A 220,552-nucleotide genomic window follows, 5' to 3' on the forward strand; every position below is an offset into this window, starting at 1 on the left:
GAAATTGTGAAGAAAAAAGAGTTCATACTAGTTTTGCCGTCTCACATCAAACTGCAAAAGTTACAGCCTCAGTGCATTAAGTGCTTAGTTAAGATGGAAAAGGCATTAAATTTGTACAGTTAGATATTCTGACAGAGACACCACATTCACATAACTTTTATTACAGTATATTATAGTTGTTCAATTTTATTATTAGTTATTGCTGTTAACCTCTTACTGTGCCTAACTTATAAATTAAACTTGATCATAGGTATGTATGTATAGAAAAACATATTATATATGGGGTATGGTATTATCCTTGGTTTCAGGTATTCATTGGGGGTCTTGGAATTTATCCCCTGCAAATAAGGGCAGAGTACTGTAGAAAGCAACAATCTGATACAAGACCATGGTTATAATTGAGTTGAAATTCATAATAGTTTGAGCATAAGGAAAAAGGCATCAAGTTTTACCGTAGCATCTTTAAAAGTTGTCTCTGTGACACATAGTTAACATATTATTGAATAATGTTGTTTAATTTCAGTTGTATATTTGTGTACATGATGACATAAATCCATTGTTCTGATTTGGATATCAGATGAGAACTGTATCATTTGAATTGAATTATGGAACACCTAATGGTGCCCACCACATAATGAGGTCTCCTAGGGCAATTCGGAATGACTGCACAGAAATATCTGGGAGGTTATTAAAAATACAAATTCTCAGCTTGCGTTCAGACCTGCTGTACCAGAATCTCTGGGGTAGTTCCTAATGAACCTGTGTTTTCATAAACTCTCCATTTGATTCTCATGCATGCTAAAGACTGAAACCATTGAGACATGAAGGCAGGTGTCACCATTTCTATGCTTGTTAATAGCATATTTAATTATCATGATAGTGGTGATATTAAGAAAAACAACAAATATCCAAAAACTAATTTTTCATTTCTGCTCAATCTTTACACATAATATACATCCTCTCTATTTTGCAATCAGAAAATGTGCTTCTGCTATAGGCTGGGAGGTGTAATACTAAGAGAAGCATAAACAAAATTACTAACTTGACCTAAATATCAAGGAATCTTTTGTTTCCTACCTTGTTTTTTCTAGATAATAGAACAGATAAAACAGCACACAGAATACCGTTAAGGAAAACTAGCTAAATTACAACATCTGTGCTAGGCTACTTTCCTTAAAAAGAATGAAAATGTTGGTCAACATTTATACTCATTCTCATCAGATCTTCTCACTTCTTCTTCAAGGCTTGTCTTTTTCCCGAAGTGGTTCAATGGATGATAGGAGCTGCTGAAATGTGGGACGCTTTTCTGGAAGCTAGATAAAAGAAAAATCCAATGGTTTAATTTATGAGGGTTCTGATTTAAAATAAACTATGTAAAATATTTATACTTCAGTCCTAAAACTAGCAATTCTTAAAATGTGGAAATGCTATAGACATTTCTTGTAAAGAGAAAACAAATAGAACCCTAAGAATTGGGAAAGAAAAATAAGAGTATCTTTATTTGCATAAGATACGACTGCATACCTTGAAAAACCAAGAGAATTAATGATAGAACAAACCCAAATAACAAAGGAATTAATCAGGAGAGCAGCATATAAAATTAACTGACAAAATCTATAGTCTTCCTGCTGCTGCTGGTAAGTCGCTTCAGTCGTGTCCGACTCTGTGCGACCCCATAGACGGCAGCCCACCAGGCTCCGGCGTCCCTGGGATTCTCCAGGCAAGAACACTGGATAGTCTCCCTATATATATATACAATAACCAATTAGAAGATATACTGGAAGAGAAAACTCCATTTACAATAGCAACAAACCCCAATAAAATACTAAAAAAAAAGTACTCCCCCAAATGAGGAAAACTTTAAAATGCTGCTGAAAAACACAAGTGTAGAATTGAGCACATAGAAAATAACATTGGTTGTCTTTGAATAGGACACATCAATAACATAGAGATGATGAATCTCCCAAGTTAGAATACAAACTCTTCCAAATATGAAGAAGCTTGTTTTAAGCTGAACAAATTGATTATCTAGTTTGTGGATTTTAAATATGCAAAATAGCTAAGAAAACTATTCAGAAAGAGCCAGACACAACTTAGCAACTAAACCGCCACCAAGAGGAAAGGAAGTAGGTCTGACTTACAGGTGTCTGTTTCTGAGTGGGAAGATAAAATTATGACTACAAAAAGTGGCAAAGAGTTTTGTGGAAAGTGGATGCTGGGAAAAGAGTTTGGTGCATGGTCAAGATTGACTAAGTTTAAAATAAAATTTAACTGTAAGTGAATTTAAAAGTAAGCTGAGCTTCTTAGGTGGGGCAGTGGTAAAGAATCCTGCCGCCAATACAGGAGACGCAGAAGACACGGTTCGATCCCTGAGTGGAGAGGATTCCCTGGAGAAGGAAATGGTCACCCACTCCAGTATTCTTGCCTGGAAAATTCCATGGACAGAAAGGAGCCTGGCGGGCTACAGTCCATGGGTTCACAAAGAGTCGGACATGACAGAGCAAGTAAGAAGAGCATAACCACAACTAAGACTCGACAGAGCCATAAAGAAATATGAACAAAATTGTTGGCACCTATAGTGCTGGTTTCAGCAGAGGCCCAGGGCCACCGTCACCTGCTCTGTAGCAAGTGTGCGCATGCTCAGTCGCTTCAGTCCTGTCCGACTCTTTTGTGACCCCATGGACTGTAGCCCGCCAGGCTCCTCTGTCCATGGGATTCTCCAGGCAAGAATACTGGAGTGGGTTGCCATTTCCTTCTCCAGAGGGTCTTCCAGATTCAAGGACTGAACCACATCCCCTGTGTCTCCTGTATTGCGGCCAACTCTTCACCACTGAGCCACTCGGAAAGCCCCTCGAGCAAGTGCCTGCGCTCAGAAGCGCTCCTTCCGGCGGTGACCCAACAAGCAGCCGCATGCGCCCGCGCCGCTGCCCGCCCCGCCCCGTCGTGGGGCACTCGCCTCGTGCCAGCAGCTGTACATGATGTGGTAGACGGTGTCCGACGCCAGCTGGGGCCGGTAGAGCCGGTGGCCCTGGGAGACCTTCACGACCACCTGCGAGTTGTCGTACAAGTCGTAGGGCTGCTTCCCCAGGCTGAACACTTCCCACATCAGGATCCCTGCCCCGCGACGAGGGCGGCCAGCCGACAGAGGAAAGAGAGCCCACGTCAGAATGTACAGTTTGCCACGTGAGCTTCACGCGTCAGCAAGGCTCTGGGTCAGAGCCTGGGTCCCTGGGGGATGAGTCCCAGCAAGAAGGGCGGATTAGGGAGGACAGACTGGGCTAGCCCTTCTGGAGCCCCAGCTCTCTTATTCCTGCTCCCTGAGGCCCCGACGCCCATTCTTGCTGGGAAACGGGGAGGCGGCCTGGGTCGCTGCAGGGGGAGGTCCCTGGGGCCAGGGCCCCTGGGCTGCTTCAGAGAGGCGGCGGCCCCGTCGAAGCCACAGGGACAGCCCCAGCTTCAACCCTTAGAGCGAGGCGTGGAAGTCCCCGCCCTTTCTCTCTGCCTTGGCAATAATTTCCTGGCACTCACACATTACCTTTGGGTGGAAATTTAAGATAAGGTCATGGACAACTTTCCGGCTTTTCTATTGCCTCAGTCCTCTGGAAGGTGGTTCTCCACCTTCTTGGCACCAGGGACCCATTTCGTGGAAGATAATTTTTCCCCGGGACCGGAGGGGGCAGGATGGTTTTGGGATGTTTCAAACGCGTTACATTTATCATGCACTTTATTTCTAAGCTAATGTTGCCACTGATCTGACAGGAGGCACCGGGTCTCTGCCCTAGAGGTTGGGGACCTTTGTTCTAAAATACTTTGTGGGTCAGGTGTCCTTTTGAGAATCTGCTTAAAACCATTGGCTTCCCCTCAAGACAGTGAATGCACAGAATTTTCTGACTCATTTTCTGGAAGTTCACAGAGTGTTTTCTGGAAGTATCCAGAGTATGGCAGACTCCAGATTAAGAAACTGAGCTCTGGTCATGGTGGGCAAGAGGGTGGCGTCTGGGGCCAGTCAGACATGGCTTTTGAGGCACAGGTTTGCCACTTACAAGGTGGGCAAGCTTCTTTGGCCTTCTCAGTTCTGCTTCCCCGTCTGTAATATGTGGATATTTGCATGTCACAAAGTTGTCATGAGGATTGAACAGGATGAAACACTTGGAGCACTTAAAGGACACTGGGGACATTTTAAGCTCTCTAAATAGTGGCCATTGTGCTGTCATACTAGCCATGCCAGAGAATTCCAGCAGTCAACCAACCTCAAAAGCTTTAGAAAAACAGACATATGTAAGAAGGGAGAAAATTGTTCTAGAACCATAACTGAAGTACTAACTTCAAAACTTTGACTTTTAGGGCTACAGATTTTATGTAAAATATTTATAGTCAGGCAGTATTACAATTTGTGGGGACTGTGTGTGTGTGTTTTAAACATTCTAAAAGAACCATCCAAAAATTTGTTGACTCCTTCACAACTCTCTCCTTTGAAGCGGGTCCACTTATCTCATGAATAATATCATTGCTTAAAATGTCTGGGGCTCCTCTTTGATAATTGCTTTCAGAGGTTTTGGTTTATTTTGAGTATTCTTACTAGGGTTAGATTATTTAAGAATGAATTTAGTTTTTGGAAACAGCCAGAAAATATTTGCAGCCAAATTCTGGCACATAAAAGATAAGCAATTGACCTGGGTAATACAATTTTTGGTCAAAAAGCAGTTGTGACTATTACGAATTCTGATATTTTTTTCTGAGTAAGAAATTTTTATTAACTTGAAAACAAAGTATTTGCAGAGTGTTATGGGTATGCAAACTAACCTGATTAATTGCCCTTTACACTCCGGAAATATCTTTGTACTGTATTCAGTCAGGGCTCTGGGGCCACCTTTAAGGGGCAGAGTAGTGGCTTGGCTGCCTGGGGTCTAAACTCCTTCTTGGTCTACTGGAGACATTCTGATTTCATCTATTTGTACACTGGGACTTTGACTAAGATATATTTTAAATAAAACAATTTTCTGATAGTTGGAGTGGGGCGGGCCTGGATTCTTATTTTTTTTAATATCTTTTATAAGGCATATGAATTGGTATAAAGAGATTGAAACTAATTTTGACAAGTTCATCAGCACAAAATTACATCAAGTATTCACTAAAATGCTCTTCGTAGTTTTTCCTTTTTCTGTATAATTCTTGGAATATTTTTTACAATGAACAATACCACTTTTATAAAAGGAAGAATTTTTTTTAAAATTATCACATAGAAAAATAAATGGCTAACTAAATTTTCCTTTGTTCAGACAGTCTCAGTTGTCATGTAGAAAGTCAAATTATACTTATGGACTAAGACAGGCATGAAATAGTTCTCAGTTGTATTTAATATATTCCATAACCTTATGATAATTTGTAATACTTATCCTGGGCCCATCTGACAGTGATTTTAAACAAGCCTGACATTCCTACTGATGTGGAAAAATACCAGAATATCTACAGAAGCACAATTTAAGAATTATCTCTGTTTTCTAATTGCTGCTGCTGTTTATTCGCTAAGTCGTGTCCAACTCTTCGCGACCCCATGGACCGTAGCCCGCTAGGCTCCTCTGTCCAAGGGATTTCCCAGGAAAGAATATTGGATTGGGTTGCCATTTCCTCCTCCAGGGGCTCTTCCTGACCCAGGGATCAAACCTGTGTCTCCTGTTTGGCAGGCAGATTCTTTACCACTGAGCCACCAGGGAAGCAATTTTGTAATTATGTTTACTTAATTTCAATGCAGATCTTTTAATAAAATAGGGAAGGCCACATAGTAAGTTTGCTAGGTTTGAGGGTCATGCAGTCTCTGTGGCAGTTACTGCTGCAAGCACAAAATCAGCCACAGACGATACATAAACCATATGTACAGAGGACACGGCAGCACTCCAATAAAACTTCCCCTGTAGAAACAGGCCACTGGAATTGGTTCTGTGTCATGGTTTGCTGACCCCTGATCTAAATGATGAATTTTAACAAAGACACTAGCTGAAATTGGGATGGGCCAAAGAAAGTGCTAACTCATGTTTGGTGTTTACACCAGGCATGCCCCCCCAAATTGGTCAACTCAGAATAATGGTTATTATGCCACTTTCATGCACAAAGCTGATGACTTCGTTTTAAGCCCTTCAACGTTTTATACCTCATGCAAACTGGGTTTTAGTTTTCAGTGACTCCTTTTTGAAAACAAAATCTTCAATGCAAAAAGCATTTAGCCCTTTTGATTTTTATGAGGAGGTGTTAGCAACACACCAATTATACAGTAAGTGGCAGACATCCTAACACCAACCCAAGAAAGGGTCACCATCATCGTCTTCAATCCCTTGCTTATCTCTGGGTATACAGGTAATTTTGTAAGTGCTCAGAGGGTTTGCTGAAAATGGATGTTGCTGCTATGTGGTTTCCTGTTGTGGAAGCCAGCTTGTGAAATGGGTCTCATGTGGCCACATTCTTACCGAATGCCCATACGTCTGACTTGCTGCTGTATTTGAAGTAGTGAAACACCTCTGGGGCTGACCACTTGACTGGAAACTTTGTTCCTACGGAACTGACATACTGGTCGTCAAGAACATACCTGCAGGGGAAAACATCAACACAGCCTTTACACCACTTGGCTGTATCAAGTGGGAAGCCCTCTGCTGGCCGATGCAGGGCTTGCAGCCATCCAGTCTCGGCTGCGGGCCTCGATTTTCTGAATCTTTCAATTTTGGGGCTTAGCTAGAGGCTGCTTATGACTTGTAAGCATTTTTAAAAAATGATATCTAGTTTTGAAAATACCAAAATATGAATGCAAAGTATTTTTTAAATATAAAATATTTTTTAAAAAACATAAAAGTGAAATCACTCTGAATCCCACCCCAAGGATAGTCATGCTACAACTTAAGATACATTTTTGCTTGTACTTTCCAATCTTTTTTTATATATAATTTGAACGAAATTGGGTTTCTGTTGTACTGAGGTTTGCTTTTATTTTTCCTTTAACGACATATCAAGAACATTTTCCCCATGGTTACGTTTTCTTGTGCAGCATCATGTTTAATGGCTGAATAGTCTTCCCTCTTATGGATTAATGTAATTTGTTTAATTGTGTAAGTTGCTTCTAATCTGCTGTTGTAAGCAATGATGGACAACAATATCTTATGAAGATATCAAGATGATAAAAATATATGTTCAAGGATATGCAGTACACTTTTGTTTATAATATTTAGGGGTTCCAGAAGAGGAGCAGCTTTTCATAATGAATTTTGAAGAAAACTTAAAAAAAAACCCACAGGTTTCCCTATAGTGTTTTCAGGGACATGTTTGCTAAATATAGGGCTGGCTTTGGTCAACTCTTCAGATCTTTTTGAAACTATATTATCCCTCCTCAGAATTATGTTTATGTTGAATTGGCACAACTTTATAGTTGTATTTTGTCTCAATGGCAGGGACATCTGCTTGCCCTCTAGACTCAACTGTGGGCATTTTGAGGGCAGGGATTAACCCATTTATATCAGTATCTCCCACAGGGCCTAGGCATTAGGCACTCAATAAATGTTTGTTGAATGGAAAAACCAGATATGTCTTCATTTCCTGTATAAAACCATGAAAATTGGCTCTGAGGCTTAAATAGTAAGCGATTCAGAATTCAGGAAATGGAAGATTCTTCTTAAACTGCTATCACAATCAAACTAATTTTTCAAATCCTAAAGTGTTGCTAGAATGCCAAGAGAATCTGAGTCTACTGCCTTACCTGATGCTACAGAAAATTTAATAAATGACAAGAAAAATTTTCCTAGTGTTAATGCTGTGCCCATTTGAGCATATAGTATGAAGAAAAAACCAGAACGGGCTAAAGGAGAAACACACACACACGCACATGTTCTCTCCACCCCACCTCCGCCCCAATCAAGGCTTTTTAAACTTTTCTTGTTTTTTTTCCTGGCTGTAACAGGTTATATATGAATATTTAGGATCTTTTGTGGATTTATTTACATTTAGAAAATATTTATCAAGGTTTTGAAAGAATTAAGAGAGCCTTGGGATAATTTCTGAAGAACAATCCTATTTTTATCAGTGAAGAAATGAGTGTTCAGGGGTAGTGTGAGTGAGGAGATCCAGGTTTCTAAGCCCCCAATCCAGAGCATGTTTTGTATCCCCGTTTAGATGTGAATGGAAATCCTTCTTTCATTGGTTGCCCTTTTGGAACTGGCTTACCTCGTCATCCCGAAGTCAGAAACCTTCACAGAGAGATCACTGTCTACCAAGCAGTTCCGAGCAGCCTTTAGAGGGAAAACAAAATTACCAATAGTGAAAATGACCAAGGATCCCCTGACACCAAAATCACACATTTTCCTTCCCTTTGGGACATTTGTCAGCAAAATCTAAGATATCACAACCCCAAATGCTGTATTTAAAAGGAAATATCTAGAGTATAGATGTCGTCTTTTTTCCTTTGCAATTTTCAATCTTCCACAATGACAATGTGCTCACAGAAGTATCTTCCCTCAAGCATCCATCCTCGTCAAACAGTATGAGAGGTATTAGACATGAAACACAGAACCTGAGCTCATCAACAAGAAGGGAAAAATCACGTCTAGGGGTTCCCTCTCCATTGCTAGGACCCTGTGTGTTAACAGGCACTTTGCAGGTGTAAATGCGGCACTGAGAATCCGGAATGCACTGGCCTAGCATGCGTGGCACGTTTGCTGTTTAGCACCAGAAAATCTCTAAAGATCAATCAATACCAGTGCAAATCAAGCAGAATACTCTCCACATCCACCCTGACTCAAAGATGCACGCATTTCATTTCTTGTATTTTCAGTTATCGTATTAAATGATTGCTTTAGCACTAAATCCTTCCTGGAGTAAAGGTTAGCTTGGGTTAACTGGTTCTGGGAAACACTAAATTGACCAAAGTCTTTCCTTTGCATCTGTTTTCCATTATACCACGACCTAACTACATAGACCTTGATGGCTTCTTTAGAAATTCTTTTTATACTTGAATGTTTTATTTTGAATTGTGGTTTTTATCACAAAAGTGTCATGTGCTTAAGCAAATGAGCAAAATATTGGTTGGTCAAAAAGTTCATTTGGGGTTTTTTTGTAACATCTTATGGAAAAACCTAAACGAACTTTTTTGCCAATGCAGTGTAAGTGAAGATGCTCTCTTTGCCGTCCCTCCCAATGGCCCCGTTGCTGGAGACGGGAGCCGGAGATGGCTTTCTTTCCTTACCAAGTCCCGATGTATGAATTGGTGGCTCTCCAAGAAGGCCATGCCTTCACAAACATCATAGCACATTTCTAAGAGCTGGGAGGGTTCAAGTCTTTTTCCATGACTCTTCAGGTAACTCAGTAAGCAGCCATTGGTTATATATTCAGTCACTATGTATATAGGGTATCTCTTTGAACACACTCCGTAGAATTTCACCAGCTTGGGATGGTTGAGTTTCCTGGAAGCAACAGATATTCAAAGTTCAATACTGAATTTCCATACTCCATTTTCCAGATGTCCTGAAAAAGAATCACTGTCAGATTTTTGTTTGTTTTAATTTCTGCCCTTATACTGGAACAGAAAAGATGGGTAAGTTTAGAATCTGATTCCGGGAGCATTAGCCTTTGGAAGCAGAAAAATGCTGCCTCCTTTTGGGCGCTGACAACCTCAGCATCCATTAAGCTGCTTTGGGTTCTTGTTCAGCTTTCCTGCAGAGAATCAGGGAAGCAGTGGTCTGTCTATTACCTCAGAAATCCTGCTTAGTCTTGTAGCATCTTGAGAACTTCTATGACTGATTTGGAGGAAGCTATATCCTAAGAGCAGTCACTTCCATTTTAAAGCATCTAACAGATGTCTAAACATTTCATTAAGAAAATAGAATATGAAGGTAAAATGAAAACAGTTGTCATATTAGAGAAGTGAGATTAGTTGTGATTTTCCTTTCTTTTAAAAAAGCTTCATTTTGAGTTATTATTATGTCATTTTTTGTTAATAGATTTAGAAAACAGTAACTACATGACATGGGCTTCCCAGGTGACTCAGTGGTAAAGAGATCCGCCTGCCAAGCAGGAAACATGGGTTCCATCCCTGGGTCAGGAAGATCCCCTGGGGGAGGGCATGGCAACCCACTCCAGTATTCTTGCCTGGAGAATCCTGTGGGCAGAGGAGCCTGGCGGGCTATAGTCCATGGGGTCACAAAAGAGTCGAACATGACTTAGCAGCTAAACAACAACCAGAACCACATGACATAGCACTTCTAGTAGGTCCCCACAGCTATTATGGTGTTCATCAATTACTCCTTATGTAACTGGCCTACTTTTGTCAATTAACAGGATGATTCTTTTTTTCTTTTCCATTATGGTTTATTACAGGATATAGAATATAGTTCCCTGTGCTATATAGTAGGACCTTGTTGTTTATCCATTCTGTATATAATAATTTGCATCTGCATTTGCATTTTGCACCCTAAACTCCCACTCCACCCCTCCCACTTCCCCTCCCCCCGGCAGCCACAAGTCTGTTCTGTATGTCGGTGAGTCTGTTTCTTTTTCACAGAGAAGTTCATTTGAGTCACTTTAGATTCCGCACATAAGTGATATATGATATTTGTCTTTTTGTGTCTTCACTTAATATGCTAACATCTAGGTCTATCCATATTGCTGCAAATGACATTTTTCATTTTTGTGGCTAATACTCCGTTATATAGTCTATGATATGTGGACCCTTGATTCAGGCCTTACAGATGTTAGGGACAGTCCTGTTAGCATGAACGTCCTCTCTTGATGAGGGCTAAACAACAATTCCTCAGAAGAAACTTACGTCATGGTCTGGGCCTCCTGGAAGAATTCATCTTCTGACATGGAGCCCTCCTTGATCATCTTAACAGCAACATCATACTGCCCCTTCCACTTGCCCAGATGGACTACTCCAAACTGGCCACTTCCCAGCTCCTTCAACAGGGTAATCTCTTCACGTTTCAGTTCCCAGATTCCTAATAAAGCAAGACAGGCACTCTTTAGGATAAGAATAGAAGGGTTGGAGGCTAACAGCTTCTCAAGTGACTTCCTCTCCAGTGAGACTTTAATATTGACGACATGAAGAACAGCAAGCCTTTTTTAAAAAGTTGCTCACTTAAAAAAGAAAACTGTTAGTTCTGTGATCTTATGACCTGTTAAACCACATGACAGTGCCACCAGAACAGCTTCAATTAGTGACAAGAAAGATTAGAGTTAAAAAACCTTTACCAACCAGAGGTATGTTGGAAAGACTTGATGTGTTTAGTGCTCTTAGCTTGGTGAAATAACATTATGTTTTCTTATAAAACAAGTTAAACTCTGATTTGGGAGGGTGTCATTATTGTAAATTTACTGGGAAAAAAAAAGGAAGACAGGAAGCAGATCCCTGTTCAGATAGTGCTAGGGAGGGCCTCAACTCTAATATATTCATTAATTTTCTTGAACAAACTAAAATCTTTTCTATCCTCCCAACCTAATTTTGTAATCTCCCTAGCATACCAAAAAGATGGATCCACTCCTGTCCTTTCTTATTCTGGGAGTCTGTGCCTGATCATGGGGCTAGTTTGCAACCTTGTGTACTTATGATAATGACACTCTCCCAGATCAGAGTTTAATTTGCTTTATAAGAAAATGTTATTTTACCAAGCTAAGGGTACTAAGCACACTAAGGATTCTTTACCGCTGAGCCACCAGATATATAATATATAAAAATGTATGTCAGTGTATGTATACATACATATAAATATATATATTTTTAAACCAAAAAAGATAGGAGTTTAGGACCACAAGGGCATGTCCTTACCGCTTCCCAAGGACACAGAGATGGGAACCTTATTGGCCTTGGTCGACACAGGGTGGCGGAGTCGTGTGATCATGCCTGCAATGAAATCAGCAACAGTATCATCGCTTGATCACATTGTATCACATCACATTACATTACATTGGTTCACATCTCTGCTTCTGCTGTCTCTAGAGGAGCTAAAAAAGCACAGAGTTCAGGATGTTCTCATGCAGAATCTATTCTGACCATATTCGTCCTGTAAAATTAATTTGCTGGACTTGACTAATTAGTTCTATATAAAGCAAAAATTAAAAGTGTAAAACTACTTTATGTGATTTTTAAAAATCTCATCAAAATTAGTTTCTTGATGGAATCTATTTTAAAATTTTTCCCATTTTTGCTAACTTTTTTTCCTTTTTGATTATTGTGTTATTAGCTAGCCATCTGGAGAAGGCAATGGCACCCTACTCCAGTACTCTTGCCTGGAAAATCCCATGGACGGAGGAGCGGCTGTGGTCCATGGGGTCGCTAAGAGTCGGACACGACTGAGCGACTTCACTTTCCCTTTTCACTTTCATGCATTGGAGAAGGAAATGGCAACCCAATCCAGTGTTCTTGCCTGGAGAATCCCAGGGACGGGGGAGCCTGGTGGGCTGCCGTCTATGGGGTCGCACAGAGTCGGACACGACTGAAGCGACTTAGCAGCAGCAGCAGCGGCACAGTGGATTTACAATATTATGTTAGTTTTGGGTGTACAACCTAGTGATTCAATATTTTTATAGATTATACTCATTTAAAGGTATTAGAAAATAATGGCTATATTTCCCTGTGCTGTATAATATATCCTTATGACTTATTTTATACATAGTAGTTTGTATTGTTTAATCCCCTACTCCTGTCTTGCCCCTTCCCTGTCTCTCCCCCAGTAACCACTAGTTTGTTCTCTATATCTGTGAGTATGGTTAGTTATATTCATACATTTGTTTATTTTTTAGATTCCACATATGTGATAACAAAGTATTTGTCTTTCTTTGTATGACATTTCACTGAACATAAACCTTCTAGTCCACCGACTTGTTGCAAATGATAGAATTTCATCCTCTTTTATGACTGAGTAATATTCCATTGTATATATGTACCACATCTTCTTTTGGAGAAGGAAATGGCAATCCACTCCAGTACTGTTGCCTGGAAAATCCCATGGACAGAGGAGCCTGGAAGGCTACAGTCCATGGGGTCACAAAGAGTCGGACATGACTGACCGACTTCACTTTCACCACATCTTCTTTATCTGTTCATCTGTGGATGGATACTTAGGTTGCTTCCATATCTCAGCTATTGTAAATAATGCGTCTATGAACATGGGGGTACATATATCTTTTCAAGTGAATGCTTTTATTTTCTTTAGATGTATACCCAGGAATGGAATTCCTGGATCATATGGCAATTTCTATATATATATATCAGCAGTCAATCAGACAAAATTAAAAAGAGTGATAGTACCCAGGGTCAGTGAGAATGAAGTGTTGCTCTTGGTAGGAGTGTACATTTCTGAAAAGCATTCGACAGCGCCTCAATTTTAAATGTTCTTAACCATTATCTCAAATTCTTTTAGGGAATTTGGCTACAGAAACACCCATACAGGTTCACGAAGCTATATTTACTGAAACAGCCAGTATTATGGGAAAATATTGTATATACTCCAACTGCTTATCAGTGCAGGATTAGGTGAAAAATTATGGAGTAATTCTACACTAGAATTCTCTTTTAACAGAACAGGCTCAACTGTATACATGTGCATGGAAAGACCTCTAAGATGCTGAGTAAAGAAAGTAAGCTAAAAAGTAGTATGTGTAGAATTGGAGAAGGAAGTGGCAACCCACTCCAGTGTTCTTGCCTGGAGAATCCCAGAGACGGGATAGCCTTGGTGGGCTGCCGTCTATGGGGGTCTCACAGAGTCGGACATGACTGAAGCGACTTAGCAGCAGCAGCAGCAGCAGTATGTGTAGAATGATCTCATCTCTGTAAACATATAATGTGTATTCATACACACATATATAATATATATACATATATAATGAATGTTAGTATCAGTGTAGAAAAAAAATTCTTTCAGAATAGACACTGACTTGTTCATGGAGGTTATGTCTCCAGTGATACACATTTCTATATTATTTGAAGTTTACAGTCGTCTTCTATAGGCAGAAAAGAAACCTGCAAATATTTTTAAAGGGAATCTCTACTTCTAAGTCACTGAACTCACTGAGCTTCGTTTTTTTCTGGCATTGTAGAGTGTATAATGTTATATTCCAGGAATGTGGGTTAAAAACCACACAGCAGGGCTTCCCTGGTGGCTCAGTGGTAAAGAATCCGCCTGTCAATGCTGGAGACACAAGTTCGATCCCTGATCCAGGAGGATCCCACATGTCGCAGAGCAACGAAGCCTGTGCCCCACAATTACTGAGCCTGTGCTCTAGAGTCCAGGAGCCACAACTGCTGAGCCCAAGTGCCCCAACTATTGAAGCCTGTACACCCTAGAGCCCGTGCTCCACAAGAGAAGTCACTGCAGTGAGAAGCCCACGCACTGCACCTAGAGAAAGCCAGCGCAGCAACAAAGACCCAGCAGAGCCCCAAATAAATGAAGGAATAAAATTGTGTGTGTGTGTATATATACACACACATACACACAAAACCCCACACAGCATGCATAGGGCGTGTGAGCATTTTTTCCCTACTTTTATGGTTCCTTATATGATTGAGAGTATTGGGGGAGGGGGAGGGATAAATTAGGAGTTTGAATTTAGCAGATACACACTGCTGCTGCTGCTGCTGCTGCTGCTGCTGCTAAGTCGCTTCAGTTGTGTCCAACTCTGTGCGACCCCATAGACAGCAGCCCATTAGGCTCTGCCATCCCTGGGATTCTCCAGGCAAGAACACTGGAGTGGGTTGCCATTTCCTTCTCCAATGCATGAAAGAGATAAGTGAAAGTGAAGTCACTCAGTCATGTCTGCCTCTTAGCGACCCCATCGACTGCAGCCCACCAGGCTCCTCCATGCATGGGATTTTCCAGGCAAGAGTATTGGAGTTGGGTGCCATTGCCTTCTCCGAGATACACACTACTGCATGTAAAACAAACAAGGTCCTACTGGATAGCACAGAGAACTATATTCAGTATCTTATAATAACCTAAACTGGGAAGAATCTGAAAAAGAATATATATATATATATATATATATATATATAACTGAATCACTTTGCTGTACACCTGAAACACTATAAATCAACTATTCTTCAATTTTAAAAAAGAGAATTTGGAGGGTCAGTAATATCCAAGAAAACTTATATTCATTAACATAAGAGAAAAACTGAACCAAGTTACCTGCCGAATTGTGTTGATGATAGTGAATAAGCTTTGGAATGGAGTCAAAACAGTAGTTTTCTGCCAGGTACAATTTGTTCTCAGCATTTGTATGCACATGGTAATGTTTGACAGTTCCTTTTTTATCACTGGTAAGGAAGAAAGAATGTTAGAATGTTTTAAATCAACAACTGAAGCTTGATTAAATAATGATTAAATCATTGTCTTTAAATCTTTGTCTTTGCAAATTTTGGAGAGGGAAGTCAGAGACGGTTTCTGTCTCGACATCTGATGTTTTTTCTGGAGGTGTACATGACAAGCCATAATTATGTAAGAGAGCTCCTCTCTAAACTCAGCGGATCCTTTGTGCTCATACAAAATTCACCTGTCATAAAATTCCCCCTTTCTGTAAGATTCTTCCCTTAGTAAGTATGAAGCAGCCATCTTCCTTTGATGATTGAGAATCCTGCAGTTTTTAGGATCATTATTCTGAAATATCAATTCTCTTTTAGGATAATAATGGAGATTAAAATGTGGGAAGAAATGGTCATTAGGCTGTGGGTGGAGGCTCTTTTGGGAGTGGAGTGTACAGGATGGAGTGGGTGGGAACAGCCTTTAATTCCTCTTGTGAACTTGTACCTTTTCCACATAAAACATTCTTTTTCTTTCGCTCTACTTGTAGAAAATAGTGGTGAATTGATGCATGTTGATTTAGGCTAACCAGCAATGATGTCCCTGTCTTAGATTTTAGAGTATGGCATGGCAGTCCAGGCTTCCCTGGTGGCTCAGACAGTAAAGAATCCACCTGCAGTGCAGGAGATGCAGGACACAAGGGTTCAATCCCTGGGCTGGGAATATCCCCTGGAGAAAGGGAGGGCTACCACTCCAGTATTCGGGAGAATCCCATGAACAAAGGAGTCTGGCAGGCTACAGTCCATGGCATTGCAAACAGTCGGACATGACTGAGTGACTAAGCGTGTGCGTGCGCACACACACACACACACACACACACAGCAGTCTAGGACTGGGTTTTGAGTAGAGTTCTGTTGCTGGCTAGTTACCTCATCCAGTTATTACAAAGTTCAGATGAGATTATGACCATATCAGTTTGCACTATACTTGGCACATAAGAAACTATTAATATATTCTTATTGCTATAATACCACCCTTACTAAAATTGTAATTATAAAAAGAGAAAGGATGCTTTCTTGTTGCAAATGGCTCATTGGCTCTTGGTCTTAGAATCAAATTCAGCCCACTGATGGTGTTTCATAAAAGAAACCTTCTGTAGTCATTCACTGGGATTCTTTTCATTTGATTCCTCATCTGTTTGCTGATTTTTTTCTCCCTGGCCACCTTCAAAAATGAATCTGGTGTCAAGAAACTTAACTAAGAGGACTTTTGACATCAGATTTGGCTGAAACTGGAGGGCCTCAGGGCCACAGAGATTTTGATATTCAGTGATCCAAGCCTTCTCGCCTTCTTACTGGGCTGGCTTTAGTCACCACCCACATTTGCAACCTTGTGCATGAGGTACACCGGGAATGTGGCTTCTAGCATTGAAAGATGCCATGCGGATGTTTATGGTGCATGCTGTTATCTCAAATCGGAAGTAGGCACTCTGTGAAAACATTCCTGAAGTAAAATAACTTTTGCATTAATTATTTCTAAAATACATATATGCAACATGAGACAAGGCATATCGAGAAACCACCAAGGCCCTTCATTCATTCAAGGTCATTCAGTCCAACTGTTAAGAAAGGGTCGCGTACATAGCCATTTTTTTCTCAAATGGTCCTAATCAAGATCTGACCAGATTTCAGCAAAGACACAGGGATATGGTTGAGAGAACATGAACATGCACTCAGCTGTTGAAGGTCTGGCTTCAAGTAGGTCATTTATTAGTGTTGAGGGTGGGTCTTTGTAAGCTCTGTTTAAACCACAATCCTCTCATGTAAAATGGTGCAAGTAAAAACAGCTTTCCTGTTTGCTTCACAGGATGTTTAGAAGGAACAAAAAGGCTAACAACCAATGGGAAAGTGGCTTATAAAACTCTGGAGGGGGATCCTGATGTTGTTGATGACAGCTTACTTGAGATGACTGTGGGGGCCTTATATACACCTAAGTGTTGGGATGGAAGTAGTGAGGCAGCTCATATTACTTTTTCCAAACAACAGCCCACCAAGCTCCTCCATCCATGGGATTCTCCAGGCAAGAATACTGGAATGGGTTGCCATTTCCTTCTCCAACAACAATAATAGTAAACACTTATTACTATGTGCCAGGCACTGTTCTGCCCCAATATGTCAATTAACCCATTTCATCCATAGAACATAATAATTGTTATTATGTCAAATGAGGAAATTGAGGCACAGAAATTAAGTAACTTGCTTAATGTCATAATGTTTTGGAATGGCAGAGTCAGGATTTGGACTCAGAGGTGCAGCTTCACACCGGAACTCTTGACCCAACCAATAGGAGAGCATCCTAGAAAGAAGCCATCGGCGAAAACACTGCTACACTGAATCAACCTCCTGCTCCCACTAGAAAGACTTACTAAAAACCAGACGTTGGGGTAGGTTTCTCAGTTCAGCTGGTGGCTAGAACCAAGAGTGGAGAGGCACCATTGCTATTTTTCTCTCTTTCTAGGCTCAGGATGAATCAAGGGGGAATAATGCAGGATTCCTTTAACAAGCGTTTCCTGAGGCAGTCCATATACTGGGCAATACTCTGCTGCCTGCAATGGGTAGGAGTGAATCACCTAGAAAACAGCCTCTTGAAAGTAGTGGGGGTAGGGGAAGGCAACTACAAATGGTCACATTCAACAGAAATACTTTGATTCCAAATTCCAGAGTTGAAAGATGGGGTCTTATCGCAAAATGTGACTGAATGACCAGGATATTCAAAGAACATACACAAGAAGATAGAAAAAGAAATCCACATCGTACTTACTTCATAGCCTTACTAAACAAGGACACTGTGTACATTCCCGCCTGGCTGGAGTTTCTAACCATAAATGCTCCTTCTTTCCCCTAAATAGAAAGGCAGATATGGAAGGGACAGAAAACATTTTCATTATTCTTGAAAATGACTTGTGCTGGTAGGTGGTAGGAAAATAGATCTTTTAAATGTCATTGACAGCACAGATTGCCCACTAGTTGGCACGGAAAGAACTCCCAGTTTAGCGTCCCTCTTTCCCTCATTCATTGTCTTTATAGGTTTACCCTATGTGCCTCAACTCTTCCTCTCCAGTTAATTTTTAACCTGTGATAGTTTTCCCTGTTTGGTGTTTGTGCAAGCCTAACATTTTAATCTTTCAGAAATAAAATTTAAAGCCAGCTATCCAGATGGTAAAGAATCTGCTTGCAATGCAGGAGACCTGAGTTCGATCCCTGGGTTGGAAAGATCCCCTGGAGAAGGAAATGGCAACCCATTCCAGTATTCTTGTCTTGAATTCCATGGATAGACCATGGGGTCGCGAAGAGTCAGACATGACTGAGTGACTAACACTTCTATCACCGTATCTTGCCCCTGGAACATTTTAGAAAACCAAAGATGCAGAACAAATCATTTGTTAAATTTATGCTCAACCTGCCTTGCTTAATGTGCTGATTCTAAGCAAGTTTAGATTGAGACAAAGTGGATTGAAAAACTGTGAATGTGAAAAACTACTGAGTTAGATAATGGTCACCACCTTCTCGTTATTACCCCTCAAAGAAATAATTGGTGTGCTGTATTAGGCTGAACTATAGCAAAGTGTCATTTTTGTAGATCAAAAGAGTTTGCCATTGGTAAGTCCATTACCAACTAGTAACAAAATCCGATAGATTTACTCCCCGTTATATCTGCTGTACTCTGGTTTAGGTGCTAATGGTTTTTGTGACAGAATTGAAGTGTGAGGTACAGATGGCCCCCAGTAAGTCTTCTCTTTGTATATTCCTGCTCTGGGCAGTCCCCTCCCACATTGACTCTGGGCTGGGCCATGTGATTTGCTTTGGCCAGTGGGACGTTAGCAAACATGACAAAAGCTGAAACTCCATAATCACTTGCCCTGAACTGTGAGGCTTGGCCTCGTCAACCACTGCCTTGAGATCACCATGCTGTGAGGAAGCCCAAGTTAGCCACATGGAGATGGAACATGGCACCCACCCTGGTTGACTACCCCAGCTATCCCCACTGTCAGTCAGTCCACCAGCTAAAGGCAGCCACATGAGTGAACCTAAGCAAAACCTGCAGAAAAACTGCTGGCCCAGCTGCCTCACAGAATGGTGAGGAATCATACATCTTGTTTCCAGCCACTAAATGTTTGAATGGTTTATTATAGAGCAAAGGGAATAGAGGGAGGCTAGATGTGAAGGGCCTGGTAACCCATAAGCCGAACAATTAGCACTTTGGTTTCTGGACTGTATAATTACCAATAGGGTTTCTGTGAGCAGTGCGTTACCCTCTGAGCCCAACAACAGAAAGACGTTCTTAGAGGCTATTTTAAAGATGAAACTACTCACCTTTTGTCTCAGTAACTGCTCAGATTGTGACCTGGAGATGTTACCTGCAAACCAGCTGCAATAGAAAAGAATTCCGTTTTGAGAATGAGTAGTTTTTAATTGCATAACTTGTCACTTAATGTTCTCATCTGTAAAATGAGGCATTGGCTTAGATCAGGGGTTTCCAAACTTGGCTGCGGAAGAGAATCACTTGAAGAGCTATTTTAAAAACTCAGATTCCTGAGTCTCCACCACCCAGTTGTGATTCTGGGGGTGGGGCCTACGTATCTTTCCTGATTGTTTCCCCAAGGCACACCTCTCACCCTGCTTTGGAATCTAGAAATGATGGAGACAGAGACTGTCTGTATGGTCACAGCTGGGCTTTCTGAATCAAAGGAAGCCTTCCATTTCATCTAAATACTAAAATCCATGATGAGAGGTTCACTCCCATTGGTTTAAATCTTTGTCAGTTGTTAAAGTACAATTATCTTTGGATAATTTTTGTGCTAGTCTTTCCCAGTCATTTTTATCTTAGTTTGAATTATTCCAACAGGTGCCTTCTGGAGGGTAAATGTAGGGGAAGTAGAGGCGGTGAGATGTACTTTGAGAAAGCTCTCACTACACTTGTAGCCAATGAAACAATAACAGAACTCATACAAAAACAAAGCTAGTAATGCGTGTTCTCCTAGTGTCCAGCTGACTTAGTCACTGTCAGGTAGCAAGTGTCTGAGAGATGCAGTGTGCCTTATTATTCCCACTTTTCCTTAATGCCAACCTCTTAAGTCCCTGGTGGCTCAGATGCTAAAGAATCTGCCTGAAATGCGGGAGACTTGGGTTCAGTCCCCAGGTCAAGACGATGCCCTGGAGAAGGGAATGGCAACCCACTCCAGTATTCTTGCCTGGGAAATTCCATGGACAGAGGAGCCTGGCGGGCTATAGTCTGTGGGCTCACAAAGAGTCGGACAGGACTGAGCAACTACACTACAACTAAGTCCAAGAGATGATTATTTGTGCCTAATTGTTGTCCAATGATAGAATCTTAGATTTTGGAAAGGACCTTAACAGCCACTTAAGACCACTCTGTCTCTGTGAATTGAGGTGAGCACACATTCTTACTTGCCCAGAGGAGTCCACTTTATGTCTGTATGGTCCTGCGTCTTTGTCCTATGTCCAGGTGTAACATTGAACAGTACATTCTCCCTCTTCTTAAAGTATCCTAGTTTGGACGTTCAATGATAAGGTCACCCTTGAAATAGGTATCTCCCAACAATTGTGCTCAGTTGTGCTACTATGTGAAATTACTGCATCATAACTAACTTCAAAATTGGACTCAAAGCTAATAAGAGCCTTCAAAAGTCATCCTGATGAGGGCTTCCAGGAAAGAAATAATCAGCAGAAATGTCATAGGCTGTATCTATGAAGACAAAGCAAAATGAAGGATTGGGGGTCAGCTATGTAATAAATCCCAAGAATTTGTGCAGCCAATTTAGATCATCTAGATTGGGGGGAAGTATATTTTATGAGAATGAAAGAGGAGAGTGAAAAAGCTGGCTTAAAACTCAACATTCAAAACACTAAGAATATGGCATCTGGTTCCATCACTTCATGACAAATAGAAGGGGAAGAAGTGGAAGCAGTGACCGATTTTATTTTCTTGGGCTCCAAAATCACTGGTGACAGTAAATGCAGCCATTAAATTAAAAGATGCTTCCTGCTTGGGAGAAAAGCTACGACAAACCTAGACAGTGTATTAAAAGGCAGAGGTATCACTTTTCCTACAAAGGTCTGTCTAGTCAAAGTTGTGGTTTTTCCAGTGGTCATGTACAGATGTGAGAATCAAACCCTAAAGAAGGCTGAGCTCCAAAGAATTGATGCTTTAGAATTGTGGTGCTGGAGAGGACTCTTGAGAGTCCCTTGGACGGCTTGGAGATCAAAACCAGTTGATCCTAAAGGAAATTAACCCTGAATATTCATTGGAAGGACTGATGCTGAAGCTCCAGTACTTTGGCCACCTGATGTGAAGAGCCAACTCACTGGAAAAGACCCTGATGCTGGGAAAAATTTGAAGGCAAAAGCAAAAGGGGATGGCAGAGGATAAGATGGTTGGAAGGCATCACTGACTCAGTGGAGATGAGTTTGAGCAAACTCCAGGAGATAGTGAAGGACAGGGAAGCCTGGCATGCTGCAGTCCATGGGGTCGCAAAGAGTAGGACACGACTTAGCAACTGAACAACATTTTCATTAGTAACAGCCCAGCTTATTGTCACCCATCCTCCAGTTTCATGGCCCAGAACCTCACAGGAGTTTCTCCATGTAAATACAGCCTTTTCAGAAGAATAGATAGAAATATCTATGTCTAGCTTTAAAGGAACACAGAGGACTTTCAAAACTCACTCATAATCATCAAGGTTTTCCTCTTCTTCAGATGAAGTTGACTCAGGGGAGCCCCTTAAGAAGAGAGGAAACGTGGTTAATACATACACACACACACGCACACACACACACGCGCACACACACACACATACACAACCAAGCAATACTCCAAGTGCCTCACAGTGCCATGTCAAATCCCACCCTGCTTTTATCCACATAAATAAAATCTGCACTGTTAGATTTCCCTTTTTTGCACTTGGGAAGGGGTCAGCAAAGTGAAGAGAAGGTTGCTCACAAGTTGAGCTCATGCCCAGTTTCATGAGACACTGGCTCCTTGATACAGGAGGATCCCAGGAATGTAGATTTCTTTGACTCGGTCAGAAGAGCAGACTTGTGAAATAGATGAAATGCTTCAGGGACAGCTGTGATATGAAGTTAGAGGAAGTCTTGTGAGTGTATAGAGGTATTCTCAAAGAAGAGTTCCTTAACACCACCTTGTTTTCCCTCCGGCTCACATGCCTGAGCCAAGTAGGTTTGTGTTCATGCTGACACCTGTGTATATCATGTATGATGGGTAGGAAATATCAGTGTGACCTCAGAAGTTATCCATTCAGACCACTGTCAGGGTTCAAAGAAGCAAACTCCGTGTATTTGTTTGTTTTATAGTCACCTTAAAATTAAAGGCTAGTTGCAAAATTTTTACACCTGTGATTAGTTTTCCTGCAGATGAAAGAAATCCTGGCTGCAACAGAATATCTGAAGTTGATTTACCATGACATCTTTGAGGTGTTGTGATTTACAACATTTCTTTCCCTTTGATTACTGCATGCCAAATCTTCACTGCTACAAAAAAGAGAGATAAAGTTTATAAATTTATATTTATTTACAAATGTTAAATGGCAAAAGTAATTGTTTGGATATGCTTTAGCTTTATTTAATATTGTGACCCATATATGTCACTTGGTTTGGAAATTGAAGCTAATGAGTCATTTTCACATTTTCATCCTTGCAGTGACCCCACTAAAAAGTAGTCATTTGATAGGATGCCTAAACAAAAGAGAGTTTTTAATAATGGCTCATAATAACCCCAAACAGTAGAAAACTTGGATTAATAAATCATCCTGACTGGGTTTGCTCTGATTTTCTTGTATGTGTGCAGGCATTCTGTCATTAATATATTTTAATATAAGTTATTTTCCTCTTTGGCATTATGCTTGCAATGGAAAGTCCTGAAAATACTGAACCTTTAACTCCATGTGTACACACACAGATCTGCAGGGTTCTCTTCATCCTCTCCACCCATCATTTTATCTCTTTTACTTGGTGTGTGAAACAGCCCATGAGGAAGTGCCAACTTCTCCAAGTCCAAAGGCTGTTTTAGTTGGAAGGTAGGACCTATTTCCTGTTTGCCTTCACAACCCAGGCTCTTTTTCAAAACCACACTTCAGAGTGACAAGCTTCCTTAGCAAGGCAGTGCTCCTCTGGCTGCAGTTCAAGGAAAGCCTGGAAAGCCCCAGCTTCCCAAAGAGCCTTGCTCACTAGCAAAGCGTTTTCCCTTCAGCTCTTCATAAGAAAGCTCTTCTTTAAAAATACCAAGCAATTTAGCCTTTTTGTGGTTTTTAAGAACATGTGGAGAGTGTCCATCAGTTGTGCATCACTTAGGTTTGTCCACATGATGGAATGCAATACAGACATTCACGATAATCAGGTGGCTTACGCAACAGTGGGAAGGTAATGAACACTGCTGAACTCTACACTGCAACATGACGAAGGTGGTAAATTTTGTGCTGTTTTACCACAGCTGAAACATTAAAAAATTAAAAATGTAGTATATCCTCATGTCTTAAAATAGGAAAAATGTCCCAGATGTGAAGTGAAAAGTGCAAGTGGCAAAGAAGACTATAGGTGAAGGTGTACACCCTGAGAAGGCAGCCACAGCCTCGTTTGAACACTTGTCATTGGCCAGTGATGCCAAAGCACGTTGCAAAAACCTACCCACTCTAAGCTGTCTCAGATAAAGGATATATTTTAAAGATTTGGTGTTCTGGAATGTGCGGTTGTTTGGAGGAAGAAGGAAAGAAAGGAAAGGGAATAAAGTGCTCAAGTATTGCACGCATCATTAGATTCAGTCATCTAAATGGCAAGTCTGTGGTGCTGAGTCCCAGTGGGGCCACCACTACTCTAGGCTTCTGGCTCAGGCACTGAGGATTTTCCGAGAGGGCAGCCCTGTCTCAGCCATGGCCTGTGCAGGCCGTGCTGAGGCTCAGCTCCGAGGCAATGGGGTAATGTCTGCTTGACGTGCTGTGCAGCTGGACTGAAAGCTGGGACTTACCTTTTCAGTTTTCTTACTTGCCACCAGTCAGGGAAGTCTTCTTTTGGAATATACTTCATGTTGATGTTTGACTGGGAGCCATAGTTTTTCTTGGAATCACTGTCATACTGGGCTAGAGTGGTACGTGAAGATGGTTCATCTACTTTGAGAATAGGAACTGCTCTAGGAATCTTCAGCTTTGGAGAACAAGAGATTCAAGTACATCACAGTGAGGCCCAGATTCATGAGCTGGGAACTGACAATCAAAGTATATCAGCTCTTAAAAAAAATAGGAAAGAAAGGGGTAGTAACTAGTAGTCACAAGACATGGAGCAGCTGGAACTCTCAAACTTTCTTGGTTGGAGTATGAAGTGCATGACCACACTGGAAAGTTGTTTGCACATATCCTAGGACCCATATACGCCCAATAGTGAAACCAAAAGACATATAAAAGAATGTTCCATAGCAGAATTATTTCAATTAGGTAAAAACTGGAAATGACCTTATTGTGGCTGTAGTTGGCTAAATCATGCCCTTTCCCCAAAGATGTTTATGTCCCAGTCCCTGCAACCTGTGAGTATGTCACCTTACATAGTAAAAGATACTTTGCAGATATGACTAAGTTAAGGATCTTGAAATGAGGTGATTATCCTGTATTACTGGGATGAGCCAGATATAATCACAAGGGCACAAGTGAGATGCACGAAGGTCAGAGATTAGGGGGCAGGTATAAAGATGGAAACAAAGATCAGAGAGGAAAGCAGATGCTACCAATCTGGCCCTAAAGATGGAAAAGGGGGCCAGGAGCCAGGGAATGTAGGCAGCCCCCAGAAACTAGGAAAAATAAGTAAATAGATTTTCCATCAAGCCTCCTATAGGAGTACAGCTTTGTAGACCTGATTCTAGACTTCTGACTTTAAAACTATGAGAGAAGAACTTTGTGTTGCTTTAAGCAACTGAATTTGTGGTAATTTGTTACAGCAGCAATAAGAAACTCACACAGCATTATATTCACACAATGGAATTCTGTACAGCAATTGAGGATAAACTGCAACCACATACTAAACTATGAGTGAATCTCATGAGAAAATAGGCAGTAAACAACTATATACTTTATAATTCCATCTATATAAAGATCAGAGCTAGGCAAATAATCTATGATATTATATGTCAGCCTAGTGATTGCTTTTGGTGGGATGTAGTGACCCAAAGGGAAGATAAGGGTGGTCCTGGGGTTCTGAGATGTTCTGTTTCTTAATCTAAGTGTGGGTTATATGATATGTTTGGTTTGTGAAAATTCATGAAGTTGTCCACTTAGGACTTGTATGTTTGTCTAAGTCCATGTTATACTTCATTAAAAATTCATATAGATATATAATCTGAATTTAATTTTTTCACATATTTAACTTTTTTCCCGGGATTGACATCCTAGTCATTTTAGCTATGCTATTTATGAGCTGTGAGGTGCTTCTTTCCAAAGATAAATGCAGTAGAAATTTCCCTAAACAGAAATCTAAACAGAATGACTAGAGAGCAGATTTTAATTTTCCTCATCTCAGTCCTCTACTGAATGATCACGTGAAAACAAGCAGAGGAAAACATGCTTTTCACAGTATCTTCTATGATCCCTGATCACTTAGGGCAGCTTATAATCAAAACAGACTTGGTCACTGATTTGCCCAACTGATCATTTTTAACACATTTCACAAAGAATTCCTCACCAGAGACTAGATGCCTCGTTTGGGCTCTTAAATTTTCCTCTGCTCTTAGATTTGTTTAAAATAAACTTTACTGGAGCACAGTTTATATACCACATGCCACCCTTTGTGGTATTCACCCTTTGTAAGTATAGGATTCAGTGACTTTTAGTAAATTTATCAAGTTGAGCAATCATCACCACCATCCAGTTTTACCATTTTCCATTACCCCTATAAGATCTCTTGGGCCAATTTCTTAGTCAATCCCCATTCCCATACTGACCCTAGGTAACCACCAATTGACCTTTGCTTATTTTGGACATTGCTTTTAGGTGTTTTACAGAGCCATTATTTTCAAGCTTCAGAACTGAAGCATGTATCCAAACCAAAAAACAATGTCACTGATAACAACATAAAATTCCCAAACCTTAATAATTCTATCAGTTTCCTGGGACTGCCATAACAAATTTTACACATTTAGTGGTTTAAAACAACAGAAATTTATCCTCTTATAGTCCTGGAGACCAAAAGTCCAAAGGCAAGTTTTCATTGAAAGGCTGCGAGGGAGGATCTTTGCTTGCCTCTTCCAGCTTCTGTTGAGTCTAACCATTCTTGGCTTGTGGCATCATAAGTCCAATCTCTGCTTAGGTCTTTAAGTGGCTACCTTCTCTGTGTATCTCTCTGTGTTCCCTCCTCTTCTTACAAGGACATCAATAATTGAATTTATGATCTATCCTAATCCAGGATCTCATCTTGGTCCTTAACTAATTATATCTCAAAGACCCTCCTTCCAAATAAGGTCACATTCTGAGCTTTTGGGTGGACATGAATTTAGGGAGACAAAATTCAACCTGTGACAATAATGGATTTAGTTTTGTCTTTCATGTTGGTTTACAAAAATTATATGTTGTTTTGTTTTGGCTGTGCTACACAGTATGGAGTTCCCTGACCAGGGATGTAACCCATTCCCCCTGGAATAGAAATGTAGAGTTCTAACAACTGGACCACTAGGAATGTCTCTAAAAATTATATGGTTTTTACTTATAGAGAAGTAAGTATGCATGAATATGTGTAGGTGAAAATAAGTACCAAAGCCACCACAGAGCTGATGGGTGGATGGAGATGCTCTTTTCATTTCAGGTGAGCTTCCAGAAAACTACTGGGAGCCCATGTTATATGTCTCGTGGCATTTGAGGAGGCTGACACCTACCTGGGAAGCCTAAAAGCAGGAAGTTATGGCTTTGAACCCAAGAAAGCAGGGCAGAAGGATAGCCTGTACTGTGAACTTGAGCCACATACAATTTTACTAAGCAGAGAGATCAAGGCTCTGTTTGTTTTCCTGTAGGCCAACTCCACCTTTGAGAGAGGGTTAGCAGGAAGCCATCTTGAAAGGAACTCTGCTCAAAATGAGTGAATGGACCCAGCAAAAAGTTGGAGGGGTAGAAACCAAAGAGCTAAGGTCAAGATATTTGCTCTGTCATAAAACTACAGCCCAGGGGGAGACCCATGAAAGTCTCCCATATGATGAAGAGTCAGTGTTAGAAAACTATCTCACCCAGAAGCCACCACTACCAAATCATGATGGGGCCAGCCACATATGACTCTCTTTTTCACCAGACCTTCTCTTCCTGATCCTTGATCCTGAAAGGGTTAGAAATCTTAGCCTCTCCATGACCTCTTCCCCAAAGCAGGCTGCCCTCTGATGCAGACTTGAGCTAAGGGAAGGGGGTAAGTTTTAACTTGAAATGGTGTTTGGAGTCATATGATTATAGTATTGGATGGATCACTTTAGAGGCTATTCTCATGACTACTAGTAATTGGGAAAATTTATTTCATCTGAGGCAACTGGAAAACTATGAAATCTCCAGATTCCATCCAGGAACAGAGAAGAAAGCACACTGAGTGGCTTTGAAAAGATAATGGAGGAAAAGAATTATATTCTGCTGTGGTGTCCCATTCCTTTCCCAGGGCACTTACATGAGGCAGATTTAGCCACGCTGATGGTAGAGGAGGAATGCCAGCCAATAATAGCTGCCTGTTATATGTCATACCATCTTAAGGACTTCTCCATCATACACCATTTTTTTTTGCATTTACAGGTTAGAAATAGGCTTGGTTCTCAAATGCAGAAATATAACATGATAAAATGGTTCTATGTTTGAATTTTTTATTTGCTACTGCCATGACTGTTGGTGATAGCTCACGTCTTCTCTCTCTTGCTGGGCATTCTGAATGAAGCCCATGTTTTCTAGTCTTGAATTTGGCAACTCTCGGTTTATTTAATATATCCTGACTGTGAAAAAAAATTGAAATGTTGACTTACCACTCTGTCTGGGAAGATGGGAACCCTTTGTTTTTCTTCTTTGGGTACAGTGTGCAGATCAGCATCTGAAGAGTAAAACCAAGTAATATCAGAAGAAAATTTAAATAAAACAAAATAAAACACCCAATGTTATGAATCAAAAGAGTGAACTAGTTAGTGTGAGCAATATTCCAGATTACATGGACTTAGACACAACATCTGGAGTGATAATGTTGCTCTCCTGTATGATATCCAACTCGAATACCACTTCACCATTGATTATCAGTATCTTCCCGAGCAGATAAGAAATTCAAGTTGTTCTAAATTCTATAAGCTGTTAATTTATACCACATTGCCACCTGGTATTTGAATAATAGATATCTAATGTCATTGGGTAGTGTCAGTGACCCTAGGATTCAGAATCTGGGTCTGATTCTTCTTTGATTGGCTCACACACAATGCATATAAATAGCTGATTTACAAGTGAACAGATCTATGCTAAACTTTTTCCTCTCCCTGTGCTTAGTATAATTGTTGGTTTTTCTTTCTACTCACATGTGTAGATAAATATCCAGGCTGTGAGTGTGAAGCCAGTCTATGCCTTTTAAGTGGGGTTGCCGTATGGTTTATTGACCCAGCTGGGACATTTCTGACAGTGATATGTAGGCTTTTATAATTATGCCAGGTCCCCAGCTGAAGAATGAGACTGTCTCAGACAAACTGGGGTGTATGGTCAACTTACTTTAGGCCATGTACTTTGGAAAGATGCCCAACTGTTTCCTTCCTCGTAGATGTGCCTGTGGGCTGCCCTGTAGCTCACAGGAGGAGGTTGAGGGAGTAAATTACACTTAGGCAGATAGACAATATCACAACTGCCTGTGAGCCTAACGCCTCTACTAAATTCTGTAGTTTTCTTCAGAAGCTGGCAGAGAGCCTGTGGCACCCAGGACACATGGCAAGTGCCATGCAGACAGAGGCCAGGAAGATGATCCCAGGACAGTGCTCTCTCTGGCCTGTTTTCTTGCTCTTTCTCAGGAAGTTAGGGTGAGGTCAGAGCTGGAATCTGGCCTGCTGAGTAATAATGCCAACCACAGACAGAAACACTGGGGTTAATGATTACTGTTACAAGGAAACATTACTCTCTGGCCTTCACACTGGAGGGAAGATCCATGCACAGTACATTCTGTAAAGTTCAGTGAATCATTATCATTCATGAGTATAAAGGGCAATGTGATCTAATTAAGATCAGTAAATCTTCACTGTGTAGTTTCATTGAGATGGGAAACACAATGAATATTTAGTCACTGTATAAAATTACAAGTAGTAACATTAACATGATTCTCAGTGAATTTGAATAATATTTCATGTCCCTGTTTGTTCTACAGTTCTTGAAGTTGTTAGCATGTAGCTGATCTCATATAATTCTTTAAAGTAGTTATAATCCAAGCATATTTTGTCCAGGTTGGTAAAACTGTTACCAAAACAAGTTCTCCTTTTTATTTATCAACAACTTAATGTTGTTAAACAATGATAAGCTTCTAAAGTATATGATTGTTTCATGTAAGTATCCTGGTGATAGAACAGGACTCCACAGGGCACAAGCAGAAAACAGTATAATTCTTTCCCTCCATTAGGCCTTCAAAGCCACTCAGTGGGCTTCCTGTCCCTGGATAAAGTCTCAGACAGACAGATCTCCCTAGAAATAGAACTCTGGATAGAATCTGCACGTAAAGCAAACCCTACACTACCTTCTCTGTTGTTATGAGGAAATCAACAAACATATACAGAATGGCATTTTAAATTTATCTTTGAAAACTTGGCCATCCATCATTTTGGTATCTATGGCAATACTTATATTTTATCCTTTGACATATTTTTTATAAGAATGTTGGTGTTTTTAGTTTATGATGTTAGTTTATGAACCATGGTGGTGTATGTTCACCACATTCTCCTCTTTTGGCATTTATCTTAAACCAGGAAGAATTTTGGAAGGAAATAAACAGCTCCTTTCTTGATTTATGATTTCCCTTTAAAAACACTTCTCATGACATGAATGAATGGCAGATGTTCGTGTTGTTATTATTTTATGGAACATGACTCAGTTGACTCTGGATTATGTTTCATTTGTCAGATAGCATGTTCAAGGCTGGGTATACACGATGCCGACCAATCTGGCACATTTTGTTTTCCCGAACTGGCGAGCTGTTCTGGCATTTGCCAGTTTTGCCTAAAGGGCATTGTACCCAGGGTCCAGCCCAACAGAGGAGTCACGTTACATGCTTCCCAGAGAGTACATCCTGGGGCCGCTTTGCAACTCTGCTGGCAGCACAGGAACTTCCCGTCCACGAAGAACCCACTGTGGTACTTGATCAGCAGGTGGGGGTTGCCCCTTATCTCTGGGGAGCAGGCAGGAAGAAAACACAGCATGAGCAAATGTTGACCCAAGAGAAGAAGCACATCAGTTAGTGCTGTCATCATAAAACAATGAAACCTCATTTTGCCAGTAACCAGCCTAAGAGCAAATGGTTCCTAAAGAATGTAAGTCTTTCACTCAGAAGTTGAAAAGCCAAAGAGAAAAGTCTAACCGTGTTTATAGTGAGAACACACAATAACTTACATCAGTCTTAAAAAAAATACCTACTAGAAAATATATATACATATCAGCTTGGTGTTAGGATTTTAGAGTAGGACTAGATCTTAACAAGAAGAAAAGAAATTTCCAATAAACATATACTCCCCCTTCCACTTTTTATTTTGAAACATTTCAAGTGTACAGAAAAGTTGCTAGGACAGTGAAGGAAATGTCTCTATACGCTTCACACAGACTCACCTAATTTTAACTGTTTGTCACATTTGTTTCTTCTTAGTCTCTTTTTTTACATACATATTATTAAAGTTTTATCATTATTTTGCTTAACCATTTGAGAGTAAGTTGCAGATATCATGACCTAAATAATGTCACCCATTAATACTTTAGCATGTAACTTCTGTTAACAAGGACATTCCCTTATATAACCACAATACAATGATCAATTCAAGAAATTTAACATTGATACTATACTAGCACTTAATATACATTTTGTATTTAAAATTTTTCCCGTTTTTCCAATAATACCCTTTGTAATCATTCACTTTTTTTCTGATCAAGGATCCAATCTAGAATCATATATGGCATTTAGTTATCTAGGTTTTCTTGGTCTAGAACAGTTCCTTGTCCCTTCTTTGTCTTTTGTGACTTTTGACCTGTTTCCACAAAGGATTGGATGGGAATATAATACTAAGGAATATGGGATTACTTTTCTAGGAGTATGTGTGTATTTTAAAAAAATGTGGGAATAGGTCAATGTTAAATGCAAAGAAATGAAGTTCCAATATTGGAGTATAATACTGTGTCTGCAACAAATTCACCTCTCTCAAAATGCAGCAGAGAAACGTAAAAGGTCTTAGTAGAGAACAGTTCAAGAAGAGTCTCCAGGTAGGGAGGGCTGGTCTAGGTGTGACTTAACCTTCTTCCTTCTTGATTTTATATTCATCTTGAGGATTCCGTGTTTTGATACCAGGAGAACAATGCTCCTTCTTTACAACCCTGACTCCAGGAAGTGTCTGGGAATAATAATATCTACTTTGCTGGGTCATTGGGAGGAGATGAGCCAATGTATGTAAAGCATCCGGCATAATGTGTGGCTCAGAGGAGGTGCTCAGTGAACAGTGGGCTTTAATGATATCATTTCCTTAGTTTAATTCAACTCAACTTAGCTAAAAAATTTGGCATTAAAAAGCTTCACCAAATATTAATGGGAATTAAAGGGAAATTATTACAGAAGTCACAAAAAGCAAAAGAAGTTAGGATTACAAGACACTAGTACTTGACCTTAGTCCCTAATGGTCATTGCAATTCCTTGGGTACATTACATGCCTTTCTGCTCCGTAAGCTCCTGGTCTCTGTGTACCAGAGTTCCTATTACTTCCTATTACATGAATTTAGCTTCCTGGGTAACTAATTGTTTTCCAATCAAGTCCAGAAGTCCACGTTGCAATACTCCTATCATCTAATAATGACAGTAAGAGAAACTCATATATTAAAATGTGTATAGGACTTCACATTTACATATTTCCCCTCACTTGCACCACTTCATTTAACTACTCAGCAAACTTGAGGGGAGCTGCTATTGCTACCATGGCTCTCACAGAGTCAGGTAAGCTGAGGCACAGATGTCGCCTGATCAAGTTCACGGTCTAGCACATCTGAGACTCAGACCCAGGCTCGTTCCACTAGATTCCAATGCTCACGTGCCCACTTCCCTGCCAAACTCCCTTCGGTTTTAATTTTGGGGAAGAAAGGAACACTTTATTCACATCTGGTCAGCTGAAGTCAGAGCCATGGTAGCTGACACTCCTGAATCAGCCCAAACCCAATGTAGGTTACCATCTGGGAAATTTCCTGTCTCCAATGTCCACCTCGGTTTATAATGCCTGAGCCAAGTAATAAACACAAAAACGTTGGGACACAGATGGGGGGCTGTGGTGTCATTCTAGATCAGGGAAACTTCATAGGAGAAAGGATTTGAGTGAGGGAACCGTTTTGTTTTCCTGTGGCAGATTGGTTGGCCACCCCGACAGCTGATCTCACCTACCTTCTGTCTTGCTATCATCCATCACAGAGGCTGGAAAAGCCAGATGCTGTCTTCCAGCCTCCTTCTCACACAGAGATGGCCATGAGACACAGTTTTGGCCAATGAAACACAAGCAAGAGTTTGCAGAGAAAGGTTTCTGGGAAAGCTCAGAGCCTTTCTGGGAGCCCCTAAGGGTAGCAGAGCAGAACTCTAGAAGGAGCCAGTGTTCCTGCTCACTTCATTGAGCTGCTGCACTAGCCCTGGGCTTGTTTACTTCTGGATTTGGAAGAGGAACAAACATGTATTTGTTTGAGCAGCTGTGTGGTGTCTTTTTACCTGCGTCCCAAAGCATCACTAAGTGGTGCAAAGGGCTTACTGTGCACAGGGCAGCCCTAGTGATAGGGGCTCTCTCTCAGTTTAGAGGCTACCAGAGTCACTTCTGCTTCTCTCTCTGCTCTCCTTTTATGTTCCATTAGCCTTTACATGAGCTGCCCAGGCAGAGAAGGCGATGGCAACCCACTCTAGTACTCTTGCCTGGAAAATCCCATGGACAGAGGAGCCTGGTAGGCAGTCCATGGGGTCACGCAGAGTCAGATACGACTGAGCGACTTCACTTTCACTTTTTACTTTCATGCATTGGAGAAGAGTCGCACAGAATCGGACACGACTGAAGCGACTTAGCAGCAGCAGCAGAGCTGCCCAGGGCCCATCCAAACCTGCCTAGCATATATAGTTCCAGAAAGACCCACACAGGACCCTAGTGCATGACAGATAGCTCCACAGTGAGTGTCTACATAGCAAGTGCCCCTGGCAAATCACCGCAAAGAAGACTGGATAGGAAGCAGCATCTTAGAGTTCCTCCCGAAGGCCCCGAGGTGACACAGTGGCTTGTGTTTGAGTCTCAGACACTTTACTGTATCTATGAGTCATACGTTGTAGCTTGTGACTGCGCCAGGAAAAAAAAAAAAAAGAAAACTGACCTCCTATTTTACAGGTCAGGAAACTGAGACCCAGAGGTGTTAGATGGTTTTGTAGATGACACAGTAAAGCAGAACAGTCTGACTCTAAGAAGGATGCCCTTCTCACTTCAGCAAGCTGGTGGCAGGTAGAAGGTGACTTTTCTCCTCCCTGGTCCTCCTCTCCTACATAATAGGATGCTAAACCCTTTCACATGAAGGGAAAAGTAAGCCCTAGCAGTGAAAAAGCATGTATTTGCATCAAAATAGAGTAGGTGTAACCCACTCCAGTACTCTTGCCTGGAAAATCCCATGGACGGAGGAGCCTGGTAGGCTGCAGTCCATGGGGTCGCTAAGAGTCGGACACGACTGAGCGACTTCACTTTCACTTTTCGCTTTCATGCATTGGAGAAGGAAATGGCAACCCACTCCAGTGTTCTTGCCTGGAGAATCCCAGGGACGGCGGAGCCTGGTGGGCTGCCGTCTCTGGGGTCGCACAGAGTCGGACACGACGGAAGCGACTGAGCAGCAGCAGCAGCAGAGCAGGTGGATGTCTAAGTGTTGTAATTTGAGGTGTGGTGAAAAAGAACCTGAATCTAAAACTTAAACAAAATCATCCCCCTCTGGGAGCTTAATATCTTAAATTCTACCAGTAGAGTGCCTCGTTTGAGTTAAGTATTGTCCTTACACCTTTACCCCTCTTTAAAATAAAAATATCCTAGGGAGAAACATCACAGTGCCAAGTTACTATTAATTTTCTCTCTTCTGCCAAAGGATGTTACCAGGGCAGCCTAAGAATCACTAAATAAATGTTTCATCAAATTCCCAGTTTTGCCTGGCATTTATACTGTATTGTTTAAAAGTTGGATTTGGGTAATTGAGTTATATGTTCTTTGCAATTAGGTATTTGACGTTGGCCATGTCTTTTTAACTTCACTTATCCAGAAAACAGAGAATAATATTACTGCTTGCCATAGAGTTGTCAAGAGGATTACCTAAGAGAGTGTTTTACAGCTATTCGACATAGTAGCTGGCAAACAATAAATACTTTGTAAGTGTTAAGACATAAATTTCTATAAACATCCAAAGTACAGTAGCTACAGGAGCTGCCAGAGCCCCATGAGGACCTAGACTTTGCTCTGATAAAGGCAAGCACAGTGGGTGGAGAGCAGGTGGCCTGACTTCCTTCCAGCTGCTGGATGGCACAACGCACAACGGCCAGCTCTGTGCTACCAGGCAGGAAAGGGAATCGGATCCCCAGGCTTCCTCTAGGTAACAAAGAGAATGCAAAACGAGGATGAGTACATCACATTCTCTGAGGCTGGTAGGAAAATCAACAGATTCTATCTTGGCAGTAGGCCCTTTTATTGCCACGTCTTTTCTCCACCAAGTCTCAAAGAACTCAGTCAGCAACTCCCTTTTATGACTTTTAAAAAAGTACCTTTTTGTAATGCTTTCAGCCACTGACTTCGGCTCTCTTCATTTGATGCATACACATAGAGAAGCCCATCTTTATAGACAATCTGGAAAGGAAAATATTTGGTGTGTTTCAATGTAACTGTGTTATAGTTCACTCTGGTGCAACTACAAAATTTTTGTTATTCAAAAGAAACATTGAGTTTTATTACATGATATACATTAGCTCTGAATTAGAGTTTTTAAATTTAGTTATTTTTATCCTCTACCCCTCAATATATTTTATCCCAGATATGTTTACACTTCAGAAAACCACAGCAATGATGCATCTAGCAGCAAATATGGAGGTCTCAGCAGGAATCCCCGAGCCATGGAGAATTATAAGAGTATAAAGGCCTTAGGCATTACAGATGTCTTAGGAGTGTTCTGGTCCATCCACCAACCCAGTGCATGATTCTCTTTGTAGCCTACTACAAAGTGTTTATCTGCTCTATTCTGGAAAATATCTTCAGGGATGGGATGTCCTTTACTTTTGTTATGTCATCCTGGTCAGTTTCCTTTCATTCTGATCATTATATAGCTCATGCTTATGTTGGGTTAAAATGTGACTCCCTATGGTCATGTCCCACCTTGGGAGTCCCCAGGATAAGCATTTTTCTGTTTTTTAAGACATTCGGTGAGATGTGTGAACATTCTAATGTCTTGCCCCGATCCTTCTCTAGTTTATTCAGCTTTTGTGGGTAAACAGTACATTGCATTTATGCTCTTTTCTAGACAGTTTAACATTTTTATTCCCTTTCAACTCTACAAAAATATGAGATTATGCCCACTGCAAATGAGGAAACAAACTCAGAGGTTGAGAATATTTGTGGGGCATCAAAGCCAGTGTACTTTTGAGTATTCCATGCCATGGTGATATTCATTTCAGAGCTTCTGCCATGAGCACATACTCCCCCTGGTTTCTCCCAACTGAGTAATGTTCTTTTTTTTTTTAAGTTGGAAATATGGGTTGTTCACTGACTGGATTATTTTATTTTATTTCATTTTTGGCCATTGTTCCCTCATACTAGCACAGGGTAATCTGACCATTGGAAGGACAGTCTGTCTGTCTTTAGAGCAGATTGATAAATATTCCTAATATAATAAAAGGAGGGAAGCTGTTAGATCAAGCCATTTCCACCTGTACTGTAGGCACAGTCTTCACAGCAGGTCAGTGTTTGAAATACTTGAGGGTAAAACTCTAACTCCTTAGCAGCCATTCGTGATATGGCCCGGCCCACCTTTCCAGACCCACCTGTCACTCTTTCACTGGGCTGCTTAATTCTAAGCACCATCTGGATCTCTCTAAACATGCCATACTGTTCCGCCTACCAGTGCCTTGACATCTGCTATTTCTTTGGCTTTGCTGCCCTCCTGTTTTTGCTGGGCTAAACCCCATTGTTTTTCCCAACCCAAGTATCACCTCCAGCAGGAAGTCTCCCTGACCTCTTGGAGTGAGGAGTGCAGCTTCTGCTTTCTGGGACACCATGGGTACGCTGCCTAAGGCTCTGTAAATGCTTTGGGGACAGGGATGGCATTTTATTCCTGACAGTGTGCCTAGTACCTTGCAGTGTAATGGAAATGCTCTGCAATTTTGGATAAAAGAGATCATCAGACCCCAAGGCAAGTCAGACCACTGAGGCTTACACACTCATCTATCTTTCTCTCCCTCTAGGGAAGGGAGTTTGGTGGATTGAATTTTAGTAAACTGCCCAACTCCCATCTGGAGATGTTACAAATTCAGAGAGAGAGGTTGAGAATGCTGTCTATGGTTACATAAATATAAGCACACGCCATCATCTTAATGAACCATTTTGCAGTGTCTTTATTTATCCCCTCAATACTGAGTTCATAGTAGAAAATACTAAAAGAACAGCCATCCATCCAATGGAATGTTACCTTTCCCCTTACCTGAAATGGGTACTGTCTCTCCACAGGGGTCTGCTCCTCAAGATTGACTTTCTCCACACATCTGATTTTCTTAATCTCAATCGATCCTTTTCTGCTGCCTCTTTTCTGAATTAAAAGGAAAATATAAGATGCCTCATGTGGTATACAGTGGTGCACAAAGAAATGCATGAAGTTAAGGTTATGCTTAGGAGGGAGAGATTGTGAGGTGACATGAGCATGTGAAAATCATTCCAATTATTCTGTAATAGTAAAAATTCAATGACAACATAATATATTTTTCGAGTGTGGACATAAACTTAATTAAATTCCCCCAAAGCAAATCTTCAAGCAGCACTTGATTATTTGATAATCTTGAAACACATTTCAAATCACCTACCGTATGGTTAATCTACTCAGTAACAACAAGGTTTAACTCCACAATGCATTTTCATTCATTATTTCTACCATGATAGATTTCTCAGCTGCGTATAAATACTCTTATTTCCACCCAGGAGACGCCAATAGCAAACTGTCTTCCACCTTCAGTGACGGCAACCAACCAAAAATGGTCCTAGCCATTGCTGAGTGTCCTTTAGGGATCACCCTCAGTTGAGAATCAGTCTTCTAAAGTTTTCCTTAGTAAAGTTAACCAATGTTTGAAAAATCCTTTATTTTGAATTATGGGTTTCACTGGTGGCTCAGATGGTAAAGAATCTGCCTGCAATGCAGGAGACCTGGGTTCGATCCCTGGGTGGGAAAGATCCCCTGGTTGCTCAGTCACTAAGTCATGTCCGACTCTGCAACCCCATGGACTCCAGCACACCAGGCTACACACTCCAGTATTCTTGCCTGGAAAATTCCATGGACAGAGGAGCCTGGCGGGCTACAGTCCATGGGGTCACAAAGAGTCAGACACGACTGAGTGACTAACACTGGTATCTTCAGTTAATTATAACTTGGTTAAGAAAAGACAATGGGATAAGAGAGTACAAGTTGGTTTTTACTGTGTAAGCTGAGAAATCTGTTTCCTTATATTAAGCACATTGTGGAGACTTAAAAATAAGTAGTATAAAAACAAAGGAATAAATAAGAGTCTTACCATTTTGTCATATTCATAGTAGGAGAGGTTTGTTTTGGTTAAAACAAAAAGCCGCTCTTTGTAATTATTGGGTGACATTTTCTTCTTTTGCTGTGACCTTTTGAGAAGAAGTTCTTCTAGAATGGATTTTGTGTCCATATTGTCGTCCTAAATAAAAGAAAGTGATTAAAATGAGTGTTAGCAACATCTGGCTAGGTTCTCTTTTAGCTTTCATGATTTTTATTCAACTATTTCTCGTTAAGGGATAGTATTGTTGTTCAGTCACTAAGTCATGTCCGACTCTTTGCGACCCCAAGGACTCCAGCACACCAGGCTTCCCTGTCCTTTCATTATCTTCCAGAGTTTGCTTAGATTCATGTCCTCTGAGTCGGTGATGCTATCCAACCATGTCAACCTCTGCTGCCCTCTTAGTTTTAAAAAATTAGATTTATAACTACAGAGGAAAATGGAATGAAGCACACTCTTAAATGCACACATACCTGCACTTTTTTCCTACTGCCTTGGCTGTGACTTGTATAAATATGTTGATTTTTTAATATCATTTTTATGTGTGCTCATCCCCCACTTTGGATCATACATTCACCATCTTCACACTACCCTCCAGACCACCACATCAAAATTCTCCTTTTTCCTAAAGTATTCTATGGACATTTGTTGAATTGAATTGAATACCATCCAACTTTTAAAAATTTCAGCTCTTGACAGTTCACCATGTTTGAAGTAACTGATCAACTGAAATTTCCCTCCACCAATGGGGTCAATTGTTGGACCAAATTATCCAAACTACTGTGAGACTCTGATATTGTTGGTGAATGACACCACAACCCCTGAACATGATCAATCTTTAGCATAAAGGACATGGGTATAATTTTCACTATTTCTGAGCATTAAACTTTTTCAAAAGTTATCAAGAGAGATGTAAAAGAACTGAAAGAATTGGTGCTTCATAAGCTAAAAATACTCTTGCTTTTTCTTCCAGAACTGCATAGAACATTAAAAGTTAAGCTATTTCTGGAAAATGAATGCATTTTCTGATTTCTATTGTTGCTTCAACCCTCTGTCTGATACCAGGTCTGGTAATGAAAAGGAACGCTAAGTAGTCATTCACAAGAGAACAACTTCCTTATGTTCTTCTTTGTTTTGTGAAATCACATGGTTCTTAGCAGTCAGATGCCCAATCATTACTATCTTTTTTGTTTGCTGATAATCTGAAGGTAATTAACTTTACTCACCTTAATTTCGATAGAGCCGAAGAAGTGTGCTTCTACGTCTTTAACTCTCAAGCTCTAGGCAAAAAGTCACTGCTCTGAAAAGTCACTGCTCTGAGGCACCCCACTCATATTCCTTCTGGCTATGCCAGGGTCATGCATTAAAAAGAAGGTATTTGCATCCAATTCATCACTTGATCAGGAAGCAGCCACACAGACATTGCTCTGTCTGGATGGAGGCAGATGCCAAGTGAACCCATCCAATCACTAACGGGCATGGCCCTGGAGTATGATGGGCCCGCTGTGGTAGGGGAGTGGAAGAAAGGGAGACTGAGAAACTCAGCTTGACATAGCATAAACTATCTCAGGCCCAGACAGCTTCCCTCCTGACATAGGCCACGCCACTCTAAAAATGGGAATCAAGCAACTCAGCTTTTGTCATTTATCATACATGGATCAGGCGATTATTTATGAATCCCTCTAACGTTCTCCATGGAGAAGGCAATGGCACCCCACTCCAGTACTCTTGCCTGGAAAATCCCATGGACGGAGGAGCCTGGTAGGCTACAGTTCATGGGGTCGCTAAGAGTCAGACACGACTGACCGACTTCACTTTCTCTTTTCACCTTCATGCATTGGAGAAGGAAATGGCAACCCATTCCAGTGTTCTTGCCTGGAGAATCCCAGGGATGGGGGAGCCTGGTGGGCTGTCATCTATGGGGTCGCACAGAGTCGGACACGACTGAAGCGACTTAGCAGCAGCAGCAGCAACATTCTCCAAGGGTATTGCTTTTCTCTTAGGCAGAAGCAGTAATCTTATCCATTAAATATAGTAAAGTCTTTGTAACTTTTTACTTTGAATATTGTTTTATCTGGAAGAAAAGTATAATTCCTTTGAGTGCTATTCTCCATGGTCACTGGTTTGTTTGCCTTGGACTCAAAAATGAGGTAGAATTAGGGTGCAGTAAACCCAGCCGGATCTGGGAAGGCAGGGATCACATCTTCCTTTCACCTTTGCCTCCATGATAAAGTCTACACTTACGCCTGTTCAGATAAGATTATTTTCTACACCTATAGCCTATGGCTGGAAGAGAATTCACTTGAAGATTTACTGAAACTATGAAGGGTCTACTTTTTGTTAAAGTCCGCTTTGGAGGAGCCATATCATACTGGTCAGAGGTGCAGGGAACTTTTGCCTTTTAAATTTCTCCATGAAAAAAATTAACAAAGCAGAAAGAGAATACTGTGAAAACTGTCAAAGATCTTTTATATCCACACCTGAAACATTCTTCCTCAAAGCAGAGTCATAGTGAAATAGATGTGGTAGTTAAATAGATGTGGTGGTTAGTTGAATACAAAGTTAATGTTGCAACATTTATTTCAGATGCTGAATCAATGTATAAAATTAAGAGCACTGTTTTAGGGGATTCCCTGGTGGTCTAGTGGTTAAGATTCCATGTTCTCACTGCTGGGGACCAGAGTTTGATTCCTGATCAGGGAAATAACATCCCACAAACTCAAAAAAAAAAAAACAGCACTGTTTTAAAAATGCAAATTCCAGTGTCCAAGGTTGTGAACAGCCCTTCCTGGTACTACATGTGATACACATGCTTTTCTGTTTTTGGAATTTGCACATTTATCACATGAAAGATGCTTTCTTGGGGAATTTTATCTAAAAAGTTAGTATAATGAACCACAGAAACCATTGACAAATGAAATTCACAAAATCTCTTCTGTATATTGAAGGGAAGAAGGACATTGACTAGAAAGGAAGGTACCAAGTCCTCCAGAACATTTTCTAATGCAACTCCAAGAATTTATACACATTGTTGCATCTGATGAAATATAATTTGTCAAATTTTAACAAAAATGTTTATTCCAAATCCTAACCTTTGTGAATTTTTTGGCTTTCATTTTTAAAATCATATGAATATGTGTTTATTCAGCAAAACCAAGAAGTACAGACAAGCAAAAGGAAACTTAACATTTTGGTGAATATACCTCTAGATTTTTTTTCAAATTACATAGGCAGTTGTTTCTTTTCACAAAAATGAGTTCACATGCTGTACATATGTGTCTGTAATCCATGGTTCTCATGTCATAAACACCTGGAGCCACCTGCTTTTGATGTCCTTCAAAGTTCCACTCCCTAAGCTGGACTCTGAGCATCTTAACAAACTTAAAGAACCCTGTTTGGATGACTCACACTTTTTTCACCTCCTGATCACTTTCTTCTGAGACAAAACCTGATTCCTGATCAAGTTTGAACCAGCCTTTCTCCTGTTTTCTTCTGTCCCTTCCTTGTACTTCCCTCTTTTCTGAGATTAGCATAGATTCTAAGTTGGAGGCATTTCTATGGTGAGGACTAATTTTTAGAAATAGCATGTCTCCTATCTTGTATTAGCACAGTAAGTCAACAGGGCTCTGGGACCACTGTTGACTCAGCTACCTCTCCAGCCACTAGCAAAGTCAGGTCTGCCTACCCACATTTAAGGAAAATTCATTTGGGAAGGTTTAAAAAGAAACTAAACAGAAGAAAATTCGATCCTAAAGCTAGAAACCAGAGATCTATTTCCATAGAGAAGCTGGTAGGATTTGGCTGGATACTCGTATATCAGTACCTACATAGAATAGATGCATCAATTTGCTTACCAAATAGTTCAGGCTGCCTATTTCCATAAACACATGAAACTAGGAAGATTAAAGTGCAGGGGAGGCAGAAAAACCTGGAAGAAATCAGTATTGTAAGGAAGTCAGCAACCATGTGTAACCTTTAATGCATAAAAGGTGCATGCTGAATTAACCAGACATGTGTGTGTGTGTGTGTGTGTGTGTGTGTGTATATATATATATATATATATATATATATATATAATACACACATGCATATTGTTTTCAGATTCTTTTCCCTTAGAGGTTATTGCACAATATTGAGTAGAGTTCCCTGTGCTACACAGTAGGTCCTTGGTGGTTCTCTGTTTCATATATATTAGTGTGATCTGTTAATCCCAAACCCCTAATGTATCCCTCCTCTCCCCTTTCCCCCTTTGGTAACCAGAAGTTTGTTTTCTGTGTATATGCACAGCCCATATTCTTGACCATAACACTGATGATAGAGAAGAACATGCCAGCTGTGTAATCCTCCTAATCAGAGAACACTCTAACCTAAATGTAGGGAGCTAGCTGCTAAGTCACTTCAGTCGTGTCCGACTCTGTGCGACCCCATAGATGGCAGCCCACCAGGCTCTGCCGTCCCTGGGATTCTCCAGGCAAGAACACTGGAGTGTGTTGCCATTTCCTTCTCCAATGCATGAAAGTGAAAAGTGAAAGTGAAGTCGCTCCGTTGTGTCCGACCCTCAGCGACCTCATGGACTTCAGCCTACCAGGCTCCTCCGTCCATGGGATTTTCCAGGCAAAAGTACTGGAGTGGGGTGCCATTGCCTTCTCCGAGGGAGGTAGCTACAGGGTATCAAAGGTGGTAAAGTGAAAGTGAAGTCACTCAGTCGTATCTGACTCCTAGCGACCCAATGGACTGCAGCCCACCAGGCTTCTGCGTCCATGGGATTTTCCAGGCAAGAGTACTGGAGTGGGGTGCCACTGCCTTCTCCAAGGGAGGTGGCTACAGGGTATCAAAGGTGGTAGAAACCCTCTAAGTCATTTTTCAGAAGCAACACTGAGCCCCAACAGCTTAGGTGACTTAGCCAGAATCGCAGCAGTGTGACTTGAGAGACACAGCCCAGGGAGACAGATCACTGGTGTCATGCCTGGGACACTGCCCACCCCTTCATGGCAATAAATATGCTAAAACATCTATGTGTTCAGCTAAACATATGATACCCTTGCTTCAGCTTCAGTATGGTAGGACTCGGCATCAATTTTAGTCTTGCCAGACCCACACAAGGGACCTTTTATTGGAAATACCAGAAAGATGTGACCCGTTAAGTAATCTTTCAGCAGGAACCTCCAAAGCACTGTTAAACAACAAAACTCTAGCCCACATTTTGAAAACAGGTAAGAACATACAACCACAGAAGTTGGAATAAATTCTAAGTGGTGCAGAAGTGGAGCAGGAAGCAGGAAAGGAAGGGAGAAAGGTATGTACAATTAAACGGGGCCGTCGGATAGTTCCTGAAGCCAATGTGTATATTTCCTGACTGGCTCGGGATGGTGCCTTTAAAGCTTTAGTTTTTAGAATTGAGAGGTGAAGGTAGCAGTTTCTTACCCCTTTATTTGATTTAGTTATCCTCTTTTACTTTGCATGTCATTTACCTAAAGATTTTGATAGGTGTCAGGATATTAAAATAATACCTAGCGTGTGAAAGCAGTGGAGGAGGGAGGGCGGGAAGGAAAGGGAAGACGCTCCAAGTGCAGACTGGGACCCAAAATGGCTAGACCTGTGACAAACTTGATCTTCCACTATTTGCCCAAGGCCAGGCCTGCTTATCTTTCCGCTAAATTACTGGAAAAAAAAAATGATGGTAAGTTAAACGGGAACAGAAAGCCTAACTCAGAATCAGGTAAAGTGATTGAAAAATACAACTCTTAAGACCCTGGCCTGAGATGAATACTGGCTCCACGGAAACTACGTATCTTAACCACTGTGCCACCTGGGAAGCACCCCGCAGAAGCTGCCAGGTCCCCATTTCATGTGATGTTTTGCAGGCAAGAGAAAGTTACAACTGATCTTGGCATGACATGGACAGAAATCCTTTAATAGTGACACTTGAATCCAGCATTTTGAAACACCATACTTTGGTTGCTCCAAAATGAATTTTTGAAAACTACACACTTTGTGAAGCCATTTTTAGACAAAGAAGATGAGAATGCCAGTATCTTTCCTGTTGGAGCTAATATTTGCTTTAGGTGTGAAATTTCATCTTCAGTGCCTCATAGAGCTTTGCTAAACCCTTGCTTCTCCTCAGCAACCTCTTTCCTTCTGCTCCCTCCCCTCTGCCCAGGACACCCTTCTGGGCACCTTCCTTAGGAAAAAAGCAAAAAGTGCTAAATCCACATCCTAATACCTCATGCTGAATTTGTTTAACACGTTACACTGCTAAGGATACAGGTTGATGTGGACAAAAGCACCAGGCTTTGGTGGGTTCAAATCCTTGCCCTCTCTCTGTGCAATGTGGCAGGTTACTTAACCCTGCTAAACCTCAGCTTCCCTATCTGTAAAGGGAGTAAAACAATAACTACCTCGAAGGATTACGAGGAGTCGAGAGAAAACGGCAGTATGATGCCTAGCACCCTAGTAGGTGTTCCAGAAACCTGTACCCCTTCCTCTCATCACTCTGTAGCTGAAATTTTTCAAAAGATCATAGTGAAGTTTAAAAACTGGAGACAGTGAGATGACCTTCAACATAAATTTCAAGCCTCACCCCTCTTCCCCCAGTGCCCCTGGCCCCGCCCCCCCAGGGATAAGAGGTATTGGGAAGAAGATTCCCCATGCCTTCTCTAGTCAACAAGCACCTGCTCTGTGGGTCTGTTACAATTCAGTCCAGGGACTGGTTACCTTAAAATCAGATGGACTGTGTATTTGTGCCACCAGATTTCTAACAAATCAATATTTGGATGTTATTCAAAGAGTGGTCCATGGACAGGTAGCATCAACATACCCTGGGAGCTGGTTTTAAATTCATACTCTTAGATCGCACCCCAGCCCCAGCACATCAGAATCTGCATTTTAGCAAGATCCCCAGGTGACTTATGTGCACAAGAGAGTTTGAAAAACACTGACCTAGACTACATTATAGTTGTACAACTTTTTAAACCCAATGAAACCATCTGGGTCCATGAGAACTTTCAAAATTCTATGAATTTGGCTGCAACTGTGTGGTTCACCTCCCTCCCACCTTCTACCTCCATCTAAAATACCCCAGACCCCTGAATTAGGGAGACTTCAGGAAGCTAAGAACAGATACTCATAGCTAAAATAACATCAAAAAACACAGGTAAATAAAAGAAGGCTTGACTAACATTTCTTTATCTTTTCAGGACTAGTTATGAAGCCAGTATGAAAAGTCATGGAAGGGCCTATAAAGGAAAAGAATCTGAAAAACTACATATATATATATATATATGAATCATTTTATTGTACACCTGAAACTAATACAACATTGTAAATTAACTATAGTTCAATTAAAAAAACAACTAAAGGAAGAAAAAAAGTCCTGGAAAGGCAATGGCTAAAGAATAGTATGGAGAAAATCAGCAGAGGAAGCGACACAAAGCCAGATCAAGCCAATGGTGATGTACACACAACCTGACAGTTTCCATGGTGTTGAGCTAGGAGGGAATTTCCAGTGAATTTCCCATAGCAGGCCCCTGAATGACATGATCCCACCAAAGAGCCCCATCAATGTCATATTCATAATTTTGCAGTATTTTTCTTAAAGCGCTCCCCTCTCCACCCCGTCTGTGAACTTCAGGGTCTACAACACCCAGATGCAAACCTATTTTGTAGCCACTTGCAGCTTACACGCACCATTTTGGCTGGTCCTGCTGCCCAGGGCCACGGCTGTGAGGTTGCTCTGCTCTTGCAGGAACACAGCCCCAGCTGTCCTCCTTCCAGCGGCAGCAAACTGCCTCACATTTTCCCAGCTGCAAAGTCAGAAATGGCCACATTACTCAGGGCCCCCCAAATGTCTATTGTCCTGCAAGGCCTTACACAATCCCACAGGAAACCACGCTCAACGCTTAGCCAACACTTGTTGACCTGATTGAGCGCAACAAAAACGGAGACAAAAGCATATTTCATACAGGTTCCAACTTTGATAACTACAGCTCCTGCTTTTCCCAGGCAGCTCTCGGGTACATGTGATAACCTGTCTTTGTTTGGAGAGCTCTGTGCTGGAAAGCAGGAGAAAATATCTCGGCCAAGCCTGCTTGTGACGCTGACTTCTCTCACACGAGTCAGGAAACCATGAGGTAATGCCAAAGTGTGCAGAGAATAAGCAATGAAAACTAAGCTCAAGAATGGACCCAGGGAGGCTAGAGAGGGTATGAGAGAGCCAGATGGTCAAATGACCAAAAAGAAGCCCATTTCCACAGCTTAAGAAATCCAGAAATGGAATAGAGATGGGTTTGGCTAATGTACCATGCACCAAGAGTGCAATGAAAGAATGTGATTATCACTTGACTGATTTATGATTATCACTCTAATGATTTATGACATCGCAACATTTAAACTTTATTTTTTATTAAAAATTTTTATTGCAGTATCATTGATTTACAATGTTGTGTTAGTTTCAGGTGTACAGGAGAGAGGAAGGAGGAGACAGGAGACGAGAGGAGACAGGAGTCAGGAGACAGGAGAATATTGCCTGAATATGGCAATAAAGAGAATTTAAAAGGAAAATGGTTTATAATAATAACATTTGCAGTGTGCAAATGCCTAGGCATGGCAGCACTAGAAGACATAATGAAGTCAGATGTTTTCGCCTATCAAAAGTAGGTTGTCTCCTCTCCTCAGTTATACATACATATATATATATATATATTCTTTTTCCAATTCTTTTCCATTATGGTTTATTACAGGATATTGAGTAAAATTCTCTGTGCTATACAGTGGGTCCTTGTTGTTTATCTATTTTATATATAAGTGTATCTGTTAATCCCAAACTCCTAATTTCTCCCTCCCCTGCCTCCCTTTTGGGAACCATAAGATTGTTTTCTACGTCTGTGAGTCACAACATCATGGCTTTACTCATCTTACTCTCTTCTCCTGTGTACACTGACTGTATGTAATCAGTAATAAATCTAATGATTTATTTTAGGCTCAGCTATGGACAGCTGGTTCCAAATTGGGAAAGGAGTATGTCAAGGCTGTATATTGTCACCATGCTTATTTAACTTATATGCAGAGTACATCATGCAAAATGCCAGGCTGGATGAAGCACAAGCTGGAATCAAGATTGCTGGGAGAAATATCAACAACCTCAGAGATGCAGATGACACCACCCTTATGGCAGAAAGTGACGAAGAACTAAAGAGCCTCTTGATAAAAGTGAAAGAGGAGAGTGAAAAAGCTGGCTTAAAACTCAACATTCAAAAAATGAAGATCATGGTATCCAGTCCCATCACTTCATGGCAAATAGATGGGGAAACAATGGAAACAGTGACAGATTTTATTTTCTTGGGCTCCAAATCACTGCAGATGGTGACTGCAGCCATGAAATTAAAAGACGCTTGCTCCTTGGAAGAAAAGCTATGACCAACCTAGACAGCATATTAAAAAGCAGAGACATTACTAGACAAAGGTCCATCTAGTCAAGGCAATGGTTTTTCCAGTAGTCATGTATGGATGTGAGAGTTGGATTATAAAGAAAGCTGAGCGCCAAAGAACTGATGCTTTTGAACTGTGGTGTTGTAGAAGACTCTTGAGAGTCCCTTGGACTGCAAGGAGATCCAACCAGTCCATCCTAAAGGAAATCAGTCCTGAATATTCACTGGAAGGACGGATGCTGAAGCTGAAGCTCCAATACTTTGGCCACCTGATATGAAGAACTGACTCATTGGAAAAGACCCTGATGCTGGGAAAGATTGACAGAGGGAGAAGAAGCGGACGACAGAGGACGAGACGGTTGGATGGCATCACCAACTGGATGGACATGAGTTTGAGCAAGCTCTGGGAGTTGGTGATGGACAGGGAAGCCTGGCGTGCTGTAGTCTTTTGAGAACCTGTCTACTAAGCATTCTGTTAGGAGCTAGATGCAGCAGTAAACAGAACAGAGGCAGGCCAGACCTTCGGGGGACTTATGTCTCGTGGAGGAAGGACCACAGTAAAGTTTTAATTACCATAGAATGTCTGAAAAATATTTCTGTTTGAAACTGGAATTTAGGGAATGACAAAGAGTCCTTTAGAACACTTTAAAACAAGAGAACTTAACACCCTGATATCAGCAAAGAAGTCACTGATGGACTCCACACAGCTCTCCATCCTCTAGCAATCAAGTAGGCAGTCATTTGAGAAACCGAGGGTGAAGCAGTGTGACTGTGGCAAAGCAATTTAGCCAAATAAATTAATTCTGCCCTCTGCTAATTCACTTCCATTCCCATATGGTAATTTGTACTTACTCTGCTGTTTAAACATGGTAGCATGGCTGAAGATCAATTCTAGAATAAAAAGTCAATTTAGGGGAGGGAAGGAGGAAGTAGCAGAACTCTTGAAACACCTAGGTACAATCTCTTGGGATTCTCATCCCTTTTTAAGGGCTTGAAACACTCGAGGGCAGCTGGGAGGAGTGTTTTCCTCTGAGTCAAAATGTCCCAGATTTATTTCTTTATTCTATTCATTCACTTCCTCTGCCACTTTTCCTGAACCTTTCTTGGGCTCTGTATTTTCCATGTCTTTAGTCCAATTCTAACTTGTTGTGGCAACCTGCTATTTCCATTACGTGATTTGATTTGCTTAAATTGTGGTCTGTGTTGTCACCTGTAGCCAGGGAGACCCATAGGAATTTCCTCTTAGCTTCTCTTCCTGAGCTTTTAGCAGGCAACACGCTTGTGGGGTGATTTGACTTCATGATGTAAACAAGCTTGTTCACTTGGAAACAGTAATGCTCACATTTTTTACAAGAAAGAACCCGATAGGATCCATTATGTGTGTATGTGTGTGAGAGAGAGAGACAGAGAGGGAGGGAGGGAGGAAGGGGAGGGAAGGGAGGAAGGGGAGAGAGGGAGACTGTCTTTCTTCTGCTTCTGACTGACCTCTAGTTTTCTCTTTAAAAAATTCCTTTGACTCGTGGCTTTAAACACCGTCTATATGTTTATGGTTCCAAATTTCAGCCAGGCCCTCTCCCCTGAATTCCAGGCTTGTATTCGACTGTTAGCTTGCCCATCTATACTTGGAATATCTAATAACTATTTCAAACTTAACATGTCCAAAGCTGACCTCCTGACTAACCCCTCAAACCAGCTCCTCCTACAAGGCTTGCCTTCTCAGCTAATAGCAACTTTAACCTTCCAGTTGCTCAAGCCAAAGAAGGTGGAATCACCCTTGACTTTTACCCTTCCTTCACAGCCAGCATCTCATCCATCATGAAATATGGCTAGCCATATTTTCAAAATATATCCCAAATTTGGCCACTTTCCACCAGCTCTGCGGCTACCTACTGGTCTGAGTTGCCACGTATCTGTCACCTGGAGTATTGCGCTCGCCTCCTGCCTGCTCTCGCCGCTTCTGCACTTGCTGCCTGCTGTCCTCCACTGACTAGCCAAAACGATGCTTTCACGTGTACGTCAAAGCCCACCACCCCTCCTGTCTGAACTTTTCAATGGTCCCCCATCTTCTGGTCCCCTAATGCCATCTCTAACATCATTGTGTGATTTTTCTACCTTATATTGCCACTCGAGTCTACAATATTCTGAGCACTACCCACCACAGGGTCTTTTCACAGGCTGTTTCTTTTGCTTGCCAAACCATCACAGACATCTGCGTGGTTCATTTCCTCATCTCCAGGTTCTGTGTCAAAAGGCATCTTGCTAATGAGCCCTACTTAGACCATCTTGTTAATACTACACCTTGCTCCACCCAGCACTCCCAGCCTCCCTTACTCTGCTCACTTTATCTTTTTTTTCATAGCACCTAACACGTTAAAACCAACTACACAATTTACTTATCTGTCTCTCTTCCCTGAAGAGTAAGCCCACAAGAGCTCTGATAGCTTCTCTCTGTAGCCTGAGCTTTTTCCACAAGAATCTCTTCACGGAGGCCATCACTCCATTACCTCTGGCTCTTATGCCTCCTGGTGTTAAGACAATCTACTTGGAGGTTGGGTTCTGATGTGAATAGATTACACTTACTGGAAGCAAAGATGAATGTGTTATCTCTTCTAAGAATGCTTGCATATTAAACCTCAGGTTCAGTGGTGGAACAATAACCTTTTTTTCCTCATGAAAGGAGATGGTGAGTGGAGGGGGAGGGTTAGGGTGGACATAGAAAAGTTGGTTCTGTGGGGATTTGTTTTGCAGGATCTTAGTTCCCCGATCAGGGATCAAATCTGAGCCCTCAGCAATGATAGTACTGAGTCCAGACCACTGGACCACCAGGGAACTCCTTGGTGTGTGGTTTTGTTGTGCCCTTTCCTGCTATATGTGAACTATTTACATAGACTGTTGGCATTTTATCAATTTCACTCCCTATTTTTTAGTGGAAGGTAAGGACTTGGGGTCTAGATGGAGTTGGCAGGCTGTGACTATCACCTGTTTTTGGAAGCAAGATTTATTGGAGCACAGCCACAGTCATTTGTTCACGTATTGGGTGAGGCTGCTCTCCTCCAATGGCAGAGTTGAGTTGTGACAGAGGCCATGTGCCTGCAGTCTCTCCATATTTACTATCTGGCCTACATAGAAAAAATTTGCCAACTCATGCTCTCGAAAAATCCTGCCAGCTGTGGAAGTGACCTAGAAGCTTGGAATTTAGCTCAACAGCTCAATTCAATACATCTTCACTAAATTGTATAGTGTACAAGGTACCAGAGTTGAAAGCAAAAGAAGTAGGCAAAGGGGAGATCTTTATGGAACTTCCAGCTACGATTCTCACTTTGATTCAAATTATTTTTTCCCAAAATTTTATCATGAATAATTTCAAAATACAGAAAAGTTTTTAAAAAACCAATACACTGCTAGATTCTATATTTACATTTTACTGTATTTGTTTTGACATCTATTTATCAACCCTCTATCCGTCAATCCACCTTATTGGTATTACTACTACTACTATTGTGTGTGTGTGAAGTCGCTCAGTCGTGTCCGACTCTTTGCGACCCCGTGGACTGTAGCCCGCCAGGCTCCTCTGTCCATGGGATTCTCCAGGCAAGAATACTGGAGTGGGTTGCCATTTCCTTCTCCAGGGGATCTTCCTGACCCAGGGATTGAACCCAGGTCTCCTGCATTGCAGGCAGACGCTTTATCCTCTGAGCCACCAGGGAAGCCTACTACTATTACCTGGGTTCAATCTCTGGGTTGGGAAGATCCCCTAGAGAAGGGAATGGCTACCCACTCCAGTATTCTGGCCTGGAGAATTCCATGGACTGTAGAGCCCATGGGGTTGCAAAGAGTCAGACACAACTGAGCAACTTTCATTTTCACTTTTTCCCCACCACTACTGTTACTGTTATTTGCTGCATTTAAAGTAAGTTGCAAACATTAGCAAACTTTATCTGTAAACACTTCAGAGTATGTAACTGAAGATTAATTCAAATTAGCCTTTTATTTTAACTCCAACACTGTTATCTTGAAAGCAGCCTTCATTTGGCCAGAAGACACGGCATTATACGAGCTGAAAACTGAGAAAGGTTTTCAGGATAACTGAGTAAAGTATCAGGGGAATCATTCACCTAAATTTCTCCATTTCCTTCATTCAGAGATGAATCAGCCTTTCAGGGCTGAGAATGTTTTGCCTGTGGTGAATTCTAGGAAAGTTCTGTGGCTGAGAAGAGAGGGTCATAAGCTGTTCCTTTCTGGCACACTGCCAGAAACCCATGGGAAAGGCAGTTATGAGTTTCAGTGGTTGATCACATGTAGCATCTAGGTCAGAACCCTGGCTAATGGACCAGACTGTGTCCGTGCAGATTGCTCTCACGAGGGTGGAAATGGGAGTCCTAGATATTTTTTAATGTCCTCGACTACGAGCATATCTATGTCCTTCGTAAACAAATGCTTATAAAATAATCAGTCACTGACTTGGAGCCATTTCCTGGAGTCAGAGAGTCTGAATCCCTAATATGGAGTATTCTAGAGATATTTGTCATTTAATAAACAGCAGCGACTGTGCTTTAAGGCAAATTACCGAAACCTGACCAATCTTGAAAAAAAAATTTTTTTAAGAAAGATTTGTTGAGTTGACTGCTTGAAGGAGAAAAAATGGCAAATGATGAAATGTCTAAGATGTCCATGTATTTCTATAAGGTGTATTTTTGAGAAGCATTTTGAATGAAAAAGGAAAAATGATCGCATAAAATACGTTGATAATGTAGGTGTCCTCAAAGATAGATAATGGTGCTATCTGGAATCATTTAGCAACTGATGGCATATCTACACACTCATATATCCAGCTGCCTGCTCAGCATCGCTGACTGGATGGCAAATGACAGTGTGAAAAGTGCTCATAGCTCCATGTACGAAGTCACATTTCTCATTTCAAAACCCGGCCCTGTTACAGTGAAATGTTACATGCTGCATATTCCATTTGTAAAAATTTGTGCTCCCCCCCACTGCCACCATGCTTGTTTTTCCTCATTTTAAGTCTCCTAGCTTTTCAGGTCTACTTTTTTTTTTTTTTCTGTAGACTTCTCTGCCTTGCCCTGACAATGCACGCCTTTGAATTAGCTTCTCCCTGCGACTGCCTTCTCAAAGTTAAGAAAGAAAGGAAGCTCTTCTGCCTGTTTCAGAGGTGGAGGGGATTCTGAGTCCCAGGAAGCTTGGAAAATGTGGTAAAAAGCATCCTCAGGAGTATGCAAGTCCAATATGGAAGCATGTAAAAATGTAGAGCACATCCATCTTCTCCTGTTTTCTTGTATCAGGAAGCCGTCCTTCTCAATGTCACGTGTAACTGAAGAAACTTTAAGGACCCCTGCGCTTCAGAGGTTACTGCTCTGCCCAGTAGGACATAACATTTCATCTCTCAAGTCTAGTTTAATACATTTTTATCTTACTGGATGGCTGCTTGCCTTGATAGTAACATTTAGATGAACAGATTCACTTTCTGAAAGGGTAAATATTTGCAGAAGTCTTTCTTTACTCCAGAGAGCTTTGAAAATCCACCACATCTCTTTTCTTGCATCAAAGCATATTTTCCAGTTATCTATCATCACTAAACAAATAATCTGGAAACTGAGTGGCTTGAAACAACCATGTTTATCTGCTCACAAGTCTATGGGTCTCTGGGTGGGAAGAACACAGTTAAGTGTTCATGTCTTAGACATACGGAGTCAGCGATGGCAGCTGGGCCTGGAAGAGCCACTTCACAGATGGCATGTCTATATATCTGGCACCACAGTGTCCCTGGCCTCTGTCTCCTTCCTCACATGGCGTTTCTTCTTCGAAGACCACTCCTCCACATGGCGTGGGCTTCTTCCAGAATACTGGTCTCAGAGTCATCACTCCTTTTACAAGGGAACTGACTTCCAGAAGACAGGAAGCAGAAGCTGCCAGGCTACTTCAGAGCCACACCTAGAACTGGCACTGTCCTTTCCAGGGTATTCCATCAGTCAAAGCAGCTGCAGGCCCTGCCTAGACTTAGGAGGAACAGAAGTAAACTCCACTTGTGATGGTGGGGTGTGTCAAGGTCATACTGAAGAAGATGATGTGTATGTGGGAGATACTGTTGGAACCATCTTAGGAAAATAGACTCTCCAAAGGAGGAGAACCAATGACTGATCAACAATGTGTAATCATGATAACAATGTGTAGTCGTCATGCTTACCAGGTCAAACATCTCACCCAGATTTGAGAGGACAGACAGGCAAGGTTTCCTAGAGGGAGTAAAGTGGAAACTGAGAGCTGAAAGATGAATGGCGATGCGCCAGATCAAGGAGAAAGAAAGTTCCAGGCAGAGGCACAGCAAGTCGACAAAAGAGTGAATGCACATTCGAGAGCCTTAAAAAGTTCAGCATAAAAAGGAAAGAGGGGCCACCTCTGTGTGCGTATGTTTATCCTTGAGCAAGTATCAGCATGCTGAGGGTGAGGCTGGGTTAAAGATATCACAGGATTTTCTCTTGAGGGCAAGGAAGGTTTTAGGCGGTTGGTTCATTTCCCTGCGACTTGGAGAATGGTTTGACTACCAGAGAAGATGGATGGTGGGAAGCACTGGACATATTTAAGAGATAATAGGAACAGAATATACAGGATTTCAAGGTGAAATAATGATGGCTTGGGTTTCAGGCTCAGGCAGTTGGCTATGCGTTGAACTATTTGGTAGGGAATGCAGAAGTATTTACCAAGGAGTGACTGCCAAGTGCCAGACAGAGAGTCCCTGCTTCTGTTTTCTTTGGAGACAGTTGCAAAGGTTAAGTATAATGAAGATGAGCAGCAAGATTATTTCATGGCACTTTTAATGTTCTTGTATGTTATCTCATTTAGCTTTGACTCATCGAAGTAAGGTGGTGATTTGAGCCCTGTTGACGCTGACATATAAGTAATCTGGGGAAAAGCCCTTCCTCTACATGACTGTTAGAGCAGGTCCCTAAACTAGGCCCACAGCCAAGTGTAGCCCACTACCTTGTTTTCAGAGCTTGTGAGCTTAACAATGGTTTTTACACTTTTAAGTGCTTGAAATAAAAAATCAAGAGAGGAGTAACACATGATAAGTGAAAATTCCATGACATTCAAATGTCAGCAGCCATAATTAAAGTTTTATTGAAACGCAGCCACACCCATTTATTTTACATGCTGTCTCTGGCTGGCTTGTTGCTACAAAGGCCAACTGCCTCAGCTGTCTCAGAGAACACATGCAAAGTCGAAAATATTTACTATCCGGCACCTTCCTTCTTCAAAAGCAGGCAATGAGCTTTCTGCTGTTTACAGAATAGAAATCCGTAGAGGCTTCTGCAACTCCACATCGCCCTGTAAAGGTGGCAACTTATTGATGTAAGCAATAATTGAGCAGTGCTTAGGGCCTGCCCCGGGCTTCCCTGGTGGCTCAGAGGTTAAAGCATCTGCCTCCAATGCGGGAGACCCGGGTTCAATCCCTGGGTCGGGAAGATCCCCTGGAGAAGGAAATGGTAACCCACTTCAGTATTCTTGCCTGGAGAATCCCATGGGCAGAGAAGCCTGGTAGGCTACAGTCCACGGGGTCGCAAAGAGTCGGACACGACTGAGAGACTTCATTTCACTTCACTTAGGGCCTGCCCCGGGGAAGGCAATGGCACCCCACTCCAGTGTTCTTGCCTGGAAAATCCCATGGACGAAGGAGCCTGGTGGGCTGCTGTCTATGGGGTCACACAGAGTCGGACACGACTGAAGCGACTTAGCAGCAGCAGCAGTAGGGCCTGCCCAGCTCCTTTAATTGTCATCACAACCCCATAAGCTTGTATTGTATTATCGTCACCACACCCGTTTCACAGTGGAGGCACTAGAGGCACAGGGAGGCTGAGCTACCTGCCCAAGGTCACACAAGGCCCGGGAAGTGATGGAGGTAGCTGACTCCAGGCAAGGACAAGTTTTCCGAGGAGGTCCAGTTGGGACCTTTGGTCTGAACACAGCACCTGCTAGGCCCATCCACCCTTCCTAGGGCCCAGAGCGCCTCTCTCCCAGTGACATTTCCCCGCCCGCCCATCACAAGGGCAGCCGAACAGGCTGGGGCGGAGCTGTGGCGAGGGGCGGGGCGAGGGGATGCGCGGCGGCGGACTGGCAATCAAGGAGTATCGCTCTTGCCCGGGGCCTCCGAGACCCGTGGACTGCCGCCTCCAGCCTCCCTGCGGCCACTGGCAGCGAAGCGCTGAGTCACGGTGAGGCAGCCGCGGGGCGCCCTCCGAGCCCCCGCCGCCGCCGCACTGGCTTCTGTAGCCGCCCTTCACTGGGCTCGAGTACCTGGCGCCCGCGGGGCCGGGCGGGGCAGACCCTGCCCTCTCTGGCCCGCTTTATACTCCCAGGGGAGTCTCCTAAGGGAAATGGCCAGAGAGGCTTAAGTAGTCCTCTGCAGTTTGGTGCAAGTCGCAGACGACTTTTCTTTCTGCAGAGCACTAAGATCTGGTAAGTACCTCGTCGGTGGTGCACGTGCATAGAACTTAATTGGAGGAGTCTGGAAAGATCCAGAAATAGTTCAAATTGGGGGCGGGGGCTGGACGTAAAATACTTTCTAGATGCTCATAGGTGGAGGATTGAGTTAACTAAAGGTGGCAGCCCAGTTCAGTTCAGTTCAGTTCAGTTCAGCAGGGGAGGGCACATTTAGAGTGAGCCTTGACTGGCTGGGCTTCCCCGGTGGCTCAGAAGGTAAAGCGTGTGCCTGCAATGCAGGAGACCTGGGTTCGATCCCTGGGTCAGGAAGATCCCCTGGAGAAGGAAATGGCAACCCACTCCAGTACTCTTGCCTGGAAAATCCCATGGATGGAGGAGCCTGGTAGACTATAATTCATGGGATCACAAAGAGTTGAACACGACTGAGTGACTTCACTTTCACTTTCACTTGACTGGCTGGAGGGTTTTGCAGCGCAGAGTGCTCTGAGTAGCAGCATCTTACATTCTTAGAACACTACACTCCTTTGCAGAATCTACACTGTTTTATGACTCCTATTCACAGGTGGAAAGCCTGAGGAACAGGGAGGTTTAACAGTTGGCCTCAGATCACACAGCTGATTACGTGGTGAACCTGGGATGCAGACCCAGACTGTGTGGCTCTAGAGTCTGTGCTTCTTGCTAAAATATCTATCTTGGTTTGCAGTGGGAAACTTTGAAGGAATGGATTATGTCTTTTGCAGAAGAGCTTTAGGGATTGTGTGTATTGTCTGCAAGTATTTGAAGTGGAAAATGGATTAATTATACTTGGTTTGTGATATGCTCTCGAGTAGACTTTAGACTCAAAGAGGAAGCACTTTTGAATTGAGGGTCCTGAGTAGAATACAGATTGCATGGTCAAGGGCACCTCCTCCGTGAGTTTCCTGTGCTCTTCTGTGCTCTGGAAGACTTCAGAGAAAGCTTCAAATGTTTCTTGCCACGTAAGTTGACCCTGAACTTCAGGGATAGATGGGTCTTTGAATTTGATGACCCTCAAAGATCCTTTTCAGTGCCAAGATCCTTGCGCATTCAGATAAGAGAGTCCCGGATCTCTCTTAGCTCATGTTGGCAGCTCCCTCCTGGGGCAACGTTGGGTAGAGGTAGGGGCAGAGATTTCAATCAGGTGAAGCCGGTAAAGTGCTCATTAGAGGTTCTAAGTAAATGCCCAGCAGCTGTTACTAACTGTGGTCAACGGTGGTCCTAGGACTACACCAGATAACCATTGTAAATCGTTAGTAGGGTGCTGGGAACCTCCTTAGCACTCACAGGCGTCCACCATCATTAGTGTTGTTTGAAAGCATCTAGCCCAGGTCTTGTGCAGAGTAAGCAATTAAAAAATTATAGCTGTTAATATTGGGCTGGCCAAAAAGTCCGAAAAGTTCATTTGGGGTTTTCCCCAAATGAACTTTTTGTCCACACAATATTTGGGGCGGGGTGTGGGGTGAATTTCCTATCCTATATTTTATAGTCCGTGGGTGGTTGGTCCCTCCTTGATGACGTCTCTGTTTTGTTGTCCCTTCTCTTACCCTGCATCCTCTACAGCTCAGCCTCAGAACACTTCTTTTTTTTTTTTTCCAGATTTTATTTTATTTTACTTGCTTTTTAACCTTGGACACGATGTCGTCCAAGAAGGTTACCCTCTCAGTGCTCAGCCGGGAGCAGTCAGAAGGAGTTGGAGCGCGAGTCCGCAGAAGCATCGGAAGACCCGAGGTATGCTGGTTGGGTGGCTGTTTTATGCTTTTTTTTTTTTGCAGAAGGGACTGGTGGGACCCTGAGGGTAAGCTTGGGAAGAGAGGGCATGAGACAGTCATGAGCTGCCCGGTGGGGTACCTTAGGAACCAACTCTAAACTTAGCAATTGGGGTCTCCTCGAGGCCAGCCCCACCCCAAGGGGATTTCTGTACTGTGGATCCAGTGATCCTGACTGAAATGTCTGTGCCCCTCTCCGAAGACCCACATCCTATCCTGAGTTGATCTATCAGCCTCCAGGTGCACATGCCCAGACATACCTGCTAGATCCCCTAGGTTTACATGCCCACCAGTCAAAGCACCAGGGACAGATGCTGGGGCCCAATCCCAAATTCCTAGCAGAGAGAATCCCATTGCCTCCTCTTGGGTCAGGTCTCTACCCTGAGGCAGTCAGCCATTTGCCAGGCATTTTGAGTTTTTAGAGAGATGGCTGAGACTGGACTCTCTGGACCTCTTGGTGGGGGGCTAAGTGGAGGCTTCCCTCAGAGAAGGTGATTGTAGGTCAGGCAGACATTTTTCAACATTAGAGAGCAGTTTTATTTGAAAATTTGGGGAGACATGGGACTTGGAGAAAAGAAAACTTAAGTGCAAAAAATGGAAATGATTATTCTAATCCATGGAATACAGTGCCCAGCTCCAGATTCCAAAAGCAGAAATTGAGGTATAATTGACATATAATATTAGTTTCAGGTGAACAACACAATGCTTCAGTATTTGTATATATTGCAAAATGATCACAAATCTAGTTAACATCTGTCAACGTAGTATTTTTCTTGTCATGAGAACTTTTAAAATCTACTCTCAGCAACTTTCAAATATGTAATACAGTATTAACTACAGTCACTATGCTGTTCATTACCTTCCCATGACTCATTTATTTTATAACTGAAAGTTTGTACCTTTTGACCCCCTTTATCCATTTGTCCCCCCCCTCAACACACATATCTGGCAATCTCCAATCTGTTCTCTGCATCCATGAGCTTGTTTTTTTTTTGTTTGATTTTGAATTCTACATATAAATGAGATCATACAGTATTTGTCTTTGTCTAACTTATTTCACTCAGCACAATGACCTCAAGGTCCACCCATGTTGTTGCACACAGCAAGATTTCATTCTTTTTTATAGTAGAATAATATCCCATTGTATCCCATATACACCACATTTTCTTTATCCATTTATCTGTCATTGAACACTTAGGTTCTTTCCATGATTATTGTAAATGATGCAGCAATGAACATGGGGATGCATACAGCTTTTCAAGTTAGCATTTTCATGTTCTTTGGATAAATACCCAGAAGTAGAATTGCTGGATGACATGGTAGTTATACTTTTAATTTTTTTGTGGAACTTGGATACTGTTCTTCATAGTGGCTATACCAATTTGCATTCTAACCAGTAGTGTAGTAGAGTTCCCCTTTCTCCACATCCTCACCAACACTTGTCATTTCTTGTTTTTTTTTTCTTTTTTAAATAATAGCCATCCTGACAGGTGTGAGGTGGTATCTACATGTGGTTTTGATTTGCATTTTACTACTTAGTGATGTTGAGTGTCTCCCAAAAATATTTTTTGAATAAAGGACAAGTATATTAGGGAAATGGATTATTTTTGAAAAGTGAGGCTCGTTTGTTCCTCTTCTTAAATTCTGCTCTAATATTCTCATACTCTTCCCACCATTAGCTTCCTGTTCATCTGAGAATGTCTTTTGAGGTCAGTCAGATTTTGTTTTTCAAAGGGATACAGGCAAACAAGATTATTCTAAGGACTAAATGCACAGTGGATGTTGGGAAGATGCAGATGGATGTGGTGTCATATTCTTCTAGGCCACATTGCCAGCAGAAGAGTGCAAACACCTGTCAGTAAACCCATTATCGTATGTTCAGGGTAGCTAATACTTTAATTACTCCATCTGTCAGAAACACATCTGCTGAGGGGTTCTTAATTTTTCTGGTCTTACGAACCCCTTTGGGAGTCTGCTGAAATCCATCAGTTCACTCTCACAATGTTGTTTTATAAATTCCTTCTCAGAATAATGTTTTTAAAATGTATAAAATACATGGGATTACACACAAAGGAAAATCTTTGTATAGAAATATAGTTAGCAAAATATTGCAAAAACAAATTTGTAATTAGTAACTTAAATAACTCTAGTAACATTCAGTAAGAAGATGTAGTGGCAGTTCTCATAACTACTTACTTTCAAAGCTTTGAGGAGCATGAACATAGTTCAGTACCTGCAGCAACTGGGATGTGATATGAAAAGAGCTTTGATTTCTATTGGTGATAAAGTCACAGGTCCTGGTAATTTACTGTAATTCTTTAACTGCATTCATATTTAAAAGAAATGTTACATTTCAGGCTGGAGATGGATGGTGGTGACTTGTTGGACAGCAGTGTGAGCGTACTTAATGCCACTGAACTGTATGCTTTAAAATGGTTGAAATGCTAAATTTCCTGTTATGTTTGTTTTACTACAAAAAAAAATTCAGAAGAAAAAAAATTTAGTTGGAAGTTAGTAAAAATAATGATGTGTTTTTTGTTCCCAGCCAAGTTTACAGTCACCCTGAATTCTGTCTATGGATAGAGATATATAAAATATAGAATTTACACAGTTAAAAGTCCCTGGCTGAAAAACCTGTGCTTTAGAAACCCCCACATTCTACTAATTCAAAGGGTCTACTATGCTCCATGTATGTCTCTACTCTAAGGAAAAACAAGTGAATAGGAATCATTCCTAGTGCCATCACCCTGGTTTAATCACTATTAAGGCAGAGAATGTTTTCTTTTACCTCAGTTTAGTTATATGTTTTAGTTGTACAGTATAAACAATTTTGTGTCCTTAGTTTTTCATTTAACAGGGTAGCCAAGCAACTCCCACATTCTTATAAATTCTTCATAAACACCATTTAAGTAGTTATGAAGTACTCCAGTGAAAGAGCATGCCATTATTCCCATTATTCTCTTATTCCTAGCCCAACTTTTTTATTTTTTGTTTAAATATTTGAAAAATTTTTATTGACATATAGTTGACTTACAATGTGTTAATTACTCTTATACAGCAAAGTGATTCAGTTATAATATATATACATACATATATATACATTCTTTTTTTAATATTCTTTTCCATTATAGTTTATCATAGGGTATTGAATATAGTCCCCTGTGCTCTACAGAAGGACCTTGTTGTTTATCCATGCTATATATAAAAGCTTATATCTGCTAACCCCAACCTCCTCCCCCATTTCGCCCCCAACCCATTCTCTGTCAGCAGCCACCAGTCTGTTCTCAATGTACATGATTCTGTTTTTGTTTTGTAGATAAATTCATTTGTTTCATATTTTAGATTCCACATTTAAGTGATATCATACAGTGTTTCTCTTTCTGACTTATTTCACTTAGTATGATTATCTCTAGGTTCATCCATGTTGTTGCAAATGGCATTATTTCGTTCCTTTTTATGGCTGAGTAATACTCCATTGTATGTATGTGTGTGTGTGTCTATACCTCATCTTCTTTATTCATTTCTCTGTTGATGGACATTTAGATTGTTTCCACGTCTTTGCTATTGTGAATAGTGCTACAGTGAACATAGGGATGCATGTATCTTTTTGGACTGTAGTTTTGTCCAGATATATTCCTAGGAGATTGCTGGATCATATGTTAGCTCTATCTTTAGTTTTCTAAGGAACCTCCACACTGTCCTCCATAGGGACTATATCAATTTACATTCCCTCAAACAGTGTAGGAGGGTTCCCTTTTCTCTACACCCTCTCCATTGTTTATTATTTTGTAGACGTTTTGCTGATGCTGGCCCTTCTTCTAAACATTTAGATTGTTACCATACTTGTTAGCACTCCACACACTGCCAACTTGCCAAAAGATGGACCCCTGCCCTCCCATCAGCAGAGAAGGAAAACATCGCTCTCATTTCAAGGTGGTTACTTTTCAAACTTTTTGCACCAAGACTGTATCAGTGGAAAATAAAATCTCATAAAAATACTAGAGCACAGAGCTATTGTAGGGTAGAATTTACAACAGTGTTTAATATTAGTGGCTCTAGGTGACACGTTCCTTGTTGCTGTAAATATGGAGGTAGAGCAGTTTATAATGTTGCTTTGGTGATGAATGGTGAATGAGAGATGGAACTGGGCCGACTGGTACCATCCATTATACTGTATATGGACAGGGTAGCCAGGCTATAATTGAAATGATTGTATATCATGATGTTGGCGGGTGTGCTCCCAACAGGAAGGAAACCCATCACTCATCCGCATTTGCTTCTATGTCCCACTCTTCTTTCTGCCAGGCAGTCCTTTCTGATGTGATTTTCCTTGGGCCACTCTCATGCAGGCATACCTCAGGGATGTTGGGGGTTCAATTCCACACCATTGCAATAAAGCAAATATTGCAATAAAGTAGTTCACACAATTATCTTGGTTTCTCGGTGCCTATAGAAATTACTTATGTTTATACACACTTAGTCTACAAGTGTGCAGTAGTATTGTGTCTTAAAAAATGTACATACTTCTTTGGACTGCAAGGAGATCAAAACAGTCAATCCTAAAGGAAATCAGTCCTGAATATTCATTGGAGGGACTGATGCCAATATTTTGGCCACCTGATGCGAAGAATTGACTCATTGGAAAAGACCCTGATGCTGGGAAAGATTGAAGGCAGAAGAAGAAGGGGAAAACAGAGGATGAGATGGTTGGATGGCATTACCAACTCAATAGACATGAGTCTGATAAAGTTCTGGGAGTTGGTGATGGGCAGGGAAGCCTGGTGGGATGCCATCTATGGGGCCACACAGAGTTGGACGTGACTGAAGCAACTTAGCAGCAGCAGCAGCAAGGGACTTAGCAGCAACAGCAACCGACTGAACTGAACTGAAAAAATGCTAATGGTCACCTGAGCCTTCAGTGAGTTGTAGTGGTAAGATCTTCTGAGAACTTCCAGATGTTCAAGCTGGATTTAGAAAAGGCAGAGGAACCAGAGATCAAATTGCCAGCATCCATTGGATCATCAAAAAAGCAAGAGAGTTCCAGAAAAATACCTACTTTTGCTTTATTGACTATGTCAATGCTTTTGACTGTGTGGATCACCACAAATTCTGGAAAATTCTTAAAAAGATGGGAATAACAGACCACCTTACCTGCCTCTTGAGAAATCTGTATTCAGATCAAGAAGCAACAGTTAGAACCAGACACTGAACAACAGACTGGTTTCAGATTGGGAAAGGAGTACGTCAAGGCTGTATATTGTTACCTTGCTTATTTACCTTATATGCAGAGTATGTTATGCAAAATGCCAGGCTGGATGAAGCACAAGCTGGAATCAAGATTGCCAGGAGAAATATCAACAACCTCATGTATGCAGATGACACCACCCTTATGGCAGAAAGCAAAGAAGAACTAAAGAGTCTCTTGATGAAAGTGAAAGAGGAGAGTGAAAAAGTTGGCTTAAAACTCAACATTCAAAAAACTAAGATCATGGCATCTGGTCCCATCACTTCATGGCAAATAGATGGGCAAACAATGGAAACAGTGAGAGACTTGTATTTTCTTGGGCTCCAAAATCACTGCAGATGGTGACTGCAGCTGTGAAATTAAAAGATGCTTGGTCCCTGGAAGAAAAGCTATGACCAACCTAGATAGCATTATTAAAAAGCAGAGTCATTACTTTGCCAACAAAGGTCCATCTAGTCAAAGCTATGGTTTTTCCCGTGGTCATTTATGGATGTGAGAGTTGGACCATAAAGAAAGCTGAGTGCTGAAGAATCAGTGCTTTTGAACTGTGGTGTTGAAGAATCTTGAGAGTCCTTTGGACTGCAGGGAGATCAAACCAATCAATCCTGAAGGAAATCAGTACTGAATACTCATTGGAAGGACTAATGCTGAAACTGCAATATTTTGGCCACCTGATGTGAAGAATTGACTCATTGGAAAGGAGGAGAAGGGGACAACAGAGGATGAGATGGTTGGATGGATCACCAACTGGATGGACATGAGTTTGAGCAAGCTCCGGGAGTTGGTGATGGACAGGGAAGTCTGGCGTGTTACAGTCCATGGGGTCGCAAAGAGTCGGACACGACCAAGCCACTGAACTGAGTGGTAAGATGGTGTGGAAAACACCAAAAGAACTTTTTGGCCAACCCAATACTTTGTAAACTGTTGGTCAAAAGCTTATTGATAAAATACACTGGTGAAATGTTCATCACAGCACTGTTTACGATAGCCAGGATGTGGAAGCAACCTAGATGTCCATCAGCAGACGAATGGATAAGAAAGCTGTGGTACATATACACAATGGAATATTACTCAACCATTAAAAAGAATACATTTGAATCAGTTCTAATGAGGTGGATGAAACTGGAGCCGATTATACAGAGTGAAGTAAGTCAGAAAGAAAAACACCAATAGAGTATATTAACACATATATATGGAATTTAGAAAGATGGTAACGATGACCCTATATGCAAGACAGCAAAAGAGACACAGATGTAAAGACTTTTGGACTCTGTGGGAAAAGGCGAGGGTGGGATGATTTGAGAGAATAGCACTGAAACATGTATATTATCATATGTGAAATAGATCACCAGTCCAGGTTCAATGCATGAGACCAGGTGCTCAGGGCTGGTGCACTGGCATGACCCTGAGGTATGGGATGGGGAGGGAGGTGGGAGCAGGGTTCAGGATGGGGAACACATGGCTGATTCATGTGAATGTATGGCAAAACCCACTACAATATTGTAAAGTAATTAGCCTCCAATTAAAATAAATAAAAATAACTAAATAAAACCAAAAAAATATACTGGTGATATGAATGTCTGCAAAGAAAATCCAACAGAAGCTACAGATGAATTATTAAAATCAATAAGAGCTTAGCAGTGTTCAAAATCACCTTTCTAGTCACACTTCTTTTTAAAAATTTTTTTATTTTATTTTTTGCCATGCCATATGGCATGTAGGATCTTAGTTCATGACAAGGAATTGAACCTGTGTCTCCTGTGGTAGAAGCGTGAACTCTTAAACATTAGACCACCGGGAAAGTCCTTCTATTCACATTTTTGATCCCTAGCAGCAGACTGTTAAAAAATATTCATTTTTTCATACTTTTTTATAGGGACAGATGGTAGTGTGTGATCATTTCACAGTATTTACAAATATCAAATCATTACCTTGTACATATAAAACTAATATGTGTCAATTATATCTCAAATATATTATTTATAATACCATAAAATGTATGTTACCCAGAAAAAAGTTTCATATATGCAAAATCTGTATGGAGAAAATTATAAATCCTATTGAAAGACATTTCAAAGACCTAAATAGATGGAAGTAACCATGTTTATGAATAGGAAAACTCAATACTACATAAATATCATTTCTCCCCAAATTGATCCATACATTTAAAGTAATTCCAACCAAAAGTCCAACATTTTTGTTTGTAGATGTTTTCTAAAATTTGTGTAGAATAGCAAATGGCCAAGTATAACCAAGGTGACCATAAAGATATGCTGATGACAGCCAGCTCTGCTTTTGCCTCTCACTTGGGCTCAAGATTTATCTTCATTTGCTGTCTAGTTTTTGCACAGTATACTAGACACTGAATATTCATAGTACTGTTTATATATATCATTTATATACATATCTCAAACTCAATGTGACCTAGAATGAAGTCACCATGCCTGCTTCAGGGCTCCTTCTGTTATGTTTCTTGTATTTCTGGATAGCCTTACCACCCTCCCAGGCCCCATAGCTAGAAATTTGGAAGTGATCTAATGCTCTTCCTTTTTCCCATTCTCCATCACTACTGCCATTGCCTTAGACCTGGCCTTTGTTGTTGCCCAGACTGTTGAAAACTGAAAGTGAATGTCGCTCAGTTGTGTCCAACTCTTTGCGACCCCATGAACTATACAGTCCGTGGAATTCTCCAGGCCAGAATACTGGAGTGTGTAGCCTTTCCCTTCTCCAGGGGATCTTCCCAACCGAGGGATCAAACCCAGGTCTCCCACATTGCAGGCGTATTCTTTACCAGCTGAGCCACCAGGGAAGCCCAAGAATACTGGAGTGGGTAGCCTATCCCTTCTCTAGCGGATCTTCCTGACCCAGGAATTGAACTGGGGGTCTTCTGCATTGCAGGCGAATTCTTTACCAACTGAGCTAGACTGTTGAAAGCACCTTCTAAATACTCTTTGCCTCTCATCTCTTTCTTTTCCAGACCATCTTCCACATATATGCTAGAATGGTCTTTCTAGAACTTATCATCTCAACCTGATTAAACCCATCACCTTCAGGGTAAAACCCAAACTCCTTTATGATTTGACCTCGGTCCTCAGCCCATCTCTCATCATAGTTCCATGTGCATTTTTCATTCACAAGAGTAGTTTCCTCACAGGTTTTCAATCTTACCAAGCTGTTTCTCTGCTCTTTTATTTAGAATATTCCTCCTCCTCCTGCTTCTTTTTGATTAACTTCTACATATATGTACTTCAAGACTCAGCTCAAGTGACACCTCCCTGGTTGAACCTGCCCTAATGTCTCCCCATTCTCCTATATGTTAACTTCGTCCAGAGCATTTATCATCATAGCACAGTAATTGATGTTCTAGTGTGTTCTCCCATGAGATTATGAATCTTTTTGGACTGTATCTTGTTTGTGCTTGACTACTTAGATCTTAGATGATCATGAATCATTTGTCCACTTCTCATAAAATGTCAACTGATTAACTTAGTGACTCTGTGTGTGTGTGTGTGTGTGTGTGTGTGTGTGTATAAGGAGTTGTTTCCTGAAAGCATTTTGTATTGCAAAAAATTGCTTATTAGCCAAGTTGTTTTTAATGAGATTCATTAGATCTGTTTATGAATGTAGCCCCAAGTAGTGTGACTTAAAAGGTACATCTAATCTGCTGGGTTTTATTTTTATTTCAGTTAAAAAATCTGGATCCATTTTTACTATTTGATGAATTTAAAGGCGGTAGACCAGGTGGATTTCCTGATCACCCACACCGAGGTTTTGAAACAGTAAGTAAAACAATTTGACTGCAAAAGTGTGTATTTTAAAATTTACCTCTGTTCTTTAATACTCTCTTCTAATAGAAGATTCAAATTTAGAAGCAACAAATAATAGGCCAAAGTTAATCTATAAGTTCCTGGCTATATACTGGCTGTTAGCAGAGTTTTATTAATAGTATCTGTTTTATGTTGTCCATGCAATTCTTCAGGCAGGAATACTGGAGTGAGTTGCCATTCCCTTCTCCAGGGAATCTTCCCGACACATGTATTGCAGGGAAAATGTAGGGACAGTTCCTAACAAAGTTTAGTCACCTCCTCCCTGAGGAAGACAGACCAGGGCTTAGTGTGTTTGTCAAGCCCATTACTGAATGAATAACTATTTATTGATGTGTGGTGACATGAAGCCATGGTTCAGGTCATCTTTTGTATGTTAGGGGGTGGGGGGTGGGGGTGGTGTGTGCGTGTGCGCGTGTGCGCACGTGCGTGCGTGTGTGCGTGTGTGTGTGTGTGTTAGGGAGAGGACAGAGGCAGAGGGAGGGAAGCTAAGGAAGAATGAGGCATGACCGCTGCTTGAAAGTGAAAGTCACTCAGTTATGTCCGACTGAGTGACTTTCACTTTCAAGCTACAGTCCATGGAATTCTTCAGGCCAGAATACTGGAGTGGGTAGCCATTCCCTTCTTCAAGGGATCTTCCCAACCCAGGGATTGAACCAGGTCTCCCGCATCGCAGGCAGAATGTTTACCAGCTGAGCCACCAGGGAAGCTTACATCTAGGATGTTGTCCAGTTAAGGAGGTGAAAGATGAACAGGTAAAGAGTTAACCACTGCAGTGTGAAAATAGAATAAACCTAGAAGCTTCTGAAAACAGTGAAGGATTAAGATCATCGGATGGATTTCCCTTTCTCACTTAGCCATTTGCCTTCCACTTCTCTTCTCTGTGATCACTTCAGGACCACTGTGCCTTGCTTTACAGCAAAAGTGGAAACCATGCCTTCCTCCTCCCCTACGTGCATGCTGAGTTCTCACCCAGATCCCAGAGCAGGTCTCCCTGCTGTGCTCTTCTGCTTCTGGTATCAAGACATTCTCAACACCCCATCCCACAGCTCCAGCTGCCATTTTACTAATCCTTCAAGATCTTTTCAGATCTTACCATCTCCTTCATATCTTCCAGACAGTCCCAAGAGGATACCCTTTCTCCTTCATTTGGCCTCCATAGCATTAGATTTTTTCCAGTCTCATACATGTTAGATCTTTATGGTGGCCTTGATCATATTCCACTTGTACTAAAATGAATTTTCTGAACCTCCCCTCCCGTACCCAAGAGGATTGTAAGTTTCTTTATCTCATATCATCCTGCCCATCTCCATGTTCTCCTGGTGGAGATTCTCTCTTGCTTGGCTGAATTTAATTGAATAATAAAAAGAGATGGATTTTGCTAAAGATGATAAATACATTAAATAAAATGAATGATGAAAGCTATCACTTTCTTATCCATTATGGAAAGGAGATTTAATTTCCTTTCTAAATGACAGTTTATAAGTTGTAAGGCACTCAGTGTTAAACTACTCTGGGAAAGGGTTCAGTGGTAGAATATTGGTATTTGACTCTTGTGAGTAAGAATTTTCCATAAAAGTGTATTTGTTATTACAGGCAGTCCTCATCATCTAGATTCTGGATCAGCGAATTCACCTACTCCTAAATTTATTCATAACTGTGGTGCTTGCAATGGTGACCCACTCTAGTACTCCTGCCTGGAAAATCCTATGGACAGAGGAGCCTGGTAGGCTGCAGTCCATGGGGTCGCTAAGAGTCAGACATGACTGAGCAACTTCACTTTTGACTTTTCACTTTCCTGCATTGGAGAAGGAAATGGCAACCCACTCCAGTGTTCTTGCCTGGAGAATCCCAGGGACGGAGGAGCCTGGTGGGCTGCCGTCTATGGGGTTGCACAGAGTCAGATACGACTGAAGCGACTGAGCAGCAGCAGCAGCAGTGGTGCTTGCACCATTTGTGGGTATGCACGCACTCCCAGCTGAGGGTGAACAAGACAACGCTCTGCCTTCTTGCTTCAACTCTCCTGCTGCAAACAAGTGTCCTTCCTGAGGCCAATTTAGTGCCACATTTTGTGCTTTTTGTTGGTGACCTTGCTGTTTTAAATGCCCCCAGGCATAGTGAAGTGCTGTTCAGTATTCCTAAGCACAAGATGCCTGTAAGGTGCCTTTTGGAGAAAGTATGTGTTGGAGAAGCTTCTTCAGGCCTGAGATGTAGTGCTGTTGGCCCTGAGTTCAGTGTTAATCAGTCAACAATGTATAGTCAATAAGTGAAGTCGCTCAGTCGTGTCCGACTCTTTGTGACCTCATGGACTATAGCCTACCAGGCTCCTCCGCCCATGGGATTCTCCAGGCAAGAGTACTGCAGTGGGTTGCCGTTTCCTTCTCCAGAAGATCTTCCCAACCCAGGGATCAAACCCGGGTCTCCCGCATTGCAGGCAGACGCTTTACCATCTGAGCCACCAGGAAACAGAAGGTTATGTATTGATTCTTGGTTGTGACTGGAGGCTTGCAGGAACCTAACCTTGTATTTCCCCCAGAGCAATGGTTCAGTGTTGGGTCACTCTGTGATCCTGGCAACTTATTAGAACATCAGTTCAGTTCAGTTTAGTTGCTCAGTCATGTCTGACTCTGCTACCCCATGGGCTGCAGCATTCCAGGCCTCCCTGTCCATCACCAACTCCCGGAGTTTACTCAAACTAATGTCCATTGAGTCAGTGATGCCATCCAACCATCTCATCCTCTGTCATCCCCTTCTCCTCCTGCCCTCAATCTTTCCCAGCATCAGGGTCTTTTCCAATGAGTCAGTTCTTCACATCAGGTGGCCAAAGTATTGGAGTTTCAGCTTCAGCATCTGTCCTTCCAGTGAATATTCAGGACTGATTTCCTTTAGGATTGACTGGTTGGATCTCCTTACAGTCCAAGGGACCCTCAGGAGTCTTCTCCAACACCATAGTTCAAAAGCGTCAATTCTTTGGCACTTAGCTTTCTTTATAGTCCAACTCTCACGTCCATACATGACTACTGGAAAAACCATAGCTTTGACTAGACGGACCTTTGTTGGCAAAGTAATGTCTCTGCTTTTTAATATGCTGTCTAGATTGGTCATAGCTTTTCTTCCAAGGAGCAAGCATCTTTTAATTTCATGGCTGCAGTCACCATCTGCAGTGATTTTGGAGCCCAAGAAAACAAAGTCTCTCACTGGTTTCCACTGTTTCCCCATCTATTTGCCATGAAGTGATGGGACCAGGTGCTATGATCTTAGTTTTCTGAATGTTGAGTTTTAAGCCAACTTTTTCACTGTCTTCTTTCATCAAGAGGCTCTTTAGTTCTTCTTCACTTCCTGGTGTCATCTGCATATCTGAGGTTATTGATATTTCTTCCAGCAATCTTGATTCCAGTTTGTGCTTCATCCATCCCAGTGTTTCTCATGATGTACTCTGCATGTATTTTTTTTTTTTGATGAAAAAGATTCATTTATGTAACATATCTACAGTTTACAGAGGGCTTTTGTTTACACGATCTTCTTTTGCTCTCAGAACAATTTGCAAAGTAGAACACTTGTCACATTTCACAAGTAAGGAACTGCTGCCTAGAAACAACGCTATCACCTGTGGCCATACTTCGTTTGTGGGTTCTGGGGACACCACCTTCTTCAGCCATTTTTTCCCCTCCTCTTTTTTCTCTCTTGGGAAAGGCTTTTTCTTTGGTGAAAGTGAAAGTGTTCAGTTGCTCAGTCGCATCCGACTCAGTGACCCCCATGGAAATCTCCAGGCAAGAAACTGGAGTGGGTACCTCCCCTTAAAATAAATGCTAATGGGCCTTTCCTCTTCTCCTGCTGATACCCTCTCATTAGGTGGCCTCATCCACTTTCATGTTTAGCCATCACACGTAACTGACAGCTGCCAAATCTATGATGCAGAGTCTGGAATCCTCCGCGGAACACTTGACCTATACACACAACTTCTGCCTCATGGCCAAGGCCTGCAGAGGCAGCCAGTATGGACTGTGAGAAGGGAGGAGGCTGGTGTTCAGGTGAGGGACAGGACTGCAAAAGCCACTGGAGCTCGGAGGTGTTGATTTTTTATTCCTAAGCTAACTCTTTTCTACATGGTCCTAATCTCACATTGCTTCAATTCTTTCTTTGAAAGTGGGAGAAGTTTAAAATATGAATCTGAACAATATAAGAATCTTGTATGTATGGTATGAGCCAAGTATTATCAGTCTAATTCTACCATTCACTCACTCACTCACCTGATTTATTCAAACATTTATCGAGCACTTTTCAATTGCCAGGAGTGGCCAAAGTGCTAGGCTTAACAATGATTAAGACAAAGTCCCTCAAGGAGCTCACAGTCTAATGGTAAACTACTGAGTAAACTGAGGCACAGAGCGATAATGACTTACCTAATGAGGTAGAAAGAGCGAGGTGCTTGGGAATGTGGGACTAGAGCTAGAGAGAGGGCAGGGGACCACTGACTCATCGTAAATAAACCCCTCTGGTTGAGGAGCAAGGCTGCATACAGAAACATATTACAAAATCTTGCAAAATAAGGTTAACAGTTTTCAACTGTCACCATGACTGAATTCATGTCTTGCAAGGAATTCAGTCGTGAGCTGATGGCATTTCTACACTTGTCCCCAAAGCTTGGGGCATGTCACCAGTCTGCTTGGACACAATGGCTCTGTAGGGAGCCTGAAGTCCCATTTTAGCACTGGGAAACCACACTGAAACACTCACATTAAGTCCACAAACTTCAACTGCACACACTTTTATGATACTTCTACATGTAGAAGTTAGGGGAAAAACTCTCCTCAGAGTTGGACTGTGAAGAAAGCTGAGAGCCAAAGAATTGATGCTTTTGAACTGTGGTGTTGGAGAAGACTCTTGAGAGTCCCTTGGACTGCAAGGAGGTCCAGCCAGTCCATTCTGAAGGAGATCAGTCCTGGGTGTTCATTGGGAGGACTGATGCTAAAGCTGAAACTCCAGTACTTTGGCCACCTCATGCGAAGAGTTGACTCACTGGAAAAGACTCTGATGCTGGGAGGGATTGGGGGCAGGAGGAGAAGGGGACGACAGAGGATGAGATGGCTGGATGGCATCACTGACTTCGATGGATGTGAGTCTGAGTGAACTCTGGGAGTTGGTGATGGACAGGGAGGCCTGGCATGCTGCGATTCATGGGGTCGCAAAGAGTCGGACACGACTGAGCGACTGAACTGACTGAACCCTCATTCGGAGGATTCTAATAAGTCAGATACCATGGAAAGTAGAGAATATGTTTACATTATTTTGGCTGTACAAGGGTGAACAGTCTCACTCAGACGTATTTCAGAAGTGATCTAGACATACAAATATGTACAAAGATGTCAGGTTCGTGTGCACACCCATCCACACAGACATGAAACTGTGTAAAGCAACTTTTTTTGTGATGACATGTGTTACACATGGCAAAGGGCAGAGTCCACGAGGAGCTGTCCACCCAGCCTGCCCATCTGTTTCAGTGATAGTCATGTGATTCAGTAATTTCTGTAGGCAAGATGACTGCTTCACTGGCAAAAAAGCAGTGAATAATTATAAAAAGAGCTGTTTTCAAATGCAGAAGCCGTCATTATACAGGAATCAAAGGAGCGAAGTGCTGAGAAAATGGCAGGGATGATTTATTGCTCTGAGGATCTTCGTCCACACAGGAGTCCGAGAGACTCAGTGCACAGTACCTCAGACACCATCAGTTGGCCGCTTCAAGCACTTCTTCACTTTGCTGTGGAGGATTTTTTTCTTTATCAGGTTGAGGGTGCTCCAGAGGCTTGCTTTTGGATGAAGAGGTTCCTACACTGTCTGACGTTTTATTACTTGAGTGGGAACCCTGCTCCACTTCGCATAAATAAACGTCAATGAGTCCTTTGGTGCACCTGATACGTACTGTGATCGAATCCTATCTGGGAGCTGGAACATCCAGTCTGATTTCTGCCAGCGCTTTAACTGCAGTTACAATCTGTTAATGGAGGGCTTGGATGCTGTGAATGTCTTGATACGTCACATATGCTAGTCTTTCATTTTCTTTGTCATCTGTTGAACAGTTGCTGAGCACAATGCTTAATTAACTAATCTAGGGCATCTTCCATTACTGATAAGTCACACAGCTCCTCCTGCAGCTTCTAAGGTCAGATCCTATCCTATCCATCGAATATGGTTCTTAGACTTCTTTTCAACCAGGTCAATTTCAAGACGGTGATGTCATACACTGTTTTTGTACTCCCAGTTTTGTTGCAAACTTGTTTAAGAATGCTCCCAGGAGCAGATCTGACAAGATCCATAAATTTTCGAGTTAAATAAACCAGTGATACATCAAAATGAGGTCTCTTCACTTTTAGTGCTTTTCTCATGGAGACACATTGTACATTATCTTCTAAGTTAATTCTTATTTTTTATGGCAGCAGCGCTCCACGTTGACAGGGTCATGGCAGCGGCGGTGCAGTCCCCGCCAGGTCCACAAGCAGGCTGGGCGGCTTCCACGCCAGCCGCTGCTGACTCATGCTGCCCAGCCAGCTGCTTCTCGCCTTGCACCCCCGAGAGCTCTCCCGCGTCCTCCCACTCCGCTTGGGCGCTGCTCCCCCCAACACAACACGTGGGGCCCCAGGGGGTAGGGGAGTTGGTGGGGGTTGGACTGGTGCGACCCCGGGAGGTGGGATGCAGGTGGGCTAAAGAGCACCGTGACCCGTGCACCTCAGGACGCCAGGCCCGCAATCTTCCCACATCTGTACTCTGCATATAAGTTAAATAAGCAGAAATAGAATATCACTACTGTGAATAACTAGAATCAGCTGTTTCCCTCAAGAGTTTCCCCCAAGAGTATAGGTAACCCAAGTTTCAGCTGTCTTTTAATATGAGCTTCAAAAATCTACAGGGAATTCCATGGCAGTCTAGTGGTTAGGACTCCATGCTTCCACTGCAGGAGTGGATAAGTTCATTTGTGTCATATTTTAGATTCCACGTGAAAGTGATATCATATGGTATTTGTCTTTCTCTTCTTGACTTATTTAGTATGATAATCTCTAGTTGCATCTGTGTTGCTGCAAAAATGGCATTATTTCATTCCTTTTTATTGCTGAGTAGTATTCCATTGTGTATTTTTATATATGTGTGTGTGTGTATACCACATCTTCTTTATTCAAGAAATATAACTGTGAGCCAAGAGCAAGAACCTGATTTTATTGAGTTAATGGCTAATTATTTTCTAAAATTTAACTCTTCACTTTGGATAGTGAGGTATTTTCTGTTAAAAACTTGCAGGAAACTTTAGGAAGAAGGAAGACCCTGGAGGAAAAGGCACAGCTGGTGGTCCCAAGACAAAGGGGAAAACGTATGCAGTATTTCCTGCCTGGAGTTTGTACTCCGGGAAGCATTGTTGTGAAAAGGCTTGTGGTAAAGGGCAGAATGATTTTCCAGTCACCTATTTCTGGTCTGGCCTGATATCTTCATTTGTTTAGGGCAACTCTCAATGGTCAGAAACAAAGAACCATCTGACAAAATGCACAGCACTCTTCCTTTTTAATCCACACCCTGCCCAGGTTTAGTTTCGCCTGAAAGAGAAGTACTTCAAGTTCACACACCGTTGATGAACCCTTCACCTGCCCTGAGAAGAAACACATTTTGTGCCTTTTAAATTCATCCTTTAAATTATAGCCTTGGGACCTTCCAGGTTTTAGCACTGAAAGACCTGTGTTCCTGGGAACCCCTTGGTCCTGGAGAAACCAATGCTGTTGGTCACTCCTGCTTCAACTGAAGGATGGTTAGGAGTAACCGTCCTGCCTGCTTCGCAGGGCTGTTTTAGGATGATCTGGTCCATTCTTTCCTTAGCTGGGCTTAGAAATGTTTTATCACGTTTTTTACAAGCCTCAGCAGGTTCTTTAATCTTGTTCAGGAGAACAGACCTGCTGTATTTCCAGGGGTGTGCCCATCAGAAAAGCCACACTTAACGTTTACTGGTTGGCAGCCAGTGGCATTTGCATGCAACCCCTGAACAATATCCTGAGAGGAAGGGTAGGGTTCTGGTGATTCATACCTAAAACTTACAGCTGGATCCAAACCTCCTGTCTCCCACGCAACCTGTTTTTACTAACTCATTGTACTTTCAAACCCAAAGCATACCATTGTTGAATCAAAGCTGGAAAAAAATAAGAGTTTAGTTGAATTCAAAATCTATTCTGGAAAGGAAAAAATAGGAAAACTAGGAAAGAAGGATATTTTCTGAACATCAGAAAGACTATTGTTCAAGGAACATCCTCTGTCATCTCTTAACATGGAGGTATTGACAAGTTCCTGACACTGTGAGGAAAAAGATGAGAATGTCCACCAGCACTGTCGTGATTGAATATGGTTCTGGCAGCTTTGAGGCCATTAATAAGAGTTATGCCTCTTGGAAAGGAGGAGGAAACAAATTCTTGTGGGAACCCTAACCCTAACCCATGGTGGCTACATCCAGCTTTGGGTGGTGATGTGATTGGAGGAGGAAATTACGGTCACAGCTCAGCGTATGGATGGATGTTAGTGCGTGTGTTTACTTGGCATGAATTGAGGGTAACACTAATAGATTATAGAAAGGACACTAAAGTCTCCCTCATTCGAGGACACCCCTTGGCACCGCCATGCTAAGAACATCAACCAAAAGTGTCTTACTTAAATGGCCAGATAGGTACTTCCCTGGTGGTCCAGTGGGTAAGACTCCACCTTCCAATGCAGGGTGCACAGGTTCAAACCCTGTTTGGGGAACTGAGGTCCCACATGCCATGTGGTACAGACAAAGAGAAAAAAAAGTAAATGGCTGGATAGAAAATAACTGTGAAAGCCACCTACTTTCCTGCACAAAGGCAATAACTAGATATAATGTAGGGGAATCCCATTCATAATAACAGTAAGAGCCCCATATAATTCCAGGGCAAAAACATATTCTCCTTTAACCCAGTTACCTTACTTATAGCAATCTAATAATTTCCTGAAAAAAAAAAAAGCCCAATGTGAGAACAGTGGCTTGTTATACAAGTGTTTCTTCCAGTGCAATATTAAAAAGTTAAAAAAAGGAACAAAGTATCTAAAATAAAGGGGAGTGATTATATATGTGGAGATTATATATCAGGAAATTATTATATACCTGAAAGTTGGAATATTATGCAACATTGTAAAAGCAGATGTTATAAACAGTTTACATTTTCATGAATCATGGTCTGTTTAAATGGAGGTTTATCACCCTTAGTACTACTGCTATTTTGAGTGGAGCATTCTTTGATGTGGGAGGGAGGGGGAGCTGTGCATTTTTGGATGTTTAGCAGCATCCCCTTCCTCTTCTCACCAGATGCTAATAGTACCTATTTACCTCCAGTGGTGGCAACAAAACATGTTTCTAGATACTGCCAACTGTCTTCTTTGGGCAGGGGGGCCGCCACATTGTCCCCAGTTGAGAATTAGTGGTCTCCTTGGATGTGTCCATACAGTAACATACAACCCAGCTGTTAGAAGAATGCCGCAGCGTGATAGGTCCTGATGAAGAAGAATCTCTGTGATAGCTGGAAAGCAGCAGAGGCAAAGTACAAGCTTGTTCTGGCATGATGTAGGGCTTGTATAAAGAGCAAAGACTATACCTTTATTCTCTTTTACAAAATGGTCTATTATTTATTGTGTGCAAGATGGATTATTTGAATGGATGGTGACTTCCACAGACTACACTGATGCGAAGAAAACAAAGTCTCAAAAGTCACAGCGATAATAGAAGATGGTTGTTAGAGAATGAATACACAATGACAGGCACAAATGTACATCCACAAAGCTTTTTTGAAAATCTAGTGACTTTTATGTATTCCTAAGCTTCCCAGATGGCTCAGAAGTAAAGAATTCTGCCAATGCAAGAGACCCAGTTTTGATCCTTGGGTCGGGAAGATCTCCTGGAGAAGGAAATGGCAACCCACTCCAGTATTCTTGCCTGGGAAATCCCATGGACAGAGGAGCCTGGCGGGCTGTAGTCCATGGGGTTGCAAAGAGTTGGACACGACTGAGCTACTGAGCAGCAGTAGCAGCAGTATATTCCTAAGATTGTACGGCTGTTGCCACTGACTCCAGCTGTTTCCATCACCCCCCAAAAGACAGCCCTTGCCCATTTGCAGTCACTCCGCACTGCCACTTCCCCAAACCTCTGGCAACCACACTGTGTTTCTATGAATTTGCCTATTCTAGACACTTCATATAAAAGGAATTATACAGTCCGTGGTCTTTTGTGACTGGCTTCTTTCACTCAGCATGATGTTTTCAAAGTTCATCTATAGTAGTCCATATCAGAACCTTATTCTTTTTAATGGCTGACTAATAGTCCATTATATGGCTATGTCACGCTTTGTTTATCCACTCATCTCTTGATGGACAGCATATAAGTGGTTTCCACTGATACTTTGACTCTTGGGTAGATTCTAGGTCTAGATTATCTCTGAAAGAATAACCAAGAAGCTGGTAATGTGCCTTCAGAAGAAGGTTACTGGTGGTGAGGGAGAGTGGGAAAGAATTAATTTTCATTCTTTTTCTCTTTGTGCCATTAGAATTTTGAACCATGTGTATTGGTTATTTCAAATGTTGATATTTTTGAAATTCCCTGTTCACTTGCTATATTTGAAGATTAAACAGTGCTCTTGTGGTTAGTGAAGGACCTGATGCTCACTTGCTCTCCAGGAACTCTTGTGGGTCTGCCCCTGCCACATAAAATTAACCTGGTTTGTGTTCTATTCTGGTCAATCAAATAAGTTAATAATATATGCGAGAGTGGAAGGGAGGGTGTGATCTTAGGGCAGCTTTTTCTAGGAAATATTTGTGTACCATTAGAGGTGCCCATGAAATTTAAAATAGGGGTTCAAATTAAAAAACATAACTTTCTCCTCTACAGTATGTTCCCTGTCCAAAAGGAAATTAAAATTGTGTTTATGTGCACATGGAAGCACACCAGTGAGTTTAGAAGTGGGGGCAGAGGACTTTCAGTTTGCAAGAAAGAGAGAAAATAATTAAGGAGGAACAAGAGTGGTCCAGTGCCTGAAGTTTCGTGTTCGGGGGGAGAAGCTAGCATTTCTAACAGGTCTGGCAGGGCTTCAGGAAAAGTTTGGCCATTTAGTAAAACTGTAAGGGATAAGTTAGATGACTGTCTGGACAGCAGAGGAAAAAGTACGGGGCATAGTATGGGGATGAACTAAAACCAGGGATTAGTTTAGGTAGAATTAAAAATTGGATGTGTAGGGCAGGGCATGATCTAAAGCTGTAGATCGGGCCATCACTGGAGAAGGTCTTCAAAGCCAAGCTGGATCTCTAGTTATGAATGAAAGGCCAATATTTATATCCTGAAGCTCCCGGGTTAATGCAGTCATTTTGAAATTAGAACCATCTTTAGTCTAAAAGTCTGGTTTTTAAAGTGTGCCAGTGGTTCTCAAACTAGGCGTGATTTTGCTTCCCAGCGTCTTGTGGCAATTTCTGGAGACCATGCTGGTCATACCAACTGGATGGTGCTACTGCCATCTGGTGTGCAGAAGCTGGGAATGCCGCTGAATATCCTGCAGCGCCCATGACCGTTTCCCAGCATAGGTCACATGAGGGAAAGTGGCAGTTTAATGGAAATGTTCTTCAAAAGTAGTCCAAGTAAATTCCAACAAATTTCCCCATCTGCCCCACTCCTACCCAATTACAGTTATAGACAGAAACCATTCATGTCTGAAAGACTACATTCCTACAGTTCGTAAGTAGACAAATTCAAGGGGGTGTAATAAAGACTATAAACTAGTCTTTAAACATTCTTTTATGTTACCAAATATAAAATAACGCTTCTTCATTGAGACTAAAAATAAGTCTAGAATGAATTAGCATAGACCATTATAGGACAAAAAGCTTTTTCCAAATGTTCAACACCAGAGCAAAGAAAGATTCTTCAAAGTTATCCATCAGTAGACTCCAAATGAAATGCCTGACCACACAAGATTAAATGCATAGGAAATTTGTCATGCAATAATATTAGCTACATGTTTTATGAGAAACTTCACATGCTTTCTCTACATTACCTCTAAACCTCCCAGCAACCCTGAAAGCAGGAATTGTTAGCTCCCCATTTTACAGATGAGGAAACAGAGGCCAAAGAAACAGTGACTAGTCAAGCTCACACACAGTCCATACAAGGCAGGTGGGTTCATCTAATCCGGGCCCACACCTGTCCCCTCTTCCATGCTGCTGCTTCTGGAACAAAGTTTCCATTCTATACCTCATTCTACCTCTGTTACTTAGTGTGGGACCCAGTGCTTTCATGGTTCAGGGACTTGATTTTCCTGCCTGTAAGTGCAAAGTAGTACTCTCACTTCTCTGAACTTCGAGTATAATGAGGAAGTAGATTGGGTTGGTTGACTGTCTGGATACTTGGCCAGTCATTTAACTTCTTGTAGCAACAAGGAGCAGAGAAGGCGATGGCACCCCACTCCAGTACTCTTGCCTGCAAAATCCCATGAATGGAGGAGCCTGGTAGGCTGCAGTCCATGGGGTCGCGAAGAGTCGTACATGACTGAGCAACTTCACTTTCACTTTTCACTTTCATGCATTGGAGAAGAAAATGGCAACCGACTCCAGTGTTCTTGCCTGCAGAATCCCAGGGACGGGGATTCTGGTGGGCTGCCATCTATGGGGTCGCATGGAGTCGGACACGACTGAAGTGACCTAGCAGCAGCAGCAGCAAGGAGATGTTCGTGATCTAGGAGTAACGTGATAGTTAACAAAATGGTGCTTTATTTGTTTGTGACCTTTTACTACAACCTAAAGATTCTTTTCCTCATCCTGTACACTGGTTTGTCCCAGCCACACCAGCTTTTTACCAATATTTCAGGCTTTAAAAAAATTTGTTTAGTTGGAGGATAATCACTTTACAGTATTGTGTTGGTTTCTACCAAACATCAACATGACCGATATTTCAGTCTTTTAAGGACTAGCTGGTGGGGGTGGGAGTGCTGCCTCCTCCATGAATTACTCCCCTATTCCTCTAGATTCTTCATCATCAAAATTGATCTTAATTCTCTCTTTCCAGTGTGGCTAATCGTACTTCTGTTTAGCATTTGTTCCTCTAAGCTGCCTATTTCGGTAGTGTTTCCCCTGCTGGAATTGCCAGTTGTTCCCTGAAAGTAGGGAAGGGATAATCATTGCGTTCCTTCTGGGTGCTTTCTAACTACCCATTAATGAGTTTGTGATGACATTGTCTCTTCTGCAGGCTGCAATGAAATAAAAAGAGAAAGAGATTTTAAAATATTTCAAAATTAAAAATTTAAAAAGACAAAGACAAAATCCCTCCATTAGACCCCCTTATTATAAAGTGTTTTATTGCTTCTTGAAGGCCAAAATCGTGAGAACTGTGTCCCAGTAGCACAAGTGCAATGAACACATTCACAGGGAGTTTCAGAAATTAAATCCTTACAATGAATTGAATCTGGAATAAGAAATCACCCATCAAAAAGTGTCAGCATTAATTAAATATTATAATGAAATTTTAACAAAATATTAAAACGAGGGAAATTGACAGGATTCCCTTAAATCTGTCTCTGTAAGAGCCTTGTGCACCCAGGCCTGCCTAGGACCATGTGTGTGGAGGAATGTTTCCAGGCCTTCTTTCTTCAGTGTTGGCCTTAACAACTTTTAACTAGAGGCTGCTGTTCTACTCCACAACACAGCGCCTCCCTTAATGACTAGGGGGCAGCCTGCTATGTGGACATGTGATCTTTGAGCAGAGACAATGTGCTCAGGCTAGAAGATAGTCTTAGTTACCAGTAAATCTTTTCACAACACATCTCTGGTTTGGTGAGAACTGATTTTAGAAATGGAGAAGGAAATGGCAACCCACTCCAGTATTTAAACAGCACACATCACAACGACCAGCAGAGGGCACTGTTAAGCAACAGTGCTTTGACCGACCCACTTTACCGGCTGGGTGCATATGTGGGAAACTGGAGTCATCCTAGAGGCTGGCACATCGTTCCCGTGAGCCCCTTTCAGTGTAACATGGGAGATGAGGCAGTGGATGTGAATGCCTTGACTACAGTTTTACAGAATGGAGGTGACATCAATTAAGAGGTTGGCAAGACGATGGCATGGGGAGCCTAGGGTACTTTGTCTGAAGAGATTCCCCCAGAAGGTTGAGTGGGGTTTGAAGAGGAAAGGTGTTTCTGAATCTGGGCTCCTCGAAGCAGCTGGAAGATTCTCTGAGAGTTTGCAGTCCAACCTGAGTAGATTTGGGAATGTGATCATCATAGAACCTTGATGTGCATGTCTGAAATTTTATTCAGAGTGAAAGGAAAATTAGTGGATTTGGGAGACTTACAAATGGGAACAACAGAAGAATAGAAAAGGAAAATTGCTCTCAAGTCAGTTGTGGGAGCACTGGCTACTCTGGCAGCTCCCGTCAGCTCTCCTCCAAGGCGGGCACGGTGCTTTCAACACCTCCATTAGTGCCGAGATGATGCCAGCATTTGTGGCACACCGTGGGAGAGTGAGATGGTTTTATTTTCAGAGACAGAAAATGTTAAATCCTTGCTCTGCCACTATTAATTGTGTAACCGTAATCACATTAAGACATAGTTTTTTCATCAGTAACATGTAGGTAATATATTTGCAGGATCATATGCTTTGTGAATGCCAAAATACAAATACAAGATGCTGCCCCTCCTTCCTTCCACAAATCTTCAGTGTCAGCTATATGTTCTAACTTTCAGGAAGTATCATTTTCTTAGGGAAGACAGACAATGAATAACCAAATGATTATATAATATATAATTATATGTTAATTATATAGTGCCCTTCATGGAAAAGCTAGGAAGAAGAAATGATCAGAATAGGATTGAGACTAGATTGACCAGTTAGATTGGCTGGTTGTGGGGTGGCCTCTCTTAGGGAGTGACATTTAAATGGAGGCCTGAATGAAGTGAGGACGCAAACCATGAGAATATTGAGGGAAATACATTCCTGGGAGGTCAAGAGAGGACTCAATGAACGGGATCTTGCCTCGAGGAAATGTGGCAAACGTGTTGATTCTAGAACTTACTGAACACTTGTGTGTTTTGCACACATCACCTGGGTTAGTCCTCACCACACTTGGTGAGCTCATGGCCTAGGTCTCTGTTTTAAACGAAGAAACCGAGCCTCGGAGAAGTTAAGGATTTCACCCCACATCTCACACCTAGTAAATAACCAACAAAGCCCAGATTCCACCCAGGGTCTCAGTACCTGAGTGGTTCTTGAGGCAGGGCTGTGCCAGCAGGGGGCAGTGTTGGCAGGATCGCAGAAGCACTGGCGCCTCCGGGGTTGTAACAGGAAATTTCAAGGCACGACCCAGCAGAGCTTTTAAAGGTTTGGGCTTGCCCCTTGGCTGAATACCTAAACAGTGTCGCTCATCTGTTCCTCTTTTGTGCAACGACCTTTTGGCACTTGTGAAGGTATTTTTGTGAGGTTGGGACTGGATGAGCCAACAAAGGGATAGCGTGCAATTTCCAGGTTTCTCAGTGATTGCTCAAGAAGTTAAAACATTTTTGTAAAATAACTTAGGTCCTGAATTGTATGGATTCAAGCATTCTGTTTCTGTCCTTGAAAATCAGTTAGCCGCCTCAGTTACGCAAGATGTTCCTTGCTGGCCTCTCTCATCAGCCATGACCTTAACCCATGTTTTTGTTTTGTTTTTCTGTTTTTCCTCCTCAGCTACCAGTAGGGAATATAAAAGCACCATTTTAAGGCAAATGGAAATTAAAACAGAGTTTAATCTAGAATATAAACTTTTTCTTTTAAAGAATACATTTTGCATCTGTAGCAGTGAATGAAGTCATGATACTCTCCTTCCTAAATACCATCCGGAAAGAAACAGCAAACTATTTGGTGCTGTAATTCTTCAGAATTAATTTATAACTCCTAGAGGTGCATCTTCTCTAAGCTTCATACTGCAGGTGACGTTTTTCTTTCATTACTGTTGTGGGTTTTTTGTCTTTCCATTTCCAAATACAAACACAAACAAATAAGAACTGACAAGGAAGCATAAATATTTAGTAAAAACCCGTAGAAAGTTTAGGATCAGAAGGAGGAAAGGACACAGCAGGACCAGGATGCACTGCAAGTCCTTTAAGAAAACACCTGTTTCAAATTACAGATTTCTTTCTTAATTAGACATACACAATTCTTGAGTTTAAACATAACACTCCCAATTCCGTCAACCACCCACAGCAATTCTCCAGGTGTTCACAATTATGTAATGTCCTAAAAAATCATCTGGATTGTGTCAATTCTCAAAGTACTGCCTGAGCTTTTTTTTTTTTAAATCCGCCACAGACGTTATTTTATCATCTAGTGTAGCAATTACAGCACTTAGCAAAAGTAAATAAATAAAAGGTAGTAAAGTTTCCTCGGTTTCTGATTTTTCTTTCCCCAAAGGCTAAAAGTGTGTTTTTTCCTTTAAGTAGTAAAAGGTAGGCATTATGGACTCAGTAAAGCATCATTGCCTAGACTTCTCTAGTTTTATCGTATTTAGGATAGGCGAAATGCTATTTACTTTGGTATTACCAGAGAAAAGAGGACACACTTCCCTAGTGGCTCAACTGATAAAGAATCTGCCTGCAATGTGGGAGACCTCGGTTTGATCCCTGGTTTGGGAAGATCCCCTGGAGAAGTGAAAGGCTACCCACTCCAGTATTTTGACCTGGAGAATTCCACGGACTGTATAGTCTATGGGGTCACAAAGAGTCAGACATGACTGAGTGACTTTCACACTCACACCACAAAAGTAAAGAAAATGAGGAGATAACGGTCTTTTCATTCTCTTAGAAACAGTGTTGGAATTTCTCTCTAAAATAAAATTTGGAAAACAAAAAAACTCTTTAGATATCCATGTAAATTTTCATCTTTAAATGAGTCATGCCTCCCACAATTTACTTTTGAAAGTTGCCTGACACATTTTTAGATGCTTAACAACTTCAAACCCCTAGATTTGGATAATTAAAAAATCTTGCAGGACGGAAAGAACATGATTTGAAAGAGACTCCTTTGAGAACCCAAAGGGGAACTTCAGTGCAAGCAGAATGAAAATTGCCTTTATTATGCAGTTATTTTAATTAAAAATGCATGCATAGCAGGAAAAGGAAAGCAATTCTAGACACCACACCATGTAGTTGGGCTGGTAGTTTGAAATTTGGAAGCTTTTTATTTGCCCTCTGAAATTTTTAAGCTTGTATGGAGTCCTAAGTGTCTAAGTCTTTTTTTTTATATGAGTACCCTCTATAATAACTCCAAGTCTTTTCCACCTAGTAACATACTAAAGTCAGAGCTACCGGTGTTGTCCTCACAGCTAATTGATTCTTAGTGTTTTGCTTTGTGTCTCACTGCCTTCCTGTCCAGCCCCACAACGGCATCTATGTAGAATAAAGCATATCATTACTTCCATTCACTGATTAGTGGCAGCACCTTTTTATTTCCTCCAAACAAAAATAGTTTCCATTGTAAAAAAAAGTACTCATTGCAGAAAACTCAGACTATCAGGAAAAAAAGTAGATAATAAAATATACCTGCAATTCCACCCTTTGGAGATGACCTTTAATCACATTTTGGTGCATGTGTGTCTGGGCACTTACAGGCATACACAGCATGACTGAGTATAGTTTTATTTAAATAAACCCATTTCAGCGCATCTTTGCATTTGATCCCTTTAACTATAATTGCTGTTCTGTAGCCTGTTTTTCTGATTAAATAATATTTCATTTGTCTGTGACGGTGAATAAAGATCTGTATTACTTTTTAACAGTTGCATAATAATATTCTCTTGTATGGCTGTACCGTCATTTATCCGAGAGGAATATTAACCACCTCAGATATGCCGATGATACCACTCTAATGACAGAAAGTGAAGAGGAACTAAAGAACCTCTTGATGAGAGTGAAAGAGGAGAGTGAAAAGACTGGCTTAAAACTCAGCATTAAAAAAACTAAGATCATGGTATCTGGTCCTATCACTTCATGACAAATAGATGGGGAAACAGTGGAAACAGTGACAGATTTTCTTTTCTTGGGCTCCAAAATCACTGCTGACAGTGACTGCAGCCATGAAATTAAAAGACACTTGCTTCTTGGAAGAAAAACTGACAAACCTAGACAGCATGCTAAAAAAGCAGAGACATTACTTTGCTGACAAAGGTTCATATAGTCAAAGCTGTGGTTTTTCCAATAGTCATGTATGAATGTGAGAGTTGCCCATAAAGAAGGCTGAGCACCAAAGAATTGATACTTTCAAGTTGTGGTGCTGAGAAGCCTCTTGAGAGTCCCTTGGACAACAGAGAGATCAAACCAGTCAATCCTAAAGGAAACCAACCCTGAATATTCACTGGAAGGGCTGATGCTGAAGCTGAAGCTTCAGTGCTTTGGCCTCCTTATGCAAAGAGCCAACTCATTGGAAAAGACCCTGATGCTGGGAAAGATTGAAGGCAGGAGGAGAAGGGGGTGACAGAGGATGAGATGGTTGGATGGCATCATCAACTCAATTGGGCATGAGTTTGAGCAAACTCTGGGAGATGGTGAAGGACAGGGAAGTCTGGCATGCTGCAGTCTATGGGGTGGCAAAGAATCAGACATGACTTAGCGACTGAACAACAACAAGAACCCTGTTAACCCATCATCCAGATTGTGGCTGGTTTTTTTTTTGCTACCATAATAAACATTGCAAGATACATATGTGCAGACATTTTGTATTCTTGTTGTCTCCTTAGATTAAAATCTTTGAAGTATAGTTTTAAAATTCTTAATCCATTTGGAACACATTTCTGTACTGGAGTGGGTAGCCGTTCCCTTCTCCAAGGGATCTTCCCAACCTAGGGATCAAACCCAGGTCTCCTGCATTGCAGGTGGATTCTTTACCTGCTGAGCCACAAGGGAAGTCCAAGAATACTGGAGTGAGTAGCCTATCCCTTCTCCAGCAGATCTTCCCAACCCAGGAATTGAACTGGGGTCTCCTGCATTGCAGGTGGATTCTTTACCAACTGAGCTATCAGGGAATCCCTTTCTGTATATAGTGGGGGCTTACTGTCTTTTTGCTGAGAAATAGAATACTGCCTGTTGTATCCGTAAACAAAGGATGTCACAGTCATCAGGATTGTGGCTATCTCTGCTGGTGAGCTGGTGAACCCTGAGGAAACTCAAGAAGTAAAGAATATATGCCATCTAGCAGCCATCAGGGGGCTTCCCAGGTGGCTCAGTGGTAAAGAACCCACCTGCCAATGCAGGAGATGCATGTTGGATCCCTGGATTGGGAAGATCGCCTGGAGAAGGAAATGACAACTCACTCCAGTATTCTTGCTTGTGAAATCCCATGGACAGAGGAGTCTGATGGGCTACAGTCCATGCGATCGCAAGAGTCGGACACAACTTAGTGACTAAACCACTACCACCACCAGCAGCCATCAGACTGCAGCCACTCCCTATGGTGAACCCTGAGGAAACTCAGGATATGGAAACATAGGATACTGGCCCCAAATAGCTGAGGTGCATATCAAAGGAATGATTTCAGTGAACTTAGACTCTTACATCTTCCCATACACAGAAAAGCACTAAATTCCTTAACTTGAGCTATCTAGTTTTCTTTGATTGACGGTTATCTTTTGTTCCTATTGCCTGCCCTTTGTTGCACAGCTCCTATAACTAGCTCCCCCTTTGCTGCCTCAGAGCAGTTCTCTCAGGGTTCCTTGAGATGCTGCTTCCCAGGCTGGAAGTCCTAAAAATGTCTGCCAAATAAAACATAACTCTCAACTTTTAGCTTGTGAATATTTTTTTAGTTGACATTTCATATAGTCAGTCTCTTGTTCCCACAATACGATTTATTGGAAAATGCATCCCTTGGCCCCCTGATTTGAAACTGCTGTGATTATATGTTCATTTCTCCTACAGATGAGTCTCCTTTATTCCTGTGTCAGTGTTGCATTGTTGCCATTATGATTGCAAGTTCCCAAGCAGGGGTTTTAAACTTAAAATCTAATCAGAGTTCTCCCGAGAAATAGAACCAATTGGATACACAAAGACCGTGTAAGAGGAGATTTATTATAGGAATTGTCTCACGTGGTTAAGGAAGGTGGGCAAAGCTCACAGTCTGCCATCTACAAGCTGGCCCTGGTCCAAGGGACTGACTGCTGATGTACGTCCCAGAATTCGAAGACTGAGAACCTGGAGTTTTGATGTCTGAGGGCAGGAGAAGCTAGGCATCTCAGCTGAGTAAGAGAGCATGAATTCATCTCCCTCCACCTTTTTGTTCTGTTCGAGCCCTCAAAGCATTGGATGTACCCACCCACACTGGTGATGGTGGAACATGTATCTTCAGTCTGCTGAGTCAAATGCTAATCTCATCCAGAAGCACCTTCACAGATGCTCCCGGACATAATGTTTTACCTACTATCTGAGCATCCCTTAGCCAGTCAAGTTGACAACATAAAATTAACCACCACAGTCTAGATCCTCTAGTTTCTGTAGCCATCTGCCTGTCACCTGCTGAGATAAAGGTCACTGCCAAGGCAGTCCTGTACACAGTATATACCCCAATGACATTGTTCTGCAGGATGACACATGAAGAGTCCTCATGTCACCCAGCTTGATTTTCACTGTAGTAAGTGCTCCATAAATACTTGTTTTCAAGATCCAGCACTCAATAAAATTTACTCCAGAAGAGCTGGGTTTATTATAAGGCTGCAGCGTAAGATTTCAACAGCATGACAGTAGCAGGTCTTAAATTGCCCTTAATTGGGGGTATGAAGAGACAGAATAAATAATGGCCTGTTTTCCCAGCCTGGATTCTGAACGATTTCAGTTGGAAGAGTAAGAAAGATAGATAGCAGACAAAAATAGACCTTTATTTCCAATAAAGATGATCCTGTCAAATGAGGCTTATGCCTGCAGGCAGCTGGGCTTCCGAATACCACACCTGAAACTGAGGCAAACTGTTCTGATCTCACTGGATTGCTGGAGCTGGCCCTTCTCATAGAGGCGAAGAGTGAAAGAGGACCCTGGCCTTCTGTGGGCAGGCTGATTCCCAAAGAGGAAGGGGAGAGGCAAGGTTCAGTATAGGAGAACAGTTTCTTTTAAGTCAACCAATCAGATCAAGCTGTTCCCTTCCAACCTTGGAGGGGTGGGTGAGCTGCAGCAAGAATTGAGTGTTAAGTCCATGGGGTCACAAAGAGTCAGACACCACTGAGCGACTGAGTGACTGAACTGAATTGAATATTAATGGAGTACCCTCTGTGGGGAGGGAGATACATCACAAAGGGCAGTGGAGGTTTTCCCTAACACTTTGTGGAAGGTCCTGCCCTGCTGATGGAGCAGGGACTGCATGATAAAGGAGGCCAAGATGTGGCTGAACTAAACATGCATTAAATGCTATACTTGGTTTTATTTTGTGGCCCCTTCTTGTCTCTGTAGGCTTATCTCTTGCCATTCCTGTTCCTTGAACGAGAGATGATCTCCCTTACTTCTTGATCTTCACGTATGCCTGGAACACACTCCTGGCCCACCTTCACTGTCATCTTTTTTGTCTGGCTTACTCCCATCCCTCCTTAGGCTTCACTTCCTCTGAGAAGCTTTATCTGGCACCCAAATGTGAGCTAAATCCTTCCTGTGCTCCTCACAGTAAATCCTTCCAATGAATATTCAGGACTGATTTCCTTTAGGATTGACTGGTTTGATCTCCTTGCAGTCCAAGGGACTGTCAAGAGTCTTCTCCAGCATCACAGTTCAAAAACATCAATTCTTCGGCACTCAGCCTTCTTTATGGCCCAACTCTCACATCCATACATGGCCACTGGAAAAACCACAGTTTTGACTCTACGGATGTTTGTGGGAAAGTGATATCTCTGCTTTTTAATACACTGTCTAAGTTTGTCATAGCTTTTCTTTCAAGGAGCAAGCGTCTTTTAATTTCTTGGCTGCAGTCACCATCTGCAGTAATTTTGGAGCTCAAGAAAATAAAGTCTCTCACTGTTTCCATTGTTTCTCCATCTATTTGCCATGAAGTGATGGGACCAGATGCCATGATCTTCGTTTTCTGAATGTTGAGTTTTAAGCCAACTTTTTCACTCTCCTCTTTCACTTTCGTCATGAGGCTCTTTAGTTCCTCTTTACTTTCTGCCATAAGGGTAGCATCATCTGCACATCTGAGGTTATTGATATTTCTCTCAGCAATCTTGATTCCAGCTTGTGCTTCATCTAGCCCGACATTTCACATGATGTACTCTGTGTATAAGTTAAATAAGCAAGGGGACAACATACAGCCTTGACATACTCCTTTCCCAATTTGAAACCAGTCCGTTGTTCCATGTCTGGTTCTGACTATTGCTTCTTGATGTGCATACAGATTTCTCAGGAGGCAGGTCAGGTGGTCTGGTATTCCCATCTCTTGGAGAATTTCCCACAGTTTGTTGTGATCCACACAGTCAAAGGTTTTAGCACTCTTGCTTTTTTTTATGATCCAATGGATGTTGGCAATTTGATCTCTTGATTCCTCTGCCTTTTCTAAATCCAGCTTGAACATCTGTAAGTTCTTGGTTTATGTACCATTGAAGATTGGGTCTACTTTTTATGCCTTAGGATAAAGCAAAAACATAGACTACAAAAAAACCTGGCCTAGATATGTATAATGGGTTCTTGTATGAAGGAGGGAATATTTTTTGTGTAAAATAGTGGTGTCTGATGTATATGCTAAGACCTTTATAAATATTTTTCTTCTCTTACCTCGGGTATATTTTTTTGTTTTTCTTCTTAAAAGGTAGTATTTTTACTCTGTTTCTTTTTGTCGTTTTAGAGAGTCGTGACTTGTTGGTAAAAAGTATTATCTGTTTTTAAGCTTCCAAGTTTTTCAGTACTGGTTCAAATTGCTGTATTTTGTGGACTGGGTCTTTGAACAAAAATTAAATCTGGCTTACATAATTACAAGAGATGTAGGGATTTTAATTGCAGACTACATTTTCGGTTTCGTTTGTTTAAATAATGGTTAAAGAGAATTTTGAAATAAAATTTCCAAGACTAAAAGGATAAACACATTAGACTTTAAAAGAAGCATTAGCATAGCTATAATATGAAAACTTTGTCCAGTAGTGCAAATGATCAGAGTTGTCATCCATAAGCCAGAAGCAGGGAGCCATGTGTGGTTTGCAGATAAACATGATTTGGTGGATAGCTTTCAGAACTGTTGAGGCTCATTGGTATTTCTTGTTGGCATTACAGGTGAATTTCATAAGTGTGTACAAAATAAGCAAAATGGAAAGTTGAATCTAAATAGAGTTGTACAGAGAGGGCCCCAACCTCAACATACACATGACATTTTAAGCTTTTAGTATTAAATTGTATATTTCAAATGTTACCATGTCCTTGGAGTAGTGTAAAATCCTTGCTAAGTATTTGGTGTCTTTTTCATCTTTATTAGTTAGGGTAATCACAGTATTTTTTAAATACGAATTTTAGAGATGCTTGATTTTTTCCTTTTAGTGAAATCATGAACTAAGAAGGGCTTGATTTTCTTGTGCAGTTTAAAATTGATGCCATCTTGTTTTGCCCAGAGATACCATGATTGCAGAGGCTCCCAGGAAGGTTTTGCTCTCCACACAAAATGCCTACCATAGATGGCTGCCGATATCCAGGTTTATTTATCAAGATCAGTGTTATCAAGTGAAACTTTCTCTAAAGATGGAAATGCCTTATCATCTGCACTGCCCTACTGTGGTGGCCACTAGTAGGGCTGTTGTACAACCCGAACTGTGACTAGTACAGTTGAGGACCTGAATCTTACGTTTTGTTTAATTTTAATTACTTTAAACTTAGCCACTTGTGGCTAGTGGCTCCCCTGACGGACAATTCAGAATTTCAGCATGGACAGCGCTTTTAGATTTAATATGGACATGCCTCTGGAAAAGTCAACTTGAATTTCTGTGAAACCATTTGACATATCTTGCCAGCATTTATTGAACAGTTTTGTGGGTGTGCGTGCCTGGTCCTCTGGATTTCTCCTGTCAGCTTGTAGAGGAAGGTGTAGAGGTCTGAAATCTGTCCTCCGACCCACCTGTCAGCGTGGTCTTGGTAACAGGGTTCCTGCTGTCTGAATGGGAGCTTCCTCTCTTCACCCTGAGCTCTGGAGCCCCTCTCACCCAGTCAGGGGCTCTGCTTGCGCAGGGCTGCTTCTGCCTGGAGGAAGGGGCTTCCAATTGAAATTCTCTCAAAGATGTTACCTGGCCTAGCAGGGCCCTGTCAACTGAGGTCCATCCCCTCAGCTCACCCGGCAAGTTTTCCTAAACACATTTTCAATGGAAAAAGTGAACAACTCTTCACAGCTCTCCAACATCTACTTTTTCTTCTGTTCCACCCCCCCCCCCAAAGGTATCTTACCTCCTGGAAGGGGGAAGCATGGCCCATGAAGACTTCTGTGGACACGCTGGTCAGTTGAACCCAGGAGACCTGCAGGTATGGCCAAGACGAGGAATGGCTGATGGTTCCATAGTCTGGCTGTTGCTGATGACCCCACCCACGCCTGGTGCCTTCTCGCGTCCCTGCTCTGTCTGTCATGTCCTGGACTTCTCCCTTCCTGTGGCTCCTGGCACTCCACCTGGAAACTTGTGCAGGGCTCTTGTGTTCTTCTCTCATGCTTCCCTAAACCCCCCACAGTCATTTTTTAGCTCTTACCTAAGTCTTTTTCTTATGTTTCTCAAAAGAGTAATCACGAGTCACCGTCTCAGCTGCCTTCTCTTCTACTCTATCCTCCACTCATTGAAGTCAGGGTTGGCCTCTCAGCACTGCCCCCAAACCTTTCCTGAAGCTGTCCATGTCCTGGTCACGCACAATGTCCCAGTTGCCACACTCACTGCTCCAGTTTCTGTCCTCATCTTTCTAGATCTCTCTGCTATCTTTGAGACGGTTTTCTATCTTCCAGTTCATTTTCAGGGTAGGTGTTGTCACTTAAGAATATGACCCAAACCCTGCCACCATGCTAGTCCTGTCGGACACATGTTACAGTTAAAATTCCCAGGGAGCACTTGGGTCATTTTTGCCAGTTTTTTATAAGCCTGGCCTCTATATCAGGTGCTTTCTGGGATCATTTATGTATTTTGTGGAATGACAGCTGCAAATATTTGAATTGTGGCATTTCAGTGAACATAGATTGAAAGTGAAAGTCATTCAGTCCTGTCCGACTCTTTGTGACCCCATTGACTATACAGTCCTTGGACTTCTCTGGGCCAGAATACTGGAGTGGATAGCTCTTTCCCTTCTCCAGCGGATCTTCCCAACCCAGGAATCGAACTGGGGTCTCCTGCATTGCAGGAGGATTCTTTACCAACTGAGCTATCAGGGAATTAGATGTGAGAGTTGGAGTATAAAGAAAGCTGAGCACCAAAGAATTGAGGCTTTTGAACTGTGTTGTTGGAGAAGACTCTTGACAGTCCCTTGGACTGCAAGGAGATCCAACCAGTCCATCCTAAAGGAAATCAGTCCTGAATATTCACTAGAAGGACTGGTGCTGAGGCTGAAACTCCAATACTTTGGCCACCTGATACGAAGAACTGACTCATTGGAAAAGACCCTGATGCTGGGAAAGATTGAAGACAGGAGGAGAAAGGGACGACAGAGGATGAGACAGTTGGATGGCATCACTGATGCGATGGACATGAGTTTGAGTAGGCTCTGGGACTTGGTGATGGACAGGGAAGCCTGGCGTGCTGCAGTCCATGGGGTTACAAAGTAGGACACGACTGAGCAACTGAACTGAGATTGAAAGGCAGAAAAGCAAAAGGGCAAAAGTCATGGCCCTAAAGTCAACAGTAACATGTCACCAGAGCAGAATGTAAAGTGTAGGGTTGTGACCCCAGAAGTGGGTTCTTCCACCCTCCATGCAGGAGCTCTAATGTGCCTTGGCATGGATCCCAGCAGGATTGAGCCTCAGGTGCCCACAGATGCAACCTGCTCATTAACCCCCTTTTTGGCTTTCTCCCTTGTCTGGCTTGCTCTTCCTTTCTGCAACACTTTCTAGATGAACTCCCTGCACTGGAGACCTGTCTCAGGATCTTCTGCAGGAGGAGCCAAGCTGAGACAGACAGGAGATCTACCTGTTGTTTTCTAGCTCTTCATCTCCAGATCCTAAGCTTGGCATCTGGGGCTGGCCCCTCATATGCTCCTACTAACTAAGAAGGAAATGAATGCATGTAAGATCTGCACAGCAGTGGAGGCAGTAACTTTCTCCAGGTAGTGAGGACTCCCTTAACAGAGTCGAGCCAACTGACTCAAGTCAGCTGTCTGGGGTGTGGTGGAGTCTGTGGGCCTCTACATGTACCATGCGCCCATCCTCCATCCTGCTCCGGGCATGGCCCTCTGCCCAGGGAAGGGCCTCTCCCAAGGTGGTGCTCCCTGCTGCAGCGTGGCCCACACTTGAGGGTTTGTTGATGTGAGGATAGAGAGCCTCCATCTGGGACAATTCTAAAGTTTCATCCAATTCCAGGGCTCCCTGCTGGAGCAGCTGAGGCCTCCACTGTAGCTGCATTGGTGATTGGCTTCTTTTTGTGCCCCTTCCTGCTTTTCTCACTGATTAAGATGCATCTCCTGAGAGCTTTCCCCAGTTTACCCTCTGCCTGCAACTTCCCATCTCAGAGGGCAACCTGAGACTCAGAGATGCCAAAGAGGGGGTTCTTCCACCTCTGTGAATGCCCGAGCTGATGCTTTGATTTCACACTTGGAGGCATGGGATGTGTTTGGAAAACCAGAAAGGGCCCCAGCAGTTGTCGCTGTCATTTCGTTATCCCTCATGGTGCCTGGGGACTTGGAAAGCAGCACTTGTAAGGTGCCTGGCTTAGTTACTGGGGTGTAATCGTCCACCGGCCAGCTCATTAGAGGCCAGGTCACCCTTCCTTCTTGTCGCTCTGGTATTTGCAGTGGATGACCGCGGGCCAGGGCATCGTGCATGCTGAGATGCCTTGCTCAGAGGAGCCAGTCCATGGCCTACAACTGTGGGTTAATTTGAGGAGCTCACAGAAGATGGTCAAGCCTCGGTACCAGGAACTGAAAAGTGACGAAATCCCTAAACCCAGTCAAGATGGCGTGACTGTTGCTGTTATTTCTGGAGAAGCCCTGGGAATCAAGGTGAGCCATGTCATGAGGTGTCCGTGGAAGCTGAGGCGCGTGGCGATGCGAGACTGGGCCACTCTGGGTCTGCAGCTCTCATGGAGTTTCCACAGTTCCCGTCTCATGGATGGACCTGCTTTGGAGGTGTCAGAGTAAGTGCACTCTAAGGGAACCTGGAAGGTTTTCGCCATGTGCTAACCCCTTAGAGTTAGGAAAATTATAGGAAAACAAGCTCATGTAAAAAATTCAGTAAAAAAGCAGTTTCCAAGATTCATCTTAATATGTGTGCAGACTGGGTCTGTTTCCTTTCATTTATGATATAGTCTTAGATTAGAACAGTGCGTTTCAGAATCAAAATCCAAAACTGACTCTACTCCCTGAAGATATATTTAAATTATTTGTGCTCAACTTAGTAAGGACCATATATTGCTACATCATAGAAAGGGTTTTAATTGACTTGAACATTTATTTAATCCATTTGTGTCTTCTTGTTGTTGTTCAGTCCCTCAGTTGTGTCCGGCTGTTTGTGACCCCACAGACCGCAGCACACCAGGCTTCCCTGTCCCTCACCATCTCCCGGAGTTTGCTCAAACTCATGTCCATTGAGCTGGTGATGCCATCCAACTCATCTCATCCTCTGTCATCCCCTTCTCCTCCTGTGAAGCCCTTTATGTCTTATACATTCTTCTTAACTGAGACTTTATATTTCACTTCTGGGTCCCACCTTTTAATCGAATGAGATCAATTTCAGCTAAATTTCATGGACAGATGTTGGTACGGAAAGGGTATGTTCAGGACTGTGTTAGTTGCATACCTGCTTCGCGGGAGCCTGGGTTCCTAGATACTGAGCTGGGTCGTGTGGTCTCTTAGGTGAGGTTCCACAGAGGCAGACCCAGAGGTGAGCACTCCTCTGGCAGTGGTTTTAAAGGGAGTGTCCCTTGGGGAACAGAAACAGGAACCTGGACAGGAAAGGGAAGGTAGCCGAGCAAGGGTGTCATCTCAGGCAGAGTCCCAAAGAGGACTCAGACTCGGGAGGATCAGTCTGCCCCACCCCGGGCAAGGGAGCTGGGCTTTTGTGGTCCCTTTCCCCAAGTTATTACTTACAGCCATTGGTTTGGGGGGGGGTGGCACAGAAATGGTTAAAAAGGATGGAAAGGGGGATCTGGGAGGGGCTGAGACCTCCAGTTCCCTGCTTGCTACCTGTTGTTTATTTTTGGTTGTCTGTTAACCTGTTCAGTGGCATCAACATATGGGGACCCACTTTGCAATTCTTTGTGCAACCAGCCCTTAAAGCTATTTTAAATGCTAATTTAAATAAATTTAAATTTTGTTTGTATGCACCCACAGGGATGGTGGCTGGGCAGTGGATGCACCTCGTGGTTAGCAAGTTGGTCGTGATTATTGGTGAGGACTTACTGGTTTTTATATTTCCTGCGCTACAACTGCAGCTCTTTCCTGTCCTGCGTCCTTGCCTTGTTCCAGTGCAAGTAGAAGCGATTGAGGAAAAGCATATCAAACTTCATTCCCTATTAAGCATTGATAACTGACTGCTGCCTGTGCCCTGGCAGGCCTCTGTCTTCACTTTGCAGTTGAAAAAGTTGCCCTTCATTGTGTTTCTGTGACCCATTCATACGTTGCCAACCACTGGGGAGCACCCTTCTCAACTGCGCATCCAGGGTTTCCTTCTCTTCGGCTCTACAGAGAGATCTTTACAGGTACAAGGCAGAGGACATGGAGGGTCTAAGAGAGCTGAACTGGTACAGAGGAGAGGCCCTTCACTCCATTTCCCATGGCAGTTTTCATTCTGTATTTTCAGGACTCCAGGGATGGGCCTTCTGGGGATCCTGAGGCCGATGTTAAAGGTCAAAGGATTTCCCTCTCTGTGTTTCAACCAAAGCACAAGACTTTGCCCAGTCACGTGTATTGGGATTGTCTTTAAGATTTCTCTTACCAAAAAAGTGGAGCTATCTGCAGCTGAAAAGAGAAGTTAGTAACATCATGAATCCTTAGTGTTTACAACTGCCTCTCATTTACAGAAAATACAATGCAGTTTTAATGTCAGAGCTGGTTCCAGTTACAGGCAGAAGGACATTTTAAAGCACTTCCAAGCAGCAGACCGCCTGGTCTTGCAATCCCAACCAAGAATTAGAGACCAGAAGTAATGTTTTAACTGAGTGAAATAATGTCTTGGTAGCTGCTGGCCTCTCTTTTTCCCTTTGTCAAGTAAAATCTCTGAAGTGAATTACATTCTCCTAAATAAGTGATCAATCTTTATTATGAGAACATTTGAATAAAGGAGTCTTGAAAGCCTGGGCAGCATTCATCTGGACTCTGAGAGGCAGTGTGGTGCTGTGGTTAGTGGCATGAACTCTGGAGACATAGACGAGCTGGGTTAGAATCCCCACCATGAACCAGCTGTGTGGCTTATGGCAAACCGCTGAATTTCTCTGTGCTCCATTGTTCTCATCTGTAACACATGGTTGCTGTGAGGAGTAAATGATTTTTTAATACTCAAAAATTTAATACTGAAAAGTTTAAAAGTGAGTTTTAATACTCAGAGTGTCAAAACAGCATCAGACGTGTTGTAAGCACCACGTAAATGGTAGCTGTTTTATTATTATTTTGATTACTTTGTGTTAACTTGGGCAGAAGCTTGGCTGAGATTTCTTTGTGTGGTCTATGCTAAAAGGGCTTGCTGGGATTTGGGAAAAGTCTTTAACCTGCTCTGAGGAAAAGACACTAGCATGAATCCTTATACACACGGAAGGCTCTTGACCATTTCATTCTGTGTCTCATAAGAAATGTCATTTTGCACACTTGAAGCCCTAGTATCTGCTTACAAAGGAATGATTGGATCTTTAAAAGTCTAGATCTACCATAAAAATAAACTGAAGGTGGTTTTGCATCAGGAAGATAATTGTAAGTTAAATCATGAGATGAGGCTGAGAACATACCTTTCAAGAGACTGATATGCTTATAACCAACCAAGAGTCACCAACAGTTCCCTTCCCAACAACTTAAATATCTAGAAATGGAATTAGTGACCATTCCAGTGCTTCTCCAGTTTTAATATTCACCTGGGTTTCTCGGGGCTCTTGTTAAAATGCAGATTCTGATTCAGCAGAGCTGGGTGATGCCTGAGAATCTCCATTTCTAACTGGCTCCCAGGTGATGCTGATGCTGTGGTCTGGGGACCATGGTTTGTAACATGTGTGACACCCCTGAGAGCCAAGACACGGGAGTTTACTTATCACAAGGGACAGTTTGATTAGATGCCTGTAGAAGATGTTATGGTCCAGCTCTGTGGCTTTTGGCAAATCTTTTAACCTTTCTGGACTTCAGTTCCCACAGCCACAGAAGCCACAAGGGAGTCTGTTGCAGAATGCTGGAAGCTTTTGCAAGCAGTACGACTGACCTTGTCATAATCTCAAAGGTAGATGTGTCCCTGTTTTCCCAGTTATATGTGTCTGAGCATTTCCTCAGCTCTTAAGAAGCCATGGCCAATTCTGAGGAAGATTCTGCCAGGAGAGCATCATCTAAAGTGAAGGCTGAAAGGGGGAAAAGATAAAAACGGGATACTTTGAATAGTTTCTGTCACTTCTGGAAGGTCAAAAATCACATGTTTATTTCATGAGAGCATGAAATTCTCCAAACTCCGTTCCATCTGTATCAGGCAGCCAATCAGGAATATTTATTGCCAGTTCTCTCTGGGACATGATTCTTTCCCCAACAAATGCCTCTTCTTGCCTCCTGCTGTTTAAAATTCCGTTGTGTCAGAAGCAAATGTTAAGGAGGCCTCAGCCCCACCAGGGTCAGAAAAAGGCAATCTGGAGCCAGGCTATTGAGTTCAAGGCCAGTTCCACTACTGACTGCCTTTAGTGAAGTCATGTAAGCTTGCTGGGCCTCAGTTTTCTCATCTGTAAAATGGAGATCATTATGATGACTCAGAGGGTCCTTGGGAGGATTAACTTGGTTAATACGGGTGAAAAACTTAAACCTATCCCTGGTGTAGAGTAAGGCCTCTAGAAGTGGTTGCTGCTTTTACTTTGCAGAAGCTTTGTGCAGCATTCACATGGCCTACAGACATAACAAGAAGAAGCTTCCTTCCGATGAGCAGACTGTATATTCATGTATTGGATAACCAAACCTTTTAAAAATTCACTTTCCAAAAGAATTTGCCAAACATCTCATGTAATTTGCTCAAATCTTGTTTACCACTGTGCCCCCAGCACCTGAAACAGTGCCTGATACATACAAGGCAGTCAGTAAATATTTGCCGGGTGCAGAAGTGAAATTAAAATGTAAATGAACGCTGGATTGTGAGAAACAAGGGTAAAGTAGTAAGATCGACAATGTAGGGATTAAGAATGACTGCAGTAAGCTTAGTTTAAGCTAACCAGAAAGCTGAGAGAGCAATAAAATTAGCTAAATTCTAGTTTCCAATGAAATAAACTATTTAAGGAGTTCGGAAGCAGGGAAGTAAAGACCAGATTGATTTTTTTTCCCTTTAAATATGAATTTTGGGCTGTTCTGCGAGACAAAGATTGTTTCCTGCAGGTTTCTTAAATTCAAGCAGTGACAACGATCACTTGAGCAGAGGTTTGGAGGTTCATGGTTCCCTTTGGGGGTCCACAGACAGGTGTTTCATTGCCTGCAGTAACATCTCTCCTGTGTGTTTCAGGGCATGGCTTGACATGGAGTTGTGATGTACTTACTGGCTTTCAGTGCGTCCCTGTGGGCGCTCTGCCTTCTGGGCCCCAGTTTAGCCCTGGCCGGCACTGGGAGACCTCATGTCCCTTGGGCCAAAAAACAGCCTGCTCACTAATTAGCCCATGTGATCTGTAACCAAGCCTGTGATTGTCACCTCTGATTCGAAGAGCTGAGAGTGTCCCCAGGCTGTGGCAGTCCACTGGTGACCACACATGCCTTTTCCTAGACCAGAACTAGAGAGAAACTGCTGCCCACCATACTACTTGCCAGCTTTTGTTTTCATCTGGGAAACTCCAAGGGCACAAAGTTACTTGCAACACTTTATCATCAATCTAGAATTTCATCAGTCTCCCCTTTACCTTAATTTGATTAAAAAATATGTAGTTTATGTAGCTTTCAAGGAAATAATTTTATAGCTTGTCCAAATATCAGTGGGTTTTGGGCACTAACACTGGGCAGTAGACTTAGAACGTTTTTACATTGTTTCCATTTAGCTCTTTCAGGGGAAATGTGAATTTTTAAAAATTGGACTGGCAGTGTGAAATAGATCTTGCCGACTTCAGAGTTGGCACCAGATTCTCGGCTCACCTCCCTCCTAGCCTTTGTGAGCTACCTTCTGTCCCCTTGGTGATGAGGGGAAAGCTGACCCCCTCCCACGGGAGGCCTCTCTTTCTTTCCCAAGCCCAGAACAACAACTTCTCAAGGCAGCGTTTAAAAGTCAATAAATCTTGTAAGCAGGTAGCACAGGAACTCTTCTTTTTTTCTTTGAAGTATTCCAGCAAGTTCATGAATCTAGTTTGAGAAAGAAGACTGGCTAATCTCCCAGTAGGGGAGGTTGCAAGTGGGGCGGTGGGTTTTTGACAGAGGGATCTGGGTAACAGGGTCCAGCTGGCTCAAGAGCAAACAGAAAACAACACTTGCTCAGAAAGGACTCCTCTCTTCCAAAGGCTTCTCTGTTAATTGTTTTTATTTCTAAATCAGCAGAGCACTCTGTGATAAATGTAAAAACTGAACATTAAAAAAAAATTCCCTTTGGGTTGGAGGGAGATTAAGGATGAACCTGAGACTTTTCTCAGTATGTCTTTTTTTTTTTATTTTGAAAGATGTAAATATTTACATATTTAAAACAAGTTAAACCAGAAGGGGAAAAAAAAAAAAAAAACAATCCTTAAAACCAAGCAGAAACAAATGAAGAACCTAAAAATTTGTGTAATGATCTCAGACCACACAGAGAAAATACTTATTTTAAGGGCTTTTAAACACAGTTTTCTGGGTGTACAGTTTGAGTGGGGTATATTCTAAAGGCAAAAACATAAAAAGTTTTAAGCTTCATTTTGTATTTGTATTGTTAATGTTGGCATTACAATTTTAAAATGGTTCTGTACATATTAAGAAATAAAACAAATGAGTAAGTTTGTTAACATTTTTAGGAATTAGGATTTTTCAGTATAAGAAAAATAGGTACAAATATAAAAGAGCTTATAAAAATACTGTGATACTCAATGTTATATTAAATACTAAATATTTTCTAATAGATGGCCATTATCTCTAAGAGGCAATTTATGGAAACCTAATATAATTTGATCATTGTAGGCATTTAAGATTTTTAATGATGCGGTTTTGTCTTACTGTCTGACAACAGTTTCCTTTTCCTCTGGGTTTTATTTCCATTGCCTTTTCTTTTATGGTTCATGTTTAATTAGATGCTATGAGGAATGGTTTTTTAAAAAAGTTCTTCCTAGCAAATTCATAAGCACCTAAATAAATTCAGGCTGAATTTTCATTTTCAGATTTTAAATAAATATTTTAATGAGTGAGTGTGGGGAGAGAGGAAAGGAAATACCACACCGGGCAGAGAGTCTCCTGGTCTCCCTTTGACATAGGACAAGGGGGAAACAGAGCAGTTCAGGGAAAAGTTACTGTCAAGTGTGAAGCCCACAGAAATGTGGTGAGAATTTCACCATTTCCATCTGCTCACTAGTCATCATCAAGGTCCAACCCAGGTCCCCTCTACTTTAGTGAAGCCTTCTTAGCTGCCATAGGTCTATGCAGCCATCGTGTCTTCATCATTCAGGGGATTTGGGGACTGACTGTTATCATTTAATTCACAGCTCCCATTTCTTTATGAGTTCCGTGCATTCAGTCAACAGACGCCTGCTGTTTGTACAGTACACAGTGCCCTGGAGCTACGATGTGAATAAGATACAGCGGGTCCTCAAATAAGGTCACAGTCTACCTGGGGGGAGAAATGGGCCAACATCAGAAGTAGCATGTGACACAAGAAATGCTAAAACAGCAATGTGTAAAACTTCCATGGTAGTCTGGAGGACAGAGAAGTAATTTTGCTTGTGTGGATGGAGAGAGTAAGGGAAAGAAAGAAAAACGAGAGGGCAGGGGTCCTGTCTTGTAATGGCTTATAGAAAAGACTTGGATGCAAGGGATGCACTGGTTTTGGGGGGAATCTTGATGGGAGGCTGCAGAGGCGACCAGAAGCAGCCAGATCCTGGTGGAGCTGCAACAGGGCAAGAGGAGACTATGTGAAATATTGGAAGAAAGGAAACCCAAACCCAAGACCCGGATTTTACCTGAGGTTGACCTTGGTTGTATATATATTCCTGCATCCCTCTCTCTCAGGGTTTTCAGTAGCATAGTTTGAGGGTAAGGTCGAGTGGGGTGCTGTGTGCAGCCCTGTCTCAACTCACATTTCACAAAGCCCTTTATTCTGTAGGACCCGCCCCATCACTGGCCCAGTAGCCCAAGCACATGACCAGCCTTGTTGCACAGACAAGTGCAAATCTTGGTTCTGATTCAGTGTTGAGACCAGGCTCAGTCAGGTCTGTTAGTCTTGTTCAGTAAATAAGAAGACACCAGAGAACTTGTCGTGAGTTGGCAGCCATAGTTGGCATTTCACTTGCAGTTAGGAATGTTCAAATAAACAGTGGTCAGGATCTGTTCACATCAGCTCTACAGAAGGCTGCTCTTGCCCAGGGCAGCCCATTCACCCCAGAAATACCATTCTTGGTGTGCACGAAGGGTGCCAGATGTTCTTATTCCTTTAAGATGTCCCTGCCAACCTAGTCACTTAGCTAGAACATTCCAGTGGTGTCAACAAGCTCTCTTCTGCCAATAAATGAATTATGAATAAGTGTGCTTCTAAACCAAAAGTTATTTCCTGAACCATCCATACATTGTTGGCCATTACTAATGAGGGTTACAAATTAGTAAGGGATTTAGACTAAGGGCATAATGAAAGCTCTAAAAAGCAAGGTATCACCTTCAGTAAAGGTGAGCAGATGCTTTCCCTGTCATTAGAATCATTTCTCTGGCTGCCAAGGCTTGTTCTTTTGGGATATAAGAAGTCTTTTCCCAGAACACAGTACAGAGTTTTTCTAACCACAGTGAAGGAAAACAGGACAGTGTCAGAGGTTCTTGCCTATTGCATTAAAAACTGAGTTCTTGTGGGTTTAAATGAAGTGGATATTGGTATTTTAAAAACTGGTACTGGCATATATAAAGCTACACCATTGAGAGCTACAAACACCATACTTTATTTTGACCAAAGCACAAATCCTTGGGATTATGTGGCTTTTGAACAGTTTGAGCAAAGTCACACTAAAAAGTGATGAGTAAATTCGGTGTCAGGTAGAATTCTGATTACTTGAAGCTTTATTAAGAATTCTCCTGTGGTCAGGTATAGGTACTCCAAGAGAAATAAGAATTAAACGTGTTCGGCTTTAATGGGCTCTAAATCATGGATGGGGATGACTCTGTAAAAGAGGAGCATGTGTGGTCTTCAAGCCAGAGGGAATCCTCTTCATCATTCATTGCAGACCATGGGCTATTGCACATACTCTTAATAAAACAAGGAAACTGTCAGATCCCACCATTCCTGGAAGGACTCCTGTACTGGTCATTGGGAAATTAGGAGGGTTTTTCAGGAAGGTATTTATGCCACCATAGTTCAGTGTGGTACTGAGGGCCATCTTTGTGTAAAACTCTGTGAAGATGTGAGAGAAAAGAGGAAAAATATCAGGGAGCTGGAAGGGCATGGTGGAAGGACAGACATATTCACTGCTAACATGAGTATACTCTGCTGGGTCACCAGGCTAGTACACATGGTGGGTTTAGGGGAAGGCAGAACAGACGGGAGACTCGGCCCAGTCTGGAAGGGACAGAAACAGCAGGCCTGAATCTCGGAGCCAACTGGCCTGGCACAAAGGAGATAGCATGAGTGAAAGTAATGCTGTTCACAGGTGTCAGTGGCCAGTGGAATAACAATGCTTTGAGGAGGCCTCCAAAACTTATGCCCATTGTTTTAAGCATGAAAATGGTTAATCATTTTTATCATGTGAAGCTTTTCTTGTAACGTGGTAATTTCTCTCTCTTTTTAACTTGTCAGTGTCATTCTCGAATGTCTTTAATTATGAATGTATCAAAGATGTTTCACCTGGCATAATTGCTCTTCTGCCCCCTCTGCCTTTTCTCTCCCTCTCTGCATGATCAAAACCAAAACTGCAAAATTTCAAAGATACAGTACATTCACATCACTGTCTGTAGGAGCCATCCACGTGGAAACTGGAGGGGTTCCATTTGGAACACAGCATGGATTGAATAAGCTCCGGGTTCAATAAAGAATAAAATAATGTTAATTTCCTTCTTTTTCATGAAACCTTAAGCCCCTAATGAAGCCCCCTTGCTCTCTTTGCTCCCATGTAGATGATTATTTTTTAACATTATGGAAGGAAACCATGATGGCCCCAAATTTTCTTTCCTGGTCCAACTATGAATAGCAATTGGAAAGATTTAAATGCTTCAGTTGGAAGGAAACCATTTTGAAACCCAGAACAAGGCCCTTCTTTCCCACCACCTTCAGACCCCTGCCTCTAGCCAGTTTTCCTCACATGCCTGGCTGTGGCTGCTCAGCTTGTCAGGAGTCAGTACCCAGCTACATCTTTGTCTGCCTCGGAGAGTTTGAGTGTCTCTGAGTAACTGTGGGCACTTGGCTGGTGGCTTTTCCCAGCATCAGGTACTGATTTAAGGCCATCTGTTACTGATTAGTCCAAAAGAAGTTTTGAGTGAGAGTTCCTGGTGACTGTGATTAAATGTTTTCATAGGTTTTAACTGACAAGAGTCCGTCAACCAGACAAAAGCAGCAGAGAGGACTTAGAATTGGGCAGAAGTCAGATGTAGGGAGTTGAGGTGCAGGAGAAGACCAGAAGATCAGCCTCCTTCACATCCCAACCTCGGAATGAATTGCAAGGTAGACTCGGAGAAGTCAGCTGGGTAGAGGTCCAAATAGCATCTTTGTGCACGTGTGTGTGCTCAGTCGCTTCAGTCGTGTTCAACTTTTTGCGACCCCATGGACTGTAGCCTGCCAGAGTCCACTGTCCATGGGATTCTCCAGGCAAGAATACTGAAGTGGAATGCCATGCCCTCCTCCATGGAAGCTTTGAACCTGAATCTCCTGCATTGCAGGCAGATTCTTTACCACTGAGCCACCAGGGAAACCCAATACCATCTTTGTTACTAGTCAGATCTGGAGAAGAACAAGTGACTTGTGTCTGAGACCTTGGGGGCTTCCTTCCCTACTTTGTTACACATGTCTAGGCAGAGCTGGATAGTCATAGACATCCTTTTCAGAGGCAGACTTATTATCTCATGGCAGAAGGAGAAAGAGAGGAAAGAAAAAAGGAAAAGCCCAGAAGGGTGTGAGCTGAGCATGTGTACTTCCTCAAGTTACCCTCATCAAGAGAGTACCATCCTTCCCCCTCCCCTCCACCCCCAGGGATGAGTAAGGAGGGCAAAGAGCAGCTGGCAGTTGCCTCCTGGGGACATCAGGGAAGGGTCTGGAGGTTCCCACCGTATTCCCCAGTGCTTCATTCTGTTAGCCTATTGGATTTGACACTTAGCAATGAGTGCTCCCCTCAGGGAAGGAAAGGAGAAATTTATCAGCCTGGACCTCCTCCCACCAAAATGAACTTCTGCTGTCTGGGATAAGCTGGGCTAACCATAAAGTTTTGAAACGGGCACAGAGAGTCTTTTCTTAACATCAAGGTATATCACATATTCTAGGCTGCACATTGACTCCCTATCTTATTTCCCTGTCAAAAATATATGCAGCCAGGTTGAGTGGTGTATGAAAAGCCCGAGTGATAGCATGAGAAATATCTAGATGTTAAAATATCCCAAATTTGAACAGATCCCATCATCAAATCTCTAAGAAGAAAGTCAGATTCTGATCTAAAACTCCTTGCCTTTATAAACCAAATCAAAAGAAATTATAATTTAATATTCCATTCTAAATAAAATCCCAAAGGCTTTTCACCCAATTTAAATTCTGCTCTGCTTCAGTAGAACATGGATTTTCTTTTTCTTTATAAGCACAGTAGCCCGAGTTGCCCTCCTGGACTTGATGTGGCTCCATCAGGACTGCTAAACTTAAATTCATTCTATCCAGTTCTCATTTGTCTTCCAAAATATCCCTAAAACAATAGGACATACATTTACCATAATACCAGGCCTGGTTCCATGAGACCTTGTTGAACAAGCAAATCTCCAAGCTCTAGAGCAGTTCCATCTGCAGAAGACTGATGTATGTGGCCAGGCCAGAGCACCAGCATAGTTGGGAGGATGAAGCCATGTATACCCATAGTCTCCCATTCTTTGAGGTGAGACATTTGTGCCTTCTTGAGAAGTCAGATGCTTGTGTTGATGGCAACTCTGGACAGCAGCTCTTAAGAACATCCTCCAGCCAACTGTTGAAGTCAGAGAAGAATATGAAAAGGTAATCCTCTAACCAATACATAGAAAAATGTCTTTTCTAATAATCTACCACTTTACACTCTGTAAGTTGACAAAAATCAGGAAGTTGGGTATTACCAAGTGCTGGCAAGGATAGGAGGAAATAGAAGCTCATGTATGGTAGGCGAGTGTAACTGTTCCTTGTGGAAGAATGTTAATTATTTGACTGAGAGCCACTGGGATGATGGGGCTGGACCAGGGAATGATGGAGCAAAAATACAAAATAAGAGGGGTTTTCATGGGTTTGTATGATCATGTGCCATGACCACTTGCGTTACATGTGCCCACAGTGCGGGTGTGGGGGCGGTGTGGCGGGGAGAGAGAGGAGAGATGGATTGATTTGTGTCCAGCAACAGCTTTCAACTTGTTTAGTGTAGATGATCTCCTGTGTGGGTGACTTAGGGATTCTAGGATGTCCTCACTCATGCCAAAACATCTCAGCTACATTATCTAAACTGTACCATTAGAGAGTCAATCCTTTGACAGTATGATAGATTGCAAAGAGCATGGACTATGGAGTCAAGCCAACCTGGGTCTGCCTTTCAGTTCCATTGTTTGATACCCCTGTGATCTCAGGAAAATTTGCTTTCGCACCTTCATTTCCTCATCTGCTAAATAGGGACATTAAGATGTAGTCGTTGAATTATTTGCATGGTATATAATGTGCCTAACCACAGAAAGAGTGATTCATAAAGATTTGTTCCCCTTTCCCTTATCTGTCTCACTTTCTGTTCTCACATTCCCTTTTTATCATTAGGCTTTACGGACAGAAAATCTCTAGACCTTCTTGGGATGAGAAATGAAAATGGCTGACATCTTTTTCAGACTTAAAAGGCACTATATTCAAAGTCAGAGCTGTCCAATAAAAATGTAATGGAAGCCACATGTCATTTAAGATTTTCAGTAGGCTCACTCAAAAAGGAAAAATAAGCAGCTGAAGTTAATTTTGGTAATATACTTTAGTCCGTTATCTAAATATTGTCCTTTCAATATATAACTAATATAAAATTATAATGCGATTTTTGTTGTGCTAAGTCTTTGAAATCCCAGTTTGTCTTTTTTTTTTTTTTAACACAGCACATCTTGATTCATACTCACCACATTTCCTGTGCTCAGTAGCGACATGGAGGTGGTGGTGATAGTATTGTGCAGTGAGGCTCTGAGTGTTTTACATGTATTAGTTATTTTTCCTCCTGATTTTACCTGGGTTCTCTGGAAAACAGAGCCTAAGGCAAGTCTCCTGTGCAGACCCAGGGAGGTGGGAGTGAGGGAGACAGGAAGCAAAACAGATGCTTGGTGACACAGGAGGCCTGTTCAGAAAACTGTAGCTCAGAACTTTCTAATGAAGGAAGAAAGAGGAAGAATTTTTCTGTCATCTTACATCTTTCATCCCTCTTTGGCCAAAGTCTGTTCCAGGGATGCTAATTCCCTGCCTTTCCAGACTGTCCCCAGGCCCTGCCAGTAGCCTCCGAGGAGGCCACGCACCCCATCCAGCAGCTTGGGTCTTCATTCCAGTCTAGGTGTGGAGGTCTGTCAGGCCAGACTCTGTAGCTGCTGTAGCTCCCACCCCTGTGGGAGAACTTGACAGTCAACCAGGAGGGGCTGAGGTAGCTGGAGGTGTCAACACTGGCAGCAGCCATGGCATGCAGGGACATCTCCATAGGTGGCCAAGGCCTCAGAAGCCAGTGAAGCTGAGGGACTCTGAGGAGACACATAAAATGTGTCCAATCAAATTTTCATAACAGCCTGATGAGAGAAGGACCCAGGGCATCATGAGATGGTCAACTCACCCAAGGTTATGCATCTAGGGAGTGACAGAACTGGCCTTCTAACTGGATGTCTGGCTCCCAACCTTGTGCCCTTAACCACAGACCTACATAGATCCTTAGCAATTCGGCACAACCCAACAGAAATCAGATTTTCTGCTGAGAGTGGGTTTCTTTTCCATGGGAACTTTAAAGACAGAGAGTACGTAAGAGGAGAGATGGATGTTAAAGAGGGAATTCTTAACCCATCCCTCATCTTGCTAAGGAGCTAACCACTTCCTCCTCACCCAGGAATTATGAACAATCCCCTGCCCTGGACGGGGGATAAGTACTGACCGCTTCCCTAGGTCTCTGGCTCTTCAGCAGCCTTGTCAACTCTTCAGGTTCTCAGAACTATTGCTGAATAGTAGGGAACTTCCTCTCTCCTTGTTTCTGGGTAGACAGGAGGCCCTATTTGATACTTTGGAGCCTTTGGAGACTTTCTTCATTCAGATGGGTTGACATAGTAAGTTTGGGGGTTGATCAAGGAAGAGACAGGTTCCTGAGAGGTTATTGTGAGGTATTAAGATGTGAATGAAGTTCTTAGGGCAGCATGAGTCTAGAATTCCTGACAATATGAGATGATTTTCAGAACCAGGCAAGACCTACTCTTCCTGTGGTTTCTGGCACTTGGGTTTGAGTCATAATGTCTGGCAGCGATAGATACGATAGAGCGGCTGTCTGCCTCCGTCACGTTGTAGATGAGGATGCAATAACTCAACTGGGCAAAAGTCATACGGCTCGATGTGGAAGGAACCTAGACCCAAACTCAGGTCTGCCCCATTTTATTTGCACAGTAGGTCTGTCACACCCTTCAGCCCTTGTACATAAACTTGCTGAGTGCGTCCCTCTCCAGTTTGGGAATGCCTTAGCTCATTTTCATGGAGGAAAGCTTCAGAATGAGCCTCCATCTTCTATCTCCACCAGAAGGGTATCTTCAGGCACTTGTCTTCAGACACTGCGATCATGTCAGAACATCTTGCAAGCGATTATGTAGGAGAAGCCCTGTGCCATAATTAATCCCCCCTTAGACCTACAGTCAAAGCTTCATGTCCACACTGTGATCTGTCTGCAGAGCTCTATGAAATCGTATGTTTGCCACATAGTTTCCCATGTCGATGTACTTTCTCAGAAGAACTCTTAAAGCCCCTTAGTAAATACCAAGTGTAACTAATAGAGATTAAAAGCATTATAAAGCTCTGTCAAGGATATTCTAGCATCGATTAATAGATTTGCTGACTTAGCCTTGAAAAACATTACCCATGGATGGGAGATAAGCAATAGGGAGTTTCCCTGTTGGCATATTTAGGGGCCATTTGTGATTTTATTTTACTGTAGCCTTTGTAGGATTACGGATGGATTATTCATCTAAGAGATGGGCATTTGTTCTTTCTCTGTTTTTTATTTTCCAAAAAATTTTATCATGTCTGTAACCCAATTTGTGCAAAGATGCTGACTCAAAGAGTGAAGCAATCAAAGTCTGCTTCCACAATGAACATGTCTCTGATTAAATTTGGGACCATGAGTCCTGTCAGCATCTTTATTCCCTTCCTCTTTAGCTCTTCTCTCCTCATGACCCCTCCCCCAAACACAAGGTAAGAAGGGGAGGGACTCGACTGTTCCTACTGATGAAAATGCTTCTTGAAAAAGGGTGCTCTTGAGACTAGACTGTAGAATAAGTTGGCTATCCACAAGGGCTGCTCAGCTGGACAGCTTGATGGTCAAGATTTTCTGTAATCCTGTATTATTGATAAAAGTTAAAAATGTGGTCTGACCCTCTCTAACTATCACCCTATACAGAGTCATTGGCATTTTGCCCACGAGTTCCTTGTCTTCTCTTTGGGTAACACTTCATGTATATGTCAAAATGTAATTAAGGGCTTTAATGCTCCCCACAATACCTTTGGCACTAAGGATAGGAACTAATCTCTCCCACTCCTTATCAGAATTCTTTAAAATAATGAAGAATTCTGAAATCAGAGCGCTTTGGATTGGAGACAGAAGACTTACCCTTTGGTTGAAGAGCATCAGCCAGTTCTCAACGAGAGTTGGAATTTGGCTTTAAAGAATGGGTAAATCTACTTTTCATTTCCTCAAAGCATGCTATCTCCTGATGAAAGAGGAAGGCATGGTTCTCCCACAGGGGCTGTGGATCTGGCAGTGAGTTTCTTGAGTTGTATGGAGGTGTAAGTGGTGGAGAGAACAGATCTGTGTTGGTGGGTTTTCTCTCTAGTGCAAAGCCCTGTGAGAGCCGGAGTGTCATGGCAGGAAGATGAGATGGGGAAGCCCCATGGGTGATGGGCTAGATGATGCCCAGAACTCCCATGGAGTAGATCGTCCTCTCTTAGTTGAAGCCTCTGAGCTAGTCCACCAATAAAGTTTTTTTCCACTGAGGCTCTTTTTTTTTTTTTGGTGACTGGCAGGAAGAGAACCTGCCTGAAATAGACCAAGTGTATGTGCAAACGTCATGATAAAGAAGATGGTCATCTGTTGGGGAAAAGAGAGTAAGTCAACGGGGAAAACTGATTAAGCATTCATAGAAAGAAACCAGTTTGGCTTCCGATCTCACACCTCACAAGAAAATAAATGTGACATAGATCAAATAATTTAATGTTAAAACAATTTTGAACTGGAAAGATACAGGCAAACATTTCACGTGACCTTTGCATGGGGAAAGACTTTCTAAGTTTAAAAGCATTGCAAGGAAAAGATTGGTAGAGCTGACCCATGTCAGAAATGCCACAAAAAAGCCAAAAACAAACTGGGTGACTTTTACAACTAACAGTATTAAGAGTAAATAGCCTTCATTTATTTTTTAAAAAACTGTCTCAGATAAATTGATAAGAGAAGCACCAAACTCCCTTGACCCCATGCCCTGCAACTCTTATTTTCTCAGAGATGTCCAGTTTTTTTTCCCTTTTCTTTTTATTTTGCAGCAATTAATCCTTCCCTTCTATTTTTGAAGAAGGATGTATTGGGGAAAAATTAAAATGTGTAGCAATAGGGAATTTGTTGGAATGAGTTAACTTTCTAACAATAGGAGATTAGATGAATAGGGGGGAAAAACCGATATTTAGAGCACATAATGAGTTAGAAAATTGCCCTGTGGTGTAGTGTAATTACAGAGACCAGAAAAACCAACAACTAGCAGTAGACAAGGGTGAAGTTGCTCAGTTGTGTCTGACTCTGCGATCCCATGGACTGTAGCCTACAATGGATGTAGGCTCCTCCGTCCATGGAATTTTCTAGACAAGAGTACTGAAATGGGTTGCTATTTCCTTCTCCAGAGGATCTTCCCGACCCAGAGATTGAACCCAGTTCTCCCACATTGCATGCAGACGCTTTATCGTCTGAGTCACCAGGGAAGCAGTAGATAAGTTTGGGGAAATTGCTATTCAGTCACATTACCGTGTTGACCAGCTCATTTTTGGCCACATTGCGTTTGGCCATAAACTTGTAGATATATCAAGAGCTGTATTGAAATGTCTAGACCTTTAGACCCACAATTTCACTGAGAAAGGAAAAAAATAGAAATGTCAAAAATTTACGTGCAAAGGTATCCATCAAAAGTTACCAATGATGCCAAAAAAAACAAAACAAAACAAATGCTGAACATTAGGGTGATGATCCAACATGAGAGTGAGGGTCCAGGAATAGATATATATACACTGCTTCTTTCTTTTATAAAATCCTGAAAATTTGCACGTGTTACTCTAGAGTAATTTGCATAAGCAGCATCTAGTAAGATTGAGAATTCAAGTGCTTTTCCTAAAAAAAAAAAAAAAATCACTCCATCATCAAAGGTTTGAAAATAGTTCTCAAAAAGATGTAAAAACACTTATTACAGCTCTGACATGTGACAAATTGCTGCCCCTTGGTTTTAGGGAAGGCCAGCATGGCAGTAGAATGAGTAGCAGGCAGGGATAGATGGGAGGTAGTTATTTGTGGAAGGAGCAGTGGCAACATGAACGATATTTCATCTTCTTTACCTCACTTACACATAGCAAGCAACATAGCAGGCACCTTTCTTTTTCTTGGGAGGACATACTAAGTCACATGGCTTCCATGTGGAAGTAATTTCATCTCCTAATTAAGATCACATTTATGAATAAAAGCAGAGGAAGGAAACCAGCTTAACACGGGTATCATACCGAAAGCCAGGGGAAGCAGGAGGTCTTTGAAGGCTGGAAAATGAAGGTAGTTGAGGTTCCAAAGGAAGTGGTTTTGTAGACCGTGCTTTGTCTTGGTTGTTTTGTGGTCATTATTGGAGTGGTGTCTTGGGCTCATTTAAGGTTTAATTCTGACGTATTTATAGAGAAAGAGAGACAAGGCTTGTCTGGATTTGGTAGCACCCCTGTTGTTAGTGGTTAGCCAGAATTTACCCTTAACATCTCATAAAGAGTTCTGTTACTTCACTTCTAGAAGCTTTGCCTTCATGATATTTGAACTGTAAGATTTTAAGCTATTGGGCTTTTAAAATACAGGCAGAAACCTTTAAAGATAAGTTTCCCAAATGCTTTAAACAGACAATTAAATAATGAAAAGAAAGGCGAAAGAGGAACCATGTGGGATTTTAGTACCTGTGCAGGCAGTGTTAATCAGGACCAAAAGAGCAAAAGGGTGATGACAATAATTTCTCTGGTAGAGTTTAGGTGCGTTAGTTTGGTTCATGCTGAAACAGATTTATGGAGAAATGTTTTATTTTAGGTTGCCTTGAACCAGTTATTTTAATCCTATGGAAATAGATAGATTGAGAGCAAAAAAGAATGATTTGTGTAAATAAATTTTCATTCTATTTTGAGGGTCTATTAATAGTTTAATACTGCATATGAAAATAAACAAAAGAGAACACAAGAGTATGCCGAATGGCAATGTTCTTTATGGTTGCAAATCAGCAGTGTGATGGAAAAATTAAGTCCAGATTTGCTCAAAGTGTATTGGAGGCTGGTGTTACCATCCTTGAGTTAAATGAAGAGAAATTACATTTGGTATTTCAACAGAGCTACCATAGAAGATCAAAATTTTAAAAAGCAAAACCTACCTGCTTTTCAAAAATTCTGTGTGTATGTGTGTATATATTTATCCATATATATGTGTGTATATATATATATGCATACACAGATTCATAGGAACAGCTTTCAAATTGAGTTTCATCTCAGTATGGATTAATTTAAATAGAATAAGGTACATACAGGTTTTGGGTAGTTGATTATTCAAGAAGTGTTATATTGAAACTGTCAATGATCTGATTTTCAGTACAAAGAGACTAGAATCAGAATCCGGTTTTAATCTGTAGATGTTGTTAAAAAAAAAACAAAAAACTTCAAAATGAATTTAAAACTTCCCTGTAGCCCTTTTCATACTGTGAGGTTGTAGGATATATTTGTGGCTTTTCTAATGGCCCTCATTCTTTGTTTTTTTGTAAGTTTGTAAATTAATACATAAGTACAGAATTCTGTGTCTATGTGTGCACACGCATATCTGTGTCCTTGCAGTATTAGAGAGAGAGGAGCTACTATTTGGAGAGGCAGTATGGATTAGGTTGAAAAGCTAGAGGCAGGAAGAAGAGAAGAGCTAACCAGGAGGGCAAAATAGATGGCTGAGGTTGGGGGCAAGAATAGCACGAGTTAACCAGTGGCACTCCACACAGTCCCCACAGCCCTCGTGGCTCTCCCGTGCCCCAGCCACCTTCTCACTTCTCTACAGCTCTAGTCTGAGAAATCAGAACAGAATTTAAAAAAATTAAAAAGTGGGGGAAAAAACATTAACTTTCTGATTCAGAATTTCAGAGCCAGAAATACATTTCAACCTCAGTGAAGTCTCAACATCAGATTTTCAGATGGAGTGAACTAAGCCCAGAAGAAGATAAAGGCGTTGCTAGTCACCAGGAAAAGCAATACCAGCATCAAAGCCTCCTGGATGACTTCTATGTATACATTTTGGGAGACTTCTAGTAAAAGTTAAACCAAGAGCCTCTTTGTGATTCGTGTCTTTGCTATTGGCAGGGATACTGCCTTGGCCAGGAGGCAGAGATCAGAAAAGATGCTTGAACCAAGCAGAGATTCTTTTTTCTGAAAGAGAGTAAAATATTGCCTCAGAAGGGAAGTCATCTGATACTAAGTGAAGTTTTCCCTTGATCTTTTTAGGAGTAATTTTAGAAGTCTTCATTAGGCAAAACCAGATCCTTTCCAGATGGTGCCTTACACACCTCATGAGGCTAGAGGATCAGATCTGTGTCCCGCGGGTGCTGCCCTTGTTTCATGTGTGTTCCAAGCTCCTCAGATTGATTGGGAATCTTTGGCCTCAGGTCACCCTTGATGTCACAGGTCTTTCTTCTTTCATTTATGTTCCCACAGGGGAATTTGCCTTTCCAGTCTTTGAAGCTGTATGGATGCAGCTTGAGCTCCTAAGCCACGTAAAAGCACCTACCAGACCACTTGAAGCCCAAAGCTTCAATTCATGGGACTTTTTCAGGGAATAATCTTTTGGTAGCATTATTTACAATTCTCTTCCAAAACTTAATTACCAGACATACACTTGGGCCATACCTAATCACCTGTCTTGAAGAAACGCATTTTGCTACATGTTGGTAAAGATAGTGATGAATATACTATGTATACTATAAATAAATTTATTATTATACATGAGATTTTTCATAATGAAACATCATTTGGTAAATTTTATTGAACACCTACTATGTGACAGGCCTTGTGCATTGGCTCCAGGTGAAAAGGGCAGATAGATGGCCATGTCCCCGTGGAGTTGACATAGTGCAAAATGATGCCCTTATTAAGGATGGTAAAGGGCTCTGGATTCTATCTGGTCTATTTACACATCTGTGTTTCTATTGAGTGTAAATATTTGTTAAAAAATACAACACATACACAGAAAAGTACACAAATCATGTGTACAACTCAGATGATTTTCACCGAGTGAACTCATCCATGAAACCAAGAGACCAAATACTGCCAGGCTCCAGAAGCCCCCTTTTAAACTTCATTCAGTTACTGACCATCCCAGGGTAACCACTTTTCTGATTTCTGATACCATAGACTAGTTTTCCCTTGTTTTGAACTTTATAGAAATGGAAGCCTATGTTTTATGTATTTATTTATTTGGCTGTGCCAAGTCTTAGTTGCTACATGTGGGATCTTTAGTTGCAGGATGTGGGCTCTTGTTCCCTGACCTGGGACCGAACCCGGGCTCCCTGCATGGGAAACTGGAGTCTTAGCCACTGGACTGCAAGGGAAGTCCCCAGAAGCATATGTTATATGATCTGTGTCTGTTTTTGCCTGTTCAGTACTATGTTTGCAAGATTCATCTGAGTTGTTGCATATAGTTGGGTTCATTCATTCTCCTTGCTGTGTCATAGTCCCTTGTATATTGCAGTTTACTTATCTTTTCTCTTATTAAAGACATTGGGAATATTTCCAGCTTGGGCTATCACCGATATTGTTACTGTCAAGATTTGAGTACATGTCTTTCAGCAAACATTTCTGTTGGGGATATACCTGTTGAATTGGAATGCTGAAATTATTTATACATCCATCTGTAGTACATACTGCCAAGCAGTCTTCTCAAGTGTTGATATCAAGTAATAGTCCTACCAGCAATGTATAAAAGTTTCAATTACTCCACATCCTTGCTAAATTTGGCATTATGTACTTTTTCATCTTTGTGTGTTTTTTAACGTAAAAAAATAAGAGCAGAACCACTGGGACTTTGTGACAATGAAACATCATAAAGTTTATGGCAACGGTGATAATCCCTTGGATTTGGGGCTGTGTCAGTGATTCAGAATGGCAGTATATTGAATTACAAACTGCTAAACTGTTGATGGAATCAAAGCCACTGTTTATACTGAAAAATCCTGCAAAGGTTGGCCTTTCTTACATTTTGAGTTGTGGCTTTTTTAGACCAGCAATGTTGGACCACCTTTTAATGCAAGAGAGCCAGATTAGAACAGATATTTACAGGCTGTGCTCTTTGAATTTCAAAATGGACATAGCTTTACTGAGACCTGGAAAAGAAACATACATTTGATATGCGTTAACCTACCATATTCAGGAGACAAGAAGTGAGAAGGTGGAGAAGCTGTCGGCCATTGAACTATTGACATCAGATCATATTTGAGAAATGGCTGTAGGGAGACAGCTGCTATGCTAAAATAGCTTGTCAACAATATTGTCAAGCTAGGAGGGTGAACTTTTAGACTGAGACCCTCAGGAGGTGGGTATATTGGTAGCCCATCATACCCATTTTAATAGCATCTTCCAAGAAGGAGTTTTAAATATAATGGATCCAGGCCCTAGGCCCATGACAGTAGGGACCAGCTCAAATAAAGATGAACCTTATTCTTGGAAAGATGCTGATGATTTCCTTTTTCTTTTCAGTCCAAGATTTACACTTACACACCAACCTTATATTTGGACTTTAAATTGGACCAAGGAGCGAAGCATGTGCAATCTATTCCTAAAGGTATGATGGATTCTGGGGTTTAGTAATCATTTCAGGGTGAAAAAACCATAAGAGCCACTTTCTCTGGAATGGGTTTGTTTCTGAACCTCAACACAAAGTTCTATGAACCTGTGTATGTTTCAGTTCAGTTCAGTTCAGTTCAGTCGCTCAGTCGTGTCCGACTCTTTGCAACCCCATGAATCGCAGCACGCCAGGCCTCCCTCTCCATCACCAACTCCCGGAGTTCACTCAGATTCGCATCCATCGAGTCAGTGATGCCATCCAGCCATCTCATCCTCTGTCGGCACCTTCTTCTCCTGGCCCCAATCCCTCCCAGCATCAAAGTCTTTTCCAATGAGTCAACTCTTCACATGAGGTGGCCAAAGTACTGGAGTTTCAGCTTTAGCATCATTTGTTTAATTATGTTTAAATGAGCAAAGAATACTTGAGCTTTTCAAGTTAAGAAAATCAGGAGGAATTCATAGAATGTTAGGGCCAATCCACTGGGGCCACCCCTCATTTCATTGGTGTGAACACTGAGGCCCAACAGATTCATTACTTGCTCAAGGCCATGTAAGGACTTGCTGGACACGGCAGGACGTTTACCCAGGTCTCTTGACTTCCCAGCCACTTTTGACTCACAATTCCGGGAGGCAATCCAACCTGTTTTACTTATGAACAAGTGCATTCTTGATTGAGATACAGCTTTTGTTATGGAGGATTTACTTATAAGTCACCATTTAAATCCAAAGAACAATTAGAAAACTCCCAAGTATTTAAAGCCAGTTTTATTTTTTAAAAGGGCCACCCCTGAAGTCATTAGGTACAGTATTAACCTTGGACCCATTCTTCTCTTTTTTGTTTTTTTCCGTTCTGGCTACTTTTAAGTTCAGAAAGGTTTTTTACATGAATGCAATTAAACATGTGCCTTACTTTTTATAACAGTAAGTGTGACAGCACATGTGCTTTAAGTTTTAATGCTGTGGGTTTTTTCTTTTATTTTTTGAGTTTGCTTCCCTCACAACCCATTCCCCTCCTCTCATCTACCCATAGCAGTATCCTCTCTGTATCCTAGATCAGGAGTAGTTCAGAGATAATCCTCGAATAAGATCTTGCAGTATTTTTCTCAACACTTACTTCTGTACACATATATGTACATGTAAATGTACACAAATATAGGGTTTTGTCCTTGCTTTACTAAAATGAAATCATAAGTTTTTGCATCTTGCTTTTGTGACCGAAGCTCATGGAAATTCCTCAGGATCTGCTCCTTTGGCTTTGAACCCATTCTGTGCCATGGGTTGACTACAATGCATTTCGCTCTCCCCTCTCAGCAGGTGCTCTCCTTGTTTCTAGTGCTTGGCTACTGCACACTGGGCTGCAGTGAACATTCTTGTACCCATGTACTTCCTTAGAGGGGTTGTTTTGTTACAGTAGGTTTCCAGGGGTGATCACAAGGCCTATGCATGTTTAATTTTAAAAGTCTGGTAGATTGCAACCCAGAAAGGCACTCCTGTGCTCCAACAGCAGTATATGAGACAGCAGTTTCTCCATGAACCTACCAATACTTAATGTGTGTGAAAGTGAAGTGAAAGTGTTAGTCGCTCAGTCATGTCTGACTCGTTGTGACCTCATAGACAGTAGCCCACCAGGCTCCTCTGTCCAGGATTGTCCAGGTAAGAATACTAGAGTGGGTTGCCATTTCCTCCTCCAGGGGATCTTCCCGACCCAGGGATCGAACCTGGGTCTTCTGCGTTGTAAGTGTATTGTTTATCATCTGAGCCACCAAGGAAGACCCCGTGGTTCATGTTAATTTTGACTCTGTACTTCACCACTACTCTATATATTGCCTCATAAGAGAATATGTATCTGTCAGTTTACAAAGCCATACCTCTAGATTATTTTGGCATTATGGATTTTAAACAGAGTTGTTTCAAAGACGTTTTGGGACACATACAAGAACAAGTAGCTTAGAAATGCATGTTTATCATCAGGTCACTGTAAACTCACTTTAAACAAGTCTGTTACAAACCTAGTTAGGATGCAGACAAATGTGTCTTTTGCAGTATGTCACTTTCAGTTATAGTGTATTCTCCACTTGCCCCCCATATACACTCATCCATGCTTTCATGTATTAGCTGACAAATCTAAAGTTTGAAGCTTCCATGTCCAATTCCAGGCAAACAATTTAGGTATTATAAAGCAGCACTTCTTATTTAATAGTTCTGGCTGCCTGTAACCCAACATAAAAGTGGAAGTGAAAGTCACTCAGTTGTGTCTGACTCTTTGCGACCCCATGGACTATACAGTCCATGGAATTCTCCAGGCCAGAATGCTGGAGTGGGTAGCCTTTCCCTTCTCTAGGGGATCTTCCCAACCTAGGGATCGAACCCAGATCTCCTGCATTGCAGGCAAACCCTTTAATCCAACATATTGGTTAGTAAAATTATACTGTATAAATTTCAATATCAAATCATTCAAGTCAGGGTCACCTTTTGTCTTTTTAAACCACCTCCCTGGATCAAATTCCATTATAAAATCCAAGGACTGTCTAAATTTATTTTATTTAAGAGCTGTGTTTCATCAAATATTCCTTGAAATTGTAGCCCATTGGCTACAATGGGTCTCATTGTGTTTTGGCACCTCATCGTGTTTTGTTTATAATATTTTGATTGTTTTGTTACTCATGGTAAAGGGATTTGACGTGGATGTCTGGGTTATGTTTGGCCTTTGTCATAAGCTTTGCAATCTCATTAATTTAGACTTTGTTGTACCATAACCAAACTAAAGGATAGAAATAAAGGCATGCACTGCTGCCATCCCATTTCTGACACCAGGAACATGCTTATGTCCTGAGGGACATCCAGTTAAGGCAGACTGGTAACATTTCTCATGAGTCAGATGAGGTTTTATCTGAATTCCTTCCCACGAATAGTACTGGAATCAGTTTTTACCATCTCTTTACTTCCTTTGGGCAAGGCACGTTTCTGTAGAGTTGTGCTAATCTTGCAGAAAACAGATATTTCATGCAGTGATGATTTAGAAGGCAGTTGATATCAGGAATTGAGCTAGATGGTGCATCTCTTACAAAGAATCCAATTTGTTGAATCTCTGACAGTACCAGATTCTTCTCACATTAGCCACACATTTTTCATGTTAGTTCTTGGCTAAAATAATAATAAGTAGTCATGTTTTTTGTTTTTTTTTGTGTGTGTGTGTGTGTTTTTGCAGTGACTTTTACCATCTCTTGCAAAGCAGTGTGATTTCCCTTGCTATAAACTGATGTCCAGATAAAACTGTTTGTTATCATTAATTGAGAAGGTCATAAGTCTATATTTCTAGGAAAATACCAGTCTTTTCCAAAAATCTTGTGCCTTCTGGTCCTGCTGTCCCCTTTGTCTTCTCACTAACTGCATCACAGTTGGGCCCTCAGTACCCACTCTGTTTATTTTTCCATCTTCCTTCACAGTATCCCTGCTACTACATATTTAAAAGCATGATCTGCAATGTTAAAACTGGAGGATTCTTATGGTACAGAAAAACTTCATTTCGTAAGCCCGCTTTGCTTCCCTCAACTTTTAGCCTTTCTTTAGTGTATGTGTGACTCTTCAGACTGGAACTGCAATGGGCTCCTTCCTTGGTAGCTCTAGCTCTCAGTGGACCAGAGGGGGCTCTCTGGTGTCTTTTGTTTGTCTTTTAGATGCTCTTTTGTGGAATCTGTGGAAATGAACTGGAAGGATTGGTCCTAATAGCTTGAGGACAAAAATCACTTTTTCTTCGCTGGCCAACCCTCCACCACCTCTTTTGCTGTACTGGTGTGGTGACACTCAGAAGGGACATCTCGGTGGTGGTTCATCTCTTTATGACTCACCATTTCTACTGTGGTCGGGACTATACGCAGGAATGTGCACAGACACACATAAGACGGATGCTTCCCCTAGTAGTCCTAGCTTGGGAAGCATCCTGGGAAACTACTCTGGCAAATCAAGCAAAGGTCTTGGTGGTAAGGAACTAGAAATCAATCTGGGAAGCCATCAGGTCTACCCCTGGTGCATCTCCACCCCGCCTCAGTGGTAGAACCGGGAGGGATGAATAAGGCACCTATGTTGGTAAGGGATAGACTAAATCTGACCAAGGAAGGAAAGCTTCGGTGGAGAGTCTGTCTACGTCCCCATCTAGAGCAGGGAAGGATGCTTCCGGTGGAAAAGAGCCACAGCTGTGGATGCTGCTTTTTTCTCTTTTACAGATTGGAGCTAGCAGTTCCAAAACCACTTCTTTAAAATACATTTAAAAAACTGGAACGTTTGATCCCCAGAATTTAAAAAGACACGCCTGATCTTCTGTGATACTGAATGGCCGCAGTATCCTTTGGAAGATGGAGAATGCTGACCTGTTGAAGGATCTCAATTATTACTGTTTTACAACTAGACTGGGCTTCCCTCATAGCTCAGCTGGTGAAGAGTCTGCCTGCAATGCAGGAGACCCGGGTTCAATTCCTGACTTGGGAAGATCCCCTGGAGAAGGAAATGGCAACCCACTCCAGTATTCTTGCCTGGAGAATCCCATGGACAGAGGAACCTGTCAGGCTACAGTCTGTGGGGTTGCAAGAGTCGGACACAACTGAGCAACTAAACACATATATACATAAGTCAACAAAATTTCTTAAGAGATCATATAGCTTATCCTATAATTCTGTAATAGCAGAATAATGGCTGCACAAAGATGTCCACATCCTAGTCCTGGAACCTTTGAATGTGTTACCTTACATGGTACAGGGGATGTTACAGCTGTGATTAAATTAAGGATCCTGAGATGGGGAGATTAGCCTAGGTAATCCAGGTGGGCTGATGTAATCATAAGGGTCTGTATAAATAAAAGAGGAAGATGGGAGTCAGAGTGAGAGAAAGATGTGACTATCGAAGCAGAAACAACAAAAACTGGTTAGAACCTACTAGACCTAAGATGGTGGAAGATTTGACTTCCACTAGAAGGCTGAGCGCCGAAGAATTGATGCGTTTGAACTGTGGTGTTGGAGAAGACTCTTGAGAGTCCCTTGGACTGCAAGGAGATCCAACCAGTCCATTCTAAAGGAGATCAGCCCTGGGATTTCTTTGGAAGGAATGATGCTAAAGCTGTAACTCCAGTACTTTGGCCACCTCATGTGAAGAGTTGATTCACTGGAAAAGACTCTGATGCTGGGAGGGATTGGGGGCAGGAGGAGAAGGGGCCGACAGAGGATGAGATGGCTGGATGGCATCACCGACTCGATGGACGTGAGTCTGAGTGAACTCTGGGAGTTGATGATGGACAGGGAGGCCTGGCGTGCTGCGGTTCATGGGGTCGCAAAGAGTTGGACACGACTGAGCGACTGAACTGAACTGAGACCTTGAGCTTCATTACATGCTCATTATAATACATCAGCATATGCTAACTGACACACTCACAGGTGCCATGACAGTTCAGAGGCTAACCATAAAAGGCCAAAAAGTGAGTGGTGGCCCAATCTTGGAAATCCCTACCCCTTCCCCAAAATAGCTTGAATAATCCTCCCACTCATTAGTGTATGAAGTTACCCAGCCCATAAAAACTAACCAAGCCTTACCCCAGGGCCTCTCTCACCTTCTGGAAGGACCCAGAGTCTGTCAAGGAGTGTGTATCTCCCTGAATAAATCTGCTTTCACTCTGCTTCAGCTCCCTCTTGAATTCCTTCCTGCCGGAAGATCTGGGATGTGACCATTCTCTCACACCCTCTTCTCCTGGAAGAAAATCATATTCTCTGGGTATAGAAAATTGACTGGAAGCAACCAGTTAGGGGCTATTTCTCTCACCTATATGATTTTATCTGCAAAAGAGAAGAAAGAAACGAAATAAATATGTCAACGTATATGTTCCTTGTTTCATCTTTCGTGCTCTTCTGAACTAAAACATTTAAAGCATTGAAAATAAAAACGCATCTCTAAAGTTGAGAGGGAAAGGGATTAACAAACAATGCTGTCATGACAGGACACATCAAACAAATCCAAACTGAGGGGCATTCTACAAAATAACAAGTCTGAGAGTAGCATTGAAACATATACATTACCATATGTAAAACAGATAGCCAGTGGGAATTTGCTGTATGACACAAGGAGCTCAAATCCAGTGCTTTGCGACAACCTAGAGGGTGGGATGGGGTGGGAGGTGGGAGGGAGGTTCAAGAGGGAGGGGACATATGTATACCTATGGCTGGTTCATGGTGATGTTTGGCAGAAACCATCACAATATTGTAAAGCAATTATCCTCCAATTAAAAATAAATTAAAAAACAAAATAATAAGTCTGTACTTTTAATGAAAAAGACTGAAGAACCATTTCAGATGAAAGGAGATTAGAAGTGACAACTAAATGCCACATGTGAACCTGAATTCCATCCTGGTCTAGACATGTATTTTTCTTTTTGCCCTAAAACGCATTACTGACACAATTGGCTCAATTTAAATGTCTGTACATAGCTTATAGTATTACATTAATGGTCATAATTTTTTCACTGATATTGTATCAATGTCATCATTTTTATAAGTGCAGTCAGGTTATATTGGAAAATACTCTTGTTTTTAGGAAATACTTGCTGAAAATTACTTTAAAGTAAAGGGGTATCATGTCTCCAAGTTTACTCTCAAGTATTTCAGGAAAAAAAAAGAACGATGTGTATTTCTAGAGAGATTGATAAAACATATGTGATAGGTTAGCTTTTAGAGAATCTGGGTGGGTGGCATATGGTAAATCTCTACTATTTTGGTAGCTTTTCTGTGTCTGAAATTATTTCAAATTTGGGAGAATGGCATTGAAACATGTACACTATCATGTAAGAAATGAATCGCCAGTCTATGTTCGATACAGGATACAGGATGCTTGGGGCTGGTGCACGGGGATGATCCAGAGAGATGATATGGGGTGGGAGATGGGAGGGGGGTTCAGGATTGGGAACTCATGTACACCCATGGCGGATTCATGTCACTGTATGGCAAAACCAATACAGTATTGTAAAATAAAGTGAAAATAAAAATTAAAAAAATTAATAGTGAAGTGAAGTGAAAGTCACTCAGTCATGTCCAACTCTGCGATCCCATGGCCTATACAGTCCATGGAATTCTCCAGGCCAGCGTACTGGAGTGGGTAGCCGTTTCCTTCTCCAGGGCACCTCCCCAACCCAGGGATTGAACCCCAGTCTCCCACACTGCAGGCGGATTCTTGACCAACTGAGCCACGAGGGAAGCCCTCAAAGTAATAATTAGCAAATACTGTGGTGGAATGAGGAGGGAGAGAGAAATATCCAGTGGGTCTGCCTGCTGTCCAGGAGGCCAGGCATGGGGTCCATGGTGAATGAGCTGCCTGCCCAAGCTGAGTGTCACAGTATCTAGGGGGAGGCTCTTAGGAACCAACGCTGCTTTGGGGTGTGGCATCCGGTGTGGCCCACAGTTTGGGGAGAGGTTCCTTCTCTCCTTAGCCTGGTTGCCTTCTCCCCTTCCCAACCCAGAGCTAACCTTTGTCATGGATTTGGCATGTCTCCAGGCCATATTTTTCTACTTTCTCTACATGTACATGTATAAGCAGCTGTTGGAAAGCTCATGGAAATGAACTTAAGACCGAGGAGGAGGAAAATGAGCTGGGTTAAGGCGAGGAACATAGGCCAAGAAAAGCTCTCACTAGGGATGTTAGCAGGAATTGGGAACCTCCCTGGAAATGAGAGCAAATGCCACAGAGAATGATTTACATGTTTAAAAGAAAAGTTCTACACGTCATCTGTTGGGCTGTATGTAAGAGGTCTGTCCTAAATGTGTTTCCAATTAAACCAAGCAACGGGTCCAGGGATAAAATGTGACCTTCCTCCCAACTCCTGTTCTGTGTCATAGCCTCAGGGTGGGAGGGAGAGCCCTTCCCAGCTGTGAAGAGCCAGTGGCTTGGAGACAATCTTTTCAAGGCCTGTGATGTATCCATTTGTGGTGCAGTACAGAAAAGTGAGAGGAGAGATAGAGGAAGAAAGAGTGATGGGAAGGACCTGGAAATCTCACAAGAGAATTCTTTGCTGATATAATCCTGCTCTTAGCAGAGAAGGAATTCCAAGAAAATGTGGTAGTTTGTAAACATACATAAGCATTCACATAGTTGGACTGTTGCTTTGCTATAGCTTTAAGAAACAAATGCTTAGTGGATCTTAAACAAGGTTTGATAGAAGCGCAGGTAGACAACATGTTAAAAGCAAGGAGATTACCCTCTGTTTCTATTTTATTCCCTCTGTACCTTCTAACCAGTAACATGAGTTGTGTTAGTAGTGGTGAAGGTGAGCTCTCTATCATAATAGAAGACTTGTGCAAGGAACAAAAATAGGTGAATGCACATAGTACATTGACTGGGCCATTTGGTCCTTCTGGATAAAAGATTTAAAAAAGATAAAAAGGGAAAGAAAACAGACCAAGACACTTATGTGTGGACTAATTTTCTGCTTGGAGGATGAGGAGGAATGAAGCAAAGGAGGCGGAGGAAAAATGATATTGGAACAATCACAATGATTCCAAATAAAAACCCACTTGGGCAATTGAGACCTTTGAGGTTCTGTGAAACTCAGAAACCATTAATTTTTTAATACCTTTCAGCCATGAGCAGGGGATCTATTATGTCAGTTACAACACGTTCTTGCAATGGAATGCTTTGTAGGCTTTCCCCAAAATGGGTTATTTCTCTATGTTTTGACATGGAAAGGTATCCAAAATAGAATAATGAGTTCTAGTTTTTACGCAAATAATATATAGTGCATAAAAGAAAAAAAGGAACTTCCCTGGTGGTCCAGTAGTCAAGACTCCTGGCTTCCGGTACAGGGGGCATAGGTTCAATCCCTGGTCAGAGAAGATCCCACATGCTGCATGGTGCATCCCCACGCCGCTCCCCCACCCCACCAAAAAAAAGGAGAAAAAAACCTGAAAGCATAAATATGAAATTGTTAATGATATTTCTGGGCTGGGAACGGCTAATATGTGTTTTCAGCATCTAGCATGAACCTCCCTCTTCCGTATTGCACACAACATGAAGATCCATGGCCTTGTCTTTCTCTTCTGTCTCCACTCCCAACCAGTTCACGGGAGTGGTAGCTGCTCTCCAGACGATGGGAGGTCAAGTTCAGAAGACTGAGCCAGTGGTTCAGTAAAGAAGCAAAAGTGCGAGTGTGCTCTGAGCAGATAGATTTTCTTCCAGAGCCCTTAAACACATTCTAGTCAAATCTTGGGGAGGAAAAACTGAAAGAAGAGGATGAAAAATTACCAGCATCCAGCATCCACCTGAGTGTTTGTCTTTGTTTTGCCATCCTTTAGGTTTTCTGAACCAGACTCAGTTTAAGTTTGACCAGTCATGGCTTATTGTGTGGGCCCCTCTTGCACATTTTAACCCGCCTGGCAGCACAGCCACATCCCTAGTGTCTACTTTGTCCTCTGTGATTCTTCCACGCCTGGCTTGGTTTTGTTTACTCTATCAGCACGTTGACTCTCCCACAGACCTCAGTCTGGATCCTGCCCTTGTACCTTGGACACAACCCTGCATTCCCCGCGCTAATCTTCTTTTTCACCAAAGACACACTGAGTGATGTCCTGATTCTGTTTTGAGCTGGCCCCTGCTACGTTCATGTCCCTCAGTGGCACTGAAGGATCTCCTCTGGGCCACAGGGACAGTACATAAATATCTGTGGAAATCCAATGCCGGTGCCAAGAGGGCAGATAGTGGGTCATCTGTGTTTCTGAGTTCTTGGCCCATGGGTCACAGTGGGAATCTGGCCAATGCTATGTATCCTCTTTGCAGAAAAGCTTATCCACTTGAAAAATTCTGTCAACAATTCCAAGGAGGGCACAAGCCATCTGAAGCCCATTCATACCCCAAAGATTGTGCCTCTCTGCATCCCTGGAACTGATGCTCTGTTTTAGGACAGAAAAGAAAGTGTTCACTGGAAACTAAAATGCAACTAAGTAAAAAAAAGCCCATTTCTAGCATTCTTTTTACACTTAAAACTGCTTGGAGGTCCAAAGAACTGAAGATAAGCCAAACTGGTGAGTTGTAGTTATGAGCATGATGTTCTACCTGGAAGGAAGAGCTTGGTTATTAGTACAGCTGTTGGCATATAGATATACAGTCAGGAAGCAGCATACTGTCTGCTTGGGCAGTTCTTAAACATTTGGTCTCAGGTCATTTAGGTTTAGTTCTGTGTGGTATGTGTGTGTGCCCGTGTGTGCACATGTGCATGAATTTGTGTGTGCAAGCATGCATGTGGGAATGTGTGTGTTCTAAGCTGTTTATAGAACTTAAATGTAAAAAAATATATGTATCTAAAAGATTTGATCTCCAAACTTTATATCTGTTATATAGGCTTTTATATTTATATTTCATATAGAGATAATTGTGAAATATTTGATACTGTTATCCTTCTGTTCCTTTTGGCATTATGGACACTAACCTTTTAATGTCGCTGGTCCCTTTTCAGGGTGGACAAGCTTCATTTATACCATATCTGGAAATGTGTATATTGGTAAGTGATGAGTCTGCTGCTTTGGGTTCAACTGCAATATAATTTAAACTACTGCCAGGAAGGAAGGATAAGATGAAACCTTTCGTGTAATTGAATCCTTCGCCTCCTCCTGTCTGGCACTAGCCGTCTCTACACTGTAGTACATACTGGTATCCCCAGGGCAGGGCACCTCTCAGCTTCCAGCATGTTCAGCGAGGGAGAAGAATAACAGTACCAGTCACGACAGGAGCCATTTTGCTGTAGCCTGTGTGCTAATGTCAGGTCTAGCCATGATTATGTGGGCTGACACCTTGCTAAGTTGTTGGCTACCCCCATACTGATAAAGGGGCTTCCCGGTGGCACTAGTGGTAAAGAACCCACCTGCCAACCGGAGATATGAGAGATGTGGGTTCAATCCCTGGGTCGGGAAGATCCTGGGAGGTAGAAGAAGGTGAATTTGCTGTCCCAGGTGTTTCTGAGAAGTCTCAAAGTGAGGCCTTTTCCTTGAGTTTCCTGGAGGGATTATATTCAAGCTATCCATCTGAATGTGTCCTTGGTAACACATCCTTCCTCGTCTGCCTTCCCTTTCCTGTCTCACTTTCCCACTGCCTAGACTGGTCTTTCCTGGGACTGCCTCCCAGATAAACTCCTTGGACTCAAATATGCACTTCAGACTGTGATTCTGGGAAAAGCTACAGAAAGAGAACTAGCCTTCTTTCTCCCACTCTGTGCTCTTCATAGAGGATAGGTGCTGTGGATGGGGGTGGTGGGAATAGAGCGGACCATCTGACCACTCCAAGATGCAAGCCAGGAATCCCATTTCTGAGACCCTCTTTGGTTGCGGGCTCTCCACCCCAACCTGCAGTGCAGCGTCCTCGACAATGAACTTGCTGTCCTGACATGACTACCTCCTTGGACAACATACTCCCAGCCCCAGACAGCTGGCTTCCTGGTACACTCTGCTCAGGGCTTGAAGGCCACACCCAGAGCTATTTAAACTATTCTTTATATTCTCCAAAATGGGAGTTATCATTGCCTGAATTTAATCTTCTGAAAAATAATGGTAACCCAGAGCTTGTGTGTTTTGATTTTATATCATAGAAATGGGCTTAGTTCCTCCATTACCAATTAGCATTTCAATTATGATTCAGAAGCAAAATTCATTTCTTTTGGCATTTGAGAAAGTGTGAAAATGATTTAGTAGTAGTATCACAAGTCCATTGGCATACACATTAAACTGTATTAACCATCTGGAAGGGATGAAGCATCATTTGTTTTTTATGATCTTTCGAAAATCTTGGTTTTCACATAGTATATACTTTCTACAAATGGAGAGTAATAGCCATTTTTTTAATGGAGGTAACACCCCTGACTTAGCATTTCAAGAGAAATAAAATAATATGCACAAATGGAAAGTAATAAAGAAATCTCATGGATTCAGAGCTGGTTTGGATACCAGAAATGTGTAGACTGTGAAAGGACAGGGGCAGCAGATTTTCTCCAAAGGACCAGGTAGCAAGTATTTTCGTCATTGCAGGCTGTACAGTTTCTGTTGTGACTCATTCCTGCCTTTGTAGCACAAAAGTAGTCACAGGTGATACATAAATGATTGGGGTTGTTGTTCCAATGAAACTTGATCCATGGCCAGTGAAATCAGAATTTTATTCATTTTTCATGTGTCATGAACTACTCCTCTTGGGATTTTTTCCCAACCATTAAAAAATGTAAAAACCTTTCTTAGCTTGTGGGCTCTCCAAAAGCTCACATTTGGTTCTGGTTTTATGGGCAAGGAAAAGTTTTTCCTCTACCGTTCTAGGTTCTCTTTTTGGCTGGGCTATGAGTTAAATCTATATAAGACAGATTAACAGTAGAAAAACAAGGTTAATTATATACGTACAGGAGTCCCATAAGATAAGTTGGGCAGATGCCATCCTGAGCTAAAGAATGAAACAGGGACCTGGGAAAGAGGCAAAGAGGGTGATTCACAGGATGATAACAAGAACAGATGTGGGGTCATGAGATGTTTGCCATACCATGCGCACAGATCATTCAGATAAAAAGTTATCTCTGGTGATAGTTCTTTGTCCCAGGCTCCTTATGTGAATTCCTTTGGGTAGGAATCTTTTGGGCCTCGATTGTCTTCAGCTGAAAACAATCCGCATATCAAAGTGGCACATCTTGGAGAGGCTCTGGATCTGTTCAGTTTAAATGGCACTGTAGAGGTTGAAGGGGAGAAGGATGAGCAGATAATCTTCAAAACCTGTTTCAGCCAGTAGGTACAACCTTATTTCCTGACCGACCTTTAGTCCAAGAGTTTAACAGGTGAAAAGAGTTCAGTGGCTTGAGGGATAAGAAAGACTTACACACCCACTTGTTTTTCTCTATGTGAGGCAGGATTTTCCTGAGTCATCTCTACCCATTGGCCCTGTCACCTCCCAGGACCATGAGCCACAAGTGTAAAACATCTGGCAGGAAATGGGGTCACAGTCTGTAGTGCTGGAGCGAACTTGCATCTGTCCAGGGTAATGGGGACCATGGAGAGAATGAATGTAGCTCGTGAAACTGCCCTCCTGGGAATCTGCTTCAGCCAATGAGAAACTGGCCAGATGACCTCATTTAAATTTTATCTCCTTCCCTTCATCCTCTCCTCCCCCGAATGGAGATGATAATGAGAAAAACAAAAGGGCAAGAACAAATCACTAGAGAAAAAGAAACAACAAAGCAGAAATAATGTGTACTGACCTATAAAATCTAGAGAGAATCCCGAAACTGTTCTCTGACTTTATTGCCTCAATTTTATCTTGATTATAAAACCAGGATGGCACTAGCCAACCACAGATGGCAGGAACTGATAAGCAAGTAATTATCTTTTTCAAGATGTCAGGTACCTCCATTCTATTGAAATAGATGTTATAAATATGTACTTAACGTATGGGGCTGGAATATATAGACTGCAGTTTGGCTGGAGAAAGTAGTCTGGGGAATTCCATAGATGGAGATTTAAGAGGACTATTAAAAGTATTAATTGATACAGGAAGGACTTAAAAGATGGACATCAGTAGATTTAGTTTGAGTAAGAACAGATGGAGTTGGAACGTTAGAAAATCCTGGACATTAACTAGCTGTTTAAGTTAGATTCTGGTTCTATCCCTGATCTGAGAAGATTCCGCATGCTGTGGGGCAACTAAGACCACATGCCACAACTACTGAGGTGATACTCTAGAGCCCAAGAGCCACAGCTCCTGAGCCTGTGTGCTACAATCCTGAAGCCCTTGAGCCTAGAGCCTCTGCTCTGCAACAAGAAGCCACCACAGGGAGAAGCCCACACACTGCAACTGCAGAGTAGCCCCTGCTGGCTGCAACTCAAGAAAGCCCGTGTGCAGCAATGAAGATTCAGAGCAGCCAAAAATAAATCAATAATTTTTCAAACAAATTTAAAAAGGGAAGTTCATGGTGAGTTTGGTGAAGCCATATGCTGCTGCTGCTGCTGCTGAGTCACTTCAGTCGTGTCCAACTCTGTGTGACCCCATAGATGGCAGCCCACCAGGCCCCCCGTCCCTGGGATTCTCCAGGCAAGAACACTGGAGTGGGTTGCCATTTCCTTCTCCAATGCATGCATGCATGCTAAGTCACTTCAGTCATGTCTGACTCTGTGCGACCCCATCGACGGCAGCCCACCAGGCTCTTCTGTCCACAGGATTCTCTAGGCAAGAATACTGGAGTGGGTTGCCATTTCCTCCTCTGGGTGAAGCCATATAATTGCCCGCTAATAACACCCTGAGGCTTCCCTGATAGCTCAGTTGGTAAAGAATCCGCCTGCAATGCAGGAGACCCCAGTTCTATTCCTGGGTCGGGAAGATCCACTGGAGAAGGGATAGGCTACCCACTCCAGTATTCTTGGACTTCCCTTGTGGCTCAGCTAGTAAAGAATGTGCCTGCAATGCGGGAGACTTGGGTTCGATCCCTGGGTTGGGAAGATCCCCTGGAGAAGGGAAAGGCTACCCACTCCAGTATTCTGGCCTGGAGAACTCCATGGACTATATAGTCCATGGGGTCACAGAGAGTCAGATATGACTGAGCGACTTTCACACAACACCCTGAAGAAGTGATGGAATTAGCAGACCTAAAATAAGACAAATAGAATTAGCACTTCCTTATTTAAGAGTATATTTGAAATGTTTTATGATTTTCCAGAATCTTCTTAGTTTTTGATACATTGTGTTTTTTTTCCAAGTCTTCCAGGCTGACTGTTGAATAGTAGCTTTAAAAATGGTGCAGGAGAGAGACCTTTGATAGCAGTCTGTTATTGAGGCAACAAGTATTTTGATCATCCCTCAGCTGAAATCTTCTGCGGTATATGATTAAAAAAAAATTAAAACAGCATGATCAGAAAACCAGCAGATCCCTAGGATACCAGTACTGAACCTCTTCCCTGCAGCTGAAATGAAAATGACATTACACATTAACGCAGAGATCAACACGGTAGAGGAGTTTATATCCTGTATGCCTGAAGCTTGGGACAGTTCGTCAGCTTGGATGCCAGTCCTGTAGAAGGAGTATCAGGTATACTGTTGAGGCTTAGAAAATATATTTAGAAATCTAAAAATATTTGTTTGTGGTTATTGAGATGACAACTAACTGGTTTATGTGGGTAGTAAAATGTTTCACAGTTATTTAAATAAGTAGTAATTCATGCTCACTATGTGCTCTGCCCTTTACTTTTGGTTCTGGGGGTATGAAAAAGTTCGACACAGGCCATGAATCTCAATAAAGGTGGGGAAAACACACTAGAAGGCAGGTGTGATTCTGAAACACCTGAAGGAGGTGTTTTCAAATCGCTTTATGCCAGTTGCTCCAGTGATTGCAGTTATGTGATTTAATTGAATAATATTTAAATTAACAAAATAAGTGTAAAAAGAGTTCGTATTTCTAGAGCAACTAAAGTCAAATGCTTTGTAAAAGTGAATTGTTAAAGAAAACCCCTTGAGTTAATATGGCAAAGATGACAGTAAAAGATTGGGGGAAGCTGATAATCTAGCAGGATTTCAGTGGTGCATTATGGATATGCTTCAATCCAATCCAGTTTCTAAAAATTGGCAGATGGATTCACATTTACAGTTTGAAGTATTGGCATATAAAATTGATGATACCAAAATCTGTGATAGAAGTACCAGAATGTATGGATCAGAGAGTAGATGGGAATAGCAGTTTTTGTAAAGAGAAGAAGAAAAAGGAAATCTGGTGTATGGGGAGAAGTTTCACAGCAGTTAACCACAAACTGACTTTAAAGTATGTTTGAAAGTATTTTGCCCTTTCATGACTGTTTAGGCAAACAAAAATATTTGCAATTCAATTGTTTTCCGTTAAATTTTCCTTAACTGCACTATTAGATTTAACATTCTTGGCGAAGCTTCGCAATGGAAACTATTTATTATCTGATTTGGCCTGATTTATAATTGAAAGTAGTCAGAACCAATAGAATGTATTTTCTTTGAGACTTATTTTAGGTTCAGGAGATAACCAGGTGGATAAAACAGCATAGAAATGACATGAAGATACAATCAGTCTTTGCTTTCTGTGATCCTGTTTTAAACATTTCATAAAATAATACAGAAGCTAAGGTACATTTAGAATGATTAATCTGAAAGACCCAACCTTCTAGTGTCTATAAAAAAGTCTGCCTTACGGTGGAGCATTTCAAATAACCTCTTCAAAATCAACACTGTGATTCCTCTCCTAGATCATCAAGTAGAATGGCAGAATTGCATTTGGTATAAAATTAGAATGAATGCTCTTAGGGAAATATGAACTCTCTGTTTCTAAATTAAGATTTTGTTACAGACCAATGAACTGCAGCCAAGCAAGCTACCCTGATAGGAGGTGCAGAGAATTCCCAGTTCAGCATTTTTTGGAACGCTGTCTCTTGCCAGCTCATTCCATCAAAACATAGTAAAAGGGGCTTTATAAACTGTTTTGGTCTCTTTATCATAAAACATCCTACATGATAAAATTAGGGGCTAGGGGTAGACCATATGGGTAATGGGTGTTACATACGAATTTGTTGGAGATAACAACATGGTTCATTACTCACAGAGAATCTCAGTATAGCACACTTAATAAAAGGCTGCTCCATTATCACAGTGAAAAATATTACTCCACTCTAAATGAGATTATTCTTAGACTCCAAGATGTCTCTTTTATTGCTACATCCTTGCATGAGTGGAAAATCAATGGAGTTTATCATTCACTGCTATGACAACTGTTGACCTAAATCTTTGGTGGAGAAAAAGCCTTCAGTGATGTGCTGGGGCTGGCTCTTGGCAGCTCACAGGATTTGGTTGTGTACATCTTCCCTGACCTCAGATTGGTAGCTTGAAACTGGTCACAGTAGGAGCATTTACACCATGGAAACTTGCACACACTACACATCAGGCTGGTTCTTCCCCTTGTCCTTGAAGGCCAGTTGGTAGACACTAACTCGCATACCACTGCCTCTGAGACAGAAGTTCTTTTCTTTTCAATTTCTGGCTGCGCTGGGTCTTCATTGCTGCGAGTTGGCTTTCTCTAGTTGTGGCGAGCTGGAGCTACTCTTCATTGAGATGCTCGGGCTTCTCATTGCAGTGACTTCGCCTGTTGGGAGCGTGGGCTCTAGGTGCAGGGGCTTCAGTAGTTGCAGCTCAGGGACTCTGGAGTGCGGGCTTCAGTGGTTGTGGTGCTTGGAGTTAGTGCCTCACAACATGTAGGTTCTTTCTGGACCAGGGATCGAACCTGTGTCCCCTGCATTGGCAGGCGGATTGAGACAGAGATTCTTAAACTTTTTTGTTCCATGAATCCTTTTGAGATTTGCCAAGATTGCCGGGAGAAATATCAATAACCTCAGATATGCAGATGACACCACCCTTATGGCAGAAAGTGAAGAGGAACTAAAAAGCCTCTTGATGAAAGTGAAAGAGGAGAGTGAAAAAGTTGGCTTAAAGCTCAACATTCAGAAAATGAAGATCATGGCATCTGGTCCCATCACTCCATGGGAAATAGATGGAGAAACAGTGGAAATAGTGTCAGACTTTATTTTGGGGGGCTCCAAAATCACTGCAGATGGTGATTGCAGCCATGAAATTAAAAGATGCTTACTCCTTGGGAGGAAGTTATGACCAACCTAGATAGCATATTCAAAAGCAGAGACATTACTTTGCTGACTAAGGTCCATCTAGTCAAGGCTATGGTTTTCCCAGTGGTCATGTATGGATGTGAGAGTTGGACTGTGAAGAAAGCTGAGCGCTAAAGAATTGATGCTTTTGAACTGTGGTGTTGGAGAAGACTCTTGAGAGTCCCTTGGACTGCAAGGAGATCCAACCAGTCCATTCTGAAGGAGATCAGCCCTGGGATTTCTTTGGAAGGAATGATGCTAAAGCTGAAACTCCAGTACTTTGGCCACCTCATGCAAAGAGTTGCCTCATTGGAAAAGACTGTGATGCTGGGAGGGATTGGGGGCAGGAGGAGAAGGGGACGACAGAGGATGAGATGGCTGGATGGCATCACTGACTTTGATGGACGTGCGTCTGAGTGATCTCCGGGAGTTGGTGATGGACAGGGAGGCCTGGCGTGCTGCGATTCATGGGGTCGCAAAGAGTCGGATACGACTGAGCAACTGGACTGAACTGAACTGAAAGCCCCACCTCTGAACAATGTTTTTGTTTTTGTTTTTTTAAATTCAATGAAGTCATTAAATGGTTCAAAGAACAAGTTATGATATAGTTCCATGTATGCTTCTCTGATGACATTTGTAATAACATCCAGAAGCAGATTTAAATTAGGTTAAGTAGTGATTAACATAAATTGATTTTGAGATCTCTGCAATGCTAGTGAGGTAAGAAAATATCTATAATTTCTACTAGAGACAAAGTCATTGGTCCAGCTAATACGGCTATGATATTTTTTTGTGGGGTGGGGGCTACATTCATGACTGAAAGAAAGGCCACATTTCTGGTAGGTGTTTGTGAAAGTAAAGATGTCATTTGTTTCCCATGCAAGCCTGTGACTGCTTTGAATTCTATGCAGGGACCCCTTGGGAATAAACACATTGACTCTGGGTTAAGAAGGCCTCTCTTAGAATCCTCTTTCACATTTGCAAGCATCACAGTGAACCTTTCTGCTTCATAGAGGTTATCTCCAAAGTGGAGGTAAAAGGGAGGACTTCTCTAGAAAATATGGCTATCGTTGAACTCCAGCCAGTATTCACAAAATTCACAAATAATGTTTCTGTTTATATGGTAATTCCTCAAGCTCTTGTTTTCATTTAAATTAGCACTTCCACCGTGATTATTCAGCTATAGCTCTATCATGTCAGGTGAATGCCTTTATTTCTAGCCCGGAGTGTCATGTAGGTGGGTCCTCCAGACGTCATGCTTGAAATCTTCGCTCTGTTGTCCATGCACGTGTCTTTCTCAAACCCACCCCTTCCTCTGTTCACTCTCCAGGCTCAGACTGGAATTCATTTCCAGTTAGAGTGTTAGAATAAACTCCTAACAGCTCATTCTAACTAGTCTTGCCTCCTCCACTTTATTCTGTGCTCTGCTTTCAGATATTTCTCCAAAACACAGATCTAACCATTTCACACACACATCCTTTCCTCAGAGTGTATTTCCTTGAGCTGAAGCCAGTCTTCATTGCCATCATTCCTCCCAAAAGAATGTTCCAGAAATGATAGAGGGTTCCCCATTCCCCCAGGCATGCCCTGCATATTCCTAGCCCCTCACAGTCTGTCCTCTTCTCTAGAAGGCCCTTAATCCTTGTTTTGCCTTCTGTTGGTCTGTTTGATCCTGAAGAATTCTACAGTCCCTGTTCTCTCATTAAACTTTGTTTTTTTCCTTTCTTGTTGCCTTTAACACACAATTGCATTTTGTATTATTTCATCTGTGAGCCTCAATATAGAAGGGATGGAAATATACCCAACCTGAACTTGCTGGGCTTCCCAGGTGCCTCAGTGGTAAAGAATCCGCCTGCCAGTGAGGGAGACCCAGAAGATGCAGGTTCAATCCCTGGGTTGGGAAGATCCCCTGGAGGAGGAAATGGTAGCTAACTCCAGCATTCTTGCCTGGAAAATTCCATGGACAGAGAAGCCTGGCAGACCACAGTTTATGAGATTGCAAAGTGACTAAGTGACTAACACACACACGTGTAACTTTGTTCTGTATTTGTAAATGTGTTATTATATTTTCATAATTTAAAAAAGAAAAAAATCTTAGGTTTATAATTGACCCAAGGAAACACTCTCATTAGCATATGATGCCAAAGACTTTGCTTATTAATTAAGCTATCAGACGTAACATTAAAAGTGTAAGTAGAAACACAATATAGGATTCATCTCCTTTTCTACATTGGGAAACAAGCCAGTTTTGGACTTTAATAATTGCAAATACCATCAACCAAAAGATTTAAGGAGATTCCTAAGTCTGTTATTTCTGAACTTGAAATTAATATTGTGATGCCATGTAGTTAACCAAATTTGTAATCATATGAGAAATGTACCATCGTGAGGACTAAATTAAGTGGGTCGTCTTTTTTGTAGGACCCGATGATGCACAGCAAAAAATAGAACCTCATCACACAGCCGTGCTGGGAGAAGGTGACAGTGTCCACGTGGAGAACAAGGTAAAATTAAAAATAATTCTTTTTTCAAAAATTTTTTTGTTTTAAAAAATTTTAGTATAATTTTAAAGGTTACATTCCATTAACAGTTATTACAAAATTTTGGCTATATTCCCCATGTTGTATAATACATTCTTGAGCCTATCTCAAGAATACACCCAATGGTTTGTATCTCCTAATGCCTCATCCCTATATTATCCCTCCCCTATCCCTGGTGACCACTAGTTGTTTTCTGTATCTGTGAGTCTGCTTTTTTTGTTATATTCACTGGTTTATTGTATTTTTTAGATTCTATATTAAGTATTATCATATAGTATCTCTCTTTCTCTGTCTGATTTACTTCAATTAACATAATGTTGTCTAAGTCCATCCATGTTGATACAAATAGCAAACTTCCATTTTTTTATGGCTGAGTAATATTACATTGTATATATGTACCACATTGTCTTTATCCATTAATCTGTTGATGGACACTTAAATTGCTTTAATCTTTTTTAACTTGTACTTTCTACTAGTTTCTAGTTTCTAAAAAAATGCCCAAATCTCCTGTGTACCTGAATAATTTTTTCTCTTCCTCAGGGAAAGAAACTGTGCCACAAGTTTATCAACCAGTTTCATTAACTCAGTTATTTCTAGTGGTTTATTTTAAGGTATTATCTATACTGATTCCTCATCTTTGGGAATCACCAAAAGTCCGAATTGTTTACCCCTAGAAATTTGAATCTGAGGCAACAGCTCTCCTTGTCTCTTACTCTTTCTTTCTTTATACACTTGATTGATTTTATCTTTAGCATAAGTGAAAATGGATCAGCACTCTAGGGGTATAAATGTAGATCCCCATACACGGTCCCATGGAGCCCTTTGAAATTCAGCCCCATGTCGAACTGAGAATATATGCTCCATCTCGTAGTCCTTTTGTGTTGAATCCTTGCTTTGTAAGTAAAGTTTATGATATTTTCAAGGAGCTTTTTAACCTTCGTTGATAGATTTCTTCCTTGTGTTCCTTCTTTTATTCCTTTGGACAAGTCACTCACAAGTCATCCTGTGAGCCTATGAGGCCCATATAGCTGCTTTGTGCCATTCTAATAAGGAAAATTGAGGAGACAGTTGTGCCAAAGCTCCTGCAAAGTTGAATTTTGAAACGTAGGGATTAAAACTGTGTCAGCATGCAGGTGACTGGCAGAGAGGCCATCTGACTGACCGCCAGCCCTCCGACTCTGGCATGGTAGAATTCAGTGGGTGTGAGGAGGCCTGCCTTTGCTGACTGCTCCCCTATTGCTCCTTTAATTCTCTGTGGCACTTCCAGGAGCAGTGAAGTAAAGGGAAGCAGAGGCCTAGGAGCTCTAGAGGAAATGCATATCTTGGGGTCTGTGCTCACTGTTATTAGGTTAAACTGTATGAAACTGCCACGTCTTGACCTACAAAAATGGTGATTTCATCTGTTTCCACCCAATGCACAAAAGAGGCATGGAAGCTATATATAAGCCAGAGACCCTCCTGACACCAGGTTAGTCTGTAACATTACCTGGTTTAACTTGACAACTGCAGGCCTCCCTGTGATGTAGCACAGGGCACACTGCAGGTGATCAGGATTTGGAAGCTGAAGCAGAACACCAGAATGAAGATGTGAGGGGAGCCAGAAATAGGGAGGCAGTGGCATGGAAGAGAGTCGGCTGAGCACTGCTTACAATCGCCAGGACATGGAAGCAACCTAGGTGTCCATCAGCAGACGAATGGATAAGGAAGCAGTGGTGCATATACACAATGGAGCATTACTCAGCCATTAAACAGAATACATTTGAATCAGTTCTAATGAGGTGGATGAAACTGGAGCCTATTATACACAGTGAAGTAAACCAGAAAGAAAAACACCAGTACAGTATACTAACACATATATATGGAATTTAGAAAGATGGTAACCATAACCCTGTATGCGAAACAGCAAAAGAGACACAGATGTATAGAACAGTCTTTTGGACTCTGTGGGAGAGGGAGAGGGTGGAATGATTTGGGAGAATGGCATTGAAACATGTATAATATCATATAAGAAACGAATCGCCAGTCTAGGTGTGATGCAGGATACAGGATGCTTGGGGCTGGTGCACTGGGATGACCCAGAGGGATGGTACGGGGAGGGAGGAGGGAGGGGGGTTCAGGATGGGGAACACGTGTACACCTGTGGCAGATTCATGTTGATATATGGCAAAACCAATACAGTATTGTAAAATAAAAATTAAAAAAAGAAAAACTAAAAAAAAAAAAAAAAGGTTGGCTGAAGCCATCAGTTCCGTGACCCAGGGGCATGGTTCTGTTACATGCCCGTCTGTAATTTTGACTGTATGTAAGTGTAGCTTGAGCCATCAAGACATTAGGAAGAGGTCTTAGTTCCAAAAATTAGCCTTTACATGAGCGTGTATCACTTATATCCAAGAAGAGTAGACAGTCCCCCTTAGACACCACAGGAAGAGCCTGTGACGGTGTGAATCTTGGCTTTGCCACTCATTAGCCATGTGAGTTTGGACATAGTTCTCAACCCCCCTGGGTTTTGTTCAGTTTTTTTGTCTGCAGATTTGAAATAATGATGCCAGCCACATGGGGCTGTCAGACTATGTGTGATTATGCAGGTCAAGAGTCTAGGCCACATATAGCATGGGGATCAGTAATTTATTCCCAATAGACCAGATGTAAACTTTTCCTAAAGTCTCATTGAATCCCAGTCACACCCATTCATTTCCATTTGTCTGTGGATGTTTTCATACCACAGGTAAGTGGTTGTGACAGAGACTGGGTGGCCCACAAAGCCTAAAATCTTTACTCTCTGGCTCTTTACAAGGACAGCTTTGCTTATCCCTAATCTAGCACACAGTGGGTGTCCAGTGATGATAGCTGGAAAGTTCATTGATCTAAACACTTGACGTGACAGGTGGTCATGCCACATACATGTTACTTAATGAGGATTCATACCTTAGGCCCTCAGGTTTAGGACACGTAGTTTTCTGCAGCTAGAAAAAGGCCTCAAAGGACTCATTCAATTGGGCTCCAGCCCAGAGGTGTCTTCACTCAGGACTAGGCATAGCCTGAGGATGAAAGAATGACCTGTGCCTTCACGGTTCTCCCCTGTTCCCCGGGGCACGGAGTTGTGGGCAGGAATGAGGAGCTGATAGGTAGTCCCTGGATTTCCTCTGTTTTGCTCTTCCTGCTCTCCCTCTGCCTCTCAATCTGTGTCTTCGCCCTCATGCCCGTCTCCCTGGTGGCCCGGGAGTCTGGGTGGGTTTCTCCGGAATGGCCAGTCCCTAGGTGAGGAGGGCAGGGAAGAGTTGATGTAGACCACATCTTGGACCAGCACATTTAAGGCCACAGGGAGCTCTTTTCACTCAGAGTGTGGATTATCTTTTGTGACTGTACTCTGAAGTCTTCCAGGAGGGGAAGCAACTGCAGGGGGCTTGCTGTATACTGAGGAGTTGTTAAGCCAGACTCTGACTTCTGAGAAGAAGCCCAGACCCCAGCACTGACTTCAAAACGGCCTTAACTTTTATGTTGTTCTTAGAGATGGAGCTCAACCCCGGGCTACTCTGGACATCGAAGCCTGGACTAGAATGGCCACCTTGAACAGCCTATGTTCTGAGCATTCAGGCTCCCTGTGCTGCCTTGGCAGCAAGGTACACAGTTAGTATCCAGGTTGCCAAGATGGCTCCCTGACCAGGAGCACATGGATTTGATGTGAAGGCTTGGTTTCACCTTTACACTCCTGTTTGTACTAGTGTCCTATTGAGAAAGTCTTAAGCCTCATGGGTTAACAGACTTAACTTGTAGTTTGTCAAGGTAGACAATCAATTCCTCTTTGACTGCTGCTAAAACCATACTTGAGAGTAATGGTACTCTTTAACAAATTTGTCTTTCAATTTTTATTTTAATTAAATGTTAATCTGTATTAATTTAATGTATTCCCTGTGAATGGTGCCAATTAAAGAGTACCATTTAAAGTTAGAGACAACATTTTGCTGATGTATAAAAATTCATAGTAAAATAAACTATTCAGTTCAGTTCAGTCACTCAGTCATGTCCGACTCTTTGCGACCCCATGAATTGCAGCACGCCAGGCCTCTCTGTCTATCACCAACTCCCAGAGTTCACTCAGACTCATCTCCATCGAGTCAGTGATGGCGTCCAGCCATCTCATCCTCTGTTGTCCCCTTCTCCTCCTGCCCCCAATCCCTCCCAGCATCAGAGTCTTTTCCAATGAGGCAACTCTTCGCATGAGGTGGCCAAAGTACTGGAGTTTCAGCTTTAGCATCATTCCTTCCAAAGAACACCCAGGACTGATCTCCTTTAGGATGGACTGGTTGGATCTCCTTGCAGTCCAAGGGACTCTCAAGAGTCTTCTCCAACACCACAGTTCAAAAGCATCAATTCTTCAGTGCTCAGCTTTCTTCACAGTCCAACTATCACATCCATACATGACTACTGGAAAAACCATAGCCTTGACTAGACGGAACTTTGTTGGCAAAATAATGTCTCTGCTTTTCAACATGCTATCTAGGTTGGTCATAACTTTTCTTCCAATGAGCAAGCATCTTTTAATTTCATGGCTGCAGTCACCATCTGAAGTGATTTTGGAGCCCCCCAAAAATAAAGTCAGCCACTGTTTCCACTGTTTCTCCATCTATTTCCCATGGAGTGATGGGACCAGATGCCATAATCTTCGTTTTCTGAATGTTGAACTTTAAGCCAACTTTTTCACTCTCCCCTTTCACTTTCATCAAGAGGCTTTTTAGTTCCTTTTCACTTTCTGCCATAAGCGTGGTGTCATCTGTATATCTGAGGTTATTGATATTTCTCCTGACAATCTTGATTCCAGCTTGTGGTTCTTCCGGTCCAGCGTTTCTCATGATGTACTCTGCATAGAAGTTAACTAAGCAGGGTGACAATATACAGCCTTGTACTCCTTTTCCTATTTGGAACTGAAATCAGATTGATTATATTCTTTGCAGCCAAATGTGGAGAAGCTCTATACAGTCAACAAAAACAAGACCAGGAGCTGACTGTGGCTCAGATCATGAACTCTTTATTTCCAAATTCAGACTTAAATTGAAGGAAGTAGGGAAAACCACTAGACCATTCAGGTATGACCTAAATCAAATCCCTTATGATTATACAGTGGAAGTGAGATATAGATTTAAGAGACTAGATCTGATAGATAGAGTGCCTGATGAATTATGGATGGAGGTTCGTGATATTATACAGGAGACAGGGATCAAGACCATCCCCATGGAAAAGAAATGCAAAAGAGCAAAATGGCTGTCTGGGGAGGGCTTACAAATAGCTGTGAAAAGATGAGAGGCAAAAAGCAAAGGAGGAAAAGAAAGATATAAGCATCTGAATGCAGAGTTCCAAGGAATAGCAAGAAGAGATAAGAAAGCCTTCCTCAGCAATCAATGCAAAGAAATAGAAGAAAACAACAGAATGGGAAAGACTAGAGATCTCTTCCAGAAAATTAGAGATACCAAGAGAACATTTCATGCAAAGATGGGCTTGATAAAGGACAGAAATGGTGTGGACCTAACAGAAGAAGAATATATTAAGAAGAGGTGGCAAGAATACACAGAAGAACAAAAAAGTACAAAAAAGATCTCTAAGACCAAGATAATCATGATGGTATGATCACTCACCTAGAGCCAGACATCCTGGAATGTGAAATCAAGTGGGCCTTAGAAAGCATCACTATGAACAAAGCTAGTGGAGGTGATGGCATTCCAGTGGAGCTATTTCAAATCGTGAAAGATGATGCTGTGAAAGTGCTGCACTCAATATGCCAGCAAATTTGGAAAACTCAGCAGTGGCCACAGGACTGGGAAAGGTCAGTTTTCATTCCAATCCCAAAGAAAGGCAATGCCAAAGAATGCTCAAACTACCGCACAATTGCACTCATCTCACACACTAGTAAAGTAATGCTCAAAATTCTCCAAGCCAGGCTTCAGCAGTACCTGAACCGTGAACTTCCAGATGTTCAAGCTGGTTTTAGAAAAGGCAGAGGAACCAGAGATCAAATTGCCAGCATCTGCTGGATCATGGAAAAAGCAAGAGAGTTCCAGAAAAACATCTATTTCTGCTTTATTGACTATGCCAAAACCTTTGACTGTGTGGATCACAATAAACTGTGGAAAATTGTGAAAGAAATGGGAATCCCAGACTACCTGACCTGCCTCTTGAGAAACCTATATGCAGGTCAGAAAGCAACAGTTAGAACTGGACATGGAACAACAGACTGGTTCCAGATAGGAAAAGGAGTACGTCAAATAAACCATTGAAACTGGTAACAGTTCATTGTTTTCACTTTCACTTGACCTAAGACGTATAAACTATTAAATCAAGTAAGCATAATTGCATGTGATTAAGTTCTGTTAAATCTCACTTTCTGGTAATGTTTTTCAGGTAATATTTCACTATAAGAAATGTTCCTGAAGCAAAAGCATGCCTTTAGATTCATTCTCAGAGTCCAAGAGCCATCTCAAGCTTTGTATTGAATATTTCTGATCAAGCAAACAAACTCTGAATGCATATTCACAGTGTAGAAGTTATCACCATCTTAGATGAATCTTAGGGCTTCATCTGGGCTTCAATCATTTTTGTCGGTATCAGTGGACCTCAAGACATATCTTGGCAATTTTTATGGAATAACAGAGCATTTTGTAAAAGTGAATTGTTACATACACCCGCAAGGTCCTGACTCAAAACTAAACTCTGAGAAGATGTGCTAAAGTGAAAGACCTGTTTTGGACCCCCCCAAAATCATGAGTGTAGGTTGGGGCAGCAATCCATGAAGCAGTAGGTGGATTTCTGTTACCTTTGTATGAGAGTCTTTTCATCAGACCCCAATAGGGCACTGACTGAGATCCACACAGGGACTCATGACCTTCAATAGGTCTTTCCTTCTCCTTGCTTTGCCCAGTCTTCTCATTTGATATTACGCCCAAGGTCACCTTGCCATAGACGAGAACTTTTCAAGATAGCAGCAGTTGGGACTTGCAGCCACAAGAGCACTCTAGTGACAATTCAGAAAAGTCATCAGCTTTTTACCAAAGAAGGCTAGGTAAGGGAAGAAAAAGGATGCACTTAAGGAAAAAGAAAAAGACCCAAAACATCTGGCTTAGGTTAGAGGACAGGGTCCATGCATAGGTTAATTTTGTGAAAAAGTCATTCAGAGGAGCTTGGACCAGCCTGCCGGTTTCTGAAATGGAAAGCCCAATACCCAAACAACTCAACACCCAGAAGTTGGATCATTTTTCATTTCAGACCAAACACTAGTTAGTGTCCTTTTATCCTGACTTATAAATGAAAGTCATCATTTGATTTGACTAATGTCAAAGGGACAAAACTTGAATTTTGAGTACTTTATTATTATTCCAAACTGTGTAAACTGTAGGACACATTTGTCACTCACAAAAGACGTATCCTCTGAATTAAGAAACTTATATTCTGAGGAGTCATAAACCCATGACACAAGGAGGTTGGCCTTTTCTTTCCTTTTCTCTTATGACCCCTGATCCTTTTTCCCCTGTTTCCTGAACCTAGAAGTCAAGTGCTTAGCTCCTCTAAAAACAAACACCTCAAAACAGTTTTTAGTGATATCCTCCTTCAGATTAAAGCATAAACGATGTAATACCAGTGATCAGAACTATTTATAAGATACTTTTCTTGAATGTGTCATTTGATTCACCCTGAAATTTCACCCCTCCAAAGCCCTTAGTGAATAAATCTTTTTGGATAACTGCATGCTTTTTTTCTTTAAGTTGAATTTTTTAGTCACTTAAACATGACATTGAATAAGAAAACATTTCAGTTGAATTAGAAACCTTCCCCCTTCTTGTGGACTCGGGCTACTGCATAATACTATGCATAGTTTCACTTATTCTTAACCTTGGGTCATCAGCATGTAAAAAATATTGATTACTATCCTGAACTATAAGGTATGATGATATCTTTAGGGCCTGCTGGCTCCTACAGTAAGTGGTCCTAGACTAGTTTTTAAGCTTTTACATCTGTTTTTCATAGTTTTTTTTTTATTTGTTTTCGTTTTAATTTCCAGGGTCTCCCGCATTGTAGACAGACGCTTAACCGTCTGAGCCACCAGGGAAGTCCATAATTGATGTTAAGCTATCCATTTCCTTGTACTGCTGTAGAGTGGTGCTTTCCTGTCTCCTAGCTTTAAATCTCATGGATCTGATGACCACAAAGCCTAATTATTAACATTGTATACAGTGTCAGAGTAAGTGGGAATTGAATGAGGGTCTATGCTGAGGTTAAAACACTAATCTCTAGAAGATGGGGTTTATGACATCTATTTTTTAAATTTGAATTAGCAGAAGCCTTTTTAGTTTACTCTTTTGTTTTTAAACTCTTGACTCAGGACTTCTTTATTGCATGCTTGAAATATGCCCCAGTATGCAGTGGTTTTTTGTTTTTGTTTTTGTTTTTTTTTACCTCCCAAAATATAACAGTTTCAATTACTTGCCACATATCTGTTTTTAAAAGGCAAAGGACATTTACTTCACTCCCCCAAAATGTCATTTACTTTTCTGTCAAATGTCATTGAATTTTCAATTTTGTTTAGAGGATATTGCTCTACAGTGTTACAGTGCCTTACACCATCGCAAATCAGTCATCAGTTCAGTTCAGTTGCGTCTGACTTTTTGCAACCACATGGACTGCAACACGCCAGGCTTTCCTGTCCATCACCAATTCCTGGAGCTTACTCAAACTCATGTCCATCGAGTTGGTGATGCCATCCAACCATCTCATCCTCTGTCGTCCCCTTCTCCTCCTTCAGTCTTTCCCAGTGTCAGGGTCTTTTCCAGTGAGTCAGTTCTTCGCATCAGGTGGCCAGAGTATTGGAGCCTCAGCTTCAGCATCAATCCTTCCAATGAATATTCAGGTCTGATCTCCTTTAGGCTTGACTGGTTTGATCTCCTTGCTGTCCAAGGGACTCTCAAGAGTCTTCTCCAATACCACAGTTCAAAAGCATCAATTCTTCGGCACTCAACTTTCTTTATGGTCCAATTCTCACATCCGTACATGACTACTAGAAAAACCATAGCTTTAAGAATATTGGAGTGGGTTGCCATTTCCTTCTCCAGGGGATCTTCCCAACCCAAGGGATCAAACCTAGGTCTCCTGTGTTGCAGGCAGATTCTTTAACAACTGAGCCACCAGGGAAGCCTGAGTAACACTTGACTAGTCAGACTTTCGTCAGTGAAGTAATGTCTCTGTTTTTTAATATGCTGTCTAGGTTTGTCATAGCTTTTCTTCCAGGGAGCAAGCATCTTTTAATTTCATGGCTGCACTCACCATCTGGAGTGACTTTGGAGCCCAAGAAAATAAAGTCTCTCACTGTTTCCATTGTTTCCCCATCTATTTCTGTGCAGTGATGGATGGGATAGGATGCCAGGATCTTAGTGTTTTGAATGTTGAGCTTTAAGCCAGCTTTTTCACTCTCCTCTTTCACTTTCATCTAGAGGATCTTTAGTTTCTTTTCGCTTTCTGCCATAAGGGTGGTGTCATCTGCATATCTGAGGTTATTGATATTTCTCCCTGCAATCTTGATTCCAGCTTGTGTTTCATCCAGCTCGGCATTTTGCATGATGTACTTTGCATATAAGTTAAATAAGCAGGGTGACAGTATATAGCCTTGACGTACTCCTTTCCCAATCTGGAACCAGTCTGTTGTTCCATGTCCAGTTCTAACTGTTGCTTCTTGACCTGCATACAGATTTCTCAGGAGGCAGGTCAGGTGGTCTGGTATTCCCATCTCTTTCAGAATTTTGCACAGTGTTGTGATCCACACAAAGGCTTTAGCATAGTCAATAAAGCAGAAGTAGATGTTTTTTCTGGAATTCTCTTGGCTTTTCTATGATCCAACAGATGTTGGCAATTTGAATTCTGGTTCCTTTGCCTTTTCTAAATCCAGCTTGAACATCTGGAAATTCTCGGTTCATGTAATGTTGAAGCCTAGCTTGGAGAATTTTCAGCATTACTTTGCTATCATGTGAGATGAGTAATTGTGCAGTAGTTTGAGCATTCTTTGGCATTGCCCTTCTCTGGGATTGGAATGAAAAGTGACCTTTTCCAGTCCTATGGCCACTGCTGACTTTTCCAAATTTGCTGGCATATTGAGTGTAGCACTTTAACAGCATCATCTTTTAGGATTTCAAATAGCTCAGCTGGAATTCCATCACTTCCACTAGCTTTGTTTGTAGTGATTTTTCCTAAGGCCCATTTGACTTCACACTCCAGGATGTCTGACTCTAGGTGAGTGATCACGCCATTGTGATTATCTAGGTCATAAGATCATTTTTGTACAGTTTTTCTGTGTATTCTTGCCACCTTTTCTTAATATCTTCTGCTTCTGTTAGGTCCATACCATTTCTGTCCTTTATTGAGCCCATCTTTGCATGAAATGTTCCCTTGGTATCTCTAATTTTCTTGAAGAGATCTCTAGTCTTTCCCCTTCTATTGTGTTCCTCTATTTCTTTGCATTGATCACTTAAGAAGGCTTTCTTATCACTTTTTGCTATTCTTTGGAACTCTGCATTCAGATGGATATATCTTTCCTTTTCTCCTTTGCCTTTCAGTTCTCTTCTTTTCTCAGCTATTTGTAAGGCCTCTTCAGACAACCATTTTGCATTTTTGCATTTCTTCTTCTTGGTCTCCACCTTACATCATCACAAATCAGTCATAATTATGTGTATATATATTTTCTCTCCCTCTTGAGTCTTCCCCCCACCCCCATCCCACTCCTCCAGGTTGTCACAGAGTGCCAGGCAGGGCTCCCTGTGTTATGTAGCAGCTTCCCACTAGTTATCTGTTATGTACACGATAGTGTATATATGTGGATGCTATTTTCTAAATTTATCCTAGCCTCTCCTTCCCCTGCTTTGTCCACAAGTCTGTTCTCTACATCTGGGTCTCTATTTCTTCTCTCTAAACAGCTTACTCTGTTGATTTTTAGCTGAGGTCACGTTAGTACATTTTGACAGCAGATGGGGAGTAAATTAAGACTTTCAAAGAAATCATTTGGCCATATTTATCTTATCACAAGTGTGGTGGGAGGTTCTTCTGCTGGTTTCTCTGGTATGATTGTGTCAGAAGACATCAGCAATAGGAAGGCTCTCTGGAAGCATTACAGCACCCTAATGATGTATGGGGTTGCAAAGAGTCGGACACGACTGAACGACTGAACTGAACTGAATGATGTATAGAAAACCTCCCTAACGATGTATAGAAAAGTGTATCTTTCCCTGCATCCACACTAACATTGGATTTAATAATTAATATTTTTTCAGTTTCAGGAATGAAAAACCTCATCTTAATTCTAAACAAAAACAATAGGATCCTTTTGGAAAGAAATTTGCCTGAGTAGATGTCCCTGGGATGTTTTTATAAGGTTCCATTTAGTGCAGCATTTCTGGGGCATATTTTATACTAATAGTAATAAATGTTGAAAGCAATAAAATGTTCCTTTTGGATTTGCATGAATAATTTTCCATTCTCAAAATTAAAATTTTAGTAGGAAGTTATAAGCCCTATAATAAGTCAAGTTATTTATATACTTTGTCATAAAGATGTTTCTAATTAAAGAAAAATCTTAATTTAAATTTTCCTTTATTTGAGTAGGTTATCATTTTGGTGGTTGGGACGTATTCTTGAGTTTTGATTGCCACCAAGCATCTTAAAGAATGAGCATTTCCCTATTGCACATTGCACAGAAAATATTTCTGGAATTTATCTTTAGAATTAAGGACATTATCCATTTGGCCAGAATGTCAGCTCCAAACCATTCCTAATCAGATAGTCAAAAATAAATCTATTTATTGTTTGTTGCTTTCTTTCTTGCCTTTAGCATCCTCAGAGAAGCCACTTTGTCCTAATTGCTGGGGAGCCATTAAAAGAACCAGTTGTCCAGCATGGTAAGCCACAAATGATCGCGATTTTCTTGGTTGGTTTTCATTTCTTTGAAAGCAGACTACATCTATAGTATCACTGGGAAGAACAGCTGGATTTTTGTCCTCTCTCTATCTACAAAGTTGAGGATTTTGTTTCATTTCTCTATTGTCAAAGGAAAACATACACATGGTATTTATTTCTATATTCACGCTCTCTTTGTTTTCAAGAAACATTTCTTGGGTATCCATCATGTGTAGGACATGGAGGTTTGAACCTTGGGGGGACCAAAAACAGTATTTTTTTTATGTTGTGTCAAGAGAATTTCAACTTAAAAGATTTTATGGTCTACTGGGGAGTTGAATATCATTTTTATCTTTACCAAAAATAGATTTCTCTGTTTTTCTTTTTGGCTATACCACACAGCTTGTGGGATCTTAGTTCCCAGTGACTGAACCTGGGTCCATGGCAGTGAACGTGCTGAGAGTCCTAACCACTGGACCACCAGGGAATTCCCATAACAGTGATTTCAATATTGTCCTTATAGTTTATTGTCTTATTAGTGAAAAATAGGAATGTCTTAGGAATATTTCTTTGGAAGTTTCTAAAATATTTGAATCAATCTTAGTTAATTGGAAAAAAAAAAGCAAATATAGGGAATTTCCTGGTGCCAGTGGTTAGCACTCTGCACTTTCACTGCTGAGGACCCGCGTTCAACCCCTGATCGGGGAACTAAAATACCACCATGGCCAAGCCATGCAGCGTGGCCAAAAAAAAAAACCAAATAAATAAATAAAGACATAAGAAGATAAACAACAAGGGCTTACTGTATAGCACAGGAAATTATATTTAATATTCTATATAGACCATGATGGAAAAGAAAGTAAAAAAGAATATATGTGTGTGTATGTATATGTATCACTGAATCACTTTGCTATATATCAGAAATTAACACAAAATTATAAATAAACTATACTTTAATACAACAAAACAAATAGAGATAACTGTGGTATAGTAGAAATAGGACTGTACTTGGAGGCAGAAAATCTTGAAATAGGTACTCATAATAGTCACTTCAGTTCTTTGTCTTGACTTCTTCAAAATGTTGTTGTTTGATTAAATGAGGAATATCTAAAAGTACCTAGAACCCAATCTATTATTTAGATAAATGCCACAAAGCATAGTGTACATCCACTTACCTAATTATTAAATTTAACATGCATTAAAATCCCATGACATCACCTTGCCTTGGTAACACACAGTGATTTCAGGGGAAAAAAAAAAAAAACCAACTGGTCATAACTTTAAAGAAAACTGATTATTTTTAAAACATTCATTTTTGTTCTATTAGTAATTTAAGAGGCAAGCATTTAATTTTACCCCACCTAGCCCATAGCATTTGACCTGGATTTTGCAGGCTTCTGATTTCCACTCCAAAGGTTCATGGTTCTCATTTTCTTTTATCTTGATTGAACAGCCCTAAAATAGTTTGTTTTTCTGGAAGAAGCCTGTAGACAAATTGAGTAGGATCACCATCTTTAGTAATAGCAGCTAGAATTTAGGTGGGAATGGTATTGTAAAGTAAAATAAAGTAAAAAAAAAAAAAAAGAAGAAGAATGTGTGGGATAGAAATCTTTTAAGTTAAGCAATGTCCCCTGTATCAGTGATGAAAACCAAGAATTCAGCTACACTAGGTGACAGGCCAAAGGAGTGGGACCACCTGTAGCCACCCTCCATTCACCTCCCATGAATCCTCTCCAACACTTGGAACTTGGGGATACTGGGTGTGCTGGCATGCACAAACTTAGATTAACCAAACAACATAGAGATGGCCGCTGAAATCCAGTTAATGAGAGGCAAAGCATTCTACCTGTTTATTTTCTTTCATTACTTTTTTCAAACCCAGAATATTTCCTTTTACCTGGGCATGTTTGAAGACCACCACAACCATCTCTTGACTATTTGGGAACCAGTACTAGTTGATGAGGAAAACAGAATCCAGAGGTTCCACTTCCTTACATAAGAAATACTTGGGTAGCAGTAGCTGCTAAGAGGTTTGTTGGCCGCATAGCTTGATTCACACTCAAGCTGTTCAGTTCCAGCCCCCAGACTTCTGCCTCCCCTGTCCTGGTTGCCTCTTCTCTGTCCTGTGGCTTCTGTGACAGAAAGCAATTGTTAGTGCTGGAGCTGGGATTTGAACCCTAGCCCCCTAAACCCTTGTCTTGTGCATCTCCACTAGGAAGTTCCTCCATAATGAGAAATTAAGCTCACACCATTTTAATTACAGTAGAGGGAGGGAGTTCAAAGACTTAATCAGAGAAGAGATGAAATGTGTAGGTTAAAAGAGGTTTGATAGGATTATACATAACTAGCAAATAATTTTCTTGTTCATAACCCTTACATGTATTAAAAAACATGCTTTCTGGGGGATATAGTATACAACATGGTGACTATAGTCAATAACACTGTACTGCATATTTGGAAGTTGCTAAGAGAATAGATCGTAAAAGTTCTCATCACAAGAAAAAAATTCTGTTCTTATGTGTGCTAATAGATAATAACTAGACTTACTGTGATCATTTCCCAATGTATGCAAATACCAAATAATTATGTTGTACTGGAAACTTATATAATGCTGTATGTGAGTTATACCTGAATTTCAGAAAAATAAATTAATTTAGTTATATAGTATCCCCCCCCACCAAAAGGGCTTCCCAATTGGCACTAGTGGTAAAGGACCCGCCTGCTAATACAGGAGATGTAAGGGATGTGGGTTTGATCCCTGAGTTGGGAAGATCCCCTGGAGGAGGGCATGGCAACCCACTCCAGTATCCTCACCTGGAGAATCCCATGGACAGAGGAGCCTGGTGAGCTACAGTCCATAGGGTTGTAAGGAGTCGGACATGACTGAGTGACTTAGCATGCACACATTCCCTGTCACCACCCCCCCCCCAAAAAAATAAAAACAAAAACATGCACTTTCTGGTTTCAGTTTTCTTCTTAAGGATTTGAGATGAGCTTCCTTACCTTGGCTTTGGAGGGCTCAGGCTTCCAGTGATTACCTTGTTTCTCAAAGTGTGGTCCTTGAACCAGCAGCATTGGCATCACTGGAGAGATAGAAATGCAGAGTTTCAGACCTCACTCCAGAACTTCTGGTTCAGAATCTGCATTTTAATAAGATTCCCAGGTGATTCACATGCACATTATGATTTGAGAAGCACAGCAGAATACCCCAGAGAAGTGTCAAAATGGAAGCCCAGAAGTGTACTGTTTGTACAGAAAAGGAATTGGGGGAGGAGAGAGGTGCTTCACAAGTCCCATCTCTAGCAAAATTGTGATGTGCAGAAAGTCACTCCTTGGCCCAGTACCTGCTCTCACTTTCCGAGTTCCATTTCCCTTTCTTTCCTGTATCCTTTAAAAAGTTGACTTTTCCAGGATGCCCTCTAGAATTTATTATTTATTTTGCATATGCGGGCTCTCTCATTTTTCCTACCTGGTATAGTCCACACCTCCAGATGAAATTTCTCTCGTGAGCCCCAGAACCCTGTGTCCAACAATGTACTGAGCACCTCTGCCAGGAAGCTGTCTGATTGTCTTCAGTGCCTTCATGCCAGAATATCCGGAACTGAGCTCCTTGCTCTACCCGCAGCTTCCTGTGTCTTGTGTCTCAGATATCCTTAAACAATTCCACCATCAACTCAGCCTCCCAAGCCAGACATCTTCTCTACCCTGATGCCAAAGGTGTCTTCTCCAAACTGCACATCAGATCACAGTGCTGTCTACTTAACTCTTCAGTGATTCCTGATCACCTGTGGAAGTATGTCCAAATGTCTTCCAAGAGATCGAGTTCAGAACCCAGAGTGGTCTGGCCTCTTCCTCCTTATCAGATCCTGACCCCTTTGTTCCCCCTTCGAGCCTTCCTTCCAGCACTATGCCCCATCATCACTGCCTCCCGCATGCTAGTCCTGAAAACGCCTTTGCCCTATGTCTGCCTGTTTGGACATCACTGTATTTATGAATGCTGTCCTGGGCTCCTCCTCCTCCCCTTTCTGTGTTAATTCTTTGAATTTTCCATACTTTTGTCATTCTGTTTGTCACACTGTTTTGTAATAATTTGGTTTCATATCTGTCTGTGTGATAGATGTGAGGTCCTTGAGGGAGAGCATCTGTCATTCAGCTTTATGTCTATAGCTCCCAGCGCCATGTTCATTATTCAATAAGTGCGCAATAAATGCTGGATAGGTAAGTCATTAAATGAATGAATTTAGATGCCTGCTACCTGTTTTCCCTTTCTCTTGCCATCCTGTACCTTGCAGTCTCTCAAAAGGCATATCATCAAAGCATGTGATACTGAATCTTCCTTCTCAAGTGCTAACCAAAGTGAATCTCAAATCTGTGCTGATATTCTAACAGTAATTAAGAAGTTTGACTGTGTTATTCCTTCTAAGTACTAAGTTATGTTTTAATCTGGGTCTCTCAGAGAAAAGCCTCTTAGATGAAGCACTTTGTAAAAGGCTCCTGATGAAACGTCTGCATGCTAGGGCAAGAGAGATACTGAATGGACAAATCTGTCAACTGCTTTCATGACACTGCCAATGCCATATAAGAGCTGGCCCTGTTTATCCAACACGTGTTGGAGGTGACACAGTCTAAGACAATACCCTTTTGCTCCTACAGTATGTGAAGAGAGGGAAAGAGACAGACATTTTGCCTCTTGGTTGATGAGAAGAGGACTTCTACACCTTTAGCAAAAGCCAAGTTCAAACTTAGGGATTAGACAAACTGTGACCCATGGGCCAAATCTGTCCACTACACGTTTTTGTAAATAAAGTTTTATTGGAACACGCCATCGCTGGTCACTTGTATATTGTCTCTGACAGCTTTTGTGCTTCAACAGAAGAATTGAGTGGTTGAGACAGACACGATTTGACCCACAAAATCTAAAATATATACTATCTGGCCTAAGTGCACTGACCCTGGAGAATCCAAAATGTGATGTCTTCTTGACTTGAAAGTTTTGTAATTTACTGTCTGTCAGGTGCTACTAATTTTAAGAAATGACTTGGACCCCTCACATAAGGACACAGCCTCATATACTGTGCAGATACCAACACTGTGACAAGATTTGCCAATTTTTAAACATCAGTTCAGTTCTTGATATCAGTCAATTCAATTCTATACAACTGACAACAACAATAAATTTTAAAAGTTCTCTTCGCAAGAAGAAAAATTCTGTAACTATGGATGGTGACAGATGTTAAGTAAACTAATGTAGCAATCATTTCCCAATATATACAAATATCAAATCATTATACTGTACACCTGAAACTAATATAATGTTTGTTGTGTGTCCATTATACTTCCATAAAAAAGATAAAGAGGATAAAGAGAAGTAACAACTACAAAAATAGTTACAATAGAACCAAACCTGAGAATGTTTCAAATAAAAACATTGTCATTGCTGATGACAGCCTGGAGTGGATGAGTGAGCTATAATTGCATTTGTTTATTTGAAGTTTATTCATTATAATCATAAATTATCCTAGTCAAGAAACTTGTACTACAGTCCTCAGGGATCGGGTGCTGTGAAAATAACCTTTTTCAGAAATGCCTGAGTTTGTTTCAAATTAAGAAGTACAGAAATACGTACCATTTTCACAGTAGAAAAAAGTGTTCTCATCACCTGGAACTTTCTGAACGTCTCTTTTCTGCTCTAGGTCCATTTGTGATGAACACAGATGAAGAGATTTCTCAGGCCATTCTTGATTTCAGAAATGCGAAAAACGGCTTTGAAAGAGCCAAAACCTGGAAATCAAAGATTGGAAACTAGTGACAAGCATAAGCGCAGCTCTGACTGCCTTCTAGAATGTTGCCCTTTGTGACATCCACCCATTTAGGGTGTGCAGTTTCCAAGGATGATTTCACCAGTGTTTGTAAAGAATTCCATACTCAAGTGACAACATGTTTTCTTTTTTTTAAATATAGCACTGTGTGTAAGATATTTCCTGGCCCGAGCAAATAAACCTAATTGTTGCTTCTCTAAAAATCAGTGGTCTTCATTTCAACTAAATTACTAAGCTTCTGTCAAAAAATTTTTTGTATATGTTTACCTTTCCACAGATGTGTGCCTATTTTGTCATCTTTGTGCCTGTGTGTTTTTTAGAGCATATTTGATCACTTTCTGTGTGTCTCACTGATATAGTTGTGTGAGCATCTGAGGTCTCTTTCTGAGCAATGCAGTTTCCATGCCTATGTGCTGGGGTTGGTTTCATGTTACAGGTTATCTGCATTAAAGTAACAGCAGTTCTGAGCGCTCCAGTCAGTTTTCAAAACTGCCCCGCTATTGGTAGGGACACGACAGGATTACGGCCAAGACTTCCCTGCTTTTTCTGCCAAAGTCTGTGTCAGATTTAAGACACATGCTCCTGCAAGCTTCCATGAGGGTTGTGAAAAAAGTTTGAATCCACAATTGGGTCCCAGCCTTCTGTAGCTGCAAACATTGGTGGCCGCACCACCTCCTTATAAAACAACTTGAACCTGGGCATAGGGTGGAAGGATTTTTTATTTTTTTAATTTGCTGGACATGAAATGGATTTAGAGTGCTTTCTCATTTCAAGTAGAAGACATGTCCACTTCCTGATTATTTTTGGAGCATGAGAACATTTACAATTTTTTTCATCTCTCTCCCCCTTCCATAAGATTGCACAGAAACGCACCTTGACTAATTGATTTTGATCACAACTGATTACTTGTTTTTGCCTGTGAACTCTTGGGGTTTTGAACTTTCCTTCTGGAGAATGCCTTTTGAACCAGTTCGCTCTAGCTGCCTGATGTCAACTGCTTGGTAATCAGTGGATACTGAATATAGAATATTCAGAATGTACAGACAGTGGGCAGTGGTGAATATTTTCATGATGTCTTCTCTGCAGTTGGTGCAGGGCTCCAGTTATGAACGTGGACCAGTGAAGGTAGGTGAGCTCAATTTTTCATGTGATGCAGATGTTTAAGTTGGCTTATACAGAAGATGCTTTCTTTGCCCCCACCATTTTTGAGATAATAGAAAAGTGCAGAACACTACTAATAGTGGGTAGGATATATCCTGTACTTGTTAATGAGTATTCTGTTTCTTAAGCTTATTCAGATTCTTGCCATGAGTTTTAAAAAATGCTTAGGGTAGGAGGCTTTTGGAGATGTAATAGGACATGAATGGACATTCTGGAATCTTTTCAGATAGGAAAGTTTTCCCTCAACTGTATGTGCAGATGGCACAGTAATTTTTTTTTATTGGAGTATAGTTATTTACAATGTTGCATTAATTTCTACTGTACCACAGTGATTTGTCTAAGGAAGCATTGATTTGTTTTTATGACACAGATAACTTTGTGGGCTGTTTATTTTCAGGTCATCTGTGAACAGCAAATGCTCCTTTTTTTAGTTAGTTTAGTTAGTTAACTTCTGTAAATCAAAAACTGCCATGCTTTCTGCAGACATTTTCTCTCTGGTTTTCCAAATTACCCTTTCTACCATGTGGAAAAATCTTTTTGTGGAAGTCGTTTTGGTCCTTTGCTTTTTGAAATGTGTGTAAAACTCAGCCATAATCGAATGTTGGATTCTATTAGTAAGCATCAAATAGAACCCAATGAATTGAGAGTAATACAAAAAAATTAACTGGGATGTGACTGACTGAGCATGATTTCACCCTGTTTTATGCATTTCACAGTTATATTGTTGTTCTCAGCTTTTGATTTTGAAAATGGTTAAGATATAATTGCTTTGACCAAAGTGGTGCTCAATCATTATTGATTTAAGAATCTCTGGCCATGAACAATCAATGTGAACTTGAGGTTTTGTAGCTGTTGTTAGGACGTGCATTTTCAGTAAGGGTGATATCGCCCCCAACAGGGGAAAATTGTCCTTGGGGATGAAAACGTCTTACTCTTATGTATAAAGCACAGATGTACATACAGTAGAGAAAGAGATACACCATATTTCTGGGAAGACTGACCTCTGTGTTAGAGGTGGAGAGCCACCTTGCCAGCAAGCAACACCTTTCCAACTTTCCAAATTCCAAACGGACATGAGAGGGATCACAGTCGTTCAGCTCCACTACAGTGCCACCAGCCTGGAGTTGGGATCTCAGTGGCAGATTGCAGGTAAACTGGAATCCCATTTTGAGCCTCAGGGACAGAGATAAAATGAGACTTGTTTGAAGTAAGTAAGGCTTTTCAGGCTGTTCAGCTGTTTTTAAGTCCACAAAACTCAGGAATCCTAGGCCCCACATGGGGTTTTAAAATATTTTCATTTTACTTTGAAACTTCAGTTGCCTCGGTATAAGAGGAGACTGAATAGTTGGAAAGAAGTCACATTCTTTAGGTTGTTCAGCTCTTTTAAACAGCAAAGACACAAGTCTTCAGTTGTCCTGGGCACAGTGAGGTTTTAAATGTTTCAGGGACTTCCCTGGTGGTCCAGTGGTTAGGACTCAGTGCTGTCACTGCCAAGGGCCCAAGTTCAATCCCTGGTCAGGGAACTAAGATCCCACAAGCCATGTGACATGGCCAAAAAAAGTTTCAGATTTACTGCCAGCAGTTTTATTGATTGTATTAAACAGTATACTTACTAGGGCACTGGAAGAAAGCTGTTGAATTTGAATGTGATAGAAAATACATCTTCACACAGGGAACATGCAGTGTTAATGCTTAGTGATACCATTAGCAATTTTTTTCATATATATCCAGATTGCCTTCAAAAAGGGAAGCTCTGTATAGTGAGCTTAGACCCAACACCTAGCTCAATTAAATCTTTCTGATGTGAAGAAAAGACGTGCATACAGTTACACAGAAGTTTGGGCACAGATGTGAGTGGGTGGTGAAGGCTCAGGAGGTACATTGTACTGATTATTATACTTTTTTTTTCCCCCATAATTTTCTCTTAAGAGAAAAATCCAAGAAGAAATATGTTTCTTAATGTTCTTCTTGTTTAAATCAAAATTTACCATGAAAGCATATTCAGGGTGGTAATAGTTTGGACACTGGAATATGAATGTATTTTGTGCTTGTTGAGATAAAACTATTTCATTTATTCCAAGATGTGTCCAGGGTCCTCCTTGGTGGCCGGTCCATGAGTGTGATCTCTAGCCTTCCTCTCTTCTGACTACCTCTTTTTCTGAAGGGTTGCCCTTCACCCAGTCTTCACTTTCTAGCCTTGAACATTCTGCTGTTTTTTCAGCTTAGACTAGCAGTGCCTGTAGTACAGTTATACGAGTCTGTGAATATTCCTTTTCCTGCAGTAACTGTGCAAACGGCTGCCAGTACCCCCGACAGTTGTGCTCACTGCCATTTGAGTATAAGACCTCCTGATTTCATTAGTCTCGCTACTTACTTAGCTGTTTGGGGGCAGCAGTGCCTGGAATTTGTGAACTGAGAAAAATCTGCTGGAAAGTCTCAACTCAAATCTACTGTTTAGCTGATAAGTTTTTCAATCTGAGCAGAATATATTTTCTTCTAGAAATAAGATTAACCCAGTCCCTCTTTCTGACTCACTAGTATAATCAAAGTAACCATCTAGATATGGGATTTATTTCTGTCTGTTCTCTCCAGCTTTTATATATGTTGGGGTAGTCATGTACAGTTGCATAGGGTGTGCAGTGCACAACTCTAGGACCCTCTATCCACCTGGTCTCATATCTGTATATGATAACCTTGGCTACAGCAGTGTACACTCTCTGGGCTTTTGATTAATAAATATCTGCAACCTCACTGTCCTGTCATTTGCATCCATCTTCTGGCCAGTACTATTTCTAGTATATTTGATGAGCATTTCTTGTCACCAGGAATCTTGGACCCCCTTAAGTCACTAAGGGAAGCCATCTGCCATAAATCTTTTCAAAGTCACTGAGGCAGACATACCAATAGAAGTGACAAAGGGTTCATTCCGGGTCAGGTTTGGCTAACTCTTTTCTGACAAAATTGGTTTCCTTCTCCCCTGTGCTACCTTCCAGCCCCCTCTTTCATAACCTCACTGGCAGGAGAATATTGTTGAGTGGTAGAGTCATTCAGACTCTGCCTAAGACTGGAACAAGTCCAAGATCCACAGGAATGTAGGGCACCTCTAACTTCCATGAGAAGCCACATGGCTCACAAATTTATAACCTTGTGTCACTTGTCTTCCCCTGAAATTATCTCTAGAGGTAATTGAATAACAAAGACTGAGGTGCGCCTTCCATATTTAACTCCAGGAAGCAGACTGGCCCTCACTGGCCTCCGCAGGTCACGCGCAAGGAAGTCCCTTGACTTTGCTGCTAGTCAGATGGCCTGGTGAGCTCATGTCCGGTTTCCTCTCAGGCATAGTCCTTGGCACAAAGGATATTTGAAATGTTTTCCATTAATTTCTTCTTCGTTTATGACCATATAGGTAAATGTATTGAATTACATGCTTCTGTACACAGAGGTCTTCTCGCCTAGTCAGTCACTTTTAACTGGTGGGGAAACCTTTATATCACTTGAGCCTGTTATTACTATTCAGGATATAGTAAACCCCCTGTATCTTACAGCATGAATATAGTACTTCCATGTATGACTTATGTTTTTATTTTGAAAAATCTGATTTGGACTTGTGGATTAACATTTAGTATAGACCCTTAAAAGCTCTAGAAAAAAATCACATGAAAGCTGCATGTTGAGTGAATTTGATTAAGGAACCGCTCTTGGGACAAGCTTAAAAGACAGTTTGTGGAATGAAAATGTAGTATTTGGACACGTGCGTGCTTCCTTGTAGAGTGTAACGTAGGGTGCTCTGGAACTCCCAGGCATGTTTATGGTAACCACAGTGGCCTAGAGGCACTCAAGAAAGAGGGCCACATGTGGCAGTAACATTGTTTCCGGGCACATTTCTGAGCTCAGCTCTTTCCCACCCCTTGAGATTAGCAGAGATGCTGGGAAACTATCCACAGTTGGGAATATGATTGAGATGAGGTGAGATGAGACATTTGTTCTTTGTGCCATGAAGAAAATCAAGAAGGGGACAGACACAGAGGGATGGGTTGGGGGAGACTTCTCTGATTTCCTTTCATTTGTGTAGACCTCTGGAGGAAGTGAGGGGGCAGTGGTTGTGGTGAGGGAAGGGCGTGGTCTTGCGTGTTTAGGTATCAGCCAGGGGCCAGTGTGGCTGGAGTAGGGAAAGTGGAGGCCAGAACTGCAGCTTCTGAGGTTGGAGAAATAGCCTGGGCATATCACATAGAAAGGATGAGACGGTTGGTGGCCTCACCGACTCAAATGGACATGAGTCTGAACAAGCTCCAGGAGATGGGAAGGCAAGCCTGCTGTGCTGCATCCATGGGGTCGTGAAGAGTCAGACATGACTTAGTGACTGGACAACAACAACAATCACCCAGAGTGTGGCTGTGTTCTAGTAAAACTTCATGGACACTGAAATTTGAATTGTGTATCATTTCCATGCATCACGAAATAGTCTTCTTATTTGTTGCAATAATTTAAAATTATAGGAAGGAATTCTTAGCTCACAGACCATACAAAAAGAGACTGCAGGCTGGATTTGACCCACAGGTCATAGTTGGCAAAACCTGATCTGTGTCTATCTTCTTCATAGACTGTATCAGGACTTGACATTTTTTATTTGCTTGTGTATAGGGTAGGACACATCACTTCTGGTCACAACCTCTTAGACCCCCTGGCCCCATCCAACAACCAGGGGCCAGAAAGTGCAAGCCTTCCCTGTGCTCAGAAGGTAGAAAGCTGGAACTATTTAGTGATTAGTATTCATGACTAACCCACACAACTCTGGTCGATTCTAAGTGTTTCTGAACATACCACTGAGATGGGAGGTGACTGTGGTTGGACACTGGGGTAGAATCATGGAGGAAAGGAAGACACTTGGGTTTCTTTATGCTGCTCAGGAGGATCCTTTTTCCTGGAAAAGGCAAGCTGTACATTCAGTTCAGTGAACATTTGTGGAATGTCTACCGTGTGCCAGGCACATGACTGGAAATGACATTTTTATAAAATAAAGATGTCTCAGTTATTTGCATGTCTTACCAGCAGCCAAGGAGCTCAACTTGGCCTGTGAGAAGGATAATTTTAGTGCCTGAAACCTTAGGTAATAATGAAAGTTTTAATGAGTCTCTTTCTGTCATTCATTGTCATCTAAATAATTATACCACTCCTATCTTTGAGAAAAGTATTGCTTTCCTAAAATCTAGGTTTGCCTGAAATTATTTCTGGAGAAAGAAAATGACATGTCGAATATTGCGATGGCAGAGATTTTGTTACTTATGGTTCCATTCTGCAGGGAGTTGGCAAGAGTGTGATTTTGATTGAAGGAATTCCCTGAGTTCATCTGTATAAGAGACCCTCTGAAAAGAACTGTTCATAACTTGCTTCATAACTATCCTGTCACAGCAAGACTGGAGAACACTGGGCATCTCAGACAATGCAGAGGTTGTAGATGAGGAAGAGGAAAGCTGTGGGTGCTGACATGGGACCACTGCATCATTAGGAGAAAGAGGAAAATTAAGCATCCTGGGCTGACTGCCAGTTGCATGGCAAGTGAAGTCGCTCAGTCGTTCCCAACTCTTTGCAACCCCATGGATAGTAGCCTGCCCCAAGCTTCTCTGTCCATGGGATTTTCAAGGCAAGAGGCTGGAGTGGATTGCCATTTCCTTCTCCAGGGAATCTTCCCAACCCAGGGATCGAACCCAGGTCTCTCATATTGTAGACAGACACTTTACCATCTGAGCCACCAGGGCTGCCTAATAAAAAGGAAGATGAGGTTTGACATAAAGATCCTCTGTCCACCCAGCAGATTATGTTTTACTTAGGCTGACATACGGCTGTAGGAGTCACAATAATGCAATGTGACCATCCAGTCCAAATTTCAATCGTTCAAAACATTGATAACCAGCATTACTGTGGCTGAGCTGGAAGTCAGGATCAAGGCTGAAACTACAGGTTGAGTATGGGTCTGCCCCCCGTGACTCTCATCTGCCTGGATCAGTGGGCCAGAAGGGACACATACTTGCAGTGATGGCAGAAGTGTAGGAGAGCTGTGTAGTCACAAATGCATTTCAACACTCTGCTTGCATCATGTCTTATAACATCCTATTGGTCGAAGCAGGTCACGTGGCCCAACGTCAGTGGGGCTGAGAAACATACTCTTCTCTTGGGGGAGACAGGTGGAGGCAGTGAAATTGTTTTTGACAATAAACTAATTCCAATCCCAAAGGAAGGCAATGCCAAAGAATGCTCAGACTACCACACAATTGCACTCATCTCACACACTAGTAAAGTAATACTTAAAATTCTCCAAGCCAGGCTTCAGCAATACATGAACCATGAACTTCCAGATGTTCAAGCTGGCTTTAGAAAAGGCAGAGGAACGAGACCAAATTGCCAACATCTGCTGGATCATCGAAAAAGCAAGAGAGTTCCAGAAAAACATCTACTTCTGCTCTATTGACTACGCCAAAGCTGTTGACTGTGTGGATCACAATAAACTGTGGAAAATTCTGAAAGAGATGGGAATACCAGACCACCTGACCTGCCTCTTGAGAAACCTATATGCAGGTCAGGAAGCAACAGTTAGAATTGGACATGGAACAACAGTCTGGTTCCAAATAGGAAAAGGACTACATCAAGGCTGTATATTGTCACCCTGCTTATTTAACTTCTATGCAGAGTACATCATGAGAAATGCTGGGCTGGAAGAAGCACAAGCTGGAATCAAGATTGCTGGGAGAAATATCAATAACCTGAGATATGCAGATGACACCACCCTTATGGCAGAAAGTGAAGAAGAACTAAAAAGCCTCTTGATGAAAGTGAAAGGGGAGAATGAAAAATTTGGCTTAAAGCTCAACATTCAGAAAATGAAGATCATGGCATCTGGTCCCATCACTTCATGGGAAATAGATGGGGAAACAGTGGAAACAGTGGCTGACTTTATTTTTTGGGGCTCCAAAATCACTGTAGATGGTGATTGCAGCCATGACATTAAAAGACGCTTACTCCTTGGAAGGAAAGTTATGACCAACCTAGATAGCATATTCAAAACCTGAGACATTGCTTTGCCAACAAAGGTCATCTAGTCAAGGCTATGGTTTTCCCAGTGGTCTGTATGGATGTGAGAGTTGGACTGTGAAGAAAGCTGAGTGCCGAAGAATTGATGCTTTTGAACTGTGGTGTTGGAGAAGACTCTTGAGAGTCCCTTGGACTGCAAGGAGATCCAATCAGTCCATTCTAAAGGAGATCAGTCCTGGATGTTCTTTGGAAAGACTGATGCTAAAGCTGAAAGTCCAGTACTTTGGCCACCTCATGCGAAGAGTTGACTCATTGGAAAAGACTCTGATGCTGGGAGGGATTGGGGGCAGGAGGAGAAGGGGACGACAGAGGATGAGATGGCTGGATGGCATCACTGACTTCGATGGACGTGAGTCTGAGTGAACTCTGGGAGTTGGTGATGGACAGGGAGGCCTGGAATGCTGCAGCCCATGGGGTTGCAAAGAGTCGGACACGACTGAGCGACTGAACTGAACTTTATTACCATAAAGGCTTCGCGTTGTTTCCTTAGATGTTGGGCCCTTCATCTCTGAGATCAGTGATAAAAAGACTGTAACAGATCTTAGGGATATATTCTCCTGAGGTTATTCAGAGCATCCTTTTAGAGTTTTGCCACTCAAGCACATCCCACACGAATTTCCCCCCACATGTCCTAAGCATAGATGCATCCAGTCAGAGCAGAGATGTTAGAATGGAGCATGAATTTAAAACATGTAAAGGGAAGCATACGCCCTTTCCTGCATGCTAGACAATTTGGCTGGGGAGAAACCGTCCTGCGATACTCACCAAATTGGAGGATGTAGAAGTCCCAGACACCTTAGCCGTCTAGTATCCCCTTAAAATACCCAGATAGCTATGCACAAACACTCGCACAAATGTACACATACACACATTTATACTTTCTGTGAGTCTGTAGTTCCTTTCCTTAGTCCAAGTTTAATTAAACACCCTGGTTTCTCACATTTATACATTTAAATATAGACCTGCATGAGTCAAAGAACCACCAGTAGCGTGAGGCCCCACCAAAGGGCCATGTTTCTAGATTTCAGAGCAGCAGGACCAGGCCTTCAGCTGGCTCCATCTAAGTCATTACAAGCAAGTGTGCATTCTCCTCCCTGCCCTCAGTTGGCATGGCCCACACAATTAGGTGTCATCTGTAATGGGGAAGGCTGGACTCTAATGACAAAGCACAGAGGTTTAAGAAGTGGGTGGTTTTTCCTTCACTCATCTGTAAAGACCTATGTAAGCCTGGGTAGATACTTGAAAATTAGCATTTCATCTGAAAATACATCCCAGAAATATTTTTTAAAGATATTTACCCTGCAAAAGCTCTTCTCTTTTAAATTTTTATTTACTATGATTGGGGTGGCCCTATCTTGCTCTTTCCAAACTCAACTCAAGTTGCTCAGGGAAATCAAGGCCCACGAAACACCTCTGAACCCCAACACAGTACCAGATGCCCCACCCCTGAGAAAGGAAGGGAAGGCAGTGAATGTTAGCGCATGCCTCCTCTGTATCTGACCCTTTCCTACTTATGGCCCTCAGTAATCTCCACATCAGTGATATGAGAAGCTTTGCATTCTGAAATGAGGAAACCATGACTTAAGGAAATTCAGTAATTCGCCCTCAGTCAAATAGCTAAAAAGGAACAGTGCCTGGATTCAAAGCCAGCTTACTTTATGTTTTTAAAGTTATTCTATGGCAAAGATGATCATTTTTCCCATTTCATGTGCTGTTCTGTGAATTTTAACACAGATTTCTATGACCACCACCATAATCAAGATACAGAAAAAATTCCTTTATGCTACTCTTCAATCTATGCCCCAATCAGCAATGCTGCAGAAGCTGAATTCAAATGGTTCTGTGAAGACCCACAAGACCTTCTAGAACCAACACCAAAAAAGATGATCTTTTCATCATAAGGGACTGGAATGCAAAAGTAAGGAGTCAAGAGATACCTGGAGTAAAAGGCAAGTTTGGCCTTGGAGTACAAAATCAAGCAGGGCAAAAGCTAATAGAGTTTTGCCAAGAGAACACACTGGTTATAGCAAACACCCTCTAACAACACAAGAGATGACTCTGCACATGGATATCACCAGGTGGTCAATAACGAAATGAGATTGATTATATTCTTTGCAGCCAAAGATGGAGAAGCTCTACACAGTCAGCAAAAACAAGACCGGGAGCTGACTGTGGCTCAGATCATCAGCTCCTTATTGCAAAATTCAGGCTTAAACTGAAGAAAGTATGGAAAACCACTGGCCATTCAGGTATGACCTAAATCAAATCCCTTATGATTAAACAGTAGGGGTGATGAATAGATTCAAGGGATTAGATCTGGTAGACAGAATGCCTGAAGAACTGTGAATGGAAGTTCATAACATTGTACAGGAGGCAAGTGACCAAAACCATCCCAAAGAAAAAGAAATGCAAGGCAGCAAAGTGGTTGTCTGAGGAGACTTTACACATAGCTGAGAAAAGAACAGAAACAAAAGGCAAAGGAGAAAGGGAAATATATACCCAACTGAATGCAGAGTTCCAGAGAATAGCAAGGAAAGATAAGAAAGCCTTCTTAAGTGAACAATGCAAAGAAATAGAGGAAGACAATGTAATGGGGAAGACTAGAGATTTCTTCAAGAAAATTGGAGATACCAAGGGAATATTTCGTGCAAAGATGGGCTCCATAAAGGACAGAAATGGCAAGGATCTAACAGAAGCAGAAGAGATTAAGAAGAGATGGCAAGAATACACAGTAGAACTATACAAAAAAGATCTTATGACCTGGATAACCAAAATGGTGTGGTCACTCACCTAAAGGCAGATATCCTGGAGTGTGAAATCAAGTGGGTCGTAGGAAGCATAACTACAAACAAAGCTAGTGGAGGTGATGGAATTCCAGCTGAGCTATTTCAAATACTAAAGGATGATGCTGTTAAAGTGCTGCACTCAATATACCAGCAAATTTGGAAAAGTCAGCAGTGGCCATAGGACTGGAAAAGGTCACGTTTCATTCCAACCCCAGAGAAAGGCAATACCAAGTAATGTTCAGTTCAGTGCAGTGCAGTCACTCAGTCGTGTCCAACTTTTTGCGACCCCATGAACCGCAGCACGCCAGGCCTCCCTGTCCATCACCAACTCCCGGAGTCCACCAAACCGATGTCCATTGAGTTGGTGATGCCATCCAACCATCTCATCGTCTGTCGTCCCCTTCTCCTCCTGCCCTCAATCTTTCCCAGCATCAGAGTCTTTTCCAATGAGTCAGCTCTTTGCATCAGGTGGCCAAAGTATTGGAGTTTCAGCTTCAACATCAGTCCTTCCAATGAACACCAGGACTGATCTCCTTTAGGATGGACTGATTCGAACTCCTTGCAGTCCAAGGGACTCTCAAGAGTCTTCTCCAACACCACAGTTTAAAAGCATCAATTCTTTGGTGCTCAGCTTTCTTTATAGTCCAACTATCTCATCCATACATGACCACTGGAAAAACCATAGCCTTGACTAGATGGACCTTTGTTGACAAAGTAATGTCTCTGCTTTTCAATATGCTATCAAGGTTGGTCATAACTTTCCTTCTAAGGAGTAAGTGTCTTTTAATTTCATGGCTGCAATCACCATCTACAGTGATTTTGGAGCCCCCAAAAATAAAGTCAGCCACTGTTTCCACTGTTTCCCCATCTATTTCCTATGAAGTGATGGGACCGGATGCCATGATCCTAGTTTTCTGAATGTTGAGACTTAAGCCAACTTTTTCACTCTCTTCTTTCAGTTTCATCAGGAGGCTCTTTAGTTCTTCTTCACTTTCTGCCATAAGGATGGTGTCATCTGCATATCTGAGGTTATTGATATTTCTCTCAGCAATCTTGATTCCAGCTTGTGCTTCTTCCAGCCCAGCATTTCTCATGATGTACTCTGCATAGAAGTTAAATAAGCAGGGTGACAATATACAGCCTTGATGTAGTCCTTTTCCTATTTGGAACCAGTCTGTTGTTCCATGTCCAGTTCTAACTGTTGCTTCCTGACCTGCATACAGATTTCTCAAGAGGCAGGTCAGGTGGTCTGGTATTCCCATCTCTCTCAGAATTTTCCACAGATTATTGTGATCCACACAGTCAACAGCTTTGGCATAGTCAATAAAGCAGAAGTAGATGTTTTTCTGGAACTCTCTTGCTTTTTCGATGATCCAGCAGATGTTGGCAATTTGATCTCGTTCCTCTGCCTTTTCTAAAGCCAGCTTGAACATCTGGAAGTTCATGGTTCATGTATTGCTGAAGCCTGGCTTGGAGAATTTTAAGTATTACTTTACTAGTGTGTGAGATGAGTGCAATTGTGCGGTAGTTTGAGCATTCTTTGGCATTGCCTTTCTTTGGGATTGGAATGAAAACTGACTTTTTCCAGTCCTGTGGCCACTGCTGACTTTTCCAAATTTGCTGGCATATTGAGTGCAGCACTTTCACAGGATCATCTTTCAGAATTTGAAATAGCTCCACTGGAATTCCATCACCTCTACTAGCTTTGTTTGTAGTGATGCTTCCTAAGGCCCACTTGACTTCACATTTCAGGATGTCTGGCTCTAGGTGAGTGATCACACCATCATAATTATCTGGGTCGTGAAGATCTTTTTTGTACAGATCTGTGTATTCTTGCCACCTCTTTTTAATATCTTCTGCTTCTGTAATGTTCAAACTACCACATAATTGCACTCATGTTACATGCTAGCAAAGTAATACTCAAAATTCACCAAGCTAGGTCTCAACGTTATGTGAAATGAGAACTTCCAGATGTCAATCTGCATCTAGAAAAGGCAGAGGAACCAGAATTCAAATTGCCAATATCTGTTGGATCATTGAAAAAGCAAAGGAATTCCAGAAAAACATCTACTTCTGCCTTATTGACTACATTAAAGCCTTTGACTGTGTGTATCACAACAAACTGTGGAAACTTGGTAAAAAGATAGGAATACCAGACCACCTGACCTGCCTCCTGAGAAACCTGCATGCAGGTCAAGATGCAACAGTTAGAACTGGACATGGAACAATGGACTGGTTCAAAATTTGGAAAGAAGTATGTCAAGGCTGTATATTGTCACCCTGCTTATTTAACTTTTATACAGAGTATATCATGCTAAATTCCAGGCTGGGTGAATCACAAGCTGAATCAAGATTGTTGGGAGAAATATCAACAACTTCAGATATGCAGATGATACCACTCAAATGGCAGAAAGAAAAGAGGAACTAAAGAGCCTCTTGATGATGGTGAAAGAGTAGAGTGAAAAATCTGGCTTAAAACTCAACATTCAAAAAACTAAGATCATGGCATGCAGTCCCATCCCTTCATGGCAAATAGATGGGGAAAAGTGGAAACAGTGACAGATTTTATTTTCTTGGCCTCCAAAATCATTCCAGATGGTGACTGAAGCCACGAGATTAAAAGATGCTTGCTCCTTGGAAGGAAAACTATGATGAACCTGGACAGCATATTAAATGGCAGAAACATCACTTTGACTACAGAGGTCTGTATAGTCAAAGTTATTGGTTTTTCCAGTAGTCATGTATGGATGTGAGAGTTGGATCATAAAGAAGGCTGAGCACCAAAGAATTGATGCTTTTGAACTATAGTGTTGGCGAAGACTCTTGAGAGTCTGTTGGACTACAAGGAGATCAAACCAGTCAATCCTAAAGGAAATCAACCGTGAATATTCACTGGAAGGACTGATGCTAAAGCTGAAGCTCCAGTACTTTGGCCATCTGATGCAAAGAGCCAACTCATTATGAAAAGACCCTGATGCTGGGAAAGATTGAAGGCAGGAGGAGAAGGGGACGACAGAGGATGGCATCACCGACTCAATGGACGAGAGTTTGAGCAAATTCTGGGAGATAGTGAAGGACAGGGAATCCTGGCATGCTGCAGTCCATGGGGTTGCAAAGAGTCGGACACAAGTTAGCGACTGAACAACAACAACCCTTTCATAATCATACCCTCCTCCCAGCCTCTGGCAACCTCTGCTCTGTTCTCCATCACTATCATCCTGGATTTTTGAGAATGTTATTAATGGAATCATACCATCAGTAACCTTTTCAGACTTGCTTCTTTCACTCCTAATGCCTTTGAGATCCATCCAAGTTGCTGTACATACCAGCCATTCATTCCTTTTTATGGCTAAGTCATATTCCATAGGATGGGTGTAGCACAGTTTGCCTAAGCAACTGTTCACATACTGAATGACATCCTGGTTGTTTCCAAGTTGTTTAGCTCTTTCAAGGAAAGCTAGTGTAAACATTCATGTCAAGGTTTTTGGGTGAATCTACATTCTTGCTTCTCAAGGATAAATTCCCAGGAGTGGGACTGCTGGGTCATATGGCGACTGTCTGTTGAACTTTGTAAGAAACTGCCAGCATGTTTTGCAGACTGCTCTACCACTCAAAGCCAATTTTAAGCCATTCTCATCCATTGCCCTCCCCTCTCCAGTCAGCCATCTGTCCAGACCACAGAGTGGTTTCCAGTATCAGGCAAAGCTTCCTTTTAGGGGATGCAATGTCCACTTGAGAGCTACAGGAGGCAAAGGCACACAACTTCAGTTTGGCCTCCTGAGTCTAACATGGCCTGGGTGGGTTCCTTGACAGGCGGGGGGAGTGAGAAAAGGGAAGAGGTGTTGGGGAACAGTATCTGTGGACAGCTGGGAACATGATGGTGTAACTTGGACCCCAAATCAGAGAAAAGTTGGTGGTTTGGACTAAGCCTTAAACATCAAGCTAAAGATGAAATGCTTTTCCAGTCAAACAGAAGTTTGCTGAGAGGTGAAAGGAGCATGGAATTATTTGTCTTGCAACAGGATCCACCTCCCTAAACCCACTGCAAAGGGAAATAAATAGCTAACAGTGGTTCCCTTAACTCCAGAGACCAATAGGCAGAGGACTGGTTCCCCAGGCAACACTTATAAATCCCAAAGCAAATCCAGGGAAAGTCACGTGAAATGTGTTCCCTCCACAGTGCACTCTGAAGCTTGTGGATCTTGTGGATCTTCCAAAAATACAAATTCTCTCTACCCCACCCCTGTATCACTAAACTTCCTGAAGACAAGCTGCCAATACAGTTTGACAAAGTAGCATCATCAGTTTTGAAAAGGCTTAGAAACACAGACCCACAGTTCCTGAGAGATCCAGTGGGGAATATTGCAAAACTGGTCTCCTTTTTCATACCTAGAACAGGAGGATTCTTAAGAGAATGGGACCCAAGAATAACTTTTGGCAATAGCTGGGCTCTGACAGCTCAGAGCCAGGAATGGAACTCAGCCGCGTACTCCCAAGCCATGCCCATTCCTCTTGGCAATGTATTTATATTCTAATTTTTATTTTCCTTCAAATAGTTTCTAGACTGCCATGTGGAAGGATTAGAATTTACTATTCCCTGGTAAATTCCAGTAAGTTAAAGCAATGCTGTGTCATGCTAAGTCATTTCAGTCATGTCCGACTCTGCAACCCTATTGACTGTAGCTCATCAAGCTCCTCTGTTCATGGGATTCTCCAGGCCAGAATACTGGAGTGGGTAGCCATTCCATTTTCCAGAGGATCTTTCTGACCCAGGGATCCAACCTGTGTCTCTTAGGTCTCCTGGATTGGCAGGTGAGTTCTTTACCACTAATGCCACCTGAGAAGCCCTAAAGCAGTACGTGTTACTTTTAATTCTGTTCTGGAGATAGGTTGTCTTGGCTCCTTGGGGACTGTAGCAGTTTTTTCCCCTGTCATCTAGAATGGTCTCATATAAGACAGCTGATACCCTTGTTTTAGCCTGGGAAACAGTTTTGTTGGTCTTCCATCTTGAAAAAGTCATTCAGATTGGGAAGTGGGCCACAAACAATCCAGTGACTTGAGTTAAAAAAAAAAAAAAGGCTTAGAAAATCCAGTTCAGCCAGATATTCATCCCAGTGTTTTGAAGCCAAGGTATAACTCGAAGGAGTTTAAAGAATAAGACTATTTCTCAGCATACATCTACCATTTATCCCTTACTCGGTGAACTTGTACAGAGCTCAGGCACTCATGCAGGCCTTTAAGCCAGCATGCACCATCCCCGAAATGAGTATTTCTCCTACAAATCACTTGGGAAGATTTCTTAAAGAAACTTTATTTTGAAATAATTATAAAAAGTTGCAAAGGTAACCTGGAGGATAGCCTGTGTATCTTTCACCCAGCTTCCTGTAAGACTAGCAACCGGTAGGGAAGTTTTAAAAAAATCCTCATGGCAAAGAGCTAACACCTATCCTACTCAAACTCTTCCAGAAAATTGCAGAGGAAAGTAAACTTCCAAACTCATTCTATGAGGCCACCATCACCCTAATACCAAAACCATACAAAGATGCCACAAAAAAAGAAAACTACAGGCCAATATCACTGATAAGCATAGATGCAAAAATCCTTAACAAAATTCTAGCAAACAGAATCCAACAACATATTGAAAGGATCATACATTATCACCAAGTGGGCTTTATCCCAGGGATGCAAGAATTCTTCAGTATTCACAAATTAATCAATGTGATACACCACATTAACAAATTGAAAGATAAAAACCATATGATTATCTCATAGATGCAGAGAAAGCCTTTGACAAAATTCAACATCCACTTATGATAAAAACCCTCCAGAAAGCAGGAATAGAAGGAACATACCTCAACATAATAAAAGCCATATATGATAAACCCACAGCAAACATTATCCTCAATGGTGAAAAACTGAAAGCATTTCCCCTGAAATCAGGAACAATCCAAGGGTGCCCACTCTCACCACTACTATTCAACATAGTTTTGGAAGTTTTAGCCACATCAATCAGAGAAGAAGAAGAAGAAGAAAAAAAAAAGAAATCCAGATTGGAAAAGAAGAAGTAAAACTCTCACTGTTTGCAGATGACATGATCCTCTACATAGAAAACCCTAAAGACTCCACCAGAAAATTACTAGAGCTGATCAATGAATATAGTAAAGTTGCAGGATATAAAATTAACATACTGAAATCGCTTGCATTCCTATACACTAACAATGAGGAAACAGAAAGAGAAATTAAGGAAACAATTCCATTCACCATTGCAATGAAAAGAATAAAATACTTAGAAATAAAGCTACCTAAAGAAACAAAAGACCTATATATAGAAAACTATAAAACACTGATGAAAGAAATCAAAGATGACACAAATAGATGGAGAAATATACCATGTTCATGGATAAGAAGAATCAATATTGTGAAAATGAGTATACTACCCAAAGCAACCTACCAACAGTATTTTTCAGAGAACTAGAGCAAATAATTTCACAATTTGTAAGGACATACAAAAAAACCTCAAATAGTCAAAGCAATTTTGAGAAAGAAGAATGAAACTGGAGGAATCAACCTGCCTGACTTCAGACTATACTACAAAGCTACAGTCATCAAGACAGTATGGTACTGGCACAAAGACAGAAATATAGATCAATGGAATAAAATAGAAACCACAGAGGTAGATCCACGCACCTATCTTTGACAAAGGAGGCAAGAATATACAATGGAGAAAAGACAATCTCTTTAATAAGAGGTGCTGGGAAAACTGGTCAAGAATGAAAGAATGAGAAATGAATGAAACTAGAATGAAACTAGAACACTTTCTAACACCATACACAAAAATAAACTCAAAATGGACTAAAGATCTAAACGTAAGATCAGAAACTATAAAACTCTTAGAGGAAAACATAGGCAAAACACTCTCTGACATAAATCACAGCAGGATCCTCTATGATCCACCTCCCAGAGTAATGGAAACAAAAGCAAAAATAAACAAATGGGACCTAATTAAACTTAAAAGCTTTTGCACAACGAAGGAAACTATAAGCAAGGTGAAAAGACAGCCTTCAGAATGGGAGAAAATAATAGCAAATGAAGCAACTGACAAAGAATCTCAAAAATATACAAGCAGCTCCTGCAGCTCAATTCCAGAAAAATAAATGACCCAATCAAAAAAATGGCCAAAGAACTAAACAGACATTTCTCCAAAGAAGACATATAGATGGCTAACAAAGACATGAAAAGATGCTCAACATCACTCATTATCAGAGAAATGTAAATCAGAACCACAATGAGGTACCATCTCATGCCAGTCAGAATGGCTGCTATTAAAAAGTCTATAAACAATAAATGTTGGAGAGGGTGTGGAGAAAATGCAAAGTAGTACAGCCACTATGGAGAACAGTGTGGAGATTCCTTAAAAAACTGGAAATAGAACTGCCATATGACCCAGCAATCCCACAGCTGGGCATTCATACCAAGGAAACCAGAATTGAAAGAGACATATGTACCTCAGTGTTCATCACAGCACTGTTTAAAATAGCCAGGACATGGAGGCAACCTAGATGTCCATCAGCAGATGAATGGAAGAAAGCTGTGGTACATATACACAATGGTATATTACTCATCCATTAAAAAGAATGCATTTGAATCAGTTCTAATGAGGTGGATGAAACTGGAGCCTATTATACATAGTGAAGTAAGTCAGAAAGAAAAATACCAGTACAGTATACTAATGCATATATATGGAATTTAGAAAGATGGTAATGATGACCCTATATGTGAGGCAGCAAAAAAGAGATACAGATGTAAAGAACAGTCTTTTAGACTCTGTGGGAGAAGGCAAGGGTGTGATGATTTGAGAGAATAGCACTGAAACATGTATATTATCATATGTGAAACAGATCGCCAGTCCAGGTTTGATGCATGAGACAGGGTGGTCGGGGCTGGTGCACTGGGATGACCCAGAGGGATGGGATGGGGAGGGAGGGGGAGTGGGGTTCAGGATGGGGAACACCCATGGCTGATTCATGTCAATGTATGGTGCACTGGGATGACCCAGAGGGATGGGATGGGGAGGGAGGGGGGGTGGGGTTCAGGATGGGGTACACCCGTGGCTGATTCATGTCAATGTATGGTGCACTGGGATGACCCAGAGGGATGGGATGGGGAGGGAGGGGGAGTGGGGTTCAGGATGGGGTACACCCATGGCTGATTCATGTCAATGTATGGCAAAAACCACAACAATATTGTAAAGTAATTAGCTTCCAATTAAAATAAATAAATAAATTTAAAAAAATTAATCCAAGGAGGGAGGTGAATCCACAGTCTACAAATGTACTGGAATGTATGGCAAGTCAATAAAGCCTAGGCTGGACCAAAAAAAATAAAAATAAAAAATCCTTATGGCAAAGCTGTAACCTAGACCCATAAAATAAGAATTTCTGAGGATGGGATCCAAGCATCGGTGTTTTTCTGTGAGGTTTCTTCCCAGGTAGGTTCAAGGTGAAGCCGATTGAGGACCTGTGCTACAAACACTTCTCAAAGTGTGGCCAACCAACCAACCACAGGCACCTGGGCACTTGTTAGAAATGCACCATTCTAAGTCTCCCTCCAAACTTACTGCCTCAGAACCTGTATTCTGACAAGATTGCTAGTGACTGGTATGCACAGGAAGTTTTGAGAAGCATTGCTCTATACAAAAGATGAAACAGATTACACAAACATGGGTCTGATCACAATATTTGTCCAGTGTGTGTGTATTTGTTACTCATAAATTTCTTCATCAGCTATGCATTAAGTACTTACTTAAAAAGATGAACCTGACCACATATTCTACCCTCAAGGAGATCATAGTCTAATAAGGGAAATGTAATATCCTCATTAAAAATACAGTCTAAGTTAGGGATAGCATAGAAAGCTTGATGGAAAAAGTGGCAGGTGATTTGGACCTGGAAGGAGGATGCTCCGAGGAAGAGCCTTGAAAAATAAGTGATGCAGTTCAAATAAGTCAGTAATGTCAGGGTTAAGCTTTCTGTAGCATTTCTATTTATTCATACATTTAATGAATATTTAGCTCTTACTATTTTTTCTTCGTATAGCTTTTATTTTTATGCTAAGGTAAATGTTGATACATCCCTTTACTTTTTTCCCATTTTTCTTTAAATATATTTAAAAATATTTTTACAGTGTTGTATTGGTTTCTGCCATACAACAATGCAAATCAGCCATAATTATACATACCTGTCCTCCCTCCCTAGCCTCCGTCCCGTCTCCCCATCCCATCCCTCCAAGTCATCACAGAGCACCAGGCTGGGCTCCTTGTGCTACACAGTAACTTCTCATCAGCCAGCCATCTTACACCTAATAGTGTGTATATGTTGATACTCCTTTCATCCCACTCTCCCTCCCCCACTGTGTGCGCAAATCTGTTCTCTACATTTGCGTCTCCATTCCTTCCCTGCAAGTAGGTTCATCAGTACCATTTTTTCTGGATTCCATATATAGGCATGAATATGCTATATTTATTTTCCTCTTTCTGTCTTACTTCACTCTGTATAACAGGCCCTATGTTCATGTACCTCACTAGAACTGACTTAAATTCATTCTTTTTTATGGCTGAGTAATATTCCACTGTAGATATCTACCACATCTTTTTTATCCATTCACCTATTGATAGGTATCTAGGTTGCTTCCATGTCCCAGCTATAGTAAATACTGCTGCAGTGAATACTGAGGTACATGTGTCTTTTTCAATTATGGTTTCCTCAGAGTGTGTGCCCAGTAGTGGGGTTGCTGGGACATATGGTAGATTTATTTATAGTTTTTTAAAGAATCTCCATACTGTTTTCCATAATGGCTGTATCAGTTTACATTTCCACTGACAGTATAGGACAGTTCTTTTTTCTCCACACCCTCTCCAGCATTTATTATTTGTAGATTTTTTGATGATGGCCATTCTGACTGGTGTGAGGTGATACCTCACTGTAGTTTATATTTGCATTTCTCTAATGATTAGTGATGTTGAGCATATTTTCATGTGTTTATTGGTCATTTGTATGTCTTCTTTGGAGAAATGTCTGTTTAGGTCTTCTGCCTATTTTTTGATTGGGCTGTGTATTTTGCTAATATTGAGCTGTATGAGCTGCTTATATATTCTGGAGATTAATCCTTTATCAGTTTTCATTTGCAAACTGTTTACAGTTGTATGATTCAGTTATACATATACATGTCTATTCGTTTTCAGATTCTTTTCCCTAATAGGAGAAGAAATATTGAGTAAAGTTCCCTGTGCTATACACTAGATCCTTGTTGGTGTATGTGTATGTTAATTCCAACCTCCTAATTCATAGCTCTACCTATTACTATGGAATAAAACATATCATTACTCCTCCAGTGGTACTTAAGACACAGTGGGGAAGAGAAGCATTAAGTAAGTAATGGCAAATAATTCTTTAGTGTCAGTGGTGGTAAGTGCTGAGGAAAAGGATGGGGAGCTAGAAATCCATGTGATTGAAGGACCAGACCCAGGCAGGAGTGGGAGTCGTGGGGGAGGTTTCCATATGGAGGTAACACCTGGTTGATAAAGGTTTAGCTAGACAGAGTGGAGGGCATTCCCAGCAGAGGGAACAGTGGGGACTGAGGCCAAAGCGAGAAGAAATAAACAAAAGAGCAAACCAGTGAAATGGGTGTCCAGTGATATCCCATTGTTCAAGTCTCTGATATTTTACATTGCCTCCCAAACTGGATACAACTAGTTTGGCCTTTAAGCTTCCAGTTCTTCCTCTTTTTTGTTTTAAACCGCTATATTGTTATACAAGTTACATACTATAAAATTTAACCATTCACCTGTTTGAAGTAATTCAATGATGTTTAGTAAACTTACTGAGTGGTGCAGCCATCTCCATATAAGATCCCTTGTGTATGTGTGTGTGTGTTCTCAGTCACTCAATTGTATCTGACTCTTTGCAACCCCATGGACTACAGCCCACCAGCCTCCTCTGTCCACAGGATTTGCCAGGCAAGAATACTAGTGTTTGTTGCCATCCCTCCTCCAGGGGATCTTCCTGACTCAGGGATCCAACCTGAATTCTTGCATCTCTGGCACTGGCAGGCAGGTTCTTTACCGCTGCACCACCTGAGAAGCCCAAGATCCCTTGTGCCCCTTTACAATTAACCTGATTCCCACTTCCAGCCCTAGGAAGCCAGTAATCGATTTTCTGTCTCTTGAGTAATCCTTAGGAGTGGAATTAGTTGATCATACCATGAGTTTAACTTTTTAAAGAATTGGTGAACTCTTTTCTAAAGTGACAGCACCATTTTACAATCCCATCAGCAATGGATGAGGGTCCCCATTGCTGGGCATCCCCACCAACCTTTGGTGTTGTCTTCTTGACTGTGTCCATCCTCAGTTCAGTTCAGTTCAATCGCTCAGTTGTGTCCCACTCTTTGCAACCCCATGGACTGCAGCACACCAGGCTTCTTTGTCCATCACCCACTCCCAGAGTTTACTCAAACTCATGTTCATTGAGTTGGTGATGCCATCCAACCATCTCATCCTCTGTCATCCCCTTCTCCTCCCACTTCAATCATTCCCAGCATCAGGGTCTTTTCAAATGAGTCAGCTCTTCGCATCAGCTGGCCAAAGGATTGGAGTTTCAGCTTCAGCATCAGCCTTTCCAATGAATATTCAGGACTGATTTCCTTTAGGGTGGACTGGTTGGATCTCCTTGCAGTCCAAAGGACTCTCAAGAGTCTTCTCCTACACCACAGTTCAAAAGCATCAATTCTTCAGCACTCAGTGGCTGTTGTTACATAGTATCTCACCCCACCAACCTCTCTTCCCAATCTTACTTTCCAGCCCTCTCACTCTCAAGCTCACTCTTTACCCAACAAAAATGAACCTCCTGCTGTTTTTTCCCAGTGGGGCTCCTTGATGTCCCCAAATTATGCCTTTGGTCACTCTTTGAATGTGTTCTTTGACTTGATATTTTTTTGGAGGGAGAGGCATGGAAATTGAGAGCTCAAATTATTAGGAGTACAGAATGCTTTTGATTTCCCCACAACATGGACACTTGCAAATTCCTCCTCCAAACCCAGCCACCATACCTTTCCAGATATCTTGGCTGCTGTCTTAGTTAGACTCGGCCTAGATGACTGCCTGGGCCCGAGCTGGGCAGATGCTCGTGCTTCCTTGGAGAGAATGCCAGGTGAAGTCAGAAATTAAGGAGAACTTCCTATTGTCTGCAGGAAGAAGTATGCATTGAAATAACAGTACATCTTGTTACAAAGAATTTAAGTCTCAATTTAGAAACTGGCTTGTGGTAGCCAAGACATCAGAGAATGATTTTTTATTTAGGAGGGAAATTGCTAACAGTCTTAGATTAATGACCACAGACGCATAAAAAGATGCTGTGTGACAAAAAGCAGCGATCTGGTAACACTTCCACAATTCCTCTTGCTGAGTGCTTGCTGATTATTTTAGCTTTGATTAGCACTTCCATTAGAAAATAGGAAGAAATGATAAGCAACTTGGCAAATGTTTGGTAGTGAAAACCATTGAAATCTATAGTTTTAATATGTACTGGGGGCTGTATTTACACTTTTAAATTCTGTGTTTGTCTTGTTCAAACAGATAAAATGAACTATACAAAAATCCACCAATGCAGAAAACCTCTTGGAGTTAGTAGTCATTCTTGACCCTTCGTAAATATATGCCTACCTCCTACCCCCGCAAAGAATTAGTTGTCAGCTTTCTGCTTATTCTGAATCTTTAGTATCTCCACTTGTAAGAGCAAAATAACTGTCTGCAATTTATGAATTATTTCAAACTAGGTTTTAAATTATAAGGCTTAAAGTTTGCTTAAATAACTTATACTTGAGTGAACACTTCATTTTTTATGATGAGGTAAGTTGTATGAGCTCTTCAGTGGCCTTAATACAATTCAGAGATTTGATTATTTCCCACTGAGCTCTCATGGTTGGATAATTTGAAGATATTTCTTAGATTGAATTGAAACTTGTAAGAGCTATGAAGCCTTATCATTTTGAAATTGAAATTTGCCTCAATAAATAAAAATCCTCTCAGAGTACAATTTTTAAAGCATTTAAACTGCTATTTGATTGTTTTCATTATTTTCATGGGGAAGCAGTCTTATAACAAAATTTTATTCCACAGAGTGGATTGAATATGAAGTAGTTACAGTGTCCAAGTAGAAGAGGCAATGAATAATCATGAAATAAGAAACTATTGAAAAATGAGCCTTAATAGCACATCACTGAATTTCAGAGTTGCTAGAGAGATTGGCAGTTATTCAATTTCATCCCCAGATTTCTTAAATGAAGCAGTTACAGAATGCTCCTGAAATTCAATGTCTATTCCCCAAACCCCATCTGTGCTCTTCAAGCTTCCTCCACCCCTTGCTCCCAGAAAACTGCCTTGAGACAAATTTCCCAAAGAAGTGAGAAACCATAGGTCTCAATGAGTCCTGTGATCTTCAGACCTGGGTCATCTCTGTGAGCCTCCTCTTTCAGACCCTCTCATTCATTCATCCTCTGTCTGCTTACCTCCGGAACTTACACCACAGCAACCCCTCTAGGTCCCTGCTTTCCCTTCTGCGTATGTTCTTCTGCTCTGTTGGCGCTTTCCCTCAGTTCATAAACATGTTCGAGATTCTCGCACCTTTGTTAAAACATGCACACATACACACATTCACATTCATATCCGGACTTCCAAGTAAAATGACCTTCTGCATTCATGTTTTCAGATAGTTTACAGTCTATAGCCATGATTGATAAAATAAAAAGTTGATCCCAGGATGGTAAACATCTGCAGATGGCAAATATTTGCAGAAATGGCACCAAAAACATGACGTTGAAGAGCTCAATATGTTATATACCTTAAACCTACACTACCTTATATGTAAATTGTATCTCAAGAAAAACAATTTTAAAAAACCCCACGAAACTGAAGCTGCAGAACTGATGGACTCCTCTGGAAGGTGGAGGCCATCAAGAGTTCAGCTTCAGTGGGTAATGGGCTTCTGGTGGCTTTAGGCAACCCTTGGCTTATGACTGGGCTACTTTAACCTCTCCCTCCGTCTTCACAAATCCTCCTCTTCTGTGTCCATGTCTTCCCTCTTCTGACTTTTATAAGGATGTTTATATTTGTATTTAAGGTTTACTCAGATAATCTAGGGTGACCTCATCTCAAGATCCTTAACTTTATTACATCTACAAAGATCCTTTTCTCTCAAAAAAGTCTTATTTGCAGGTTCTGGGGTTTAGGATGTGGACATGTCATTTAAATGTCTGCCATTCAATCCACTACGATGTTGTCTTTATTATTTATTTCCAGGGGAAATAAGTCATTCCATTGATCATAAATGAACAGAATGTGGATCAAAATTACTACTTGTCATTTTTCCTAGGTACTAGTGTCCCTTTGGATAATCTAATTTTTAGCTATATTTACATTTGTGAAAGTGAAAGTTGCTCAGTTGTGTCTGACTCTTTGTGACCCCATGGACTATACAGTCCATGGAATTCTCCAGGCCAAAATACTGGAGTGGGTAGCCATTCCCTTCTCCAGGGAATCTTCCCAACCCAGGGATCGAACCCAGGTCTCCAGTATTACAGGCAAATTCTTTACCAGCTGAGCCACCAGGGAAGCCCAATTACATTTGTAAGTGCTAGCAAAAAAATGCTTGTTATTGAGACAAAGTAGAAATTGAGTAACTTGCTTGTAAATCAGATTTTTTGGTTTGTTTCACTTTAAGCGGGCATCTCGGTCAATGTTAGAACGATCTGAGCAGCAGATCAGGGCAGCTTCGGGTTTGGAGGAACTACTGCAGATCACACACTTCGAGGACTGGAAGCTATGGAGATGCCGACTGAAGCTCAAAAGTCTCACCAGCACAGACTCTCGCTCAGCATCCCATCGGTCTACCAGGTTTGCGGCCACTTTCTATGACATGGAGACACTCAAAGGTAGGTGTATGCATGTGGAGGCCAAGTCTTACTCTTTATCAGATAGTAACAAATGTGCCAACTTGCACCAAAAGTTTGAGCAGGCTAGGCACGTGGCAACGAGAAGAAAAGGAGGTCTTTGATTTCATAGCTTTGATTTAGTGGAGAATCCTGGTTTCCTGTGTTTACTCAGCAGAGAAACAGACTCAATATGATTTTGAGATCAAAATTCAATGCCAAATAACACTTCACAATATAGAAATATATTAAACTCAGAGTTATGAGGGCAAAACAAACCCAGAAAGACTGTTGTTAATTGAAAAAAATAATTGAATTTACTTAAAAAATAAAACAACCTGGGCATTCATTAAATAAGGAGCATTCTATGGCCAGACATACATGGATGAAAACCAATAGAGTAGCTATAGCTTTTTATGTCTTCAAAATTCTGTGATTTTTTTTTTTTAAGTAAGAATGAAAAGCAGAATTTAGAAGCTGAGTTGGAATAATGCCTACTGGTATTACTAGCAGAATAATGGAGAGGATAATTCTCTAGACAAAAGAATCCAGATTCTGGACTAGAAAATAACATGATTTGAAATAAAGGGAATGACTCTTCCCTAGTAAGCTTTGCAGGTTCTTTATAAGAAAACCATTGTCATGATGTACTGTCCTGTAATGAAAGAATCACTTGCCAAATACAGTTGTGTGGCCTCCAATTAGACGTTTAGCTTTTTTTCTTTTCTTTAAAAAATGTGTTTGGCCATGACACACAGCATGTGGCACCTTACTTCCCCAAGCAGGGATGGAGCCCATGTCCCCTGCAGTGGAAGTGCTGAGTCCTAACCACTGGACCAACAGGAAAGTCCAGCATCTCACTTTTTAATGACATGTCACAACAACACAAGAAGCCACCGTAGCATTGATGAGCTAACATTTTAGATTTGATTAACATATGATTACCTAGTATCGAATTGTAGCTATTGCATAATAATTCAGATTGATTGCTCAGCCAAAATTATTCTTGTCTTTCTCTATAAAGTTATCTTTATTTTCTTCCATTTGTGAAAGGACAGTGTTGAATGGGCCGCTGTCATTGGCTGTGGGGAAAGCTGTGCATAGGCAGGATAAATCCCTTTTTGGCAGCACGGAGGCCCGGATGTCAAGAGGATGCGTGATGCGCATGTGAATGACTATGTCTGAAAGAGTTGAGATGGTTGGAACCGTGGCCTAGAACCCAATTTAGCCAGAGGTCTGCAACTCTAGTTGTTTCTCTGTGGTGAACTAGCATGGACTTCTTGAAAATAAAGGGATGAGACCTCATCTGAAGATTCACGGCTTTAACCTTCTACCTGCCTGAAGGCCTTAGGCAAGCCTGAAGCTACTCTGTGAAGACGGAGATAGAGAAGCAATTACCATAAAACTAAGACAAGCTAATTTTAAAAAGTCGTTGATGTTGAAATGAACATTTTCTAAGGAGGAAACCATAACATTAAACAAAATATTTTAAAAATCATAAATAATACAGAATTTGCTAACTCTAAAATGTCTCTTATTACATGGCAGAGGGGGATCATCTAAAGTTAATTACTAAGAAGTAGCAGGTGGCGCTAGTGGTAAGGAGCCTGCCTGCCAATGCAGGAGACATAAGAGACGCAGGTTTGATCCCTGGGTCGAGACAATCCCCTGAAGGAGGAAATGGCAACCCACTCCAGTATTCTTGTCTGGAGAATCCCATGGGCAGAGGAGCCTGGCGGGCTACAGTCCATAGGGTTGCACAGAGTTAGACATGACTGAAGCGACTTAGCACACACAGAAGTAGCAAATAATGAAACCCATGTGGTATCCCAATGACAATTTCTTATAACTCTTCCTCACGTACTTGAGGGTAATTCCCCGAGGAAGAGCAGTCCTGCTGGGCAGTAGTCAAGGAAGCTGAGATAGGAAGCCTTTATTCAGTGACAGTGGTCAGAGTTCCACACAGTGTTCTGACTTTCAAAACTTAAGTTTTATAAAAAAGCAAATGGAAAGCAACATTTAAGTGGAATTTTAAACAAGAAAGAGTTTTTAAAGTTGATTACTTGTTTTTTCAGCGATTTATGATTAATAATAGTGATTTAAACAGTACCTAATTGGATAATTTATTTCTCATGTGTACAGCCTTCAGGCTCTGTATGTAAATATTCATAATCAAAAATTTTAAATGGTTTGTTGGGCTAAAAGATTTTATTATGAAAAAGGAAAGTTTAGGTAAACTGGGTAGCGTAGGCAGTGCTTTTCAGCCAGCCAAACATACTTTGTGTTTTCAGTGATCGAAGAAGCAACATATGAGGAAATTTGAGGTTAAGGAGGGGCGGAAGGGAGAAAAGCTGTGGGAAAGATGTCTTAAGGGAATAATTTAGAGACTAGCAGCAGATCTGCAACAATGGTATTTTGTGGGTATCCTTCAGGTAGGAGTTTTCTCTATCCCTTCTAGTGGAAACACATTCACATATACAGGAATTCAGAATGTGGGCAGAGACCAACTAGATTTTTGAACATAAGATAAAAACAGAGAAGTGTTTATCTATTGCTGTGTAACACATTACCCCAAAACTTAGGTGCTTCAGACAGCATGTTTTGATCTCACAGTTTCTGTGGGTCAGCAGTGCACTCGGGCTCGATCAGTGTCTCTCCTTCAGGGTCACTCCGGAGGTTTCAGTCAAGGTGTCAGCTTGGGGTATAGGCACCATCTCACGGTTCAGTTAGGGCTGGATGTGCTTCCAAGTTTACTGAGAGGTTGTTGGCAGGATTCAGTTCCAGACAAGCTGTTGGGCCGAGGATCCCACCTCCATTGGTACCTGTTGGATAGAGGCCACCCTCACTTGCCCGCCACGTGGGCCTTTCAGCATGGTGACTCACTTCCTCTAAGGCAAGAGAGGGTGACTGCTAGCGAGATGAAGAGCAGTCTTTGTTAACTTCACCATGGGCGTGCCATCCTACTGCTCTTGCTGTCTTTTCTTCATAAGAATTGGGGTACTAGGCCCAGCACACATGCAGAGGAGGGGATGACAGAGGGTGTGAACGCCAGGAGGTGGGCATGATTGCGGCTCAGACTAGAAGTTCCCTACCAGAGGGTTTTAACCACCCCCCAGTCTATAATCGACTCGACAATTCCATGTCAAACTAAAAGAAAGTCTTTAAATGTTGCCAGTATCACAAATTTGAATCATTTCCCAGAAACAGCCACAGAAAGGCTATACAACATTATCAAAATCTAATTTAAAAAAATGAACTTTGAGAGAAAGGCAAGTGTATTTTACAGGAATGTATGTAATCCTTTTTTTTTTTAATTCCCTGAGGCTTGTTTCTTGTTTCCCACAAATTCATTAAAATAGCCAGAAAATTGCTCCTTTCATCAAAATGAATCAGCTTATTCCATCATTTGATAGTAATGTCAGTATCAGACGTTTGCAAATGAGAACACTCTGACTTGAGGAACACTTAAATTTTCATCCATATGTTTGCTATATATAGTTACTTAAGCAACCAACAGAAATGTATTTCCTAATGGTGCTAAAACCTACCCACACCTGACTTAAAGGAGAAGAAATGCTCTCCAGCTATATCCTGTAAATTGCTTAATAAATACTGCTTACATGTTATTGCTTTACATGCATCTATTTACTTCTTTATTAGCCAGCCTCTCCAGATGCACCCAATGTAGTTATATCCAGGACATGGTGTTTATTACTAGTGGAAAGTAGAATTGGTGGCTATGAAGGGATCATAAACATGGAAAGGAACACAGATTTGGGTTGTAATTTTTCTGCCAACAATTCTTGCTTAAAGCCAACCCCAGACACCCATCTTGTGAAATCAACAAGCTTGATACATACAAGAATGATGGTGCTGAGCAAACCCTGGTACATGTAGGCACGTCAGGGCCGTTTGTTCTGCTGACCCAACGGACTGCCTCTCTGCAGTTATCGACGAGGAATGGCAAAGGACACAGTGCAGCCCTCGAGAGACCTGCGTGGAGGTGGCCAGTGAGCTGGGGAGCAGCACGGACACGTTCTTCAAACCTCCCTGTGTGAACGTCTTCCGGTGTGGCGGATGCTGCAACGAAGAGAGCCTCGTCTGTGTCAATACCAGCACGTCGTACGTTTCCAAACAGGTAGGAGGACACGAGCCCTCTGTGGCCCTGATGCTGGGGGCGTTGACAGCTACAGCTCAGCTGGTTGCCAAGCGCTGTCTCAGTGCTTTAGGTGTATCATCTTATTTAACTCGGAAACAAGCTCAAAGGGCAGCTTATCGTCTTATAGATGAGGACATGGAGAGTCAGAGAGGGGCTCCAGATGTACCCGAGGTAGTTATATCTAGGACTGTCTCTCTGATGCTATGATGTCAAGGATCGGAAAATCATATGGAAGCCACTAGGGCAGACATTTCAAGGAACAAAGATAGCCATGCTGACTTGTGTTATTAATTAGGTACCACATTGTTCAAATGGAGTGACTGAGAAGAGTTTGATGAAGGGAATGGGCAGGGTAGGGGAAGGAAGAAGGGCTGGCGAAGTACCCAGAGCTGCTAGAAAGGGGGCGCTGTTCCCACCCTTCAACTGAAGAGGCCAGAGGGTGGTGTGGTTATTGGAACCCAGAGAGGAAGTGGGGAAGAGCGCTGCAGGACTGGCTGGGCGAGGGGCAGCCACTGCGCACTCTTATCCTGGCAGGGAGAGGGGGCAGGGTGGGGGAGGTAAGGAGGCTTACAGATGTAGTCATGGAGGTCAGCATCCTTGAACACAGTGGGGAAGGAAGAAAAGAGGATGGCATCTCCAGAGGGGCAGATGGAGAATATTTAGCACAGAAGACTTTGGAAAGAATCCTCCAGTCCCCATGAAAGAAATAATTCTTCCCTCTTCATCTTATAAAACCTCCTTTGCTCAGTAGGTAAGCTTTTCTTTGTATTGCTATCATATTGTAAAATGTATAAGGCATGCATGCGTGCTTAGTCAGTCATGTCCGACTCTTTGCCACTCTATGGACTGTAGCCCACCAGGCTCCTCTGTCCATGGGATTCCAGGCAAGAATACTGGAGTGGGTTGCCATACCCTCCTCCAGGGGATCTTCCCAACCCAGGGATCGAACCCACCTCTCTTATACCTCCTGCATTGGCTGGTGGGTTCTTTACCACCAGCGCCACCTGGGAAACCCATACATGGCATAGTGGAGCAGTAATAACAAACTTAGGAAAGAAAATATACTAAAAAGCTGTAAGCCAAACTACATTCCTTTTGGTTCGATGTTGCAAATCCATCACACATATTGATATATTTATTCAATTGTCACATTTGCCTCTACAATCTAGTCTCATGATTGGGAAAAGAGGCACTGCAATAAAAATTATTATTATTCTGTAAGATATTATGAAAAAACTTGAACAAACTTTTTGGCCAACCTAATACATATCTTATTCGGAAGGAAAGAATGGAATGCTGATTTGTTTTGGTACTAGGTTAACATACCCTTAATTTTTTCCCCATACCTCTTAAAATAGCCCTTAAAATTTAGAGTTTCTTTTTCTAAATTCTTTTAGAGAATCTTGAACTTGTAAAAATTCTGATCTCTACTGTTTGACAATCAGAGGGGAAAAAATGACATTGACTATGGCTAAGCATCAACTGTCAGTTGAAGTAGAGGTTGCGTAACGTAAGAGGCTTTAGTTCATGACTGTGTTATACCCTAGAGTATGCTGAAAAATTTCGCAAGATGAAGTTCATGCAAAATAAACACTGTTAAAAACACTCTTACTTAAACTTATGGTAGTACCATTACATATTAAAAGGTCAGGACAAACATAACTTTAATGGATTGTTTCCACTTAATAGATAATTGAGTATTTTGACTGTTGTCCACAACAAATGAGTTTCCAAGAATATGCTTAAGTGTAAGTGTTCAGCAGCTTTTCTTTCCAAATATGCATATTTGAACATTGTAACAGTGTTTTCCAAAAAACTTCTCATCCCAAAGTTATGGGCTGTTCAGTGAAATACCTCTTAGAAGATAAGTGAATAAATGAAGACTCTATGTAGCAAGGACTATGTGGAATGGTAATTGAATGGACAGAACATTAAAATCAAGTTCAAATTCACCTGTACATCAGAGAACCACTTGAGAATTAAAGTAATTGAAACTCTTGGCAAGTAAATTTTACCCGCTGAGATTCCATCTTGCAGCTCCTGGTCACAGAGTTTCATTTCAAAAAGTAATAAGGCATGTTCTTGAGAGTATGCCCTCTGGCTGTAGAGTAGACTGTGTGGGTTCAGATCCCCACCCTCCCAATCAATAGTTATATGGTCTTAGGCCAGTTATATAACCTCTCTTTCCATCTGTTTCTTCACCTGTAGAGTTGGGGGGCAATAAAACCAACCTATAATGTTGTTATAAGGGGTAAATGGATTAATATAAAGGTACTTACAACAGGGGCTGGCATATGGAAACATAGAAAAAAATGATAGTCATGTTACTTATAACTGTTTGGGCATGATGGTCTTGTATCAGTCAGTTTTTACTCTGTAATGCTGAATAAACACCCTAAAACTTAGTGGCTTCAAACAATAATGACATTCTCATTCCTGTATCTGAGATTCAGTTAGTTTAGAGTTTGGGCTCAGTTGGGCTTGACGCCAAGCTGCAGGCTGAGTCCAGGTCTGGTCCCCGTGTCTTTCACCCCTTAGACCAGCAAGACTGCCAGACTGTGCTCTTCTCATGGCTAGAGCAAATGCACGAGACAGTGAGCCCCAGAAAGCACACGTGGTTCAAGTCTGTGCTTGTGCCAAAGCAAGTCACATGGCTAAGTCCAAAGTCAAGGAACAGGAAACTATCCTTCGGTGGAGATGGCGTGGGAAGGGATAAGTAAATCGTTTTGAACAGTTATCTCTTCACCATGGTTGCAAAGAAACTTCATCCTTACAATTTATACTCAGACTTAAAGCAGGAGCAGGGAACATTTTACAAGCTAACTATTTTACAAGGGTACTAGGGACACCAAAAAGTTAAGAGACTTGACCAAACTTAAATACTTGATAAAGTGATGTAAGGCGCTGGTCTGCTGATTTGCAGCCCAGCATTCTTTTTATCACACCAGCCCCTGTCCTTATTAGTTCTATCTTAATGGACAACTTTGCTAAAGTCACAACCGTAAGGGACAAAGGCAAAAATGCAGACTGTAGACATGATTATTTTTTTGTAAAACAAACAAACAAATATATGTATTATAGTTCTCTTTCTCTACTCTAGCTCTTTGAGATATCAGTGCCTTTGACATCAGTACCTGAATTAGTGCCTGTTAAAGTTGCCAACCATACAGGTTGTAAGTGCTTCCCAACGGCTCCCCGCCACCCATTCTCAATCATTAGAAGATCCATCCAGATCCCAGAAGAAGATCGGTAAGCCTTTCTTACACTTGTTACACTTGTTAAGCCTTTCTTACACTATGCTTGTTCTTGCCTTGCTGAAGCTGTGTGTGGAGAATCTGTCACTAATTATAGAGTCGTCTCTCTTGCTTCAAGCTCTTTCTCTTTTAGGTTCTAACACATATCTGTGGGTAAGTATATTTTTTACTAGGTGTCAAAAACCTCAGTGGCTGTGAACTCAGCATGTCAACTTGTGGGCACCTTTGTTCTCAATACGCATAGTTTGATGCAGTTGTAAAAAACTCCAGCCTCAAATTTGGCATCTGTCCCCTCATTCCAGAACAAGCATTAGATAAAACTCATTTCAGGCTGTTTATATATTTAAGTCCCAAAGTTAGGAGGGAAAAAAGGCTCCTGGCATCATCGGAGAGTGGCAAAGCTATCTGCTTCTGATTTGGGCATTTTCTAAATCCTTCTTGTTAAGTTTACAAAATGGGAAATTGTATTTTAAATGAAAGTGACTTAAACTTAATTTGACTAGACATTTTCTTGTGAGGATTTTGTGATTCTTTGTGAGACAGATTATGACACCCTAAAGTGTTCTGAAATCAAAGGTCAGAATCATTGAGTTGAGAAAAAAGAATTTAATACAGAGAATCAAAGGGCAAATTACAACCATTGAATAAAAATATAAAGTAATTAAGTTGGAGACTTTGATCTTGCAGAAGTAAAGGAGGAAACGCACTGTGTGAGTGGCTAGTGAAGGAGTCAGCCTTAAGCCAAGCAGACCCCTCTACCTTTCTTAAGTAGAAGAGAAAGCTCATGGAAAAGAAACATTTACAAAATTTTCCTGCTGTCCTGGCCAGTGTTCTTATCTCCATTTTACAGAAAATAATGCTTAGGAGCTGTGTTAGAACACTGTTTACTTTAGGTAAATAAGCTTTGTTGACAGCTAATTTGCATAGTTTTTAACACCAATCCTCTTAAAAAGATTATAACTTTCCAAAATTACAGTTTCATTTCCAAAGGTTTCCACAGAGAATATTTGTAATTACAGAATTACTATCTAATAACATCTTCTTCATAAATATGAATTACGCTCCTGAAAATCTTCACTGTTCTCTACTCAGAAATGTATTCAACATTTAAAAAAAAATGTTCCAAAGGTATGATTACCTTTGAAAGCTTTAAAATATGATTTATTGTCTTCTTTTCCTAGCTGCTCCCATTCCAAGAAGCTCTGTCCTGTTGACATGCTCTGGGATAGCAATAAATGTAAATGTGTTTTACAGGAGGAGAATCCGCTCACAGGAATGGAAGGTAATGATTGCAGTGGCGAAATAATAACAGTAATAACAATAACAATAGCAACTAGTATTTATTGACACAATTTAAAGCAATTGTGTAAACTTTTTATATATATCAACTAATTTACTCCTCCCAACAATCCTATAATGTATGATTAACACCTCTTTTCTTTTTACAATTACACAATGGACACAACCAGGATGTCTAGTAATTTTTCTCAAGGTCACACAGCTAAGAGTGATAGAAGCAGTGAGATTCCAGAGCCTTTTGGTATAATTATATAGTAAGTCCACCAGTGCATCATTCTGCTTTTTAATCTTAAAGCCCCAAATGATTAGAGCATCTCAAAGCAATGAATTTGAAAGGGGATGATAACCTTTAATGAAAGTCGCTTCAGAACTAAACACAAGTCAACCACATTTTACTAACTTTTTTGTATAAAAACCTCACAGGAACCTAAGGTAATTTTGGACTTGGTTTCTTTCAACTGTGTCTTGTGAAAACATGCCAGTAATTTGAGAAAATGGTGAATAAGAGAAGACTTCTTCTGACACAAGGGTAAAGTAAAAGCAAAACACAGCTCTTGGACTCAGGGGAGTTGGGAAGCAGATGAGCTAGGCTCTCATCATTGCACATAACTCTTAACACTGATTTTTGATCACAAACATCCGCCCAAAAACAAACGCACTTTTTATTGATTTCCAAGGTAACTTGACATGATTCCACTGTAAAGGTTGCAAGGACTCGTGTGTTTTGAACCTTGCTTGTTTTTCCAACTGTGATCTACAAGCAAGATTAGTAAGGAATAAACTATAAGGAAATCTGTCCCAGAAACTGTAAATAACAAGCTAACTTTATGCTTCTCTCAGCTTCCAAATGTTTTCATGAATGCTCAGCCCAGGGTTTATGGAACCTTAAAGTTCATGTAGTTTAAATGACCATGCATATCTTTTTGAAAATTGAAGTATAATTGATTTACAATGCTTCAGGTGTACAGCAAAGTGCTTCAGTCATATATATATACATATACACACACACACACACACATCCATATATATTCTTTTTCAAATTCTTTTCTGTTGTTACAAGATATTGAATATACTTCCCTGCGTTATACAGTAGGTCCTAGTGTTTTATCTGTTTTATGTATGCTGCTGCTGCTGCTGCTAAGTCACTTCAGTCGTGTCCGACTCTGTGCGACCCCATAGACAGCAGCCCACCAGGCTCCCCCATCCCTGGGATTCTCCAGGCAAGAACACTGGAGTGGGTTGCCATTTCTCCAATGCATGAAAGTGAGAAGTGAAAGTGAAGTCGCTCAGTTGTGTCCGACTCTTCGTGACCCCATGGACTGCAGCCCACCAGGCTCCTCTGTCCATGGGATTTTCCAGGCAAGAGTACTGGAGTGGGGTGCCATTGCCTTCCCCAGGGGATCTTCCCAATCCAGCCATTGAACCTGAGTCTCCCACATTGCAGACAGACGTTTTACCATCTGAGCCACCAGGGAAGCCCTTGTTAATCCCAAACTCCTAATTTATCCTCTCCTCCCTTTCCCTTTGGTAACTGTCTTCTGTATCTGTGAGTCTATTTCTGTTTTGTAAATGAGTTCATTTGTATCATATTGTTTAAGATTCCACATATAAGTGATATCATATATTTGTCTTTGTCTGACTGACTTCACTGAATATGATAATCTCTAGGTCTATCCATGTTGCTGCAAATGGTATTATTTCATTCCTTTTGATGGCTGAGTAGTATTCCATTATGTATATGTACATCTTTTATCCGTTCACCTATTGGTGGACATTTAGATTGCTTCCATTTCTTGGCTGTTGTAAACAGTGCTAACATTGGGGTGCATGTATCTTTTCAAATTATAGTTTTCACCATTTCCAGATACGTGTCCAGGAGTGGAATTGCTGGGTTATCTGGTAACTCCATAAATGCCCATGTTGATTTTGAATGTCATGTACATCCTTCCCACCAAGTCTTCATCTGTCCTCTGCTAGAATATACATCAGTCATGAGGAAACTTGCCAAACTCACTGAGGCATTCCAGTTACACTGGGCACACTCTTGTTGCTAGTAAACTATATGGAACCTGAATATCTTTCTCCCTTTCTCTCTAGGACAGTGCTGTCCAATGGAGTTACAGTGAGAGTTACATATATAACTTATATTTTATAGTACTCTCATTAAAAAAAGTCAAAATAAGCAGATAAAATTATTTCTAATGTATTTTACTTAATCTAAAATATTTTTTTAAAAAAACACTCATTTCAGTGTGTAAGCAATATAAAATCCATCAATGCTCTATATCTTCATTCTTGTGCTGTCCTTGAAATCAAGTGTGTATTTGACACTTACAACACATCTCAATTCAAACTTGCCATTGCATGCTCAGTCTGGCCTGGACCTATCATATTGGACATCCCAGCTCTAGAGCATCGACTCGTTAGTTTAGGTTTACCCTCTAGAACCATGTCATACCGATCTAGTTCTTTCTCCATGTGACCCATTTTTAAAGTTAGGAAATTATTGTGTGGAATCTAAAAAGTGGTACAAATGAATACAAAACAGAAATAGAGTCACAGGTATAGAAGACAAACTTATGGTTATCAAGGGGGAAAGGTTCAGTTCAGTTCAGTCGCTCAGTCGTGTCCAACTCTTTGCGACCCCATGGACTGCAGTACGCCAGGCTTCAGATTGGGATTAACAGATACACGCTGAAAGTGAAAAGTGAGTGTTAGTTGCTCAGTTGTGTCCAACTCTTTGCGACCCGATGGACTGTAGCCCACCAGGCTCCTCCGTCCATGAGATTTTCCAGGCAAGAATACTGAAGTGGGTTGCCATTCCCTTCTCCAGGGGATCTTCCCGATGCAGGGATCGAACCTAGGTCTCCTGCATTGCAGGCAGATTCTTTACCATCTGAGCCACCAAGGAAGTCCCAGATAAACACTACTATATATAAAAGAGATACACAACAAGGACCTACTGTATAGCACAGGGAACTCTATGCAATACTCTGTAATGACTTATATGGGAAAAGAACCTAAAAAAGAGTGGATATATGTATAAGCAATTCACTTTGCTGTACTGCTAAAACGAACACAATATTGTATATTCCAATAAAAATAGGTTCCAAGAAGAAAGTTATTGTGGAAAACTGTATACATAGAACTTAAGGTGGTTCTAGTTAAGGTTTCCTTGGTATACAGCTCCTGGGAGAGAGATTGGTATTCAGGAGTTTACTTGCAGGAATGCTTTCAAAGGTGAAGGGGCAGGGGCAGGACTTGGCAGGGGGAGAAGTTGAACTGTATGGCAGTTGCTGAGAGGTGTTAGCCAAGCCTGTTGGGAGGTGTCTCAAATTGAGACAGGGGGGCTGGGTCCTATGGATTGGTCACTGGATATGGGCTTCCTCTAGAGGGGATATAACCTTGAAGGAGCCAGCTTCTTTCTGCTGAAGGTAATTCCTGCAGAGGGACCTAGCTGGTATACATGTATTTTGAGAGTAGGAAAAGTAATGAAGAAAGAGAGGCGTGCTCTGAGCGAGGAAAAAATGAGTGCTCAGAGCTGGAAGGGAGAGAACCCAGCACATCAGGGTGCTGGAAGATGTTCAGCATGGTGAGGACATAGAGACAGGGGGCTGGTACATATGAGAGCAGAAGCCAGGGAGCTTCATGCGAGACCTTGTGAACCGTGTCCCAGAGCTTGGATGTGGCATTAAACACAAAACAAAACCACTCAACTAGTTCAAGTGGACAGTGACAGCACCAGTTAGGATTTCAACAAAATCAACCCAGTGACAGTGTACAAGAGGAGATTGGCTTGGGGCAAGCAAGGATGAAGGGAACCTTTTGGGAAGTTGTGGCAATGATGGAAGTGAGAGGCATGAGGTAGCCTAGATCATAACCATTTCTAATTTTCATCTCCCACAATGCAGTTGACATGGGCCAAGTTCACGGTCACTTCTCAAGTGGCCTCATCAAACTCATGACATGTACTGAGCTTACTGTTCATTAAATACTTCCCTCCCCCTATACATGTGGCTATTAAGCCAACTGCCTTTCTCCAATGACTTCCCTGAATGAGGACATGTGAGTTAGTGAACTGAAGTCCAATTTCATCTTGTTAGATTTAGGCCATTGCACTAAACTGTTTCCAAAAACAAAAACAGAAAACTAACAGTACCAAAAAAAGGGGGAAAAAAAAAGGGGGGGGGTCCTGATTCTGGATTTTAACTCCTCCAGACACCCACAAATTCAAGAATTTACTTGGAAAAATTCTATCAGTTTATTGATCAAAATGATAAATGGAACAAGGCTGAGGACCTAACACATTGGTATCCCATCATCAACTTCCCTAAGATTGAAATTGAAAGCCAGTACTTCTGAGTATCGCCCTTAGCTAGTTACTGCTTCACTCAGTTCTTCTATATCCTTTCTCTGTTAGTTTTAACTTGTCTGTAAGGACTGAGGTCGGCCATGGCCAACTACATTGCTGAAGTTCAGGAAATATCTTTTAGATTGTTTCCCTAAATCACCTCTCCAAGAACCGAGTTGGTTGGGCTGGCCTGAAGTGTTCTAAGAGAATCTCTACTGCCACCTAGTGATCCATGCAAATCTTTTAAGAGCTTCTATCTAGTCTTGTTCCAAAGTGACACATGCTTCACTGGAATATGCTTTACAAAGCTTACCATTTTCCTCTTCATACAGTTCAGAATGGCGTATCCCCAGATCTGGCCTTTCAACACCCATTCCACATAAGCCCTCAAAGATCATCAACCACAGAGCAATTAAGACTATGAGGTTGGACGACACAAGATTTTGAAATATCATTAATGGCCAGATGAAAATAAATGACGCTTGCTCCTTGAAAGGAAAGCTATGAAAAACCTAGACAGCATATTAAAAAGCAAAGGCAAAGACATCACTTTGCTGACAAACGTCCATATAGTCAAAGCTATGGTTTTTCCAGGAGTCATGTACAGATGTGAGAGTTGGACTATAAAGAAGGCTGAGCGCCAAAGAATTGATGCCTTCGAATTGTGGTGCTAGAAAAGACTCTTGAGAGTCCCTTGGACTGCAAGATCAAATTAGTCAATCCAGAAGGAAATCAACCCTGAATATTCACTGGAAGGGCTGATGCTGAAGCTGAAGCTCCAATCCTATGGCCACCTGATGCGAAGAGCCAACTCACTGGAAAAGACCCAGATACTGGAAAAGACTGAGGGAAGGATGAGAATGGCGTGACAGAGGATGAGGTGGTTGGATGGCATCACTGACTCAATGGACATGAATATGAACAAACTCTGGGAGATAGTGAAGGACACAACAGCCTGGCGTGCTGCAGTTCATGGAGTTGCAAAGAGTCAGACAACTTAGCAACTGAACAACAACAATGGCAAAGTGGGAGAGAAGCAGGTTTGGGGAAGAAACTAAACAACTTTCCTCCAAGCCTTTCAAGAATACTAATGGGACATTTTCAAATTCTTCTAAAGCTTCTGTCTCTTCCAGTGAATTTCAACTTGATCAGAATTGGCGGTGGAATACTAATTATCCAACTGTTTTGTATATTTTCTAGAAATATCTGTTAGCTAAGTGTGTCAAAAACTTCTCAGCACCTCCTCTCTGAGCCAACTGTATCTTCCAACAGATGTCTGTGGAATCAAAGTACATTGTCATGTTATATTTTTTATACTAGAGTTATGACCTGCAGTGAGGAAATACACCTACCTGGAAGGTCTGAGGTGTATTTCTACAATGCCCTAGTATTTCTGTTCTCTCCTTTTATTCTTCACCTAAAACTGGGAAGGAGTAGACTCACAGTCCTTAGACATCCTGTATTTTATGACTAATACGTGGTTTTGCAAGGTTGCTTTTTTCAACTAGTCACAACCTAGTTGTGACATCTTAAAAAATCTTAGTCTTAAAACATCTTAAAAAATCTTACCAAAATATTCAGCTTACAACATTTTTATAAAAAACTAAAGAGAACATGTGAATTCTGTGTTAGTATCGTGAAATCAGAGGTCAATCTCCTTCATTCTGTGAAAATATTAAGGGTAAAAATCTACAAAAGAGATTGGGTGAATCCAAGCTACTTTACAATGATGTAATGAATACAACCAACTTTGGGGATCCCATTCTCCATGCTACAGCTATTTGACCAACACTTTTCTGTTTTGGTTTAGATCACACTCACCTCCAGGAACTGGCTCTCTGTGGTCAGCACATGAAGTTTGATGAAGATCGTTGTGAGTGTGTCTGTAAAACGCCATGTCCCAGAGATCTCATCCAGCACCCAGAAAACTGCAGCTGCATTGAGTGCAGAGAGAGTCTGGAGAGCTGCTGCCAGAAGCACAAGATATTTCACCCAGACACTTGCAGGTGAGTGGCTTTTTACTTTTGCCTATATTTGACCCATTGACATTTAATGTAAATACTAATTAGATTTGGTGAGATTCCTTATTAAGCTAGTTTTATTCTTTATTGCCAAGCCCCCTTTTTGATAATAAAACAGAGGTTTGGCAACTGAGTAAGTATATAGAGTGATGATTAATTGTGAAATCAAGAAAATTCTGTGTGCTGTAGCTGGGTTATGGATCTTCAGCAAAAACTAAAGTTGAAGACATATACACAATTATTTCAGATCAGCTGACTCTTTAGCTCAGTCTCTCTCTTAATATAGATTGACATATGTTTATTTTTTCCTTTGAGGAAGGGGATGCCATTGGATTTATATAACAAGAAATTTACTGATGAATAGAATGCTTAGAGGAGAAGGCGATGGCACCCCACTCCAGTACTCTTGCCTGGAAAATCCCATGGACGGAGGAGCCTGGTAGGCTGCAGTCGATGGGGTCGCTAAGAGTCGGACATGACTGAGTGACTTCACTTTCACTTTTCACTTTCATGCATTGGAGAAGGAAATGGCAACCTACTCCAGTGTTCTTGCCTGGAGAATCCCAGGGACGGGGGAGCCTGGTGAGCTGCCTTCTATGGGGTCACACAGAGTCGGACACGACTGAAGTGACTTAGCAGCAGCAGCAGCAGCAGCAGCAGCAGCAGCAGAATGCTTAGAAGTTAGCAGTTGTGCTTTAATAACCATGTGGGATAACCAGCCAGGATTTTATATTGACATCCTAAATATGAATCTGGAAAATTTACTCTGAAAATGTAATCAAATCAGAACAGACTTTTTCCTTAGAATTTAGTCCTTGATTCTGAATTCTCATGTTTATCTTCTTTTGTAACAGCTGTGAGGACAGATGCCCCTTTCACCCCAGAACGTGTGCAAATGGAAAACCGGCATGTCCAAAGCATTGCCGCTTTCCAAAGGAGAAAAGGGCCACCCATGGGCTCCAGGATCGAGAAAATCCTTGAGTTAGCCTTGATTCCCAGTTCCCCATCCATGTCATTTAAACAGCATGCTGCTTTGCCAAGTTGCTGTCAGTATTCCAGGTGTTAGGGAAAAAAAAAATCCGTTTTACATAGTACCGTGGTGAATCCCGACCGACCTTCCATTAAACAACAGCTGAGGATTCCCTGGCTCACTGCCAGATGTCTTCTAACAGAAGATGCTCTGCACACCGGGGAATGGAGAGGAAGAAATCTCCCTTACCCTCCCCTCTTTTTTCCGTGAGTGAAAAAGGTTTGATCATCATGGAGTAACAGGTACCATGTGATTAATTACTCAGAGCAGATGAGGCAATTTGCATAGTCTTTGAGTCCTTTGCTAGTTGCAACTCTCTTGTGAACTATTTTGATTCTTTCTTATGCAGATCTTGATGTGTATGATCAGCACTGATTATCTGATTACTGTCCAGCTTGTAGTTTTGAGTTTACCAAACTACTGTTGTTTTATATTTAAGTGTATTTAAAGAAAATAAACACATTTATTCAAGCCAGAGAATTTTGTGTGTTAATTAATATGCTATAAATTTACTGCTATAAATTTTATGCTAAAGAAAAAATATTTTAAAGAGAGAAAGGAATTCAGAAGTGGGAGGTGTGGGAGAGACATGAACACACTAAAACTAGATTCCAGTTTTGGGAATCCAAAGGACTAGCTCTCAGAAGGTTTAAGATTTTAAACAAGGTTGAATCAATGTGATTCAAAAATCAGCTGAACTTCAGCCTTTTGTTTGAGATTCAGATTACCTTGACTTGACCTCCAGTTGAACTTGACTTGAAGGAGGAGAGCCCACTGATGTCCCTGACATCTTTGGGGGTGTATGTTTCTTCCAGCCACCTCCAGCTCCACGTTTCCGCATTTACTCAACTCTAAGTCTTATTCATATTTCAATTCTCATAGCCATATGATTCTTCTTTGTTCCACAGCTACCTGGGAAGGATGCACAAGGCTTTTTCCTTTGCTTTTTTGCCCAAATACTCCCACAAATAACTTGTTGACAGCACACACTTTACTGAAAAATTTGGTATAACAGGGAATTTAGCAGCTTTAGCAGAACTAAGCTTTTTAGCCAAATAACTTAAAAACTGAGGTTCTCCCAAGCTTCTTGCATAGGTAGGTAGATAGATGCACACACACACACACAATCTATTACAACCTTTATTGCACACTTTCATAAATAGTTGTGTTCATGTTATCTCCCAGTACCCTGTGACTTCCTTACAACTGGGAATTGTGTCCTGATCAAACTTCTGTAAACCAGGTTTCTCAGGGTGGAGCAGTACAATAATAAGGAAATAGAGAACAATAAACAAGTATAGCAAAAAATCCTTTTGTTTCTCCTGGAGCCGAATGATAGAATTGTTGGATCCTGGTTCAAATGCCTGCTCTTCCTCTCTCAGGGTTCTAAGCAGTTCCCGAATTCTCCCATCCATGCCCTCATCATTTACTGGTCTTGGTCCAATCACTCCTCTCCTGTCACTGTTCTCTTGTCCACATTTTATGACCTTTATGTCAATGGGCCTTCTTTCTTCTAGGCGTACCATTTGATTCTCAGGCTTCTGACACGATTCACAGGTAACTTGGTTTCTTAACTGTATTAGGATTCAATTTCTTGCTTTGTCCCTTCATCCAGGTTCTACAACTCTCCCCGCAGTAGTTCTCCCTTGAGAGCTGGGGCAGCAGATGGTCCAGGGACACTGCACAATTAGAGGAGTCACTTTGCTCATCTTCACTGGAGAAAAAGAGAGGTAGAAGGTCAGAGAAGAAAAGATCTGAACTGAAGGATAGGCTCTGCCAATTAATGGCATTATGAGGCCAAGCAACCTCATGGCACCTCAGTTTCCTCTCGGGCTAAACAGGTAGATAATCTCATCCACCTGTATCTGAGAGTTGTTAATTCACTCCATAAATGAAAAGAATTTGAAAAATACAATGACCTTGACCCATTAAAGGGATTATTTCCCCAAAGAGAAACATGACTGTGAGCAAAATTCTTGGCTTATACTGGATTCCTGGATCTGCCCCAAATCAACTCAAACCACATTTTGGTTAAAGGCTCTGGCTTCCTAATTGCCATTTAGATGGATATTATAGGGAACTCTGGACAAAACTATCGGAGATCTGGCTTTCTACTTCCAAAACCCATCCCCCCTGCTTTCTCCCCAACTCTCCACAATAACCACCAAGAGACTTGCACTTGGATCTCTGAGACTGGGTCTGGGCTGGGGTGGAGCTGGTCCTCAGGGTGGAGGTGGGGGAACTGGCCTTTTGCCTTATTAGAGTGCACTGGTCATTGTACAGGAATATTTGTCATACTAATAGCTTTGGAATGTGAGCTGCAATTTTTCAACTTGTAAAATTGTGTTGCAAAATAAAAATATGTGAGAAAGCCTAGAGAGTTTAAAGCAAACATAGTAAATGCCAACGATGCATGATGCCCCTGACCATCTGAGCCACAGGGCCAGAAAATGCATTAATAGGACAGCACAGATCATAAATCTGTGACTACAGCAGTGTGGTGGGAGGCCCTTTGGAGATGGAAACAGATTCAACAGCATGATGTTCAGAGCTGGATGAGACTAAAATACTGCCTGAGATACCTGATAAAGGAGATGACACAAATAATCCATTTTAAAGGCATTTAAGGAAAGGGTTGGATGAAAATTGTGAGCTTAATGGATCTGGTCATTTGCTCAACAAGAGGTGGACTTTGTTTAATTTACTCTTAATATTTCGTGTTACTTTACCAACAAAGACGTCTAGTCAAGGCTATGGTTTTTCCAGTAGTCACGCATGGATGTGAGAGTTGGACTATAAAGAAAGCTGAGCACCAAAGAATTGATACGTTTGAACTGTGGTGTTGGAGAAGACTCTTGAGAGTCCCTTGGACTGCAAGGAGATCAAACCAGTCCATCATAAAGGAAATCAACCCTGAATATTCATTGGAAGGACTGATGCTAAAGCTGAAACTCCAATACTTTGGCCACCTGATGCAAAGAACCGACTCATTGGAAAAGTCCTTGATGCTGGGAAAGATTGAAGGCAGGAGGAAAATGGGATGACAGAGGATGAGATCGTTGGGTGGCATCACTGATGCGATGGACAGGAGTTTGAGTATGCTCCAGGAGTTGGTGATGGACAGCAAAGCCTGGTGTGTTGTAGTCCATGGGGTCGCAAAGAGTCGGACATGACTAGGTGACTGAACTGAACTGAATGTTTTGTGTGGGAACAATGTCTTGCATATAGTAGGTCCCTAATAATTATTTAGTGGATAGTGAAGTATTGTATGGATTCTGTAACCAGTGAATGGAAACTCATCTACCACTGGAATGGCCAATATGAACTCTCATTCTCCAGGGCTCTCTCCAGGGGGTTGTCATGATTCAGTATCTTACCTGAGCTTCTTCATAGCACAGCCATCAACTTTCAAGAGAGCTTCCAACAGGACATGCCCCAGTGTATATGCACTTATTGAGCTTCTGCTATATCTCATTTACTGATGTCCCACTGGCCAAGCGAGTCACATGGCCAACACAGAGTTGATGTGGGAGGAGATTAGACAAGGGTGCAAATATAAGAAAATGGTTCACTGAAGGCTACCATGTAACAGTCTCCCACAGGGTTGGTTTCTGTCTCTAGCCACGCATAGAGACCTGTTAGTCTCCACTGTTCTACAAGAACTGAACTCTGGTCAGTGTCTTTGGGTTTCCACATACAGAGCCCAGGACCTGTGTTGTCTTTGTTCTGATTACTGTTCTGCATTTTGACTCTGAGGATCTTCTTTTGCCCACAGCTATAATGTGAATTCTCTCATTTATGTCTCTTATTTTTCTTTCTGAAGCACAGTGAGAAGAGAGGAGTCTCAAAATATTAATTGAAAATGTCATCTTGGCTGTAAATCTGGCTCAACATCAAGTCCTTTTCCCTTAGTAAGATCCTCTATCAGTCTGTTCCAGCCTTCCCTGGAGATACCTTTCTCCCATATGAACCCTTCCCCTTCTCTTCCCCTGTGGAGTTATACAACAGCATTCACTGGCCAGTCAGCACCTGTCTCTGTACCTTGGTCATGTTCTACTTGGAATAATCTTGCTCCCAGCAGTTGCATGAGCACCTTTTACTTCCATTGGCAGCCAGAAATACTCTGAACTCCCAGTATTCTTCTTGCATTTCTTTTGTGGTATTTATCACCTCCCACCTTTTATCAGATATTTACATATTCCTTAACTCTGTTTTGGTTTCTTGGGGATAAAGCACATGCCAATTTTTCCTTACCTTGTGCCTTGTACATAGATAGCAGGTTCTCAATACAAATGCATTGCCTTCCCACTCCAAACTTGTCCAAGAGCTCATTTACATATGAATTTGCAAAGAGTTGAATTCCAAGGGAAGATGATATCTACTTTTATTTTATACCTTCTACACTTACAGGTCATTTTATACTACCACTGGTACTGATTGCTCTCATATTCTATTATGTGCAATCAGAAGCCACTGCATGAAAGTATTTTAGTCTAATTTATTGGTTTACATGAAAATTCTCTAAAGGCATACCTGATGCCATACATTTAGGCAGAACACTATAATTAGAATTATTCCCAGATTTACAGCTTCTTCATCCTGCTGCTACTTTTTTTGACTTTCAGAAAATAGCCTTTAACGGTGACCTTTGCTTAAGGTTTAACTGACTAAAAATGGAGTCTCAACCCATGTGAGATGGTGAAGCCTGTACAGAATCATGATTTATTTGCCTTTTAATGTTAAGTGCCTAGATCAGAGATGAACATGATGTTCAGTGTTTTCAGACTTTGTTGGAACTATTACTGGCACAGCTTGCAGGTTTCTCAACCCCCTCCTCCACAGAGACTTGGCAACAGCATGCCTTTATTAATATCTGTTTATAAAGGTCAGCCTATCTTACAGTATTTAAAATACAAAGAACCTTTCAAGAAAAGTGGGTTGCTTTTTACCATTGATGAAAAATATATAAAAGCTGAAAAAGATAAAAAGTTTTAAACACAATCTATGTTTAATATTCCTTGTATTCCCCACAAAACCTTTTACAGAGTAGGCACTTGGTAAATTGTTTGATGATAAAAATAGAAAATACGTATTCTTCTTTGAAAATAACTCAAGTTTTTTGAAGGAGTATTGATTGGCATCAGGATCTTAGATGATTCACAGTAGAATTGCCATCACTTTGCCAACAAAGGTCCGTATAGTCAAAGCTATGGTTTCTCCAGCAGTCATGTATATCCATAAGAGTTGGACCATAAAGAAGGCTGAGTGCTGAAGAATTGATGTTTTTGAATTGTGGTGCTGGAGAAGACTCTTGGAGAGTCCCTTGAACTGCAAGGAGATCAAACTAGTCAATCCTAAAGGAAATCAACCGTGAATATTCATTGGAAGGACTGATGCTGAAGCTCCAATCCTTTGACCATCTGATGCGAAGAGCTAACTCATTGGAAAAGATCCTGATGCTGGGAAAGATTGAAGGCAAAAAGTGAAGAGGGAGGCAGAGGATGAGATGGTTAGATAACATTACTGACTCAAAGGGCGTGAATTTCAGCAAACTCCAGGAGATAGAGGACAGGGAAGCCTAGTGTGCTTCAGTTCATGGGGTCCCAAAGAGTCAGATACAACTTAGCGACTGAACAACAACATTGTAATAAGAACTATGGCAGTGGCAAGCCAGGAGATCAACAAATGAGGATTACCCTTCATTTATACTTTCCAGGATTTCTACCCAATAGTTATTGTCTTGATTGTTGTTGCTTAGTGGCTAAGTCACGTCCGACTCTTTTGTGACCCCATGGACTGTAGCCTGCCAGGCTCCTGTGTTCATGGGATTCTCCAGGCAAGAATCCTGGAGTGGGCTGCCATTTCCTTCTTCAGGGGATCTTCCCAACCCAGGGATAGAACCCATGTCTCCTGCAGTGGCAGACCGATTCTTTACCACTGAGCCACCAGGGAAGCCTATTGTCTCACTACCTATTGCAAACATGAAAAAGAAGACCAAAACAATGCTGTACTACCTGCTACTGCTGTTCTTATCTGGGAAACCAACTGCAAATTATTAAGCTTGCATAAGTATCCTTGAGTCTTCCATGACTTTTATTCTCTGATGCTTCAATATAAACACAGAGCAGAATATCTATTCCCACTTGAGCCTTATTCATTAAAGTTAAATCATTAATACATTTCAAAGTCTACAACCAAAGTGCTCTACGAATTATATCAGTTCCCTGTACTTTTTTAAGGTACACCCCTTGGAATTTTTTCAGTACATTCAGTCAGTCAGTTCAGTCGCTCAGTCGTGTCTGACTCTTTACAACCCCATGGACTGAAGCATGCCAGGCCTCCCTGTCCATCACCAACTCCAGGAGTTTACTCAAACTCATGTCCATCTAGTCGGTGATGCCATCCAACCATCTCATCCTTTGTCTTCCTCTTCGCCCCTATGCCTTCAATCTTTCCCAGCATCAGGGTCTTTTCAAATGAGTCAGTTCTTCAATACATTCAATCGGGTGTATATATCTGTGTCAGACATTGTGCAGGCATTGAATAAATCAATTCATTAATACAGCTAAAACTTACTCGATTTCTAGTACCAGGAGCAGAACTTGCCTCTGCTTACTAACAAGCAAATATAAATGCCATTTTTCAGAAAGAAATCCATGAGAGATCCCAAGAAGACACAAGTCTCCAAGGATCAGGCTGAGGAAGAAGGCCAGGTGGAGGGGTGGGGCAGGAGGACAGGCAAACCATTTGAGTATCACCTGATAAATGCTATACCAGCATATAGCCAAAGTACTGTCAAAATACAAAAGAGGGAGGATTTAATTCCCTCTAGAGATTTGGGAAAGGAGGTGAAATCTTCCGGAATGAATAGCCTTTCTACAGGCTTAAAATGAGTGCTGGTAACGACGGTGGTGATGGTGCTCAGGAAAGCATTTCCTCGGTTGGGAACTCCATGTACCAACGGTGAGGAGTGGATGGCTGATCATCAGACTACTCCCACTGATTCATTAGCCTCTTGGCCAAGCACCACGATGGCCTGCTGAACCAGTCTGAGTGGGAGTTGCTATTTCAGGTCTCAGATTTTTTTTTTTTTTCTCCAGAGTGGAGGGTTGCCACATAAAATACAAGATGCCCAGTTAACTTTTGAATTTCAGATAAACGAATAACTTTTTAGTAAAGTCCCCTATATTTAGGACATACTTACATAAACATTATTTATGTGAAATTCAAATTATTAAAAAACTTTGACTTTTTGTGTATTTTACTCACTACATCAGGCAATCCTACCAGAATGGTAAAAACCTGGCGGGAGCTTCTGTAGCAGAGATGATAAACAACAAACAAAACGCAACCATGATCGCAGCTTTCTGTAGCCATCCCAGCCCAAAGTCTCTCCAAAAGGAAGCCAGAGAGAACAGGCGTCCAGAAAGGAGACACTGTATCTAGGCAACCACCGAGCGAACTCACATGACCATTCGCAAGATTCGGGTTAGGCGTGCGGTGCATCCTGGGAGTGAGTTTTCTAAGTTCGGATTCGCCTCCAAAGAACACGGGACTACAACTCCCAGGAGCGCCAATGGGTCGCTGCGAGGCACGCAGGGGAGTGCTGGTTTTACCTGGTTGAAGAGTCCTGGTGGGTTGCTTGTGTAGCAGGAGACCAAGGCCAACTTTTAGAGAATCGCAACATGAAGAATTCACATAAAAGGTTAAGCCGAGCATTACTGCTTTCAATGCAGAGAAAACAAGTCTTCCGGAACATCGTGGTGACACGTGTAGGCGCGCGCTGACGTTACATCGCACGCTGATGGGTGGGGAGTCGCGCCTGCGCGTGACTCCACTTCCTCTTTTTGATTGGCTGTCCTGTAGGTGCGGCCCTCGCGCGCGTACGCCCTTGATTGGTGCTTCGGAGCTGCTGGGTGGGACTCCGGGTGCAGCCGCGGGAGGTCTGGACACTGGCTGCCCTGGGACTTGCCGGTAAGTACGCGTCTGACTTCCCGTCGCCGGTCCTATCTCCATCTTCCAATTGGGACTGGGCTGTCCTCAGGGGAGCATATCCGGTGATGGAGGGGTCGAAGCCGACCCAGCTTGAGGCTCGGAATTCGGGGTCGAGGGGCTCGGGAGTCGAGTGGGGCTGAGGGTGCGCTGAGGCGGCCGCAATGTAGCTGGTTCCCTGTCGGCTGAGGCGGGCGGGAAGAACGGCCCCGGGACCCTCGGCCTCGGTTTCCTGCTCACTTTCTGGCCGTCTTCCTCCGTTGGGTCCTGGCGAGAACCCGCCTGATCGCGCGGGGTCGCTGACTGAGGCGGAGTCATCTCTTCTTTGGCCCTGGCACTCCCCAGCGACCTCGGAAAGTGAAGCCGGGACGGCGCCCAGGGAGTGGGTTGGAAACACCGTCCTCTTGACCCCAATCCTCCCCGCCCCCCCGGTCACTCTAAGGCTTCTCAGAAGTCTGCCGATAATGATTGTCCAGGGACTCCTTGACTGTGGCTGTGGATTTTACGGCCATCTCGCATTTGCCACTTAAGTGGCTGAGTGGGGACCTTGGACACATCGCTCAACTTGTCATCTGGAAAATAAAAAGAGTTGTTTCACTGGATCTCCAAGCTTCTCTTAAGGTTTAAAATCTTAAGATTTTGTGCTTATACCGTTTGTTGCGCTTTTACGCAATGAAGGTGTTAGGCGTGATACCCTGATAGGCAGATTGCTCACAGAACCTTGCAGATTAACGACAGAACTTTAAATGATTTCATTTGGTGCTTTACTCACTGTTTTCGTTATCATTCATCTTTTAAAATTGAATGGAACTGGAAATTCAGGTTTAAGTGAGAAACCACAGTAAGAAAACCTTACTGAAGCTACTTAGCAGTACAAACTTATCTCTTGATTTGGTAATATTGAATCTTAATTAGTAAATTCAGCTCAACACTTACTGAGTATTTCTGAGACTGTGTTTAAAATAAAGATGACCTTGTTGGAGAGAACAGACTTTGCACAAGCTGTTGCTTTGCATTTTCTGAGTTTGTGGTGAATCAGAAACTCAGACCTTTAGAATGGCTTCCCATTGAGTTTCTGGAGGCATGGAAATCTCCTTTGTAAAAGCTGAGAATGAGTTTCACTTGCTTTCTCTTTAGCGTTAACAGTCTAAGAATCTGTAGTCATATTGAATATTTAGTGCACATTTTGCACTGATGTTCTCGGGGACCCCTTAGCTGAACATTTCCTGCTTCAGATGTAGAAAATGGCCCCAGATCCAGCCCATCTCTAGTTTTTATTTTTAGATTCCAAACTGAAGAAAGGGTCATTCGTGGAGGGAAGATGTACATAACTGAAAGTTTTAAGAAATGAAAGGAACGGTTTGATGATCACCATATTTGAATAAGGAAGGGGAAAGTGAGGTCTGGCATGTGCTACAAGTGATACTTTAAAAAGTTACTCTCAAAAGACAGTTCTAACTCCGGATATGTTTCTAGTGTAAACCACAGAGTTAATACTAGTGAACTTGATGGGATTCATTGAGTCAGTGGCTTAAGCTCTGAAGTGAGGTTAGCAAGCCTTTTTTGTAAAGAGTTGCATGTCTAGTTGTCTGGATAAACTGCTTGGTTAGTATGGCAAAGTATTATTATACTTTGGTGACAAAAATTATTTAAAATTATGTGTAGTGGTATTCTTAGATCAAAATTAAGATATGAGGACCATTGCAGAGTCTAATTTTGTTGTATGGCCCACAGTAAATGGTAAGCAAGTAGATGCTGTCAAATGCATGACTACATTGTATGTTTTATTTCTAGGGAGAGAGCTAACAGATCTACATTAACATTAAAACAATATGTATGTCGGGATTTGTGTGCGGAATGCATTTTGTCTCTGAGCTGAGATCCTGTCTACTCTCTCTTTCAGGTACTAGAGGACACCTATCTTAACTGGGTTGCTCTAAGGACTAATGCCTAAACCATCTCAGCATGGCCTATAGAGGAAGAGGAGGGCGTGGCCAGCCTTCCTCAGCATCACTCTCCCGTGTCATCCCTGGAAGTCTTCACACGTTTAGGACCTGTGCCCATAATATATGCATGGTGTCGGACTTTTTCTACCCAAACATGGGAGGCGTGGAAAGTCACATTTACCAGCTCTCTCAGTGCCTGATTGAAAGAGGGCACAAGGTCATAATTGTCACCCACGCTTACGGAAATCGCAAAGGCATCCGTTACCTCACTAATGGCCTCAAAGTCTATTACTTGCCTCTGAAAGTCATGTACAACCAATCTACAGCCACGACCCTCTTTCACAGTCTGCCATTGCTCAGGTACATATTTGTTCGGGAGAGAGTCACGATAATCCATTCACATAGTTCCTTTTCTGCCATGGCCCATGATGCCCTCTTCCACGCCAAGACAATGGGCCTCCAGACAGTCTTCACGGACCATTCCCTTTTCGGATTTGCTGATGTCAGCTCGGTGCTCACAAACAAACTTCTAACTGTGTCTCTTTGTGACACAAACCACATAATTTGTGTCTCTTACACTAGTAAGGAAAACACTGTGCTAAGAGCAGCACTGAATCCTGAAATAGTGTCCGTCATTCCTAATGCTGTAGATCCTACTGACTTCACTCCAGACCCATTTAGAAGGCATGATAGTATAATAACTATTGTTGTTGTCAGCAGACTTGTTTACAGAAAAGGTAATGAAATGATAGCTACAATTGTACTGCGCAGCCTTTTTTTCCTTGTAGAAAGCTGTTGAATATCTGTGTTATAATGATTGTTGGGCTTCTCATTTTGTTTTACGATTTTATAACTACTTCTGTGTTAAATATAGTAAACAAGGGTCTAATACGTTTTATACATCCTAAAGGAGAAATTTCTGGAACAGTGGTAAATACTATTCCTTCCCTTACCCCCCACATTTGATGTTTTAATAGTTGCTTAAAGGAAAAACAATAACCTGATGCTGTTTAATAGTTAAGGTCTTTTGAAAATTTCCCTACATATACAGTGAGAAGTACAGGGCCCAGCCTACCACAGAACCCTTTTTTTTCATTGCAGATATTTTGAAAGCTAAGAAGATCACAAGGGTGAAAACTTGCATCAGCTGTAACTGTGTGATTCAGGGATGACCCTAATGAATGTTTTGATTTATAGCTTTCCTGTCATTTTTAATTCATAAACTCAGAGTCAGTGAGCTTGTTCTGCACATTGCTGTTCTGTAGCTTGCTTGTTTCCTTTCAGTGTAGATAAGACAATAATGTATTGGCAGGTAAGTGATGAAGAAGGCGGGGTTAGATGGCCCCAAATCCTATGCTGGTTCTGTCCTGCTGTGTCATTGATGACAAGCTACTTAACATCTCTGAGTCTCACTTTTTTCGTTTTGTGTGATTCGAGCAACAGTGGTGATCTTGTGAGGTTCAGTGATGGTTCCTATAAAGTATTCGGGAAGGGTCTGCTGTGCTCAGAGAGGATGGTTTCAGTGCCTCTGCAGCATTTCGCGGATACCGCAGCCTTGCTGACTCCAAGTCCAAAGCAGTCTGGTTATTCAAAACATAAATGGTCTTCTGGATGGTATCGGAAAACCAATTGTCAGCAATCAAAATTGTCACTAAAAGTAGGGAATTGTTAAAAAGATAATATGTAACCACCCTTTTAAATACTTGAATTTACTCAAAATACTGTTACCATGCACTGAATTGCCAATAGGTGTGTAGGCTTAAGAGTACTGGTCCATTGGTTTGAGCTGAATCATCTTTCTTGCACAGTCACCTTCAAGAAGCATAATTTACAGTTGCCAGTTTGGGTCTCTCATGTGTGATGAGAACCTAAAGGCATGTGAAGTGATGTACCTCTGGATTTTCCATTTATTTTGCTCTTATACAGTGGTTCAGGATACCCCCTGATCTGACAAGGACTTTTTCTATGTCTTGACTGAATGTTTCAGACTGTTCAGCTTAGCTGCACAGAAACTCATTTTGTCCGTTTATGTGCTATTTAATTAGGTAAGCCAAATGCAGTAACAAGTACAGTTGGTATCAAACAGATTTGTGGAGAAATGCAGCTGATTCCTGGTAAGCATGCAGCTCAGCAGTGGGATCCGGAGTGCCCCAGTGGAGTGCAGATGTGGGCCTTGGTCAGAATGGTTTAGGAATGGAGAGTCTTAGTCTGTGGTGATCCGATAAACCGAGGTTGGTGAGAAAACCACTGAACTGCGTTTTGAGGGGTGAAATGGTGGCATGCTTTCATTCTTTACTTGAAGAAGATGTGAATGGAGCAGCATTCTGTGTTTTGAATCCCTCTTGGGATATTGGTGATGTGTTTATGCCTGGTTTTTTGTTTTTGTTTTGTTTTTAGCAAATAATATACCCTGGTGACATAGCCAGCTAAGAAAGCATATGATGCATACATGGCCAAGGATCAGAGCAAAATTAACTTATCTGTTCAAAGATTGAACCTGGTACCTTTACCTCACTGCTGCTGCTGCTCAGTTGCTTCAGTCGTGTCCAACTCTCTGTGACCCCATAGACAGCAGCCCACCAGGCTTCCCTGTCCCTGGGATTCTCCAGGCAAGAACACTGGAGTGGGTTGCCATTTCCTTCTCCAGTGCATGAAAGGAATAAGTGAAAGTAGTCGTGTCTGACTCTAGCGACCCCATGGACTGCAGCCTCCAAGGCTCCTCCATCCATGGGATTTTCCAGGCAAAAATACTGGAGTAGGGTGCCATTGCCTTCTCTGATAGCCTTTCCTATTCTCAGTTCAATAATTAAAAAATTTATCAAACCCTCTCCATTTGCCAGTAACATTCTAAGAACAGCCATATCTGTAGCCCCAAAGCGATTAGTTATATTAATGGCCTGTTAATTATTAATAAATTAATTTATTTAGGAGGTGTTCATTTGGACCAGATATCAAAGGCCACTGGAACGTATTAAGTAAGAGGATAAATCAAAGTTCCTACCTCCCAGTATTCCTGGCCGGCCTCTTTCCTTTTCTGTTGAGCCTGTTTTGCTCTTATGCAGGGTTTCACAGTGCTCCTGTACATGTGCAGGCATGCCCCACTTCTTGCTCTAGGGGTAATGACGACTTACATTTATATTCTGCAGTTGATAAAGCCTGTGCATGGTACAGTACCTCACTTGACCCTCCCAACTGTAGTGTAGTTATCTGCATGTAACAAAGAAACTGAATCTCAGAGAGGGTAAGTAACTCACCCAGGTTACACAGTAAGTAAGAGAGAGAACCAGCCTGAGTTGAGCTCTTCTCAAGTTAAGGTCTCCTGTTCCCTCCATCCTCAGCCCAGCCATTATCCTAGGTATAGATTCAGGAAGTTCTTTAAAATACTGTTAGACTATGCTTTAAAAGAACTTTGAATCAGAAATTTTTTTGTCCATTTTGTGTGAATATGGCAATTGAAAGTCCTGTGTGTTTTGTTGCGTTAGGCTCTTGGTACCATAGCATTTTTTATTTGTGGGGAGCACTCAGTAAGTGTTAGCTGTTGTTAGGAATTCTGATTATCATTCTATATGCTGTTTTTTTTTCATTTAAAGAATGGATTCTTAACCTTTGTATTAGAAGAAAGAGGGGAAGGAATTATAGGAGGCTAATAGTTAGAAGTCAGTAAAACGTCTGGTTTATCTAGAAATCTAGTTGATGGGCTTGATAATACACTTGAAACAGATGGCTAAGATTTTAATGAGAAGGTTTCATAATTCATAAATGCCACATGTGAGTTTGCTAATGCAGTCATATTTTGAAAATACTAGCAGTTTATTTAATCCTACTTTGAATTATTTAATTGAAATGAACCTTTATTATTTCTCCTACCCTCTTTTTAATAATTAATCTGCCTATATTTGGGAAGATTGATTGAAGTGCAGTTCTTGTGTATGTGTCTGTGTGCATTTTTTTAAGCTTTAATTGGCTTATTTTACATTTACTTTTGAATGTGTGTGGTTTGTCATTGTTAATGAACTAAATTCTCAAACATCACTACTGCTGTCTCTTTGTGTAGCCACTTTTCAGACTAGCAGAGCATAATTTACTTTGTTGCTTTTTATTACCTGAGGTTGTATTTACATATTATGAGAAAGTATTTCATTAAAAGGAAAGAAAGGACCAAGATACACCCTTTTGTTCTATAGACTAATGATCTGGCACGTGAGGTCTTGCCACCTTCATCCACTGTCATTTAGGGCAAGTGGGCTATCCCAGTGTTTAGATGGACTATTCTTATAAATTTTGCTAATACCATAGTGTTCGCTGCAAAATCCTGTGTACCAACTGCATTCTTAACAAAATGGAGGCAGCAGTTATGTTTTGCTGCTTAGCCCTTTCCTGTAGTAGGAGGTAGAATCACAGTTCAGTAGAATGTTATGGTTGAAAGAGACCTTGGACTTAGGTACAGCAGTCTCTTCGTCTTCTATATCGGGAAACTTTCCCATTGTCAAAGACCTTGCTCGTACAAAGGCTGGAACAAGACCCAGATCTCCAGTCAGCTCTCCTGTTCTGTAGAAAAATTTAACAGAAATGTTCACTACCTCTAATGCCTTTTTTAGTCACAGGTGTTGTGTGATCACAGGTGAATAACTTGAATACTTTCAAAATAGAATAGTCCACAAACTGAGTGGGTAGAAGGTAACAATGGGTGTCAGTGTATATATCTTCCAGAATTCTTGGGGGACCCCTGATAGTTTGTGAGCGATTCCACCATTCTAGGAAAGGGTTAGGGGAATTTGTTTCCCTGCTTATGTAAGCTAATACTTCTCAAAGTGAGTGGATTCTCAGTTCTGATAAAAACTTTAAATTTAATTATTAACATCTTCAACATTCAACTTTATGTTTTCAGGGACCGATTTACTTAGTGGTATAATACCTGAACTCTGTCGGAAATATCCTGATTTAAAATTCATAATTGGAGGAGAGGGACCAAAGAGAATCATTTTGGAAGAAGTACGGGAAAGATACCAGCTCCATGACAGGTATTGATGGATTCCATATTGTCTTGGGTGAGAAAATAATCTTTTACTTAAGTATGGTTTTGGTTTTGTGCCTGCATTAAGTGGGCTGCTTCTGCTACAAAGTAATAAAGTAATGCAAAACCTATTTAAAAAAAATGATATAAATGGGAAACCCTAGATAGGGTATTCATAATTTTTTTTTAGCCCAGTATTATTTGACTTTAGGAGAAACTGGTTGGGGCACCCAAGAATGCACAAAAAAACAACTACTTTGATTGGAAGTGTTTGCAGATTCTCAAGCCACACTGAGTTGTGATTTAAATAGCATGGCCCAAATCATGTAAATTGCTCTGCACTTACAGATTCAAACATTTCTCTTCCTTGTTAACTTAGATAACATGTGAGCTGTGTGCATGTGAAGCCTCAATTTAAAAGAGACATTTTCCTATTTAGAAATGATACTTTAACATTTACTCATCGAAGTGTATTAATATTTTCATGGAAGGTAAACTAATTTTGGAGAGGATGAAATTTGATCTGTGACAAAAGTTAGAAATATGTATAGCTCTGTGAGTTTTAACCAAACAGTTTTATATGACTTTTAGGTTAGAGTTGGATGATACCAATCTTTTGAGATGGAAAACGTTAGAAGCTTATGAATGGTATTTCTTTTATACCATGATTGTTACTCCCCTCTTTCTTCTCTTGTTTCAAACATCAGAGTGCGTCTCTTGGGAGCCTTAGAACACAAGGATGTTAGAAATGTCTTAGTTCAAGGACATATTTTTCTTAATACTTCTCTTACGGAAGCATTCTGCATGGCGATTGTGGAAGCAGCCAGTTGTGGTTTACAGGTAAAAAGCTTGGAGGGCTTATTACATTGTTGGGGTTTCTGCATGCGTCTTGAAAAATAATCAGATGCAGTCTGTTATATTTTTTTAAGTTGGTTTTGCTTGTTTACCTGAGAGATGAATTCTGGTGGATCACATTTTTTTGTTTTGTTTTGTTTTTCTTTTTAAGGTTGTAAGTACCAGGGTTGGTGGAATTCCTGAAGTACTTCCAGAAAATCTTATCATTTTATGTGAGCCTTCTGTAAAATCTTTGTGTGAGGGATTGGAAAAAGCTATTTTCCAACTGAAGTCAGGAGCATTGCCACCTCCAGAAAATATCCATAACATTGTAAAGACTTTCTACACCTGGAGGAACGTTGCAGAGAGAACTGAAAAAGTACGTCACGTGCTAGAGAAGGGTATTTGAAGATTGTGTCTGGAATTCTTACCTGATGTTTCACATACACATTGACTTCTTTTATATAGGTTTACCATTTCTGCTCTATTGCTTAAATTTATGAAGTCTCTTTCCAAATGAGACTTCTTTTTGTATATACTAGGCTAAGTTTCTAGTCAGATCATTGCCTTTGACATCTGAAAAATAGTAATGCAGTATCTAGACCTTTCATTAAACTGGCCATATAAGAGTTACAGAGTTTTCTAGAAGTTACAACAATTAGAAGCAAAACTAATATTAAAATCTACTTTTAGACATTTTCTTGAGGCTGTTTATAACTCTAAAGCATATAGGTCTATTAGAAAATACCTGGTTTTGCTTAGCCAAGTTGTGGCAACTTTGTAACTTACAAATATTTAATTCAGGCTACTTCCAAAACTTGTGTGGCTCTTGCTAGCTGCTGTGATTTTTTTTTTTTTAACTGAAAGGAGATTTTCGCATCTTTGGGCTGATGGAGAACATAGTAAGTTAGAATTCCAAATGCACATGACAGATGTAAGTAGGATCACAAATAGAAAGCAGCAGTAGAGAATTTCCAAAAGGACAGGTGCAGGAAATAGGTTAATGTCCTTAGGTGGGAGAGTACAGTTGTGGGAAATGCCTCCTTATTTTGAGGTCAGTACTTCAGTTATTCTACTCAATTTCGTCCTTGTTTAACTGCCTCTCATCACTTCGTCTGCCTCCTGCCTCTTATTACAACACAACAAGCTGAATGGAAATGCTGTGCTTCTTAGTATTTGGAAACTGTGCAGAAAGACGGTTGGGAGCCTGGAGAAGATAGTGCTGGGTACTCTTACTGTATTCGGTGGAGCTGCTAGTTTCTAGCCCAAAGTTGGGAGCTGGATAGAGCTGAGTAAGCAGAAAGGCTTTCTTGTTTTTTTTTGTTTTTTTTTTTTTAAATATAATTGCTTTACAATGTTGTGTTAGTTTCTGCTATACAATAAAGTGATTCAGCTATATGCATACATATATCCGCTCCCTCCCACCCAGCCCCTCTAGGTCATTACAGAGTCTTAACTGGCTTAAATTGTAAATTCCCATACCTAAGGTGAGCCCGTATTTGAATGGAAGTGCAACAAAACACTCCAAAAATTGTCATACACATTTTCTGTTGAAACATGAGATATTTGCATTAACAAACAGTTTTGACTGAAATAACCCTGAGATATTTTCTAGAAGTTAACTCCACCAGTGACTCCTCCAGTTTGAAATAAGTACATTTCCTTGTTTTCCTGTGGCAGTTGGGGCGCAGCACTGAGTGCTTGCTGGGAGTGCGTGGCAGAATTGTCTCAGGAGCCTTTCAGGCTCTGTTCATTTTATTTTCCTGTGCCCCTGCCACTGCTGGATTCTCACAAGACCCTTTGCGGGGGGTAGGGGTGGAATTCGGGAGTGGTGGGCAGGGATATTTGGTTAGGGACATTTTCTTAGTGAGGCCCACCCTGACTGAGAACCATAGCTCTAACTGCGCCTTACCTTTTTGATCAACATGTAAATCTCAGAAGTTTGCCCTGTTATACATAACAAGTTTGGGGCAAAGAATTATGGTGATAATTTTTCAGCCTGTGTTAAAGAAGTGAATTAGGGTTTTATTTAAACCACAAATTTTCCTTCAGTTACGCTTAAAGTAATAGTAGAACATCTGTATTGTTTTCAGTTTTACACTCTATGACGGTTATAGTATACATGCAAAGAAGAAAGTGACTCCTTATCGCTAATGGATTGTCAAGCCTGTCATTCTCTCCATAGTAGCAAAGTATTATTTTGTCACTTGAGATCATAAGTTAACTGACCTAGAAATAAAGGTGGACGTACGGGTGAGTTTCTAGTTGCTCTTTTAATTCTACCTGTTTCACACAGGATGTTTGATCCCTTTCAACTCCTTAGTTTAACTGCTATTTAGAAAAATTATTACAAAATTGGCGTTTGTGCTGGAAAGATACTTTTTCAGTTATAATTCACCACTCCGTGTAATGCTTGACATTTGTTGTTCAGTCACTAAGTCGTCTCTGCCACTTTGCGACCCTATGGATTGCAGCATGCCAGGCTTCCCTTTCCTTCACTGTCTCCTGAAGTTGGCTTAAGTTCCTGTCCATTGAGTCAGTGATGCTATCTAACTATCTCCATTTCCTGGAGGAGGAAATGGCACTCCAGTGTTCTTGCCACGAGAACCCTGTGAACAGTATGAAAATGCTCGACATAATTCTAACTAAAATGTATTCCAAATGTCCTCAGGGCAGAGGAGCTAGACAAAAACAGCCAGTACCTTTCAGAGGCCATTGATCTTTAGAACTTGCTCTGCACATCAGAACTTTGCTGAGGTCAAAACGAGATAGTTTACAGATCTGATGACGTGAGAATGAGCACCAGTAATGCCCAAGTGCACTTAAAAAACACGAAGGCTGGCCCATTTTATGTGTTTGAAGTAACTTCAGAGAGCTTTTTTTTCGAATATTTCAAGAGTTTAGTGCTTAGCAGTTCTTTAAAAAAGCGAGCCATCTATTACCAGTTCTCAGCAGTGAACTTTATTTGCCAGTGTTTGGCCTGTCCCATCTACCCAAATTTCCCCCATCCCTTTCCCCTCGTTTTATTTGGCATCCATGAAATGTCTCTATTTTCTCCTTGCCTGTGCACAGCAACTCAGCCTCTCATGGCTGTGGAGAGAAGAGCCTCTCTGAACCCATAGATTGTAACTCTCTGGTGGCAGTTGAATCAAGGAGTCCTAAAGGGCTTTTGGAAGTCACTGCTGAATTAAACACAGCCTCAACAGAGGCAGCCCCCAAAGCCATTCCAGCTTCTCAGGACTTTGGAATTCTCCTAGTTGGTTAAATATTGATGGCGATCCCCTAGGGCACAGGAGCTGAGGTAGATTCATCTGGGTGTCCCAGGGTAAATACACCCCAGTGATTTGTCCAGAGGAGGCACTCCATAAGTGAGTCAAATGGCAGTACTTCACGTAAGCAGTTTCATTCATCACATCATTACTGTAACAACAGTAAAATGTACGTGCTTCCTGTTACATCTCTAAAGCACTCCTGACCCGTGCACGTCGTCGTTCTGTTGCAGCCTGCAAAGTTGTGCTCATTTTTGGTTCTCTCCCGCCAGGTGTATGACCGAGTGGCAAGAGAAGCTGTGTTACCCATGGACAAACGGCTGGACAGACTCATCTCTCACTGTGGCCCCGTGACAGGCTGCATTTTTGCTCTGTTGGCTGTATTCAACTTTCTCTTCCTCATCTTCCTGAGATGGGTGACTCCAGATTCTTTAATTGATGTTGCAATAGATGCTACAGGGCCAAAGGGTGCCTGGACTCATCGATATCCTTATAGTAAAAGGGGAGCTGAGCATACTGTGCTGTCTAAAACAAGGTAGAAGAAAGCCTGAATTGTGAGATTTTCAATACTTGTAATAATTCTATTAAGACTATTGAAAATAGCCTTGCTTTTTTTTCTTTTTCATTTTAAACTTAATTTAGTAAGTTATGCTACCTCTATATCATTCAATATTTTATTTTGAGGAAAGATAAACACTTATGCAATTCCTGAGTGTTGAAACTCCTTGCACTTAAAATTTAGGAGAGAGCATTGAAGCCACTCAGGTATGCAATTTTTCAGACTACTGAAATCCCTCTAGCAGAGATGTTTAACGTTATATTTTGGGAGCTTTGGGTGCCGAAGGGCCAAATGTTTCCTGGGCATTTTTTGGCCAGTTTTAAATGTTCTACCATTAGACATTCACCAGATGTTTACAGGTTTTCTTTAGGGAAGTATAACAACTCTATGAACTATTTTTTAAGTCATGTTCATACTACGTTTATTAGACATTGAAGTCATGTTCGTAACTTATTGGGTACACTCAGTAAGTGTTCCATATAATCAGGTTTCTTGAGTAAAATGGGCTGTCAGCAACCAGCCTGTTTGAAGCACCTGTCATGTGTTGAACTAGATGCTTCCTGCGTTAGGAACCAGGGGATGCATTCATTCCTTGTTGATCACTCAAATAAATAGCTCACTTGGTCATAGTCATTTTTGACATGAAGTGGTAAGATAGCCACCAAGCCAAAAATGCTGATGGTTTTTAATGCCAGGAAAAAATTGCCTGCATACTCCGAGTTCTTCTCTGATCGTGTTGGATGCATTCTCCTAGGTCAAGCCTTTGTCTTCAGTTGTATGTATGAAAATGCTTCTTGCTTTTTAAATACTAGGGACCGATCCCACTGTTGATGATAGTGCAGAGAAACCCTCCACGTCTCTCAGTGCATAATTTAGTCCTCTGTCAATGCCTTCGTGTTTTCCGAGCAGAATGTACGAGGTGTGCCATCTCAAAATCAGCTGTTACCCCGGATCTTTGATAGAAGTCACCTCCCTTCACTTGTGGCCTAGCTGATGCCTGATAAGTATTGTCAGTGTGCAGAAGTCTTGACCCCAGAATGTTTTGTTTATAGCCAGTTGAGTCTGAAAATTTTAGGAACACAGTCTCTTTGTGGATGGATGTTTTTAACTATAATCGTTGTTGCCCAGAGCCATGGGTTTTTAAACCCCAAATTATCCACATGGTGTGTCTTATTAATTCTTTGAACTCCTTATTAGAATAAATTTTTGTGATAAAGGACTGTGAAGTCACAAGAATGAGGCACTGTGGACGCGCTAGTTAGACGCTGGCAGTATTGTGATTCTTTACAGAGTTTTTTTTTTTAATGACAACATTCACAGAACTTTTAAAAAAAGTATCTTAACATGTCTGTTAATTGGTTGCCACTGATACATAAGAAATATATCTGTTTAAAACACAAATGCAAGAGTACAGTTTTTAATATCTAGAAGTTAGGGGTTCTTTCATTAAAGAAAAATAGACTGACCCAAACCATTCAATTTCACTGGGATTTTTAGGCATAGAAACTGGGTTATATAAATATGAAATAAACAGTGCCAGTATTCATGATAAAGCGGGGAACTATATAACATTTGGTTTTATTTTGTTCATTAATTTTTAAAGGCATACTCCTGTTTTTTCTTGTTTCATTTTTTTCTTAGTTTTTTTCTTCAAAATTTTCATTTAACTATTAAACTGCAATTTATTTCACATGGAAATAGGGTTTAATGTTCTTGCATGAAAAATATGTAAGTTGCATATTTTCCTTATTTTTTTCTTTAATAAGTGGAAGTAAATTTGCTTGTTCTAGTACATCTGAATTTTCAGGCTTCCTGAATACCTTAATTGTAACCGTCAGTGTTGCACTGGTCAATATGTGGAAACATATTGTTCTACCCTGCTACTTACATTTATTTGAAAGTGAACTTGCAGTGATAAGGAATATATGAAAAATATATTGTGTTTCCTTTGATGTTGCAAAAAGTAGCACATGTAAAACTGATTTATAAAAACACGCTACCTGTCCAAAAATAAAGACCAAAATGACATTTTGACATTTTTCTGAATTTGCCTTGTTTGAGAAACAGAATATTATTAACTAGTTGAGCAATACTTCCCCCACCTACCTACCTCGCATGCTTTTTTTTTTTTTTAGTGCAATCTGATGTTTTGCTTAGTCTGTTAGTGAAACGGGAAATATGGAAATATCCTTCAGTTGATTAATTACTCTGTCATCTTTTCTTTCTAGAATATTCTTTGTTTTAATCATGGAATAGCAAGTTCAATTGTGCCTTTGTTTCCTGATCCAAACAAGCCTGTATTTTTCACTTCACTAGAATTACTGTGTAAGACAAATGAATACTTCTGTAAACTATTGTGTATGTGAATTACATAATTATACTCTATATCTTGTAAGCTATTTTAAGAAAAATTGGAATTTTGACTTCATTTATTGAAACCCAGTGTACGTACCATCAGTCCCTGCTTCACCTGCACCCTACTCCCAGGACTGACCTTCCTACATACTTGCCCTGGCCCCAGCTAGTGCTTATTCTAATCTTTCCATCAAACATCTCCACCTGATAGCTTATCAAAGGGCGTGCCCCTGTGCTGTTTCCCTGGTAACTGATGAGCCACCTGACTTCAGTTCCCCTGTAGCTGCTAATCTGCCCCTTCCCTTAGTAGTGAAACCTTCTATCTCCATGTCCTGCCATCCTGCTACCTGTTATCTACAGCACGAATTGGGGTGTCGCTCCAGGACCTTGCTTCAGATGTGTAAGATCCCCCATCTATTAAACCATTGATGTCTCTATCACTGACTCTGGGCTCTTCGATCTTGAGGCTGGGCAAGTACAGGGCTTGGCAGGCCTATGGGGTGCAGCCCAGTGCCCAGCTTCTCCCACCTCCTTTGCTGGAAGCAGTTCCCTACATTGATAAGTTCTTTTTTTTAAAAAAAAAAATATTACATAGTTATTTGACTGCTCCAGGTCTTAGTTGTGGCATGTGGGATCTAGTTCTCTGACCAGGGATCAGACCCGTGCCCCTTGCACTGGGAACTCGGAATCTTAGCCACTGGACCAGCAAGAAAGTCTCCAGTGATATGTTCTGGTTTATATTACACCAAAACTTTTAGCTCAGTCACGGTATAATAGGTCTGTATTTAGTTTTGCAAACGTTTTTTGCAGGCCTTTTTGTCCTTCTCTGCATTCTCCAAAGATGTTAAGTTGTATTATCCTGTGCTGGATTTTTAAAATATGGAATTCTGAAAATCAAAGCTGTCTACAGTAGATTTTGATTTGTATTCAACAATCCTTTGGGGAGTTGATTTTCCGTTATCCTTTACACTTGGCTGTGGCTCAGTTATTCTCAGTGGGATGTGGCAGTGGTGGTTTTGTCCCCTGGGAGACATCTGGCAATACCTGGAGACATTTCTGGTTGTTCCAACTGGATAAGAGTGGGGCATTGGCATCGCACACCAAAGAATTATCTGGTCCAAAATGTCAGTAGTGCAGAGGCTGAGAAACCCTGATGCTCTAGATGGTTTTGCCTTCTTTACAAGATACTCTTAAGTTAACTCGTCATTTCGGTAGCCTTTTACAGCCATCTCAAACGTAGTGCTCAAATATAGTAAAGATAATCTCTTAAATAGTACAAAAGTCGAGCTTCTCACAGCCAGCTTTTCTGGTATGTAAAATGAAAAGTACAGTCATGTTTTAGGTGAAAAAATTAAGTTCGAAACAAGATCAAATAATGTTACGTATTACTAGATACATCACTGGGCCAACATGGGTAAATGATCGCCTTCTTCCAGAACAGTTGGAGAAAGAAACATGAACTAAAATGCTTGTGTTTATGTATTTTGATAGCTTGGCCAGGTAATCTAAGCTTGGTAAAGAAAACCTTGTGTGTTAGTATCTGTCCTTGCAAATGGAAACCACACAAGTCCACACAAGTTTGTGATGGTGTGGAGATACTACACTGAAATGGATACGTTATATATTGTGCCTTGGGGTTGATTCTCATGTCTTACTCTTTCACAGAGTATAGGGAGATAGTTCTTACATAGGGAGTCATTCTAATTTGTCTGAGTGCTAGGAGAAACTCCCATAGTTTTGCATCAAGCATTTATTAAATAAGGTTGATTTAGTTGTCTCCTATAATTTTATCTGGGTTTGTCTTTTCCAATAGGTTGTAGAAATTTATAAAATCTAATATAGCCAAGAATGAAAGAGGACACTTCGAGTTTCTGCATCTGTTTTTCCCAGGTGAGGTATATTATACAAATCAACTTTACTTGTATTGGCCAGCTGATGCATGTTGAAGAGTTAGGGTTACAGGAGAAGTTGTCCAGCAAGGGAAGATACTGATTGATAGAATCTTTGGATACCTCACCCGGAGTATAGGGCATCTTCATCCTTTTCATTGTGAGTCCTCCATGATTGACTAAGCCCACATTTTCGAGAAAGAAGCACCACCTTTCCTAACAATAGGAAGTAAAGATCAGAAATGTTACTAGGGGACTTTGTCTAGGATGAAGCTATTACAGCAAGTGGTCTAATACTTCCAGTCTGGAGAGGCATCCAAGCTGGGCTTTTTATTAAATACTGCTTTAGAGTAAATAGTCTTTTATAACTGGTCATATTTTAGATTTGGGCTTTATAGCCTCAGAATGAAGAGAATATTGAAGCGTTCCAGGGGCTGGTACTTCCCACGAAAAGCACAGAATGTAATATTAGTAGTACTTTTTTATGAACTTCAAATAACTTGCTTCATCCCCATGGGATCTGAGAGGCTTGTTCTATCTTTCCAATCCTGCCTTTCAATAGAACGTGGTAAAAACTGGAATTGAGGGGTAAAAACATTTTGGACTTGAATCCTGTTTGTTAAACAACACTGAGGAATGTAG

At 41.5% G+C, this 220,552-nt stretch overlaps 4 protein-coding genes and 1 pseudogene across 6 annotated transcripts; 3 read left to right on the plus strand and 2 right to left on the minus strand.

Moving 5' to 3' along the window:
* Positions 1-1,012: 1,012 nt before the first annotated feature.
* Positions 1,013-38,452, minus strand: BMX (BMX non-receptor tyrosine kinase). Of its 2 annotated transcripts, XM_068962586.1 has the most exons (19): positions 38,315-38,452; positions 37,237-37,341; positions 35,312-35,393; positions 30,578-30,697; positions 28,323-28,387; positions 24,324-24,499; positions 23,732-23,740; positions 22,763-22,834; positions 22,013-22,066; positions 19,640-19,694; positions 18,087-18,166; positions 15,156-15,283; positions 11,798-11,872; positions 10,799-10,970; positions 9,221-9,437; positions 8,203-8,267; positions 6,462-6,580; positions 2,957-3,114; positions 1,013-1,313 (listed from the first exon to the last, which is right to left on the minus strand). In XM_068962586.1, the coding sequence occupies exons 1-19, from the start codon at positions 38,450-38,452 to the stop codon at positions 1,239-1,241; spliced, it is 1,965 nt and encodes a 654-aa protein (XP_068818687.1). In that variant the 3' UTR covers positions 1,013-1,238. The 2 variants fall into 2 exon arrangements, with proteins under 2 accessions (XP_068818687.1, XP_068818686.1); XM_068962585.1 differs by lacking the exon at positions 23,732-23,740.
* A 17,506-nt stretch (positions 38,453-55,958) lies between these two features.
* On the plus strand, positions 55,959-154,078 carry PIR (pirin). Of its 2 annotated transcripts, none has more exons than XM_068962573.1 (10): positions 55,959-56,214; positions 57,814-57,945; positions 66,915-67,007; positions 91,472-91,555; positions 94,013-94,219; positions 115,911-115,995; positions 126,475-126,519; positions 136,067-136,149; positions 148,043-148,109; positions 153,801-154,078. In XM_068962573.1, exons 2-10 carry the CDS (start codon positions 57,853-57,855, stop codon positions 153,911-153,913), a joined length of 870 nt encoding a protein of 289 aa, XP_068818674.1. In that variant the 5' UTR covers positions 55,959-56,214; positions 57,814-57,852; the 3' UTR covers positions 153,914-154,078. The 2 variants fall into 2 exon arrangements, with proteins under 2 accessions (XP_068818674.1, XP_068818675.1); XM_068962574.1 differs by lacking the exon at positions 55,959-56,214 and adding an exon at positions 60,529-60,672 and having other exon boundaries at positions 57,857-57,945.
* LOC138071540 (transcription factor E2F6 pseudogene) lies at positions 72,778-73,585 on the minus strand (annotated as a pseudogene).
* Positions 154,079-154,961: 883 nt separating the features above from the next.
* VEGFD (vascular endothelial growth factor D) lies at positions 154,962-196,003 on the plus strand. Its single transcript, XM_068962976.1, has 7 exons — positions 154,962-155,051; positions 179,731-179,941; positions 183,886-184,076; positions 187,198-187,346; positions 188,533-188,633; positions 194,812-195,007; positions 195,877-196,003. The coding sequence occupies exons 1-7, from the start codon at positions 154,962-154,964 to the stop codon at positions 196,001-196,003; spliced, it is 1,065 nt and encodes a 354-aa protein (XP_068819077.1).
* A 10,006-nt stretch (positions 196,004-206,009) lies between these two features.
* On the plus strand, positions 206,010-215,650 carry PIGA (phosphatidylinositol glycan anchor biosynthesis class A). The gene is made up of 5 exons (XM_068962364.1): positions 206,010-206,727; positions 210,879-211,011; positions 211,712-211,844; positions 212,011-212,217; positions 215,380-215,650. The coding sequence occupies exons 1-5, from the start codon at positions 206,010-206,012 to the stop codon at positions 215,644-215,646; spliced, it is 1,458 nt and encodes a 485-aa protein (XP_068818465.1). The 3' UTR covers positions 215,647-215,650.
* The last annotated feature ends 4,902 nt before the right edge of the window (positions 215,651-220,552 follow it).

The sequence above is a fragment of the Capricornis sumatraensis genome, chromosome X, assembly GCF_032405125.1.
Source record: "Capricornis sumatraensis isolate serow.1 chromosome X, serow.2, whole genome shotgun sequence".
Lineage (NCBI taxonomy): Eukaryota > Metazoa > Chordata > Mammalia > Artiodactyla > Bovidae > Capricornis > Capricornis sumatraensis.

What these genes read in the sequence shown, in the direction of transcription:
- PIR (XM_068962573.1), top strand. Translation starts at nt 57,853, where the DNA reads ATGTCGTCCAAGAAGGTTACCCTCTCAGTGCTCAGCCGGGAGCAGTCA. An exon ending in TGTGCAATCTATTCCTAAAG is followed by an intron (nt 115,996 to 126,474) that starts GTATGATGGATT and finishes GTCCCTTTTCAG; the next exon opens with GGTGGACAAGCTTCATTTAT. An exon ending in ATCTGGAAATGTGTATATTG is followed by an intron (nt 126,520 to 136,066) that starts GTAAGTGATGAG and finishes TCTTTTTTGTAG; the next exon opens with GACCCGATGATGCACAGCAA.
- PIGA (XM_068962364.1), top strand. Translation starts at nt 206,010, where the DNA reads ATGGCCTATAGAGGAAGAGGAGGGCGTGGCCAGCCTTCCTCAGCATCA. An exon ending in AGATACCAGCTCCATGACAG is followed by an intron (nt 211,012 to 211,711) that starts GTATTGATGGAT and finishes TTCAAACATCAG; the next exon opens with AGTGCGTCTCTTGGGAGCCT. An exon ending in CAGCCAGTTGTGGTTTACAG is followed by an intron (nt 211,845 to 212,010) that starts GTAAAAAGCTTG and finishes TTTCTTTTTAAG; the next exon opens with GTTGTAAGTACCAGGGTTGG.
- VEGFD (XM_068962976.1), top strand. Translation starts at nt 154,962, where the DNA reads ATGTACAGACAGTGGGCAGTGGTGAATATTTTCATGATGTCTTCTCTG. An exon ending in ATGAACGTGGACCAGTGAAG is followed by an intron (nt 155,052 to 179,730) that starts GTAGGTGAGCTC and finishes TTTCACTTTAAG; the next exon opens with CGGGCATCTCGGTCAATGTT. An exon ending in CGTCGTACGTTTCCAAACAG is followed by an intron (nt 184,077 to 187,197) that starts GTAGGAGGACAC and finishes TCTCTACTCTAG; the next exon opens with CTCTTTGAGATATCAGTGCC.
- BMX (XM_068962586.1), bottom strand. Translation starts at nt 38,452, where the DNA reads ATGGACACAAAATCCATTCTAGAAGAACTTCTTCTCAAAAGGTCACAG. An exon ending in AGAGACAGTACCCATTTCAG is followed by an intron (nt 35,394 to 37,236) that starts GTAAGGGGAAAG and finishes TTTCCTTTCCAG; the next exon opens with ATTGTCTATAAAGATGGGCT. An exon ending in CCATCTTCCCAGACAGAGTG is followed by an intron (nt 24,500 to 28,322) that starts GTAAGTCAACAT and finishes TGTTCTCCAAAG; the next exon opens with CTGAAGATTCCTAGAGCAGT.